The sequence below is a fragment of the Balaenoptera physalus genome (assembly GCF_965194825.1).
Source record: "Balaenoptera physalus genome assembly, chromosome: 2".
Lineage (NCBI taxonomy): Eukaryota > Metazoa > Chordata > Mammalia > Artiodactyla > Balaenopteridae > Balaenoptera > Balaenoptera physalus.
This window is the reverse complement of record NC_138883.1, coordinates 63,508,392-63,796,749: the sequence shown is the minus strand read 5'-3', so window position 1 is coordinate 63,796,749 and position 288,358 is coordinate 63,508,392. Positions and strand designations below refer to the sequence as shown.

Genomic DNA, 288,358 nt, shown 5'->3' with positions numbered 1-288,358 from the left:
GCATCTCGCGGCTCCTCCGCAGCCGCCGCTCGGCTGCAGAGGCCAGCGCTCCACCCCGAATGACCCCGTGGCGGTTTGCGGGGCTGTGCTGTTCCAGCTCCCGCAGGGCGAGCCCTCCGGCGTGGGGCCCGGCCCTGGAGTGTGGCTGTGAGCCCCAAGAGACCTGCAGACGTCTTCAGACCACCGTGTATCTTTCAGGACAGGATTTCTGCGGACAGCATTTGGAGTGTCTCCCGCCAAAAGCAAAACACTCGGGACGACAGAAGCTTAACTCTGCTCTTCCCCCCAGCAGAGCTTCAGAAGGTGGGGCAGGTCGCGGTTGAGCAAGGGAGGCTGGGTCGCTGGGTCGCTACGGGGATGGGGATACGGGTGGCGGCAAGCAGAACGGACCTGAACACGTTTATAAATCCAGCCTCTTGCGAGGTTATGAATCGCGGCCTGGTCCGACGGTTATGACCTACTGAGACAATTACCTACCCCTGGTCACCTACACAGCACTGCCTTTGATTGAACGATACCTTTTCAGAGCAGATGCTCGGGCTACCTCCGTTAATATGTACATGTGGGGTGGATATCATAAGTCATAAACTTTAGTGAGAAGTAGGCTGATATCAAAAATTAAAAAGCAGAAAAGAACCTCAAGATGATTATGCCTAAAAAGTCTGCTTACAGACAGAATCATAGAAAACGTATTCTCTTCTTGAAGATTCCCAAGTATGGAGATTTTAAAAGATTATTTAGATAGTTAAGTTCTTCAACACATGTAAATGTAGTTCATGTACGAGTAAGGCAGCGTGATAATAACGGGAAAAGTCAAGAACTTGGAATCAGGGCAAATGTAGTTGAGTCCCGGTTCTGCCTCTTTTTAAATTGCGGACTTGGGCAAATCACCTAACCTCTCCCCGCCTTAATTTCGTCCTCTTTAAAATAAGAATAAGAATAGCATCAACGTTATCATACTGTTACAAGAAATAAATGAGGTAGAGTATATAAAAAGTATATTGTAAAGTGCTATATAAATATTAAATTTTCAACAAATTTGTGTTGAAACTTACACTGTAGCCATTTATTCCCAGAACCACTTATTTCTATTTTTTATCTTTATAATCAACATTGACACTTTTCCTTTTCTCTACATCATTGTATTGGTCACTGCACACCACTTTAAAATGGTTTTTTGTCATCATGTTCTATAACTTTAATTTTGGTAAGGCCAACCTTATGAAAATTTATTATTTTCTGTGAGCCATGACATTTACAATTCAGGTGCCACCAAGTGGATGGTGGTGCCTGTTTTATGGTTGTGTGGGCTTACTGGCTAGCATATTCTCTGATTTGGATAAGAGAATATAGATTAGTCTATAACCTAGCCAATTTTTTCTATCATATCTATTTAAAAAAATAATAGTCCTAAAGTATGACCTACTTAATTACTAATGACATATGTTGGATATCTTATTCAATAAGACATAGAGACACACAAACACATATTCAAAGCCCTTTCCTCACTCAATTTCAACTTTTTTTTTTAATAAAGGGATTCTTTTTTTAAAAATAAATTTATTTATTTATTTATTTTTGGCTGCCTCGGGTCTTTGTTGCTGCGCATGGGCTTTCTCTAGTTGCAGCGAGCGGGAGCTACTCTTTGTTCGTTGCGGTGCACAGGCTTCTCATTGCGGTGGCTTCTCTCTTTGCGGAGCATGGGCTCTAGGCGCGCGGGCTTCAGTAGCTGTGGCATGCGGGCTCAGTATTTGTGGCTCATGGGCTCTAGAGCGCAGGCTCAGTAGTTGTGGCGCATGGGCTTAGTTGCTCCGTGGCATGTGGGATCTTCCCAGACCAGGGATTGAACCCCTGTACCCTGCATTGGCAGGTGGATTCTTAACCACTGCACCACCAGGGAAGTCCTCAACTCTTTTTAATAACAACTTGCCAAAACCATCAAAGGTTCTTTTGGAGTTGAAGCCAGAGCTGGAATGTTGCAGCTATTAGAATGGATGAAAGGTGAAGGCAGTAGAGAGCTACTGGAGTGGTGCATTCCTGAAAGCCCTGAAGAACAGGTGGGTCAAGTTACCAAAGTAGAGCAGGTAGGGTAGGAACCAGAAGGGAGTTGTGGTATGCTCAGCATTAGTCACTGGGATGTCAGGGAGAATGTTGACATCAAGTCAGTACCAAAATGAGCCAGGAAATTAGCACACCAAAAATGATGCCTTACCAGGGCAGCAATTAGGGACCAAGATGAGTCAGGCTGCCATGGGAAAAAGCCAATGTATCCTTGTATTAAATCTTGTATGCAAACGAATGCCACCTGGAAACTAGAATCTCCCTTTGGGTTGATGTCAACAGCTTTCCACAGTTGTCTTCCTTTTTAAAAAATCTGATGTTTATTGGGCACTTGGTATGTGCCATCAGTGTTCTAAGCACTTTATTTGTATTATCTCTTGTAATTTTTATAACAATCCTATGAAGTAATCTATTTATCTGCATTTTATAGAAGAAACTGAGGCAAAGGAGGTTAATCAGCTTGTCCAAGGTTACTCACCCAATAAATATTAGAGCTGTGACTCTATTTCAGGCAGACCTCAGAGCCTATGCTCTAAGCCACTATAGTACATGGCTCGCCGCAGTTGTAACTCATGCTTATCAACTATCACCATTTCACCAGGCTCAGCCTTGAGAGAGATGGCTAGAGGCACGCATATCAGGTCCAGATATTATTTAGTCTATTGTTTCTGTTAAGGACATAATATTTTAATAATTTTTAAAGAAGTATAACTTAAGGGGGAAAAATCTTTAACTTTATTCCCTTTGAGGTTAAAAAGCCTCTATATAGTTTGCTGCATAAAAGCACTTGAAATTCTGCCATCAGAATTCTTCATCGTGGATTCTGCTCAATTTTTTTCATTTATGGAAGACAAGTTAGCTTTATTGTTCCTCCTTCAAGGAAAGACCACATTTACCTCTCTGCATTCTAACTCTCAATCCCTGCATCTTTTCTTTCTGGAGGCATATTGGATTTAAAGGGATTTCAGGATATCCAAATGAAAATGTCAGCAAATGAGATATGTGGGGTTAGAAATCAAGAGAAATTAGGACTAGAGCTATGAATGTGGGTGTTACTCATGGAGAGGTTATAGTTTAAGTCGTGGGAAAATATTCAAAAAATGAAAAAAGAGAGCTCAATCCAGATGGAAAAGACTTTATGGATCATTCTAGTTCAGTCCTTTTCACAAATCTCAACTCCCCAGAACAAAAAAAATCCAGCTCTACTGCTGTACCTGTGATGATGGAAACTCATTACCCCCTGCATTAGTTTCCTCTTGTCACTGTAACAAATTACCATGAATTTAGTGGTTTAAACAACACAAAAATACAGTCCTACGGTTCTGGAGGTCAGAAGTCCAAAATGAGTTTCACTGGGCCAAAATCAAAGTGTTGGCAGGGCTGAGTTCCCTCCAGAGGCTCTAGGGTAGAACCTGCTTCCTTGCCTTTTCCCGTGTCTGGAGGCTGCCTGCATTCTTTGGCTCATGGCCCCTTCCTCCATCTTCAAAGCTAGAAACATAGCATCTTCACATCTTCCTTTGTCTCTGGCCCTCTGCTTCCATCATCACATCTTCTTTGATTTTTCTGCCTCCCTCTTTCATCTTTTAAGGACCATTGTGATTACACCAGGCTTATCTGGAAAATCCAGAATAATCTGCTTAAATTAATCATATCTGCAAAGTCTCTTCTGCCATGTATGGCAACATATGCAGGGGTTCCAGGGATTAACATATGGACATCTTTGAGGGCCATTAGTCTACCACACCCCCCAAAGTAGCCCACATCCTAATGGCTAGAAAGTTCTTATATTGAGCTAACTTTGCCTATGTTTTGTGCATTGACCCAGGCTTTGTCTTCTGAAGTCACAAATATTAAGTTTAATATCTGCCACATAACTCTCCTTCAGATACTTGAAGATATATTGACCCCCTCTCCCCCAAACAAAACCATTTCTTCAGCAGCTTAATAGGATATAGTTCCAAATTCTATTATCTTGGTTGGACTCCTGTGGAAAACTTTGTTTTATCAATGTTTATTTGAAAATGTGGTGTGGCCTGATCAAGCAAGAATAGGTAGGGCCAATATTCCTCTGGTTCTAAGCACTGAATTTTAATTAACGAAGCCCATGATTGTAGTCTATTAAATTGCTGTCTTTCCAAATACTACTGAAGGACATGTTTACCTGAGCTATAACTGTAAAGTTGATTTTTAACTAAAATACTGGCTTTTACAATTAGGTTTATCAAATAACTCTTTAATGTCAATGAACAAATTAATAATCCTTAACTACATGTGATCTACACACTTAATTACATGTGAGTTCCTATCCAAATCATTAATAAAAAAGTTAAGTGTGATGGAGCCCGTAACAGAGCCTTGCAGCATAACTGAAGGACTCGTCCAAGAGAACATTTATCTGCTTTCTTGGGCCTAAGTCCTTCAAACAAGATCTAACTGCGTTATAATCTGAGCCACAGTTTTTCATCTTGTCCACAAGGAGTTCAATGTTTTATGCTCTTCATATAGCATTTTCCTTGACTACCAATCTACCAATATACCAATATTACCTGAAAAAGAAATAAAGTTAGTGTAGCTTAAGTTATTTTTGGTAAACTCAGGCTGGCTGCCAGTGATCAACATCTTCTCCTTAAGTGCTCTCAAATCACCTATGAAAATACATTCTAGACTTTTTCCTGGTACTAATATTAAGTTTGCCAGAATACAGTATGCAGACTATATTTTCCTTCCCTTGCTGAAAATTGTCTTGTTCTGACTTTACAGTCTTTTGATCCCTCTCTTCTTCCTTACAGTTCCTCAACTGTGAATCATTGTGATGATGTACAGCAGGAATGGCCTCATCTGGAAACCCTCTTGGTCCAGGCTGGGTTGTGAGGCACGTTCAACTCCTCAGAGACTAATAGTAAGGAACACAAAGAGTAGTTTCATCATGTGAGAGGAACGGGGTAGATGGTATATGTGGAGGCTGTATCGATGATTAAGTACAAAATAAATAAATTTCATTATTTTCAATTTAATTGTGTATTTACTTAGCTTCCTTACAAGTCTACAAAGAAGTTAGAAGGTGACTAGAGGAGCAATAGGAACCTTTTTGTTCTGAAGCGTAGAGATCTTTGATCAAGTACATACTGGCAAGAGACTTACCAATATATAACCAACACAGCCAACAGTGAATAGGTTTTTATCACAATTTATCACTTTCCAGGCTAAAAAATCCTTATTTTTACATGTGAATAGTTTATACTCATACCATTAATCAAGAAAATACGGCAACAGAAGCATAATCTACAATTTTGATGATTTTTAATAAATAATCTGGTGAAAGACTTTTAGTGGGATAGGTGCAATTAGGTGCATGCCTGGTTTGGGTACTGGTGCTCTTAAACATTTGTGGAGGTTATAAATTTAGTCTGTTTCCACAATATAAGAATACATAGATATTGAACAAAGACTAATTTAAAAACTGACTTTTAAATGTCAAATGAGAAAGATTTTTGGAAATGGTTATTCTCCTCTTGGGAAAACTTGCTCATGGTAGACTTCCAATTGATATTTGTTAAATGATTAAAAACTTGGTAGTACCATCCAAATTATTGGTTTAATTAAAATTTGTCTATGTTAGCAAACTCTCTCTCTAGCTGCTAAGGGCAGCATTAATAACTTGCATACAGAGAGAGAGAGAGAGAGACACTTGTGTAATGAGAGGCCATAGACATTTCTAATAATTATATTTTTATGAAAAAAAATATAGAGAAAAAATCCTCAATTCTTTAGATATTGAGATGTCTTTGCATTTTTTTAGATTTTTCAACTTGTTTTTCTTAGTTTTTATAACATATTTCATATTTCAGCAAGGAAAAACTTTAAAAACCTCTGGCATTTATAGCACCATGTTTTTAATTAAAATGCAAAGACTATTCTCTTATAATGCTAGGTAGATGTGTTTATTAGAGCATAAACTCTCTGAGCATAGAACTTTGTGCTATTTGTCTTTATATCCCCAGTACCTGGGGCAGGAGGAGTTCAGTAAACGTTTGTATAAATGAAAACATTACCTTTCAGATCATCTGTATGAAGAGAACAGAACAAAAGAGGATGTATAAAGATTTTCACTTACTTAATTTAGTACATCTTCTTTACAGATGTTTGGTGTTTATCGTCTCTGGAGAACAAAAGTGGTCTGAAGCTGAAGAGATAGTTCTTCATGACTTAAGCAATGAAGAGAAATGAAGAACTAAGTTCCATGTTTACCCATTTGACTTGCTCTTAAACTTTAGTCTGAGTTCTTTATATCCCCTCCACAAAATGGGCCAAGTCAGTTAAGTAAGGTTACCAAGAAGTTTTGAGGATATGTGAATGAATGTGAAAAACCATTCATTATAACAGCTACATAAACATTGTACACATTTAAGAAAAGAATAGTGCTATTTAAATTTTATATGTATACAAAATTAACAAATCCTCTTTGGTCTATATCATTCTAAACAGCATTTTTATACCTACAGTTTGGGATTTTGACCTTTCGGTTAATCCAGAAATTTGGTCCAGTTAGTTCTTTCACACATGTGTGCATGGGTGTGTGTGTTTGTGTGTAAATTTTGGTTTTGCTCTCACGTCGGAATTTCTCATTTGTCTCTGGCAGTCATAGATAACATTACTTCACAGAACCACTCTAGGAGGCGGTTTAGAATAATTATTTAGTTTTATGGTCTTGTGAAGCTAGATTTGTTTTTTGATAGAATGTATGTAATACAAATCTTTCTCATTAAAGTCCTCCTAACAATAGAGAAAAGTAAATATTACTATCTCAACTTTCCACAAAAGATCTGGAAACCAGGGTAGCCCTAAGATGTTCATCTTTATCAAGTCCCATTTTTAGCTTTAAAAATTCATGGACTATTTTGCCAGAATACGTATGTTCATTATCTTGATTGTGGTATTGCCACAGGTATGTACATATGTCAAAACTCATCAAATTATACACTTAAAATGTACAGTTTATTGTACATCATATATCCTAAGAAAATTGTAAAAAAAAATGTAGCTTCATGGAAGAATGAGTGAACTATAGTAACACAAAACATAGATGAACGCCACGAACATAATGTTCAGCAAAAAAAGCCAGATACAAAAGAGTACATGATATGTGATTCACTCTTAAGGGATGGTAGTAACTCAAAAGGAGTATAATGAGGTCTTCTGAGGTGATGGTGATTTTGTTTCTTGAATTGGATTACATGGGTCCATTTACTTCATGAAAATTCATTGAACTGTGCTTTTATGCACAGGATCTCTGTGGTGAGGGAATAGTTCTGTATCTTGATTATGGTGGTAGTTATACAAATCTACAAAGATGTGATAAAGTCTCGTAGATTTTTTTATACACACATACAAATGAATGCATGTAAAAGTGGTGACATCTGAGTCTGAGTGGCGAAGTCTGTGGATTGCACCAATGTGCAATCAGTTTCCTGGTTTTGATATTATACTACAGTTATGTAAGATGCTACCATTGGGGGAAACTGGGTGGAAACTCTGTACTGATTTTTCAACTTCCCGTGAATCTATAATTATTTCAAAATAAAAATTCTATTGTGTAAAGTAGTATTTTAGTATGTGAGCATCTTTTCAATTTTCTACTTATATCCCCTTTCTAGAAATTTCCCTCCTCCCCCCGCTCAGGATTGTGGTGAAAGCTGTTATGTTCAGTCTAAGTGGTCCCAAACCTAGATGGCAGTTGATTAGTCCAGGGGTGGGCATCTATCCTAATGAGGGAATTAGAGCCTTTTCCTGAAAAAATGGCATTTGGACTGGGAGCTGTCTCTCTTCATGTGCCTATACCTTGTGAATTCAAGAGCTTTCCAGAGTGTCCTGTTTTCCATTGTGTAGTCAAGGGTAGCAGAAGAACCTGGTCTACAGAGAAAAGGTGGTATGAAGTAGATGTACAAAAAGCAGGAGACACAGGAGAGGGAGAGTCCTTTGGACATTCCTGGCTCCTTATGTGCAGCTGAATTCCCGTCCTTTGGTTTGCAAGAGCCTTCTATGCCTTTATAATAAATCCATCTTCCTATCTAAAAAAGATCCATTTGGATTTCTATTACTTGCAATCATAATGAATCCTAATAAATACATCTAGGAAGATAAAACCATATTTATCCTGAGGCTTACACTTAGAATATGTTTTTTAAAAAATTTTTAAATTGAAGTATAGTTGATTTACAATGTTGTGTTAATTACTGCTGTGCAGCAAAGTGAGTCAGTTATACATATATGTACATTGTTTTTTAATATTCTTTTCCATTATGGTTTATCAATTTTTTTTAAATTTAAGAAGTATGACTTTACAGTATCTGAGATAAAGATTTCCACTTCCCCATAGTGCAATCTCACAGGATGTACAAAAAATTTAACCCGTCCCTCACATTTTCAGGTGAGAAAACTGAAGCCAGAAAAGTTAAGGGACTTAGCCAAAATCATACAGCCAGTTTCTAGAAGATCCAGAATCACTGTCCTGTTACCTCTCTCACTCCAATATTACATTGTATGTCCTGGAGGGAAGCCCCAGGTTGCTCCATTGAAGGTTTTATTTGCTTGTTTTTAGTGTAGAAGCTGCATAACTAATGACTCAGAACGTGGTTAATAAGAACCTACTTGAGAGATCAAATGAATAAGGGGTAGGGAACAGGGCTATAAATAGAGTTATAACTATAGCACTTAATACTAAGAAAAACTTTAACTTTTATCATTATTAGTCATAGAGATATTCCATTTATGATTAGGACAGATATACATAGTCTTTTGAAAGTCAAAGGAAACATAACTTCAGGACAGATTAGGCGAACATTTTAATTCAAATAGTGAGTATCTAGAATTGAGGGAAAAATTTAAGACTATATTAAACAGGATGTCAATACTCAGTTTGACGTACACTTCCTGAGAGGTGGAGGTTTGCTCTGAAACTTCCTGCTTGGTCATAAAGGGGAACAAAGCAACTGGAACACGTTTGTCTTTCTCTCTCAATCTGGTCCAATGTGGTTGATGAAAAATGCTGATTTGGGATTATTCTTAAAAAACAAAAGTAGCTGAAACACAGCTTCGTGTTGACTGTATTTCAGGAGGCACCTGTAAGGTAGGAAAGAAGTATTTACCCAGTTTTTAAATAAAGAGAAATCTGATAAACACGTGACTTGCTGGAAATCAAAGCACTGAATAGAAGAAGTGTAATTTGCAGCTTTCAGTTTCTATGTTCCCTTAATGGAAGTAGCTGCTCTTATCACTGCCAATGCATTGGCCCCCTAAAGTTGTAGCTGTCTGCTTTTTGATGAAAGTTGTCTGTTGATCGTGCCCCAAATGTCTCTGCTGGGGCTGTGGACCATCACATAGCCCTCTGTTATGCGTACCTGTAACTCTCACTACTCTTGTTCTCCCCTAAACCACAGATCGTCTTATCTTTTTAGTAATTCCACTTGTAGAGGGGCGTTTTAATATTAATTTCCCAAGAGTAGGGAACCCAGCTCCATCACCACCTCAGGTGCATACGGGTTGTGCTTGGTCTTGATTTCCTGGAGCTGTACTCTCCCAGAGAGCAAGCACTCACTCACTCACATGCTTGAGACCTTAAAACCTTTGGGCTAGGGGGAAAGAAAAAATTTTCTCACTATACAGTTGCCTAAGAAAGCAAATAACTGAAAAAAGATAAAAGAAGGAAGGAAGGAAGGGAGGGAGGGAGGGAGGAAAGGAGGGGAGGGGAGGGGAGGAAGGGAGGGAGGAAGGAGCAAAAAAGAAATAAAGGCTTCCCGGTTTCTTAAGATGCCTTCTGAGGGAGGGGTGTAAACAGGGCAAGAAAGGCTTCTTTGACCCTCATGGCAAGTACATTTCTTCTTGTACTTGAGTAGAGCCCCAACGCTTTCATACTCAGTTGGCTTCCCAGTGTCCACACTCCTTTCTGGAACATTTTCTATCTCTTCCTGGCCTGCAGCATTGCATCTTCATAATATTGCTTTGCAAACAAATATATCATGCCTGTGGCTTTGCTACTAGCATTTGGCATAATATTAATTCATAACCCACTCCCAAGTCCCCATTAGGCACAGTTCCAGCTTGCAACTCTGTCACAGAGTTATCCTTATAAGTGTATTCAATTTAATTTAGCAAACACTTGTTAAATAGATACGGTGAGATAAATTAGAACTCATAATCCTATAACTTTGAAACTATGATAAATATCCAACATTGACAGATGATATTAAAAAGGTACAGGCAATAAATAGACACTCAGAAAGTGATGACAGGAGAGAATAATTCCAAATGAGAATGGTGGGATTTTAGCAAAGTAGAACCTCGTTTGAAAAAAATTACTATTCTTTTCTTTGATGACAAAAAGAATACCAGCTTTTCATTCTTAAAAGTTTGAAAAACACAGAAAAGCAGAAAGAAAGAAAAAAATACCCACCCCTGAGATAATCACTTTTAACATTTTGGCATACACATTTCGACATTTCATTTACATACAGCCACCAACACACACACATACAACAGGGATCTTATCTATGTAACACTCTGTAACATTTTTTTAACCTAGCAATATATTGTGAATATTTACTTACATCCTGAAATAGTCTTCTATATCTGATTGTCAATTCCAGAATATGGATGGTCTATACTTAATCGCTGCTATTAGACATTTAGTTTGTTTCCAATTTTTAAACATAAACAACACCGTTGTTAACTACCATACGGAAATCATTTTGTAAATATCAGGTTATTTTCTTAAGTTCCTAGAAATTGAACTGCTTAGTTACCTATTTAAACATTTTAAGGCTTTTATGACACTCCTACCAACAACATGTGAGGACTTCCTATGCTGATGGGTAAAACTTTTCTAGGGGTGACAATTCCCTTCTTTGAAAACTTGATTTGTTTTGAAGATGCAGAAATTGTATAACAGAGATTTTCCTTCTTGATATGTCATACCAGGAAAAAGACACAATGCTCTATCCATTCTACCCTGCCAGCTTGGTGTTTGGGCGGAGAAGGGTAAGTTTGTGTTTAAGGTGGTATCACACCCTTGTCACGTGAGCTACAATACGTAGATCAAAGAGGAGAAAAGTTTGGGGCGGTTCTTTTCCTCTCCAGTTTGCTTGTGCTTAATGCCTTCTGTGCAATACTAAGCAGTCTACTACAAGTGGACAGTATGGGTCTTTCTTACCTGAATCTTCTCCCCTTCAAAGATAACAAATTCATTATTCATTATTTAATAATTTCATTAAATATTCATGAACTGAAAGATCAGGTCTACGCAAAGTTAGGGTTTTTTTTTTTTTTTTGTATTTAATTGTAAACTATGTAATTTTTATTAAAAAAAAGAGAAAAAGAAAACCAAGTGGCATTAACTTGATTTGAGTACATGCATCATGAGGGTTAATCCCTTCCTGTTTTAATGCCTATGGCATTAAGTGTATATATATCTCAATTTTTAGTGCAGTGCAACCTATCATTGAGAAATTTCAAGACTATTATTTAAGATGTTGATTGTATGATATATAGGTGTCATATGTGTGTGGTTTAACCTAAGACACACTTAGGAAAGGGGACAAAGTATATTGTGGCTTTATTACAAACCTGTATTAAGAAGTACATAGTAATATATATATGTATATATATAGTAATCCTGGAATAACAATAGGTCATATATTATTGAAAAATATTATGTGAAGCAAAATTTCAACTAGTGATTTATTTTGCTTGTCTAGCACTCACCACTCCTACCCCTCCCCCAAGTAGAATATAAAGACTGTGAGCTTGTCTGTCTTGTTCACTGCTGCATTCCTATCTTGAACAGTTCCAGATCTGCAGTAAAAGGCTTACAAATATTTGCTGAATGAATGAAAAATAGACATAATTTTAAAAGAATTAAAAAATGGCCTTAATTTATAAAAGTACTATAAACAAAAGTTCTAAAGGCATCCAGTTATAAAACAAACCAGATTTTTCAACAGAGTTGCATGTTTAATCTAATTCCAAACCTTAAAGTGGTAGCACAAAAAAAAATAAAGTGGTAGCACGCATTACTGGTTCTCAATGAATGATGTAGTTGGATATTAGTAGTAATAGTTAAAATGCAGGTGACTAATAAAGGCATAGAGGGGTTCATAATACCAGTGTCATAGTTAGCCTTTGGGGTTCTGACTGAACATTTGAGAAAGGGCAGAGCATCAGTCCATGTGGGCAGGTGTTTAAGCCTATAGAGGATGAAAAAGGAGGTAACTGCAGTAGTAATTTCTCTTTTTCTGATTTTGTGGGCTTCTATTTAACTTTTGTTTTTCACCCTTTATCATCCCAAATTAGAGGATCAATTAACTCCGGGGCACCTGAGTAACTGATCTTTGGTAACTTGATAACTTACATAATTTTAGGAGAATTAATTAAAATATGTTAAACGTAATGGAAGCTTAGAAAGCCCTATCTTTTTCCAGATGACTACCATGTGTACCCTTTAAACTTGAACTTTTAGCCAAAGTCTTTAATATCAGAAAAAGGCAGATTTTTTTAAACTCATTTTTATTATGAAATATATACACCAAAGAGCATATAAAACATAAAGATTTTTAAAACAATGACTAATGAAACATCTATGTACCCACCAGCTTGAGAATAATTTCTTTTATATATATATATATATATATATATATATATTTTTTTTTTGGACTGCGTTGGGTCTTCATTGCTGTGCGCAGGCTTTCTCTAGTTGTGGCGAGCGGGGGCTACTCTTTGTTGCAGTGCACAGACTTCTCATTGTGGTGGCTTCTCTTGTTGCAGAGCACGGGCTCTAGGCACGCAGGCTTCAGTAGTTGTGGCACGTGGGCTCAGTAGTTGTGGCTCGCAGGCTCTAGAGCACAGGCTCAGTAGTTGTGGCACACGGGCTTAGTTGCTCCACAGCATGTGGGATATTCCCAGACCAGGGCTCGAACCCGTGTCCCCTGCATTAGCAGGTGGATTCTTAATCACTGTGCCACCAGGGAAGCCTGAGAATAATTTCTTAAATTAACTATTTATGAAAACTGTCAGATGAATTGTCTGTTCTCCAGTTGAGCTTTCACAGAATGGTTTAATTAAATACATAGGTCTATTAAAATCCACAGCTCTGATAATTTCTACTGCAGAGTACTTATTTCCAGAATTGAAGATAGTTACTACAGAGTTAGGAGTATACTATTTTTCAGAATAGTGGAGAGCTAATTAGATACTTATGGCTTGTAAAAATAAAACCTCATGATTTTTAAAAATATTTATTTTTAATTTATTTTGGTTACGCTGGGCCTTAGTTGCACCTCGCGGGCTCTTTGTTGCAGCATGCGGGCTGAGCTGCGGCATGAGGGCTCTTAGTTGAGGCATGTGAACTCTTAGTTGCAGCATGCATGAGGGATCTAGTTCCCTGACCAGGGATTGAACCTGGGCCCCCTGAATTGGGAGCGTGGAGTCTTACCTGTTGGGCCACCAGGGAAGTCCAAAAGCCTCATGATTTTTTAACGGAAAAGTGTGACTGGAAACTACAGTTCTTTTTTTAAAAAATATTTATTTATTTATTTATTTATGGCTGTGTTGGGCCTTCGTTTCAGTGCGAGGGCTTTCTCTAGTTGTGGCAAGCGGGGGCCACTCTTCACCGTGGTGCGCAGGCCTCTCACTATCGCGGCCCCTCTTGTTGCGGAGCACAGGCTCCAGACACGCAGGCTCAGTAATTGTGGCTCACGGGCCCAGCTGCTCCGCGGCATGTGGGATCTTCCCAGGCCAGGGCTTGAACCCGTGTCCCCTGCATTGGCAGGTGGACTCTCAACCACTGCGCCACCAGGGAAGCCCCAAAACTACAGTTCTTTAAGATTAATTTCTAAACTTAGAAGTGAGGTCATGACACAATCTCTAGGCAAGTTTCTAAGATTTTTCTGGGCAATAACTACCTTAACTGGGTAAGGAATAAATCTCAGATGAATATTAATTTCTTCTTTGAGTGAGATTTGAGCTAAGGGTAAGTTAACATTTATCAAATGGAATCTGTATTAGTTTTATCTATTGCTGCACAACAAATTACCACTTAGTGGCTTGAAGCAATAAACATTTATCTCACAGATTCATTTCATTTTGAATAATTTCAGTTGCTGTATCTTCAAGTTTACTGAGCTTTTCTTCAGCAGTGTCTGGTCTGCTGTCAAACGCATCCAGAGTGTTGTTCATTTTAGACGTTGTTGTTGTTGTTTACCTCTAGAAGTTTGATTTGGGTCTGTTTTATATTTTACATACCTCTTCTTATCATGCTTGTACTTTCCTCTACCTTTTTGAAGGTATGGAGTATATTTATAATAGCTGTTTTAAGTATACCTCACAGAGTTTATGGGTTAGGAAGCTGGGTATGGCTTAGTTGGGTCTTCTGACTCTGGAACTCTGGCAAGGCTGCAGTCAGGGTGTTGGCTGTTGTTACAGTCTTCTTAATGCTTGACTAGACCTGGATCCACTTCTATTTCACTCAGGAGGAGGTTGGGAGGATTTAGTTCCTCTCAGGGTGTTGCACTGATGGTCTCAGTTCCTCACTTCATGTTGACTGGAGGCTGCCCTCTGTTCTTTGCCACCTAGACCTATCCACTGGGCAGTTCACAGCATGGCAGTCTCCTTCATCAGAATGAGTAAGTAAGAGATCAAGAAAGAGAGGAAGATGGAAGTCACAGTGTATTGTAATGTAATCTCAGATAGGACATCACTTTTGCCATATTCTATTCATTAGACACAAGACACTAGGTCCAGTCCACCCAAAATGGGAAGAAATTACACAAAGGTGTGAAATCCAAGAGGTGGGGATCATTAGGAACCTCAAAAAGGAGCAGAAGATGTTTTATTCCTGGTCAGTTAGTGGAGGGTAATAACCACATCCCTGGCCCATTGACACCCTTATGACTATAGTAGCATTTCTACTTTTATCAGTAGCCTTGTGGGCTCCTTTCATCCATTTGTCAGGAATGCTGACCATACAGCTTTTAGGTGATTACGATCTAGGAATGCCTACTGGAGAGGTCACTGTGTGATAGTCCCTCTTTGGTTGCACCACCCCATATGAAAACTGTGTTTGAAGCTTTCCATGCTTTTTGTCAACCTAGAGGTGATCATTTTTCTGTTTGGAAAATGTGGGATAACCCATCTGAGGTGATTTTTTTAAAAATCTCACAGGGAAAAATGTATTTATTATTTCATTTTGAAATTTTTCTTTTAAAATAATTTCTTCTGAGTTGCTGTCTCTGCCCTGTCATTCTGTGACTTGTGCTGGAAAATGATTCTGCTTGTTTTTGGCTTCATTATAGTAACAAGTGACTACTTGAAAATTAAGTTTTATGCTCAATGGCTTCCATAATTAAGCTAATTTGTCAAATTTTACCTATGAGCAAAATTGCAGTTGTACGGTGGGTTTTTAAAACGCTGCTAGACCTAGAATGTGTTTAATACTTGAAGCTGTAAAATCAAGATATAATAAATGACTAAAAGAGTTTTTGATGTGTTTTCTAAAAGCCTTTGAGGTGTTACCTAAGCTGCTTAAGCTGGTACTATATTTTGGCAAAGTGTCATGATTGTTTTTCTCATTTCTCAGTTGTTCGTTTTAGGCTTTTTTTGTTTTTTCTCTGCTTCCCACGTTTTTAGCTTCCTCCATCTTGTGAAATGATTCAGAAATTTTTTAATGTGGATTGTTTATTGAATTAAGAAAATATTAGGAAATAAAAAATTTATGGTATCACTTCTGTTATCAGTATGGATGGCATAACAGGGACCAGAACTAGTCTCCCACCTAAAAAAATTTTAAAACTGAACAAAATGTGTGAAGTAATATTTTTCAGGTAGCAGATAGCAGGCAGTGCAGGACAGTGATTTCTCAGGAAGGAAATAAACAAGCTGAGTCCTATGATTGCCCCTAGCTGCAGGAGATTTTGCAGGCTGCAGCATAAGGAGAAGGAACCCAAACAGAGATCAGCTACCCCTTTGAGTTGAGGAAACAGAATTTGAAGATCTGGGAGGTGAAGGCATCAGATTTGGATGGTGAAAACCAGAGGAAAGAGCTGCACAGAAGAAGATCCTGGATCTTCAGCTGAGTACCGGTCAGTACATGCATGTGAGAAAACTACCATGGCTGGAGAAAGAATCATTGGAAAAGAATAAACGGGACGCAACTTGGAGTCACACAGGCCAGGAATAATTTGTGTTCCAATCAGATAGAGTGGAAAGACCTCCTAACATGTAGTGCATCGAATAGAGTCTTCAGAAGGTTATTGCCTCAGTAGTTGGGCCAAATAAGCCCTATATTAAAGGCTGTTCTGGACCTGCCCAACAAAGCTTAAAAGTAAGCTTCGAAAGGGTCAAATTGTTTTCAAGTAATGTAGCTGCATCCCAGAAAAAAAACCCTAAATATGTAAAATTCCTTTACATTCCTTTGCATTCCTTTGTATTCCACAAAACTCCAACACAATGGCATCTAGTCAAAAATTAGAAGGTATTCAAAAAAAGCAGGAAAATACAATCTGTAATGAGGAAAAAAATCAGTCAATAGAAACAGTCCCAGAAATGACACAGATGATAGAATTAGTTAAATTAGTTAGGGATATTGAAACATCTATTATGAGTATACTCCATACCTTCAAAAAGGTAGAGGGAAGTACAAGCGTGATAAGAAGAGGTATGTAAAATATAAAAAAGACCTAAATCAAACTTCTAGAGATAAACAACAACAACGTCTAAAATGAACAACACTCTGGATGGGACTAACAGCAGACTGGACACTGCTGAAGAAAATATTAGTAAACTATATATATATTTTTAATATTTATTTATTTGTTTAGGCTGCGCCGGGTCTTAGTTGCGACATGCAGGATCTTTGTTGCGTCTTGTTTAGTTGCGGCATGCGGGATCTTTAGTTGCAGCATGCAGGCTCTCAGTTGTGGCATGCATGTGGAATATAGTTCCCCGACCAGGGATCAAACCCGGGACCCTGCATTGGGAGCACAGATTCTTACCCACTGGACCACCAGGGAAGTCCAAGGTTTAGTAAACTATTGCTATGAAGACATAGCAATAGAAATTATTCAAAATCAAGTGCAGAAAGATAAAAGACTGGGGGAAAAAAAGAGTAAAGCATCATTGAACTGAGGGATGTCATGCAGCCCAACACATATGTAGTTAGAGTCTCTAAAGGGGAGGAGAAAGATGGAGGGATGAAATAAATATTTGACAAAATAATGACCAAAATTTCCCCAAATTTGGTGAAAAGTATAAGCTCACAGATCCAAGAAGCTCAATAAATCCCAAGTCAAAGGAACATAAAATATAACACACCAATGCTCATCAAAATGAAATTGCTGAGGACCAGTTACACAAAGAGAATATTAAAAGCAGCCAGAGATTAGTGCTGATTCCTAATCAAATTAATTTAAAATGAAAATAAAAGAATACTTTAATAGCAAAAAAAAAAAAAAAAAAAAAGCAGCCAGAGAAACAAGATACAATTACAGAGAAACAAAGGTAAGAATGACAGAAGCAGTGCAAAGCAGAGTAATAAAGCAACATCTTTAAAGTACTGAAAGACAGAACTGTCAATGTAGAATTCTGAATCCAACAAAAATCTTTCAAAAATGAAGTCAAAATAAAGACATTTTCAGATATGTAAAAGCTTAGATAATTCATTGTCAGCAGTCCAGTTGAAGAAATGGAAAAGGTAGTTCTTTAGGCACAAGGAAAATTATAACCAGTTGGAAATGTGGATCTACACAAAGAATTGAAGAGCTCTAGAAATGGTAAATGTGTGGGTAAATATAAAAGTCTTTTTCTTTTAAAATATTTTTGAAATAATGGTCTGATTAAAGCAACAACAACAGCAACATATCGTGTGATCTATATGGAACTAAATATGTATGACAGCAATAGCACAAAGGCTGGGCGGGGACAGAGGGAAGCATATGGTTTATATATGACAAAGGGAATATATATGGCTAGTATATAGCACAAAGGCTGGGAGGGGACAAAAGGAAGTATATGGTTATACAATCTTTATACTATACAGGAATTGGTATACTTTTTTTTTTTGGCCACGCCGTGTGGAATGCCGGATCTTAGTTCCCCAAGCAGGGATCGAACCCGTGCCCCCTCCATTGAGGACACAGAGTCTTAACCACTGGACCGCCAGGTAAGTCCCAGGAATTACTATGATATTATGTAAGGTAGCCTGTGATGCGTTAAAGATGTATACTGTGAACTCTAGAGCAATCACTAAAAAACCCAAAGATCTATTGCTAATTAGCAGATAAAGATAAAATAAAATCACTGAAAGTATTCTAATTAATCCAAAAGAAGGTAGGACAAGGGAAAAAGCAAAGAACAGATGAGACAAATAGAAAACAACTAGAAAAGTGGTAAATTTAAATTCAATCCTGTCAATAGTTATAGTAAATGTAAGTGGTCTAAACACACAATTTGAAGGTAGAAATTGTCAGAGGCAAGCATTAGCCTAACAACCAGATCAGACAAAGACATTTCAAGGAAACAACAACTACAATCTACACACCAATATCCCTTGTGAACATGGATTCAAAAATGCTAGCAAATCAAACCCAATAATTTATAAAAATGGTAAAACATCATGACCGAATAAGGTTTATCCCAGGGATATGAAATTAGTTTAACATTTGAAAATCAAACAATGAAGTTCACAATTTTTACAGACTTAAAAAGAAGAATCATGTAATTGTCTCAATAAATGCAGAAAAATAATTTGACAAAATTCAGTATCCACGCATGATAAAATTCTCAGCAAACTAGGGATAGAGAGGAACTTTATTTAACTAATAAAGGACATGCACAGAAAACCTATAGCTAATATCATACTTCAAGGTGAAAGACAATGATTTTCCCTCAAGACCAGAAACAAGACAAAGAGATTTGTTCTTACCACTTAGGTTCAACATTTTACTGAAAATCATAGCTACTGCAATAAGGCAAATAAAAGAAATAAAAGCGTATAGATTGGAAGAAAAGAAATAAAATTGTTTTTCTAAAGAAATCAACAAGAAACATACTAGAACTAATAAATGAATTTAGCAAGATTGCAGAATACAGGTCAATATACAAAAATCAACTGTATTTCTATATACTAGCAAGAATCAGAAATTGAAAAGATTTTAAATACCATTAATTGAAAATATTAAAAATATGAAATGCTCAGGAATAAATTTAACAAAAGAATTACAAAATCTGTACTCTGAAAACTATAAAATATTGCTGAGAGAAATTAAAGGAGACCTAAGTAAACGGAAAGATATACCTTCTTCATGGGTGAGAAGATTCAGTATTGTTAAGATGTTTATCCTCTCCGAATTGATCTCTAGAGTCAATGCAATCACAATGAAAAGCCCAGCATGCGTTTCTGTGGAAATTTACAAGTGGATTCTGAAATTTACATGGAAACGTAAAGGACCTAAAATAGCCAAAACAATTTTGAAAGAAAAACAAAGTTGGAAGTTTTACAATGCCTTATGTCAAGACTTATTATAAAGCTATAGTAATCAAGATAGTGTGGTATTGGCATAAAAATGGAAGAATAGACTAAGAGAACAGAATAGAGTCCAGAAATAGACACACATTATACGGCTAAATGACTTTTGACAAAGTTTTCAAAGCAATCCAGTGGAAGAAGGAATAATCTTCTCAAAAATGGTGTTGAATAATTGAATATCCATATTCAGGAAAAAAACCAAACTAGTTCTTTACCTTATGCCACATACATATGTATGAGCTAAAAGTGTAAAACTTCTACCAAAAAAATAGGAGAAAATCTTAGTGACTGGGTTAGACAAAGATTTCTTATATGGGAAGGACCACAAAAAACACAAGCTATAAAGAAAAAATTGATAAAGTAGACATTATTAAAGACTTTTGCTCTTTAAAAGACACCACTGAGAAAATGAAGTCAAGCCATAGACTGGGAGAATTATTTGCAAAACATATCCTAAAAAGAATTTGTATTCAGAATATATTTAAAAACTCTTACAACTCAATAATAAGACAACCCAGTTTTAAAATGGGCAAAATATTTGAACAGACATTTCTTCCCCCAAAATATACAGATGGCAAATAAGCATGTGAAAAGATGCTCAACATCATTAATCATTAGGGAAATGAAAATTAAAAGCAAAATTCGATACTTCTATATACCCATTGGAATGCTTAAAATGAAAAAGACTGGCTATACTAAGTGTTGGTAGAAGAACTGGAACTTTCATACACTGCTGTTTGCAATACAAAATGATACATCTACTTTGGAAAGCGGTTTGTCAGTTACTTAAAAATTTAAACTTATATCTCTCATATGACCCAGCCATTCCAGTCCTAGGTTTTTACCCAAGAGAAATGAAAGCATATAATCGCACAAAAACTTATACACAAATGTTTATAGCAGCTTTATTTGTAATTGCACAAACTGGAAACAACCTGAAGTCCATGAAATGGTGAATGGTAGTATATCCATACCATGGAACATTATTCATCAATAAAAAGGAACAAACTATTGACACATACAACAACATGGATGGATATTCAAATCCTTATGCTGAATGAGAAAAGTTTGACCAAGAAAGTGTATGCCGTATGATTCCATTGATATAAAGCAAACTGATCTATCATGACAGAAATCAGATCAGTGTTTGCCTGGGGCAGAGGTCAAGAGAGGGATGGATGACAGGGAGAGAAATCTCTAGAGGGGATGGAAATGTCTATCATCTTGATTGTGGTAATGGTTTCAAAGGTGTATGCTTATGTCATGGTATAGTTACTAAACTTATTGCAACTTATTGTATGTTGATTGTACCTCAATAAAACTGTATGGTTTGATACCAATATTAACATCAGATGTAGTACATAGAAGAACTAGTTAGAAATTCTAAATGTGTATCTTAATAGAGCCCTACAAATTGGTTTCTACAAATTGTTTTACCTGCAAAAATTGTAGTCCTTTTGCCATAATCAAAGATATATTTTATCAGTGCCACCTCTTTCTCACACAAGTCACTCGGATCCTTCAGTTTTGAGTATGCATGCATTTACAAGTCCCAGTACCTATGATCAGTTTCCCAGCAAACTCATAAAATACAGAGAAAAAAGGACAGCATATTCCACTGCTTTTAGGCCTGCTGCTCATTGGTTTTTGGAAAATTTGCTCTCTTTTAGAACTTGGTCAGCCAGACACGTTCAAAAGATCTTGTTTCAGGTCTACAATTATAAATGTACGAGTCATCTTTAGTGCTAAAAAATGTATGAAAGCTATGAAAATTCTGGATATCCATCCAGGAACCTCAGTGGACTTGCATGAGAGGAGGAATAGAAGACCACTGGTTTACAGTGTTTTCAGACTTATAACTTTCTGTCCACATATATATGAAACAGTAGGTGATAGTACTAAAATTATCTCATTCCTCCTAATGAGCCTACTGAGATTAAGACAATTTTTCATACAATTATTTGCCTTCTGAAAGTCAAGCATGTACTGGTTAAACTAAGTACAGGTAGTTCTCTCACTTTATAATTTAATAATATCAACACTGCTGTGCTAAATAATTACCCAACTGTTACAGGATAAAGCCACAGATTGTTTACAACCTAAGGTACTTTTTTTTGTTTCTACCTCATTTCCTTGTTTTTTAAAAAAACAGTTTTATTGAGACGTAATTCACATACCATACAATATATGGTTTCAACCATTTAAAGTGTATAATTAAACAGTTCTTAGTATATTCACAGAGTTGTGCAACTGTCGCCACGATCTAATTCTAGACTATTTTTATCACCCCTAAAAGAAACCTTGTACGTGTTAGTAGTCACTTCCCATCCTCCCTCTGCCCCACTCTCAGTCCTAAATAACCACTAATGTACTTTCTGTCCCTATAGATTTGCCTGTTCTGGACACTTCACATAAATGGAATCATACAGGGACTTCCCTGGTGGTGCAGTGGTTAAGACTCTGCGCTCCCAATGCAGGGGGCCCGGGTTCGATCCCTGGTCAGGAAACTAGATCCCACACGCATGCTGCAACTAAGGAGCACTCCTGCTGCAACAAAGACCCGGTGCAACCAAATGAATAAAATAAATAAATAAAATAAATATTAAAAAAAAAGAAACGCTGTGGTTTAAAAAAAATAGAATCATACAACATGTGATCTTTTGTGACTGGCTCCTTTCACTTAGCATATGGTTTAAAGATTCATCCATGTTGTAGCATGGATGAATATTTCATTTCTTTTTATTCTTAATAAATTAGTTCTATTCATCAGTTGGCGGGTATTTGTTGCCCCTATCCTACTTTTTGGCTATCATAAATAATGTTCTGTGAATATTTGTTCATAGTACAAGTTTTTATGTTGGCTGTATATTTCCCTTTCTCTTGGATAGGTATCTAGGAGTGGAATTACAGGTCATATGGTAACTCTATGTTTAACATTTTAAGAAACTAGCAAAACTTTTGCAAAGCAGCTACACCATTTTTTATTCCTACCAGCAATACAGAAAGTTTCCAATGTCTCAACAACAAACTAATGTACTTTTCAAGTTTCATTTTATCCCATAAATTGTGGGTCTCATGTTGCCAGAACACAGATATATTTTAAGGAAGTTGCTTTTTCCCACTTTGCATAGAAGCTCCAAATATAATTTTTCTTTTTCTAAGAAAATGGAGTTAGACTAGTTTATCCTAAGGTGTCCTCTAACTCTAAAAGTCTATCCTTCATCTTCCAACAGAAAGAATGGCTCTTGTTATTTGCACCTTACAGTTTGACCTAAATAATGATGTCTGTTTGGCAAGGAAAAATAAACAAAGTTGGAGTCCAAAAACTGAGTCATTGTTTTAAGGAAATCATGTATAGTCTCTCTCTACTAGCTGCCCTTTCTGCCTGTAAGCCAAAATCTTAGCATATTTTCCATGTTTCCAGTTGATTTTGAAAAGCTCAAGTATTATTTTATTATGTATGTACAATTTAGTAAATGGGGGGAAAAAAGGAAGAGACTGAACCTACTTTATATGTAGGTAACTTTCAATGTGAAAATAGAATCACATTAATAATTACCATCTAGGATGTTATATTCATAGTATCAAGCAACAACAATAAAAATGTAAAAGCCATATTGTGCTTCTCTTTTATTCAAAAGCCACAAATTTTGAACTATGACCTAGTTGTCATTTTTCCTCTTGGGTTGAAGGCCCAACAGATTTATACATCACGGCTGTAGCTCATACGTTTGACAATTACTCAAGCATGTTGATGAGGAATCCAAAGGCAAAATGAAGAGGCTTCTCTCCATTAGAATCTGTAGATTTTGTCATTAATATTAGGCCGTGAAATGTAAAATATAGAGGCAGCATAACAAAAGAGCATAGGCTTTGGAGTTCAGATAGAAAATAGGGTTGAATCTTGGCTCTGCCATCTACTAGATGAACAACTTTGGAAAGTTTCTTACCTTCACTAAAACTCAGTTTACTCATCTGTTACTCATCTGTTAATAGCTCTTACTTCACTGGGTTGTTGACAGGATCAATAACACACTGTGCACAGGTGACACACTGTGCCTAAAATATGTGTTAATAAATTTTAGTGTTTTTTTTTTTCTGAAAATGTTCCTTGAGGGCTCAGGATTTAAATATATATTACCTTCCTGGTCTGGGAGTCTGTCTTGATTTAGGTCAGTATCGAAGTGTCTTAACAGAGCCTAGTTAAGGATTGATTCCTTAGTTTGTGATATTTTCCTTCCATTAGATTTAGGTGAGGTTTTCCATACATTTTTTTTTTCTTCTTAGTCTACAGAATTACATTTTCATTAATCCATGTTGAATTTATTCCTAGGAGCTTATCTTGGGCATGTTTTTCTTTTCCTCATCTTCCTCAAAGAAAGCAGAAATTTGAGAAAATCAGTAAGTTTTAGACAATTTAACAACCAGATGATGATCATAGTTGTTGACAAAAAGCAATGTGAAATTCGACTCTCTTAGAAATGAGCACTGATACAATTGCTTGATACAGTTATGATTATTATATCTATCAGTTTTCTTGGGACACTTCTTTAGATAAAAAGACTAAAATCAATTTCCAATTCTATTTACGTGCTTTTTCATGTGTGTATCTCAAGATATCTATCATTCAGTTAATGTACATAATACTCCTGTGAAACTCATGGTTTGAAAATATGAATTAACTTATTTTACAACTGGGTGAACTGCAGCCTAAAATGGTTGAGTTGCTTAAGGCATCTGGACAAGTCTAGGGAAGTTAACAGCAGCCCAAGTTCCAAGGCCTGTATAATTAACATTGTATCCAGGAAATGAGTTCCTCTTAAAAGCAGAAAACTGCTACTGTGCTAACACCTCCCCAGTGAAACCCTTAAGGGTGTTTTTTGTTTTGTTTTGTTTGTCTGTTCTCCTGGCTAGATTCTTATTCATTTACATGAAAAATGTTTGAAACTTTATGTCTCAACCAAATCCTTCTCTTCAACGGCTAATAATATTGTTTATCTTGTGTGTGTGTGTGTTTCTCACTCTTGGTAGGTTCCTTTTCTAGCTGTTTTCTTAAGTTTTGCTTCCCAGTGTTCTTTTTTTGGCCATATACTTAGTATTTAACCATTTTCTTATGCTGATAGTATGAGATTCCACTTATTAGATTTCTTGCTATTATCTTTTGACTTAGTAAATTTGCTGTAATGCCTCATTGATTTTCTTATGCATCTTTAGAAATGTAATTTAAAAAATTCTATTCACTCTGGGTCTATGTACTCCCCCAACAAAGTGCCAAGGCCTCCTAAATACCTCTGACTCTTTTCTTTTCCCTCCAGCCCCAGAGATGCTATCTTAGTTCATTCTCATTGGATTCACTGGACCACCACAGTGGCTTTCTGACAACGGTATCCTCTTGCCTGTTGTTTTTAATCATCATAGATAATGTCTCCAGAATCATGTTTCTATAGTTTTATTCTGACCATATCAGTATGCTGCTTAAAACCTTTGAATGGCTCACCGTGACTCAGCGTAAGATGGGATCTCCTTGGCATACCATACCCTTCCTGATCTGGCATCCATTTACTTTGCCAGCCTCATGTAATCCCACCCTGGACTCTAGTCACAGTAAAATACTATCCTCTTTGCTTCTGCATATACTGTCCCCTCCACGAGGGACATCTTCCCTTACCCTGTATCTATTGTATCCCTCTCTCTCCGTAGAGTGTGAGCTCCTTCAGGGTGCAGCCAAGTGTACCATTTTTGTATTTGCAGAAGCTGGCAGAGTGCTAGGTATACAGTGGGAGCTTAATACGTTTGTGTAATTAGTGCAATTAATAGTTGAATAGCTGTGGAATTCACCATCAATGTAAAATAACTTAAAATGTCTACTGATGAAGTTTTCATGAAATTCTGAAATGTTTAATCTGTGGTATCCCAAAACAGGACCTGGTTGGGATCTCAGGGGGTCTGCACTGGTAGAGAAGATTGGAAATTGGATGAAGGAATGAGGTGACAAAATTTGGATAAGCTCTATGAAGTTTAGTCATTTTAAAGGACCATTGGCAGAAAAAAGTTCTATAGTTCTAATAGGCAACTTTATTTTGTTTTCTATCAATTTAACTTTCATCAAATTGGTCATATATTTTTACGAGGTAAAGAGCTAAATAATTTAAACGTTTACTGTAATCTTAATGTTTTCACATGTTTGAGCACCAGTAATGCTGTATGAAAAATTGTTTTTCTTTTTGTTTTGTGTATTTTTCATTTGGTGGCTTAAATATGAAAATATCTTAACCCTGCTACCCTTCCCCACCCCCCAAACTGGAGCCTTTGGAGACAGATTGCATCGACATCAGAGGGTGTAGAGGGAGGATGAGGCTTAGGAGTGACAAACTACAAGAAGTGTAAGACTTCCCACAACAAAACTTCTCCCGAAGTAAGCAAGTAGCCTTTTTAAAGACAGTAATCATCTCTAGACAAATATACAGACATTTAAAAATTAAGTTAAATAATTCCACGTACAGGGCTTCCCTGGTGGCGCGGTGATTGAGAATCTGCCTGCCAATGCAGGGGACACGGGTTCGAGCCCTGGTCTGGGAAGATCCCACATGCCGCGGAGCAAGTGGGCCCGTGAGCCACAACTACTGAGCCTGCGCGTCTGGAGCCTGTGCTCCGCAACAAGAGAGGCCGCGATAGTGAGAGCCCCGCGCACCGCGATGAAGAGTGGCCCCCGCTTGCCACAACTAGAGAAAGCCCTCGCACAGAAACGAAGATCCAACACAGCCATAAATAAATAAATAATAATAATAATAATTCCACGTACAGAATATTAATACTGGAATAGGAATGTCTACTCAATATCCTATTAGTTCTAATATTTGCCTCAAGCATTTGTTTAAAAATGTGTTAAGCATATACATGTCACACAGAATATTTTCCAGTATGTTAGACTGTTTATACCTTTTTTTCTATTCTTTCAACTAAAGATCCATAGTTTAACATATAAAATCATAGCAGGGCTTCCCTGGTGGCGCAGTGGTTGAGAATCTGCCTGCTAATGCAGGGAACACGGGTTCGAGCCCTGGTCTGGGAGGATCCCACGTGCCGCGGAGCAACTAGGCCCGTGAGCCACAATTACTGAGTCTGCGCGTCTGGAGCCTGTGCTCCGCAACAAGAGAGGCCGCGATAGTGAGAGGCCCGCGCACAGCGATGAAGAGTGGCCCCCACTTGCCACAACTAGTGAAAGCCCTCGCACAGAAACGAAGACCCAACATAGCCATAAATTAAAAATAAATAAAAAATTAAAATCATAGCAGTGACAACAATATTTAAATAATCATCCATTTTTTCTGTAACTTTAATCACATATCTATGGAAACCACCAATAATCTGTACTCTTGACTACATTCCACTAATGATGGCTGAATACTTATTTTTATTTTACAGATGAGGGGCTGAACGATTTGAAACTAGGTTTACAAATAGACTTCCCTTCTCATGATCCAGTGTTGCTAGTACTCTCTTTCTGTCCTGTCAGGGCCTTCTGGAATGGGTGTTCTGGTATTCACCCAGGGCCATAGCAGCAGATTTTGCTTTAGAGGTTCATACTTCTGAGGAGCAGTCAAATCAACACTAGGGCAACTGGGATTCAGAGTCTGGCAACTATAGTTTCTCAAGAATAGGCACAGCATAAAGTGAAATTCCATTAAGTGTTACGTTTATAATTATGTGTCATATTACTAATAAACTCATTTTTTATGGATGATTACTATTTGTATCTTACGTAATGCTCTATTTGCTATAGCTAGTATTCTTTGTTGTGTTTGAAATCTAAGTGCCTAAACATAAGTTATTACAATAAACCAATAAGTTTTTAATTATATATAAAACAATCATATAAATAACAGCTACAAGCTATTTTAAAATACTTTAAATTAAAATTTCTCCTTTTCTATAAATCTTTCTAAAAATCTCAGAAAATCACAGCGTCCTGGAAACATCCATCAATTGTTACTCAGAGGTGTCAGAAGTTTTGGGGGGTTTTCGGTTTTGTTTTATTATTATTATTTTGGGCCATGCCTCACAGCTTTTGGGATCTTAGCTCCCCGACCAGGGATCTGCCGGGCCCTAGGCAGTGACAGCATGGAGTCCTAACCACTGGACACCCAGGGAATTCCAGAAATTTATAGTGACTTCTTTTTGGGTGACCAGCACGGTAAGAATGTTTAATGGCTTAGCAGGAATAAGTAACTCCTGTATGAACAAGAAATTATTGGAATTCCAGCATTTATTCTGATATTCAGTATTACACCAGATCCTAAATATTAAACTTATTAATATCAACAGTAAAGGTGAAGTTCCAAACTTCTGTCTTTTTATTTTTAGCATTTGTTTGCCTACTGACCAACAATTTTCTTTTAAAAGTTAGAATTGACTGCCATTGCAAATTCTTTTTCATAAGCAAGTGATGACAAAAAGTGTATTAGATAAATCCCTTTCAAAAGATAGATCTCCAAAAGGTTCTGCAATTCCAAAATGTGGGTTAGTTTAGTTTAAAAAAGTAATTTCAATATGCTAAATATGAAATTACTGGAACTAGTTAAGTGTTCAAGTTTTGATGTTTCACTGTATTCTTGGAAAAAAAAAAGTTTTGCTTCTCCTGATTTCAAAAGAAAGTCATTACAGAAAAAATGGAAAATTCAGAAAAGTACAGAAAAGAAAAAAATAATAAATTACCAGTAATTGTTCCACCTAGATATAACCTCTATTTATATTTTAGAGGCTATCTTTCTAGTTTTGCTTTTTCCTAGCAACTGCAATTATTTTTTATTGTAGTCCTTGTGCTAGCCTCCTCAGAGAAAGCTGTGTACAAGGATCTTACAGAATAGAGATCTAATAAATGGGGTACAATGTAACCTACCTTCCCCTCCACCCCTCCTTCATAATAGAAGCTACTTCTGGTCTCTTTGGGGCCATATCTGGACTTGGTATATAGAGTTAGTGACTAAAGAAGGACACATGTTGGGACTTCCTTGGTGGTCCAGTGGTTAAGACTCCGCACTCCCAATGCAGGGGCCTGGGGTTCGATCCCTGGTCGGGGAACTAGATCCCTCAGGCATGCTGCGACTAAAGGAGCCGCATGCTGCAACTAAGACCCAGCACAGCCAAATAAATATTTAAAAAAAAAAAAAAGGGACTTCCCTGGGGGCGCAGTGGATAAGACTCCACGCTCCCAATGCAGGGGGCCCAGGTTCGATCCCTGGTCAGGGAACTAGATCCCACGTGCATGCCGCAACTAAGAGTTTGCATGCCACAACTAAGGAGCTGGCGAGCCGCAACTAAGACCCGGTGCAACCAAATAAATAAATAAAAATTCAAAAAAAAAGAAGTACACGTTTATATTTTTAACAAAATAAAAGACACCAGGGGAAAACCAAAATTTTTTCACACAAATATTTTAATAAAATTATCACGCAAAGTTGTATATATATACATACAACTATTTACAAATATGTAAGCATATGTACAAAGACTAGACAGGAATATACAGAAAAAATATGTGTTAGGATACTGGGGTTCTGTTTCTTTTAAATTATTTTGTAATTATTTTACACTGAGGTAGGACTATTGTAGTGTTAGAGAATCTTGTATAAATGTATTTGTTCAAGAGCTTCCCTGTCAATATCCTTTTCTGGGTATACATCATAGTTCAGTGGTACCTCTTCAACCCAGGGAGATAACTGTATATTAACCTGGAAAAAAAAGGGTCATAAACAAATATGAAAATTGCAGAATGAACCTATTCTCTTGAATTTCGAGAAATCATGACTAAGTAATTGAACACAAAAGATTTTTATTACAATGAGAGGGACTAAGTTCTACATGGTGCCACATAATTCTTTGTCGTACTAAATGGTAGGTTTGTGGACTCAGGGACTTAATTAATTTACCTTGATTTTGGAATTTGAAAGAATAAAGAACATATAGTATAATTATTTTAATGTAAATAGTTTAATAATTAAACTAGCTTAAACAATAAAAGATTAAAACAACAATGGGAGTACACAGAGAAACGGTTCATATACACACAATCATGGTGCTAAGAGGTTGCACGAGAGGGGGTCATCTCCCTCCATAACCTTTAACAGGCCCTTCCCTTCACACTGCAAACTTGGGTCTCCAGGATACAGAAATTCTGGAGCCACCAATGGATATATTTGTTTAAAGAAGTTTCATTAAATAGGAAAGCAATAACGTTATTCAAGAATTCATATATAAGGACTCTTTCAAAAATATTTTACTTTGGTAAGTGAAAATCACTGAATTATTTCAATACATGTAGACATTATAAACTGGAGAGCACATATTTTAAAAGGTATGTTTTTATGAGTATGGAAAAGTAGGGTAGAATCATACCACTCACGGGGTAGGGATCTCATGGGGAGGGAATTAGGTGGGGGGAAACTGGGGAGATGAACATCGTTTCTTTATATATATCTGGATTATTTCCCTTGTTATGACAAACATGAATTACTTTTGTAATTTAGATGATTGACAAAAATTTTTAAAGAAGGTATTATTGATGATTGTTTAGTTTTTTAAAGGAAGAAATATATACTTAAATTTGGCAGTGCTTATATGCGAGGAAAGAGATATTAAAGAAAATGATAATACGACTCTGTACTAAGAAATGCCACAGTATCTTTCATCCAGGGATCTCAAAGAGCTTTACAAACATTAATTAACCTTTATAAAAGGGTCAATTTATTGGGCTGAATCTTATTATTAAGTATCAGCCTTATTTTGTACGGAGAATCTGAGGAACATAGAAGCAGTTTGTGCAAGATTCCAAACTTGACCTAGAAGCTCAACTGTGTTCAGGATGTGGGCCTCCAGTCCCCTTACTGATTCTAGAAACCTGAACAGCTCTGTTCCTTTTGTTCTCAGGGAAAAAGTTATGATGTGGGTGTTCTAAGTCTCTTACAAATATTTGATAGCATTTGTTAACCTAAAAAAACCTGTAACCCCACAGTTGGAAAAACTGGGTGGAGAAGCAAAGGAATCCGTACACTTTCAGAGCTCTTGGTGCCAGTGAACAAACCACAAATCAGTTCTTAAGCCATAAGGTTTTGCTATTCTTTCTAACAGAACATTTCTAGAATATTTTAACAGCTATCAGAAAAAAGCAGAAGAAAAGTTTTGACAATAAAAATGCTGGGAAAGAGGCTTACATACCTGAAGACCTGAGAGAGAATCTTCAAGACTTGGCACTGTCACTAATAAGGATCCTTGTTTCCTTACATTATGGCTGATATATTCCCAGGCTCTATAACACATTCAAAACTTATATGTTATGCTTTACCAGACACTGGATATTTTTTCAAAATGAGGATGACAAAAAAAAATATAGCCCAGGTGATATGTAGAAATCCAGATGGGTAAAAATGTTTGCCAGCAGAAAACAGGACCACAGCAAGATGCTAGAAATTGGTAAATTCAGTTCCTGAAGGGATGTTGGCAAAATTGTGAAGTTACAATATTGAGAGAGATTTAACAAGATGGGGATTAGGGTTAACACAAGGGATTGTGAGTAAGGCCAAAAGGAAGTTTTCAGAACTGATACAGAAGTCAAAGTTGGATTAGCGTTACAGCCTCTTCAATTCTTTATGAACTGTCAAACTTTCTGCAGAATGGAACAGGGCTGAGGAGTGTGAGTGGGAAAGAGTCATGGAGAAAAGCCACAGAAGCCAGAAAACAAGCAAAACTAAAATAAGAGTATAACATATAGATTAGATCTTTTAAAATAATATCAGGAGTGAAATCATACTCTATTTGGCTGTCAGAAATATTCAATGGAAAGAATTCTGGACACTATGGCACCTGAGAAGTTTAATGAGATCAACTAGATTTAAAGCACGATGGCATGCCATGTGCATATATATGTGTCAGAGGGCAGTGTCTGACCAGTTCTGATTAACCTGTAGAGCAGACATGAATGGGATTTCTACACTGTGCACGAGTCTTGACAGTACACCCTGCTATTGGGGAGCAAGGGTCAAGCAATGCAGGGATGTGCACCCCTTGTAGTGGGGCAGGTGGGCAGCAGTATCATTTGCACTTATTTTAGTTACAGCAATGGTTATTGGGTTTAGTATATTCTGGAGCTTACTAGGCAAAACGATACAAATGTTCTTTTTTTCAGGCTAGATGTAAAACCAAGAAGCAGTGTTTGATAATAAATATCACTGTGCTTGGGCTAGAGCTAAGAGTGATATTTATTTATCACTGTGCTTGGGCTAGAGTTTGTTGTCTTGATGTAGTTCCTTAGAAATTATATATTTTACAAGTCTACTTAGTAAGACTGAAGAAGCTGAGTATACTGGCACGGTTGGGCATGGCTCTCAAAATAGCACTTGCTGTTTCTGAGAAGCTGTCATTGTAGTAGCTGTATGTTTCACCTACTGAGAAAATACAGAGGCACCTTTTAAACTAAGAATTACTCTACTTGCTACAATACAAAATTATATAGGTAAATGATCAATTTTGTCAGAACGATTCCAATATCAGAATGCTTTACTGTATCTTCTAAACTTTCTCCCGTGTACTGTCAATCATGATGAAGATAATTAACCATGAGAGGCTATAATCTATCTATATTTAGAATTCACTGCATTTGATTAACTTGGAGAAATGACTGAACTAACTAACACATGGTCAGTACCTATTTGGTGAGTCATGCAGAGTTTGTGAATTAATTTTCCAAGATAGTTTTTTTTTTTGAGATTATTTTTATTTATTATTTTTGGCTGTGTCTGGTCTTAGTTGTGGCAGGCGGGCTTCTCTCTAGTTGCGGCGTGCGGGTTTTTCACTGGACCACCAGGGAAGTCCCCCAAGATAGTTTTTAAAACAACCCAAACATGAAAATACTTTCCAGTGTCAAGTTAACAGGTAGCATTCATCATTCTTCAGCATTCAAAATCTTCCTATATGAATCTGTGAAGAGTTTAAGGTGTTTTTCTCTTTTAACTTCTTATACAGCATAAACCTACTATATTTCATTCTCCAACAATTATGTAATGTTTTGACTACTGGTCATGAACTTAAAAAGGTAAAAAGCTATACATACTTTGTCCACTGGAAATTAAGCTTAAAGAGTGCACTATGATTAAAACAACTTGTTCATTTTGGGTTTCTGGCCTTTAGCCTGTGACCAAAAAATCATCACCCATTCTGGCTGAGCTTTTAGGATATGATTAGCTTTCTGTTGAACTAGTTTCTTTTTAAACTATTTACACTGTTAATTTTGTACTAACCTTAACCTACAAGTAATAGATATGTGTGTGTATGTGTGTGAGAGAGAAAATATAGACGGTAAAGGGGTGGAAGGATAAAGAGGGTTACTCATTCAGTATTCTACTCCATATTAACTGTTTATGGTCTATAATTATGTCTTTTTATTTCTTGCAGTAGAAACCTCACTGATGCACTAATCCAAACGTGTGTAATGCCCTTTCATAGATATGGAAAGGAGGTTTCCTGCATCTAGAGTATACGTATGTCATTATGATAAATAAATCAGCAAGCCTAACTGACCAGAAAATCAGTGTCTCAGACTACAGGAATTTTCTAATTAGAGGAACTTATAAGTCCTGATGAAAAGTCAGAAAAGCGATCACAGGGAATTCCCTGGTGGTCCAGTGGTTAGGACTCCACACTTACTGCCCAGGGCATGGGTACAATCCCTGGTCGAGGAACTAAGATCCCACAAGCCGCGCAGAGCAGCCAAAAATTAAAAAAAAAAAAAAAGTGATCAGAGATTTGCTAATTTTTCTATTGCTTGAATAGTGGAATAAACTCCAGGAACCTACTATTACCACATTAAGAACATTTTAAAAATTTGATCATTATTCACTGTTTCCTAGCTGAATATTCTTATATCTTGTTTTTTTAAAAATTTTCTTTACTTATTTATCTTTGGCTGAGTTGGGTTTTCGTTGCTGCGTGCGGGCTTTCTCTAGTTGTGGCGAGCGGGGGCTACTCCTCTTCGTTGCGGTACATGGGCTTCTCTTTGTGGTGGCTTCTCTTGTTGAGGAGCACGGGCTCTAGGTACGTGGGTTTCAGTAGTTGTGGCAGATGGGCTCAGTAGTTGTGGCTCGCGGGCTCTAGAGCACAGGCTCAGTAGTTGTGGCGCACGGCCTTAACTGCTCTGCGGCATGTGGGATCTTCCTGGACCAGGGCTCGAACCCGTGTCCCTTGCATTGGCAAGTGGATTCTTAACCACTGCGCCACCAGGGAAGCCCTATATCTTGTTTTATAGTCATTTATAGGCACCAGTTAACTCCCATAATTTTGTGATAGGAGAGCATAGGACATGTTTTTTCAAAGAAAAGAAAACTGAGGCAGAAAAGAATAAGTATAAAAACCCACTGGGAATTGATAACTTCTTGCATCCCAGACTGCGAAGCAAATGCTTGGGTCATGAAACCATTTTATAACTACTCAAAATTAGATGTAATATTTACAAGGTTAGACAACCAAAGTTTATTTTGATTTTCATTTAGACATAACACATTTCCTTATTAATATAAACTCCTGACATTTGAGGTCATTTCTGCGAAGTTTAATATCACTTCTGGGGCCCCGGGTTTGATCCCTGGTTGGGGAACTGAGGTCCCACAAGCCTCGCAGTGTGACAAAAAATAAATAAATAAAAAATAAATAAAAAGTTTAATATGAAAACACTTCTACCAATCCCTTTTCATATTTTGTTAGATATATTTTAACAACAGATTTCTTGCTTGAATAAATAACGTACCTGGCCTGTTCTGCCTCATTAAGAAAATATTCAAAGACATTATTCATTATAATAACATCAGCATTTTGCAGAAGTGAACCTTGTGTACAGATGTCTGCATGAAGCACCTAAAAAAGAATGAGTTCATGTAAGAGAACAAAGACACCATATCATATAATCACGTAAGAAATAGCTATTGATTCAATGATGTTGTGAGGCAATATGGGAGATTCACACTTCTTAAAATGGGAGAACAGTATATTTAATACTACTACCTATGGAAGATACTTAATACCTAATAAAAACCATAAACTTGTGAAAATTTTATTTGTTTTAGATGGAATCATTTATATAGTTATAATTACACTCTTTTCACTTCCAGTTCAGAGCTTTTTCCATTATATCACTAGCTATTCTGGCTCCATCATCAACTGGATTTGTACCTTTGGGTAGTCAGTGTCTTCATAAATAAAATGGAGTAATATATGTCCTGATTCACAGAATCAAATGGGACCATATAAAATTTAAAAAGTAATTTATAAATTGTAAAATGTTAATACAAATATGTTAACTGGCCTTGTCCGACTCTTCATCTAAAATTCACTTGAATATATTATCTATCCAAGAAAGCAAACAAAACAATTTATTGAAAAAACTATATACCTCAAAAAATTAACTTCGACTATAATCAACAAGTCTTGTAGACCACAGGCAAGATAATAGGAGGAAACATTTATTTGCTCAAGAGCAAAGCAAATAACTTTTATTTTAAAAAGAAGAGAAAAAGTTTTTTATATCATATGATTTCTTTCCAAAAAAGAACTTAGCCTTACAAATAAATAATATCCAGAATGTTTAAATCTCGATTTCTAATTAAATCAATATTCCTGTTATTTATGTGATTCTTATTATGTAAGAGCAGTGTGTTTTTGTTCATTAAATATGGGATAGTGAGAAAAATCCATGAACTTATTATTGGACAATGAATTCTCTTTGATCACTTGCCTCTCAATTTCCAAGATGAGAGAGAGAAAGAGAAAAAAAAAAGGAAGGATGGAAGGAGGAAGAGAATGAAAAGTTTTCCTTCTATAAGAAAGGGGAAAGCTAGATCCTTAATCTTACTAAGATATGTCTTTCAATATTTGATTGCATTGAATACCAGAGATCCTTAGATACACAATACTTCTGTGCATTGCCATTAGAAGTGTAGGATCGCTAGTGAAATGACAAGGATTACTGCATCAACCAAAAAACTTCCTTTCCCCTTTTTTGTCATTTTTCCCCTTACATATAAGAAACAGAAAATTTCTGTCATAGCCCAACCCAGGACATCATTCTCCCATGAACTGCTATTCTGTGGCACCCACAATTCCTATTGAAAGTTTATAAAAAGATAAAAACTGTGAGCATTACTTAACCTTTTTGTTTACTTTCAACATTCATAGTTTAATTAAATACACTTCTGACCAACATCAAGAGATTCAAAATTACTGCTACCAAAACTATAGTTGATATGAAGAAAATTAAGAAAAAATTCTACTTTCTAATAAAATTTGGGAGGAAGAGAAAAATGTGAGTGGAACATATTGATAATAATTCATCTTTATTATCAGTGTTTTAAAATATTAAGTTAACTCAATCTGTTTCTACACAACAGCAATCAAGAATAGATTCAAAAAGAGTTTCCAACTCCAATGCGGAAGAAATTTGGCTAAACTATGCTATACGGTGGATAACAGAATAAACATTTAAAAGGGTACCTTTATTCTGTCAGTGAACTGGTACTTTTTTATGACCATTTCCTGCAACTGGCAAAAGTCTCCATTCAATTCTACTCCATATAGTTGTGATGCTGAACTGTAAAGATAACCCTAAAATATGAAGATACATTATGATGCAAAAGAATTAACTTCTAGTTGTGGGTTTATTTCTACTTGAAATTTTAAAAGTAAAACTTTTTTTTTTTTAAAGTCTTTATTGAATTTGTTACAATATTGCTTCTGTTTTCTGTTTTGGTTTTTGGCCGCAAGGCCTGTGGGATCTTAGCTCCCCAACCAGGGATCTAACCCGCACCCCCTGCACTGGAAGGTGAAGTCTTAACCACTGGACCACCAGGGAAGCCCCTAAAAATCAAACTTTTAAAAATAGAATTCAATAAAGTAAAAATAAAGATAAAAAGGAAAGATAAATAACATTTTATAATTTATGTAAAACAACTTTTAAGAACTTAGACTCTTACTCATCGAGACCTTGATTGTAGTTTATAAATTACCGTTATTTAAAAGTAATCATATTTTTAAAGATTGATTTACTTTTCCTGATAAAACTGTGCATTCATCAAAGTTGGAAATGAGGAAAGTGATCACATATAGATTCTTTGTTTAATACCCTACTTCTGTAATTTCTTGGGAAGTTACATCAGGGGAAAACAAGAAAGGCATTAACCTGTGGGAAATATAATGGAAACTCACGCACAGTCTGACACAAGAGGAGGGTGGCTGGAGGTGTGTCCTGTTTGACTTTGAGAAGTCAGCCTGGTGTCTGGCAATCCACCAAAGATACTGGCCATTAGTTAACAAGGATCATCAAGAACTGACTATATATTATTATGTATCTATTTTTGGTTGTAATCACAAAAAATAATCTGGAAGGAGAGGTCAAATCATATTCTGAAGACCATTATACATCAACTAATACTTACGTGTAAACTAAATTTATATTTATAGCTCATCATGGATTTTTAGAATATGTTCAATGGAGCATATGTAAGTATTCAAAAAACTTTTGTTGACTGAATCAGTGACGTACTATAGAGGAAAATGACAATATGTTTAAATTCATTAATGCTGCCAAATACCTGCATAGCCACAGTTATTTCAGCTATATACTTTTCTAACAAATAAAAAAATTAACAAGAATGGACAAAATATGGTAAACAAGCATAATCTCTAATGTTCTCCAAACAAAGCCATCTGATAAACTGTACTTTCTATTATGGCTATTTTTCCTAATTGTAGAATAAAAGTCAACACTGAAAAATAAATGAAGCATGAAAGAGTTAACTGTTTCTGTTTAGAGCAGGCAGTGATGCTGGGAACTGATAGGGCCTGTTTCTGGCATGAACATCTACTGCTGTTGGCCACATGTTTTAACACATCTGCTAATGACAACCAGAAACCACATTTCAGTTTTTTGATAAAACCATTTAAGAATATTAAAAATGTTCATGATTTGAATTTTTTAAAAAAAGCCACATTGAAGACACAAAAGTCTACATTCAAACTTTGGATCATAGAAAACTAGAGCACGATGTGTCCTGGATATCATTTAGTTTGCTCACTTACAGGTCAGGAACTTGAGGCACAGAGGTGTTCAGGGACTTGCTCATAGCCATAAGCAATTTCCCAGGTCAAGTAAATTTGTCAGTTTTATAAGAGCTCTTATCAAAACTCAGTATACTATACTATTTTAGCACAGTACAGAAAATGGAGTTAGAAGGGCAGTAAGTGAGTGACAGAATAGCAAAGTGTTATGAGGGTCACCTGTTGCTGTTTTGCTGATATTCCTTCACTTGTGTCACAGAGTCAAACTAGTAAAGGAAATCAGAGAGCTGGCCTTTGAAAGTCCAAATTCGATACACTATTTTAACCATATTATTCTGTTACTCTAATAAATAAAGCCAAGCTGTCACCTTGGATGGTGGCAGGCAAAACTGATGCTAGTAGGAGAAGAAAGTATTTCCAAATGTTGAGTATGTCCACAAGCTGGACTTTACCCCGTAAAGGACGATGCCAAGCCTGGAGCCAACGTCAACCAAGACCTTTCCCGACAGATCAGGGAGTACATGATGATAAATGAACTTCAATTCCATGAGAGAGAAGGAATGAGAAATAAACCCTGGAGAATTAGAACAGAGTAAACATTAAATTCTGCTTGGGGATTAACAATTCCATTCTGTATTTCTAATTCTTTCACCTGTAAAGTGTATTTCATGCTTTTCTTAATCAATGAAAGCCATTCAGAGGTTATTTAGAAAAAATTAATGTGATAATTTTGTATTCATTCACTCTGAGCTGTATTAGACAAGAACAAATATGAAGTCTCTGACATTTAAAAGGCCTCTAGAGGGAATTCCCTGGCGGTCCAGTGGTTCCACTGCAGGGGGCACGGGTTCCATCCCTGGTCAGGGAACTAAGATCCTACAAGCCGTGCAGCATGGCCAAAATCATCATCATTCATTATCATCATCATCATCAAAGGCCTCTAGAAAACCACTACTCAGCTGCCTGTCCCTACCCCCATGCTCCTCATTTCCTTCCTGCTGCTGCTTAGGATGTCCTGGGTTTTCCCCTTCCTCTTCTCCCTCTGACCTGCTGTTCCCAGCAACTGCTTCCTAACTCCCATACCATCCGGCTTTCTCACCCTATCCCAGAGCCAACCACAGGGCTTCCACCTCTTGCTGCATAGACTGTAAACTACCCAATGAATGACCATCTCTGGAGTGGAACAATGTGGCAGCCCTGACCAACCTAAAGTGTGTTCTGGAGTGCAGGAGAGGGGTGGTATGGAAGGAGGTTAAGACACTCCTAAACTGTTATTTCCCTTAGTTTAATTGCTACAATTTCTAGTCTCCTAGCCCACCTTCTCACTCCATTATTTCTGTAATGAAATACCTGGGAGAGCCTGAGTCTGTTTTTTCTGACATGGAGGTAACCCAAAGACTTTCTCTACTGTATGCTACATGATATAATGGTCAGGAAGGGGAGAAACTTTGATCATAACTAATGACTGGTGGCAAAGAAAACGGAAGCAGGCAGGCTAATCCCTTGGAAGAAAATAAAGGATGACTAGGCCTCAGAAGTAACACTGGAGGTGATGGGGTGGAGGGGGGTTGACCACCATAGTCCTTATCTCCTCTCATCCTTACGATCCTCTTTGCCACGTTAGTGCTCCTGCCCTGGGCTACAGAGTCATCGTTAGTGTCTTGTAGCTGGACAAGCCCCTTTCGTATAGGGAATAAGAGGCCCACACAGTGATAGCTTTTTCAGAGTCATTATAGCTATCTGGGCTGGTCTGGGTGTCCAGACACTATTTACAATCTGGTTTTTATGTGAAAATACATCCTAACCTCCAAATTTTTCTGTGTCAAACATAGCTCTTCTGTAAATTTCTGTACATCAGATCTGATATGGTGTTACTTACAATTCACTTTTTAGTTTTCCCTCTATTGTTCTTTTTCTTTTGGCTGCGTTGGGTCTTTGTTGCTGTGAGTGGGCTTTCTCTAGTGGCGTCGAGCAGGGGCTACTCTTTGTTGTGGTGCACAGGCTTCTCACTGTGGTGGCTTCTCTTGTTGCGGAGCACGGGCTCTAGGCACACGGGCTTCAGTAGTTGTGGCACACGGGCTCAGTAGTTGTGGCACACAGGCTTAGCTGCTCCGCGGCATGTGGGATCTTTCCGGACCAAGGATCGAACCCGTGTTCCCTGCATTGGCAGGCGGATTCTTAACCACTGCGCCACCAGGGAAGTCCCTTCCTCTACTGTTCTTGTCTAAGTCCTTTTCTATTCTGTGAACTACTTCAAATGGAAATAAGTACTATCTAAAAATAGAATCTTAAATCAGTAAACCAGGGTAGTTTAATCCCCAACTACAATACAGGTACAATATATTTGTATTAGCAACATACTACAAATTTGGTAGTAGTTAATTTTTGAGAATAATATTATCTAAGATCAGTAATACGAGCACAATATTACTTACCCACTCTAAGCAACACCTCTAAATCTAAGTGAGCAGGGAGATTGAAATAGCATGTTTAAATTAACAGCCTAGCCAATAATACCCAGTTTGAACAAAAAATATATTAACAGAAGAGTTAACATCTTAGCAGCATGGAGTCAGTCTAGTTTCCCATTTGAAACACAGGTGCTGCATCTGAGGGACAGAGATGCAGGAGACTGTCACTAGAATTGTTCTGGGTTATAGACCGAAGATGCTCCAGGATGTCAAATCATGGCCTGAATAGACTGTCAAGATTATCTATATCCGTCCTCTGAATCCATGCCCATCCAACAATATTTGATTACTATCTGACTTCTCAAGTAGATGTTTCTATGGGGAGAATGTTTTCAGTCCCCTTGGCAGTTATATTTCTCATTGTAAATAAATCAGCATTATGGTTAAATGTGAATCTCTTTTGAGTATATAAAGTATGAGTCAGTTTCCCTGTATTCATTCACTCTGACTAGTTGCTGGACCTGAAAAGTCACCTCCAATTAAACATGCTCAGTGAAAAGCAGAAATATCCCCCTGGGAGAGACATGAAGTGGCCTAGCCTCCCTGGACGATGTTTCTATTTAGTTTCCCTGACTGCAATAATTGGTAATGGCTAGGCTGCAGGTTGTCCTTTTGCTTTCAAAAAACAGTGAATGCTTGGGCAAGAATCTGCATACTCGGGACTTCCCTGGTGGCGCAGTGGTTAAGAATCCGCCTGCCAATGCAGGGGACATGGGTTCGAGTCCTGGTCCAGGAAGATCCCACATGCTACAGAGCAAATAAGCCCGGGAGCCACAACTACTGAGCCCGCGTGCCACAACTACTGAAGCCCACATGCCTAGAGCCCGTGCTCTGCAACAAGAGAAGCCACCACAATGAGAAGCCCGCACACTGCAATGTAGAGTAGCTCCCACTCGACGCAACTAGAGAAAGCCCACGTGCAGCAACGAAGACCCAATGCAGCCAAAGATAAATAAATAAATAAATAAATAAATAAAGATATTAAAAAAAAATCTGCATACTCATGACATGTAAGGAAAAGTACACACGAAGTCATCAGGTTTGCAGGCTTGAGTGCCCACCTAAAGGTGCCGTCTGGTGTGAGCCGCACACCATACAGTAGTATCTGCTCAGTTTTCCTTCCTCACATAATGAATCAATAAAGTCTTCATCATAAAGGAATGCATCAACGTGAACTGTGGGTTCTGGCTGCTGCTGTATCTGGTGGAGAGAAGAAAAACATCAAAAGAAACAAAGTACAAAGAAGTCTCTTTTTATTGCTAAATAAGGCAAAACATCAGTGGTTCATATGCTAAAATTCTGAGAGCAACGACAAGGCCCAGGAAGACAAGTTTTGATTATGGAAGTCAGCAACTCTGCTCTGCTTTTGCTTTATTTTTCAGACACTAGCAACTTGTTATTTGACATGCCATGATGCAAAACATGGCTATGAGAAATAGATTAAAATTTTAGTTGAAAGGAGTATTTTGAGACCATCTTGTCCATCCTAAGTAGTATATTTTACAAATACCCAGAGAGATTTCTCCCAAGAAATGACACTAGTTAGTAAAGAACGGGAAGAACTGAAACTAATATCAGGTCTTCTGAGTCCCACATGTCAGTGACTTACCCATCAAAATACTTAGCAAGTAATCTTTGCCCAGAAGCAAAGTTTTCAAATAATAACAATGTTAGTAAAACTCCATGCTTACAAATAATAGCACTTTATTAATACTGGTGGTACATGATATAATAGCAAGCAGCTACAGAGAAAAATATGTCTGATTCCTTCTACTTTAACACTAAATAAAGAATCAACCTATCTGCTTGGAAATCTACAAAATTATATCTACATCTATACACACACACGCATATATAAGTATATAAAATGTATGAACACATACAAGGGCCAGAAGGAAACAAAGGAAGAGAAAAACTGTTGGGATGGGGGATTGTGGGTCCACCATTAACATGCAATGAATACTTTTTTCTCTCTTTATATATTGTGTTATATCATGAGACTGCTAAGATTGTTTTATTAATAACATCCAAACTGTATTACAAATATTGCTCTGTTTTTATACTACCCACTATTTTCCTCCTGTAAATGACTGGATGTTTACTAAGATTTACTGAGTGCTCACAGTGTGCACAGAACTACTAAAAATGTACAGGATTTAGTACCTCTGCTCAGGAATTTACAGGCTGAAAAACCACAAACGCTGCTACTTTCAGATTAGTGGGGGAAGAAGAAATTATTATTCTTAGTTTTGCTTTAGGAAACAGTATTCATAGCATATGTATCCCATAAGAGTTGGGCTTTGAAGGTACTTGAATGAGGGGGCTGTCTGGAGAAGAAAAGTGAGAATTCTAGGAATAAAGGAATAGAAGAAGCAAAAATTGTGTAATGCTAAAGTAGGAGAAGGAAACAAAGGGGTGAACTTCACCCTTGATAAAAGCCACGGAAATGGAACAGGGAAGAGAAAACCAGGACAATGATGTAGGCAGGGACAGATTAATGTCGTGCCTTGATTTTGGGGGTGGGGGTGGGGTTGAGTGCTTGGCAAACAGGACACCCTCAAAAAATATCTGTTGAATGGATGGTACTAGGGAGCCAGAAGGTTACAGACTCAAAAGAATTGGGGACATGATTGAAGCACCAAACGAAAAAGCAGAATTCAGGACTGATTAGACTGGAAAGGCTAATGGGGTTAGGGGAGAATAGGAGAATCCTCAAGTAGCACTAAGAGTAAATTAATTTAACATATTTACTTTTTGGAGGGCTAGATGTTCTGAAGAAAGCATGGTTTCTAGAGGTAAGCAATTCCGAAGGTCTTCTGCTATGTTTTTCAATATAATGTCATTATTGTCTTGAATGAATTCATCAAAATCTCCTGCAAAAAAAAAACAAACAACCAGATACAGCTTTTATGGTTGTACTCATACCCAGACTAAGTGATTACAATGGATGGATATTTTCCATCAGATAGCATCAATTTATAACAATAAATAAACCTTCTAACCAATGAAATATTTAAATTTTAACAAATGTTCCATTGAAAACATTGAGTTTTTCCTTTTTCCAAACTGCTTGAAAATATAACACTTGACTATTTCAGCCTGTTATAGAACAACAAAGGCATTTAAAAAATATGTATTATTTTTCTACTTTATTTTTACTTAAGAAAAGTACTGCCATTAGTTTTTAGGGTCTTAAACTTACCAGTAAGTAGTCAAATATTCCTTTTGTGACCATATAGATCTTACAAGTTTAGGAGGCACCACACAGGGATTACTAAGAAGATAACTTGAATCTGAGCATCTCTGCCTCCAGTAAAATGTACTCAAGACTTCGGATAACAAGCACTAACAGATGGCACCAACTACAGAATAAACTTTATCAGAAATCATGTTGCTCCACTGCATTTGAACAGCAGATAAAATGATCATTAAAACAGCACATTTCTGATGGCTGTGGCCTACCTTTGGATAATCTGGCAAAAAGGGAAGTGTGCGTGCATACCGATGTATATAGCAATAAAGATGGAGAAGGTAAGAGACTGACGGTGAATCTAGGTGAGGGTATAAAAGTGGTGTTCATTGTTCTGTTTTTTCAACTTATCTGTGTGTTTATAAATTTTTTTAAATTGGCTCTACAAAAGTATGATTTCTAAGCAGCTCATATAATTTTAACTAGAATGTGACTTATCTGGAAGTAAAATACTCTAGTAAAATTAGCTACAGCCTGAATGCCAAATATAGACTGGAAAGGACTACTAATGAAAACATTTTACCTTTTTCTTAAAAGACTTATATTGATTCTTGCTAGAGTAAAAGGACCTCGAAGGGGTTGTGTTTTTCTTACTGTTTTAAAACAGCTATAGAAGGAAAACAAGGAGATTCTGAAGAAAATATCATCCATCTCCACATCTTGCACCCCAAATCTTTGGTTGTTTTAAAATAAGTTCATGATTTCCTTCTTAAACATAATAATTCTTGTGTTGGGTCAGAATGCAATTTTCATGTCACAAATAACAATTAAAATTTGGATAATATTTTCTAGTTTGCAAAGTTCTTTCACACAGAAACTAGGTCATTTAAGTATTATAACATCCATGTAAGGAAGACAAAGCAAGATTACATTCTCTGATTTACAGAGGAGGTAACTGAGTCTTTTAAGGTTAAATGAACTGTGAAAAGTTACAAAGCAGGCCAACAGCAGCACAAGAAACAAACCTAGGTTTTTTGCTTCTAAATAAAGCTACTCTTCTTTTTCACTTTTTCCACTCTGTTTCCCTACGTACAGAGGTTCTTTCTCTGTATAACTTCCTTTTGAGCAATAGTAGTTAATATGAAGATACTGATATATTATTTGGCTCCCTGAACTAATGTAGAAAGGCCTTTTAGCTCTTTTTTCTTTCCTCACCTATCTAGTATAATGATCTAAATTGTTGCTTCAAATTATTTCTAGAAGGATGCAAAATATAAATTATAGAGAAATGAAAATACTATGAAGATTTGTTCCAAATTGTTTTAGGTGGAACTTAAATAGCACCTGTGATGCATTTTTTTAAAAAACTGGCCTTTTTAAAATGGTATTCTTAAAATCTAATTAAATTTTCTCAAGGTGTTAATTAATACCTAACATCTGCTTAGCTTCTCTCTGTAGACGGAAAACTGTCTAGAAGCCTCTATGACTTGCATTTAATTCTAATAATATCACTCACACCATTGATTCTTAGCAAGTTCTCTCAATTTGTAAATGGTATAACTGAAGAAGCTGATAAAAATCACGTTATACCAAACTAAGATATTTCATAGCCCAACTTCTTTGGATTTAATTCTGTAACATAAACAACCATGTTAGGAAAACATAGTTTTCATATGGGCCGGCCTTATAAGAGTCTTACAGTGGAAAGGGAACTTAATTACGAACTATTACCAAATGGCAGAATCCATCCATGCATCTCTGACATATGACTGTTTTTCAGTCTTCACCTGAACACATTCGGGAACAGCATTTCTTCCACGTGCTGAGCCAGAATCTGCCTTTCCATAACAGCTCATTTTTCTAATTTCAGCTCGAGAGGAATCATCATCTTTAATGCTATACGGTATTTATTGAATGAGCACTTTTAAGGCATGCTAAACTTTGTGCAGTGCTTTTCAAACACTGTCATTTAATCCTAAGAATCCTATATGTGGTACTATTATCACTTCTATTTTATAACAAAAGAAGAATGTGAGGTCAGAATTTAAGTTACTTGTCTCAGGTCATACTGGCCAGAAAGTGGTAGAGTTGGAATTTGAATGTAGGTCTAACTCTGAACTCTTAGTTACTATACCATACAGTCTCTCTAAGGGAGCTCAGAAGGCGGCTGGCTAGTAAGAGCTCCCCTATCACTACCTTAGCCTTCTCTTCTCCCTAGCTCTGACCACGGTTCCTCATATATTGTGGGAACCATATCCACTGCCATCTGGTTGCCATCTTCTGGACTTGTTCAACAGCCCCTTTAAATGTGGCCCTGGAACTGAACTCGATTTGGCAATTTAGTTCTCTAATCCATGACTACCTTAGCTTATTTTCCTCTTCTATCACTTTGTAGTGTCTAGGGCTCTGATTGCTACTGCTACTGGGTTATTAATAGACTTGGAAGGGGTGGTGGTGGTGAACCATCTTAAACAGTCATATGTGAAGATCGAGGGAGCTGGAGAAATGAAAGATGGGAAGGGCTGCAAATTCTGAACCATCACAATAGATTTCCCCATGTCTCCCTAGTTAAATATCTTTATTTGGGAGTCAATCCCCCAATTAATGTAAGCAACACCAGGCAAGATGAGAGATATTATGAAATTGTGTGTTAAATTACTCAGTCATTTTAAAAAGGCAGTATTAAGTGAAGACTCATTCCCAAGGATACCAGGTGAAAATGAGAACTGACACCTCTTATCCTGGACAACAAACTCTGATTCAACTACATTCAAGGGTAAAAAGAGATTCCTTCAGTTACAGCAGGGATTCTTCACCATTGTCCTAGTTAACAGGATCCACATATGGGCTTTATGCAGTCCATAAAAGGCCTAAAGTTGCATGCTTGGTTGTATACATAAATATGTATACTTTTCCAGGAAGAAAATTCTCAAAAGATATTTCATAATAATAGTTAATATTTGTTGAGCACTGTACGTAAGGCACTGTGGAAATTTTTAGCTCAAGAAGACTAAAATTAGTTTCATTATCTGTAGTGGTTGGCAAATAACTTCTGAAAAGAAGGGCAAGACATTTTTGCCCTAATAATGGCTATAAAACAGGTGGAAAAGGCATGATATGATAGGATATTACTGAAGTGTGTAAAACTGGAATTCATTTAACATTCTATCATCATAAGTATTTGTTATTAAAATTAAATTCCTTAAAACATTATTTTAAAAGGCTGTGTAATGTTCCATCATATGTATATTACTTAACCATTCAGTCCTACTACTATACATTTAGATACAATTGTAACTGTGAAAAATTGCACTGCAATTTACACTGCAACTAACATTTTGGCATACATCATCTCTCTGTATTTATTTCCTTACTATAAATTCTTAGAAGTAGAAGTACTTAAACATTTTAAAGGCTTTTGCTACATATTGTCAAATTTCTTTCCTGAAAGATTATACAAATTTAATCTATCAGAAAAGAATATGTGTTTCATTAAAGCCTTATAGCATTGAATAGTACCATAAAAACAAACTTTGTTGTTTTAATTTGCATTTCTTTAATTACAAGTGAGGCTGAACATCTTTTAACATGTATAATAGCTATTTCAGAATGTGTGGTAACAGTACGTTGCTTAGAAAAAGTTAAAGAAAGGTGTTAATCAGTTGCCTAAGGACAGTAAGGTTTTTCTCAAATTACATATGTAGGTGGGAAGGGAGCGGAGAAAGAAGAGCTTCACTAAAGAGCAAAATTCATTCTTTAAAAATTTCCTACTTATATTTAATTAAATACATGGGGACAGAGAAGTCACCAAAGCTGACAGTCTATGAATCGAACCCCACTTTTTACATCTAGTCAGGTATCAAGTGCTATCACTTTCTCTTTTGAATCCACTTCCTCTTTATTACTGCTTCAACTACCTCATAGGCACGCACAGGCACCACCTCACATTTAGAATACCAGGACAAACTCACAATTAGCTCCTGAATTATCAGTTTCCCCCCGATATAAGATATCCTGCACACCGATTTTAAACTAATCTTGCTTAAACTTCACTTTGTGTCACTCCTTCTCCTTACAATTTTGGAATAGCTTTTCACTTTTCAACGTATGAAGTGTCACTCTAGACTTTCAAGGCCCTCTATATCACCAGAGGCTAACCATCCTATTTTCTATTCTCATTACTCTCTAACATAACTTTTGCTCAAGATGTGCAAATCTCCTCAGGTGTTTTCCATACTCCTTCCTGTTCATACTGTTCCTTTCAACTCTATGACCCTGCCTTTTGCAATAAGGCCCTGCTCAAGTTACTTCATCTCCATGAAGTCTTACGTTCAAACTCTGGCCTTAACTCACCCTTATCCTTACCTCTGATGACTTACAATACATAATTAAACATTGGGTTATATATTTCCTATTATTCATTCATATCTTATATTACTCTGAAGTTCTTATTCAAATTTTAAAAATTTACTGAGGGGACTTCTGGTCCTAGACAAGATGGCTACTTCCCTCTTTTTCCCCTGCTCCTCCCCTCTAAATACAATGAAATATCCTGGAAATAAATCAACAGGCAACCATAAAGGACTCTGAAAGCTAGAAAAAAGGTAAACTGTCTAGGGACCTGAGGATTTAAGGAAGGAGGGTCACCGCAGTGAATTCCCTCCTGAGTTTTCCTTTTATCTTCCATGTAGCCTGGACTGGGCCCTGGAGAGGCCTGCATCCCAGAACTACCAACAGCCAGACTGAAAAAAAAGAACAAAACAAAAACTAAGAAAAGCTTGCTCTCTCTCGCCACACTGTAAAGGGGAAGAACAACACAGACGTACTGCGGAGCCCTAATCCCTAGTCCACACCTGGGGCTGTGGCAGGCTATCTGGTAACAACAGGGGAGACTGCTGTCCTCAGACCCTCTACCCAGCAGGATAGAGACCCAGGCCTGAGGTCTCCCAGCCTTCTGCCCAGTGGCCAAGAGCAAACCAGGCCCTGTACTGCTTGTCCCCTACTCCCACTGGTGGAAGGTAGCTCAGTGACATAGGGTGATCCAAGAAACTGTCTTTCTCCATGCAGGCAACACCAGCATAGATTGAGCAGGAGCCCCAGCAATTTCAAGGAATGAAGCAGACCTGAATAGCACTGCAAGGGCACTGAAAACTAAATTGTTATCAGAGCTACAGCCCACAAAAGCAGGCCAGAACCAACAGGTTAAACTTAAGCAGGGTAACTGCCTACTAAGATAGAAGATTTGAATAGGATCAAGTCAGCATAATATCTAAAATATCCAGGATAAAATCAAAATTATCCTAGCATACAATCAGAATATCCAGGATACAATGGAAAATCATTTATACCAAGAACAGGAAGTCATTATTTGAATCTGGCAATCTAGATGCTAACATGTAAATTAATCAGAATTTGGATGATCAGACAAGGTTTTAAAGCAGCCATAATAAAAATGCTTCAATAAGCAGTTAAGAATTATCCTGTAACAAGTGAAAAAAATAGGAAATCTCAGCAAAGAAGTAGAAGTCATAGAAAAAGAAATAGAAACTATAAAACTAAAAGAACAAACAACAACAACACAAAAACACTTGTTGAATGGGTTCAGTAGTAGAGATGACAGAGGATAGAATCAGTAAACTTGAGTTGACAGATCTATAAAATTTATTCCATCTGAACAACAGAGAGAAAATAGACAGAAAAAAAATAACTGAACAGAGCCTTAAGGATCTGTGGAATAACAAAAGATCTAACATTAGTATCAGAGCTCCAGAAGTAGGGGAAAAAGTGTGGGGCTGAAAAGTATTTCAAGAAATATAGCTAAAAACTCCCCAAATTTGGTTAAAGACATAAACCTACAGATATAAGAAGCCAAGCAAACTCCAAATATGATAGACCCAAAGAAATCCACATAAGAACATACCATAAACTGCTAAAAACAAAAGAGACAAAGAACAAATCTTAAAAGCAACCAAAGAGAAATGATTCACCCCCAAAAGGGAAACACCAATTTAAACAGTGAATTTTTCATCTGAAACCATGGGAGCAGACTTCCCTGGTGGCACAGTGGTTAAGAATCTGCCTGCCAACGCGGGGGACACGGGTTCAATCCCTGTTCCAGGAAGATCTCACATGCCGCAGAGCAACTAAACCCATGTGCCACAACTACTGAGCCTGCGCTCTAGAGCCCGCGTGCCACAACTACTGAAGCCCATGCGCCCTACAGCCTGTGCTCCACAACAAGAGAAGCCACCGCAATGAGAAGCCCGCGCAACACAACAAAGAGTAGCCTCCACTCACTGCAACTAGAGAAAGCTCACGCGCAGTAACGAAGACCCAACACAGCCAAAAAAAATCCAAAAAGCCCCCAAAACAAAACAAACAAAAAAAACCCAAAAAACAAAACAAACAAAAAACCAAAAAACAAAACAGAACAAACAAAAAAGCCATGGGAGCCAGAAGATTACAAAATTTTTCAAACGCTAGAAAAAAAGGACCACAAACTGTAAATTTTATATCTGATGAAATTATCCTTCAGGAATGGAGAAGTAAAGAAAACCTCAGATGCAGAAAAACTAAGAATTTGTTACCAGCAGACCTACCCTTAAAGAACTGGTAGAGGAAACCCTCCAACAGAAGGGAAATAGCAGAAGGAGGCTTGGAACTTCAGAAAGGAAAGAACAACAGAATGGGTAAAAACAGAGTAAATTCATTAGACTATCTTTCTCCTCATTAGCTTCTTAAACCATATTTGATGGTTAAATAAAAATTTATAAAACCATCTGTAATAGTGCTCAATGTATATAGAGAAAATACATAAAACAACCATATTTTTAAAGTGGGGGAGGGTAAAGGGACCTACATGAAAGTAAGATTTCAATACTTCATTCTGGTGATAAAACATTGATACCACTAGATGGTGATGTTACATATGTATACTGTAATAGAGTAACCACAAAGAAAACTATACAAAGAGATATACTCAGAAACACTATAAACAAGAACAGAATTCTAAAACTGTTCCATTTACCCACAGGAAGGCAAGAGGAGGTAAGAAATTGAGAAACAGAAGGATCAAACAGGAAACAAAGATTGGAAAATCTGTAAGTTATGTGGCTACTTCCTCAGTGGTAATAGCAACATAATATAGAACTGCAGTAGTATGCTGTTTGACAAATGTAACTAGATCCCAGGCTTTGCTTTTTAGATTTGTTGGAATTTCAAAGAACCTCTAACAGCTCTGTAGCTGCTGTTCAGCAACAGGTTCAATTCTGCTCAATGAAGATGTATTTAAAATACAGGAAACAGAAAAGCTTCTAAAAGCTTCTAGTCACCTACTATTAACTTCTTTAAGCATTTAAATATTTTCTTGATTATTTTATTAATTTTCTTATAGCACACTTTAATTTTCTATCCTTTATAACTTGATTCTTAATAGAAATTTTTATGAGTTGTTGGTTTGACATCCTCATTTGTATTTGCATATTCAGGAAAAATTCAGAGGCTTCAGAATGGTGTTTGTTAACAGATAGCTGTTAATAAAATGTAATTTTTAATATGCCTATTGGGGACCTCACATACAGTTCTGGCTCTCAGCTCCCTTCACTTAATGGATTGCAGTCACTCTCCTATACTTTGAAAGCTAGATCAAGAGCCCACTATATACATATACAAGAAGTAGAAAAGAACAGGTGCTCTGCCACAAGATTAGAATCAATGAGCTGAAGTCCTGCTGTATTTTTTACTCCTTTTATTTATTTATTTGAGGGGGGAGTTGTCTTTGTGTGCTTTGTCCCTCAGACTTTTTTCATCCTTCTTTACTGGTGCTCATTTGTTTCCTAGACTTTGGCCTAAGCTGTACCAAGGTAAATACAGGCTCTATCTTTATTTTTTCTGTATCTTCAGTTTATATCATACTTTGACATGTGCTTGCCTCTGTCCTGGTCCAAGCTTTTGGTTCTCAGCCTGATCCCAAATGACCTCAGGTCTTGGTATGATAATCCCACTATTCCTTCAGAGACCAAGAATATCATTCTTCCTTTTGTGTATTTAAAATTATTGTGATTTTTACCTGTTAGCAATATGTAGATTTTTTTTCAGCTTCAGTAAACTCTGTGAAACTCAAAACCAAAATCATGCCTATTATTATCTCTTGCTATTCCATTAAACGGTATAAAAATTCAAGGAGAGTTATAATTATCAAAGGTCTAAGCAAATGTCATACAAGTAAGACATTATGCAATAATTTTTTTCCTGGAAGAAGGAAGTTAATTAGGAAAATGAAAAATTGTTGATTGGAAGAATCTTTTGTGCTGTATTTCATAAAAAAGTACACTATAAGTGTCAGTTTGGGAAGATGAGAATGTTCTGGAGGCAGATGGTGATGATGGGTGCACAAAGTAAACGTATTGTACTTAATGTACACTTAAATATGGTTAAAATGGTAAATCTTGTATTATGTATATATTACCACATAAAAAACGTATACCAATAAATTACACTACTTTTAAAGATTCATATTAAAACATACTCCTTCATTTTAAGCTAAGTGACACTCTCATTTCTGAAAATATTCATGTAATAAACATTCTCCAGAAACTCAGTTTGTGTTCTAAATTGTTTAACAAATTGCTTGAGCTTCTCTACTACAGGATCGGCTGGAGAAAGGCACAGAACGTGGTGTTAGAAAAAGTAAAAACATCTTCTTTAGCCAATGGTATTGGGTCTTCTTGTTTACAAAATCATCATACAAAACATGCTTTCAACGAGTTTGAAAAATGGAGTCTCAACTGATGCCTCTAAAACTGGAGATTTATTAGATTACAAATGGCTCCACAAAACTGAAATCTTGAGGGCAAGGATGTTTTAGTAATTGTGCAATTGCCAGAACCAGGCAGTAGATGGCATTTTTGTAGGCACCCAGGGCTTTTGGAATAAAATATCTTGTAAATTCCTACCTTGAATCTCGTCTGTGTGTATAAATATGAAGCTAGCTCTTTGGTTTTCTCTACTTCCCAGGCTAAATCTCACTACCAGATGTCCAAGTTAATTTTAGTTTGGCATCTTATCTAAAATGATCTTCCAAAATGTGCAGTAGTAGTAGTAGTAGTAGTAGTAGTAGTAGTAATGACAATAATGATAATACCCAAACGACTGATTCACTCTAACATCACAAAGAGAGAAAGTTCTAGGAAGAACCTCACGGATGGAAGTCTAAAATTGGGAGTCATCAGCAAACAGGAATATTTCAAGTCATGAGTCTAGATGAAAATAAACATGGAAATCAACGTTTAGGGGTACAGAAGCAGAGCATGGTTTGGAATAGTTCTCCAACAAGGAATAACCTATCCTCTTGTGCTTTCACCAGGCTTCACTTTGCCAAAACAGATCTATCTCATTCTTCAATAACTCGACCTAATAACCACATTTCCTCGATTCTAACTTGTGCTTTTTTAGTATTACTATCATTGAAAATCAAAGTCCTGTCCTCCCCTCCCCCTTTTCTCCCTCTCCCCACCCCGGAACACCTGCTATTAAACTGATGGCCTATTTTACAATTGAGAAAATAAATGCACTAGCTACATGTGATTTTGCCTACAGGGTAAAAACTTCCAGCTCTACAGCCTGAAACTTCTCTTGCAAAGGGTTTTTTCAGGTAGTATCTTACTGGTCGTCCCAAATTTGTGGGAGTAATGGGGAGGAGAGCTAACCCATCCCCCCGCCCCCCCCCCTTTTTTTCCTTCAGAAAAGAGGTGAGACACAAGGCGGCTCTAGCCGCTTGTCTGAAGTCTGTAGCGGAATCACAAACCCAGAGCCAGGTCCTCCTGCACCCAATCCTAAACTGGATTCTGAAACTGACAAAAGTTTGCTATGTGCCCCCCTTCAACCCGCTCCGTAGCAGAGCAGAGACCAGCACAGCTACCCCATGGAAGGCTTCTGGCCTCACCCTAAGTCCCCAAGGTCAGTGCCCACAGCATATTCTTGCCCCAACCGTCTGACTCTGGCTCTGATCGCTTACGGGTAGTTCTCATCCACTGGAGCAGAGCTGGGAGGTCTGCTGGAGCCACCGTACGGAGTAGCTGCAGTACTGCTTGCCGAGCTGAGCGGAATTCCATGTTGGAGGAAAAAGCAGAGAAGGGAGAAGGTTCGCACTGCGCACGCGTAGGCAGAGGCGGGTCCAGACACCTGATTCGACCCGGGGTGGAACCCGCCTCCCTAGGCTGCGAAAGCCCTAAGTCCCGCCCCTTCTTTGGAGTTTTCACTTGCTCCCGGGAATTCCTACACTCAGATATCCCTACACCCCCGTCTCTCTTAGCTGGTGGTGCTCAGCCAAGTCATTTTTTCTTAAGGTGGCGCCTGGAGGCTGGACTTCTTTCCTGAGATCGCATTCCTAGAGAGCTTCCTATCTTAATACTAACTTTAATGCCGCAGTTATTGAGCGATAGAAAACGCATGTCAAAAGCCAGTCAAAGCAAAGAAACAAATCAACAAACCCTTTCGGTAAACGCACTGAAGGAACGCGGCGGGTGCCCCGGAAGCGGAAGTGCATCCTCTTCATGAAAGGCTGGACTACGCCGAGTGGTGACGTTACCTCATTGGGCGGAAGGTTCGGTGGCAGTCATCGGTCTTCCAGCTGGTGGGAGTTGGCGTCGCGGTGCTGGGCGTTGGGACCCTAGTTTATGTGGGGTAGCACCTGTCTGGCTGATCCCCGCTTTCGTTGGTTTCCTCCCACGGCGTGGGGGCTTCGCGAAGGACTCCCCGGCCCCTTTGGGTCACGGCTGTAGCGGTGCCTTTTGCGGTAAGTGTCTGCTTTTTCCCGCTCAACACTACCGACTAGCAGCTAGGGGCAGCCCTAACCCTACTTAGGGGGCTAGACACTGGAGGGAGTCGGCGTCCTTGGCCACCGGCTGTCGTCACCGAGAGGAAGGTGCGCTGGCGCTTTTTCATCTCGTATTTCCCATCAGAAGTTTTATTAAAAGATGCGCTGTGACCCTTTTTAAATTGTCTTCAGATTTACCCGAGCCAAAATAAACGTAAGCAGTTGCAGGCTTGACTTTGTTTTGCTGTCGTGATCAAGGATTTAGATGTGGCTACTTCTCCGAAAATCTTTTGACTTGTACCAGATTTTATTTTTCCATGTTAACTTGTGCCTAATTAACACATTGTTCCGCCTATAGTAGGCTTTCAAAAATGAATAAGGGATACCAGTTCAGTGCCATTGACGACTTAAAGTATACTGATGGCTCTTTCCGTAGCATTTGGTGCTGCTAACCATTTCTTGAAGCTCTTTCGCCTATTGGCGTTCTGGATGCTATTATCACCTAGTTCTTTCATATGTTTCATTCAACAAAATATTTACTCATTCTTAGCTATAGTGATACAGAAATTAATGACACGAACCCTGGCATTGAAGAGCTAACAGTACGGTGAGAGAGAGGCACATAAATAAATATACATTACACCAAGATGAGTAATGAGAAATTCTAGTAAGGCATAAAGAGCCATGAGAGCTATGGGAACACAGATGAGAGTGTGCTACTTAGGAGATTTGTGACCCTGAGCAAGTTGTTTTTCTGATCTAGCCTCAGTTTCCTCATCTACCTAATAAGCTTAGTATGAAGATGAAAGATTAGGTAAGGTGTTTGGTACAGTGCCTAGAATACAGCAGTGGTGGTGCCAAAGGGGAGGGGAAATATTTCCCTCAAACCTCTTTCCTTTGATTTTTTGATCTGATCAATTAGTATTTTCCAACCGAATGTGAAGTACTGTGCGAAAACATCTTCAAGCCCTCCTTCAAAGAGATTACTCCTGTAACTCCACCTGTCTGGAAATTCTGGACCTGCCACTGGAATACAGTAAGATACCCATTAAGTGGTCACTTTTCTTTGTTTTCAATTGATTTGCTTCTGAATGCCTTCGGAGAGGGAAAGGGAATTAGTAAAAGCTTCTATCCTTTTGATTATTCTCAGTCTTCGTTGACTCTCTCCTTTTGGTTGGCCCTTCACCATGGCTCTAACCCAAATGCTCTCCTTGAGAGCTCTCATCTACTTCCATGGTATTATCCTTGTATGCCAACCATTTCCACATCTTTTTCTCTAGCCTCTGTTTCATGAAATAGTTCTTTAGTTTCTGCAAATTCAATAGGTCTAAAACCAAACTCACTCTGTCCACCTTCCTTTTTTTCCCTTTTTAAATGACATACGTCCTACACACAAAAGTGCATAAAAGCAGGGATTCCTAGTGTACCTTTGAGTTTTGGCCCCATGTTTCTAGTTAATTTTGTGATATTTGTTTGTTCAGTTTTAAAAAGGATAATAAAATGAGCACTCAATATCCAACCTAGTAGAAGAACATTACAAATAACCTTTAAAGCTCCTTGAATCTTTTCTCTATTAACTCTTTAACTTTCAACCCAGTTCTCTTTTTGCCTTCCATTCATTGGTTAATGGCATCACTAGCCACCTGGTTAGTCAAACTAGAGGACTTAGAGTAATTTTTGCCTCTGTTTCTCCTTCATTCTCCATAACCATTTGGTCATTAGGTCCTATAAATTCTGCTTTATGGTTAGCCCTTGGCTTGAGCCCCTTCCCCTCATGTTCTTCAAGCCCACATCTCTTGAATAGACTTTTGGAGTATGCTCCTTGCCCTCCCTTCAATGCATTTGCTACATTGTCTCTAATTTTTAAATTATAGAACAGATTTTTCATTCTCTTGTTTCCCTTGAGGAGTGTTGCTTCATGCAGTGATTATTAACCCTGGCTGCACATCAGTATAGCCAGTGAAGTGTTTCAAAACGTAGATGGCTTGTTTTGCTCTCCTAATCATGAATTTAGATGAGGCCACTTCCCCCATAATCTTGTGATGTTACCATCCCTAGAGATTGTGATTGAGTATTTAATTTTTAGCTGACAGGTGTTAGCTGAATGTCACTGAAATTACCCATCGCTTGAGCATATGCCTCATCCCTCCTCATCCATATTTTCAGTCTGTGTTCTTTTCAACTTCAAGGCAAACTATTTCCAAGGAATTCTTTTGACTTTGTTTTAATTTTCCTCTTGGTAACAGTTTACATAAAGATTCTTTTTATGAAGGACTTGACAGACAAAAAGTATCTTAAAAAATTGATTCCCATTGTTTTTTGAGTTACTACCCATTGTTGCTTATTGAATTTTTGGTATACCTTTTATATTAAAATGAGTTTTAAATTCAAAAACAGAATTATTTTAATAAAGGGAATATTTCCTGATACTACTTTGGTGCAAAATAAGGCAGGGAAGTCAGTGGTGGTATGATGCATAATTTATCTTCTGAAATTAACAGAGGAGTCTTGTCTTTGTTAACTTGATGTAGTTTATTGATTTGGAGTTAGAACTTTTCTCATGCTGGTACAATTCCTGGAGCACATAGTAGGTGTTTAATGAGTGACTAAAATGAATAAGTCACAACTCCATCTCAACCTCTAGTATAATATCATTCTAATTCTCACAGAGCATTTTGAAAAGTAATTAATTTTCCCCTTAACAAAAAATAATACTCTTAGTCATTACCAAAAACTTGAAAATTGCAAAAAGATATAAATTAGAAAATAAAAATTACTAGTTATTCACCATCCAGAGATGACAAATATTATTATTTTCTAAAAGTTTTACTGAAATAAAATTAACATACCATACAGCTCACCTAAAGGGTACAATTCAGTGGTCTTTAGTGTATTTGCAGAGCTGTACAACCATCACCACCATCAATTTTAGAACATTTTCATCACTCCATGAAGAAACCCCATGCCCACTAACACTCACTCCTCATTTTCCCCCGTTTCCCAGGCCCTAAGCAACTATTAATCCACTTTCTTTCTTTACAGATTTTTCTCTTCCGGGCATTTCATATAAGTAGAATCATGTATATTCTTTTGTCACTGGTTTCTTTCATTTAGCATAACGCTTTCAAGATTCATCCGTGTTGCAGCATGTGTCAGTACTTCATCTCTTTTTATTATCAAATAATATTCCATTTGGTGGGTATACCACATTTTATTTATCCACTCATCAGTTGAGGGATATTTGGCTTTTTTTCACTTTTTGGCTAGTATGAATAATATTGCTAATGACCATTCAAGTACAATTCTTTGTGTGAATGTGTGTCTTCCTTTTTCTCACACGTACCTAGGAGTGGAATTGCTGGGTCATATAGTAACTCTGCGTTTAAAATTTTGAGGAATTGCCAGACTTCCAAAGGGCTGTACCATTTTACATTCCCACCAGCAGTGTATGAGGGTCTGATTTCTCCATGTTCTCACCAACAGTTGTTATTATAGCTATCTCAGTGTGGGTCAAATGGTATCTGATTGTGCCTTTGATTTACGTTTCCTTCGTGGCTAATGCCATTTTTTGGATATTAGTTTATACAAGATACGATATATGCAGTTTTGTAATCTGACTTTTGCATATAAGCATATTTTTAGCATTAGCAAGAATATTTACAAAAGATTTTCCCTCATTTCTTTTTTCCTCTTCATTCCCCCCAAACCATAATTCTTATGAAAATTTGCCTAAATTATATGCATAAAAAATAAAATCTATAGGAATGTATTCCAGAGTATTATTGGTGGTTATCAGGGGACAAAAGAGGGGGTAGGGTTAGGGGAATTATATTTCTACCTTTAATGTTTCTGTAATGTTTGAATTTTTATAACAAACGTGTATCCTCTTGTAATCACAAAACATAAAAGTGACATTTCTTTAGAGGACTAAGTATATTCAGAATGAAAAAATATTCCTAAATTTAAAGTCATTAACATTATATTAGTTATTCAGATATAATTATTTTACCAAATAAAATACCAATAGGCCACTTTATTAAATAGTTTACTTTTCTATGGTTCTAGACTATGAATACATATGCTATGCAGAATTTAAAAAATATATATATATACACACACACACATATATATATATATATTTAGTATTATAGTCAAGAAAGCAAGTATTGGTTTGGGCTATTGACTAGTTTATAGAAAAGTATATAATATAGAAGTCATTTTTCTAAAGATATTTACTAATAATAGTATATTTGTATATTTAGTTCTTTAGTCTAATATTGATCCAATAAGTTAGTCATTGACTAGGGCTTAGAAGAACTTTTTAATAGGCATTTTCATTATAATAAGATTCGGAATCTCTGATCATTAGGATCTGTTTATATAATCTCAGATCAGGCAAGGTTCTGGCAGGATTATTTTTAACTGCTTATGTAGAGAAAAGTGGCTGTTTGGACACTCCAGCTTCTATTGAATAATAACCAGGTACATGTAATTCGCACTAAATGTTAAGTATTCTGGGGGAGTGATTGCTGGGTAGTGGGACAGTCACTTTAGTAGTGTTCAGAAAATTTCCAGTTTACTCACACTTCAGTTAACGTTATAGGGAGAGCCAATTGATATCATTCAAGAAAAGAAGGAAAATAATAGTTAATATACTGTGCACTTGCAGGCAGTTTTGTACATATTATCTCATTTAATCCTCACAACAACCTTTCAGGGTAACTACCTTGATAATGGTATTATCTCCATTTTGCAGGTGAGGAAAGTGAGGCTCAGAAAGATTAAGTAACTTGCCCAAAGTAACCCAGCCAGTATGTAACAGAGCTGGGATTTGAATCCAAGTCTGTCAGGCTTCAAAGCCCATGCTCTTTCCAGTACTTCACACTGCAGCAGGTAAGTATGATACTTGGCCCTGTGCTTGCCTTATTTAGGGCACCCCAAACTTGAGACTGTTTCCATCACTTCACAATCCAACTCTTAGCCAGACTCTGTTAGAAGAACATGTGATGGGCCAAGATCAGTCCTTGCACATCCTGACTGCAGTGGTACTTATCAGTTCTTTCTGGACATTGCAATTATTACTCTTCCATGAAGAGGAATGTGCATCTTTGCTTTCAAAATATGATTTCCTTTCTTGTAGTATAGCAGCAAAATTCATCCCAGGAGTTTGCCAGCAGGCGTATTCAACCGTATCGTCTAAAGCATCCATCATTCATACTCTAGGACCTAAGGCTCTGTACCCAAGGGACTGTAGGAAGTCGTTATGCTTTTTTTGTAGGGAATGGCTGTTCCATTCCTTCACCTGCTTATATGGTAAAATTGTTGTGAGGGTGGAATGAGATAATAGATGTTAAACTATATGAAGTACTATATAGTAATCCCTTACCTTTCCAACAGCCCCATCTAAGTAGAGATTCTTTTGTGAAACTCTAGTACAGGTATACACATAATTATTTCTATAAATCTTTTTAGTTAGCAGAGAGAATTTTGAGTGAGGGTGCTTAAATAGTAAATTATTCCAATTTGAGATATAGGGTTAGCTATTAACATTAAAAAAGATATTTTGTATTTTAGTGTGCATATTAGAACAAGGCGAAGTTAATTTTTAAGAATCTTGTTGGAAATTCTGAAAAGTTATAATAAATAAGGCAAATGAATACTAATTGTACAATATCAATTATCTAGGTCATTGATTTTTTTTTTGATTTGTCATGTTATCTTCATTGGTTTATTTTAGTGGTCTTTTGAGAGAGATTTGTAAGGCCTTTCATGACTTTCGTTCCCTAGTCTTGCTTTTTCCCTAAGGTCTTAAATACATCATTCATCCATAAGGTTAATTTTTACTAAAGGCTTACTACATAGGCTGAAGATAAATGAAGCAGTGAGCCACGGAAGAGAGCAAAAGAGGCAAAAATCCCTGCCCTCATGCAACTTACGTTTCAGTTTAGGGAGCTAGACTGCAAATAATATACAGTTGACCCTTGACGACAAGGGTTTGAACTGCATGGGTAGCCTGATGTGCAGATTTTTTTCAATATAGTACCTGTATTTTCATTTTACAGACTTTTAAATTAAGTGTGGGGATAAGTTTGTGTTCAATTAGAGATCACAATATGTGGAATCATAAGAACTAGGGTTTGAGTCAATTCTATCCAAACTGTTTCAGCTTCCGGCCTTTGGGTGAGTCAGTTTCTTTGTTTTTGAGGCACAGATAGCAGTGCGTGGATTTTCTGTGGAAGGGGTCAGTGCCACTAACCTCCCTTTGTTCAAGGGTTAGCGGTAAGTAAATCATGTTAGTTGGTAAGAAAACAATGAGAGAAAATGAAGAGAAGGGAGGCTGCAGTTTTAAACAAGTGATGAGGGAAGGCCTCATTGAGAAGTTGCATCTGGACAGCAGCAGTCCGACAGAGATGAGGGAGGGAGCCATATTGTTAACCAGAGGATGAGCATGCCAGCTGGTGCTAAGGCCCTGAGGTGGAAATGCGTAGCAACAGCAGCAAGTAACAGAATCCTCGGGGAGGGTGAGGAGAGGGCCTTATAGTCCATTCTGAGGACTTCACCTCTGCGTGAAATGGGAAGTCGTTGAGGTTTTGGACGGAATTTTAATACCAGAGTTTTCAGAAACACATCCTTGGAAATCGCAGGGGAAACACTGTATTAATAAAAGGTATTATTAGGGGCTTCCCTGGTGGCGCAGTGGTTGAGAATCTGCCTGCCAATGCAGGGGACACGGGTTCGAGCCCTGGTCTGGGAAGATCCCACATTCCGCGGAGCAACTAGGCCCGTGAGCCACAACTACTGAGCCTGCGCGTCTGGAGCCTGTGCTCCGCAACAAGAGAGGCCGCGACAGTGAGAGGCCTGCGCACCGCGATGAAGAGTGGCCCCCATTGCCACAATTAGAGAAAGCCCTCGCACAGAAACGAAGACCCAACACAGCCAAAAATAAATAAATAAATTTTAAAAATAAATAAATAAATAAAAGGTATTATTAGATATTATTCCCTTACTGAAGTGTAGGTTTTTGTAATCAGGCAAATATATTTTAAAATATGCTACCAATAAGTACTTACGTAGGAAAACTGTATTGGAAAACTTCACAGAATTTTTTAAATTTTTAATTTAAAAGAGCCAGTCAACATGGGAAGATAAGTTAACTAGTGTAGCTTTTTAAAATGGAGGATGAAAAAATAAATAAATAAAATGGAGGATGATCTGTTTATGACATGAACTCTAAAAAAGCTAATTGTGGTGTCATAATTAGGATTATATTACTCCTGGTAATGCAATGGTAAAGGAGATAAACTGAAACGTCTATCAGATAACTGAATCTTATCTCTTACCTGAAGAATATTTACTTATGCGATAATAATTTGGTATAATGAGTATGGAATAAGAAGTTAAAAGTTCTGCATTTTTTTCTACGAAGTGGTTGCTCTTCCAGCTTAAGTAACCATGTAATTGTAAAAAAAAGAAAATTATGGTAAGTACATCTTTTCAGCTCCATCAGGTATTGGTAATAAGTTTTTAGGTTATAATTTACCAAATTTTACCTGAATGGAAGTGTAGTGTTTAATGTAGAGCTCAACCTGGAATATCTCTTTGCCAGTGATAGGTCCTTGAGTGTCTTTTCCCTTCCTGCTTCTTTTGGCTCCCCTCATCTTTCCACTTTCTCTATGTTGAATGAGTCAGCTCTTTTGTCCTTCTGTTTCTATTATTTTAATCTTCTGTTTACTCTATAGATAGGATCTAGTCTAGGTAATCTTGGTTCACTACATTAGACCAATTAGCTTGGAAGAGTTACCAAAACAGCTGTTTTGAACACTGAACTTTTCTGCCAGTATTGTTTATATTTCTTAACCTGGTTTTCAGAGCCCTTTACAACCTGTATTTCCTTCTAACTATGTGGCCCTCTGTCCTGATGAGAATGTTTTATTTACTGTCTTCAAAATAGTACTCAATAATCTATAAGTAAAATGTATACATAAAATATGAATATGTCCCAGGCTTTTCCCTGTCTCCATTTCTGCTTATGCCATTTCACCTTCTTCAAACTCCCTTTTGTCCTTTTCTCCACCTATCCAACTACTACCCTATTTCAGGATCAAATTCATGTTCAACCTTCTCAATAAGGCCTGTTCTGTCTACTTGAGCTTATTTTTTTCTCCTTTGAATTTTTACAGAAATATTCATTGGCAGTTGACCATAAAATTTTATTGCTAGTTTGAACTACTACTTTTCTGGTGTTAGTCAAGGTTCTCCACAGAAACAGAACCAATAGGGTATGTGTGTGCGCACACACACACACACACACACACATAAAAAGAGATGTGTTATAAGGAATTGACTCACATGATCATGGAGGCTGATGAGTCCTAAGATCCACAGGGTGACTTGGCAAGCTGGAGACCCAGGAGAGCTCAGCCGATGGTGTATTTCTAGTCGGCAGTTTGACAGGCTTGAGACGCAGGAAGAGCTGATGTTTCAATTTGAGTCTGAAGGCAGACGAAAGCCTATGTCCCATTGAGAAGGCAGTCAGGCAGAGGAATTCCTAGATTCACTTTGTTTTGCTGCTCATTCATGTGCCTTGTCTTGCTAGCTAGTAGGTAAGCAACTTGAGGGCAGGAAATACCAGTCATATTTGCTTGCTTACCATCCATGAATCCTTGCATCCTGACTTACATGTAATAGGTACACCTACCTATTCTATAAAACCGTAACATTTTAGAGCTGGAAGGGGCCTTGGAGGTTATCTTGTTTTAGAGTTGGGGAATCAAGAACAGCTTTTTAATAATACACCTCTTTCCTTAGTTTTTAGAAGAATGAAATGAGATAATGCAATGTGCATGAAAAGTTAAGTGATTTACTAATTTTAAAACTTTTTTTTTTTTTCACTTAGAGCATAAATCAAAATAGTTGTCCTTTAATTAGACAATATTCCTGGGTGGAGATTTCACCTTTTTCTTTGCCTTTCTCACCCTTTTTTTCATTTAAAAATGTATATAACACATCAGTCAGTTATTCATATTTACAAGTATGTCCAAAGTGAATACATTTAATTTGAGATGTCATCGTTTCTTCAAAGCATATTATCTGACATGTTAAATTTGCTGATTCATACAGAATATTCCAGTTAGGTATTCAAATATAAGGCATCATAACCAAGTGGTAGCTTCAGCTTCTGGACCTGACAGTATTGAAGATGCAGGTTGAGGCTATAGAAGTTGAAGTTACAGTATCTAAACACTAGAGTACTTTAATTTGAATTTACTCTTCTTTAGAAGTCTTCAGTTATGGGAACTGATGTTGATTGTTTTTAGATGTTTTAATTTTTTTCCTTCCTAGAGTTTCTTGTAATCACGTCTTAAAGCCTTCAGGATGGTACTAGCAGACCTTGGAAGAAAAATAACATCAGCATTACGCTCATTGAGCAATGCCACCATTATCAATGAAGAGGTATGTAAAATATGTAAAATACATGTGATTGTACATCATCACTAGCATTGGAGATGGATGATTAGTAATCTCTGTGTAAATACCAGTAGATAAAACCCAGAAATGGATACACTAGGTAGCGTTTTTTATTGAGAAATCAACTATCTTAATTTCAACTTTCAATAATGAATTACCCCCCAAAAAACAAAACAAAAACCACCTTAACTTACATGTAATAATGACGTACCTTTTATATTTTGAAAATGGCTTAGACCTGGAAATATACTTTTGCTTTCTCTCTTGACATAGGCCTAAAACTTTAGTATCCTGCTTCTTCCTTCTTGGCTAGGCATGCATGTATCTGACCTTTTCTCCTTGACTTTTATTTAGCATTCTTATGAAAGGCTAGTATTTCCATCTTGGCTACTTTGATTCATTTCCTCTGTAATCCTCATTCAGTTTTTTGGAAATTTTGTAAGCTGACTCCTTATATGGTATCTGAAATACTTTTCCTCCAGGTTTTATTATTTTAAGTTTAAGGTATTTCTTTCTCCCATTTTTTTCTCCACACATTGTATCTTAATGGTTTGTCAACTGAAAAAAGAAGATTATAGTATACTTTATATTTTGTGGTACCAATGGGAAAGTACTGAATTTGGTTTTAGAAGACCTTGTTTAACATCCCACTAAACAAATGGTAGAGATTTGAGCAAGTCAGCTTCAGATTTCTTAATGTATAAAATGAGAAAATAGCATTTACCTTTCAAGATGATTTTAAGGATCAAATGAAATAATAGATAAAAAGTACTTTCTAACTTGGAGGTTTAAAAAAATTCTAAGATAGAATTTGATGTCAACACTTTAATAAGCTAATGGAATTAAATAATTTGGGGACCATCTTTGAGCTCGGCTAGTCCAGACTCTCATTTAACAGCAACGGAAAGTCAGTTTCACGTGTTTATTTATTGGAAGAACCAGGGTTAGAATCTTTTTTCTAATTCCTGTTTTTCTAATTTCCCTAATTCCAAGGCTTTTTCTAATAATTATTATTAAGTAATAAATCATAATTTAAACCATTGTTTAGCCTTTGAAATTCTGAACAAATAAAATAACAGCTTTCCAAACAATTTTCCCTGTTGCATAACCGTTATGCTGTTTGTGTTTATGGTAGGAAAAAAAAAAAAAAAAGAAACCAGGGAGAAGAGGTTGGTGGGAAGTAAAATAACGGATGTTGCTTGAATTGGCAGTTTCTCTGTTCTTGGTGCTGTGCTACTAGGGAATTAACAAGGAGAAATCCCTCTAATGAGAGATCAGTTCCATTTTTATCAATCCCTTTAATGAGGGATAGAGTAATCTGATAAGCCGCTGTATGACATATGACCGAAGTTGATGATGAGAATTCATTCAAGAAGTAATTGAGGGCCTACATTTTTGCAAACATTTTTGCTGGCACCAGGGCTGTAACAGTAAACAAAGTAGACTAAAATTCCTGTCCTCATGGAGCTTACATTCTAATCTGTAAACACTTATTTCCATGAGCAGCTAAGGGGTTATCTTTTTTAGAGATTTTATAGCTTGTGACCTTTTAACCACAGTGCCTTGCACCTCAACAAATATGTGATGATAGTGAGTTATTAATGGAGGATAGTTTCCTTTTCAACTTTGTTCCTCTGCTCTGAGTGGAAGTAGTAAGGCTGCTAGGTCAGACTGAGTCATTTTCTTTTGTCACATTTTTTGTCACATTTTCCTCCATGATAGTCCATGATAGCAGATGTTGTGAATATACAGTGCTGCATATCAGCAACAGGAATTCAATGACATAGAAAACTTCAATGGCAACATGTATTGTGTAGTAACTTTTTGATTTGTATATTGTCTTTACTATTATTACTTTAACGTAGGGATAAAATTGTGACGGTTAATACCTGGTTGAATAAAACGAAATGGAATGTCTTTTTTTTTGGCCGTGCTGCATGGCTTGCGGGATCTTAGTTCCCCTACCAAGGATCGAACCCTTGCCCCCTGCAGTGGAAGCTCAGAGTCCTAACCACTGGACCATCAGGGAATTCCCTGAAATGTCTTATTTTGACAAAATGACTAGACATTTAATAAGATTCTCTCTCGAAGACTAACTGAGAACCTTTCCGCCCCCCAATGGTGTAGTATTGTTTTTATTAATATGAAGTTATGGTAGTATATGATTACTGGTCAATCATTGTTTTTGTATGGTTGAAATGATACACTGGGCATTTTAAGTTTTTATTTATTTATTTGCAGGTGTTAAATGCTATGCTAAAAGAAGTATGTACAGCATTATTGGAAGCAGATGTTAATATTAAACTAGTGAAGCAACTAAGAGAAAATGTAAAGTAAGTTAAATTAATCAAGTAAAAAACAGGCAAAACTAAATATAGTTTACTGGGATGAGGAGCTAACTAGAAAAGTCTGCTATATTTTGAAATGTTTTTGCTATACAGCACTGGGAAATAACAGAACTCATATGTTGGAAGACTTTGTTTATAGTGCATTTCCATTATGATGGTTCAGAGAATAAACTACATGTGGCTTTCATTTAATTATGGATTTCTTTCCATTCTACTACTCCTTTATCTGAATGGATTCAATCGTATACTGTATAGTATTTTAATAGAAAAGCCTGTTAACAATTTAGATTCATCATAGAAAAGTGGTGCCATTTTAATCCTCTTCAGACTAAAGATGACATTAATCAGCCTCCTTCATTATTGGAGAATTGTATTCTTTTTTGTCCCCTTTTGGTTTCTCTGTCCATATTTGAATAAAGGAGTAACGTGTGTGGTCTCAGTAATTGTGGTAATTGGGAGGGGCACTGACTGGGACAGGGCACATAGAATAATTGAGAGCACCTCAACTAGCTGCTTGAATCCTAGCCCTTGTCGTGCTCAGGCCATCCCTCCTTTTCATATTGTCAGACTGGGTACTAAATAGAGAACTACTAGCATTTAAGCATTTAGACTACAGCAAGTAGTCTTATTTTCTGCTAGGTGTGAACATGTGTAAATTCTGTATGCTGCCAGAAAAATAAAATCAATACTTTACAGTAATATGAGGACAAATAAATACTTAGACTTTCAAAAGAAAGCCTTGAAAAACTAGCAAAAGTCTTGCATCTAATATTTTATGGTAAATTCTTTATGATATGGACTTATGACTCTGTAGTAATTGTATGCATGTTAATTAGAAGACTATTAATATGGATGATTGAATATTCTTACATTCTTTGGGGCAAAAGCTAATTTTGTTTTTAGAGTGTCTTAACTGACTTTTCCCCCTTCTACCCTCAAAAACCATCATCATGAAGGTCTGCAATTGATCTTGAAGAGATGGCATCTGGTCTCAACAAAAGGAAAATGATTCAGCATGCAGTATTTAAAGAACTTGTGAAGGTAAAAGTATATCTAGCTTGTGCTGTGATTTTCTGTAGACTCACTACATTAGCACTGCAAACAGTAATACTGTTTCAGAATACTTTTTTGTGTTTTTATAGAATATCTATCTGTATTAAAAATATTAATTGAAGGATTATTAACTTTTCTGAAGTGGCTTATTTTTATCATAGGCTTTCCTGAATGCAAAATTCTGAGTACAGGTATGAAGGCCAGTATTATTCCTGCAAAAAAATGCCAAAGCCAAGTTACAAAAAGTAAAACTTCACTATATATTAATTGATGGAAGAGCCTCTCTGAGTTTATCCTCTTTTAATATCAAGTTTTGCCTATTGAGCGTCCTGCTTTTGTACAGAAAGTCACTCTTGGCAAGAGTTCTTTTCTACACTTTCATTGTGTCAAAAATTCCCTTTGAAAAGATCAGATATCCCTATTCTTGCCTAGATTTTAGGCAATTTTGAATTAGTGAAGTTTTATTTTGCAAGTTGTAAATATAGCCTTTTGTCCTTTTCCACATTAGAATTGATATTGCTGCTGCTGTTGTGAAAATTATGATGAGAGTCTTAGAGCTTTAGAAAATATGTTTGAGTCCAGTTGTAGGGGAAAAAAAGAAAGGAAGTAAAAAAATTTTTTTAAGAGCAACAAGTATCTGCTAGTGGTCTCGAATATTTTTCCCTATATTGTGTGAATAGTTTCACTTAACTCCTTTGTTTCTAGCAGAGCTGATTGGTACTTTGAAAAAGTCTAGTACCTCGGATGGTTGTGTCATTTCAGTGTAGTCCTGTAGACTAATTAATTTAAAAAGAAATTCAGGAACTTCCCTGGTGGCACAGTGGTTAAGAATCCGCCTGCCAATGCAGGGACACGGGTTTGAGCCCTGGTCTGGGAAGATCCCACCTGCCGCGGGGCAACTAAGCCCGTGAGCCACAGCTACTGAGCCTGTGCTTTAGAGCCCACGAGCCACAACTACTGAGCCTATGTGCCACAACTACTGAAGCCCACGTGCCTAGAGCCCGTGCTCTGCAATGAGAGAAGCCACCGCAACGAGAAGCCCACGCATCCCAGGGAAGAGTAGCCCCTGGTCGCCTCAACTAGAGAAAGCCCGCACGCAGCAACGAAGACCCAGCGCAGCCAAAAATAAATAAATATATTTATTAAAAAAAAAAAGAAATTCAGAACCTAAAAGAGGTCAGGAAATTTATCCAGTTTTCCTTCTCAGTTTGTGGTTGAGAAAAGTAAGACAGTTAGTGGTAGACCCAGGTCTGATCTCCAAACTCCTCACAATATTTCCAGATTGCTTTTCATCTAACACCTGAGGTCAGCACAGGGTGAGTGAACATTTTTATTTTTAGGGGTTGGAATCTTTAGGCAATTCTGGAGCATCAAGTGCTTTGTTAAGATGGCTTTACGGAGTACCTACTTTATTCCAGGCAGTATGCCAAATACTGCTGATAACAAAGATGAAAAAGACTTGACCTTATACTCAGAAGCTCATGGTCTAGGACAGTGGTGTACAAAGCAAGGACAAAACTGTTTTCATAATAACACTAAGACATTATTTGCGTTTTTTCAGCCTTCTTTACTGCAAAAGCAATGGTGGGTAAAACCACTGGGTAAAACTCCCTAGCATGAATCAAGGCAGTGGTACCAAACTATACTAGTAGTCATTGAACTCTTTCCTCACACACACTTCCGGTGAAAAAAAAAAAAAAAAGCCAGTTTCATTTAAGAATGTCTTTGATGGAGCAGTAGAGATTATTAGTAGTATTAAATCTTGACCCTTGAATACACATGTGTTTGTAAGATTTTGTGTGATGAAATGGGAAGTATGCAGAAAGCCCTGTTGCTGTGTACTGAAATTTGATGGTTGTCTTGAGGAAAGCAAATGTATAATTGTTTGATTGCAAGCTGAGCTAGCCACTTCTTTCATAGAACGCCATTTTTACATGAATGAACAACAGACATAATCTGTGGTTATTTAGACTTGGGCCTTTGGCAGATATTTTCTCCAAAGTAAATAAAGTGAGCTTGTTACTTTAAGGCAAATAACTAACAGTATTGTAGCCAGTGATGAAATTCCAGCATTCAAGTGAAAACTAGAAGCTTGAATCTCTACCATGAGTTTCACAGTGTTTCAATATTTAACTTTTCTGGTGAGATCAGTATTGATATTAATAAATAAAATGTTTTGATGTTGTATAGTGAAATGTGTCAACAATGGAAGATCTTCCTAACTGAGTGAACCAATATTCTCTAAGTGACTAATGTATGATGTTACAAAAGCATGTACCAGGATAAGATCGATTCAAAGTCCAAGATAGAATAACAGATTTTAATGTAATAGAGTATGAAAGTTCAGTACTGCTGTTCTAGGATGCAGGAGGAAGAGAAGATATATTTATTTAAAAAAATCATTATTCAATAAAACTTATAGGTTGCAAATAGTAGGTTCATAGAGAGCTGAGTGATTCTGCCATGGGATATAGAGAATGGAGGTGAATATGGGGCAGCATTAGTGTTCTGAAAGGATCTAGGAGGAAGGGCAGTGGATTTATGTTTAAGATAGATTTTGTTCATTTCAGCCCTGTGCCTGGGAGGGAGATAACAAAATGTGTTTTCTTTTCCTTCCTTTTCTACCACATGGCTTTCCTTGAAATTCACGTATAATATGGATTATGTAACCTTTATGGTATCATCTAGCATGGGCTCAGCAAATTTCTCTTAAGAACAAATAGTTTCGGCTTTGTGGGTCATATGGTCTCTGTTGCAACTACTCAGGTCTGCTGTTATAGCACAAAAGCAGTAAATGAATGGGCATGTCTGTGTTCTATTAAAACTTTATTTACACATAGTTGTAAATATGGTCTACGTCATCTGGTCCTAGGACATTAACTACTATTATGGTTTTATTATCATATGGAGATACAGGTTTCAAGCTCTGAACAACTGACTTGGAAATGAATTATTTTTTTAAATGAACTTTAAAAATGCCTCATGCTTGTTAATTTGGGGACTGTCCATATATATATCAATGCCTTAATTTTCCACTGATTGTCATTGTAAAATTAGTGATTATTTTTTACTAGCACTTTAAATATAATAACTTTATAGGACAGCATATCTTTGGCATTGGAGAATTTAATATTTGACTGACCTGGAAAGTCTTTCACATGTAATTTGTAATTTTGTTCATATATAAACATTTGTCAAATTGAACATGAAGATAGGTGCTGTCCCAGTATGGTAGCCACTAGTCACATGTGGTTATTGAGCACTTGTAATGTGGCTAGTCCAAATTGAGATGTGCTGTAAGTAGGAGATACACGCCAAGTTTTAAGACCTAGCATGGCAAAAGGGAATATAAAATATCTTATTAATTTTTAAATATAGATTACATGTTGAATTATAATATTTTAGATATATTTTATTGAGTTAAATAAAATATTAACATTAATATCACTTGTTTTTACTTTTTTTAATGTCACTACTAGAAATTTAAAAATTCATATGTGGCCTGCACATATATTTTATATTTCTGCAGTGCTGTTGTAGTTTGCTCCTTTGGCTCAAACTTGGTCTCACATTCACACTCCAGCTTGTTCTAAAAAATATTTTGAGATCCTTACCTCTGAATTGGTTTGGGAGTATAGGCTTGCTTATGACTTCACCGTGTACTATTTTAAATTCTTAAATTTCACTACGTGTGTACAAAGGGAAATAGAGTTGTATTAGAATGGTAGGATTATGGTTGCCGCTTACATTGAAATGTCTATAAATTACTTTTTCAAGTTAAAAGTTGTGGGGAGAGGGGTTTTGAATGTAAGCGTATGTTAACCTGATTTTATTTTTGTTTTTGGTATGTAGCTTGTAGACCCTGGAGTTAAAGCATGGACACCCACTAAAGGAAAACAGAATGTGATCATGTTTGTTGGATTGCAAGGGAGTGGTAAAACGACAACATGTTCAAAGGTAAATGATACTTAATTAAAAAAACAAAGTCATGGAGAAGATATGTTTGTATAAATCAAGTTTTACGTTAAAGTCAGGATTTGTAGTATTGTTCCTTTACAATTTTGTGTTGCTTGATGTATCTATTATGTTTTTGTAATAGCTCTTTGTAGGATAAGAGCAAAGAATCCCAGAGTCTTTCTCGTGATAGCTTTTTGCAAGAATGGTAGACTTCTATATAACTATGCCATTTCTTTTACCAAAAAGACTGTTCCTGTCCTTTAAGGAGATGAGGATATGATTTTTGGAGAAGTGAACGTGGAAAGTTTACCTTATCTCCTATGGCTCAAGACTCCCTTTTCACAATGTCTCACCCAGTGTAATACGTATGAATCTTCATTTTGCATATCTTTTTGCTAATTTTAAATTCATTATACCACCCCTTCCTCCATAATTGGGTGCCTCAACTTTGTTACAAGATTTTACTTCACAAGCCTCAACTTTGTATAGTTTAGAAAGAAAAAAGGGGAAAGGATTATTTCTTAGAAGGTTATGTTATTGTTCATTTTTAATTAACGTTAATAACATTTTTTACTATGGTCATTTGTTGCTTGATCGTTTTTATATCTTTTGAATGTGACTGTGTGGCACTTAGAATTTAAACTCTTCAGGAAATTTTCTGTATTCAGAATTTAATAATATTACTTTTAGGAGAATATAAGCAGTTTTATTTTACTCCTTAAGTAAATAACAAGTGTAAACAGAAACAATTACTTGTATAATAAATTTGTATTTATTGATTTTTAAAATCTTCCTTTCTCAGTTAGCATATTACTACCAGAGGAAAGGTTGGAAGACCTGTTTGATCTGTGCAGACACGTTCAGAGCAGGTATTGTGTTGAAATTTGAAAATTGTTTTCTGAAATTTGTATTTTCAAGTTTGAGGACTCATTAACTCTATTTCTTAGGGGCTTTTGACCAACTAAAACAGAATGCAACCAAAGCGAGAATTCCATTCTATGGAAGGTGGGTTCCAGTTTTTATTTTTATACTCATGTGTCTCACCTTATCTGTCTGACTTTATTTAATGCTATCTGGTCACATTTTAATATATACTTATAAGCTTAAATCCTTTCTGGAACAAATTAGAGGTATAATTAATACATTGTTATCTTTTATTATTGTAACATGACTCTTCTGACCCAGCCTGATAGATCAGAGCAGATGTTGTTTAGTTTATAATTCTGCCTGTACTTATCATCCTGCCTTGCATGCTTTCCAGCATCCTTCTGCTTCTCTTCCAGTTGTTTCAGACCTATCTGAAGCATTCCTCCATTCAACACACTGGTGAATTCCATATTGTGTATTTCTTTAGTACATCATCTTTGAAAGTTTGTGTTTGATCATCCTAAAATGCTTTATTCTGATCATTGCTATCCTTCATTTGCTACATTACTGTTCAATTAGGTGGTTTGTATATGTTAAAATGACTAAAAGAATCGAGTCAAGATTGAATTTAGAAGGACTTATATGAGGGAATAGCATTTCTTTTAATGTTATTAATATCAATATAAAAAGGTTATTAATATAGAAGGCTTAAAGAAGCTAAAATTTGAGGTAATTAAATGAATGATATCATTTTGTTGGTCTTTATTTTCTACTTTTTGGCTGGCCAAAAAAACTGGTGAACTTTAGCTATGATATGTTCTTTATTTAAATTCTTTTCCTTTTAGTGTGGTTTTTTTGTTTTGTTATGGTTTGGTTTTGGCCATGCCACATGGCTTGCAGGATCTTACTGTTTCTCTGACCAGGGATTGAACCTGGGCCCTTGGCAGTGAAAGCGTGGAGTCCTAACCACTGGACCACCAAGGAATTCCCTCTTTTAGTTATTTTTTTATGATAATGTCTAGCAAGTAGATTAAAGAATAATGTTAGGAATTTTATTTTTAGGATAAGAACTTTTTCTCACATAGATTTAAAAATCAAGGGATAATAAACAGCTCTACCTTTAGGGTTCACAATTTGCAAATGATATAATTTAGCTGATAATTACTTGAACTATCAGCCAAAGCCAGAGCATTGATTTTTAACCAGTATTCTCAGTACCGTTTATTAAATAATCTCTCCTTTGCTTATGTAAACTTTAAAAACATACTACGTATATGGAGTAAAGTATTAGCGGTCATTGTTTCCTCCAGAAGAGATGAAATGAATGGGGCTGGGGGGAGGACTTGAACTGTATCTCCAATATTAAATTTACATATTAGCATTTATTGGGGGGGTGGTAGATATGTTTGTTATAGTATCATTCTTTTTAAAAGAAACACTATTTTAATTAAAAATTTTAAAGAAGTGAAAGCACTAACAGTTTCACTTCCCAATTATCAGCTTGTAGCATGTCCATCTGTGCTTTTTTCAGTGTCTATATAAACAAATACACAGACATACATAGATAAGTTTTAACTGAAATGGACTCTTATGTGCTTTGTACCTTGATTGCTTTGGTAGTGGTTATATATGGGTTGTGTAAATTTGTCAAAGCTCGTTAAAAGGAACAATTAAAATAGTGCATTTTTTGTATGTAAACGTACCACTATACAGTTGATTAAAAATGGGATCTTATGACAAGGTAGTTATTACTCTTGGGAGGGAGTGAGGTGCTAATTATGTTGTTTTCTTGATCTGGGTGTGTTTGCTTTGTGAAAATTCACCAAGTTTATAATTGTACAGCTTTTCCACATATATGTTATACTTCATTAAAATGTTTACTTAAAAATGGGATCTTAATAATTCTGGGCAATATACTGTTTAAGATAATTCTTTTTTATGACATCATTGTATTCCATTGTATGCATGTGTATAATTAATCAATCCCCTTCTTATGAACATCTTTGTTAATATTTCTTTCCACATCTGTAAGTTTTATTTTAATAGTATCTTTATCTTTTTTTTTTTTTTTTTTGCATGCGTTGGGTCTTTGTTGCTGCGCACGGACTTTCTCTAGTTGCGGCGATTGGGGGCTACTTTTCGTTGTGGTGTGAGGGCTTTTCATTGTGGTGCACGGGCTTTTCATTGCGGTGGCTTCCCTTGTTGCGGAGCATGGGCTCTAGGCACATGGGCTTCAGTAGTTGTGGTTCGCAGGCTCTAGAGCGCAGGCTAAGTAGTTGTGGTACATGGGCTTAGTTGCTCTGTGGTATGTGGGATCTTCCCGGACCAGGGATAGAACCCATGTCCCCTGCGTTGGCAGGTGGATTCTCAAACACTGTGCCACCAGGGAAGTCCTTCTTAATCATATTTTTAAATAGCTGGTAATGCTAATTTTTGTCTTCTTTTTCAACATTTATTGCTTCTTTCACCTGCTTATTTTCCTGGGTAAATTTTAGATTTTTTTAATCAAGTTCTAGGAAGAAAAATCTCCCTAAAGTTGTGATTAGAACTACAGTGAAACCAATTAATTTAGGGGAGAACTGACATCTTTACTATACGTGTATAGTTCCATTCAGGAACCTGCTATGTCTTTTTTGTTAAAAAATTTTGTCCTTAAGTATAATCCTTTTCTTCATTTAAGGCTCACATATATTCTTATTAAGTGTATTTCTACTTGATTTTTGTTGTTAATTTAGGGGGAAACTTTTTGTTAACATTATATGTCTTTTCATTTGACAGTATTAAACTATATCAAAAGTTGCCACTAATCAAAAGAAGGCAAATTAAAATGAGATCTTGTTTCTTGATTTTCAAGTTCAATAGAATTTTGGGTTTTTTGTTTTTAATATTTACTTATTTATTTTTTATTTTGGCTGTGCTGGGTCTTAGTTGTGGCACACAGGATCTTCGTTGTGGTGTGCAGGATCTTTTAGTTGCAGCATGTGGACTCTTAGTTTTGGCATGCTGGCTTCTTAGTTGCAGCATGTGGACTTCTTAGTTGTGGCATGTGAACTCTTAGTTATGGCATGCATGTGCGATCCAGTTCCTCGACCAGGGATCGAACCCAGGCGCCCTGTGTTGGGAGCTCAGAGTCTTAGCCAGTGGACCACCAGGGAAGTCCCAAATTAAATAGAGTTTTGAGGATTGTGAAAATGTAGTAAAATAGGAATGAAATTAAAGTTTTGTGACGGACATTTTCCTTTTAAAAACCAAAAGCCTAAATGATCAGACCGTTTGATCCAAATTCAACTTGTAGGAGTATATCATAACAATTTCAAAGAAACAACGTTACTTACTATTCATTTTGGCTATAGTTTTAAGACCAAGAAATTGGAAAACCTTAAATGGCCAACAGTAGGGCATTTATTTAATAAATGATAGCATAGCCATCTGATAGAATGCTATATAACTTAAAAGTCATGTTTTACAAGAATATTTAATGATTTTATAAAATGCTTACAAAAGGATGGCTATCATCAAAAAGAATACAAAAGACAAATGTTGGCGAGGATGTGGAGAAAAGGGAATCCTTGTACACTGTTGGTAAGAATGTGAATTGGTGCAGCCGCTGCGGAAAACGGTATGGAGGTTTCTCAAAAAACTAAAAGTAGAACTACCATATGACCCAGAAGTTCCACTCCTGGGTATACATTCGAAAAAAACCCCCACTAATTCGAAAAGATAATGTACCCCAGTGTTCATAGCAGCATTATTTATAATTGCCAAGATACATCCCCAAACACAGTAAGTTAAACAAAATGAGAAGACAGAGAAATATGCAGCAGATGAAGGAGCAAGGTAAAAACCCACCAGATCAAACAAATGAAGAGGAAATAGGCAGTCTACCTGAAAAAGAATTCAGAGTAATGATAGTAAAGATGATCCAAAATCTTGGAAACAGAATGGAGGAAATACATGAAACGTTTAACAAGGAACTAGAAGAACTAAAGAGCAAACAAACAATGATTAACAACAAATAACAATTTTCCAAGACTGAACCAGGAAGAATTAGAAAATATAAACAGACCTATCACAAGTAATGAAATTGAGACTGAAATTAAAAATCTTCCAACAAACAAAAGTCCAGGACCAGATGGCTTCACAGGAGAATTCTATCAAACATTTAGAGAAGAGCTAACACCTATCCTTCTCAAACTATTCCAAAATATAGCAGAGGGAGGAACCCTAAACTCATTCTTTGAGGCCACCATCACCCTGATACCAAAAGCAGACAAAGATGTCACAGAAAAAGAAAACTATAGACCAATATCACTGATGAACATAGATGCAAAAATCCTCAACAAAATACTAGCAAACAGAATCCAACAATACATTAAAAGTATCATACACCATGATCAAGTGGGGTTTAACCCAGGAATGCAAGGATTCTTCAATATATACAAATCAATCAATATGATACACCATATTAACAAATTGAAGGATAAAAACCATATGATAATCTCAATAGATGCAGAAAAAGCTTTCAACAAAATTCAACACCCATTTATGATAAAAACTCCCCAGAAGGTAGGCATAGAGGGAACCTCCCTCAACATAATAAAGGCCATATATGACAAACCCACAGCCAACGTTTTTCTCAATGATGAAAAACTGAAACCGTATCCTCTAAGATCAGGAACAAGACAAGGTTGCCGACTCTCACCATTATTATTCAACATAGTTTTGGAAGTTTTAGCCACGGCAAACAGGAGAAAAAGAAATAAAAGGAATCCAAATTGGAGAAGAAGAAGTAAAACTCTCACTGTTTGCAGATGACATGATACTATACATAGAGAATCCTAAAGATGCTACCAGAAAACTGCTAGAGCTAATCAATGAATTTGGTAAAGTAGCAGGATACAAAATTAATGCACAGAAATCTCTTGCATTCCTATACACTAATGATGAAAAATCTGAAAGAGAAATTAAGGAAACACTCCCATTTACCGTTGCAACAAAAAGAATAAAATACCTAGGAATAAACCCACCTAAGGAGACAAAAGACCTGTATACAGAAAACTATAAGGCACTGATGAAAGAAATTAAAGACAATACAATCCATGTTCTTGGATTGGAAGAATCAACATTGTGAAAATGACTATAATACCCAAAGCAATCTACAGATTCAGTGCAATTCCTATCAAACTACCAATGGCATTTGTCACAGAACTAGAAGAAAAAATTTCACAATTTATATGGAAACACAAAAGACCCCGAATAGCCAAAGCAATCTTGAGAAAGAAAAACGGAGCTGGAGAAATCAGGCTCCCTGAGTTCACACTGTACTGCAAAGCTACAGTAATCAAGACAGTATGGTACTGGCAGAAGAAACAGAAATATAGATCAGTGGAACAGAATAGAAAGCCCAGAGTTAAACCCACGCACATATGGTCACTTTATCTATGATAAAGGAGGCAAGAATATACAATGGAGAAAAGACAGCCTCTTCAATAAGTGGTGCTGGGAATACTGGACAGCTATATGTAAAAGAATGAAATTAGAACACTTCTTAACACCGTACACAAAAATAAACTCAAAATGGATTAAAGACCTAAATGTAAGACCAGACACTATCAAACTCTTAGAGGAAAACATAGGCATAACACTCTATGACATAAATCACAGCAAGATCCTATTTGACCCACCTCCTAGAGAAATGGAAATAAAAACAAAAATAAACAAATGGGACCTAATGAAACTTAAAAGCTTTTCACAGCAAAGGACACCATAAAGGAGGTGAAAAGACAACCCTCAGAATGGGAGAAAATACTTGCAAACGAAGCAATGGATAAAGGATTAATCTCCAAAACATACAAACAGCTCATGGAGCTCAATATCAAAAAAACAAACAATCCAATCAAAAAATGGGCAGAAGACCTAAAAAGACATTTCTCCAAAGAAGATATACAGATTGCCAACAAACATATGAAAGGATGCTCAACATTTCTAATCATTAGAGAAATGCAAATCAAAACTACAATGAGGTATCACCTCACACCGGTCAGAATGGCCATCATCAAAAAATCTACAAACAATCAATACTTGAGAGGCAGTGGAGAAAAGGGAACCCTTCTGTACTCTTGGTGGGAATGTAAATTGATACAGCCACTATGGAGAACAGTATGGAGGTTCCTTAAAAAACTAAAAATAGAACTACCATATGACACAGCAATCCCACTACTGGGCATATACCCTGAGAAAACCATAATTAAAAAAGACACATGTACTCCAGTGTTCATTGTAGCACTGTTTACAGTAGCCAGGACATGGAAGCAACCTAAGTGTCCATCGACAGATGAATCGATAAAGAAGATGTGGCACATATATACAATGGAATGTTACTCAGCCTTAAAAAGAAACGAAATTGAGTTATTTGTAGTGAGGTGAATGGACTTAGAGTCTGTCATACAGAGTGAGGTAACTCAGAAAGAGAAAAACAAATAACATATGCTAACACAGATACATGGAATCTAAAAAAAAAAAAGGTTCTGATGAACCTAGGGGCAGGACAGGAATAAAGACGCAGACGTAGAGAATGGACTTGAGGACATGGGGCGCGGGAAGGGTAAGCTGGGACGAAGTGAGAGAGTGGCATTGACATATATACACTACCAAATGTAAAATAGATAGCTAGTGGGAAGCAGCTGCATAGCACAGGGAGATCAGCTCCGTGTTTTGTGACCACCTAGATGGGTGGGATAGGGAGGGTGGGAGGGAGATTCAAGAGGGAGGGGATATGGGGATATATGTATATGTATAGCTGATTCACTTTGCTATACAGCAGAAACTAACACAACATTGTAAAGCAATTATACTCCAATAAAGATGTTTAAAAAAATGCTTATAAAAGGGTGTTAAGTGGGAAAGTATGTTTAAAACACTATGTAATACAAGTTCAGTTATTAAAGAAAATGTAAAAAAAATTGAGGGGTTCACAGCTCATTCAGAAAAGATATGCAGCAGAATCATACAGGATTTCTGGCTTCCCTGGTGGCGCAGTGTTTAAGAATCCGCCTGCCAATGCAGGGGACATGGTTTCGAGCCCTGGTCTGGGAAGATCCCATATGCCACGGAGCAACTAAGCCCGTGCACCACAACTGCTGAAGCCCGTGCGCCACAACTGCTGAAGCCCGTGTGCCACAACTACTGAAGCCTGCATGCCTAGAGCCCGTGCTCTGCAACAAGAGAAGCCACCACAATGAGAAGCCCGCGCACCGAGACGAAGAGTAGTCCCCGCTCACTGCAACTAGAGAAAGCCTGCGTATAGCAACCAAGACCCAACGCAGCCAATAATAAATAAATAAATAAATTTATTTAAAAAAAAAAAGAATCATACAGGATTTTGTAATTGGAAAACTGGTTACTGCTTCATGCTGCTCTAGAAGTCGGTTGTTATATTTAATACGTATTAGATTTTATAATTCTAAATTGACATTGTGATCATTATGACTTTTTCAGAGTAGATTAAGCGTGCACTAACAATTTCCAAATTTTTTGTATTTGGAAGTTTTGCTGCTAAGTCATTTTTCCATGTTAAATAGCTATACAGAAATGGATCCTGTCATCATTGCCTCTGAAGGAGTGGAGAAATTCAAAAATGAAAATTTTGAAATTATTATTGTTGATACAAGTGGCCGCCATAAACAAGAAGACTCTTTGTTTGAAGAAATGCTTCAAGTTGCTAATGCTATAGTAAGTAGCTTAATTTAACAACATTATTAAGACTTTGGTTAAGTTAATTATAAACCCTGATTGAGTTTATGAACCATATAAATTATTTTTTGCCTGTAAGACAGATTCCAAGTAATTTATTTTTATTTTGGGCTCCTTTATCTGTATGATAAGGACTTAATCTTCTGTACATTAATATGAAATTTTCATGAGTATTGAAATGTTTCCTTTCTCACTTAATCATCTTATTAGTATGTATAAGAAAAAGTAACAAGCAAAAAAAATGAGAATTAGCCTTTAATAGCTGTTGAATTTCCTTTCTGTAAATTATTTAAATTAAATTAAAAACATTTGCTTTAGGTGAATTTTGAAAGACTTTTAAAATGAAGCATTTAAAAATATTAATCATCATTTAGTGTCTCTTTAAAATTGTGATGGAAATAACTTGGGAAGAATAAGTGGTTTATAGGTAATCTATAGCACATATTATGAACCCATGTTTTGCCATTGAGGTGTTGGCAGTAATTCTTTGGTTAATGATTAATACTAATACGTTGTTTTGTTTTGTTTAGCTGTGCCATTATTTTGACCTAGGTGAGCAGACCTAAGGGAAATGTCCTCATCTGTCCTTTATTTTGGTTTCAGCGCACACTCTTCTACTTTTTTTCTCTGATTTACTGTTTTTATTCCATTTGTCTAGAGTGTGATTCCTCTAGATCGTTGCTTAACTTTTTCCTCTTTATTCAGGCCTCAGCTCAAATGTTACCTCCAGACAGGTCTTCCCTGACCACCCTACAAAAAGAAGCCTCCCACACCTCAAAACTGATTTTCTCTGTTCCATTTTAATTGTTGTACATCTGAAATATTTATTTGCCTATTTTTTTATCTGTCTCCAGTGACTAGAATGTAGGCCCCACAAGGACAAGGATTTTCTTATTCATCTCTTTGACTGAGGACATAAATGGTGCCCAATACATAGTACTCCCTCAGTAAATACTGATTGATTGAATAATTATAATAAATATTTTTTATAGCTTCTAATGATGAAATTTGCTTAAGGTCAGTAAAAATATATATCTTTTCTATTTAAATTTTCTAGCAACCCGATAACATTGTTTATGTGATGGATGCCTCCATTGGGCAGGCTTGTGAAGCCCAGGCTAAGGCTTTTAAAGATAAAGTAGATGTAGCCTCAGTAATAGTGACAAAACTTGATGGTCATGCTAAAGGAGGTGGTGCACTCAGTGCGTAAGTATCATTGATGTTATTGTCCTGTGTCTTGGGCTTAGTGTGTGTGTGTGTGTGTGTGTGTGTGTGTGTGTGTGTGTGTATTTATGGCTTTCTTATTAATCATTTAAAATATATTCCAATATATTCCAATATGTTTAATCATTTAAAATATATTCCAACAGAATTTTGGAGTACCTCTGATGTAGTTCTTTAGCTAGTGAAAAGAAACTTGAGCTATGTACCTTTGTCTAATTACCTTTGAAATCTTCTAGAAATTTGTTTTCCTTTTTGAGGTTATTTTGTGTTTTCTTTTTCTTTGCAGAGTTGCTGCCACAAAAAGTCCAATTATTTTCATTGGTACAGGGGAACATATAGATGACTTTGAACCTTTCAAAACACAGCCTTTCATCAGCAAACTTCTTGGTGTGTACAGTGGTGGGGATATAGAAAAATCTTCAAGAAATAGTGTGAATTTTTAGGACAGATTAGGATTTTAATTCTGCCCTCTCACTAACTAGCTCAGGAAAATCATTTTCTTCTATGATTTATCTTCTTTACCTGCAAAATAAGGACGGTGGTTATCTGCTTCCTGTAGTTAGAGTGGTAAAATGAGCTATTAGATGGAAAGTTGCTTGGAAAAGTTTTAGAGCTCAATACCAGAAGCATGTTGTTGTAGTAATAGCAGTGATAATGGCAGCAAAACTTTCATAATGTCTCCAGGTGTTCGAGAGCATGGAATTTGGAATTAAACCCCGGGCCGCAGTTCCTGCTTTGTCACTTAACCTCTAGCTTCAATTTTTCACCTGTGAAGTGCAGTAGAAATATCTGAGCTGCCTATCTCACAGGCTTATTATGTATGTGCATGCATTTTGCATAATGTAAAACAGATACACTATTAGTTATTAATTTTACTTTTTTGGGTCTTATAGGTATGGGTGACATTGAAGGACTGATAGATAAAGTCAACGAGTTGAAGTTGGATGACAATGAAGCACTTATAGAGAAGTTGAAACATGGTATATGAGTAGCAAAAAGCATTTGCTCTCAGATGACTTACCTGGATTTCTTTTGATAAAGCTATAATTTGTTTGAAATGATACGTCCATTAAAGTCAATTCTTCAAATGTTTACTGTTTTAGATTTATATACAAATCATTTTAAATCTCAGGCATCTAAGCAATTGTAGAATGGAGTGTTTTTATTTTCTTTCTTGTAATCAAATTGCATTAAGATTAAAATTGAAGCTTACATTGGGTTCCTTGGAGTAAAACAGGTTAAAAGTACGTTAGAATACTCTCTTCTGATTTGTTTGTTTACTTATAAATTTTATATTTATATGTAATAAAACATATAAAAAGAAATTTAAAAGAATGAGATTAAATACCCACACATGTTTTCTTTACTCACATTGAAGACAACTCCTACTGAAACGTGATTAAGAGCTCAAGTTTTTTAACCTAGCATGTGACTTTTTCAAATTACTTAACCTCGGACTACCCTGGTGGTCCAGTGGTTAAGACTCCACGCTTCCACTGCAGGGGGTGCGAGTTCGATCCCTGGTCTGGGAAGTTCCACATGCCGCGGAGTGAAGCCAAATTAATTAATTAATTAATTAAATTGAAAAAAAATCATGTTCAAATTACTTAACCTCAATTTTCTTATGTGTAAAAAGTAGATAATACTAAGTATCTTCTTCATAGAGTTGTGAAGATTAAATTAGCTGATATATGTAAAATGTCCAGCATGTCAGAAGCATTTAACATATTACTGACGATTTCTGTTTTTCTCAAAATGATATTACTCTTAATTTCCATGGCCGCATACTATCCTGCCTCTTTGCTCCTTCTCATTCATCTTGTCAGGTGCCTATGCCTTTACTTCTCAAATGTTGATGTTTTCCAGGGATCATTCTAGGCCATCTTCTTTCTCTGGAGCTTCAGGCTCATATCTGTATGTTTCGATGCTTAGATCTTCCTTAGACGTTTAGTTCAGTTTATCCTTGTCTTCGCACCCTAACCTCCCACCCCAATGTTATCATCTATGAATTTAACATCATTGTCTTGTTGCCAAAGTCAGAAACTTGGATGTTGTCATCAACTCATCTCTTCCTCACTCTGCCCAGTCCTTTTCCCATCAGTCGTTAGTCCTAGTGATTCTACCTCCTGATTATCTCCATTCCATCCCCTACTTTCCAGCAACTATGCAAGTTCATCTCTTATCCAGATTGTTTATTCTGTCTTTTAACAGATATTCCAGTTTTTTGGACTCTTCCCCTTGGATCAGTTTTTTATACTTCAGCCGAAATGATCTTTCAGAAATGCAAATTTGATCCTATTACCTTTCTTAAAATCTTTCAGTAGCTTCCCATTTCCCTTAGAGTATTTTTGAATGACTCCACTATCTAACCCACATCTTCCGAGTCATGTTTTGACACTGTTGTTTTTAGCATTCTGTGTGCTGGTCATGCTGAATTTCTGTCAGTTTCTCAGATGTACGCTGCTGTCTCTGCCTTTGCCCTTGCTGGTCCCTCTGCCTGTTAGATAGTTATCCTCTCTTCTTCCTACTTCTGTGCTTCTTTATCCCAGCCAAACTGGCTAACTCCTACTCATACTTCAAGTCTTTCCTTAAATGTGCTTCAGGGACATTCTACCTTAGCCTTAGGCTAAGTTAGAACCCCCTACTGTATGTTTCCACTGGATCCTGTAATTGCTGTATGAGTCATCACAATGATTTGATGTCTGTCTTCCCTGCTGGAAAGTGAAGGTAGGTTTCATAGCTGTGTTCTTCCTCTTTTATGTTCACAGTACCTAGTACAATTTCTGGCACTTAGTAAGTCTTTAGTAAATATTTGTTGAATGAATGAATCTATCCTTTATTGCCTGATTCTTTCCCCCTGCCTTCCTCTATCATACATAGCCCAACCACTGCTTCTACTACCACACTAAACTGGGTAATATGTTCCTAGTCAGTCTGCTTTCTGACTCCTAGGTCTCTCTTTATATCTCTGCATTTTGCTTCTGCTTCTAACATTCTACTCATTTCTGATATCACCAAGGGCCTCCTAATTTCCAAATGTAGTGACCTTTCTCTTTCCTCTTGGCTCCCAATATTTAACAGTGTTATCTGCCTTTTATATTTTCAAACTCTTCACTTGGGTTCCATGACAGTGGATTTCTTATATTTATCATAGCTTCAATTGTCATTTCTGTAATATGTATTTTAGCCTTAACCTTCTCTACCACTGTTTTATTCTGCATTTCTAGCTGCCAGCTATAACATTTCTTTTAAGATATTGTACTGCTACTTCAAATTCAGAATGCCTAAAACCAAACACCATTTTTGTTTATATCTTAGGACAAAAATAGAAAATAATCTTTCTCCTTTGTCTTGTTCTTTCTGTTTTTCTCCTTAACTGAATTTACATAATAATGAAATGCTCAGATTCTAAGAATATCATTCAGTCAACTTTGACAAATGCACAGTAATCTACACTCCATCAGAAAATAGAACATTTCCATTACTCTAGAAAGTTTGCTTATTCCCCTTCCCAGTAAATACTTCATATTATAGGAATCCTAGAGTGTATCTTTTTTCCCACATGGTTTCTTTGACTCAGCATAATATTTTTGATATTTATCCAGGTGGTTGTACTCACCTGTAGCCTGTTCTTTTTTTTTTTTTTTTAATTTATTTATTTTATTTACTTTTGGCTGCATTGGGTCTTCGTTACTGCACACGGGCTTTCTCTAGTTGTGGTGAGGGGGACTACTCTTCGTTACAGTGCATGGGCTTCTCATTGCACTGGCTTCTCGTTGCAGAGCACGGGCTCTACACGCGTGGGCTTCGGTAGTTGTGGCCCGTGAGCTCAGTAGTTGTGGCTCGCGGGCTCTAGAGCGCAGGCTCAATAGTTGTGGTGCTTGGGCTCAGTTGCTCTGCGGCATGTGGGATCTTCCTGGACCAGGGCTTGAACCCGTGTGCCCTGCATTGGCAGGTAGATTCTTAACCACTGTGCCACCAGGGAAACCTGTAGCCTGTTCTTTTATTGCTGAGAGTAGTATTTCATCCAGAGTCTATCCATTTTCCAGTTCATGGACAGCTAAGCTGTGTAAGAAACTCCAAATAATCTTCTAAAGTGCTTTTGCCCATTTTATAATTCTCATCAGCAGTATATGAGAGTTCTGCTTGTTCTACATTCTCTTTAACTTTTGGTGTTGTCAGACTTTTTAATTTCAGTTATCCTAGTAGGTATAGTTTGTCTCCTTTGTTTTCACATTTCCTGTATTTATGTCCATTTTCTCTGATAGAATGTGAGCTTCTCTAGGATAGGCTCTATCTGTCTCCGCTGTATTCATCCTGTGATCTTGTGTGTAGTAACTGCTCAGTGAATATTTATTGATTGGATATTTTATACGTGTGCTTCAAGATGAGCCCATGATTAAGGGAAGTATTAGTTTTATTGACTGGAAATGTTCATTCTCTAATATATCTGCATCATTTATATTGTATTTCAGGTCAGTTTACGTTGCGAGACATGTATGAACAATTTCAAAATATCATGAAAATGGGCCCCTTCAGTCAGATCTTGGTTAGTTATACTAAAAAGATTTTTTCTAACCTCTTTTGTTTTTGTTAAAATTTCTAAGAAGAGATACACTTGCTTTAATTATTTTAATATTTGGGTAAAAATAGATACTTTTAAAACTTAGTATCAACATTAAAGCCATTGGTTAAATGTGAACATTCTGAACAATTAATCTCAAGCTATTATTGATTTTATGTTTAATATATCTTTTAGGGGATGATCCCTGGTTTCGGAACAGATTTTATGAGCAAAGGAAATGAGCAAGAGTCAATGGCAAGGCTAAAGAAATTAATGACAATAATGGATAGTATGAATGATCAAGGTAAGGTGGTAGATTATTTGACTTGGAGGACAATGTTCTGAATATCAGCAAGTTGAGAGTTTAACTATGTTCTTGTGGACAAGATGGGGAAAATTTAGGCTGAAAGATTATTGTTAGGGAGATTTCTAGCTGCTTGAAAGCTCTTGCTCAAAGGGTTGTGATTACTGGGTTGACCTCCTCATTGAGAGAAATGTCTAGTATAGTGCTTCTCCAAATGAGTTCTGTGGAGAGAACACAAGTTCTTTATGGTGTTGATAGAAATAACTTAAAAGGGGAGTTCTGTAGTCAAATAAATTTGGGGGAATGCTGAGTTAAAAAAAAAAAAACTATAGTAAGTTTATTTATTGTATGTCTCCTCAGAGCTCTAATATGCTAACATGAATTGGGAATCTGTAAGAGAGAGATAGTTTATGCAGTGTTTACCAGCTTACTTTGCTCTGTAACTCAAGGTTTCGGTCTTCTCAAGTACACTGCTCTATCTCTAATCCTACATTATCCCTCTCTCCTGTACTTTCAGGTCCTCAGCCCATGAACATTTCTAGACCCATGACCTCTTTATCTTTTTCCCAGTTTTTTTAGCACCCTTTCTGATTCAACCCAGCAGGCATGCCAAACATTTATCACCCTTTTGTAGGCCTTCTACTCTTGATCTCTGTTCTTATTTACAAAGAAATACAGGCTTTTGACATTGAATTCTTTCAGCCTTTGGCTGATTTACCTATGAGGTTGTGACAGCCACAAACCATTCTTAAAGCTTTTTCAAGGACCTCTCTCCATCAGTAAAATCCTCTCCTATATCTGCAGTCTCTCCTTACCTACTGACTTTTTCCCCCCATCAATATATAAACATTCTTTCTTAAGTTCACAGTTTCACATTTTCTAGGCTTTACTTCTCCCGTATGCTTTTACTCTGTCTCTCTTTTCAGTCAGGCTTCTTAAAAGAATGGTTTATGTTCCCAAACTACTGAAATCTGACTTCTCTCCCCACCATTACTGTGAAATAAATCATACAAAGATTTTCAGTAACCTTCTACTGGTCTACTCTAATGGATACTCTTCAGTTCTTTTCTTGACCTTTACAACATTGGATGTTAATCACCTTTTTTTCTTGGTTTCCATTATACCATCTCCCCATTTTACCCTTACCTTTCTTGTTTTTTTTTTGTTTGTTTTTTTGTTTTGTTTTGTTTTGTTTGTTTGTGTTTTTGGCTGTGCTGTGTGGCTTGCAGGATCTCAGTTCCCGGATCAGGGATTGAACTGGGGCCACGGCAGTGAAAGCCCGGAATCCTAACAACTAGGCCACCAGGGAACTACACATACCTTTCTTGTTCACTTAGTCTCTTTCACTGGTCTCATCCTCACCCAACCTCTTGAATGAATATATGCTACAGGGTTCTGTCCTCAGCTAGTGTTTCTTATCATTCTGCTCAGTTTTGAATAATTTATCCACATCTATGCTTTGTCTACTGCCTGATTATTTTTTGTAGTCTCTACATCTTTCCTGATCTCTAGGCCTTCATAGTAACCCAAATAATGTTCCTCTCTCATCTCTGTATCTTCAACACTATTAAAAGTTTTACATGTAGAATTAATAACTGCAGCCGTATCTAGAGTGTTTATTCTGCCCTAGGTACTGTCCTGAGCACTTTACATATTTTAACCCACAACAACTCTTAAGGGACAATTCTGGGGTCAAAATCCAATCTAGCTGTTACAGATTAGGATACAGGGAAGTTGAGTAATCTGCCAAAGGTCACTAGTTAGGGAATGGAGAGGCTGGGCTTCTGGCTTGAGAGTCTATACTCTGGATCACTTCCTGTCTAGGTGCTCACTGAATGGTGGACAGACATCTCTATTACATGTCTGAGAGTTTTCTGAGGTACATCAGGTCAAAAATGTAGTGCTTCTGCTTTGGTGAGTGACACTTCCATCTATCTATTCAGTCACCCAAGCTAGAAACTGGGGTCAACTTAGATTTACTATCTAGTCATTCTATTGATCATGGGTATAGAGGTATTGAGATGCCTAACTTTTCTCCTTTCAGTTGTGTCAGTTTTGCTTCGTGTATTTTGAAGCTCTTTTGTTGGGTGCATACACATTTAGGATTGTTATGTCTTCTTAGTGAATTGACCTGACCCTTTTATCATTACGTATGTAATGTTCTCCTTTGTCCTGCTCCACTTTATCTGATATTAATGCAACCACTCCAGCTTTCTTTTAATTAGTTGTTTGTATTGTATATCTTTTTCTATCCTTTTACCTTTAACCTACCTGTATCATTATATTTGAAGTGAGTTTCATATTAACAACATGTTATGTTGTTTCTTTTTTAATAATTCTGATAATCTTTTAACTGATATATTATTCATATATTAGGATTTAGTTCTGCCATTTTATCTTTTGTTCTGTTTGTTCACTCTGATTTTTTTTCTTCTGTTTTCTCTTTTCTACTTTCCTATGGATTGTTTGAACATTATTTATTATTCTATTTTAATGTATCTGTATGTTTTTGAGTTTGTTTCTTTGAGTAGCTTTCTTAGTGGTTGCTCTAGGTATTACAATATATATACATATTTAACTTATCTCAGTCCATTTGTATCAGTATTTCATCACTTCAGGTACAATATAGAAACCTTAACATCACCTTAGACTTAGTGAGTTATACTTCCTAAATATTTCTCATATCTTCTCTCTCCTCTTTGTCTCTGTATCCCCTGCATTAGTTCATACACTCATCATTCCTTACCTGGATTGCTACAGTAGCCTCCTGACATTTCCCTTTCTCTTTTTTCACTCTTTTAATCTGCCTTCCTCACTGCCACAAGAATAATCTTTCTAAACATAACAGTTCTGGGATCGAAATCTTTCAGTGGCTCTACGTTGTCCTCGTGATGAATTCCCAACTCCTAAGCCTGGTGTACAAGTTCTGTTATAATTTTGTCCTTACTTACTTTTATAACCTCTTAAATCTCTCAGCTCTTATCCATGCTTTGTTCCTTCTACACAAAACTGTTTTCATTTATTCTAGGAATCCATGTTCTGCTTCCTAGAATATCCCTTGCTCCTTTCTCTTCTTTACTTATACTTGTCCTTCAGGACTACACAGTTAAAGAGAAACCACCAGCATGGAGCCTTTCCTGACTTCCTTTCTTCTTTGAATTATGTCCCCTTCTGCTTTTTGCTTAACTGTGTCCTGTTGCTTGCCAGGATGTGCTGTTATTCGCTGTCTTCTTTCTCTCACTCCATTTGAGCTCTTGGAAGGAATATGATACACATTTCTAAATGTTTTATCATGAAGATGTGGCTTAAAAGCTGCATTTATGAAACGGATTTAGAGGTTTTAACGGACTATAAGTTTATTATGAGATAATTTGATCTTTATTTGTATTACATGAGTAATTAGTCTTCCCCTGGATTTCAGTTCACTTCTGGACAATATGCTTAGAGGGCATAGACAAATTAGAAAATGTAGTTAGGAAATCAGCATGGTAAATGGGGTGCTAAACCATGTTATAAGAGGAACAGTCAAAAGAGTTGGATATTTGTCACCTGGAGAAAATTCACAGGAGTCATCATGGCTCTCAAATAATTTGAAAGCCTTATTCTTTGTGCCTGGCAAGGAGACATCTATGCAAAATAGGAAGGAATGTCAGGCAAACATATTTCATTTTAATATGTGAAAAGATTTTCCATAATTACAGATATTAGAATGGCATAGATTGACTTATTTTGGATAGTGGGTCATCTCTCCTGGGGTCGTTAAATCAAAGTTAGGTGATCACTTATTGGGGGATATTGTGGAGAGAATGCAAACATAATAGAAATTTTGTTCCTGAGATTGCATGCAACTAATGCCATAAGAAATGTACCTCGTATTCTAAGAGTTATCAAAACACTGGAAGGAATTAACTCATTCTTTATGTTACAGAAAGCATTAAAAGACTAGTAGTAATTACTTGATTATATAGGAAATAATACAATTATTCTGCTGATTATAGATAGAACCTACCTACTTCTACTTGCTTATATGCCTAAATTTATGATTTAAAGGATAATAGTTATTTAGAGCTAAGGTGAGCACTTTTGTTCCTTTTTGAAATATACCTTATACCTCTGGCATATACTCTGAGGAGCAGTTGGATATGAGATATAGAAAGGGTGGACAAAGAAAATTTTTTCAAAGAAAAATTTTCAGAATGTTCTATTTTACTTAAACTGTAGGGTGAGTAGATGCGTATTTGTTTTATTGTTTTTATAGCTTATGGATATTATAAATATTCTTTTGAATATATTCCATGCTTATTTTTTAAAAACCAGATGCAGACACACAGCAGATGATAACAACATTTGTTAAATCTGGTTGGTGGTTTGACCACTGTATTTTCTGTGTGTAAGATATTTGCATGTAACTGCTTTGACAATGAATGTTAATTGTGTGTACGAGAAAGTTATTGACCCTTGCCTACAGAACTTGACAGTACTGATGGTGCCAAGGTTTTTAGTAAGCAACCAGGAAGAATCCAAAGAGTAGCAAGAGGATCAGGTGTGTCAACGAGAGATGTACAAGAACTTTTGACACAATATACCAAATTTGCACAGATGGTAAAAAAGATGGGAGGTATCAAAGGACTTTTCAAAGGTAAGAAAAATAACAAGCTCATCATTAGTTGACACACTGAAAGGAAAGAAAGAGGTTGAGAAACTAAAAATTAAAGCCAGGGAGTACTGCCAGTATTAGAAAATATACTGCTGAATTTCATGTTATATTCAAGTACTTCCAGGATTTATAATGCAATCTGTGATTTATCTGTTTTCAGATTCAAGGTAATAAATGCTAATATTTAAAAAAATCACACTTAATGACTTTATTTTTGTGACATTATAGCATATATTAAAGAAAATTTAGAGAATATAAGGAAATATAAGAAAAAAATTTAAAACACCCATTACCTTTACTCCCCAGAGAGTCCCATGGGTCTTATTGCAAATAACATTTGATATAACTAGTGTTTTTTCTTTTCAAACATCATGACTTTTTTTCCATATTGTCAGATATTCTTCAGAATATAACTTTTAACCACTGAGTACTATTCCAGTTACGCATGTATCTTTGTTTAGCACAATGCATCTTTGTTGGATGTTTAGGTTGATTTCATATCAGTATCAGTTCTTGTATCAGTTTCTGTGCAGTCTTCCGTGAGGCCAGGGATTTTGTCTGTTTTGATCAGAAATATAGTAGATGCAGAATAAATTTTGTAATAATTCAGTATTTCCAATTTAATGGTCAAATGTTTTTCAATATGTTTTTTCGATTACTCACGTTTAACATTTCTTCGTACATTTATTGGTTTGAATTTTCTTGGTGAATCCCCTCTTACTTAGGTTACTTGTCCATTTGTTTTATTTTTTTCCTTATTGCTTTGTAATAACTCTTTAAAATTCTTGGACTATATCTGCAAATATTTTTCCCAAAATTTCATTTGCCTTTCATTTTTATTTATATTTTTAATTAAAAATGAAGTTTTTATTTTTTTAAATTAATTAACTAATTTATTTATTTGGCTGCATCAGGTCTTAGTTGCGGTATGCAGGATCTTCGTTGAAGCACGCGGGGTCTTTCATTGCAGCACGCAGTCTCTTTGTTGTGGCGCGCAGACTCCAGAGCATGCAGGCTCAGTAGCTGCAGCATGCAGGCTTAGTTGCTCCGCAGCATGTGGGATCTTAGTTCCCCGACCAGGGATCAAACCCACATCCCCTGCCTTGGAAGGCGGATTCTTAACCACTGGACCACCAAGGAAGTGCCTGTAGTTTTCATTTTTAATGCAGCCAGGCCTTTTAGTTTGGTTTCTTTTATACTCATAAAAGCCTTCCCCATGTTGATATCACAGTAGTCACCTATATTTTCTTCTACTTGTTGTTGGTTTTTTTTTAGGTTTTAGACTCTTTATCCCACCTAGAATTTATTTTGCTGTGTATTGTCTAAGGTAAAAAGGTAAGTTTGTTTTTCCAAAGGGTTAAAATCAACTGTCCTAGCCCTCTCTTTAAAGTTTTTTTCTATATCATAAACACTATTAAGATGAATTATTTAAGAAATACTGATTAGGCAAACTCCAAAGATGAATAATACCACTGAATAGCTTTCTAAAAAAGATGGGTATTTACATAAGTTTTTATCACGTTTTGTCTTTGACAGTTTCCTTATTTTCCTTGCCTGCTATATCCTATTTTCTTTTTTGTGACAAGGGGGAAAAGTTAGGCAAACAAATTTAAAATTGGTTATAATTCCTAACGTCACATACTATTTCAGATAGTGATTTATAAACACATTAAGTCAGTTTAACATCTTTCCCAAATGACCCTGACTGTTCTTGATAGAACTACTGCAGATCTGTTGGTCAGATCTTGTCTAAGCATTAACTGCTCAATAAAGACACAACCAAGGTGAAGTGGGCAGTGGATATGGTACACGTCCTTGTCACACCAAAGTCTTAATAATTTTTTGAAGTTTTAAGTCCTCAGAGACAAAAACTCTTACCACAAATCACCAGTGGTCGTAGAATTCACATCTTACACAAATTTATTAATTATGAAACATTTTTTACAGGTTTTATCATCTTTTATAAAAACACATTTTCTTTCATTCATAGTTCTTAATTCATTTAATTTATTCATATTAGCCAGCTTTGATCAGAGAATCAGGGTCATCTTTGATTTGCATTTTCACAAATGTTCTTGAGAAGTACCAGAGTTAATGTTCCTTTGAAATAAATAGTTTTGCTGAAGCAGCTCTACTTATTCATTGCTATTGCATCAATGATGTCTTTGGCTTTCTGTCTCTTAAGAGCACAGCAGTTACTCTCTAAAGGATGCTCTTATCGCTTCTGCCCCAGTGTGCATCTCTTTCATTGGCTGCCTTTTTACTGTGGAGTTTCGACTGAGTGTGTAGAAATTCATTAATAAATGGAGTTACGTTATTCTTTCTATTCTCTGGAGCTTTTTGTTATTTATAATAGCTTCTTAGATATACACATCTTCAGGTTCTCTCATACTCATTCTTTCATATCCATTTATCAGTAATCCACTCTCTTTCCCAATTAACCCATATCTATAAAGTTTTTTGTTCAGCATTCTACCATGTCACTATTAAACAATTGTTATAGCTTACTATTAATAACCACTGGATATGGTTTTGCTTATAGTGGCTCATTCACAGATATAAGTAAAAACGTTAACAAAAATTGTAGTCCTTAAGAAAGTTCCTTAGGGCTTCCCTGGTGGTGCAGTGGTTAAGAATCCGCTTGCCAAAGCAGGGGACACAGGTTCGAGCCCTGGTCCGGGAAGATCCCACATGCCACGGAGCACCTAAGCCCGTGCACCACAACCACTGAGCCTGCACTCTAGAGTCCGCAAGCCACAATTACTGTGCCCATGCACCTAGAGCCCGTGCTCTGCAACAAGAGAAGCCACCGCAATGAGAAGCCCATGCACCGCAACGAAGAGTAGCTCCCGCTCGCCGCAACTAGAGAAAACCCGAGCGCAGCAACGAAGACCCAACACAGCCAAAAATAAATAAATAAAATAATTAAAAAAAAAAAGAAAGTCCCTTAATATTGAATTTCACTTGTTCTTTCTCAAAAATATGTATGTAATTGGGATAAAGAGTAGAAGGGAATATGTACAAATAGAAATCATTGTATTAGAGTGATAAGATTATAGGTTTTTTTCTTTATATTTACTCAATTTCTATGATACCCTGATTATATTACAGTCTATATTGCCTCAAAACCTTTTTTTTTTCAGGTGGTGACATGTCTAAGAATGTGAGCCAGTCACAGATGGCAAAATTGAATCAACAAATGGCCAAAATGATGGATCCTAGAGTTCTTCATCACATGGGTAAATACAAAGTTGTTGCCAGTTGCTAATACTTGGTTTAGTTTATAAGGGTTGAGTTTTAATAAGTCTTTTGTTGTGATATGAAAATCTGTTCAAACAATGTATGATGTAAGTAAAAGGGCCATCTAACTTCTAAGTTGAATGGTTGTAACAGTGCTGTATAAGCTGAAGTTTTATTCACTCCTCTACTGCTGTTTGTGATTTTTGAGCAAGCTACTTAATCATCTTTTGTTAATGCTTGTTCTGGTGACCTTTTGCCTTAGTTTAGAATCTGGATAGTTTCATTGATGAGACTTTGGAACTATATAACGATTTTGAAAACCCAGTTCCACTTTTACCATGTAACCTATAAAAAGTTCCTTAAACTTTCTGAACCTCACTTTCCCCTTCTGTAAAATCACAGGCAATAGCTCGTCAGGAAATTATGATGATTAAATGAGCTAATAGATAGGAAAGCATTTAGTACAGTTCTGGGCATAGAGTAGATGTTCAATAATGGTGAATTGTTTTCTTACTTTAAGTCCTATGAAATAACTACCCCCGATCCCTGCCCCAAATTATTACTATTTACAAGACTCAGACTTCCCAGGAAAAAAATTTTTGTTTAGATTTACTGACTCCCTACTGTGTGACAGGTACTGTTCTAAGATCTCTTCATGTAGTATGTATTTCTCATAATGTGATGAGGTAAGTTATTCATTCTCTTTTATAGATGAGTATACTGGTTATAATACAAATTTGTATGTACTTTAAGGCTGATGCAGTCAGAACCCAGTATATTTTTTAGAAGTTCAGGTACTTATTAGGCAAAAGTAACAAATGTTTCAAGTTGTGTTTAATAATTATCTGATTTTATTCTACTCTCACTCTAGGTGGTATGGCAGGACTTCAGTCAATGATGAGGCAGTTTCAACAGGGTGCTGCTGGCAATATGAAAGGCATGATGGGATTCAATAACATGTAAAGAAGATGCCTTAATATAAACTGACTCAGTTGATTACATTGTTTGCTGAGACCTCAGTGTTTCCCTCCTTTTTGCAAATGGGAAAAAAAAGTATTTTTCTTGTCTGTCTTGCGCCTTTTCTTTCTCTCCTCATCTTTTTTCCCCCTCCTTTTCTTTTTCCTTCCTTCCTTTTTCCCTCCCTCCCTTTCATATAAGGGAGGAATATATGGTTTTTGTGGAAATCATTATATTTTTGCTTTAGAGTTTCTTCTGTTAGTTTTCAGCCATCATAACACTTCTTAAGTTAAGCAGATCATGATGTAAAATTTTAGTATTGATACTTAAAAGTTTTTAATTGTCTCAAAGGCCAAGCATTGCATTTGTAAACAGTCCTGGTCAGTAGTTACATGATGTCTCAATAAAAGTGCTGTAAAATAAACTTCAAAGTCGTTATAAGTTAAGGGGTTGTTAACTTTCTTTATGGCTTAAAATTATCAGTGTATCATGTTAAAAGGCAGACAGAGGAGCTAATATGTAAAACTATTCTCATAAGTATACCTTTATTGGGACATATGATAGAGTAACCTAACCATTAGTATTAGGAATTTTTGTTTAACTTGGAATAATCAAGATAATTTTGCCGTAGAAAATCTTAGGTCTGCCATTTAAATTGAAATTGTGAATTTGGTTACAGTTCACAATTTAATGTTTTGTATATAACTTGCATTTTTTTTACCTCATATTTTTGAAGCCTTAATGGCAATATTTGATTTTCTTGAGAAGCCAATTTTGTTATGTTTCTTACATACCAAAAATCTGCTTGAAGAAATTGATATACTTTGATGATAATAGCTAATGTATAGACCTCCTAATGGGAATATAACTGCAAATATTAGGCTGTCACTATTATATATTAAAAATAACGAGACCATGACAAGATTGACTTGGTTGTTGGTTACTTTGGATTGCTGCACAGTTCAATTAGGACAATGGCTTTTCAGTAAGTTATGGAATTAATTTAAAATACTAGAATAATTATTGTACCTACTCATTATTGACATCGTGAAGATAATAGATATGGTATAACAGTTTATTTTGAACTAGGGTGAACTGATTTTGAACTAGGACTAACTGATATTCAGCAAAGAATTGATTTGTAGAAGTAGAAGAGAGTGAAAGAAATAGCTAGTTTTTATAGTATTAATTTTTTATAACTCAAGTGTTTTAAAAGGGTCTTAAAATCCAAAGTATCTTCAGAAAATAATTACATAGAGAATGCAACCGATTTTCTTGTTTATTTGGGCAAAGATTTTATATACCACCAAATCATTTTCACCAGCCAAAAACTTTAATATCCCTATAGAATATTTGTATACCCTGTAAAAATTACGTATCTTGCATTCTGCAGAAATGTCATCACAAGGTCCAGCTACAGAAATTTGACAATGGAGAAAATACTGTTCTCCAAATTAGTTTCTTATTAAACTGATGCATACCACCTTTTCTGGGCATGCATTTTTGTGATTTCTATCCTCAGGGTACCACTTTTTCATTTTGACCAAAAAAGGAAATGAGGCACTTGGCCAAACTTTATGGCTTTGGGCATTGTTGTTAGTATTTTTGGGTGTGATGCAAATTATATTTTTCAGAAGCAAAAATAACAGTGGCAAAGGACAACTAAAGGTCCAGAACATGTAGGTCAGCTTCTGTTTCTCTTGCCTCTTCTATAAAATGAGGAAATTGGGGATGTTCTCTGAAATTCTGATTCCATTAATTCCTCAACCTGGCATCTTTTTAGTTACAAAAGCTATCTTTCAGTTCTCACAGTTTTTATCAAAGTACTCATTTTTTGAAAGCATAAGTACTATATACCAGAATTAAATTCTTTAATAATTTGAACAAATGTCTTTTTATTTTCACTGTTGTTAAAATTGGTTCCTTAGCTTTTTGATATATGTTCTATTTCCAACTTAGACCACTAGCTAGATCTAATATCATACAACATTGGATTCTTCTTGGATTTTATTATAATGTTACTTAAATATGTACAAACATAAAATTAGGTATAATTTCTTGCATTTACAATGCTTATGTAATTTTAAAACAAAACCAAACAGAGCTTAATTATCAGAAAACTACAATACCTAGAAAAGGCAAATTAATAATTTAATCTGATGGATGTCAGTGTTCTGAAAGTATCATATTTGCTAGCATGTAAAATATAAGGTGTATACACAATGCATTGCAACTTTATGGAGGAATTTTTTGGAAAAAATTAATTACTTTTCATCATGTAGTAAAAGCAATTTTAAAGTGTGTTACATAAACCATTATATTGTTCAAATAAATACAGTGTGTCATAATGTGAGAAGTCCTAAGTTCTGATATGCAGTAATATTGTACTAACCTTGAATAGACATATAACGCACATAGCTAAAAAGAAATGTATTGTTATCAAAAATACTGATATAGAGAAGGCAATAAGACCAGGAAATTACTAGAACTAAAGTTTCCTCATGCATATTAATGTTGGAAATATTACTATAATATTAATACCTTATGTCAGTGAATGTAGAGGTTCTGAAAAGTAAACCATAATATAAAATAAAATTGAATGAATTTCTTTTACAGGTAGCTCTAGTACATATAAACAGAAATTTGAGTAAAAAATGGAACAAAGTGTTTAAAATAAATGTGAAGGAATTTCAGCTTGTTGATTGTGTATGCAGTAAAAGCAAGTATTTTACTATAATAAAAAATAATAGCAACCACAGAATTTGAATGAGCCAGGGAGAACCATGGCTAAATAACAACTAAATGTAAATAAGTTTTGGTCTTCCTTAAAACCTGGCAATAATTATTAATAAAGCCAAGTAAGGTGCATATTCAAAACTAGAAAGCCATCATCACAGCCCAAATCTGTTTCTGTTCATTGCTGGCATTCACTGGATTAGAAACGTAGTCATCTTTAAAATTCTGCTGTAAACTCCAGTTACCATGCTCTGAACATTAAGCTATTGCATTACAGTTAAACCTAATGCCTTTTTTGCTTCTGAGCCATGAGTTACAGGAATGATGAATTTATATCTCAAATTTTGAGGTATTAATTTAAATTTTACTTCTAGATCACCTGTATAGTCTATGGCTTGTTGTTGATGTGATGTGAAATTTTGCTATGAGTCTTTTCCCAACACTTTGCAATTAGGGGTAGATAACAATTTATTTGTGCTCATTGTTGAGTAATTGCTAACGCAAGCCTCTAGTCCGTATCCTTCTCTACTGACCTCTTGTCTGTAATATGGGCATATTGAGTACAAGGTAATTTTTGGATGCTTTTAAAGGAAGCTGGTAAATTATGGCACATTTCCTTTGGTAGTATTAATGTGATGCATAAAAGCTGTTGAGGTTGGCATGCCTATGCTACTGTTTGCAACTCTCATTACTTTTCTTTCTCTTCATCCAAAATGATTATTTGAAGTGCATTTAGGTCTTTTAGCTTCATTTGGCTTAAAAGTTTCTCTCATTAGCCTAAAACAATGCATTTCTTGTACCAGTTGGATCATAAATGGAAAAACAATCAAGAAATTGCACAGCAGTACCTGTTTGTAGGAGGGATAATTTAGATGAGTCTGACACTAATAAAATCCCCTATGTGGGGCCTGAGACTCCTCTGACATAAAGACTTTCTTCTCATGGGAAGCAGAAGTGAGTAATATCCTGTGATCGTGGTCTATTTTTCTTAACACACGCAAAAGTTTTATGACCTTCCAGGGAAAAGTCCTGTGTAATGTCTGCATATCTGCATAATTTATGTATCTTGCTTGTTTGCTTTTTTTAATTTTAAAATAGAATGAGGGAAATTAAAGAGGTAACCCAAAAGAGGTAAGGGTTGTTACTGGATATATTCATGGACCAGAAATTCCCAAAGTTTCTGACTTTGGGAATCAATTAAGTGGTTCAGAATTTTATTTCTGGCAGAAGTAGTACAAGAAATACCCACCTGTTTCTTGACATTCCATTTGATAGGAAATATAGGGAGTGTGAAGCCCTTCTGTTGATGTGTGTCCTTTGATTTTTTACAGTTTCCTCCTTACAGGTTACCAAGAATTTGGATTGGAGGGTAAATTTGCTCTATATACACAATTAGGTTATCAAGCGCATCTCATCTGTTACTAGGGAAAGGTATGGTTTCCTTAGTCCAGAAAAGGTACAGTTCTCAGGATTGTTTTTTCCTTTTGGCAACTCAGCCAATATCAACAATTTTATTTGAGAGAGTTCAGCGAAAGTTCAGCGTGGGCAGTGAACCTGGAGCTCTTCAGGGCACGTCTCAGTCATTTATGCCATTGTTCCTTTCACATTTCCCCCTTTTGCTCATAATTTTTCCTGGAGAAAATATCACCAGGGCAACTTTTAGTCCCACATAGCTGGAGTGGCTTGGTTGCCTGTTCTGGATTCATCATGTTCCTCAGAGTGGGGGTTGGGTGTAAGAGTCAATAAATGGATCAGGAAAATCATTGGCGGCATCATGATATTGTGCTGCCTCAAGCATAGTGGTCTGTGTGAGCCTTAACCAAGCAGAAGAATGGTTAAGTATAGAAGTAATCAATTTAAGCAAGGACTTTATCAACATAAAGAAGCTAACAGCTATTAAGAGCAATAATCCAGTTTGCAGAACAGTTCTGAACCAAAATCCAATGTTTGAGGGTAAACAGCTGAACAAACATTAGGGGAGTGTTAAGGGTATCAGAATGAAGCCAAGCGGGTTTCTTTTGTAGGATCTCAGTTTGAGTTTCTACTATACCAGAAGTATTTATCCAAGTACCGCAGGTGGCATTTAAGATGGCACAGATACCTCCATGTTCTGCCAGAAGGTAGTCTAAGACAAGTCAGTTATGTAATACAACATGAGTAAGTGAGTTTAGGAAGTTAACTTGGTCACTTAATGCTATGACTATGGCATTAGCTATGTCTGCTATGGTGGCAGATTTTGAACCAATTTGTCAAGGGTTCCAATCCTCCACTTGGGGAATATAATTCTTAGATATTTCTGAAATCCCTTAGAAGAGATTTCTCAGCAGAGGAAGGAAGTAGAGCATGTGTTCTATTTGGAAATTTCTGGAGAATTTAACACAGTCAAAGGGGCCATTAAAAATCCTAGGGGACATTGAGAACCTGGGGCTAGGGAGGTTGAGGCAGGTCATCTTCCAACCACAAAGATATAGCAGATGGAGCACAAAGAAAGGAGTTGTCAAGGTGAAATTAAACCATGGGTCAGTTATATTTGAGCAGCCTAGAAGCCTTCCTTGTTGGAATATGTGGGGGGTCATCATGAGGACATATTCTGCTGCACAGCAAGGTAAAGATGAGAGCCAATGTTTCTGGGTAACCGCAGGGTACTGTTGGAACAAATTGTTCCTAAGAACTATTGGGGGTTTTGTCTGATTCTATTGACCAAACAGGAAAAAGGAGCTGTGAATTCAAGTAGGCAAACATGGTATGCTGGGAGAATAGATGAATTCTGAACAGGACATGGTGGAGGGATATTAGTAAGATTGGGGATAGCTAAGGCAAGGTGATCCCAGTGTTTGGTAAATGATTTGGGGTGCCAATGGCATAGCCAACAATCTTAGATTTCCTCCAGTGGCTAGACTTTGGGAAATGCAAACTAGGGCATTACTCTTCCAGGCATAAGGGTTCTGGATGGATTTTAAGCAAGAATAATAACAGAAGTCTAATGAAAGAACTATCCAAGTAAAATCAGCCATTTTAATATAAAGAGGAGAAAGGGTGGCTCATGGCCTTGGTTAAAGAAAGAATCCTAAGCTGAATAGATTAGTTGAATGGCCAAGAATTGGAGCCAGAGGCTTCTTCCCAGGAGAGTTCTGGCAAGATATATGGTTTTCATAGAATTACCGCCAAAGGAGGATGCCCACTGTATGTAGTAGAGCTAAGAACATTAATAAACCTGAAACCAAAAGGAGGAGTCTCAGAAGTTCAATTCTCCAGTCCTTCATAGTCAAACTTAAGGGACCAAAGGACCTGGGTCATTTCCTTTAAACTTTCATTCCAAGCACACACCCGTGCATGAAAATTTTCACTCCTTGAGAATGTGTCTATAAGGAGTATAAGAAGGAGAGTGGCAAGTTGATATATCATCAATTATTACATATCGAAGGAGACATAGCAACTCTGTGATAATGGCAATTAGAACAAAGGTAAGAAGAGAGATTTCATTAATGGTGATCATGGAGTCTTGGGAGAGTTGTCTATATCAGGTGTCATTTGCTTCACTTTTGGGTCAGTTTCAGCTTTAGGTCTCCCAACTGTTTCAGAGGCCCATTCAGGTGGGGAAGCCTTTTTTAAACGAGAAACGTAAATCTAAGAATCAATGCCTTTATTGGCACAGAGGTTGGTTAAGAGTACCTGATAGGGTCCCTTCCACCTGGGCTGCAAGGAATCCTTTAAAAGATGTCTTTTCCAATAAACATAGTCCCCTGGTTGTAAATTGTGATGTTCTAGGTCTTCATATCCCAGGAGCGCTTTACTGTGTAAAGGTTTTTCAACCAGGTGCTCATTTTTCTTTAGTCTTAATGAGACTTTGGCAATAATGTAAAAGATCTCCCTTGACTAGAAGGAGCTCGTATAGCCCTGAGTCAAGAATCCTAAGTGTTCCAGTAATTATTTCAAATGGTGACAACTTGTGTTTTCCAAAGGGTGTAGATCTTAAGTTTAATAAAACTGGGGGTAGTAATTTAGACCAAGGAAGACTGATAGCCTCAGAGAGTTCTGCCAATTGTGTTTTGATTATCCTATTGGTTCTTTACACTAGACCAGAGGACTGAGGATCATGGGCGCAGTAGAAATGTTGTAGTATAGGCCAGATTTCACAAACAGCATTTAGAATTTGTCCAGTGAAATGGCTACTTTTATCACTATGTAATTCCAAGGGAATTCCCCAAGTAGGACTAATCCTTTCCAACAATATTTTGGCCACTGCAAGGGTGGTTGCTCGTCTGCAAGGAAAGGCTTCCACTCAATGGGAATACATACAAACCATCACAAGAACATATTTGTATCTGTGAGAGAGAGACAGCTAGATAAAATCCAGTTGCCAGATAGCAAAGGAACCAAGAGATAAAGGAAAGTGGCCTTGAGAATATGAATAGGTTTTCCTGGGTCATATTTCAGATGATCTGATACCTTTGACATATTTCAGTCGCTACTATGGGAGGTTTCCAAAAGTATTTTTTTCCCCAGGCTATCGTTTTATCAGTTCTTTAATCAGTCATTTCATGTATTAATTTTAAGATGGTTTGTTGAGTGACACCAGAAAGAGCAGGGTAACTGTTTGGCCCATACCAAAGCCCAGGTTGCTGGTCAAATATGCATCCTTTAGAAACCCACCTCTGCTGTTCCTTAGCTGTAGCATTCACTTGCCCATCTCTGATAATATCTTTTTTTTTTTTTTTTAATTTGAGTATAGTTGCCTTACAATGTTGTGTTTCTGCTGTACAACGAAGTGACTCAGCTATATGTATACATATATCCCCTCCCTTGTAGACCTCCCTCCCACTCCACCCCATCCCACCAATCTAGGTCATCACAGAGCACCAAGCTGAGCTCCCTGTGCTGTACAGCATGTTCCCACTAGCTAATGATTTTACACATGGTAATGTGTATATGTCAATCCTAATCTCCCAGTTCGTCCCACCCCCCTTACGCCCACCCCAGGCCCACACATTCGTTTTCTGTGTCTGCATCTCTATTCCTGCCCTCCAAATAGGTTCATCTGTACCATTTTTCTAGATTGCACATATATGTGTTAATGCACAATATTTGTTTTTTTCTTTCTGACTTATTTCACTCTGTATGACAGACTCTAGGTCCATCCACATCTCTATAAATGACCCAATTTCGTTCCTTTTTATGGCTAAGTAATATTCCATTGTATATGTGTACCATATCTTCTTTATCCATTCTTCTGTTGATGGACATTTAGATTGCTTCCATGTCCTGGCTGTTGTAAATAGTGCTGCAGTGAACATTGGGGTACATGTGTCTTTTTGAATTATGGTTTTCTCAGGGTATACACCCAGTAGTGAGATTGCTGGGTCATATGGTAGTTCTATTTTTAGTTTTTTAAGGAATCTCCATACTGTTCCCCATAGTGGCTATATCAGTTTACATTCCCACCAACAGTGCAAGAGGGTTCCCTTTTCTCCACACCCTCTCTGGCATTTATTGTTTGTAGATTTTTTAATGATGACCATTCTGACAGGTGTGAGATGATAACTCATTGTAGTTTTGATTTGCATTTCTCTACTAGTTAATGATGTAGAGCATCTTTTCATGTGCCTCTTGGCCATCTGTATGTCTATTTAGGTCTTCAGCCCATTTTTTGATTGGGTTGTTTGTTTTTTTAATTTTGAGCTGAATGAGCTGTTTGTATATTTTGGAGATTAATCCTTTGTCAGTTGCTTTGTTTGCAAATATTTTCTCCCATTCTGAGGGTTGTCTTTTCATCTTGTTTATGGTTTCCTTTGCTGTGCAAAAGTTTTTAAGTTTAATTAGGTCCCATTTGTTTATCTTTGTTTTTATTTTCATTACTCTAAGGAGTGGGTCAAAAAAGATCTTGCTGCGATTTATGTCAAAGAGTGTTTTTCCTTCTTTTTCCTCTAAGAGTTTTATAGTGTCTGGTCTTACATTTAGGCCTTTAATCCATTTTGAGTTGATAATATCTTTTAAATGTTGGGTGTCCTTCCAAGAAGTATATAGTTAACTTGGTGTGAATAGAGTGACCAATGGGAGGAGGTTTCTTTATGAAGCCTGAATCTTGTAATGCTGCGGCCTTAGCAACTCTGTCGGCCAGTCAGTTTCCCTTTCCTTCCTCAGTGTTGTCTTTGGAATGCCCTGCAACTTATTGCCAATTGTTGTGCAGCAAGATTGCATCCAGCAAAGCCTTAACAAAGGGGCGGTTTTCAGTTTCATTTCCCCCTGAGCTCAAGAAACCTCTCTGTTTCCAAAGCATTCCAAAATCCGGAGCTACTCCAAAGACATACCTGCTATTAGTGTAAATGTTAGCACATTTGCCAGAGGGCAAAGTGCAGGTGCAAATAGTGTGTATGGTTCAGCTTGTTGGGTTGAAGAAACTGAGGGGCAGAGCACTGGATTCTATTATAGTGAAGGGAGTAGTGATAGCATATCCAGATTTCAGTTGTCCAGCAGTATTTCATAGATAAACCAAGAAATGTCAAAGTTGTCTAAAGGTGTTTCTTGCAATCTGGATGCGGACTAGTCAAAAGATCAGTTGTGGTTATGTAATCATGTGAGATTTTATCTGTTGCTGATGGTAAGAGGGTAGCAGGATTTAGGGAGTTACAATGTGACAAAGTGACATTTGGAGAGGAAAGCAAGATTTCATAGGACGTCAGTCAGCTAGCAGATAAGTGTGTGTGATGTGACTTCAGGAGTGCCTCAGTAGAGTGAGGGACAAACACCTGTAAGGGAGACCCCATAACTGTCTCTTCTGTAGCCTGCAGAAGGGCAGCAGTGGCTGCTATTGCTTGGAGGCAAGGTGGAAGATCTCGATCTATAGGGTCCAACTGGCTCTAAAACCCAGTAGGTCTCTGTTTGCCCCCATGGGCTGAATGAGCACTCCAAGGGTGTTTCCTGCTAACTTCATGAATGAATAGAAAGTGAAGAGAATAATTAGGGTGTCCTAAAGCAGGGGCTGTGGCCAACTGAGTGTCTAAAGTTTGAAAAGCTGATTCAGCCTCATTATTCCAAACAAGAGGATCAGGCCTCTGTCATTTAGAAGGGAAAAAGGAGTTGTGCATACAGGAAGAAATTAGGAACCCAACTCTGCAATACCCTGTTAGCCCAAAAAAAAGCATCTCACTGGCACTTGGTGGCATGAAGCGGGAAACTGAGATATGCCCTGGACACATGTAGGATCCAGTGTTAGCCCTTGAGGGGTAACACTGGCTAAATGACCCAAGTATCTTACCTGGGTTTGAACAGATTGGAGCTTTTTCCTTGAGACCTTATGCCTTTGTGTGCTGGCTGAGTGAGGAGGTATAGGCTGTCCTTGAGGCTTGCTTCCTCAGTAGGGGAACATAACAAAAGGTTATCAACATATTGAAGTAAAGTAGAGCCCTGGGCAAAATTCACATTGGCCAAGTCTTGTCTCAATATCTGTGAAGAGTAAGTAGGGTTTTCTGTGTAGCCCTGAGGCATAGTGGTCCAAGTATATTGATGTCCTTCCCAAGTAAAGACAAACAGGTATTGGCTATCTGGATGGACAGGAATGTTGAAGAAAGCACTATGTAAATCTATGACTGTAAAGAACTGTGTGCTCAGAGGGATTAAATTGAGGGTGGTGTGAGGGTTGGGGACTATGGGGTAATGTGATATGACTCTACTGTTTACAGATTAGAGATTTTGAACAAAATACCAACCTTGGCCATGAGATTTGCCCATGGGAAGGATTGGTGCGCTACAGGGACTGGTGCATGGGATTACGGGGCCCTTCTGGAAGTGTGCCTTGACAGTGTGACGAGTTCATTCTAGGGCCTCAGGCCTGAGACCTGTTGAGGTGAGGCAAAGGTTTATTAGGATCTACCTGGATCCTAATTGATAGCACCTAATGAATGTGTTCTATGTCATTTGAAGAGGTAGACCACAAGGTAGAAGGAACAGAATCTAACAAATCCTTGTGATTGGGAATTGACAAGACAGAAGCAAGGAGGGGAATCTCAATATCAGGACTAGAGCTGGAAGTAGACCTTGAGGAGTCAATTGCAAGTGTATTTCTCCTTTTTGGGAAAAGGAAATATTAGCTTGTAATTTTTCCAGGAGATCTTGGCCCAAAATGTGTACTGGGACAGAAGGAACAAGAAGGACTGATGAGTTCCCTGCAAAGAACCTATCTCAAAAGGCAAGGCGGGGGGACTTCCCTGGTGGCACAGTGGTTAAGAATCCATCTGCCAAAGCAGAGGACACGGGTTCGAGCCCTGGTCCAGGAAGATCCCACATGCCGCAGAGCAGCTAAGCCTGTGCACCACAACTACTGAACCTGCACTCTAGAGCCCACGAGCCACAGCTACTGAAGCCCGTGCTCCGCAACAAGAGGAGCCACCGCAATGTAGCCCCCATGTGCCACAACTAGAGAAAAACTGCACAGACCCAAGGCAGCCAAAAAAAAAAAAAAAAGGCAAGGGGGCCAACTTGCTTACCTTCATAATCGTGTTGGGAACTCACACCATTTGGACCATTTCAGTACTCTGAGGAAGAGCGCCTTGAGGCTGGTGGGGTTCAAGACAGACAAAGTTGTTCCTGTGTCCACAAGAGTGGTAATAGCCTCAGATCCTATTAAAAAAAAAAAAGGTCCAATTCTCCCAACGGTGTTAGTGGAAGTACCGGGAAGATCCCAACACTTTCCTCGGAGCACCATGTGTCTACAAAAGGGAGGTGCTTCTCAAATTTCTCAGAAAGTTCATGAAAAGGGTCAGAGTGAGTGGCTTTGGGCTGCGAATAGGGCCTTCTTTTTAACTTTGGGCAATTCTTCCAGTGGCCAGGCCACTTATGATAGTGGCAGGGACCTGGGCTTAGAAGGAACCCTGAAGAGAATTTTGGTCTTTCCGTTGAGGTAGCTGCTGAGTGGCAGTGGTCGGATGCTGCAGCTGCAAATTCACGATTTTAGTGGTCTTGCATTTCTCTGTGTGTTTGTTTTAGACAGCTTATTAGCCAAATTGACCAAATCAGGAGTGGCCATTGCTTTAAATCAACCTAAAGTGCATTTTTATTTTTAACACCTTTTTTTTTAACCTTTTTCCTTATGCATGATTGATTATGAAACTATATCCCCCTATTTGAGGAATGGGTTAACCTTAAAAATATTCTTTACTAAAATATATATGTAGCTATGTTAAAACCACATGGAAGTCTTGTTTTTTATCTGATGGACTCTCCTCGTTATTGAATTTTATTCAGCTTTGTTGTCCCAGCCATTCACGGAAATAGGTAGATCTAAATTTACCTTTTTAGCTATATATGCATCATTAGATAACTAAATTTAGGTAACAGTTATGTTTTCAAGTAAATTATAGTAATACCTGAATTTATTTTTTGTCATAGTAATACAGTACAACTTATACTACAAAGTGAAAGAGAGAAAGATTTGGCATGTTGCTTTGTTGTCCATTTTAGTTGATCTATGACAGTCTGGAAATAATGACAAAAATGTCAATGCCCAAAATAAAACCATTAGAATTTCTATGCTTTTCTGTTGCTATGAGTTGTTTGTTTTCAAAAGACTGCTCTTCAATTGCATATTTGTGTTAAAAAATAACTCTTCTTAGGAAATACTTCTGGTTCATGCTGGAATGTGACTTGCATTTTGAATTTTCAGTAAACTAAGAAATGTATTTGTAAACCATGAAAATAAGTTCTGCCTCCGCAGTGAAAATTGTAATTTGATATATAATTGCCATTTTGCAAAATAAAATCATGCATTTATAAACATTCCACTAATTTTTAACGATAAAAGCTGTTGACTACCCTTCTTGCCAGTAAAAGGAAAGGGATTTTTGAATACATGTAATGTAGAACTGTCTTGTTTATGAAAGCCAATTCATGAAGGCTTTAACAATTGGTTCTTTATTTCTCTTTTCAACTTATGCAGTTTTTGCTGCTTTGGATTGTCTCAACCCCATGCTAATGTCACTAGACAGCACTTGTGAACCTTGGCAACAAGATAGTTTGATTTTATTACCAGAATATACATTATGAATTTCCATCCAATTAAAAAAAATATAGATGACTTTCAAATAATCAACTTTTGTCTTTAAGGTTTTCAGTTTGGTTTTTAGGTTATCACAGTCATATGCAGGATAGAAAGTGTACAAAAATACTAAGCAGAGAGTAAGGAAAAAGAACTTTTGCACAGGAGAGAAAGGAAGAATTAAGGTTGTATGGGTGTTGGGCTTGCTGTTGCCACGCTGAATAGAAGATATGCCGGGCCATAATTCTGGGGAGCATTTATGAATTTGCCTGGCATGAAAATGGAATCTAGGGTATCGAATGAAGCCCCTCCTCCACGGCCAAAAGAATGTATTTTATTTTTGACCTCTACAACTAGTGAAAATTGCCTGAAAACGCTCATACTAAAACTACAATTAAAGACCATTTACATGGAAATGTTCCAACTAGAGTAATGCAATAATCATTGTAATCATGACTTTTTAATTTGGTTGAACACTGGGAAAAATCTGAAAAGTCTGAAATGTTCCCTGTTACACACACACACACACACACACACACACACACCCTAAACAGATAATAAATTATTCCTCACATTTGTTAAAAATGGAAGCTTGCTAGCCCTCTGCTCTCCTTCAGGTCTCACTTAACTTTTTCTACAGTTACATATACTTAAGTACTTCAGACAGGTGTAAAAGCAAAATTCGCCTTTGAGGTCTTATTTCAAGGGTATTTTGACTAGACTGTCATCCACATGAGAAATGGAATAAGTAGCATGAGCCGTTCATTAAAAAATATATTTTCAGCAACCACATCTCGTCACAAGCCTTTGAAGCACACTACGCAGCCGTTCTCATTTCACAGTGCAGAAACCAAAGTCTGGGAGGTGACTGCCCAGGATGCAGCTGGTGAGCGGCTGAGCCAAGATCCAGAAGCCAGGTTCCCGGTACAGGTACGAGGCATGACGTCACTGGTGGTGCCAGTCTGCGAGCTCGGGACGCGGGCCGGGCCGTAAACTGTACTGCACAAAGCCCCGCCCCGTCCCGTCCCGCCCCGCAGGACCCGGGTGTTGTGCAGTCCAGGCGGTGCTCAGTCGAGCCCCGGGAGCTGAGCCGGGTGGGCGGGGCCGCCAGAGGCCCCGCCCATCGGGCCTGCCCCACCCCCAGGTCCGCCCCGCCCCGCCTCGCCCCGCCTCGCCTCGCCTCGCCTCTCCTCGTCCCGTCACTCCAGCCGTGGCTTGGCGGGGCTCGGCGCTAGGTGGGCGCTGCCGGTGAGTCCCACTTCCTGACAGCGGGTTCGGTCCGCGCCTGGGCGGGGACGCGGAGAATGGAAGCGGGCTTATCGGCCATTACTTTGTATCTCGCCAGCGCCAGCAGTCCTGTGGTGGCGACAACGATGGACCGGAAGCCAGTGAGCCTTGCGGAGGGAGGAGAAGCAGGGGCTGCCTCGGGAGCTGCGGCCGCCGCTCCGTTCAGGGAATCGGCACAGCAGGTAGGTGCGGCCGCCGAGGCTGAGGCCGGGAGAGCCCAGCTTTCTGTCTACCTTGCCTGCCGCCTGCTCTTTTGGCCTGCCCGGCCTTCCTTCGAGCAGGCCGCCCGCCGGAGGTGCGTCCCGGGGTTCCTCTTCGCGGTGTCCCCGGCTCCGAGCGTCGGCTTGAGGGAAGGGGCGGACGAACCGCAGTCGGAGCGCCGCTGGGCATCGCCTCCTCTGACAGCGCCGCAGACTCCGGGGCGGCCTAGGATTTCGAGGGGTGAGGTTGCAGCTTCGGGTCTGCGAACGCGAGAAGGAAGGCGTGTCCCCGAAACGCTGTTCTTGGAGTAGCTGGAAGCCAGGTGACGCCGGCTGCGATCACTTCTCAGTCTCTCCTTGTGGGAGTGCCTGACTTGGCATCTGCCCTTTGGTTAGCAAATAGCAACTGGGTGCTATGCGTTTACAGGCTTTTTACCACCACTTAATCCTTATAACTTCTGCATGAGGTGTGAGTTATCCCCATTTCACCAGGGAGGTAACTAAGGCTCAGAGCTGCGCTGTCCAATAGACATATAATGCCAGCCGCATTTTAAATTGTACATTTTCTCGTAGCCACATTAAAAAACTAAAAAGAAACCGGTGAAATTAATTTTAATATTCTATTTTATTTAACTCAATTTATCAAAACATTTCAACATGTAGTTAATATGAATTGAAATTAATTATAATATTCTATTTTATTTAACCCAATTTTGTCAAAAACCATTTTAACATGCAATTAATATGAAAGTTATCACTGAGATATTTCACAGTCTTTCTGTGGTACTAGTCTTTGAAATCCTTTGTGTATTTCAGCACATCTCAGTTTGAACTGGCCACATTTCAAGTGAGCATTAGCCACATGTGGTTACTCTATTGGACAGCGTAAGTTTAGAGCATTAGGTAAGGTTTGGAGGTTTGTTTTGTTTGGGATTTGGTAGTCTGAAGTAGTAGTGTAGGATCTTTGGCCAAGTAAAACTAATGAAGAAATGGCTTTACCTGAAACCGGCTCAGGAGTATACAGTTTTGATGTTAAAAACCTGAGTTGCTTCTGTGTAGAAATCTTCCCACCCTCAGTGAGAACAAAGCTTTTCAGTGGCTTCATTTTTGAGACTAACTACCTGAATGTTAGTAAGACATTTCCCCCAAACTACAGATTCCTAGAGAATGGTGCCCGAATGTGGGTATAGTTCTAATATTATAAGAGGTAGTTTGCATTAACAAAAGCTTTTTCTCAGGCTAGTCTTTATATGGAATTGTTTTTTCTCCTACTTAAGAAGGGGGAAGGTAACCTGCAAAAAGGAATTCAGGGAAAACGCTAATTGATTAGGAAGCCCACTTATTATGTTCAGTTGAGTCGAGACCTGTTGTTGACAGGTGTACTTGAACTGAACCTTTTTAGTCCACAGTGTTTGATGTATTTTCCATTTGATTTTTCCTTCTGTTACTATAATTGTTTTCATCACTACTTCAGCTTTCAATCTTTCTAATAGCAAAGTAAACCTGTACTGATATACCAGATAAATGTTGTTTGAAGAGAGGCTCTTTATTGTGGCTTAGTGCTAATATGTTATTTTCACACTCTTGGTTAAAAAATAATAAAATAAATAAAACGTAAAGAAGGCCATAGAGCAAAAAGTAAAAAGTCATAGGAATACTCCCATCACCCGTTTCTCACATTCACATTCCCCAAAAGTAACTGTTAAGTTTCTGGTGTATTCTTTCTGGGATTGCCTATGCATATATAATCTTTCCTGTTAAACACAAATGGGTTCATACTATACAAACAGTTTTCTAACTTTCCCTTTGTGCTCTCTTATTCACATTCCTGAAGCAGAGACATTTCCGGGAACCCCAAATCTATGCCTACTTGACCACAGTAAGAGAGGAGAGGCCAGTGAAGTGGAGACTTGGGTGGCAGGAGAGGCTGCCATCCTGTACTCCTTCATCGGTTTGTCCGAACTGAGAAATCCCAAGTGTCATGTAGGGAAGGGAGTAAGAGTTAGGAGCTTGGGTCTGTGTTCAGAATTAGGCCTCAAACCAGGACATTCAGCAGCTTATCTGACTAGACTTTTGACCAGAATCTCAGCTTCAATATTATTAAAGGAGTTAAAATTTCAGTATTACTTGTTCATTTATTTATTTAGCACCCCTGCTACCAAGCACTTACGATGTGCCAGGAGCTGTAAGCTAAAGGATATAGCAGTGAAGGATACACACTGTGCCTACTCCCATTTTGCCGATCACCTATTTGGGGAAGGTGACGCAGAATAAATTCCAAGTGTAATACATGTTTTTATAAAGTTCTGTGTGCTATGGGAGTATGTGAAAAGAAAATTGCCACTAAAAACAGGCCCCAAGGAACAAGATAAGCAGATTTACAATACTGTTAGCCATAAAATGTAATAAAATGTTAATTGACATTGCATCTCATAATTTCCTGGTGTTAGGAAATTGTCTTTTCAGATCTTTGGAGTTTGTTGGAGTTTGTATAATTGACAGTGAAAATTTTCTGACCTGCAGGTTGACTATTTATCTGTAAAAATGAAATGTTTGCAAATTCAGAGAATAACTTTCATTTATAATTGTTGGAAATTTTGAATCAAATTATTTTCTGGTTGGTTTTACCCATCAATACCTCCCTTAACTAACCCCACACTCACCTCTTTGCCAAGTAGAGGTTGGGATCATATGGCATAGATTCTTTCACAGATTTTTTTACTTGACAATCTGGTTCTTTAAGATGAGGGGTTGACAAACTAGAGCCTATGGGCCAGATCCCACCCGCCACTGATTTGTATAAAATTTTATTGGAATATAGCCCATTCATTATGTATTGTCCATGGCTGCTTTTGCAGAGTTCAGTAGTTGTGACAGAGATTACATGGCCCTCAAAGCCTAAAATATTTACTATCTGTCCTTTATGGGAAAAGTTACTCACTCCTGCTTAAGATGATAAACCTAAAACTTGGGTTTTACTGTATCAAAAATTAATATTAAAATTTTAAAAGAGAGCTTTTAAATGTCTCTTTAATAAAAATCTTTATATGAAATGTGATGATTAGAACAAATAAAATACCATTTACGTATTATGTATAGAGAATATTACTCAAAGGTCTGTTTATACTTGACTGACTTTGGTATTAGAATGAAAAATATGAATCACCTTTGAGCCTTCACCTTTGTAGATTTTTTTTTTTTACCTTTTGGAAAAACTATAGCCAAGAGTCAGTTAATGGAGTTAGTAGATAAGTTTAGTCCTGTTATTATAACCCAGCCAGAATGTTTTTATTTATTAAAGTTGTCTAAGGAAGACAAAGTAGTGAAGCCAATGAGAGACACCCCTTCTCCTTTGCCTGTGTCTTAGAAAAGACAAATTAAGCCAGTGAGAGATTGGTAGAGGGAGAATGAGAAGCTGCTTGCTCTGATGGGGGTGGGGTGGGGGTGGAATAAGGCAGGGTGATGTACTGTGAAAGGGCTCAACTCTGTCCATTGACTGGGACTGTTGCTTTCACATCAGATCCATCCAGTTAGTATGATAACTGGAGATCTAACCCAGCTCCTCTGACTTTTCCTTGCCTATAAAGTCATGGTCCAAAAGGAGACATTGGTGTCAGGACAACCATAAACCAAATCTCATATGAGGGAAAATGAGATTGGGTAGGAACAGCTCACTATGCTTAGGGACTGGTGATAGAAGAAAGATGGCCTGGGTGGACCATTTGTTGTTCATCTTATTTATGGACACAATGAATGGGCTGATGTTCCTTTATTAAGGGCTGGGATATGTTTGAAACCTCAGGACAGGCTAGGGAGAATTGTGGTTTTTGTTTTTTCTGGTTAATACATAGGTAGCCCATGCTGTCAAGGTTTTCATGGTCTCAGTTTGCTCTACAGCAATTATAGTTGCTGTCAGTGATGTTCATGTGTGTCATGGAACAATGCGTGTGTTCTTTGGGTTGGGTATACCTGGATTCAAATCCTGGCTAATGACTAAACTTACCTTTGGGAAGTGAAGGACAGAGAACAGCCATATCAGTTTTCTAAGAAGAACCTTAGAGGATTAAGAGGAAACAATGCATAAAAATAAAGTTACATATACTTGCATAACTGGGCAATTCTAGTCCACTATTTTTATCAGTACAATTCCATCTCTGCAAAAGCAGTTCAAAGAACTTTTCTAGGGTTGAACAACAATCATGGGTTTAAATTATGTGTGGTCATATCTACAAGTGTAAGAATCCTTATAGAGGATGAAATTTTTGAACTCTGGACTGTCTTGGACAGTCCCACTGATATGGACTCTAATCATGGCAGTCCTGTAGTCCTGTATCATTTTGCTTTGGTTTAGTTTTAAAATTGTACCAGAGCATATTCTCATCATGGAAGTAAAACAATAACAAAATACAAAAAGAATAAAAAGCCCCCTTGACCACTCCTTTACCTGTACCTCCTCCCCCATCTTTGTACCTAACCCCAAGGGTAACCACTGTTGCCAGATTTTTCTTTACAATTACTTGCACTGTGCTTTTTGAGATCTTCTAGTAAGAAGATACAACAAAGACTTTCTTAGGAATTTAAACTTGAGGCAAAAAGACAAGGAAAAGCTCTTCATCCTCTCCCTCAAAATGCATTTACAGTGAGTTTAGAACATTGGCTATATGTGTGAGGTAAAATTAGTATTTCCCTTGGAATGAAATTTAGATGTAATTGGAATTCCATAGACTATTATAGTTTTAAAATTTGTGAAATCTTTTTACTAGCAGGAAAACTGTGTTGTCATCTATATATTAGTGACTGAGAAATGTAGAAGTTCAGATATAGAATACTGATGCCCTGCTTTCCAGATTTGGTTTACAAATGAGTTTTATTTGGTCTGCACAGTGCTTTAAATTTTTTTGAATTTTAATGTCTTTGGTTGCAGCATGCTTTTCTTCAAAGGTCTACTTTTAATCTATAGCAGTATTTACTCATTTTTGGTACCTGCTTGGACCTAAAAGGCATCTTACTTCAGGACTCCCATTTTGGAAAAGGAGAGGTTCAGAATTAAGCTGAACTGGTTTTGGTTTGCCCACATGTAACTAAGCTCAAATTCAAAGACTTAGCAGGATTACCTTATACAAACATTTTATGTTACGCATCTAACATATGTACATGCATCTATATGATTTTCCTTTGATATAGCAACACATTAATCCCTCCGTAATTAGCATTGTTCTTTAAAACTATTGATGTCCAGCATGTGTACGACATTGGAATTGCTATGACTTGAAGTGTGCTGCTTGATTTCTTAGCTTTTGACTTAAAAAGTTTAATTGGTGAAGTTCTGTTTTGTAACCTGGGCAGTGAGTATGCAGAGGTTTGCTTTACTATTCATTAAACTCTTCGTTTATGCTGTTGATACGCTTTTCTGTGTACGATCTGTTTTATTGTTTAAAAACGGTTTAAGGATTGGCTTATATTTCTTTATTCCCTAAAATAAAGCAACCGAAAAATTTTTTTTGTTATATGAAAGAAAATTAATCTCACTTGAAACTCTTCTTTTCTTAATTTATTATTGACATTAGATGAGTAATGAAAGAGGCTTTGAAAATGTAGAACTGGGAGTCATAGGAAAAAAGAAGAAAGTCCCAAGAAGAGTCATCCACTTTGTTAGTGGTGAAACAATGGAAGAATACAGCACGGATGAAGATGAAGTTGACGGCCTGGAGAAGAAAGATGTTTTGCCTACTGTTGATCCGGTAGGTTTGATGCTGATGTTCCTTTTGTCAGTGGGTTTTGTTTTGACTGATTTGTTTCCCTTAAACATTTTTTTTTTTAAATTAATTAATTTATTTATTTATTTTTGGCTGTGTTGGGTCTTCGTTTCTGTGCGAGGGCTTTCTCTAGTTGCGGCAAGCGGGGGCCACTCTTCATCGCGGTGCGCGGGTCTCTCTTGTTGCGGAGCACAGGCTCCAGACGCGCAGGCTCAGTAGTTGTGGCTCACGGGCCCAGCTGCTCTGCGGCATGTGGGATCTTCCCAGACCAGGGCTCGAACCTGTGTCCCCTGCATTGGCAGGCAGATTCTCAACCACTTGGCCACCAGGGAAGCCCTCCCTTAAACATTTTTTAAAAAATATTTATTTATTTATTTATTTATATTTTTGGCTGCGTCGGGTCTTAGTTGCACAGGATCTTCGTTGTGGAACTCTGGCTTCTCTCTAGTTGCAATGCGCGGGCTTAGTTGCCCTTAGGCACGTGGGATCTTAGTTCCCCAACCAGGGATGGAACCCGTGTACCCTGCATTGGAAGGCGGATTCTTAACCACTGGACCACCAGGGAAGTCCCTGTTTCCCTTAAACATTGAATAGAAGGGACCTTTGAGGTTTAAATAAACTGTATTCTGATTATAAAATTATACATTATGATTTTGGTGGAAAACAATATTTTTACAAAATATGGATGGAAGTATTTTCTGTATTTCAGTAGCCTGAATAGTTTATTTTTGAGTGTCAGAGTTCTTTTGTCAGGGTGGATAGGTTTCTTTAAGATTTATTTCACTAAACGGCGTAGTTGAATTCCAGTCCTTTTGTATTAAAGACTGTACTACCATGATGGTTTCCATTTAAAGCTTAGAAGTTGTCAGTTCTTTTTTATATTGCCTCAAGTTTTGATTATAAGATAGGAGTGTACAGTTCTTAACTTTATGTTCCTCACCAGCTAAATTTAAGAATTTCTAAGTTATAAATGATGTGACTGGGGACTTTCCTGGTGGCGCAGTGGTTAAGGATCCGCCTGCCAATGCAGGGAACACGGGTTCAATCCCTGGTCCAGGAAGGTCCCACATGCCGCGGAGCAACTAAGCCTGTGCACCACAACTACTGAAGCCCACGTGCCACAACTACTGAAGCCCGCGTGCCACAGCTACTGAAGCCCATGTGCCTAGAGCCCGTGCTCTGCAGCAAGAGAAGCCACTGCAATGAGAAGCCCGTGCACCACAGTGAAGAGTAGCTGCCGCTTGCCGCAACTAGAGAAAGCCCGTGCACAGCAGCAAAGACCCAACGCAGCCAAAAAGAAATTAAAAAACAAAAACAAAAACAAAACAAAACAAAAAGATGTAACTGTAAAATTATAAGACTAGCTGTACATTTTTTTAAAAGAAGTGTTGCCTTTCTAAGTAGTCATTTTGAGAGTTCAGTTGATCAAATATTTATGGACTTTCTAGGTGCTGGTGATACAGCAATGGGCAGTATAAATTTCTGCTCTTATATGCTAGTGGGCAGAAAGGCAATAAGCAAGTATATACTATAATTATCAGACTATGGAAAGTGCTATGAAGAAAATAAAGCAAAGTAGCAGAATAGAGAATTATTAATTTAGATTTGGCTTAAAAAATGTTATTACTAATTTTTCATCAGATTTGGTTCTAAATAAATTCTAGTTATTAAAAAAATATCAGATCCAGATTCTCTGCTATAGACAGTATTCAAAGGACTGTGCAGTATACTCTGAAGGCAATTCCAAATGCATGCAGAATATTGTAGAAGTGTTTCATGCAGTGGAAGAATTGTTGAAATAAATGTCTTTCTTCTAAATTACTTTGAAGGGGTTTTTATTTGTCTGTATAAATTTGTGTATATATGTATGGTTTAAAAAGTCTTTGTCTCAAAAATTGTCCTCTATTTACATAGGAATTGGTAATAAAGACATTGCATAGAAAAAATACATCCTTACTACTTTCCCAAAGGTTTACTCTTTAAAAAAGCTTTATTGAAATGCAGTCCACGTAGCATACATTCATCAATTTAAAATTTGCAGCATTCACTGATAGACGCAACCATTACCACAGTCAATTTTTAGTACATTTGCATCACCTCAAAAAGAAACCCAGTACCCTTTAGTTATCACTCCCTACCCTTCATCTCCCCAACCCCTGATGACCACTAATCTATTTTCTGTCTATTGATTTCCCTATTATGGACATTTCATATGAACGAACTCGTATGATATGTGATCTTTTGTGACTGGCTTCTTTCACTTAGCGTAACGTTTTCAAGGTTTATCCATGTTATAGCATGTGTCAGAACTTCATTCCTTTTTTTGATATACCATGTTTGTCAGGTCAGAGACATTTGGTTGTTTCTACCTTTTGGCTATTATGAATAATTCCGCTATGAACATTTGTGTACAGGTATTTGTGTGGACATATGTTTTCATTTCTCTTAGGTATGTACCTATGAGTGGAATTGCTGGGTCATATGATAACTCTATACAGGTATCCCCTGCTTTTTGAAAGTTTGCTTTACACCACTTCGCTTTTATGAAAAACCTACGTTAGTACCTCTTTTTGCTAACTGAAAGAAAGCCGAAGAGGATTTTCACTTTTATGAAAAAAGGTAAAAAGTAAAAATAGCGTCCAGAATTTGTTTTGCAGTGAGCCCTTGTAGAGGTGGTGGGCACCCTGAACAGTGAGAGAGGCACCTTGAAGCTCCTTCCCTGGGGAACTACACAGCATCACAGCATCAAGCCGCTATAGCTTTGAACTGTATCTGTGAGCATTTGTGCTTTGTTTCGATTTATTTTGTTCAGCTGTTTAGTAAGATGTGTCCTATGGTAAGCACTTCTTTGCTTTACACAGTTTTGCGTTATGAAAGGTTTCATAGGAATGCTCTACTTTTGGATAGCAGGGAAATTCTGTATTCAGTCATTTGAAGAACCACCAAATTGTTTTCCAAAGTGGCTGCACCATTTAAAATTCCTGCCAGCATTGAATGAGGGTTCTGATTTCTCTACATCCTTATCAACACTTGTTACTATCTTTTTTATTCTAGTTGTCCTTGTGGATGTGAAGTGGCATCTCATTATGGTTTTAATTTGCATTTCCCTGGTGGCCAGTGATATTGAGCATCTTTTCATTTGTTTATTGGCCATTTGTATATCATCTTTAGAGAAATGCCTATTCAGATCCCTTGCCTGTTTTTGTATTTTTTAAATATTTATTTATTTTTGGCTGAGGATCTTTCATTGTGGTGCACGGGCTCTTTGTTGTGGTGTGCGGGCTTCTCTCTAGTTGTGGCACATGGGCTCCAGAGCGCATGGGCTCTGTAGTTGTGGCACATGGGTTCCTTAGTTGTGGCGTGCGGGCTTAGTTGCCCCGCGGCATGTGGGATCTTAGTCTCCCGACCAGGGATTGAACCCGTGTCGCCTGCATTGGAAGGCAGATTCTCAACCACTGGACCACCAGGGAAGTCCTGCCCTTTTTTAAAAAAAATTAGTTAATTAATTAATTTATTTTTGGTTGCGTTGGGTCTTCGTTGCTGTGCGGGGGCTTCCTCTAGTTGCGGCGAGCCGGGGGCTGCTCTTTGTTGTGGTGTGCAAGCTTCTCATTGCGGTGGCTTCTCTCATTGTGGAGCATGGGTAGGCATGCGGGCTTCAGTAGTTGTGGCACGCGGGCTCAGTAGTTGTGGCTCACAGGCTCTAGAGCGCAGGCTCAGTAGTTGTGGCGCATGGGCTTAGTTGCTCCGCGGCATGTGGGATCTTCCCAGACCAGGGCTCGAACCTGTGTCCCCTGCATTGGCAGGTGTATTCTTCACCACTGTGCTACCAGGGAAGTCCCCATTTGTTTTATTGTGGTTTTTTTTTTCCCATTTGTTTTTAAAATCAAGGTATAGTTGATGTACAGTATTACATTAGGTTCAGGTGTACAACATAGTGGTTCACAATTTTTAAAGGTTGTATTCCACTTATAGTTATTATAAAATTTTGGCTATACTCCCTGTTTTGTACTGTATATCCTTGTAACTTATTTCTTTTATACATAGTAGTTTGTAACTCTAAATTCCTTACCCCTAAGTTATCTAATTTATTATTAAGTTATTCATAGTATTCCTTTATAATCCTTTTTATTTTCCTCTTCAGTCTAGCTAAAGGTTAATCAATATTGTTGATCTTTTCCAAGAACCAGCTTTTGGTTTCATTGATTTTTCTCTCTTTTTCTTTTCTCCATCTCATCAATGTCCATTCTAGTCTTTATTATTTCTATGCTTCTGCTTGCTTTAGGTCTCATTTGCACTTCTTTTCCCACTGTCTTGAGGTGGAAGGTTGGGTTATCTTTCTTATTTCTTAATTAGCTATGAATTTCCCTTAAGCATTGCTTTAGTTACATCTCATAAGTTTTTATATGTTACATCTTCATTTTCATTCATCTCGAAGTATTTTCTCTTTTCCCTTTTTTTTCTTTGACTTGTTGGTAATTTGAGTATGTTGTTTACTTCTCACATATTTGTGAGTTTCCCACATTTTTTTTCTGTTATTGATTTCTAATTTCACTCCATTATGGTTTGAGAACATACTTTATATTATTTCTGTCCTTTTAAATTTATTGAGGTTTCTTTTTTCTTTTTTTAATATTTATTATTTATTTATTTGGCTGCATTGGGTCCTAGTTGTGGCACGCGGGATCTTCGTTGTGGTGCGCAGGCTTCTCTCTAGTTGTGGTGTGCGAATTTCTCTCTCTAGTCGTGGCGTGCGGGCTCCAGAGTGCTTGGGCTCTGTAGTTTGCAGCACGTGGGCTCTTTAGTTGAGGTGCAGGGGCTCAGTAGTTGTGGCGCATGGGCTTAGTTGCCCCATGGTATGTGGGATCTTAGTTCCCTGACCAGGGATCAAACCTGTGTCCACGGCATTCGAAGGCGGATTCTTTACCACTGGACCACCAGGAAAGTCCCTGAGGTTTCTTTTGTGTCCTAGCAAATGGTCTGTCTTGGAGAATGTTCCATATGTGCTTGAGACTAGTGTATATTCTGTTGTTAGGTAGAGTATTCTGTAGATGTCTAATAGGTCTGGTTGGTTTATAGTGTTGTTTGTCTTCTGTTTCCTTGTTGATCTTCTACCTGGTTGCCCTATTCGTTATTGAAAATGGGGTATTGAAGTCTCCAACTATTATTGTTGAATTGTCTATTTCTCCCCTCATTTCTGTTAGTTTTTGTTCTGTTGAGCCACTCAATTGAAATTTTCATTTCAGTTATTATACTATTTCAACACCAGAATTTCCATTTGGTTCTATTTTATGATTTCTCTTAATTGATATTCTAAATTTGATGCAACATTGTTACCATACCTTCCTGTTTTTCTTTAACTATGGTTTCCTTAATTCTTTGAACATACTTATAAAGGCTACTTTGAGTTTTTTCTGTTAAATCCAGCATCTGGTCACTCTCACAAGTAGCTTCTGTTGTCTGCTTTTTTTTCTAGTGTACGGGTCATGCTTTCCTGTCTTCTTTGCGTGTCTCATAATTATTTGTTTGAATAACTGGACATTTTAGATAATATATCGTAGCAACTCTGGGTGCTGCCCTCTGCTTCCCCCCAACCCTCACCTCCCAGGGGCTTGATTTTGTTATTTGCCCATTTGTCTAGTGACTTGATGAGTTATTTTAGTGAAGTCTGTCTCCTCCCCACTTGCTGTTTTCTGCTTCAAACTAGCTGAGCTATAGTTGAGCCTGTATCTTCATAGAGTCTAAGAATTTCTTCCCAAGTACCTTTTACCAAAATCTCCACTGATTTTTTTTTTTTTTTTTTTTTTTTTTTTATAAATTTATTTATTTATTTTTGGCTGTGTTGGGTCTTCGTTTCTGTGCGAGGGCTTTCTTCATTTCTGTGCGAGGGCTTTCTCTAGTTGTGGCAAGCGGGGGCCACTCTTCATCACGGTGCGTGGGCCTCTCACTATCGCGGCCTCTCTTGTTGCGGAGCATAGGCTCCAGACGCGCAGGCTCAGTAATTGTGGCTCACGGGCCCAGTTGCTCCGCGGCATGTGGGATCTTCCCAGACCAGGGCTCGAACCTGTGTCCCCTGCATTGGCAGGCAGACTCTCAACCACTGCGCCACCACGGAAGCCCTCTCCACTGATTTTGAGAGTACCCTTAAGCTTGGACTTTTCCACTTCTGTTGCAAATGAAGTCAGTTCACATGGGAAGAAATTAGGAGCTATCTGTCTTATGGCCTACTTTTTCCTCCTGGGCAAAATCTTTTAGCCAGATCTCTGAAATTGGGGGGTCGGGATAGTAGTGCATTTCTCTGTGACACCCCTACTTTAGCAGCCGAGCGCTCGGTTGGGGTTGGGAACAGAAGCCTTAGGTCTTGGCTCACCTCTTCTGGCATGCAACCACTGTCTTAGGAACTGGGGTAAGGGCGATCAGTGTGCCAGTACTCTCAGTGGCACCATGCTCACGGTAGAGCCTCCATTATGTTAGTGGGGGGCTGATGGAAGGAGGGAGCCCTCACCTGTCACCTGCACTCACCTGGAAGTTAGTCTCAGTAATGGGTAACTTGTGGGCAGGTTGAGAAATGCTGATTGATGTCCTGTTCCTCCTGGGAGGAAAGCCCTCCACTTGGAAGCTGGGGGTAGAAGGAGCCCTGTGTTCTTAGCTGTACCAGTCTGGCAGTGAATTTCCACTTCACTTTGCTGGGAAGGCCAATGGTCTTGGTTCGCTTACTTCATACTCTCATTTTCTTGTCAAATTTTTATTTATTTTCTTGAATAGATGTTTTTTCATTTGTAGTATATCCTTAGGACCATTTCCAGAGGGTTTAAATGTTTATTTTAAATAATTTTCACTAGTTTCACTGGGTAGTGGGTCCACAGAGTTCCTCCTGCTGTTGTGCTGTAAGTCTATATCCACTCTTTTTTTAATAGTTAATTACCTTGTATATAGTATGTTGTCATTCGAATTTATTTGAATTTTTAGGCCTAGACTAAGACAAGAAACCTGGGTGATAAGAAACCTGTCTGTTTCCTTCGCTGGGAGGCAGCATACATAGTCAGAGCTGGTTTCAGTTCTGGCTTAGTCCTGGAGTAGTCACCTCCCTGTGACAAAGGCTTAATCCCACTGCACTTCAGGTTTCACAACTATTAAAAAAAAGATAACCTTTGTCTCATCTACATTAAGAATTGTTTTTGAAGATTAAAAAGATAGTATATATGAATACTCATTGAAAAATGACTAAGAACTATATACATGTAAGGTAGTATTAGATAACAAAGCAAATATAGTAGGTAGCACAAGGAATCTTGCTCAAAAGGTAATTTTAGAACTCTATTGGAATTTGAAAACCCATGACTAATTTAACAATTTTCCCTACATTTCTTATTCAAGAATCATTTGAAAGTTTATGAAATTAACTTGTTTGGCTTCATTCCTGAAATATCCATTTTGAAGTTTTAAAGTTATATTTTCCTTGGTGGTAATTGTGTCTCCTAGTGATTTTTTTAGGCAACGAGTAGCTGCTATTATATACTAATACCATATATATGTGTGTGTGTGTGTGTGTGTGTGTGTGTATATAAATACTGCCAATAGGAAGCTTATGTTATAAACTTAGTTGGAAGCTGAGAGCTGACATTATACTTGACTTCTAAATAAAATTTTCAGAAAAAAATCTGGTGCCGTTCATGAAGAATTTATAATTAGCAAATAGGACTATCTATGTTGGCTAAGTTAACCGAGACCAAAAAATAACAATTACTTAAATCTTTTGCTAAAAGAGATACAATTCATTTTTTGGATATTTTTAATTGCTGCCTGAACTCTAAATATCTTCGTTTGGTTTATTACTTATGCATGCACATGTTAATGTTAGTCATCATTTTTTTAAATGCTGTAGTCTAATGTAGACTTCTGGTCGTAAAGCAAACTTGCAGATAGTGTTTTTCCTCTTTAATGGGGACACTTAGGTTGTTTCCATATCTTGGCTACTGTAAATAATGCTGCCACTAACAAGAGAGTGGAAATACCTCTTCAAGATTTTAATTTCAGTTCTTTTGGATAAATACCCAGAAGTGGAATTGCTGGATCATTTGGTGTTTGTATTTTTTATTTTTTGAGGAACCACCCTACTGTTTTCCATAATGGCTGCACCATTTTACATTCCCACCAACAGCGTCCAAGTGTTCTAATTTCTTTACATACTCACCAACACTTGTCTTTTTTTAAAAATAGTAATCATCCTAGCAGCTGTTTATAACTAAAGGCAAACCTAGCATCACTTAATGTGAAAAGCAGACTTTCCAATTTCGATTTGCTTCTAATGCATCCTAAATCTGATAGGACAAAGGAATTTGGAAAAGGTATTGTTGTATATTTACATAGTAGATATGTAGAACAGACCCAATTAAAGAAAAACCCTGATATCTAAAATAAAGATTTAAGAATAATACTCCTGGGACTTCCCTGGTGGTGCAGTGGTTAAGAATCCGCCTGCCAATGCAGAGGACACGGGTTCGAGCCCTGGTCTGGGAAGATCCCACATGCAATGGAGCAACTAAGCCCGTGCACCACAACTACTGAGCCTGCGCTCTAGAACCCGTGAGCCAGAACTACTGAGCCCACGAGCCACAACTACTGAAGCCCATGCGCCTAGAGCCCATGCTCCGCAACAAGAGAAGCCACCACAATGAGAAGCCTGTGCACCACAATGAAGAGCAGCCCCCGGCTCGCCGCAACTAGAGAAAGCCCACGCGCAGCAACAAAGACCCAATGCAGTCAAAAATAAATAAATAAATAAATGAAAGAATAATACTCCTGGCATATGATACTTGATAGAAAGTAAGAAATGGAGACCTAGATCTTTTTACAATCTTATAATTGTTTTCCTTAGATTTTACCTTAGATGAACGTTAAGAGTAAACATATTTCCAGTAATTCATTTAACCATTGATTTAGTTTCACTTAGGGTTCCTTAAATATGTGTATATGTGTGTATCTAACTATACATATTAAAAACTTAGATTATGCACATAACTGTTACCTATATAAATGGACTGATGCCTTTCTTAATATAGTCAGAACTCAAAATTATCTGGGCTCATTTTTGCCTATCAAATTTTTAAAAAGGAAAAGAACAATATACTGTAATGAGGGTACAAGGGAATGGACAATCTCATACATTACTGCTGAATATTTATTGGTAAATTTTCTGGTGTGAAGTTTTGCATTGTGAAGGGAGAGCTTTCCAAATGATTAAATTTTTGGCCTAGTTATTCCACCCTTAGGAATTTAAGCATTTGGGAAATATGCTTAATATTTTCAATATAGTAAATGGGAAAAACAGCAGGATAGAAAAAGCATAGCAATGTTGTAAAACACATATATGCTTAGGAAAAGACTGGGAAAAATATACTAAGATGTTAATGATAATTATCTATGGATGGTGGAAAAATGGGTGACTTAAATTTTCTTTATACTTTTTCCATTTTGTAAGTGTTTTGCAATAAATGAGCAAATATAATAATATTGCTTGCTTTTATAATTTAAAAATAAGTTGTTTCAAAACAAAAGATAGCAAGTCTTAATAGTTCTTTATTAAGGAAGAGATGGAAAATTATGCAGGAAGAAATAGATAATTAAATTTTTGAAGAAAGAGATGAATCTACTTGAGTTTGCACTCATAAATTGGAAGTCTTAAAAGACTCAAGATCTTGTCCCAGTTCTGTTACTGGGATGGTGGTGGCGGTAGTGATGCTGGCAGTGGTGGCAGGGTTCCAGTGTAGACTGTGGGTCAGTGTCTGCACAAAGGGCCCTATCCATTCATTCTGTATAACTCTGTGTGATAATGATAGATGGTATTCCTGAATCCTTATCCAGTGTCTCAGCTCTGGAGCAGGTTTGACTCTTTGGTAGTCGCAGCCTGGATATTAGCAATTGTTCTCTCTAGAAACAACCCCAGGAGAATTGGTCCACTGAGAAATGCATGCTTTTCTCCAAAAGCATGCTGAGTCCTTTTCTAAGTAGTTTCTTGGCCTTATCACTTATTATGTGTTATAGAAATTGCTTCCATTCCCTATATTTCTGTACTGTCCCATTTGCTGTTAAAAAAAAAAAAGTAAACACTAAAGTCAGAGCATCTTAAACAGAGCCCCTAAACTAACCCTTATCCCCACCTAAGAGATGCCTCCTGCTCTGAATGTAGAAGATATAGCAGATTTTTATCAGGGAGTCAGAAATATACAGTGTTTTCTTGAATATTTGTTTGCTTGGACATCCATTCTTGTGTAAAGAGAGACTAAGGAGCTACCTTACTTTTGTGTCTTTTCAGAAATGTTATCACAGGAATTGATATACCTACTTTTCATTGAAAGACTATGTTACATGTTTACTCCTCTCTGCTTTAGCCCATCTGCCCAGTCTTACAGATATTCCTTTTTTAAAAAATATTTAAAATATAGAACTTTATTTTTAAATTAATTTGCATAAGAAGTTGATAAGACAGACAGTGGCCACTCAAAATGACTTTGAAAACCCTGAGGTGAAAAATTTTCCTTAACCAGCAAGAAAGGAAATAACACCGAAATTGGCAACTTCGTTAGCTTTAGACAGCGGAGAAGGAAGATACTTCCATTTCACCAATAGAGAAAAAAGAGTCATTTCCAGTGTCTACAGTTTTCAGTCTTACAGATACTCTTGTATTTGCTTTTTTAACGCCCTTATAATCATCAGCATATCTTATCTAAGAAGATTATGGACCGGTTTATCTTTTCCTTCTCTCCCTGGAACCAGTATTCAAATAATTACTAATGTGTTTGATTGATTGTAGGCTCTATACTATGTTTTCTTTTCATAAACAAAAATATTGGTATGATGAATCATGCTCCTATTACTGATTTCATCCACAGAGGCAAACGGTCATCTATGTGGCAAGCTTCACAAAAGTATTCTATGGAATTACCAAGGTTAACTATGCAGGTGTGTAGTGTAGATTGCATTCTGCCAGTGGTCCTAGCCTACCAAATAGATACTAAACTTTTCTTGGGTTATATGCTCTAGTCGCTTTTTAATCCTTGAAGGAACAGCAACAAAAAACCTCATCTTGCCACTTACTGGTTACTTATTTTCTCACCATTAAAAGTTCATTTAATATGCCCTTAATCTGTTTAATTTCTCTGAACCTTAATTTCCCCACTAAATCATATGTGTGTTGTACTGTATGATTTCTTAGATCCCTTTCCATTGACTGTACACACTCTCTGATGTGCTTTTGAACAATGAAGACAAAAAAGCAACAAGACAGGAGAAAGGAAGGCTCTGGATAACTCATAAATAATTAGGGTTATGACTTAACCAACTCCATTTCAGTGGCTGCTGCTCTTTTTGGTTATTCTGTGGACTTAAGGTGGTGATAGTTGTATGGGTGAATGTAAAATGTCTTTGTGACATTCTCTCTACAAAGCTTTTAATTTTTTTATTGGATTGTACTCTGTTTATAGTATCATCTATAGAATATTCTAAGTGTCCACCAAGTATTTGACTACTTCTTTCTGGCCTAAATGTATAGAATGAATTTAGGTATGAATGTCGCTAACCTAACCTCTTGTTGCAGACAAAACTTACCTGGGGCCCCTACTTATGGTTTTACATGCTTCGTGCTGCCACATCAACCCTCTCAGGTATTACTTTTTTGTTTGAATATTGTATAACCACTATAATATGCTCCCAGAACAGGAGCTTTGCTAAATAGGGTGTTTCAAAATTGAAGGAGAAACAATTGGGAGTTAGTCACTCCCTTCTCAGCAACTAGCTAGCTAGCTAGCTCACACTGGAAGATATTAATCTAACTTGTACTTCATCTTAAAACATTTTTTAGCTTCTGGATATGCTTTAAAAAAAGGACTAAAAAATAGCTATATTAATTTAGATACAATTTTCATGTTCTTGAAACTTTCCTGTTAGCAGTTATTTGGCTATTTTGCCATTTGATTCCCTGATATTGTTCTCATTCTAACTGCTTATTCTAAAGCCTGTAGTTATAATTCATTTATGTTTTATTTGATTAATATTTCATTTCTTAAGTTGAGATATAACTAAGTCATATTTGAAGGAAATGAATTATCAGCTTATGACTTAATCATGCTAACTTTAAATATGCGTTTTAAATCATAAAGCTTTCCTCTGCTTCCCATTTTAACTCCCCCATAGCTTCTATTACTTTATGCCTTTCATTAGATCTAAATGTGAATAGTAATAAATTCAACAAACATTTACTGAGCACTCAATATATGCTAGACAGTCTAGTGTAATGAAAATAACATGAGCTTTACATTCAGACCTGGATTGAATTTTGGATCTGCTTTGTCCGCTTGGGCCAGTTCTTCAACTTCTTTGAGTCTAACCTTTCATAGTGCCTGGCATGTGGCAGGCACTCAGTGAGTGCTATAGTATAATCCATTCCTTTCTCCCAGCCCAGTGATATCCCAGCCCTCTGAGAGTATACATTTTTCTTGAAGAAATAGACATCTAACAGATAATTATGACACCTGGTGATAAGTGTTATAGTAAGAGGTATGAGCAGTGTTATTGGGAGCCCAGAAGGAGCCACTAGTGCTTCTTGGGGAAATCAAGGAAGATAGACAAAGGAGATGTACTGAATGTTCATTATCTCCCCGAGGGTGGGGACTGTAACTTTTGTATTCGTACAGTGCTTTGCACATAGAAAGGGCTCAAGAAATGTTTATGGAATTATGTAAGCCATTTAACTTTTGTATTTTTAGTGTGTGACTTTCTTGGAGAAAAGATTGCATCTGTTTTGGGCATCAGCACCCCAAAATACCAGTATGCCATTGATGAGTATTACCGGATGAAGAAGGAGGTGTGTCTCCTTTTTACATTTTCTTGATTCAGTTTGGTTTGCTGTGGACTTCATGGGTTGTGTAATGAAGACACGTATCCTCTAGCTGCCCCAAAGATAGCTCCCTTATACTAGGCGTTTCATTCTCGAGTCATTAATTTCTTTATCAAATTAGCATACATTTTAGAATTTTTTAATACTGAAATTCCCCTACGATCTATGTGCACAATTAAGCTAGATTTCATGTGCTAGGTGCTGTGAGAGGTGCCTTAGATATGTTATTTAATTTAATCTTCACACACCTCTCTTTGAATTATTATTCCAAATTTAAGATGAGGAAACAAGACCTGGTCTCTGTACTTAGGACACAGAGACTGGATGTGGGAGAAGTGGAATGGGTTTGCTGCACAGGAAATGACCAGTACTAGAAATGTGTAAGTGCCAGTTGTTAAGGCACAAAGATATGAGGCAATTTTGTGTGCAGATGTCGTGAGGTCTTAGGATGAGGGTGAAATGAGTTTAGCTTTAAAGAGTGAGAAAGCTTTAGCATTTAAGAGTGTGGGCTCGAGAACCACTTCTAACTTTGTAACCTTGGGCAAGATACTTAACCTATATAAGCTGCAGTTTCCTCATCTTTGTAATGAGGAAAATTGCAGCATCCATGCTCAGGGTTGCTCTAAGGATTAAATGAGTTAATATGTAAAATGCTTAGGGCAGCACCGAGTATATATTGGTGAGCTTGAAATAAATATTAGAATCTTTCATTACTCTCCTTCAAGCAAACAAGGAGGGCAATTCAGGTAAAGCTATGATGTAGAGGCATGAATCTAGAAAGCTCAGCTCAGCTGACTATTTGTTACGTGGTTCCAAAAATGTTTTATAACAAATGAGTGTTTTTAACTCTGCCAGCCTTGTTTAGAGCCTCATTACCTCATCTGGACTATTGTGATAGTCTCCTAAATGGTCTTTCTCCTTCACTCTCAGGCAATCTCTAGCTTAATCATCCTGACAGGTTACTCACTCTGTACTGACTCACCGTACTACAGGGACCAATGCAAATGCCACCATTTCCTCCATCAATTTAGTAGTTCTGGAACTAGAAGTTATTTACTCTCTAAATCTCTATAGTGGTTATTCCTTTCTGTTTTAATACTCTTCTTAAATGTCTTAACTTCCTTCCTAGATTGTAAACTTCTTGAGGGCAGGGACTGCCTTATCTGTCTACTAGGTGCTTATGGGAACACTAATCATGCTATACCACTTAAGTGAACAGACCACCCTATTCCACTGAAGAGGCTGACACCCTGTAACTGTAGTGATACAGTATTAGCTAATTTTTTATTTAGATTAGAATTAACCTGAAGAGATCCAGCCCATGTCAAAGTTAATTCAGGTCTCATCTAAGCTAAGCAGTGCTATACTGTTTTTTAAAAATAGCTTCACTACATATACTTCATACAATAGTTTTCAATTTGGAAACAGGGGAAGGGGAAATATGTCTTGTCTTAATTGGATGAAACTGAATTGGACATGACACTAATGTTTTGGTTAAAAAAAAGGCATAAGCAGCTGAAAGAGGGAGAAAAATACTATTCCTTTTGGACATTTATATTTCAACTATTCTTGATATTTCCTCCTTTTAGGAAGAAGAAGAAGAAGAAGAAAACAGGATGTCTGAAGAAGCAGAAAGACAATACCAGCAAAATAAGCTGCAGGCTGATTCCATTGTTCAGTCAGATCAACCAGAAACCCTTGTATCCAGTTCATTTGTGAATCTCAATTTTGAAATGGAGGGAGATTGTGAAGTAATTATGGAGAGCAAACAAAATCCAGGCTCTGTCCCTCCGTAGAATGAAATGACTGTCAAGCTTCTAAGGTAGTTTTTATACCAGGAACTTTCACACTCTCTATTCAAAGGGACTTAATAGTTATTTATATTTTAAATTATTAAGTTATCTGGAAAGGGAAGAATGTTTCTTTATTCTTAGGCTCTATGTAGCAGAAGCCAGATCTGAAATTTGGATATTTGTACTATGCTTTTACTATGTCAAATTAGTACTTTGGTTTTAAAATGATCTTTTAAAAAAAGTTAAGGACATTCTAGAACCCTAACCACCAACTAAGAAGAGTTAAATTATCAAGCTTGTCTGTTATTTGTGTAAGAAAAAAAAAATAGGTAAGTTGCTGAATAAGGCTAACTGGAGCTGATATTCGTAGTCTCAGATTAAAATGAGGATTTTTCCCCTAGATCTTCTCGTTATGTCTTACATTTATATATCTAACCATTCATTTCATACTAAGGATGGTTCACTGAATGTGTAATAAAAGGAGCAATATGAAAGCATTTTGAATTTTCTTTCCTTGAGAATTAACTTTATTTCATGGGAAGGTGATTGAGTTTGTAACACCACCAAATATTAAGATGGGTTTCCATTTTTTAATGAAGGTTCATCTTACTTTCTCTTTCAGTAGTTATTCAAACTTAAATAACTTTGGACGTAATGTTAAAAACACTAGTTATGGGATGAATTTATTAATGTATTTGTATTCAAATGGTAATACCTAGTCATTACCCACGTGGCATCCTGCTTATGTCACTCTTTCAGCCCTGAATGCCTCCTATGGGTCAAGTAGCTGCTTATGTCACTCTTTCAGCCCTGAATGCCTCCTATGAGTCAAGACGGGGGGACAGATGAAGACTTAACCCTCCAGGGCTCACTGTTAAATATTGTACAATGTGCAATGGTAGCATAATGAAGTTACCTGTCATTCACCACTTCGAAGCAACAACAGTGGATGGTTTGCCTGACCCAGTTGGCCATCTCTGTACCCACTGTGCCATTAGCAGACCTTACAAAAGTATAATATGAAACTAATTTTGAAAATACTCCTATATGTGTTCAGAATCTTATATCTGTATGACTTAGATTTATAACTAAATGTGGGTAAGGAGAAATATGTAGAGTAGTTCAGATATGCTGCTCTTAAAAACCTATTCACAAACTTAAAGAGTTCTTAGGATTAATGGTTGTTAATAGCCTTCTAAATAGCATTAAGCTTTCAGTCTTAACTATATCTGTATAGCTTCAAAGAAACAACATAGGTACAGTGGGCTTATTATGGAGGTCTGTTAGCAATGAACATGAACATCTGCCCACTAAGTTCTTCAACTGAAATCTGAAGGATTTAGGAAAGATAATTCTTCATTAGGAATCCTCAGTTACATGGATTCATGGTATGGTGGTTCATGGCATGTGATGGTGATTTTTTTGGTCATGGGTATAAACTATATAATTTAGTGCTTAAAGGATTAATTGTCAGATTATGTAATGTCATAAATTATAGTTTACCAGTAGCTCTAAAGAATGCCAATCTGATGTGTTCCCTATAATTTTTTATCTTCATTTGAGAAGATATTCAAGCTCAAATATTTATTTGGTTATCCTGTAAAGGCAAGCATATCTAAAGGCAATCTGAATCTTCTCTCCCTAGAGGCACTAGATCTAAAAGAGTTGACTCAGAAACTTTTCTGATTGTAGTAGAAGGAAGATAATGATTAATGAAGGTTTTACATTTCTTGAATTTTACTTTTTCTACTTGTCCAACAGTGGCCAGTTTGTAATGTTTATATAGTTATTCACTGTGCCTTAAATTTTTATACTTTTTATTTATGCAAACTATAAAATTTCCCATAAATGCATTAAATGGTTTTGTCTTATTTTTAAGCCTCTTTCACTTTTTCTTCCTTTTCAACCCTTTTAGTAGTTACTGTTCCTTCTGAATCATAGTCATGATATTCTACCCTCTTCTATTCTTTCATCTCTTAAAAATTAAACAGTATAATTGAGAATCTTTACACTTAGTTAACAAATTCTCTAACAAAAGTCCTTGAGTTAAGTTTTGTAAAATGTAACCCTGGTGATGGTTAATAAAGGTAGACAAATATTTTTTTATAACAATGATTTTAATTAAAGTAAAATACTAACTTGAATACTTTTTATTGAAACATTCTATTAAAATAAACATCATGTCCAAATACTTCCCAGAAATGAAATGGCCCTACTCTGATGAATGGGGAAGTCTATAATCTTTGATATACATAATACTTTAGAATATTCAAGGTTAAATGATATAATTTAAACTATCTTTCAAGTATTCAAATTCTTAGTGACTAATGTCAGAACTATTCCATTAAAACTTCCTTTATTTCTAAAGAAAGATTATACAGATTTAAAGTGGACTCCTACCTTCACCAGATCACACTTGCCATATTTGAGCTAAGTGAAACCAGAATTTACTGACTCCTAATTTGGTCCCATTTCTTCCAGACCACTACAACCAAAATTCCAATAACCAGAACATTTGCTGTGTTCTATAGACATATGAAGTGTTTTATTTAGACCATTTCTAAGGATTCTGCTTCAAAGGTTTTACATGCAGCATTCAAGCTTATTTTAATGAATACAGTCTAGTCTTTGAGAGATCATGTATCATCAAGGTCTGCAGAGTTTTCATTATCATTTGCAACAAGGGCTTCTCTATTCTCGTACGTCCAGAAGCCATTCAGATCAATTAGAATGGTGGTGACCGTGTCTCCTTGATTACTGTTGATTAAATCCTGAAGAGAGATTTTCAAAGGATCCTTTGGTTTTACCATGTCAAAGATTTCATCCTGCAAGAGAGGAAAAAAATACAATGAAATCTGATATCTGATTCACTTAATTTCTATCATACAGTGATCTAAAATTCAGGGCTGGCACTTGAGCTTATGTAAAATTTTTTGTTCCAGTTTTTTGTTTTTCATTTAACAGGGAATCCACCTCTTCTCTATATGCACAAAATTTTTTTGGAAGATTCCTTAGGTACAGGCATACCCTTGGAGATATTGTGAGTTCAGTTCCAGACCACCACCATAAAGTGAATATTGCAATAAAGCTAGTCATGTGAAATTTTTGGTTTCCCAGTGCATATAAAAGTTATATTTACACTATACTGTAGTCTGTTAAGTGTGCAATGTCTAATAAAATATACATACCTTAATTAAAAAATACTTTATTGCTAAAAAAATGCTAACCACCATCTGAGCCTTCAACGAGTTGTAATCTTTTTGCAGTAGTAACACCAAAGATCACAGATCACCATATAACAAATGTAATAATAATAATAATAGAATATTGTGAGAATTACCAAAATGTGACACAGACACCAAGTGAACAAATGCTGTTGGAAGATGGCACCGATAGACTTGCTTGACTAGGGTTGCCACAAACCTTCAATTTATAAGAAATGCAATGAAACAAGGTGTGCCTGTATGTGTCTTATAGAGAAACTGAAGCTCAGAGTTTAAGCTGCATAGCTAATTAGCAGCAAAACTAATGCAGTGTTCTTTGAATATATGTTAACTAACTACTTATATTTTTCTGTTGTCTTCTAACTGGTGGTAAAGCAAGGCCTTGATTTAAGTGCAAACTTGGCTCAAAGTAAAAACTTAAATGCTTTAGAGCCAAGACAGTGACAAAGCTTCATTTCCAATAATGATGTCAACCTTTTACTCTGGACCTGGAATGGGTGGGGGGAGCTCAGTATTAAAGAACTAGTCATCCACAGTGACACTAAATTGTGCTAAAAATGACTGGAATATATGGAAGAACCTCTTCTATATTATGAAGTGTACTATAAGATTACTTACGGGGAATTAGTACATGTTTTCTAATCTGTAGTAAAATCACTCAGTATTTAATAGCATTTAAAGAGGCAAATTGCATTTTTAAAGGTTAGAACAATTCAGGTGAACAAAATGCATTAACTTTTAATCTTGTGTGTATGTGAAACTTCCCTTTCCAGGTTGGTGGCAGTTTAAAATTACTAGTTCTTAAGTTGCCAGTTGCATAGTTTCAAATTTGTCTCACTTATATTAAACCAAAATAGCCCTTTATCTCATTATACTTGGTTAAAACTGGATGGGTTATTTTATTACATTACTTCACCTGAACCAATACTGGATACTCAAAGTGTTGTCTGATTACTAAAATGCTAAGTAGCAGCATGTATTTCAAATAGTGGTAGTTTTCATACTGTAAGATTGATATCTCCTTAAATACCAAAGCAAGCAAGCCCTTTGAAGTAGCAGACTAAAAACGTGCCTGAACCTAAATAGCTCCCCCAAATTCAGTTTACAGTGGAATAGACTACCAAAGGATACAGGCTGTACTGATTCTCTTAGTTTTCAATCAAAATGAATGAATGCTTCCAATGAGAACATGAGACTGACAATGCTAAAATCTTATACTGCACAAATCATTAGTCCAAGTATGTTCTCAGTTTCTAATGACTTAAATATTAATTCAGAACAAATAACAGCAAATACTTCATTTGGTTCAGTATTTCATAAATTGCTTTCAGGTAAAAACCTCATTTATGCAAATGATTATGTGGTGTTATGTAAATTAAAGAAAAAAAGTAACCTTGACGTCTTGAAATGAAACAGGATCCTGTCCATGGATTTTCATTAGTTCTTGTATGGCCTGTATTTAGTAGAAATAAATCTTTAAATAAAAAACAAAATACGCAACATTCCCTGTCCTGTCCCATGGTCCCTTTCCAGTTCCATTTCCTATCCTATCAGACCATAGCCCTCATCGTTTTAACCACTCTTGCCAATATTCTCAAATTCCTTGACCTTGCTTCACATCTGTTGAGCAAAACCTAAACACTGGATCAGTGTAACCATCAGCCTTTCTAGACCTACACCTTAGCTATGGAGAACTTCATAAAGAAAGTATACAAGAGTACAGATTACTATTGCATAGGAATGGTCTCCACCCCCAGATGGGCCTTTAACAGGCCTAGCAATTCTGTTATGACCTGCTTCTCCCATTTTCCAGGAACGCTGTTCATACCTTCACCATTCTTTAAGGCACCCAATCCACCACCTCCCCTCCTACCCTACACCTTCTCTTCTACTTGACAGAAAAAATGGAGGTAAACCTCCCTCAAACTCTTCTCTTTTATGAACTTTAACAAAAAAATACTGACTGAGAAACTACTGTGATCCAGTTGAACTAACAAATGTTTTAGGTGGGAGTCATTCAGTGGAAAATGTGAAGCTTAAAATTCGTGGAAAATAATCAATATGTTCCAAGTGCCTACTCTGTAGTGCCACTGATACCAGAATGTGCACAGGGCATCTCTTTGCAGCAGATGAGAATCTGAGTACACTCGAAGCTACTAGAGCAGGAGACCTGGATGGAATGATCTACAGTGCACCATCTGGGCCCAGCTTTTATCACTGGGATACTGATGTATCTCTAAGAACAGTCCAGGACCGCAGGGCTCAGCACCAGTAACTTTTTACCTTGGCCCATACAACCAAGCCTAAATAAACTTTGATAAAATAAAGGTATGAAATATTTTCAATGTAGTTAATAAATAAAATTTAATTTTCAAAGAGTAGAGGATACTATAAAAAATCTTTATGAAAAGGGATTGTGTATTTATTCCAAAAGATATATTTACTTTGTTTTCCTAAAACTGAATTTTCTTTTAGCAGGTCTGCCTAAAGTGGGGGGCATCTCTATGATGGGTGGTATTATATTCTCAGATGAGCCACTGATATAAGCCCACGTAGCATTCAATTTTTTAAAAATGCATCCTAATACTGGGATTGTAATTTATCCTTATAATAATCTGCAGTCATTACTACCTAGAAAATCATAATAGAAAGCCTTTCAGGGAATTTAACATGAAATTATAAAATATATACTCTGAAACTCAGAAATCAGAAAAAGTTATTTTAAAAGTATCAAAAATTTTTTAAGTGGAAAAGAAAAAGCCTCTGGGGGAAAACTTCTTATGACAAAGATGTGAAAATGTCATTTTTATTGTTTAAAAAAAATTTCTTCTTACTATCGATCTTAACCATATAAAAATCAGATGGTCTTCTGAAAACTAGCTATAGAAATGTGGCAATGGAATGGAACACTACTGTACAAAACCTTTCCATCAAGCAGAAAAGTCACCGTTCAAACTGAGGAATGATTTATCTTTTTTTTTTCTTTTTTTAACATCTTTATTGGAGTATAACTGCTTTACAATGGTGTGTTCGGATTTATCTTAAAAGGGAAGACATTCCTATGTTTACACCTGCTGCAGCTGAATGCTTATCAGGTAAAATACAATCAAATTCCACTTCAGAGCTCATCATGCTATTCTCTGAGACCACCTACGGCACAGAATAAGTATTTCAGCAAATCTGTTTCACACTGAAATGCAGCCCACAATTCTAGCCAATTTTTAAATTTATATTTTTTACAGCATAGCAATTAAAAGAATCTACAGGTACCAGATGTGCAAAACTCCTGTGGAAAGGAGTTACCTTTTCTGTACTGTATAATTAAAGTTTCTGTAGGATTTTACATACTAGTTTTTAATCACCAAGAGCATACAATTTCTCAGGTATGTCTGTATCTCCACTGACTATCTACGACTAATCAAATCAGTACTAATTTAGCCCATTTATGTTTTTAAAAATAGAAAAAAACAAAACTAAAACCTGACTTGATTTCCTTCTGAAATCTGTTAGGTAAATGCTTTTGTTAAATTTAAACATCCCAAGTTAGATAAAATTGTCATTGGGTAGGTAATTTAAACCAAATTGTATAACAAAGACACATTTACACTAATGAGACTTACCCTAAAGAAATAATTAAGGGAAAAGACATTCAGATATCCTTTGTTCTCAATGTCAAGCAATTTGAAAATATATTGCAGAGCTGCAGGTTCTTTTCGGTTTTCTAATGCAAGAACAAAATCCAGGTAGGTCTTATAGTCCTATAGAAAAGAAAATGACATTCATTAGAGGCATTATTTGTAATTAACTTTTCAAGTGACTGATGATTTGAAGATGTTTGTAATCAAAGATGGCAAATTTTTTTAAAATATGAAACGAGAAATCCATACTTAATGTATACTTAATGTTGGTTTCTAGGAATTCTACATAGCAGTTAATCTGTACAGGACAGTTTGAGGGGGCACAGCTCATTTTCTTATGAGAGATTTGCTGTGTTAAACCATAATTTTCATTCATTAGGCTTTTGAAATGGACAGGACAGTGACTAACCTTTGCATGTTGCCACTAAATTTGTATTTTCATTTTGGTGTGGTCATTCTGAAATAGTTTTAAAATTTTAATTCAGATGATTTCCAAAAAGTCATCTTAAGAGTGCCAGAGTGGCTTCCCTGGTGGCGCAGTGGTTGAGAATCTGCCTGCCAATGCAGGGGACACGGGTTTGAGCCCTGGTCTGGGAAGATCCCACATGCTGTGGAGCAACTAAGCCCACACGCCTAGAGCCCATGCTCCGCGACAAGAGAAGCTATCACAACGAGAAGCCTGCGCACCGCAATGAAGAGTAGCCCCCGCTCGCCGCAACCAGAGAAAGCCTGCATGCAGCAACGAGGACCCAACACAGCCAAAAATAAATAAATTTATTAAAAAAAAAAAAAGAGTTCCAGATATCCTACAGTGATCTGACACTGTTCTCATCCAAAAAGGGGGCAAGAGAGTACAAATGAAGGCTGAAAAGACATGAAAAGAACAGAAAGCTTTCTCTACGAAAAAGGGATAGTCACAGATTACTTTTTTTGCATGTTTAAAAAAAGTAAAGTACTTGGGAGATTCTCACTTGGAAAAGTTTATAATCTTGGAAAGGATTTTCTTAGGCTAAGATTAAGAATTCTTTTCTGCATAAATTGTAGTATAAAGAGCTAGAGATGCAGCCTCATCATGGTCTAAACTCCATGCCTAACTGTAGCTTCTGATTTTCTTTATTCACCAGGTTATTAGCATACTCCAAGCTCCTCACTGTTAACCGTAGGCAGCTGTGGGAGTCATGAAGCAGAGTTTTTGCGCCTTTCCCCCTTTCCCTTTGCAGTTGGCTAACAATGGTGTTATTTAGAAAACTGCTATTAAAGCTAAATGATAAAACCTAAAACCCTGATTCTCTTCTGACAATATGACCATTTCTTAAACATCATTGGTTTGGAAAAGTTATCAGATCCTTAACACATATTTTTAATAGCAAGAATGGTGATTTAAAAATGCTATTTAGAATTTTCTTCTCAAGTATTTTGCATTGTTGTGATAAAAGGACAGGTGCATGTTAGTAAATCTTTAGCTACTAAGGTAAATCTATAGCTACTTAGAGTAACACAACCTGATTCTTAGATTTAAATCATGGCATATGTGGTACTATATCTGACCTGGTAATTTAATGAATGAACCATCTATATGAAAATAGTCAATAGGATTTGCCTGTTTTTCAGATGTTTTTTTTTTTTACTAGTCCACACTCCTCTACAGTAGGTGCACCGACAATGAAATGAACAAAAATATTAAAATTTTCTGTTTGCCCTCAGTCCATGAGGGAAGTAATGTTTTTAAGCAAATTTACCTTAAGATCAAAGGCTCTGAATCTCAAATAATTTGATCAGTTCACACTTCTTCTTAAGATACTGTTATACACTGATATGAAAATAATGCTGTATCATATCAAGAAAAAGGCTCCTGTGATTAAGAAAATGGACAGAGGACCTGAAGAGTCATTCTTCTGAAGAAGACATCAGATGGCCAACAGGCAGATGAAAAGATGCTCAACATCACTAATCATCAGGGAAATGCAAATCAAAACCACAATGAGATATTACCTCATACCTGTCAGAATGGCTACCATTAAAAAGGTAACTAACAAGTGTTGGCAAGGATATGCAGAAAAGGGAACCCTCATGCACTGCTGGTGGGAATGCAAACTGGTGCAGCCACTATGGAAAACATTATGGAGGTTCCTCAAAAAATTAAAAATATAACTACTATATGATCCAGCAATTCCATTCCTGGATATTTATCTGAAGAAAATGGAAACACTAATTTGAAAACATACATGCACCCCAATGTTCACAGCAGCATTATTTACATTAGCCAAGATATGGAAGCAACCTGAGTGTCCATCGAGAGATGAATGGATAAAGATGATATGGTATACCTGTACAATGGCATACTACTCAGCCATAAAAAAGAATGAAATCTCTGCACAGGCAATATAGTCAATATTTTACAATAACTTTGGTATGTAATCTATAAAGACAGTGAATCACTATGTTGTATACATGAAACTAATATAACACTGTAAGTCAACTATATTTCAATTAAAAAAAAAGGCTTTTGGAAATTGTGGGAGCCTAAATTTTTAAAACTTAGAGATTGAAACTACTACCATTTCTCCATCATAAGTGAGACACTCCTGGAAAACACGGTCTAAGAAGACATTGGTCATGGTTGCCGTTCCATAGCGGGAGAGTTCTTCCTTACTGAGCATGCCATTGTGGTCCTTATCAAGATTCAGATACTGGCCTTGGGAAGAAAGATGATAAAAGGACACTTAGGACCAAAATAAAATTCTAACTAAAAGACAAAAGAATAAACACTAACAAAAAGTTATTTTTATTGGTTAATATTTTGATTTTTAAACTAATTATGTTACAGTCATGGTAGACATCTGCTATCCCCGCAATCTCTATCAGAACAACTGTTAAGCCAGAACCAGTCAAAGAAAACTCATCATAAAGGTCATGCCTTTATGCTATTTCACTTACATCATTATTCGTTTTCAGTTTGCAACCTTTTTTTTTTTTTTGCAACCTTTTATAACTTTCCTAGGATTCTAAATTAGAAGGAGGTAGGGTCAACCAACATAAAGCACTGAAAGGCTGGCCCTTGAAAGCAGAGGTCAAGGTTGCCAAAATGAGTCAGAAGACCACCCAAAAGGACAATGTAACAGACTAATGAAATTCAAGAAAAAAAGTAAACTAGGCCCTAAAACACACCCCTCTGTGGACCCTGAGAGTAGCATTTTATCACAATGCAAGATCACAGGTGATGTTCATAATAATGTTCCTGAGTCAACAATAAAAAAATCAAACTACATTCTTTATGTTAAAGTGTTAGAAATGTACTAACTTAAATAAGAGTCACAAAATTATAAAACGCTGGTATTTAAACAAGTAAAATTTAATAATCTAGAATACAAGCTCTTAAGAAAATTAGAATACTTTGATCTTAAGGTAAATTAGGCTATGTATAAAACTGTCCTTTGAACACCAGTTAATGAAACATTAACTGAGGAACGGATAATTCAAATTATAGCATTATGATAGGAACATACCATACACCCGTAGGGCAGAAGGAGCAGAAAACCAATTTGTTTCTTGACTCTCCTTGGACAGTTCCTCATCCCTTAACTATATGAGCATAGAGACATAATTAGAAGATAGCAACTGTGAAGTGATATAATTAAGTAGTTTAAAAACATATTTACCTCCAATAAATCATCTAGGAAGCTGCATGCTAAAATATCTTGAATTTTTATCTTCCCTTTAAAGAACATAAACACAATTACTTAATTTTAAAAACAACAGCAACTCAATTTTATAAAGGTATTATTTTAGAAAAGCAATCGCACAACTGATATTTTAAACTTTCCTAGCTCTCATGCTCCAAGGTCCTTACTATGCATTTCTGTGAAAAGGGAAATCTGCAGGGAATATTTAATAAAATCTCATATAGGTATGTCTACCTATATACCCCCAACTATATACATCCAATCGAGAAATTCCAAAATTACATTGATACCAGATTCCAAAAAAAGTTGTGTTAATTTTTTTGTGGTAATGGATATGATACTGTCAGTAGTCAAATAAAGAGACTGTTTCAGTTTTCCTTTGCAGGTTCTGGAATAGAAAGCAATATAGAAGCGTGGTTAAGAGTAGAGAGATGGGATTTAAATGCCACTTCTAGACATGCAATCCTTCTAAGTCTTAGTTGCTTCACACATAAAATGTGGGTAATAATACCTTCCTAATGGAGTTATGAGAAGAAAATGAAAGAATCTATGTAAAATGCTTAGCACAGTACTTAGTACATAATAAACAGTCAAAACTGTTGGCTATTATTATTGCATAAATTTCCAAGGAAAAAGATGTGTGTGTGCCTATAATGGAGGCGTTTAAAAAAACTGACAGCTACCCCGTTCTGTGATGGACTCACAGCTGCATTTTCAAGGACAGAAGGAGTATCAGGGGCTTTGATTTGGGCCTCTGTCCCAGACACATGTATTTAAGCCTAGCAGGTTAGAATAGTTGATAAATGTACTGTTAATGAGGCAAAATTTACAAATCTGATCCTCATATAGGATAGTTAACTTGAAAATGAGAAAAACACATCATGGCTAAACGGTCCTCCTATCTCCCAATTCATATTTTTGATCAAAAAGAATAATGCTCCAGTATATTACCTATCAGGGATAGCAAATTATATCAGAATACCTGGCTTCTTAGAACTGGAAAGAATATACTTTATTTTAGAGATGAAAACATTGTAAAAGGTTAGGTGATATTCCCATTGTCACACAGCTGATTATGGTTGGCACAAGTAAATCAAAAGATCTACATATCAAAAGATTTATATATTAATGGCAATAACATGTTAGGAAAATAAATAACATTTTAAAGACTTTTCTCTAGTTATTGAGATTTAGAAGTAATGATAATCTCATAATATCTAAGTTAGATAAGATTTTCTTTTACCTGTTCTTAGAGGGTCTAAAAAGAAGAAGAACTTCCTAACTGCTGTACAAACATAAAAGGAGTAAAAAGATTTTTCCAGCCCATCTAATTGTGGCAAAGTAGGGATAAGTTCCAATATGTAGTTTTCTAAATCCTGAAAGAACAAAACAAAATAAAACTTTAAAAGGTTAAATGTCTGATCTTGTTTCTTCATGAGATACTGGAATATAATTTCAGTCCTAAAAATTATTCAGTATTAAAACTATATGAATGATGAAATAAATTCATTTGTGACTGAGTTTCAGATATTTTTCTTGGCTTGTTGTTTTCTTTTAACTTTGTTTATGATGGTCTTTGCTCTCAGATTTTTCAAAATTTAGCTGAACTCATTGCTTTTTAGACTTCTGAGCTTTGTCATACTTAGAAAGGCTTTCCCTATTCCAAGATTATATATTTAAAAGCCTCTCATGGTTTCTTATATTTATTTTAATAATTTCATTACTTTTGCTTTATCCATTGTAAAGTATAATGTTTCTAGTTCATTTGAGACACTTTATAATTTAAGTTGTAGAACAGATGGCATCTCAAACATGGTGTGTCCAAAACTCGACTCTAATTATCCCCAACCCTGGTCCTCACCCATTTTCCCCTATTCCACCATTTATTCAAAGTAAAAAAGTTAAACTTGGTTCCTACCTTTTCTTCACCAAGGCCCCCACCCCTTACCCCCAAAATCTAATCTAGCAACAAATTTTTGTCATTGTTGGGGTGTGTGTGTCCAAAATATATACTGAATTAATCTATTACTGGCTTCTACAGACATCACCCTGGTCTGGGCCACTATCATCTCTCACCTGGACAACCACAGTAATTTCCTAATTATTCCTTCTTTGACTCTAGGCTCCTTAGAATTCATTCTCCACACATCCAGTGATTTTTTAAAATGTAAACCAGGGAGTTCACTGGTGGTCTAGTGGTTAGGAGCCCGGAATTTCACTGCCGTGGCCAGGGTTCAATCCCTGGTCGGGGAACTGAGATCCCACAAGCCACATGGCCAAAAAATAAATAAATAAAATAAAATGTAAACCATATCCTGACAGATTCAGCTTAAAAATTCTGATGGCTCCCCATTAGTCTCAATGTAAAATCCAAACTCTTTATCATGGTCTAACAACCCAATATGTGGCCCTGCCTACTTCTCCAACTTCACCTCCTGTCACTCTAACCCTCGCTCATATGCTCCAGCCACACTGGCTTCCTTCTGCTCCTAGAACAGGTCAGGTTTAACTGTGCCTTGGGGACACTGAACTTGCTGTTCTCTCTGTATTACGTTTTCATAAGGCTGGCTTCTTTCTCATCCTTCATGGCTAAAACTCAATCACTATCTCAGAGGCACCTCTTCCATCTTATCTAAAATAGTTCCCCAACCCCAGTCATACACTTTCCTAGTACCCTATTTTCTCCTTAGAACTTGTCACTTTTTGAAATCATGTTGCTGATAATTTAGTGTCTGCCTCCCCACTCTGCTAGGAAAAAAGCACCATAAGAGTAAGGCTTAGCAATGTACCTGGCACAAATAAGTGTTTGGTAATTGCTTATTTAATAAGATTTAGTAAGTGAATGAGAGTTTGCCTATACTACTCAAATTACAGATGTTGGCTCTGGAAACTACTGTCTTTTAAATAAGGAAGACACAAAATCTGGTTTCAAAAGGCAAAGTGCCAAGGTTAGGAGAGTTATTTCTTTTCTTTGAGAGAAATGTTTTCTTTCATTGAGAGAAGGGAACATTACTCCCTTTTAAACACAACTACAGAGATATTCTGTTGCTTTTCTCTCTCCTCCTCCCATTCCTCTTTCAATTTTTGTTTCCATTCATGGGAAGAGGCAAGAAAAGTTTGTTTTGTAAACCAACTAATGGCTGACAAGAATTCTCAGAGCTATAGAAGTACTCCAATATCTGACCTGAGTAAGTATCAACCAGTGTTTAATACATCTTCCTTGCTAGAGATAGATGGATAGAAGCAAGAACCTTTTACTGTCAAGCTGATCTGAACCTTAAAGGACAAGAATTATAGTGTGGCCCTAGAAAGGTTTTTAAGTGTAAATATCCAGTATGAACTAACAGATTCTATCTATAGAAATCTGGATAAAACAGAGTGCAACAAATTATAACAGGAAACATAAACTATAACAGGGAATTTACATCTCTTTTAAGTTTTATATCTGAATATTTATTTAAGTGATTAATTAACCTGGTTCATATTTATGCATAACTCCCTTCCCCCTTTGTATATATTTGGGAAAAAAAGCCTGAGCTGAAAAGATAGATAGATTGATTGACTGATTTACTTATTTATTTATTTGCTTGCTTGCTTGCCACGCTGCGCAGCATGTGGGATCTTAGTTCCCCGACCAGGGATCGAACCTGGGCCCCCTGCCTTGCAAGCTCGGAGTCTTAACCACTGGACCACCAGGGAAGTCCCCATATAATTGAGATACCCACACTTACAAGAAGAATAGTGATTTGGATCATGAGGCTATAACATAATTCTCTGTTGATAACCTGTTGATAACTACATTAGTGCCTAATGGGAAATAAATAGCCTCTTGGTAACTGACCTTACAACCCAAACCTGCAGGTGGGACTACAGTCACATTATTTTTCTTATATTTCCTAAAAAAGGAAAAACTACTGCCCCTTACATTTTAAAACAGTCATACACTGATAACACTCATGAATAACCAAAAGTTTTTCACTGTTTCTTCAATGATTTTTAATCCAGTTAAAACATTACATTCTTTTCTTCTCCTTTAAAAGGCTTTTTTTTCTTTAAGTTGGAGAAAAAGAATTTAGAAAGGAATTTTTGTGACCAATATACACTTAAAAAGTTCTTTAGTAACACATGTTATTTGTAAAAACAAACAAAGCAGAGAAACAAAAACAAAATAAGAATTATCTGTAATCTCAACACCCAGTGATAACTACTGTTTAGCATTTTGGTGTCTAGAGCATTCTGGTGTCTAGCATTTATTAAAGTAGGTTAATACTTACAGATTCCCGAAGATACCCTTGTCCAGCAACATCATATAAACTGAGGCCTATTCTTGTTTGATGAAGCCAAACTGACAATAAACAAGAAAATGAAATATAATTATTAAGATCTATCCTTTAGTATATATATATGCATAAAAGGAGATAGATTAGAGAGACAAGCTAATTTAATGACTCTATAAACATATTTTTCTCACATGTATTACTTATCTCATTAATCCAAAAATTGTTTGAAACAAAATAAATATACCATAGAATTAACTGCAGATATCAACAATTCTACCATGCCTAAAGTGACGATAAAGTTGATGCCCTTGAGAATACTGGTGTGCCACCAAAACAGGAGTTCTGATATTATGCCTTTAATGAAGCAGCTTTTATTCTACTGAGGTTAATTACCACAACCAAATATTAAAGATGGTACACACAGGACTTGACAGGTCATTATGGAACTTATAGGAATCATAACAATTCCAACTTGTTTAATAAATACTCCTTGAGATGATGCTACAGTTGTGAGTTTGAAACTAACCTCTCAGGCAACTCAACCTGTAATATATTGGCGAAATAAAATTACCAGTGAATTAAAGTATTTCAAATAACCATCCATTAAAACTCTTGGTTCAGCTTTTGATATATCTAGTTAGCTAGTATCTTCAAGATACATGAGGCTTTTGTTTTGTTTGTTTTTTATAATAATGAACCCAAATGTATGGTAGAACCCAAATGTATGGTAGAAGCTCTAGTAAGTTCCAAGAGAGAATCATAATAATAGGAAAACAAATCTTGGTCAAAAGACAAGAATTCTGTTATTCAAATTTACTAAGAGTTGTTTGACATGGAAGGGATACTATAAAAGCACTGACTGGAAACCTACTTGATTCCCAGATAGAAGGAGTTTAAGTACAATGAAAATGAAATCACCTTTTCTCATGACATAATTAAAGAACTGCATGATGGAAATTCTTCCATAAGAATCTGTATGAAGGAGTTTAGCAAAGACTTTCGCTGCGAAAAATTGCCTAAGGAATGGAAATAAAGATTAAATCATCTGCCAATATAATATAAAAATGACTTCTGTATGATTTAGCAGACAACAGCATAAATTCAAACAATTAAAAATCAAAGTGGTGGGAAAAAAATCAAAGTGAGAACTATAGTTCAAAACTTAAAATATTAAGCCATACATCTTTAATTCTATTAAGAATGAGGACCTATAATGCTGTAAATAAGCTATATTATTTCTTTTAATAACTTTATACCAATGTAATTTTCTTGACTGTAAATAATTTTATTAAACTTTATTAGTTTAATGAAAAGCTGACTCAAATTATCATATCATTGACTTAAATTTTCATTAACATTTACTTGAGGCATTTAAAATGCTTTACATAACATACTCCTTTGTTAATTATATTATTCTTACTTGCACTTTGGTCCAGCTTTTTCACCAACCTTTAAAAAATTTTCATAATTAATCATTGCTTCCTCTCCAATCATGGGTGGTGTCTGGTGCTTGTCCAGCAAAAACCATAAGTTCTTAGGAGAATTGCAGAAATTAAGATGTTATAATCAACTGAACAAAATTTAAAAACGTAGTTAAATGTGTTATTTCCATTAAAGTGATAGACTACTGTAGGGTCAAAATGCAAGGGTTTAAATCCCAGCCCTGCTCTGTGATCTTGGACAGTAGACTTAAAGTTTCTGTTTCAATTCTCATCTGTAAAGTAAGGATAACAGTGTCTACATCATATAGTTACACAGATTAAAGAGGAACTGTATATGAAAATTTCAGAACTTAGTAAACACTCAATAAATGCTAGCTATTTTTTTTTTTTTTTGCCGTGCCACATGGCATGTGGAACTTCCCTGCCCAGGGATCGAACCCACGCCCCCAGCATTGGAAGCGTGGAATCTTAACTACTGGACCAGGAAGTCCAACGCTAGCTATTTTTATCATGTTATGAGTAATCAAAAGGATAATAGGAGATGATAGTCTTCTTAATATTACTCCCTACAGTAGTGGTTCTCAACTTTGGCTGCACATTAAAATCACCTATGGACTTTAAAAAACAATACAACAGGGCTTCCCTGGTGGCGCAGTGGTTGAGAATCTGCCTGCTAATGCAGGGGACACGGGTTCGAGCCCTGGTCTGGGAAGATCCCACATGCCGCGGAGCAACTGGGCCCGTGAGCCACAGCTACTGAGCCTGCGCGTCTGGAGCCTGTGCTCCGCAACAGGAGAGGCCGCGATAGTGAGAGGCCCGTGCACCGCTGTGAAGAGTGGCCCCCACTTGCCGCAACTAGAGAAAGCCCTCGTACAGAAACGAAGACCCAACACAGCCAAAAATAAATAAATAAATAAAATTAAAAAAAAAAAAATAGTAAAGAATCCTTTAAAAAAAAAAACAAAAAACAATACAACACTATCCTTGGGACACACAAGCTTTGCAGCTGATTCTGGTGGGAACCATCGCTACAGAGCCTGTGCTTTCAGTCACTCTGCACTACTGGCTCCATTTAGGCACCCCGAGATCCCACATGACACATGTAGTACAAATAAGAAATGGCGAACCTCCAAAGCAAACTTTTATTCCATTCTTACCTGTAATTCTTCATTATCTAACAGTTCCCTGCTTTTCCTTTGCAGAAAGACGGCTCTGGATTCTTCTCTTAATTTCTGTAGTAAGACTTCATCTTCAGCTGGCAGCTAAAAATATACTGTAGAGTTAATTTCTACACTTAAATTCTAGACTATCGGGTTATGTAAAATGTACTTGGCCTCATAAAAAACTACACATGCTACTGTCTCAAAATTACTTTTTGTATCTCAATCTTGCTTAATTTCAGATCATCATTTATTTTAAAAGTTCATTTAATAAAAAGAGATCCACAGAGAATTCAGTGATCAGTGAGGCCAGTTCTGCCTGGAAAAGGCTAACCGTCTAGCCCAAGTTCCTTTATTTAGATCCGTACAGGTTTACTTAAAAACTAAACACAACATTTAGTATGTGCCCACAATATATCAGGCATCAATACACATGTTCTAATTTAATCCTACTAGCCCTGTGAGATGCATTTCATCATACTCAATTTAGAGGGGAGGAAATCAAGAGATGGATGACTTCATCAAGAACACATATGCAGTTAGCCGGTCCCAGACCAAAGATTTAAATCTTCAGAGCCCAAGTCTGTTTTAATTTCTTATGAGTTGTTTGGTTTGGTTCCCTGTACTCCTCTGTCCCCTCAATTTCACACCTAATGTTAATGACTTGCCCAAAGTTGTGCAACTAAAGTAACAAAATTTGAATCCAGGTCTTCTGACATCAGGGATTTAGTGTATTTTCTCTTCTCTGTCTCATTTCCATTACTGGGTAGTTAGGTACCTCTCCCAATTAAGTAGACTTTAATGCTATTTCCTAGTGACTGCTAGGAGTAAAGTACTATGACAGATGTTCAACGTAGGGTAACCATCCCCAAACTAAATGTGTCAGAATGTCATGCTCTTATTTTACTTTATGACCACCATTTTTTCTATTTTCTCAAGGTAGCTCAAGTTTCATTTTATATTTGTAGAGCACTGTTCCCATTGTAACCTTAGACTAATATAGAACTGAATCAGGATTGGCTGAAGAGCAACAGTTTTAGCCAAATATGCTTTCTGAGACTGGGTCATCTTACTTCTTAGAGATAATTAAGCCAATGTCTACTAGTTGGCCTCCAAAGCAGAGGTTCGTCCTCCTGTGGTGATTTCCTTAAGCAGGGCTTTAAAATGACTCATTCTAACAACTTCAAACAATTTGCTTTGAGGATTTCTTCTTACTTTTCTGTAACTTTGCCCCATTAAATGTAGCTAAGTAACCCACAGTCCAAATTGGGGGCTATGGTTTTCACTTTTTATTTCTAAGAACTAAGATGCCATCCCTCCCATCAAAAGGGATGGAGAAGGAATATGCATTAGGAGGTGAGGCTGGGGCTGAGACTGGGATTGTGCTCCAGTGGCTAGTCAACCAGCTAACCAGCCAAGGAGAGAAGTGGTGACCAAAGATGACAGGTGGTTTCTCTAAAGCAGTGGAGTGGAAGTAGAGGAAGAAGAAACAAGGGAACGAACATCCCACAAATCCACATCTGCAGACCAGAAACCATCTGGGATCTGGAAGAGGTCAGAGAAGAGACGGAAATGGGGGAAAAGGGGATTCCCTCAGAAAACACAAGGGGACGGTTGGTACTAGAAATACAGGAAAGTTGAGTCCTGGGAATGGAGTAATGTCAGCATCTGAGGGCTGTTCCTGGGTTAGTAAGATACACTTTCACAATCCTGATTACATGAAATAATGAATATAAAATGCTCTGAAGTACGTAGACACTCAATAAATGGCAGTCCCCTTCCCACTCCCCCAGACTATAAAAAATTCTCAGTTGTCTAACTGCCTCTGATTAAGAAAGTGTGAAATGCAAAAAAGCAACAGCAGTATGTATGATGTGACCCCATTTTTGTTAAACACACACACACACACACACACATATATAGAAATATGTAGAAGGATTCATGTAAAAATGTTTATTTACATCTCTGGGCAATGTTATTATGGGAAAATATCAACTTTACCTGTTTTTTCTCTTTTCCATGACAAACGTGGATTAGTCATATAATTCTTAAAAGGCTGGGAGACATATAGTACTACAAAAAAGTTTCCAATAAAATGGTTCACATGTACACAAGTACAAAAAAGTTTGTACTTGAAGAAATAAGTTAAAATTATCTGGATAATCTACCTCACTCCTTGATGCAAGCAAAACAAAATATTTGCTTTCTTTGCAAATAATGTTGTTATTAATTGCGTTTAGGAGGTAACAGGTTTAAGAGATATTCAGCTAAAATTCCAAAGTTAACTTTTCTATAGTAGTTACATTTCCCATAATACCAAATAGGACTTATTCTTTTCAGTAGCCTTCAATTTCAGCTGTAAATATCTTTCTTAAAGTCTTACTGTTTTATCTATAACCCTCCTCAAAGCCTTCTTTACCATTTTGGCACAAGGAAACACATAATTAAGTATAACTCTTAAAGTTTTCCACTCTCAATCTATTTTTCAGTTTAGCCTTGAGCAAAACATTTTACACCTTATGAGTAAAAGACAAAGTTAAAAATTGTGATTAGCCAAGTAAATCTAAGTCTTATAGAAAGCCTGGCAACATAATCCAAAAGAATACCTACTACTAACATCCATAATAAAAATTAGGAGGAAGGAAAAAGCCTACAGTTCAAAAAAAGTGGCAAATAACAACTTTGTGTTCTTATACCTACTTATATGAAAAACCAAGATTTAATCAGGTCAAAAATAATAAGGTCAACTAGAATGAAACAATAAATATACAAAATTTAAAATATAATCAATTTGTTTATTTATAAAATATAAGATTTTTAATCCCATTTGAAAAATTACATTTCATTTACAAACTCTGCAAGACATTTGCTTAGATACCACTTACCCTATAATAAAACCGGGGAATGGTCTTATAGAATTCATTTGTGTTTTTTCTACCTCCTTTCCATTCTGAGTAATACTTGGTAAATAAATCCATTTCTTCATCTTTTAATTCTTGTTCACTTTTTTTTTCTGGTAACAAAACACGTTAAGGAGGGGAAAGCACTTTTAAAATCAAACAATGTTTTTTTCAAGACATCTATACACTATGGTGTAATTACAGTACAAAAAAGGCCTTCACAATTGTACTTAGACACTAAGCATCTATATTAACTTTCTTGAAATACCAAGAATCACTATCTTCAACTGACACAGCCTCCTCTACATCTTCAACCAGTTCTCAGATGCTCCCTCCACTTTTTTTATCACTATACTTGTCTCTTTCTCAAGTCATTGCCTCTCTTATAGACCTGACATGTTCTAATTCATTCAATCAAAAGTTCTCACTGAGCACCTACTCCAAACAGAGCACTGCACTAGACATTGGGGTTAGAGCAGCAAGAAAATAGGCACAGCCCTTGACCTCATGGAGTTTCAGTGTCATAGTCACTGTTCCTCTACCTACACCAGACGCCTTCCATCTGAAGCTCACACCTCAGGGTGCTATTACCCAACCCGCTTGCTGCTGGCAGATGGCCATCTCATTTAGCCATTCTTCCATCATGAACCATGAGACTGGTGCACAGCTTTCTTCACCTGCAATCATTAAGGAAGAATAAACATTTATGTGGGTGAAGGTGCCCCCTCAACTCTGAAGGCTTTCACCTCTACTGTACTCTGTTCATTCAGCAAGACCACAGATCTTACCTGCTCCTGTTCTGAAATCTTAAACTCTAATATACTCTCAAAAATTTTCTCTCCTCTGGTTGTTATTCAAAACCTCACTGCACTGGCACAAAAACAGACATACAGATCAATGGAACAGGATAGAAAGCCCAGAAATAAACCCATGCACCTATGGTCAATAAATCTATGACAAAGGAAGCAAGAATATACAATGGAGAAAAGACAGTCTCTTCCATGAGTGGTGCTGGGAAACCTGGACAGCTACATGTAAAAGAATGAAATTAGAACATTCTCTAACACCATATTCAAAAATAAACTCAAAATGGATTAAAGACCTAAATGTAAGACCACATCCTATAAAACTACTAGAAGAAAACATAGAACACTCTGACATAAATGGCAGCAATATCTTTTTGGATTCATCTCCTAGAGTAATGGAAATAAAAACAAAAGGGACCTAATTAAACTTAAAAGCTTTTGTACAGCAAAGGAAACCATAAACAAAATGAAAAGACAACCTACACAATGGGAGAATATATTTGCAAAGAATGAGACCAACAAGGGATTAACTTCCAAAATATACAAACAGTTCATACAACTCAATACCAAAAAAAACCCCCCAAAAAACCCAACAAAACCAAACGTTCCAATCAAAAAATGAGCAGAAGATCTAAATAGACATTTCTCCAAAGAAGACATACAGATGGTCAACAGGCACATGAAAAGATGCTCAATATTGCTAATTATTAGAGAAATACAAATCAAAACTACAATGAGGTATCACCTCACTCCAGTCAGAATAGCCATCATCAAAAAGCCTACAAATAATAAATGCTGGAGAGGGTGTGGAGAAAAGGGAACCCTCTTGCACTGTTGGTGGGAATTTAAATTGATACAGCTACTATAGAGAACAGTATTGAGGTTCCTTAAAAGACTAAAAATAGAGTTACCATATGATCCTATAATCCCACTCCTGGGCATATATATGGAGAAAACTATAATTTGAAAAGATACATGCACCCCAATGTTCAATATTGGAGCACTATTAACAATAGCCAAGACATGGAAGCAACCTAGACGTCCATCGACAGATGAATTGATAAAGAAAATGTGGTATATATATACAATGGAATATTAATCCATCATAAGAATGAAATAATGCCATTTGCAGCAATATGGACGGACCTAGAGATTATCAAACTAAGTGAAGTCAGACAGACAAATATCATATGATATCACTTATATGTGGAATATTAAAAAAAAAGATACAAATGAACTTATTTACAAAACATAAACTCAGACATAGAAAACAAGCTTATGGTTACCAAAACCTCACTGCACCTCAGCCTCATTGAGATCTTCAATTCTGTGATCTGTTTTCTCAAAAGTTTTTCCTCTTCCTGGTCTCACTTCCTTCTCAACATGCGTGTAGTTGTTCCCGAAACTCCTGCCTGCATTTCTGCCATATCTGCCTTGTTGATTTTTAACCTTGGACCAATTTTACAATCTGTTTACTAATGCTCAACGGTGCTGGAGAAAACTGCCAAATTTTGCAAATATTTGGTCCCACAAATTTATTTCACAGTTACTAATAACTCAGCCTCCCCAAACCACCAATACATATTTTATTTGCGCTTGATGTCCTCTTGGTGACTGACTGCTCCAGACTTTCACTACATTCCTCAAGCCCCCTGTGTTCACCCTCAACAGATGAGAATCCCACCCAGTTCACCAACAACTGAGTCTACTGGGCATGGATACCCACAAACATCTGAGTGGGAGGACAGGAAGGTATCAAATCTGCATCTTACTTTCTTCCTGCCAGTTTCAGGGGAAGACGTAGCTCTTCTCTCACCCAAGGCTAACCCCTCATTCTCCCATCTCCTCCCCAAAACTCCTTCCTTTCTACCTGTTGCCACACATAATTCCTTCTTCCTCATCCACTTTCTCAAATGAAAGGCCTGTGTTGGCGATCTCTACTTTCTCACCTCTCACTATCTCTTTATGCAATCCTGCCACTCTACGGAGACTGCCAGGGCAACATGTGACCTAATTGTTTAGTTTAATGGACACACCTGTCCTTGATTTCTCTGTTAAATTTGATACTGTCAATGAGTCTAAACTTTTTGTGGCTTTTATGAGACCACACTCTGTTGATTCTCCTATTTTCTGGCTATTTCTTCTTTTTTCTTTTTCTTTTTTTATTTAACTGATCTACTTGTCTGTCTTTATTTATTCCAATTTTTATTGGAGTACAGTTGATTTACAATGTTGTGTTAGTTTCTGCTGTATAGCAATGTGAATCAGTTATATATATACATATATCCACTTTTTAATTTTATTTATTATTATTATTTTTTAAAAAATAAATTTATTTATTTTTGGCCGTGTTGGGTCTTCGTTGCTGCACGGGCTTTCTCTAGTTGCGGCGAGCGGGGGCTACTCTTCGTTGTGGTGCGCGGGCTCAGTAGTTGTGGCTTCTCACTGTGGTGGCTTCTCTTGTTGCGGAGTATGGGCTCTAGGCGTGTGGGCTTCAGTAGTTGTGGCACGTGGGCTCAGTAGTTGTGGCTCGCGGGCTCTAGAGCACAGGCTCAGTAGTTGTGGAGCACGGGCTTAGTTGCTCCGCGGCATGTGGGATCTTCCCGGACCAGGGATCGAACCCGTGTCCCCCGCATTGGCAGGCAGATTCTTAACCACTGCGCCACCAGGGAAGTCCCCTCTTCTTTTTTCTTAATCCTCTTCCTCTATCATTTCAACTTTCATAGTTTAACCTCTAAGCCCCAAACCTATGTCACTAACCCAGACACTGCTCTTGAACACTAAACTCACGCATTCAAAACAAAATATTTTCATTCTCATGCTCCAACATACCTAGAATAACTTTCTCTATCCCTCACCTTACTACTCTTCTTCTAATTCCATATTTCCATCTCAGTAAGTGGTACCACTATCATCCAATCACCTGAGCCCAATTCCAAGAGTCACTTTCATTACATCATTCAACTATTCTAGGGATACACAAGTATATGTGTGAGTGGATGAGTGCATACACACATGCAGCTTTCAACAGTGTCAGGGATACTGACTCTCTCACTGAGATAAAATTGACCAAAAAAAAAAAAAAAAAAAAAAATTGAAGGTGAGGAAGCTGCCTATCCAGATATCCAGGGGGAACTGCATTCCAGGAAGAAGAAACAGCCAGTGCCAACGCACGAAAATGGGAGCGTCCCTGGTGTGTGCAGGGAAGAGGGAGGCGGCCAGTGCAGTTACAGCAGAATGAGCCAGAGGGAATAGCAGGAGATGAGGGACACCAGATAATGGGGGGGGGGGGGGGCAGGCCACTAGGCCTTTGGAAAGACCTTGGCTTTCATTCTGATGAGGGAGAGAGCCACCAGAAGGAATTAAGAGGCTAATGCAGTAATCCAGGTGACAGATGGCGGTGGTGTGGGCCAGGGTGGCTGCAATGGAGGTGGTTAGGAGTAAATTTATTCTGGATATATTTTCTTTTTAGTCCCAGGATTTGCTGACACACTGGATGTGGGTATTGGAGAAAGAGAGCAGTCAAAGATGTCTCCAAAGGTTTTGACCTGAGTAGACGCGATTGCTGGCAACTAAGATGGGGAAAACTATGAGTGAGCAAGTTAGGAAGGAGAGCGGGAGTTCAATTTCAGACAAGATTAACATATCTATTAGATCCAAGTGGCCATGTCAGGTAGACAATTATTGATAGATATATGAACCTGGAATTTGGGATGAGGTCCAGGCTAGAGGTATACATTTAGGAGACATTAGAAAATAGACATCATTTAAAATCGTAAGAAGGTGAGTGTAGACAGAGAATAGACGCTGGCCAAGGCCTCAGCCTTGGGCCCTCACATGTTAAGTTCTTGGGAAGAAGAGGAAGAAAAAGCAAAGACTGAGAAGGGATGACTGGTGAGGTAGTAGGAAAACTAAGACAGTGTGTCTCCCAGAAACCAAAAGAAGAAAGTATGTGTAGGAGGAGTGAGTGAACTACTATATTCCTGGCAGGGGCTGCTGGCTGGTCAAGTAAAATAAGGACAACTGAGCACTGGAACAATGTGGAGATCACTGACGATCATGACAAGCAGGAATCAGAGACAAGGACAGATTCAACCAACAACTCTTTTAACAAGTGTTGCTATAACGAGGCATAGCTACAGGTGGAAGTTAAGAAAGTTTCTCTAAGGTGGGAGAAATACCACCATGTTCATATGCTGATGGGAGTGAATGAGAAAGAAAATCTCATGATGCAGGAGAGAGAGGATGACTGTAGGAGTACACCCTTGAGGAGGCAAAAATGGGATCTAGCACACCGATGAAAGAAATAGCCTTCAACAGAAGTACAACCTATATGATTTACTTACTATTTTATCATCTCTGCCAAAACCAAATTGTAAGTTCTACAAGGACAAGGATTTCTGTTTACTGCTATAGCCTAGGTTATCCAGATAACAGACATGCGATGGAGTGGGTTTAGGAGTGAAGGGGAGGAGAAAGCACAAGTACAGGTCAATTTTCTTAGAAGTTTTCCTATAAGGGGTGCAGAGAAATGTAGCAAAAGCTGGAGGGGGATGTGAGATCAAATGATTTTTTTTTTAAATGATGGGGGATATTACAGCATGTTTGTCAGAGCTGATGAAAATGAACCAGTAGAGAAAGAAAATCTGATGGTGCATAAAGGAGAGGATAAGGCCAGAGTGAAGTCAGTGAATAAAAGAAAGAAACGCGATCTAGCGTTGGAGTACAGGGACTGTTGGCCAGTTCACCATTTTAACAGTGAAGGCAGAGTGCACGGTCGCCTATAGGGGGTGGGGAGTGGGGGGCGCTGACAGAAATGGTAAATGGGAACAGGTGAGATTCTTCTTTGATTGCTTCTACTTTCTCAAATATATATACTAGTTCATCAGCTAAAGGTAAGGAGTAGATAGGACATACTGGAGGATTGGAAGTTTGGGAGATGAGAAGGAACTGCTTTAGAGTGTAGGAGAGTGAATGTCTAGGGAGACGCGGAAGAAGTGTAAATGAATGACTGAAACACCTACTTTAGGTTAGTGGACATGAATTAAAAGTGAGGAAATTCACCAAGGTTCCGTTTTTCTCTAACCACTTTCAGCTGTCCTGGATGCAGTTGTGAAATAGTAAAGATAGTTTTAACCAGATTGATTAACAAACGTGAAGTAGAGGGAAAGAGATAAGGAAAAATGGGTTATTAAGTCTAAAATGGATAAAAAAGGAAGTGGAAAGTGTGACAATAAAAAGGCGGTAGAGGTAATGGTAGGTTCTGGTAGGATCAAAGGGTTGATGGCGCCAGGACTCTCAATTATCCCTACAAGTCTAGGTCAGGACCATGCAAGTGCGTGGCTGAGGTAGCTTTTCATTCCCGCAAATCCCTTCCCAGGGAAGTGTGGGTCAAAACTCTCTGGATCCCTAAACCACATCCCAGTCAGCCTCTTTTGTCAGGAGAGGTTTTACCGAAGCGAAAGTCACGGCTCCCAGGTGCTGCTCCTCCTCCCCGTCCATCCTCCCCCCACCTCCCGCGGTTTAGGGCCTGGCTCTCTCTGCGGGCGGCCCCTCCCAAACTCACTGTTTGGACCGTTGTTGGGCGTCGCTATCCGCCGGCGAAGAATTTCTTTCCAGTCCATGGCTGACTCCGGCCCAGCAGTTCCCGCATTTGCTGTTTACTAAGCGCTCCACCCCCTGCCAGCTCCCGCGTCAACACTGCCCAGCCCCGTAAAGGTTATGAAGGCCGCTTAATCGCCATCTTGGACGCGGGCGGAAGTCGGCTAACCCGGCCAAATCGATCACCGTAACCACCGCGGAGAATACGGCGATCACGCTAACAGCAGGGAGAGCAGACGTGAAAGAAACGGAGAGGGAGCCTCCTTAAGGCAGCTTTCCAGCTTCACCACGTCGTATTTTAAAGGCGCAGAAGGGAGCCCGCGCTTTTATTTCATCTTGGCCCTTTGGCACTTGTGCACCACGTGACCCCGGAAGTCCTTTGGCTCTTCCGGTTCGAGGGACGAGCTTTCTAATTTCACAATTTCTTTTCATTGTTCATGGCGGATATCTGGAAGCCCTAAAGTCTCCCTGAATGTAGTAGGCTCCTTCAGCAGCCGCTTGTGCCCCCTCCTGCCAGTAAAAGATTCAGAGTCGCCTTTTTCTCGCCGCCAGGCCGGTCGGAAGGCCTGCTTCCAGCTCAGCCAGGCCTCCGCGGCTGCGCCGTCGCGGTGCATTGTGGGCGGAGTAGTTTCCGCCGCGTTTATGGTTGCGTGGTGCGTGGTACGTGAGTGCTGCGGTGAGTGGTTGAATCAAGTGAACTTCGTTTGTGATAGATCCGTACACAGTAGGTGGTCCCCTCGTGGACCTCCCTTCCTTACTTGTATCTTTGGCTCGGCTCAGCTCTTTGCCCCTTCCCCACCTCCATTTCCTTATTTGACGAGTTTGGCGGCCAGGGCCCCTAGACTCGGGCTTTCGCCTCTGCCCTGGCTGCCGGTGGGTCTAGGGTAGGGGGCTTCCGACTTTTCGCCCCTTCTGCAGCCTGGCTCCCGTGGGATCCGGCCCCTTTTCAAGGACAGTTGTGATCCACGTGAGTCAACTGGCCGGTCTTCTTTGTGCATTTTCCTCAGGTTCGCGGACTGGAATATAACAGGCAACAGAGTGTTCCTTCTCTGTCCCCTCGTCCTGGAACTTGCGACCAAGGTTGGATGTCCCCATATCCTTTTTTAATGGAGAAAACTCAACCAAGCTTCGTTGCTGCTAGCCCCAGAAGCATTTGATTTGTATGTGAGAAGCTGAAAATCATCTTTTAGGAAGTTGCGCTTCGAATCTCCGCCCCCTACCCCCAAATCCCTTAATTATGCTATAGAAGTTGGGGCTTTTTGAACATCTCTCTCACAATCTGGTGCTGATTTAACTGCATAATGACTTTCTATTTCACTGGTATTCGAAGCTTTCCTAAACTTTGGAAGAGCAACCCATACCTTGGGCTAGGCCCAGGTCACTCTTCTCTCTCTCTCTTTCTCAAAGACTGTTATGGCATCAGGAACCAAGAGAAGTGGTTTTCTCTTAAAACCGTGTCTCCACAAAATGCCAAAGCAATGAATCTGCTGATTGCCAAAGCCAGATATGTCAGGAAAAAAGATGAGGGCAGTAATAAGCAAGTTTCTGCTGATTCTCCTCACATGTTTGCAGCTGGAGCGGCTAAGAAGAGATCGCAGATGAATCCTCCGAGTAAAGAGCACGTCTTGCCACCTGTGAAGAACATTTTTCAACTCCCGACAAAACCTTTGAATTCAGAGGCGTGGGATAAACTTAAGGAAGATTTCAAAGAAAAGGCTAACTTTGAAAATTGGATCATTTCACAGATGGTTAAATGCCATAGCTCTGTCAATGTGGCCAAATCTGTGCTGGCCTGGGTAGCTGCAAAAAACAATGGTATTATAGGCTATGATTTGCTGGTCAAGTATTTGTATCTCTGCGTTTTTCATAAGCAGACATCAGAAATTATTGATGTTTATGAAATCATGAAAGCCAGATACAAGCGTTTAGAATCTGGAGCGTACACTCTTCTCATCCGGGGATTAATCCATACAGACAGATGGAGAGAGGCCTTGCTGCTGTTAGAGGACATCAAAAAAGTCATGATTCCTTCAAAAAAGAACTATAGTGACTGTATCCAGGGAGCCCTCTTTCATCAAGATGTAAATGTAGCTTGGAATTTGTATCAGGAGTTGTTAGGTCATGATATTGTTCCTATGTTGGAAACATTAAAAGCCTTCTTTGATTTTGGAAAAGACATGAAAGATGATCAGTATTCAAACAAACTGCAAGACATTCTTTTGTATCTAAGAAATAATCAGCTATATCCTGGGGAGTCATTTGCACACAGTATAAAAACATGGTTTGAAAGGTAATTTTGATTTTTGTTTATATGTATATTTTTATTTTAATACCGTTACCTAAAACTAGCCTCCTCCTTTTTTTTTTTATTAGTTGCTGAGAATTGCTCTAGTCAGATTATACTTTTTTCTGTCTCTTAGTAAGATTGTTTCCCCTTTAAGACAAAGTTTTCTTTCTCTTTAAAAAAGTAGCAGCGTAAATAAGTTGTGCTAATCTCTACTCATCACATAAAAAGGAAATTGAACACTTGTTTTTATGTATTTTTTCCTTTTAGAAGGATCATTTATTTTCTGAGGTGTCTAGTATGATGTGAATATTTTCAAATAGCACTTGTGGCTGGAGTTCATAGCAAGAAAACTGGAGCTGTCTTTGGGTCATATTAGTATTTTCATGAGTTCTTCTGAAAACTAGTAACTGGTATGATGTGCACATATATATTCTGTTTAATCTATGCATTTCACCACCTTGAGTAGTTAGAGGGGAGAGAGGAATCCTGCTCAAACCTGATATGTGTTAAAGAAGAAAATCTTCATCCTTCCTGTTTTTGATCATACCATCATTTGAGTGCTCTCTCCAAGGCTCTCCTTTGCTTTCCCTTTGCTTTTATTCATGTTACTGGCTGTGTGTGTGCTGATTTATTTCTTCAGTCTTTTGTTCTCTTATTTCTTTACCACTAATTGGCTTCAGGCTCTTTCCTACAGATTCATTCCTTTTGTCTCTTTTTCTCTTGCTTTTCTGCTATATATTACCTTTACAGAGCTTTGAAGTAGCAATCATGCTTAATTATCTTTCTTAACACATTTATTGAATATCCACAGAGGAGCTAGGTTGTGAAAATCTTGGAATGCGAAGGATTTTGGATTTTAATATGTTATCAAGAGTGCTGGTCTTGGAGTAGTTTTTAAAAAGTAACTGCCAAAACAGTGAGAAAATAAGATTGGAGAGGAATTAAGATTTGAAGCAGGGAGATCTGTTTGGAGGCAATTGTAGGTTTGAATGAGGGATGATGAGATCTTGAATTAAGAACTGGGAAAGGAGAGAAGGCAGTAGAATCAATAGGAATGGATGGTATTATCTGTAAGAGGAAAGAAGAAAGGATAAGTTGATTGAGCAAATAAATCAATAAGTAGTTTTGAATGCTTCCAATTTTAGACTTAGCACTGTGCATGTTCTGTGATGTAAGATCTATTATAATGGCATTCATGACCTAATTGGGAATACAATAGTAGACAGTTATCTCAGAGTGGTGTATAAAATGATAGTGTAAGAGAAGAAATTACTCTGGGCAAGGAACAATCTCTGGCAGCTTTATGGAGAGAGTTAGAGTAAAATTTTTTTTTTTTGGCTGGGCAGTGCGTCATGCGGGATCACGACCTGTGCCCCCTGCATTGGGAGGGCAGAGTCTTAACCTCTGGACCGCCAGGGAAGTCCCTAGAGCTGAGTTTTGATTTAGAGGTCTGGGCTGCTTTCTGGGCAGGTCCTGTGAAGACAGATTTCGAGTTAAAGGTGAGGGTCAGATGACGAGAGAAGCAAAGGGAAGGAGATCCAGAGTAGAGTACCATCAGTTACTTAGCCCCATCACAGTGTAAGCAACCACTCTTCTAATTGAACCGTTCTAGGGAAGTATCCTGAACTTCTCAGAGCTCTTTCCTATGGAGTTTCTAAATACAATGAATATCTTTCTGTTCAGTAGGGATTTGACCCGCTGGTGATTTGGTTTTGCAATCTTTTTTGTAGTGTTCCTGGAGAACAATGGAAAGGACAGTTCACCACAGTCCAGCAAAGGTAAAGGCCAATGTTTTATTTTTAATTTGTTCAATTCAGGTTTAGTAGGTTGTTGTTACTTATTTTTAAAAAATTTAAGAATACCTTAGAAACAGGATAATTAAGTTAGTTAGGATAGCCAAGAAAAAAGTCACGTTTTGCATTTGGAGAATTTGTAGTGCTCAAAATGTTTCTTTCAGTAGGTGCTGTGAGCCTAGTGTGACGCCTCAGAAATGTTTTTCCCTAGAGATTTGGGACCCAGTTGTGTTTTAGGAATGACTTTAAAAACTTTATCTAGGTGCCAGCCATCTACTCTTTTGGGTATTCTGGCACACTATTTTGTTACATTATCTGGATTACAAAAAGTGAGATGTGTATGATGATCACAGAGGTTATAATGTTCTTTTTTTAAACTACCTTCCAATTTCCTCATGTCCTAGAATTATTCATTGTAGAAAAAGTCCTTTTCCAGGACATTATTTAACACATTTAATTGTAATTACAGTGGTCAGTGTTTGGGCTGTGGAAAAACTGTAGAGTCTATTCACCTGAGTTCAGAAGAGTATGAATTTCTCAAGGAAAAAATCATGAGGGATGTGATAGATGGAGGTGACCAATACAAAAAGACGACACCTCAGGTGAGTCTGGAACAGGTCTTGTTGATTCCTGGATTGCTTGTCTTGGGCAGGGGTCGACAATTTTTTTCTGTAAAAGGCCAGATAGTAAGTATTTTAGACTTTGTGGTACGTAACGTCTCTGTTGCAGCTTTTCTACTCTGCTGTTGTAGTGAAAACAGCCACAAAAAATACATAAATGAATACAATAAAACTGTATTCATGAAAATAAGTTGCGGGCTGGATTTGGCACACTGGCCATGGTTGCCAACCTTTAGGAGAGATTGCTTTCGCCTTTCATAGAATAATTGGGTTAGACTGTCATCCATTTATTGAAGTCAATCCTATTTTGTCTGCACACAAGTGCACTTAAGCCAAAAAGATAGATGCTTATTCTTTGTCTAGGTGCTTCCAGAAAACTGTTCAGTAAACTCCCATGAAAACATTATGGTTTCACATAAGTTTTCTAGTCAAGAGAGTTTAAGGTAACTTGACAAAATTATTTCAAAGTCTTCTTTTTATCGAATTTGATTCTCGAAGTCATTCTTAATAGCTTTATTTTGCTAATCTTCAGTACTTTATGTGGCTTTACTAAGATTAAGTTGAAGTAAAATGCTTTTACCTTGGGGAAAGGTTATCCTTGAGGAAAGGCTGCCTATCGTCTCACTGAATGCTTTTTCTTCAAGATACCAAATAAAAACGAGAAGCGAAAATTGTTCTGCCTTCTCACGTTGACTTAAAATTATCAGAAAATGCCCCTAATATGAAGACTTTTAATCCTCAGAATAAAGTCAGAATCTGGTCCATGAAAACATTATCTTCATTTTATGGAATACCTTTTAGCTGACTTTATTGATAAAATTATAGTTAACATTTATTAAATGATCCTAAGAGCTTTATATTCATTATCTTATATCTTATTTAACCCTTACACTACCCTATAAGATACTATTTTATTTCTGTATTACGGATAGAGTGATTGAGACTTCAGGAGGTTAAATATACCCTAGGACGCTCCACTAGTAAAATCAAGGTCAGACTGACCCCAAAACTTTTGCCTTTATACTCTGCTGCCTCTCACTGAATGAAAATTCAATTCGTAGTTCTATATGTACTTGACAGCTGACTGGCTGTAGCAGCTCTTAATGCCTTAGGAATTTCTGCCAGCTAAAATGATTTCAACAAATTTCCTTTCTCTCATCCAATATCTGCTGAACACTTAATGTTTATCTTTGGAAGCAGGTGTTAAGATAGATGCAGGGTTGTGTAAATCATGCTGTTTGCTACCAAAGACTTTACATTTCTTTTGTGGGCTAATTGAACATTCTTCCCATCTTCCAACTTTTTATCTAATAAAATTTTCAACCTAAAGAAAAAGTTAAAAAATAGCACAAGGGACAGCTACATACTCTTTGTCACAGTAACCAGTTATTATTCCACATATGCTTTCTGTCTCTATGTGTGTTTTTATGAACCATTTAAAAGTGAGTTGGTAGACATGTTACCTTAAATATCTCAGCATGTATCTTCTTTTTTTGTTTGTTTTTGGCCATGCCGCCCACCTTGTGAGATCTCAGTTCCCCGACCAGGGATTGAACCCAGGCCACAGCAGTGAAAGCCTGGAGTCCTAACCACTGGACCACCAGGGAACTCCCTGTATCTAAGAATAAGAACATTCTATGTAATTAAATGCTATTATCACATTTAAGACCCTTCACATTAATTCAGTGTCATTTAATAAAAACTGCACATTCAGAAATTCCCAGTTGTTCCCCCAAAATCTATTTTATAACTTTTTTCTTCTGACCCAGGATTGAATCAAGAGTCACTCGTTGCTTTTGGTTGTTATATCTCTCTAAATCCAGAGCAGCGCCTCCCCCCCAACCCTGCCTGTTTTTGTTTTTATGACATTGATTTTTTTTGAAAAGTCTGGGTGGTTTGTCTTGTTCAGGGCTTCTCAAACTTTGTAACTCAGAGTCACTTGAGTATCTGTTTAAAATGCAAATTATGACTCACTTGTCCAGAGTGGGGTCTGAGATTCTGTATTTCGAACAAGCTCCCAGGTGATGGGATTCTGGTCTTTGGACCACTTTTGAGTAGCAAGACTGTGGACTAATTGTCTGATGGCTTTCTCTTCATTAATTCAGTGTAAAAGCTTTTGGGGTATGTTACACAGGCAATGCTGTGTGCTTCTTACTGCATCAGAGCAGTCACATATCAGGTTGCTCTCTGTTGCTGATGCTAAGTTTGATCACTTGATTAAGAGGGTGATTGCCAGATGTCTCCACTGTAAAGGTGCAGTTTTTCCCTTTATAATTTCGCTTTGTAATTTTTGTAATTAAAAATTAGGTAATCTGTGGAGTAATACTTCAAGACTATGCAGATATCCTGTCACCCATTAACTCTTCACCCAGTGTTTTTCACATGACGGAGATGTACTCTGCCTTCAGGATGGTGCAAAGTGATGATTTTCTAGTTCTTTTTTTTTTTTTAAGATGAACGTGTTAGACTCCATTACCATCATTATTCTTTTTGATGCTCGAATTGTCCCAAATTTGGCCTGTGGGAACCCCTGCCAAGCCAGCACCTGTGTGTCTTTGACATCCTCCTAGCAAACCCGCCCCCCAATCAGTTTTTAAGCATTTCTGTGCTTTCTGGCACAAGATGTCCCAGGTTTTCACCTTGAATTGCTCCTGCCTCAGTCGTGGAATCACTAGTTGAATACTTTTGTTTAAGACTCTTAACGGCTAAACATTGCCATAATTTCTTCTTAATGATTCCTTCTGACTGTAATTCTAGACTAATAGAAGGAAGATTTGTTAGTTTTCTCTGCTGACAAAGATTTAGAACCCAGAGCAAAACTTCTCCTCGGAGAATGTTATACTGCAGGAGGAGTTTCAGGCTCCAGACTGGTGAGAATAGCAAAGAGTAGGCATACATTTAATTACCACAATTCACAAAGCAACTGAATATATTCACAGAAGGATTGGGACATTTTATGACAAGGGAAATTGTCTCCTTTTCTCTTTCCAGGTGGTCTCCCCTTTCCTCGCTGCAGCTCCCCAATTCTGTATCCCATTTTTGTGTCATCTGCCTTTCACCTTTAAGCTATTGATTTAACATAATAATAACATTGCGACCATTTATGGAATGATTACTCTATGTCAGGCACTTCTAGGCCTGTTACACTCACAGCACTCAACAATCTTGAAAGGATATCACCAATTTGAAGATGGGGAAGCTCAGGATGAGAACCATATCCATGGTTAACAGGCAGTGAAAGAAGGCATGTGGCTGGATTGGTTCAGGGTTTAGCTTTGGTAATATTGGTGAAGCAGAAGGGGCAGAGATGGATCCAGAGCATTTCTGGTAGATTGAAGTAGAAACAACTCTTTTTGGAACTAGAGGAAACAAATTAAGAATAGTGGATAAGTTAAGTGTGTAGGTACAGCAAAGAGTTTTTCTCTGAAGAGCCGGAGAATTTTCAAATTGGTCATTTGAAAGTGAGAGAATGTTTGATAGTCTGAGAGCGCTTAAGGACAATTTTAAGCCTTGGAAGTTTGGGTTATTTGTGGGAGAACTGAAGAGAGTATCGCTGGGTGGTGCTGAAGTCCCAACAACTACACTTGTAAGGGCATTGATCTGTGAGCCATTTTCAGCAGTCCTGGGCCATCTAGGTAGAGAGAAGGCAGCTGGATGGGATGGGATGAGATTTTGCTAGGGTGGTACCGTCGAGGGAAAAGGGAAGACAGGAGTTGAGGGTGTAGGTGAGAGGGTGGCTTAATTAACGGACCATGAGATCAGGGTTGGTAGAAGGAAGTAAAGATGAGTAGGAGCTCACAGATTAGGAGACAAGGGAGATAAAAGTGGACCGGAATCTCCCTGAGGTTGGAGAGCAAGCATAAAGGGAGTGAGAGTGATTAGTGTCTATTAGCGATTCGATTTGAGAGACGGAGGGCTCTGGAGTGGTGACGAAATCCAGGGTATGAGAGTTAAGCAGATGAAGAAACTGAGAGCCTAAATTGCTAGGTGGTCATCCACAGAGCTAATTAGAGTGTCCATATGATAATTTTTAAAAATAATAACTGCAACCACATTATGGAATGCTTACCAACTGCTGGGCTGGTGATGAAGTCTGTGAGTCCGGTGCCAAATTCTTAATAAACGTACAGATGCCTGGGACAACACAAGGTGATAGCAAAGAGGAGTCAGCAAACTATGGCCCACAGACCAAGTTCACCCTTCCACGTTAAAAAAAAAAAAAAATTATTTATTTATTTATTTTGGCTGTGCCGGGTCTTAGCTGCAGCATGTGGGATCTTTGTTGCAACATGCGGGATCTTTTAGTTGCAGCATGTGGACTTCTTAGTTGTGGCATATGGGCTCTTAGTTGCGGTGTGCATGCAGGATCTAGTTCACCGACCAGGGATCGAACCCGGGCCCCCTGCATTGGGAGCGTGGAGTCTTAACTGCTGGACCACCAGGGAAGTCCCTCTACCAATTGTTTTTGTAAATAAAGTTTTATTGGAACACAGCTACAGTCACTCATTTATATTCGGGCATGCCTCGTTTTATTGCACTTTGCTTTATTGCGTTTTTTAAGAAATTGAAGGTTTGTGGCAGCAATGCGTTGAGCAAGTCTATTGGCGCCATTTTTCCAACAGCATTTGCTCACTGTGTGTCTCTGACACATTTTGGTAATTCATGCAATATTTCAAACTTTTTCATTATTATGGTATTTGTTATGGTCATTCATGATCAGTGGTCTTCGATGTTACTATTGCAAAACGATGATGACCCACTGAAGGCTTAGATGATGGTTAGGATTTTTAAACTAAGGTATGTACATTTTTTAAAGATATAATGCTATTGCACACTTAATAGACTGCAGTATAATGTAAACATAACTTTTAAAACAATTTTTATTGGACTATAGTTGATATACAGTGTTGTGTTACTTTCTGCTGTACAGCAAAGTGAATCAGTTATACATATACATATATCCACTCTTTTTTAGATTCTTTTCCCATATAGGTCATTACAGAGTATTGTTTTTTGTTTTGTTTTTTTCTTTTTGACCACACTGCGCAGCATGCGGGATCTTAGTTCCCCGACCAGGGATCGAACCCATGCCCCCTGCGGTGGAGCGTGGAGTCTTAACTACTGGACTGCCAGGGAAGTCCCATTACAGAGTATTGAGTAGAGTTCGCTGTGCTATATAGTAGGTCCTTATTAGTTATCTATTTTATATATAGTAGTGTATATATGTCGATTCCAATCTCCCAATTTATCCCTCTCTCCCTTCCCCCCTGGTAACCATAAGATTGTTTTCTACATCTGTAACTCTATTTCTGTTTTGTAAATAAGTTCATTTGTACCATTTTTTTAGATTCCACTAACATAACTTTTTACATGCACTGGGAAACCAAAAAATTTGTATGACTCGCTTTATTGTGATATTTGCTTTATTGTGGTGGTCTGGAACTGAACCAAACATGTATGCCTGTCTTGTTTGTGGCTTCTTTTGCCCCCGCAGAGTTGGGTAGGTACAAAAGAGACCATGGGCCTGCAAAACCTAAACTATTTACCATCTGGCCCTTTACAGAAAACAATTTGCTGACCCCTGGTATATATGAACATCATAAGCCTCAGTTGAGGTGGAGAAGTAGCAACTTTGAAGGCGCAGTGGGGACTAGGAAAGGGTCTCTCCTTTCCCCTCAGTCCTATAGCATGCTTTGAGAGAATGAGCAGATACCACTTCAGAACTAAGTAAGGAGACTTCCCTGGTGGTCCAGTGGTAAAGGATCTGCCTTACAATGCAGGGGATGCAGATTCGATCCCTGGTCTGGGAACTAAGATCCCACATGCTGTAGGGCAACTGAGCTCGCATGCCTCAACTAGAGAGCCTGCGTGCTGCAAACTACAGAGCCCACATGCTCTGGAACTCGCACACCACAACTACAGAGCCCATGCGCCCTGGTGCCTGCGCGACACAACCAGAGAGAGAAAACCCGCGTGCCACAACTAGAGAGGAGCCCACGCACACGCCGCAACGAAAGATCCCTCCTGCCTCAAGGAAGATCCTGTGTGCCGCAACTAAGATGTGACGCAGCCAAAAATAAATAAAATAAATAAATAATAAATAAATCTTAAAAAAAAAAAAAGAACAAAGTAAGGGGTCATTGATGATCTTAGGAAGAGCAGTGTCAATAGTACACCGAGGGCCAAAGCCAGCCAGGTTATAACAACTGAGTGAACACACATTGAGGTTAAACTTTCCTTTTGAGAAGTTTAGATGAAAACAGGAAGAAGGCAATGGGATAGTGGTGGCTAGAGTTTGGTAGAGGTCAAGGGATGGTTTAGGGAGATGGGAGAGATGTGCATGTTCATAAGATGAAGAAAGGGTTGTCAGTAAAGATAAAAACGTTGAGTAAGCAGGACAAGTAGAGAGAATGCATTACTGATGAGCAAGGTTCAAAAGTAGGAGGGGTTGCCAAAAAGAGCACAGATGGGGAAGTTAGAAATGAAAGAAACCTCTCTGAGACTAGAATAGAAAGAAGATGGGTGTGGATACAGATATATAGATAGGAGGCAAGAAGGCTGAGGGTAATGACATGTGCTGTGTTCAGTGGGATGCAAGGTGAGAGATGGGCATCAGTGGAGGACTAGAGAGAGTGAAGAAGGCTTGGGATGGTGCTTGAGAGGAATGGCAGAGATGCTAACTCAAGCAGAAGGATGTGGCAGGGAGTGGGGTGCTGAGACTTGAGTCATTGAAGTTGTAGGCATCACTCTCTGAATATGTGCTTTAATATTTTTCCAACAGAGCATGGCTCACCCAGAGTAGTAGTGAAGACAAAATGTAGCATTGGTTCAGATTTTGGGTTTTGTTGGTTAGATGTGGCAACGTAATAGGGAGCAGAGGAAGGTAGTTCTGATAGAATAGTTAACACAATCACCATGGGGCCCAAACTAGATAGGGAAGGAAATAAGGCCAGAGAGCACTTGTCTGGGAGGGCTCTGGGGCTCGTAGTCTCACTGTGGAGTAAAAGAGAAGGTACAGTGACAATAAGGGAATGAAAACTGGAAGGCTGAGGTCAGAGAGCAAGTGACTAAAAATTTGAGACTAAGATTTCAGAGGACAAGCCATTCCGGGCCCTGTCCAGATCCAGGGTAGGGCTCTCAGGGTGTGCCATGTGCCCCAGGGTAAAGTTCAGCTCCAGAGTGTCATTTCCCCCGAATTTTTCATCTTGTGTTTTTTTTGCTTACTATGTGTGTTAATTTGCTAGGGCGGCCATAACAAAATACCACAGATGGAGTGGTTTAAACAACAGGAATTTATTTTTGCACAGTTCCAGCATCAAAGTATAGGCAGGTTTGGTTTCTCCTGAGGTTTTTTTTCTCTCCTTGACTTGCAGATGGCCCCCCTCTTGGTTTGTCCTCACAAAGACTTCCCCTGCGCTCAGGCATCTGCAGGTGTCTCTTTGTGTGTCCAAATTTCTTTTTCACATGAGAACACCAGTCAGATTGGATTAGGGCCCATCCTTATAATCTCATTTTACCTTAATCACCTCTTTAAAGGCCTTATCTTCAAATGCAGTCACATTGAGAGGTACTAAGGGTTAGGACTTCAACATACAAATTCTGAGGAGGCCACAGTTCAGTCTATAACACCATTCATTGCAAATATGTATTAAAACTATATTGTGTTCAGCATTTTAAGTTATTTTGTACTGGGAACAAACAGTTGGAACTTCTTTCAATATTACTTTTTAAAGCTTGTTTATAATTTGGGAATGTGAGGTATAAACCAAGGAGTAAGTACTAATCCATGTTGAGTTTGTCTACTTAAGAAAAATGTATGATTTCAGCTCACCTCCATAAGCATCTAAAAAGAGCATTATCAGAATTGTTTCAGGCTTATATGTTTTTACCAAGTAGTACGCTTTTGTTCAAAACAAAATAAATGAGATGGCACCCTTTAATGAAATGGTTCTCAACCTCAGCTGCTTGTTATAATAGTTCAGGGGATGTTTAAAAATTACTGATGCTCAGACCCCACCCCCTAGAGATTTTGGTTTTAAGTGTACAGTTCAGTAGTATTAAATACATTCACATTATTGTGCAGCCGTCAACCACCATCCATCCCCATAACTTTTTTCATCTTGTAAAACTGAAACTCTATTAAACAATAACTCCTCATTCTCCCCTCCTCCCATCCTCTGGCAACCACCATTGTACTTTCTGTCATTATGGTTTTGACTACAAGTACCTCATGTGAGTGGAATCATACAGTATTTGTCTTTTTGACTGACTTATTTCATTTAGCATAAGGTCCTCAAGGGTCATCCATGTTGTAGCGTATTACAGAATTCTCTTCCTTTTTAAGACTGAATAATATTCCATAGTATGCTTATACCATATTTTGTGTATCCATTCTTCCATCAGTGGACGCTTGGGTTGCTTCCACTTTTTAGCTATTGTGAATAATGCTGTTATGAACATGGGTCTTTGAGACCCTGCTTGCAATTCTTTTGGATATATACTGAAAAGTGGAATTGCTGAGTCATATGCTACGTCTATTTTTAATATTTTGAGGAACCTCCATACTGTGTTCCACAGTGGCTGTATTATTTTACATTCACACCAATAGTGGGCAAGGGTTCCAATTTCTCCGCATCCTTGCTAACACTAGTTGTTTTCCTTTTCTTTTTGGTAGTAGCTATCCTAATGGGTGTGAGGTGGTGTCTCATTATAGTTTTGATTTGCATTTCTCTAATGATTAGTGATGTTGAGCATCTTTTCGTGTGCTTATTGGCCATTTGGCTGTCTTCTTTGGAGAAATGTCCATTCAAGTCCTTTGCCCATTTCTGAATGGGGCTTGGGGTTTTTGTTGTTGAGTTTTAGGTTTTTGTTGTTGAGTTTTCTCTATATTTCAACTATTTTTCCCTATATATGATTTGCAACTATTTTCTCCCATGCTGTGGGTTGCCTTTTTATTCTGTTAATAGTGTCTTTTGATGCACAAAATTTTTAAAATTATCATGAAGTCCAGTTTGTTTATTTTTTCTTTTGTTTCCTATGCCTTTGGCATCATATCTAAGAAAATCATTGTCAAATCCAACGTTGTGAAGCTTTTGTTCTGTTTTTGTCTCTAAGAGTTTAATTGTTTTAGATCTTACATTTAGGTCCTGGCTCCATTTTGAGTTAATTTTTGTATATGGTATTAGGTAAGGGTCAAACTTCATTTTTTTGTGAGTAGATATCCAGTTTTCTCAGCACCATTTGTTGAAAAGACTGTCCTTTCCCAATTGAATGGTCTTGGCACTCTTGTTAAAAGTCATTTTTAAAATATATGAGAGGGTCTGGATTTATTTCTGTTCCATTGGTCTATACGTCTATTTTTATGCCAATACCACACTGTTTTAATTACTGTAGCTTGATAGTAAGTTTTGAACTCATTAAGGGTGGCTCCCCCAGTTTTGTTTTTGATTTTCCAAGATTGTTTTGGCTATTCAGGGTCCCTTGAGATTCCATTTGAATTTTGGGATGGGTTTTTCTATTTCTGCCACACACACACACAAAAAGTCATTGGGATTTTGATAAGGATTGTATTGATTCTGTAGATTGCTTTGGGTAATGTTGACATTTTAACAGTATTGAGTCTTCTGATTCATGAACATGGGATTTATTTCCATTTACTTTCAGCAGTGTTTTGTAGTTTTCATTGTACAGGTTTTTCACCTCCTTGGTTAAGTTTATTCCTAGGTATTCTTTTTGATGCTATTATAAATAGAATTGCTTCTGTAATTTTCTTTTCAGATTGTTCATTATTAGTCTATAGAAATGCAACTGATTTTTGTGTGTTGACTTTATATCCTGCTACTTTGCTGAATTGATTTATTACTTCTGACAGTTTGTGTGTGTGTGTGTGTGTGTGTGTGTGTGTGTGTGTGTGTGTACTTTTATGGTTTTCTCTATATAAGATCATATCATCTGCAAACAAAGACAATTTTACTTCTTTTCCAGTTTGGATGCCTTTTGTTATTATTTTTTTTTCCCCCTTGCTTAACTGCTCTGGCTAGAACTTCCAGTACTGTGTTAAGTAGAAGTGGTGCAAGGGGGCATCCTTGCCTTGGTCCTGATCTAGTCCTGAGGAAAAGCTTTCAGTCTTTCACCATTGAGTATGATGTTGGCTGTCAGTTTTTATATATGGCTTTTATGTTGAGTTAGTTTCCTTCTATTCCTAGTTTGTCAAGTATTTTTTGTTTGTTTTTTTGTTTGCTTTTTTAATGAAAGAGTGTCAAATGTTGTTAAATGCTTTTTCTGCATTATTTGAGATGATCATGTGTTATTTTCCTTGTTCTGTTTATGTGGTGTATTATATTGATCAATTTTCATATATGGAATATCCTTGCATTCCAGGAATAAAGCCCACTTGGTAATGGTGAATAGTCCTTTTCATATGCTGCTGAATTTTGCTTGCTAGTATTTTGTTGAAGATTTTTACATCAGTATTTATAGTTTTCCTTTCTTGTAGTTTAAAGACACTTTAGTATCAAGTTAACGCTGGCCTCGAAGAATGAGTTGAGAAGTGTTCCCTCTTTAATTTTTCGAAAAGTTTAAGAAGGATTGGTATTTGTTCTTCTTTAAACGTTTAGTAGAATTCACCTGTGAACCATCAGGTCCAGGATTTCTTTTTGTTGGGAGATTTTTAAATTACCAATTCCCTCTCCTTACTAGTTACAGGTATATTCAAATTTTCTTCTTCTTGTTGATTATACCTCTTTGTCTGCATCTCTGTGCATCTCTGTGATCAGAGATGCAATCAGAGCACAAATCCCCAATATTTGGAGGACAGGGTCCTTTTTGACCACCCTGGCTCCCATAAGCTGTGAGCAGACTGCTTCAGGAACATGTGTACAGCTGCCTGCCATGTGGCTTGGGATGAGAGGTGGGTAGCTATTGCTGTTCTAAGAGCTAAAACTGATTAAATTAACCACTGTTCATCATGTAAGGCTTCCCCTGGAAGTTGCAAGCCTTCAACAGACTTCAGAGTTGCAAATTGTTACAAGATCAGACAGATTCTGTCAGTGCACTGTTGTCTAGTCTGTCTAGGGAGATTGATTCCTGGTGTACTTTTCTCTGCCATCTTCCCCTCAAATTGATGAGTTTTGACACGTGTATACACCTGTGGAACTGTCAGTGCTGTCAAGATAATGAATATATCTATCAACGTCAAAAGTTTCCTGCCACTTTATAATGACTCCCTCTTGTACCCACATACCACTCACTCTTGCCACCTCAGATAAACACCATGGGAATCATATAATATATAGTCTTTTTTTGTCTGACTTCTTTAATTCATAATTATTTTGAGAATTCACTTATGTTTTGTGTCTCATTCATTCATTTTTATTGCTGAGTAGTATTCCATTGTGTGGCTATATCACAGCTGTAAATTCATTCACCTGTTAATGGGTGTTTGGGTTATTTCCAGTTTGGGGCTATTACAAATAAAGCTAATAACATTTTGTACAAGTCTTTGTACTTTGTGCTTTTGTATTTGTTTCCTAGGGCTGCTGTAACAAAGTACTTCAGCCTGGGTGGCTTAAAATGACAGACATTTATTCTCTCACATTTCTGGAGGGTAGAAGTCTGAAATCAGGGTGTTGGCAGGACCGGTCTCCTTCTGATGACTCTGGGGAGATTCTTCCCTTTTCCTAGCTTCAGAAACTCCCAGCTTCTGGCAGTGCTTGGTGTTTCTTGGCTTTTAACTGCATCACTCCACTCCTCCTCTTCTTCTCTATGTGTCATCTCTTCTTTTTTTTTTAATTTATTTTTTATTTTTTGCTACTTTGGGTCTTTGTTGCTACGCATGGGCTTTCTCTAGTTGCAGCGAGTGGGGGTACGTGAGCGGGCCTCTCATTGCGGTGGCTTCTCTTGTTGCAGAGCACGGGCTCTGGGCGCATGGGCTTCAGTAGTTGTGGCACGTGGGCTCAGTAGTTGTGGCTCACGGGCTCTAGAGTGCAGGCTCAGTAATTGTGGCTCACGGGCCTAGCTGCTCCGCGGCATGTGGGATCCTCCCAGACCAGGGCTCGAACCCGTGTCCCCTGCATTGGCAGGCAGATTCTTAACCACTGTGCCACCAGGGAAGCCCCGTCATCTCTTCTTATAAGGACATCAGCCATTTGATTTAGGGCCCACTCTATCCCAGTATGACCTCATCTTAACTAATAACATTTGTGAAGATCTCCTTTTGGATAAGGTCACATTCCAGGTAGACATGAATTTTAGAGGGGACACTATTTAACCCACTACAACTTTTCTTTCTGTTGGGTACACATCTAGGAGCGGAATGGCCGGGTCTTATGGTAGGTATGTGTGTGGCTTTTTAAGAAACTGCCAAACTGTTTTCCAAAGTGGTTGTCCCATTTTACATTTCTACCAGCAGTGTGAGGGGGTTATAGTTGCTCCACATCCTGGCCAGCACTTAACATGAAGGTCAGTCTCTTCACTTATAGCCATTCTAATGGATGTGAAGTGGTATCTCATTGTGGTCTTAATGTACATTTTACTAATAACTAACAATGTTGAGCATCTTTTCATGTACTGAATTGCTGTCCATATATCTTCTTTGGTGAGGTGGGGTTTAGATCTTTCGCCCATTTAGAAAATTTGGTTGTTTTCTTATTATTGAGTTGTAAGAGTGACTCTAGGTGCAAGTCCTGTGTCAGATACATCTTTTGCACATATTTTGTCTCAGTCTGGCTTGCCTTTCATTTTCACAAAATAGAGATTCTGATTTAATTGCTCTGGTTTGGGGCCCAGGCATCAGGGCTTTCAAAAACTCCCAGATGATTTTAAAGTGCAGTGGGGTCAGAACCACTGCTTCTAATGTGAGATTTTGAAGAACCCTAATGTGTGTATGATAGCTTCTTTTCTACAGGATAATTTTGGGTGAAAACCATAGTCATAGGTAAATTGTTAGTTTTTCTGTTTTAAAACCTTAATTTACTGTGCTTAGACATCACAACCAGCAGATGGCAATAGTGTAACATGTAAAAGATTATTCTAGGTTGTAGCCAGGTCAGTCAGGTTAAAGGATTTGATGAGCTTCTTTATCTTTCTTAAACTGAAAGATATCTGTGTAATTTTTGTTTGTCAAGTTAGTTATAGTAGATAAAGAGGGGAGCTGTATATGTAAATTTTAAGTGAGTGAAGCAGAACTCCAAATAATATCTGTGTACTACTGATTCAACTACATGAAACTCATTGACATCAATGAAGATAAAAAAGGTGAATTTGGAGCTATGTGGACAGTGTTAGTTTAATATCAGTAAGATTTTTTTTTCCTCTCATTTTCCTTCATTCTAACAATAACATTAAATTACAGCCTTTTTTTTCGTATTCAGCTGTTCAGGTATGAACTTGTCTTTATTTAATCTTCTTGTTAGGGAAAATTTGAAACATGCAAAAGTAGAGAGACTAGAATAACAAAATCCTAGCTCAATGATTTTTTTTATTAATTTATTTAATTTATTTATTTTTGGCTGCGTTGGGTCTTCGTTGCTGCATGCGGGTTTTTCTCTAGTTGCGGCGAGTGGGGGCTACTCTTCGTTGCGCACGGGCTTCTCATTGCAGTGGCTTCTTTTGTTGCAGAGCATGGGCTCTACGCGTGTGGGCTTCAGTAGTTGTGGCACTCAGGCTCAGTAGTTGTGGCTCACAGGCTCTAGAGCTCAGGCTCAGTAGTTGTGGCGCACGGGCTTAGTTGCTCCGTGGCATGTGGGATCTTCCCGGACCAGGGGTTGAACCTGTGTTCCCTGCATTGGCAGGCGGATTCTTAACCACTGCGCCACCAGGGAAGTCCCAAGCTCAATGATTATTAACTCACGGCCACTCGTATTTCATTTATACTCCCACCGTTCCTCCCTTGCCACTCAGATAATTGTAAAGCAAATCTGAGCTTAATCATTTGTCCTATAAATTGTAAATTCATTTTTAAGCAACTTTCTTTGTATCTCTTATCTTAAGAAATACTCCTTTGTAGAGTGATATTTTTCTTATAGAGTAGGAAGTCCTTTAGAATAGCAATTCTCAAATGTTTTGGTCCCAAGACCCTTTTACATTCTTAAAATTAAGGACTCCTGAGAGCTTTTGTTCATGTGGGATTGTACCGTTTGATAATAACGGGATTAGAAATTAAAACTGAGAACCTTAAAAATATATATATATTTTTAAATTAATTAATTAATTAATTTTTGGTTGCGTTGGGTCTTCGTTGCTGCGCGTGGGCTTTCTCTAGTTGCCGTGAGCGGGGGCTACTCTTCGTTGCAGTGCACGGGCTTCTCATTGCGGTGGCTCCTCCTGCTGCAGAGCACGGGCTCCAGGCGCGCAGGCTTCAGTAGTTGTGGCACATGGGCTCAGTAGTTGTGGCTTGCGGGCTCTAGAGCACAGGCTCAGTAGTTGTGGCGCACAAGCTTAATTGCTCCGCGGCATCCTCCCAGACCAGGGCTCGAACCCGTGTCCCCTGCATTGGCAGGTGGATTCTTAACCACTGTGCCACCAGGGAAGCCCTAAAGATATTTTTAATTTAAAATAACAATATAAAAACTATTACGTGTGAACATAAGTAATACCTTTTCTCAATAATAATTCTGTCATCTAAACAAAAGCAGTATGTGAGATGAGAGGCATTGTCTTACATATTTGTAAATCTTTTTAATTATCTGGCTCAATAGAAGACAGCTGAATTTTTATATCGGCTTCTGTATTCAGTCTGTTGTGGTTTGTTATTCTGCTGGAAGCATATGAAGAAAATGGAGGCTCATAGAGATAGGTAGTCTAAAAGGGTGAAAGTATTTTATTGGCATTTTCAGATAATTGTTGTTATTCTTCTCTGATATTATACCAAATCTCCACTGCACACTTGTAAGCAAATGAGCATGAAAAAGGCAGATAGTATCTTAGTATTACTATAAAAATAGTTTTTAACCTTACAGATCCCTTGAAAAGGTCTTAAAGATGCTCAGGGGTCCTCACACCAGAGTTGAAGAACCACTGCTCCAGAAATACTCTGCTTTAGATGTGGTTTCCTTTTTCTTTCTATTTGAAAAGTTTAAGTAAAATTTATTTTCCTCAATTTTATTATACAAACATATTAACAAAGGAAGTTAAAACAAAAACAAAACAAAACAATCTTACTACTCAGCGTATCTTGTATTTACTTTCTTTTATCCTCTTTTAGTTCTTATTCTTATTTCATCATCTTCTTTCACTTTCCAAAATGGAAAATAAAAATAATATTTATTAATTATAAAAAATTTTCTGTTGAAATAGACAACTGAAAAGAAAGAAATAGTAGCCCACCACGGTCCTCTCATTTTGAACTTTTAGTGGAGCTCTTTCTTTGGGTAACTTTTAATGAAACTTTAATCATGATAGCAGTCCCCCATAATCCTGTGATTTAGAACTTCTTAAATAAAACTTTAATGACTTGGGATTCTGTTTTCTAGAAAAGAAATTGGAGGAAGGCAAATTGCCTGTAGTACATTTAATTGAGTTTTTAGGGTTAAGTTTAAATCAAACCATTTGTTCTGCTTGATAATATCTCTTCAGTTAATTGACAAAAGGGAGGCCTTCTGGTGTTTCTCTTAACTACAGATTTAAGACAGCACATGTGACCCAAATGAAATGTCAGTATAAAAACTGATCTAATGTAGGTTTTTTGTTTTGTTTTTTTAAATTTGAGAGTGGCAGCTGCAAACTATGAAAGATGTGAACCAGCTGAGCTCTTCATCACAGTCTTCAGAACCTTCCACTCTCATCTTCTGTGGGTTTGAAGACTTGGTTATCTCTAAGATGCATATGAGGTTTTCCCCCAGATTTAAAAAAAAAATGTTGAGTGGTAAATGGCAAACTTTGGGGATTTGGTAGTTAAAAAAAACTGAGAAATTTAACGATTTGCAAAGTATAGTTTTAAAACCATGTGTTCTGAAGTCTGTTTATAAAAAGCCCATTAATGGATAAATGGTCCTCAACTTGCGAACATTTTACCCAGTACATACTTAATTAATCACTAATGCTCTTCCCCACTTCCTCTTCTTCGGCTCCACAATTAAAAACTAGAAAACAGGCATGTGATCTCTGGATCATCCAGGTGTATTGGTGCAAGAATTGTGGCCAAAAATGTGAAACTTCTAGAAAAATCAGTGATTTCAGAAGCCCAGGAAGGGTAAAAATGTGAAAAGAGAAGCAGGCTGACTCCTTGCAGTGGCCTTCTTAACATCAAACATTTCCATTTCTTCATCCTTCATTTGCTCTAAGATAGCACTTGCTGAAATTCTACCACTTGGGATCCAATCGTTTTCATGAGAATTAGCTTGAAGCAGTGCATTTCCTCCTGATGGCTAGCTGAGTTCTGCTTTACAAGGGAAGGAGAATTGTGTGTGGGTGTGGTTGGTTGCTGCTGTTTTAGATTTGGGTGGGTGATTTTTAGACGTGGAGAACATTTACGGGGGGCAGCTCTGGGGAGGATGCTTGAGTGGGAGGTCTCATGTAGGTTACAGTGCTGGAGGCAGAGGGACAGAAGCACCTTTAGTTGAGGAAGTTTGAACAGGGGAGGAGTGTGCTAGGAGAAACTTATTTTTTTCTTAGGCCAAGGGCAAGAAAGCCTGGTCTTTTTTACACCCTGTGATCTTTTCTCCCTCAGATGCAGGCTACTACTATTATTATTATTTTTTAAAATAAATTTATTTATTTATTTTTGGCTGCGTTGGGTCTTCGTTGCTGCGCGCGGGCTTTCTCTAGTTGCGGTGAGCGGGGGCTTCTCTTCGTTGTGGTGGGCGGGCTTCTCATTGCAGTGGCTTCTCTTGTTTCGGAGCTTGGGCTCTAGGCGCGCGGGCTTCAGTAGTTGCAGCATGTGGGCTCAGTAGTTGTGGCTCGCTGGCTCTAGAGCGCAAGCTCGGTAGTTGTGGCGCATAGGCTTAGCTGCTCCGCAGCATGTGGGATCTTCCTGGACCAGGGATCGAATCCGTGTCACCTGCATTGGCAGGTGGATTCTTAACCACTGCGCCACCAGGAAAGCGCAAGGCTATTACTATTATTGTTATATTGTAGCCCCATGATATAGTTTGGCACGGAAACCAAATCATTTTTTATAAATTTGTATTTATGGGAAAAAGTATTTTGAGTTCTAAGTAACCGTTTTGTAAATGAATTTTTTTTTTTTTTTTTTTTTTTTTTTTGCTTAGAAAATGCTTCCTCAGATTTCTGATTCAGTTTTTGTTTCACTGTTGACTAAAGGTATCAATTTTTATTGCCTTTTCATTTGTTCTCCCTAGAGGATAGAATAGTATAAATAAGACAGAAGATTAGAAAGGATAGCACATGGGTACTGAAGGCTGACAGCTTACTTCTGAGGGAAGAGAAAACTGCCAATGTGAAAGAGCAGCTGCTGAGATGTTGAGAATAATGACAAAGGCCTCTTCCATTCTCTACAGCACCAGACGCCTGATCTTTATACAGATGCCCCTCTTGCATTCTTTCTTATCTCAGTAAATAGAACTTTCTTCTTCTGGTTATTCAGATATCAAAAATGGCAGTCAACCTTGACTCCCCTCTTTCCTTCATACCCCACCGCCAATCTACCAGAAAATCCTGTTGATTTACTTCAGGGTGTATCTGACCACTTCTCATCACCTTTACTACTACCACTTTGTGATCCAAGGCACCATAATTTCTAGACAAGACAACTGCAGTAGCCTCCTAACTGTTCTCCCTGTTTCCCATCACCCTGTTATCAGCCAGAGTGATCCTTTTCAGTCCATGTCAGATCACGTCACTCCCTTGCTTAAAACTCTCCAGTAGCTTTCCATCTCAGGCTGAAACACAGAATCTTTACAGTGAACTGTAAGGCCCTTCACAATCCTACCCCTGTTAGCCTCTTGGATCATACTGCGTTCAGCCATACTGGACTCCTTGGTGTTTCTTGGTCCTACCAGATATGCTCGTGCCTCAGGACCTTTGCACTAGCTATTTCCTTTCCTCCAGATAGCTGTGTGATTATTCGTCTACCTGCTTCAGCTCTTTTCTTAAATATTTCATTCTTAGAATGGTTCTTCCTGACCACCCTATTTAAAATTGCATGTATACCCTCACCCAAGCACTCTCTGTTTTCTGTCCCTGATTTATTTTTCTCCATAGCACTTACCACCATCTGACATACTGTATATTTTATATGCTTTTATTATCTTGTCTCCATATTAGAATAGAAGCTCCATGAGAGTAGGAATTTTTATCTGTTTGAACCCTGCAGTATTCCTATAATTTAGAACAGTGCTTGGCATAAAATGCTCAATTTGTTCAATTAATGAATAATAGTTGCCACTTATTAAATGCTTGCTATGTGTCAGGCAGTGTGCTAGGGTCTTTGTTATTTCTGATCCTTTTGTTAATCCTACAAGGAAGGCAGAATCTCTTTTTTGCTAGGCCTCAGAGAGGTTAAGTGGCTTTGTCGAGCCAAATTGGTTAGTAGCAGAGCTAAGATTAGAACCCAAGTCTGTCTGTCTCCAAAGTCTGAGTTCTGTTTGTTAAACTTCCCTATGTTTATAATGAAATACTGGGTCCCTAAGAAATGTAGTAAGATATCGTTTAGCGGTCTTCATTTGATAAAGTATGCAATGCATTTCTAACAACAGTTTCCATTTTGGATTATCTTCACTTTAAAAGATTAAAATGAAATAAAATTAGACGTCTAAGGGAACATGCCTTAGTTATCTGGAATGTTTACTTGTATGTAAAACACATTATTCCTCCAAAGTACAAGGTAGAAGGGAGTATACTTGTATTCTTGAAGAAGTCTAAGAGATCTTTTCAAATATTACTTCTGCTTCTTAATTTGTATTAATGCTTTTTTTTCTAAAGCAAACATTTATATAAGGCTTATTATATGCTAGTCACTACTATAAGTACCTTACAACTATTAACTCATTTAACATCATCTTTATAGTAACCATGGGAAAGTTGCTTCAAGACTCTTGTTCTGACTGTTGCCAGGCAACCTAGTTATGTGTTAAGAAAAGTCAGATAAGGTCATCTTTTCTTAATGGGGGCAGAGATGAGGGCAGAGCCCTGAAGACAGTGCAGGGTAGAAGAGGAGGCTGTGATTTAGGTGACTGAAAGTGCAGAATCTGTATCTAGCACAGTGTCAGTCTGGAAAGGAGGAAAGGGACATCAAATCATTGCTGACGTTTTGATAGTATGAAGCTGTTTAGACTACCTCAGTGCCTTTCCTTAATATCTTTTTTTAAATTAATTTTTACTGGAGTATAGTTGATTTACAATGTTGTGTTAGTTTCTGCTGTACAGCAAAGTGAATCAGTTATACATATACATATACGTATATCCACTCTTTTTTGGATTCTGTTCCCATATAGGTCATTACAGAGAATAAGTTGGTAGGTCTCAAGCAGAGCCCATGACACCTCCTTATTATCCAGCACTACTTGTTAGCTATAGGTTGAAGCTTAGCAAGTGGTTCTTCTCCCTCAGGGTTTCAAGAAATAGGAAATAGAAGAGTTAAGAATTTGGTACATGAAAATATCAAACTTGAATCTGATCACCATCTAAAGCCAACTACTAATTTACAGGAAATATATGGGACATATCCAATATTATACCTCAAAGATACAATCATCAAATCCAAGCTAGGAAACTATAAGATAAACAACCTAGTTTTTCCCAATAAATCAATAGCAAGCAGAGAGAAAGAGAGCCAGAGAGAGGGAGAGGGAGAGGGAAAAGACCTATAGATCAAAAGCAATTTATGATTCATCAATCATTTGCAGTGTATGGACTGTATTGGGCCATTAATTCTTCATCTGAACAGTCAAAGAAATCTGAACATCAGTTGTTGGAGATGTTAAGAAATTATTGTTAGGACTTCCCTGGTGGCGCAGTGGTGAAGGATCTGCCTTCCAATGCAGGGGACGTGGGTTCGATCCCTGGTCAGGAACTAGATCCCACGTGCATGCTGCAACTAAGAGTTCTCATGTCGCAACTAAGGAGCCTGCTGGCTGCAACTAAGGAGCCCGCCTGCTGCATCTAAGACCTGGCACAACCAAAAATAAATTTTTTAAAAAAAGAAAAGAAATTATTGTTGTTTTTTTTTTAGGTGTAATAATGCCAGTGAGTTGTGGGGTTTTTTTTGGCCGTGTTGGGTCTTCGTTGCTGCGCACGGGTTTTCTCTAGTTGTGGCGAGTGGGGGCTACTCTTGGTTGCGGTGCGTGGGGTGGGCTTCTCATTGCGGTGGCTTCTCTTGTTGTGGAGCACAGGCTCTAGGCGCACGGGCTTCAGTAGTTTCAGCACTCGGGCTCAGAAGTTGTGGCACGTGGGCCCTAGAATGCACAGGCTTCAGTAGTTGTGGCATGTGGGCTCAGTAGTTGTGGCTCATGAGCTCTAGATCGCAGGCTCAGTAGTTGTGGCTCACGGGCTTAGTTGCTCCGTGGCATGTGGGGTCTTCCCGGACCAGGGATTGACCCCGTGTCACCTGCATTGGCAGGTAGATTCTTAACCATTGTGCCACCAGGGAAGTCCCGAGTTGTGTTTTAAAACTCTGTATTTTAGGGAATTCCCTGGCAGTCCAGTGGTTAGGACTCGGCTCTTTCACTGCCGAGGGCCAGGGTTCAATCCCTGGTCGGGGAACTAAGATCCCACAAGCCGCGTGGTGCGGCCAAAAAAAAACCCCAAAACCATAAATATTTGAGAGCTACACACTGAAATATTTATGGATGAAATGATGTGATGGGTGAGATATGCTTCAAAAATAACTGGGAAATGGGGGATGGGGTAGGTGGGGTTACATATGAAGCAAGATTGGCCATGAGCTGATGAAGTTAGTTTATGGATTCATTGAGATTTGTTATTATATTATTCTGTCTACTTTTGTATATGTTTGAAATTTCCATTGTAAAAATCTTTTTTAAAAAACTGACATGTTAAATAAATGCTTATGTACTTTCAGGATAGAAGTTATGAAGAGGGAGATTATAAAATAATGCATCCTTAGTGAATTTCATGCAGAGGCAACATCTTCCTGTAATATTTTTCCCTATACTCATTATAAAAGATGAAAGTAGTTTAGAAATGTAACCATAGAAAGTGAAAGTCCATTTCTTTAATCAAGTAGTATTTTAAAAAGACTGAAAATTGTCATGTCATTTGCACATGGTAACATATTTCTGTTTCCATTTATGAAATGTGTGAGAGAGGAAATTTAGATCAGAGCTGGAGAGAGATTTCCTACTGAACCACATTGTTTTTGCTTTGCAAAAGGGCTATTAATATTTGTTCTGGAGTTAAAAAAAAATCCTGTACATGTTATTCCATTATGTAGTGAAAACTATAGCTAAAGTGGCAATCTGGAATGCTCCAGTGTGCATCTACCCCAGCCGTTAGTGCAGACAGCAGCTCCCGATTGATTCTGGGTGGTTAGGCCTTCCATGAAGGGAAATTTGAACCTGAGAGCTTATACATCCTCAGCAGTGCTAATTGGGAGATCTGGAGGAAGGGGATTTCCACTCTTTGTAATAAGCTCTCCAGGCACATTTCCTCTTTGTTTTTGCATTTTCCTCAGCTGTGCAGCAGCTGCAGGAACTAAAATGTGATTTCCTGCACTTAGGAGTGCTGGCTTTTCTTTTGGAGACTTATAATTGAAAGAGTGGAATGTATATGGATTGAGCTACCTACACAGATGATTTCAACACTAGTTTTTTTTTTTTAAATAAATTTATTTATTTTTTATTTTTGGCTGTGCTGGGTCTTTGTTGCTGTGCGTGGGCTTTCTCTGGTTGCGGTGAGCAGGGGCTACTCTTCGTTGCGGTGCGCGGGCTTCTCGTCGCGGTGGCTTCTCTTGTTGCGGAGCACGGGCTCTGGGTGCACTGGTTCAGTAGTTGTGGCTTGCGGACTCCAGAGTGCAGGCTCAGTAGTTGAGGCGCACGGGCTTAGTTGCTCCATGGCATGTGGTATCTTCCTGGGCCAGGGCTTGAACCCGTGTCCCCTGCATTGGCAGGTGGAGTCTTAACCACTGTGCCACCAGGGAAGCCCCTAAACACTAGTTTTAAAAAAATTGGTTCCCTGCTTTTGTGCCAGTGGTAGATTTGCTCAGATGATTTGAATTAGCAGATAAACCCAGGCTTCTTCAAAGGCAGGCATCCCTCTTGATGGACCATTGCTGTAATTAGCAATGTGATTCTTTGCAAGCTGACTGAAAAATGAAGAATGGCAAAATTACATTATGCTATATTAATAAAAATACTATATTTTTTTGGCAGATTCATGCCATATAGATGCTTATGTTTTGGGTTGACCTGATTATTTAACCTGTAAAATTCTCCAAAATGAGAAAAGTGAGCAGAAGGTATTTTTCAGGGAAATGAGATAAGGCCTCATCAGGTATGTGCCCACATGCATTGTCACTGGGAAATGAAAAGAACTTAGTAAATGCTCAGGAGCTATTAAACATTAGGTGAAAGATGAAAGGCCTTATCATAAGTTAATACCTTTTCTGCAGTTGTTGTCAATATCTCATGACCTAATAACTGTGATTCATTTTTTCAAAATATATTTGGGGGCTTGCACTACGTTTAAAGATGGGCCAGGCCTTTGGAGCTAGAAAGTGTTGAAGTGACCTCTTCCCAGGTTGCTCACTATTGTGTGGATGATACAAGGTTTCTGGGCCTGCAGAGAAACACCATATGATTATTAGAAAGCAAGAACTGAGTATTATTAATTTTAAACGTTTATAATTTTATTTTATTTTTCCAGTTTCACTGAGGTATAATGGACATATAACAGTGTATTAGTTTAAGATGTAACAACATAAATGATACGCTGTCTGTAAGGAGCTGATTATTGTTAAGTACCAAAATAACCAGACGAACCACTTCCAGAACTAGCAGAGCCGAATGATCAGATCCAAAGCACAGCGTTCATTGTCCCTGACTATTAGCAGTGTTATCAGTGAAGCTAAACTAGTATTTAAGTCCAAACGTGTTTCTTGTTACTGTGTTCCAACTCAATATTGAGTTTTACTCCAGTAAAACTTTTAAAGTAGAATACCCCTATGAGTAAAGGAACGATAATGGATTTGTGGGGGAGAGGAAAGGACCATAACTCTTCCTTTCCTCGCTTTATGATTAATCCTTGGTTTCCAGGTTTTGTTCCATGGGATTCTGAACCCCCAGAAATGTTGGTAACATTTTGTGTAAATATGCGTGCAGTGTTCCAGGTGGGTTATGGACTAGCAGGTAGATACCACACATACATCCAGGGTAAAATTAGATAATTCCTAGTTTATATAACTAAGAATGCTGGAATGTATCAGAAAGTGGCCAGATAGAGAAGAAGCAGGTGTGGTATACTTCAGCGTGCTTTCCCTAGGCCCCTGGAGCCCCCAGTGGGGCCGACTAGACAGCAACAGTGTCCACTCAAGGTAAGCTCTCTATCTTAATTCATGTTGTATCACAGACCTTTTATACTTAGGCCGACACCACTGTTCACAAAGATTTATGCCACAATCTTTGTGCCTCTTTTATGAATATTGGGCTTTCCTGGGCTCCACGTCCTCTCCTCACCAGAGGAAACCCATTTTCCTGCAGTGAGGGCATATATTTTTCTCCTGCAAGAGGACCCAGAGCTTTTATGAGTGACCCTGATGGGATTTCTTCCTCAGCTTTAGTTCCTTCTTGTCCAAGTGACTCCCAGATTGTTTTCTGCTTGTGAGACATTTCTGTGTGAATATGCCATTATGAATCCAAATTCAATGTGTCAGAGATCAAATTCTTCATAAATGCTTCTTTTCTAGCCTCTGATCACACACTGTTGAGTTTCCTTTTGTGACTTCCCCTTTGCCACCCAGACTGAGGAGATTAAAACTGATTTTGACTCCTCTCGTATCCTTAACCTTTGTGTCAAATCTGTTAATAACCCTATTGTGTGGCACTTCTCATATCTGCTTCTGCTCCATTCCCACTACTTCTATTTTGTCTAGGCCTTGTAGCATCTAAACCTCAATGTCTGTGTTACCTCCTAACTGGTTTTCTTGTGTCTATACTCTTCCTTCCATCTTTTTTTTTTTTTTTTTAATACTCTTGGTAAATCAATCTTTTTAAAACACTGGTTTAATCATATTATTCCCTTGCCCAAAAAACTTCTGCAGTTTTCCATTCCTACCCTGAAAGTAACTCCTTCTCCACAGTTTTGCTACAACCTACTTTTCAAGCCTCATCTCTTAACTACTGTTCTTTACAAACGCAGGCTTCAGCCGGAGCTGGCTACTCACTGGCTCTGGACTGCATTGCTGTTTTCTTCCTCTGCTTTTTCCCTTCATCTAAAATGTACAGGAGTACATTCCTATCCCTCTTTGAGGAACAGGGCACCCAACTTTGTATTCTCCGCAATGTTTGGCATCCAGTAGGTGTGCAATAAGTATTATTTATATATTAAATCATCCAAGGTTTATATTTCTTATGTGATAGTTACTATTTATTTAATTATACCTTTTAATCATTACAATAACTTTGAAGGAAGGAGTATTTTATATACGTTACAGAGAGGAAACTGAGGCTCAGAGAAGTTTATTAACTTGCCAAAGCCACACAGTTTAAGTCACGAAGCCAGGATTCAAACCCTGATCTTTGGATTCAGTTACACATGCTGTTTACGCTATACCAGTAATTCTACTTCCCTTTTAGTCTGGTGTATGTCTTTTGAGTATGGAAGAGTGCTTAATACTTAATACTTACTTGCTTAATTAATGGCAGCACAAGAAAAGGTGTGCAGACATGAATTAGCAGTAATTGCTAGCAGGAATAATGAAACACAAACTGTGTCAAAGTTCACAGGAAAATAGAATTTCCCTTAATCTCTTTTATTACTGGTGGGATGACTCATCTTCCAGTTGTACATTGCTGTTAAGTTATTTGATATTTGTATAAGTTAGACATGGGAGGGAAAACCACTGATGAGATGTACAAGACACGTCATTTGAGCTTGTGACTGTTCCCGGGATATCCCCAAGATTTCTACCTGTCTTCTTGCCTCTTCCATTTACTGTTTGACCCTTTCACCTTCTAAGTTTCTTTCACAGTAAAATCACTTACCGTTTTTTCCCCTGCCCTCCATGTGGACAGCTTCCGTAGGCTACTTTCTTACTACTGCAATGCACAAAGATTTACTATATGCTTATTTAACATAAGTCAGACTTAGTATTGTTTAACTTAAGCACTAGAAATTCCAGGATTTAAATTTTTCCCTTCTCTATTCTTCCTCTTCTATTCTTGATTTTTTTTTTCTTTAAAAGAGGATGAAAAGATAGCTCAAACCATTTTCTTTTTAAATTAGCAATAAAATTGAGTATAGATGATAGTAAATTCTGCTTCATGGCTATGAGAAAATTTTAAACTTTGGTGGCTTTTGCAGATACAACTGAAAAATTGTTGTTCCTGCTTTATAAACAAAATAAATAGCTCATTCAGCTCAAAGAAGTGATGAGTTAAATAGGAGTCAGAAATAGAGGTTGTATGTTTTTTATGTAGTCATTAACTTGGTCTTTTTTTCCCCTCTGCATCTCAGTTTTCTCACAGGATTGTTTTGAGGATCCAATCCAAAGATATATGCATGTTGTAAAGTGTAGAGTAATCTGCAAGGATGCACTACAGGCAATCCCCAGCAGAGAACACTTGATCTATGAATCATCTATACATACATGTGTACTGCAGGAGCAGTGGATCTAGCTTTTCTGAAGGGGATGGGCTGAATGGTCTCTTTGGCCTTTGAATCAGAATACATGGGAACAAGTGACATGTAGACATGCTTTTCTTACACGTATGGAGGCAGTTGGGTTATTACTACTTTAGGGATTCAAACATTCTGCCACCATATGAAGACAGAAACCCATTTGTTAGTCAAGGAACAGGAAACAGGCAAAGTTATTTTCCTGGTATCCTGTTTTAAAACCCAAAGAGTTAGAGATGGTGACAAACTGTTGGTAGAACGTGTACTGTTACCTGCTTACCAAAGCACATGGGGAGGCTTTTGTAGTATAGACTATTTATAGTCAGCTCATTTAATTTTATTGAGTCCTTATAAAAGCCCTTTGAAGTAGGTAGCCCCACTTTACACCGAGGCCCAGAAAAGTGAAGTGCCTTGACCAAAGTCATATCAGCTAGTGAATGGCCCAGAAGAGAATATGCAAACCCAAATCGGCTTATCACTGCCAGTCCAGGCTCCCTTAGCATCCTCACAGCTGCTTTGAGGGCTCCTGTATGTACCTGAGGAGGATAATAATAAAATTGTATCCAAAGTTATTGTTAAAGGAAACAGTTTGAATTTGGTCACTTTTTCAGGGTGAACAATGAAACATCTATAAAGACTCTTCAAAAGAGCCCTGGGCAACCCTCCATAATTGCTTTTCTCTGGAAATCTTTTTGAGGAGTTTGAGTTAAGTTTTGTCTATGTATAGTGCTCAGTTTTTCTACAAGACTTTTCTCTCCCTTATTTGAAAAATAAGTGTTTACTTTCTGATTTTGGGGGGAAAAGACTTCCAGTGAATTTTATCTGTGCCATACTTTTATTTTCTTTTGTTTTGGGATCATCCAGTGAAAGGACTTAAATATTTTGCGTGTTTGCTTCCAAGGACGGGGAGAAGTTAGGCACTAAGTTGGTGTTTTAGAGCCGGTTCCTGGTTGGTTGTGAAGCATAGGGGATTTCCAGGGTGTGTAAGCATGGATGAACTCCTTGAACTGAAAGCAGAATTAAAAAAAAAAAAAAGTGGTTAACAGCATTTCTGGGTTTCCAGGATCCAAGCCATGTTATTGCCTTTCCTTGCCTGATTTGTTCCTTTCTAATTTTGGAGCAAGATTCTATGATGAAAAATATATTGTCTTTTTGCCTTTCTTTTAGCTCTTCTCTGTGTCTGTCAGGATATGATATGAAAGGGAAGGGGAGTGGGATTAAAAAGAATATAGCTTTTGGTTCTACCTCTTAGTTTAATTTCTAAACTATCTTTTTATTTTTTTAATTTTTATTAGAGTATAGTTGATTTACAATGTTGTGTTACTTTCAGGTATGCAGCAAAGTGCATCAGTTATACATATAATTTCTAAACTATCTTTACCTGAATAAGATCTATTTCCCCAAAGTCCAGGCAAGATTTAAGAAGTATCTTTATCCTGTGAGTAAATATATTCTGCCTGGGGTATTTAGTAGGAAAATCTACTTGGAAATATACCTGGCTGCTAGAGAACATGTCTTTAACTCGTGATTCTAGATGGTTGAGAATTCTTTAGTGAAACTTTTTCAGTCTTTTATGTAATTGATACTGGGCTATCATTTTGTATTTCAAGACAAAAATAGGTTATCTTCTTCCTCCTTCCCCCTGCTCCTCTCTCCTCTGCCTCCTCTCTTTTTTCTCTTTCAAGCTGTATAGTTTTCTATCCTGTCGAATGACCATAATTTAATTACTTGTTCAGTCTTCTGTTAATAGATATTTAGGTTGTTTCAGATTTTTACTACTACAAAAATGCAACAGTGAATCACCTTAGACATTTGTAATTTCTCACATATTCTAACACAGCTGTAAGATTCCTGCAGATTGACTTGCTAGGGCAGTGGAGATGTATCAATTTTGATTGGCCTTCATGGAAAATTTATCGGTATACACACATACTGATCAGCAAAGTATGAGAAGTCTTGTTTCTCCACACCCTTGTGTTCCAGTGTGTCATCAAACATTTTGATCTTTGCCTATCTGAAGAGAAAAATGGAACCTCGGTATAAGGTTAGTTTACCATTTTCTTAATGGGTAAGTCAGGCATCTTTCCATAGCTTTAAAAGCCACCTGTATTTCTTTTCTGCAAAGTGCTTGCTTCTGTCTTGCCCATTTTTCACTTGAGTTATTGAGGTTTTTTAATTGATTTGTAGCAGCTCTTTATTTGAAAAACTGTGATTTGAATTTCAACTTTTTGAGGCTTTTTTCCTTATGCACATTTTAAAATAGACAAATATATCAAACTTTTCTTTTATGGCTCCTGGGTTTCATACTTAGAAAGGCCTTTTCCTTTACAAGATTATTTAAGAATGAATAAACACAAATACAAGCCTCCTTTTGCCCCCTACTACTTTTGTTGTTTTTCCTTTACATTTTTGATCCATTTGGAATTTTTTCTGGTATAAATGTGGTAGGGTTCCAACTTGATTTTTTTTCTTTCCTTCAGTTAATTACCTGGTTATGTCAACACCATTTATTTAACAACCCATCTTTTCTCCCACTAGTTTGGGATGCCACTTTCATCAAATATCAAATTCCCATATATATTTGGGTCTGCTTCTGGACTTTCTATTCTCATCCATTAATCTGTGCACATGACCACACTGTATTGACTATTGTAGTTTTGTAACATGTCTTAATATGTGGTAGAGCTAATCCTTAGAACTGGGGTTTTGGCTCTTTCTTTATAAACTGTCAAGGGTAAATATTATAGGCCTATGATAAAATATATTAATAATGTTCCCTGGGGCAAAATCGTGTTTTGTATATATGACAGTCCCATTACCAGTGTCTTTTAAACATTTTTGACCACAACTCAAGTACAAAATACATTCTATGTAACAACCCATTTTATAACTGACAGAAACATTTACATGCTCTTGCTACATGTGTTGGACTGCATTTTAATGTTAACTTATTTAATCATAACCTCAAAAATGCTGGTTGCAACCTATTAAATTGATTTCATGACCCAGTAATTGGTTGTGACCTGCAGTTGAAAAAATACCTCAGTCGATTTCTATTTCAGTGAAATCCCAATAGTCCTTATTAGTCTTTTTTGGAGTGGGGAGCAGGAGAAGGAGGGTTATCTCTCCCTAAATAAACTAGGGAGACTACATCAAAGCAAGTAGGATTTCTCAACAAAAGAATTCATGAACGGCATTTGCATTTCTCTCCCATTTTGCAAGTACCTTGTAAGGAAGGGCAGTATTCTTGATTGGCATGCCTTCTTAAAAACATAGGCCACAGCTTATTAATGTGTACTGTCCAGGAAAAGGAAAAACTGTTACAAGGCAGGTGCCAGGAGGTTCAGGTCCATGTGAGGACTCTTCTACCATCTTCAAACAGAGTTGTTTTGTTGTCTTCTGGCTTTTAGGGTTCCCAGCTTGGTTATTGTTGCTCTGTTCCACTGTACCTCAGGTGAGAACATGGATTTCTAGTTTTCCAATCCAAGTCTACCACTTATTAGTTATGTGATTTACTTGACTTCTCTGTACTTTAGTCTCCTAATCTGTTAAGTGGGGAAAATGATAATATTGATACCATTGATAGGGGAATAAAAGAGTTAATATATGGAAAGCACTTAGAATTTTGTTTTTCTGTATTTTTTTGATCTACATAGCACATGGAAAGCACTGTAAGTATCTTTGTGTTATTATTATTATTTGGCCTGGATGTTTATAGGATTTTTTTCTTCAACTTCAGAATTTAAAGTTTTGTGGGAAGAGGACTAGGTGAATTTTTTCATTAAGTTTCCCGGAATCTCATGAGTCCTTAAAGACATATTTTTGTCTTAGGAAATTAAAAAAAAAATTATTAGTTCTCATCTTTTTGTTCTGATTTATTCCCGAGAACACCCTTATGAGGCTTAAGTTGGATTTCTGTTCTCTGTCCTTCGTATCTGTAATGTTCTTTCTCTTATCTTTTTGTTCTTTTCCTCTTCATTCTAATAGAACTTTTCTAAGTTTGTGCTGCATTTCACAAAATCCATGTTCTTGTGTACTACTTCCAATCTCTAATGCTTTCAATGAAGATTTTAATTCTGTTGCATTTTGTTTTTTCTTGCATTTCTGTTTTATTTTTGCCAGATACCTTTGCATCTGTTGCCATTCTCTCCCTAAAGCTCATTGCTCTTTCTTTACAGATACAACTGAACTTGTCCTCTTACATTAAGAGGACAATAATACAATTTGTCCTCTGCCTATCCCTTGAGTTTTTGGTGTTTCCCAGGGCTCTGGGTTCCCACAGCTTCCTTCCTCTTTTCCTACTCAGTCCACTCCCCCTGTTCATTTTCACCCGCTCCTCTGTATGCCTCTCTACCACCTGTATGCCAGTGACTCACAGATCTGTATAGCTCCAGTCCTCGCATTCTCACTGAACCCCAAACTTCCTGTTGGGCGTCTTCCTGAGTAACATTCTTTCAGTGACAGGATAAGAGTGGTAAACTATTTTATTCTTTGTCTGAAAATGTTTACTTGAATGGTAGGTTAACTATAGAGAATTTAGTATTTTCCCTCAACACTGTGAAGATAGTATTCCATTGTCTTCTGGCCTCTGTTTTAGTCACTGTTGAAAAGTTTGCTTTTGGTCCAATCTTTGTTCCATCTCCATCCACCTTGTTGCTCTTAAGATTTTTTTTTCACTTCTGTTGTTACATTATGATGGGTATGTATGAATGTATTTATTTTTCCTGCTTGGGATTCACTGAGCTTCCTGAATCCAAGGTTGCATGTCTTGAATCAATTCTGAATAATTCTCAGGCCTTATATCTTCAAATATTGCTTCTCCTGAAATTCCTATTAGACTTTTGTTGGGTTCTTTCACTCTCTCCTCCATGTCACTTACTCTCTCTTTCATATATTTCATCTCTTTATCTCTCTGAATTGCATTCTGGGTAACATCTTCAGATCTATCTTCTAGTTCACTATTTCTCACCTGAGATGTGTCTGTTCTCTCTACCCATTTGTTGAGGGGTTTTCCCGTAATGTTTCAATAATTCACAGAGCATAAAATTGACCCATTTTAGGTATACAGTTCAGTGACTGAGTAAATCTATCACTTGTCTGACCATCACCACAATTCAGTTTTAGAATACCTCTGTCACCCCAAAAAGTTTCATCATGTCCTTTTGAGGTCAGTCCCTACTCCTACTCCCAACTCCAGTCACCACTGACCTGCTCTCTGTCTCTGTAGTTTTGCCTTTATTAAAAATTTTGTATAAATAGAATCATATAATCTGTAATTTTTTTGGTTTATCTTTCACTTAACATAATCTTTGTTTTTGCAATATATTAGATTTAGTTTTAAACATACTGTTTTTTTTTGTATGCCCACAAAATTTTTATTTATTTATTTATTTATTTTTGGCTGTGTTGGGTCTTCGTTTCTGTGCGAGGGCTTTCTCTAGTTGTGGCAAGCGGGAGCCACTCTTCATCGTGGTTCGCAGGCCTCTCACTATCGCGGCCTCTCTTGTTGAGGAGCAGAGGCTCCAGATGCACAGGCTCAGTAGTTGTGGCTCACGGGCCTAGTTGCTCCGCGGCATGTGGGATCTTCCCAGACCAGGGCTCGAACCGGTGTCCCGTGCATTGGCAGGCAGATTCTCAACCACTGCGCCACCAGGGAAGCCCTAAACATAATGTTTTTGAGTTCATGTTGTTACATGTATCAGCAGTTCCTTTTCATTGCTGAGTAGTATTCCAGTAGATGAATATACCACAATTTATTTATTCACCAGCTCATGGACATTTGGGCTTATGTCCATTTAATTCCATTTATTTTGGAATTTTAATTTTAGAACTTCTCTTTGAAATTTTTCTCTTCATTTTTTCATGGTCTCTGTATTTTCTTAAGTTCAGATTCTTCTTTTATGTTTTAGTTATTTTTATGTACTTATTTTATATTTTCTCTTAGATTTTTCTGTTATCTTTTATCCTGAGTTCTTTGGGCTCTAATGCTTCTGTTATGTCAGAGGACTCTCACACATGGTGGACTATTTACTCTGTTTTACAAGTTTTAATTGGTGAGGTCGGTTTTAGAGGGGCTTGCTTTTTCTAGGACAACTCTTGTTGTCTGGATTGTTGATAGTATCTCTCCAGAGACGTTTTGTGCTTGCTTTTGCCAAATGTCCCAGAGATATTACTGGACCAGAACCAGTTTTTACGTAATTTTTCAGTGGAACATGATGATTTGTGTCATATAGTTTATCTAAATTTGTGCTTCACACTTACTTAAGATACAAGCCTGGAGTTTCTATTTCTTTCTTTTCTTTTATTATTATTATTATTATATTTTTGGCTGCGCCACACGGCATGCGAAATCTTAGTTCCCCGATGGAGGACCGAACCTGTGCCCCCTGCAGTGGAAGTATGGAGTCCTAACCACTGGACCACCAGGGAATTCCTGGAGTTTCTATTTCTTAAGAGATTTTTTTTTCCTACTTAGACCCCTGGTAGGGATAGAGAAGCTGGTGTATTTTGTTTGGGCATCAATGTGCTCATTTGTAAAGGTTCTTCTTTTACTGTGGAGTTCTCTTCCAGTTTCCCCCCTCATTTGGGCCCAAGGTTTAATAGGTCTCCAGTTCCCCTGGGGGTATCAAAAGCCAAGCCCCTGTTTGCTGATACCCAGTCCATTTCTGTTTTGTTTTTTTAAATGTGTTTTTCTTTTTTTTAAAAAAAATATTTTATTTATTTATTTATTTTAAATTTTATTAATTTATTTATTTTTATTTTTATTTATTTTTTTAAATTTTATTTTATTTATTTATTTATTTAATTTATTTATTTTTGGCTGTGTTGGGTCTTCGTTTCTGTGCGAGGGCTTTCTCTAGTTGCGGCAAGCGGGGGCCACTCTTCATCGCGTCGTGCGGGCCTCTCACTATCGCGGCCTCTCTTGTTGCGGAGCACAGGCTCCAGACGCACAGGCTCAGTAGCTGTGGCTCACGGGCCTAGTTGCTCCGCGGCATGTGGGATCTTCCCAGACCAGGGTTCGAACCCATGTCCCCTGCATTGACAGGCAGATTCTCAACCACTGCTCCACCAGGGAAGCCCCATTTCTGTTTTTTGCTTCCTTCCTGGACAACATTAACATCAACTCTTATCCTTACCATTCTGATTTTCAGATCTGGCTTCATCTCTGGCAATTAGAGATTTATTTCACTTCCTTTCTTAAAAGTTCACCGAATATTAAGTATTTTTGTCATATTTTATCCAGCCTTTTTAGATATTCCTAGGAGGAAGTGTTTTTTGTTTGTTTTTTCATCTTACTGGAATCAGAAAGTTCACATAAAATTATAAGTATTTTTAAATAGGATTCTACATGATAGTAATTATAATTACTGAACGAAAAAAAAATCTAAACTATAACTTGCTATTAAATGAGTATAAACTTTCTAAAATTATTAGTTATGAAGTTGCCGTGACATTTTCCAGACCTGTGACTTCATTTTTCCCAGGCTAAGTTAAGGCAGTCATGCTAGTGTTCTTCCTATTGAGGATTTATTTGGATCCCATGGTTTAAAGAAGGCACATGAAGAAATTTGGCCATTTGAAGCAAAGATGCATTTTTTTATTGTTGTTCCCATGTTTAGAACAGTGCTTCTAACCAAAATAACTGGTATTCCCCTGTTTTTCCATATCCACTGTGACTAAAGCCAGTTGTTTTGATATTCCGTTTCTTCTAATGTTTGGAAAATATTATCTGATGTTTCAGTACATTGGATACAATTGACATGTTAAGATCACTGCTTCTTTTATGAAATACGGTTTTGAGTATATGTTATTGTAGTCCTCCTGGTTCCCCCTAGTTGCTATTCTAGAGTAGGAAATTAAACAAAATAAACGAGAGAGATCTGTTTTTAATTTTTTGTGAAATTTGTATCAAAGTCTAAGAATAGAAGTAAACTGTCATAAACATATAGATCATCATCCCCAAAATTTGAAAAAATTTAAGCTCTTCTAAGTGGAAAGCTAAAAAAGAAGTTAGTGTCTCTTTGCATATCATTTGTTGAGAAAAATCAGTTGCTTAACCTGTTTGTTTTCTCATCCATAGTGTAGAAGAAATAATAAATAGAAGAGTCAAGTTAATACTGCCACGTATGTCGTGAGAGTTATTTATAGTTATGAAGGCAGCTTTTTGACGGTAGGAGCTGGAGTCACCTCCATTCTAGATCTCACGTATCAAGTGTAGTGTGTAAGGGCCATTCTTTTATTTCTCTTTCTTGCTATTCATCTTTGGATCTTTCTGCTACTCATTTGTGATTAGGTGACAACCACAAGTCAACAAATATCAGTTCTACTTCATTGTTTCTAATAAGAGGTTGGATAAGACAGGGGTCTGCAACCCCTGGGCCACGGACCCGTTAGGAACTAGGCTGCGCATCAGGAGGTGAGTGGCGGGTGAGCAAGTGAAGCTTCATCTGCTGCTCCCCATCACTCCCATTACCGCCTGAACCATCCCTCCCCACCCCATACCCCATCCGTGGAAAAATTGTCCTCCATGAAACCAGTCCCTGGTGCCAGAAAGGCTGGGGACTGCCAGCTGATAAGATAAAGAATTTAAACTTTTGATTAGCTGTTTTAGAATTGTTTTTACATTTATTTACTCTTTTCCATGTTGTAGCAATAAGCAAGAGTTTTTTTTTTTAATTTAAGCTCGAACTATAATTACATAAAGACTTTATACTTATTCTTTGAGTTTCCAAATTGCCTAGTTGTTAATCCTCAAACATGCCAAGCTCTTTGGTGTTTCTTTTTTTTTTTTTTAATAAATTAATTTATTTGTTTTTGGCTGTGTTGGGTCTTCGTTGCTGCACGTGGGCTTTTTCTAGTTGCAGTGAGTGGGGACTACTCTTCGTTGCGGTGCGCGGGCTTCTCATTGCGGTGGCTTCTCTTGTTGCGGAGCACAGGCTCTAGGAGCACGGGCCTCAGTAGTTGTGGCTCGTGGGTTCTAGAGCGCAGGCTCAATAGTTGTGGCGCAACAGGCTTAATTGCTCTGCGGCATGTGGGATCTTCCCGGCTCAGGGCTTGAACCTGTGTCCCCTGCATTGGCAGGCAGATTCTTAACCACTGCGCCACCAGGGAAGCCCTCTTTGGTGTTTCTTAAGGGCCTTCATGGTTCTTTCCTCTGCCTAGAGGGCACTTCCCCCAGAGGGAGCATGGTTTACTCCCCCACTTTATTCAGGTCTTTGTTCAAAAGTCACCTCATTAGAAAGGCCTTCACCAAATCTAAAATAGAGAGGGACTAGGGAAGGTGATGCTAATACCCTGCCTGGCTTAATTTTTCTTCAAGGCACTTTTCTCTACATGAAATTAAGTATTTGTTACCTTGGTATTGCTTGTTTCCTTGGCTAATATAAATTCCTTGAGGGCAGGAAATGTTTTCACTTTTCTGTTCCTAGGAATAAGAACATTATTTTGCACATACATTTGGTACTTAATGAAAATCTGTTGACTCACTGACCAAGTGAAAGTATTATGAATTTGTGGCCTAAGGGTGAGATCTAGCCCATATTATATTTTTGTTTGAGCGTCTTTGTGTTTTACTCTTTTAAAAAGTTATTTCACATGTTTCAAAATGCCAGATTTTTAAATTTTCTTTCGAAAATCAAATCTGCTAACCCTGGGTCTTTATTTTTGCTAACCCTGGGTCTTTATTTGTGTGTGGCAACAATTATCTGGACCGAGCACTGGGCTGTTTCCTTTATAAGGGACCTGCATTCTCCAGTTTGGTCATAGCCGTCACCTCCTTCTGTCGAATCTTGGACAATGAGATCTGAGTATTTGCTAATTATCGTTTTGCCTGCTCTTATGTTTTCTTAGATTTGGCCTGTTTTACCTGTTTATATCACCTGCCTGGTCCCTGTAGTCATCTGAGTTTACAACTTCTTTTGTACAGTTTTTATAATTCCTATGCAGTTAAACTTCTCAGATTTAAACTTAAAAGTATAAAATGAGTTAAGACGATTGAAGTTGTGACAGTTATTGAAGGAGATATATGTTGAATTTATAAAACCTGTATGTTACGAAAATGAAGAACTCCCTTTAAACCAGTGAGCACATGAAAAGATGCTCAACATCATTAGTCATTAGGGAAATGTACATCAAAACTGCAGGGAGATACCTCTTCACACCCACAAGCATGACTATAATAAAAAAGACATACAATAACAAGTTTTGGTTGAGGATGTGGAGAAATTGGAACCTTCATACATTGCAGTTGGGAATGTAAAATGGTGCGGCTACGTTGGAAAACAGTCTGGCAGTTCCTCAATGAGTTAAACAGAATTATCACATTTGGTAACTTGACAGTTTCATTCCTAGATATATATACCCAAGAGAAATGAAAACACACATCCATGCAGAACTTGTACACAAATGTTCATAACAGCATTTTTCATAATAGCCCCAAGGTGGAATTAACCCAAATGTTCATCCATTAATGAATAAGTAAATAAAATATGGTATATCCATACAGTGAAATATTACTTGGCAATAAAAAAGAATGAAGTACTGATACATGGTAAACATGGTTAAACCTTGAAAATATTATGCTGAGGGAACTTCCCTGGTGGCACAGTGGATAAGACTCCACGCTTCCAATTCAGGGGACCCGGGTTCGATCCCTGGTCAGGGAACTGGATCCCACATGCATGCCACAAATAAGAGTTCTCATGCCACAACTAAGGAGCCTGCGTGCTGCAACTAAGACCCAGTGCAACCAAATAAATACATAAATAAATATTCTTTAAAAAAGAAAGAAAATATGCTGAATGAAAGAAGTCAGTCATAGAATACCACATATTTGTACAATTCAGTTTATCTGAAATGTCCAGAATAGGTAAATCTATAGAAACAAAGTAGATTGATTAGTGGTTGCTGTGTGGTAGGTGGGGGAATGAGGATTGACTGCTAATGAGAATAGAGTTGTTTCTTTTTTTCTGTCAATGCTGCATGGCTTGCAGGATCTTAGCTCCCCAACCAGGGGTTAAACCTGGGCCCTCGGCAGTGAAAGCGCAGAGAGTACTAACCACTGGACCTCCAGGGAATTCCTGGAGTTTTTCTAGGAGGGACAGAATATTCTAAAATTAGATGATGGTGATGTGGCACAATCTGTGAATTGTACATTTCAAACTAGTGAAGTGTGTGGTATATGAATTATGTCTCCATAAAATTATTTTTTTAAAATTAGAACTTCTTTTATTAATAGCCAAGAAACAAATGATCAAAAGGTTGGTGGATTTTCATACCCCAGGTCATAAGCCAGTCTGCAATCAAGTACAACTCTGGCAGTAGCCCTAGAAAGAAATAATTGTTCTTTGCTTAAATTTACCATCCATTAAAACAGCTAAGCCTGCATATTTGTATTGCCCTATGCCATAGTTAGTGTGCTGTCTCAGTAGGTCAACTCTTTCTTTTTCACGCCTTCTCAGCGTGGTCTATTCAAGGGCTTTTGTGTGCAATGACATAAATTTGTTTAGTTCGGAAAGTGAGCATCTTGGGGACCCACCGGAAGTATTACAAAGTAGTAAAAGTATTACTCCCTGACTAGTAACATATTTACTAAGCAGAGCTTTAGTAATGGGGAAAAAACAACAACAACCCAACCTCTTGGATTTTTCTGTTTGTCTATTAGAAGACCTGGATTGGGAGGATAATCTTTGGATGAGATTATATTTTACACATCCTGTGATTGCACAGAGGTTCCTGAAGCTCACCTTTGAAACAAAACTTCTCCAGTATACCCTCTTCCATTCTGTGGTTTTAAGGGATTTCCAAGAGTGGTTAACATAGAATATCAGAACTGGAAGGGGATTTTATAAGTTATCTATTTAGTTTAACTCTTCATTTTTACAGATGTCCGTTTTCCCAGTAATACTGAACTACCTTAGTTTGTCATTACTCCTGAAGTGAATATAATGGGTACCAAGAGCAGCACCAAGATGATAAGTTGGAAGTATAATGGGAAATCTTTTTAATGTTAATTATTAGTGAAACCTGAATTTTAGAAATTTAATGCACTCGTTTTCCTTGGTTCGTTCAGACTGAAACAAGAAATGGTCATGTTGTATGTGAACTGTTTTAATTTCCTTGATAGTTTTATTTCCATTTATAAAAAATAGTATTCCCATTCCAACTAATATTTAGTTAGTTTTGATATGAATTGGAACTTTCTAAACATTGTATAGGAAATATATTTGAGCAGAGAAATTTTAAAACAAAGTGTTCTGTTGAGTAGAAGGGAAAGAGGATAGTCCCGCACAACTGCAGTTGGCAGGGATAGAAAAGCTAAAGAAGTCAAGTGACATATGAAAGCATGCATATGGACCAATGGTTATCTTAAAGGTGAAATATTTATTACTACTAGGATTTTCTTCCTTTTGTTTTTTAATCAGCTTTATTAAGGTATAGTTTACATATAATAAAATTTGCCAGTGTACAATTCAGTGAGTTTTGACAAATACATGCAGTTGTGTCATAACCTCTATAATCAGGATATGGGACCAAGTATATCATCCCCCAAAAGTTCCCTTGTATTCACTGCAGTCAGTTCCCTCTCCCTCCTTCCTGGAACCATTAATCTGCTTTCCGTTCGTATAGTTTTGCCTTAAATTTCATATAAATGAAATCATACAGTATGTATTAGCCTTTTATGTCTGCCGTTTTTTTTATTTAGCATAATACTTTTGAAATCCATTCATGTGTTTGTGTGTATCAGTAGTTTCTTTTTATTCATGAATAGTATAACATTGGATATACCACATTTTTTTCCGTTCATTCACCAGTTGATGGACACTTGAATTGTTTCCAGTTTGGGACAATTACAAATAAAGCCATTATTAACATTCACATACAAGTCTCTGTGTGGATGCATGTTTTCATTTCTCTTCTTTGAATACCTAAAGGTGGAATTGTTGAGATATAGGATAAATGTATGCTTAACCTTATAAGAAACCGCCCAATTGTTTTCCATAGTGTGGTTGCATTTTGCATCCCATTAGCAATATTTAAAAGTTCCAATTGCTCCACATACTTATTATGGTCAGTCTTTTAAATTTTAATCATTCTGGTGGGTGGATAATGATTTCTCAGTGGTTTTAAATTTGCATTTCCCTAATGACTAATCATGTTGAGTGTCTGATCATGTGCTTATTGGCCTAAAGGGGGTTCTTCCTCTTTGTAATTTTGATACAATGATATTATCTAATCCGCAGTTGATACTCAGTCACAATTGTCACTTGTCACAATAATGTCCTTTGTAAGTTTCTCCTTCCCCCAGATCCAATCCAGGATTACACATTGGGTTTAGTTGTCATGTTTCTTTGGTCTCTTTTCATCTGCAACAAAAATCCCAGTTTTCTTTGTCTTTCTTGGACCTTGATTTTTTTTTGAAAACTATAGACCTAGTGTTTTGTAGAATGTCTCTCCGTTTGGGTTCACCTGATATTTCCTTATGATTAGATTCAGACTATGCATTTTTGGCAAGAATATCACAAAAATGCTGTTGTATCCTTGTCAGAGGCATCGTATCAGGAGGCACACTGTGTGAATATTGGTGAGGACTGTGTTGCCCAAGAAATTTTTGTCTATCCTGATGTTATGCAGAATTCTCTTTTCTTCTAGGTTTGGCTCTTAGGTTTAGATTTCATAGTTTTGGCTTTTGGGTTTAGACTTATGATCTATAACAAAATAATTTTTGAGTGTGATGTGAGATAGAGATGGGGGTTCATTTTTTTCTCCAACATTTTCCCTTGTTAGTTTTCTTACTTTTCTGTTTCTCTGATTCGACTCTTTATAATTATTATTACTTTCTTGAAATTGATTTGCTCTTCTTTTTCTAGATTAAAGTGAAAACTTGGATCAGTGATTTTAGACCTTTCTTCTTTTCATGTAATCATTTAAAGCTAAGTATTGCTGTAATGCAGGCATGAATTTTGATATTTAATATTTTACTGTCACTTAATTCAAAATATTTTCTAATTTCCTGTGTAATTTTCTTTTAACCCATAAGTTATTTAGAAGTATTATTCAGAAATACTTGGAACTTTTCTAGATATCTTACTGCTGTTGGCTTTCTGTAGTCATTGCACCAATTTACATTCCCACCAACAGTGTACAAGGGTTCACTTTTGTGTGTGTGTGTGTATGTTAGAGTAATCAGCAAACATACTCTTTCAGATTTTAATATTTCTAAATGTATTGAGACTCATTTTATGGCCTAGAGCTGTGGTTTGTCTTGGTGTTCCATGTGTACTTAAAAGGAAGAAATATTCTGCCATTGTTGGATATATTGTCCTTTAGATATCAATCAAGTCAAAGTGGTTAATAGTAGTTTAGGTCTTCTCTGTCCTTGCTGATTTTTATCTACTTGTTCTGTCAGTTATGGAGAGAAAAGTGTTGAAATTGCCATCTATGATTATAGACATTTATGTTCCTCCTTTCACTTCTGTCAAGTTTTGCTTCATGTATTTCGAAGCTCTGTTCTTATTTATGAATATGATTTCCCCATATATTGATTTTGTTGTCATTACAAAGTGTACCTTTTTATTTTTTGTAATACTCGTTTTCTTAAAATCTATTTTGTCTAAAATTAGTGTTGCCACTCCGACTTTCTTAAGCATACTGATGCATGATATGTATTTTCTTCCTACTTTTCACTTTCAGCTTATCCATGTCTTTATATTTAAAGTACATCTCTTATAAACAGCATTTTTGATAGGGTTGAATTCAAATATTTTAAACAAATGGGACTACATCAAACTAAAAGGCTTTTGCACAGCAAAGGAAACTGATGACTTAATGAAAATGCTGCCTACTGAATGGGAGAAGATATTTGCAAACGATATATCAGATAAGGGGTTAATATCCAAAATATACAAAGAACTCATACACCTTAACATTAAAAAAACAAACAACCCAATTAAAAAGTGGGCAGAGGACCTGAATAGACGTTTTGCCAAAGAAGACATACAGATGTCCAACAGGCACATGAAAAGATGCTCAATGTCACTATCACCAGAGAATTGAAAACAAAAACCACAATGAGATATCACCTCGCACCTGCTGGAATGGTTATTATCGAAAAGATAACAAATAACAAGAGCTAGTGAGTATGTGGAGAAAAGTGAACCCTTCTACACTGTTTGTGGGAATGTGAATTGGTGCAGCCACTATAGAAGACAGTGTGGAAGTTCCTCAAAAACTAAAACTAGAACTACCATATGATGCGGCATTTCCACTCCTGGGTATTTATCCAAAGAAAATGAAAACACTAATTTGAAATGATATATGCACACCAGTGTTCACTGCAGCATTTTACAATTGCCAAGACATGGAAGCAACCTAAGTGCCCATCAACAGATGAATAGATAAAGAAGATGTGGCATGCATGTGTATATATATGTATATATCACAACAGAATATTAGTCATAAAAAAGAATGAAATTTTTTCATTTGCAACAGCATGGATGTACCTAAAGGGTATTATGCTAAGTGACATAAGTCAGACAGAAAGACAAGTACTCTATGATTTCACTTTTATATGGAATCTAACAAACAAAACAAATGAACAAACATAACAAAATAGAAACAGAGTCATAGATACAGAGAACAAACAGGTGGTTGCTAGAGGGGATGAGTGCGGGGGCTGAGAGGAATAGGTTGAGGGAGATTTAAGAGGTACAGACTTCCCAGTTACAAAATAAATGAGTCACAGGTATTAAAAGTACAGTATGGGGAATGTAGTCAATAATATTGTAACATCTTTCTATGGTGGCAGATAGTAACTAGACTTATCGTGGTGATAATTTTGAAACATATAGAAATATCAAATTGCTATGTTGTGCATGAGGAACTAACATACAGTTGTAGGTCAGCTGTACTTCAAAAACAAACAAGCAAACAAATTCACAGAAAAAGAGATCAGATTTGTGGTTATCAGAGGCAGGAGGTGGAGGAAGGGCAAATTGGATGACGTTAGTCCAAAGGCACAAACTTCCAGTTATTTAGATAAATAAGTACTAGAGATATGATGTATAACCTGATAAATATAATTAACCCTGCTGTGTGTCAAATTTGAGTTAAGAGAGTAAACCCTAAGAGTTCTTGTCACAAGAGAAAATTATTTTTTTCTTTTTTAAAACATTTTGTGTATATTAAGGTGATGAATGTTCATTAAAGTTATTGTGGTAATCATTTCATAATGTATGTAAGTCAAATCATTATGCTGTACACCTTAAACTTATACAGGGCTGTATGTCAATTATATCGCAATAAAATTGGAAGAAAAAACAAAGTATGTCTCTTATAAACAGCATTTTTGATAGGGTTGAACTTAAATATTTTATTTTGCTATTGTTTTATATTTATCCAAAAAAATTTTGTTTGGTTCCTCTGTTCCTACTTTCATGTTCTTTTGGGTTAATCGAATTTTTTTTCAATTAATTACTTTATTTATTATTTTTGGCTGTGTTGGGTCTTCGTTTCTGTTCGAGGGCTTTCTCTAGTTGCGGCGAGCGGGGGCCACTCTTCATCGCAGTGCGCAGGCCTCTCACTATCGCGGCCTCTCTTGTTGCGGAGCACAGGCTCCAGACGCGCAGGCTCAGTAATTGTGGCTCACGGACCTAGCTGCTCCGCGGCATGTGGAATCTTCCCAGACCAGGGCTCGAACCCGTGTCCCCTGCATTGGCAGGCAGACTCCCAACCACTGCGCCACCAGGGAAGCCCATGGGTTAATCAAATTTTTAAAAATATTTCATTGAATTCTTCTGTTGGCTTTTTATCTGTGCCTTTTCTGTATTATTTTTAAATATATGAGTTGGGATTATAATATGAATCTTCAACCTAGTCCACTTAGAGTTTAGGTTATACCATTTCACATAAAATGTAGGAACCTTGTAGCAGTAGAATTCCATTTACCAAACACTTCCTGGTTTTTGTGCTATTGTTGTCATATATATCACACCTGCATGTTTGATTTATCTTTGATTTATCCTGCTTTGTATTTTCTTTGTATTTATCCTGCTTTGAGTTTGCTCTGCTTCTTAGATAAGTTATATTTTTCATCAAATTTTGGCTATTATTCAGATTCCCTTTTCTATTTTCTCCTTTCCTCTCCATGACACATTTAGACTTTTTAGACTTTTAGACTCCTATTACACATATGTTGGTCTGTTTGGTATTGTTCTACAGGTTACTAAGGCTTTATTTATCTTTTTCTTTCGATCTTTTTTCCTTCAGTTGCATAATTTCTGTCGCTCCGTCATTTGTGTTCACTGACTCTTACTTTTCCCATCCCTAATCTGCTGTAATGTCCACCCTGTGAATATTTTATTCCACATGTGTGCTTTTTGGCTCTAGAATGTTCATTTTTATAGTTTCCATTTTTGGTTTTTTCCTTTCTTTCCATTCATTATAACTATATTTTCCTTTAAATTCTTAAATCTATTTATAGTAGCTACTTTAAACTTCTTGCCTGCTAACTCCAGCATCTGGACCTGGATTGATTTCTGTTGACTTTCTTTTCTCTTGACTGTGGGTCACATTTTCCTATTTCCTCTCATGTTTATTATTTTTTAAGTTGTATGTTGGACATTGTGAGGGGCATGTTGCAAAGGCTCTGGATTCCATTATCTTCCTCTGGAGGTTATTGATTTTCTGCTTTACCAGACTGTTAAACTTGGTTAGACTTAGACTCCAGACTCTGCCACTCTTGCAGTGGATAATAATTGAAATCTTTGTTCGGGTCTTTTAAGTCTTTCATCTGTTGTTTTTTTTGCTGGGCTCCTTGGAGTCTCCTCCACGCATGTACAGATCAAGAGTTAGCCAAGGATTTGGGCAGATTTATACACAGATTTTTGCAGTTCCCTCTTTTCTAGCATTCTTTCTGTAACTTCCCAGCCTCTCTGGCAGCCTCAAAGTCTTCTGATTTCTCAAACCAGTCAGTCTGTGGCTTTCTGCTTGATTTCCAGCTGCCCCTGCCAACCATGCTGACTAGAGAGTGACCTCTGGCAAAAAGCCACATACAGGCAGATTTCTCCTGCTGCAGTTCACTTATTATCTGGTTATCCGTAAATAGATAACAAACCACCCCAAATGTAGTGGCATTAAACAGAAACAGTCACCTATTATTATTATTATGATTATATCATCTCATGGTTCTAGGGTTTGACTAAACTGAGTTGTGTGATTTTTGCTTGGTCCTTCTACTGTTGTAATCAAATGAAGGCTAAGTTCATCTTGAAATCTCCCTCACTCTCATAGATCTGATGGTTGACGTTGGCTTTTGGCTGGGACTCAGTTCGACTGTCAGGTAGAACACCTGTACATGACCCATGACCTCTGCCTGGGTTTTTAATGATGGTTGGGTTCAAAGAGCAGGCATCCTAAGAGGGAGAGCCAGATGGAAGCTGTATTGCCTTTTAATACCCAGTCTTGGAAGCCACATAGTGTCACTTCTGCCACACTCATTCATTGAGGCAGTCACAAAGAAAAGCCTCTATTCAAGTGAAGGGAGTTAGAATCTACCTTTTGAGGGGGGAGGAGTGTCAAAGAATTTTCAGACATGTTTTAAAACCATCAAACCTTCTTTCAAATGTTGTGTGCCCTCCAATTTCTGCTTTCTTTTGGTCATTCTCTAGTACCTTCAAATAGTTACTTTTTATATAGAAAATATTATATTATCTGGTAATCCATTACGGACTACTCCGTCATTACCAGGAGTGGAACTCCCTCTCCTCCTTTTCTTCCATCCATAGCACTCATCACATTTGACATTTAATATATTAACTTGTTTATTTTGTGTCTCCTCCCATTAAAATGCAAGCTCCATTAGTTGGGGTTTTGTCTCTTTGGTAACTGCTGGGCATACAGTAGGTGCTCAACAAATTTTTTTTTCCCAGAAGTTAAATATAGCAAGTGCATTGCTATTTATTCCTTCATCTTTTCTAATGTTGAAAAGCCTTGTTATATCCAATTTTTACTTATGAGCCTAGCAAAAAATATTACATGTTTCATTGTCACCACTGCAATAAAATTACAGTGATGGAAGCAAAACCTGTGTTCTCAATGTAGCCACATTAACAATTTATGGACACCATGAACAACAGTGCCCATTTTCAATAGAATGAGGCTTTCAACAAATGTTTGTTGAATGAATGAATGAATTTTCAACTCTTCAAAATAGCCATAAGTAACCAAATCCTCTTGATGACAAGAGAGGAGTACAAGTTATAGAGTCTTGTTTTTTCAACATGGCTGCACTGATAGACTGGCATATCAGAGATTCGCATCTCCTTGGCTTATAGAACAGGGCATAGAGATTTTGACATTTTATTCTCATCTGACTACCATGTGTGTCAGTGTAGCACACTAGATAACTGGTTACAGATCAAATGAAATACCACGTGAAGTACTTTGTGAAGTGTAAAGCGAGATTATAAGATGTTCCAGATAATTACATGCAGTTGCATCTATTAGGCTGGTCTTTTCAGATTTCATTTTGAAAGCATCTGTGTGTGTGTGTGTGTGTGTGTGTGTATGTGTGTGCGTGTGTGTGTGTGTGTATTTTTAAGGGATGAATATTTTGACTTACCAGAACAATAATGAAAGTCATAGCGGTGTGTTTATGATAAAGACCTTACTAGGTTCTTATTAATATTTTATCTGACTTTTCTTTTTTAGGAACTTAAGAGATTTCAGAACTTTGTAAAATACCATCCTCCTTTTGATATTGTCATTGATGGGCTCAATGTTGCCAAAATGTTTCCTAAAGCTCGTGAATCTCAAGTTGTAAGTACAAGTTTTATTTTGTTATTCCAAATCTCTAGAAATATTTATTGTACCCATTTTTGATCTTCCTTGGGTCTCTTAGTTTCCCATTTTACCTTCCTCTAAAAATAAGTTCCCAAAAGTGACCAACCAGTCATCTAAGATTCAGTGTTTTCATCTCTGGCAAGTAAGTGGCTCTTACAGGCAGGGCAAGAGTGAGAGATTAAAAAGTCTATGTAATAAAGGGCCAGTTCAGCCCTTTTTGTGTAACCTTTAGCTAACCTTCTCCTAGGTCTCTACTCTTTGGGGTTACTCTATCTTGTCCCTGTGGATCACATCCCTCCATTTGAAATTTATCAACATATACTATTAAGAGATATTAATCATAACTCACATTTGTGTTTTTCCAAACATACTATGTTCATAAATTAACCTAAGCAGTTCTTTTTTTTGTAAGGTAATTGTTTGTTCTGTCAATTTCTAAGTGTCCTAGTAGTTTCTAATAGGAATATCATGATTTTTTATAGCACTAGTGAGCAATTATTTTAATCCCCATTTTTACAGATTAGAAAATTAGAAAATTAAGGTCAATTTTGTACAGTAAATCCTTAGAAAGCAGTCATAACATCAAAAGTTGATTGTAGAGAGTTCCTGGGTTTCAGACTTGTGGCTCTTATTGCTGGCAATCTATGGCCGTTCATCTGTAGTTAAACTATTATTTCTTAAAAATTACTGCCAACTTAAAAGCTTTTTCTCAGAGATGCTACTAGTCCAATTTGACCATTTATACTCAAAAAAGTTTACAGGTACTAACAAAGGACAAGGTAGATTTATAGAAAATTTTTTGTATGCCTTTCCTTTACGTTTGTGCCTACATTTTTATGGTCAAGTATGTACTTTTTACTCCTTTATTTTTAAAAAACACAAAAGTAAGTTGAAAATATTTCTATCTCTTAGGTACCTGAAGGGCCCTTTGAAGCAGTAACATTGACAAAAGCAAAGCCAGAATAGGAAGCATGAAATTATTATCACTAATGCATGGTACAGCTCAGAATCAGAAGGGTTCATTCCCATCTAAACTGTGAGAATGAGAAGTTTCCTATTTGTTTACCTTCTATTTGACTTTCAGCTTCACACAAAGCACTAAAAATTGGCTTGCCAGAAATATATAGCCCAAATGGGAATAACGTATGCAGGTACCATGTTGAAGATGATGTAGTAAACACATCCCCCAGCATTGTGGGAGAAAAATGTGCACATTTTTAAAGATTTTAGCAGATTTTGGCAGAGAGGCAGAGAACAAATGATGGGCCAGGGAAATCATAGGCATCTGCCACTACTTTTAGCTTTTACTCTTAAAATAATTTAATGTAAGCCATAGTTTATGTGACAAGTAATTGTTATTACCCAGCTTTTCAGAGCACTGTTACGTGTGGTAGTGCACTGGCATTATATTTGGGAAATCTCAGCTTGGAGACTCAGAGACACCACCTGAATAGCATTTAATAGCATTTTAAATAGCTTTAAAGTAGCATTTTAGTTTAGAAATTAAGAACAGGCATTCTGGAACCAGACTTTTTATATTCAATCTGCCACTTTTAATTGCTTTCATAGTTTGAGCAAGTTATTTAACCTATCTGTGCCTTAGTTTCCCAATCTGTAAAATAGGCATAATAATAGTACCCATCTCTTAAAGATGTAGTGAAGAATACTTGGCACATACTAAGTACCTAATAGGTGTAACTATTATTGTGATTACTATTCAAAGTAACTTCCCAAATGGAACCGTAATCTTGCTTTCAGCTAACCCCTGTTTGGCAGTCTAAGATTTTCTCCTGTTGTGTCATCCATGTCAATGGAGCTAAAAGAAAATACAAATCTCTGCCTTAGTATTAGATTTAGTATTAGTGTTAGACTCTAGGTGAGGTACTCAAACAATACTTGATTGAGAATTGAAGCCAGTACCATCAAAAACTTAAGAAAAATTTAAAATTTGATTATAAGAAATGTTATTTTCTTACGATTATAAAAGTAAGGCCTGTTCGTTGTAGAAAATTTGGAAGTTACAGAAAAGAAAATCATACATAATCCTAACATTCAACAATAATCACTGTCAATGTTTTATTTCCTTGCCGTATTTTTCTGTTGTTTTTTTTTTTTTTACCTAATTGGACTCCAACTGTGTAAATAATTATATATCTATATTTTAATTTACAGTTGTTGAAAGCTCTCAGTAAAAATGAAATTGTAAAAAGAATAGGAGAAATCATGTACTTTTAAAAAATATTTGAGATGGAAGGACCTTTGAAGCATATATAAAATTCAGGAACCCTAATGGGAGGAATAGAGAAATTTGCTAGATAGTAAAAAATACTAGTAACATTGTTTAAAAATAAAAACAAACTGAAAAAAATTGTTTACAACACATGTGACAAAGGGCTAATTTTGTGACTGTACCAAGGTCGCTTATAAGTCTACAAGAAAAAGATGAACCATGCAGTAGAAAAATGGCTTAACCCTATTCATAATTCTAGTTATGCAAATTAAAATGTTTATCTTCCAGACTGGCAGAGATTTAAAAGTTGGTAGTATCCAGTATTTTGAATGGTTTGGAGAGGTAGAGAAGAGGGTATCAGTACAATGTTTTTTTGGTGGGTGATTTGACAATAACTTTGGATGCCTAAAATGTTGAAATTCTACTCTTAGAAACGAATATATTCACACCACTATATAAAGTTATGTGTCCAAATATCTCAGTTATAGCATTGTTTGTAAGCAGAAAAGTGTAATCAACCTAAATATCTGTCAACTTAGGACCTGATATATGTTGAAACATCTATTTTAAATTAATGAGGAAGATCTGTATGTACTGATGTGGAACGATACCCAAAGTAAGTGTAAGAAAAAAGTTGAAGAGCAACAAACTGAATATGGCCCCACTTGTGTTAAAAGCAAACCAAAGGATTACCCATATATAAATGTTTGTTAGGTAAGTTTGTATATGACTAGAAAATTTCTAGAAATTACACATAAAAACTTAACAATAGTTAACTTTAGGAGTTGGGGATAGAGTATAAGACAATAAGAGGATTTTAGTTTTTCATTTATGTTTTTAAAATTTTCTTTACAATGAGTATATATTACTTTAAAATTAAAAATAAAATCACCATCAGGAAAAGTAAAAAGGCATTCTTGGTAAATATTCTAAAATAACTGTATCTTATGGATTACCACAATTTTTTAATCATTTCCCTGTTGGTGGGCATATTAGATTGTTTCTCATTTTTCACCATGGTAAATAATGCTGGGAAGAAGATCTCTGTGCACGTTTCAGATGATTTCCCGTGAATGGATTCCCAGAAATAGAACTCTTGAGTCAAAGGGTAAGGATATTTTTAAAGGTCTCACTACATATTGCCAAATTGCTTTCCAAATGACTGTAGCAATTTATACTCCCACCAACAGTGTATAAAAGTACCCAAATAGAACACATTTCTTCAAAGTTGCTTATTACATGATTGCTTCAACTATTTAGTTGCATTTGTGCCATGAATCTGCTACGTGAAAAGCGCTTGACAGTTTTAACCCAGACTTCTTAGATCAAACATTTTTAAAATTTGTAAACAAAGTTTAATAAAATAACCCAGAAAGGAAATATTCTTGACCTTCTTATTTGTCCTCTTTCTCTCTCTCTCTCTCTCTTTTTTTTTTTAACATCTCTATTGAAGTATAATTGCTTTACAATGGTGTGTTAGTTTCTGCTGTATCACAAAGTGAATCAGCTATACGTATACATATATCCCCATATCCCCTCCCTCTCGCGTCTCCCTCCCACCCTCCCTATCCCACCCATCTAGGTGGTCACAAAGCACCGAGCTGATCTCCCTGTGCTATGTGACTGCTTCCCACTAGCTATCTGTTTTACATTTGGTAGTGTATATATGTCCATGCCACTCTCTCACGTTGTCCCAGCTAACCCTTCCCCCTCCCCATGTCCTCAAGTCCATTCTGTATGTCTGTGTCTTTATTCCTGTCCTGCCCCTAGGTTCTTCAGAACCATTTTTTTTTTCCTTTTTTAGATTCCATATATATGTGTTAGCATATGGTATTTGTTTTTCTCTTTCTTTCACTCTTTATGACAGACTCTAGGTCCATCCATCTCACTACAAATAACTCAGTTTCGTTTCTTTTTATGGCTGAGTAATATTCCATTATATATATGTGCCACATCTTCTTTATGCATTCATCTGTCGATGGACACTTTGGTTGCTTCCATGTCCTGGCTATTGTACATAGTGCTGCAGTGAACATTGTGGTACATGACTCTATGAATTATGGTTTTCTCAGTATATGCCCAGTAGTGGGATTGCTGGGTCGTATATGCCCAGTAGTGAGATTGCTGGGTCGTATGGTAGTTCTATTTGTAGTTTTTTAAGGAACCTCCATACTGTTCTCCATAGTGGCTGTATCAGTTTACATTCCCACCAACAGTGCAAGAAGGTTCCCTTTTCTCCACACCCTCTCCAGCATTTATTGTTGGCAGACTTTTTGATGATGGCCATTCTGACTGGTGTGAGGTGATACCTCATTGTAGTTTTGATTTGCATTTCTCTAATGATTAGTGATGTTGAGCATCCTTTCATATGTTTGTTGGCAATCTGTATATCTTCTTTGGAGAAATGTCTATTTAGATCTTCTGCCCATTTTTGGATTGGGTTGTTTGTTTTTTTAACATTGAGCTGCATGAGCTGCTTGTATATTTTGGAGATTAATCCTTTGTCAGTTGCTTCATTTGCAAATATTTTCTCCCATTCTGAGGGTTGTCTTTTTGTCTTGTTTATGGTTTCCTTTGCTGTGCAAAAGCTTTTAAGTTTCATTAGGTCCCATTTGTTTATTTTTGTTTTTATTTCCATTTCTCTAGGAGGTGGGTCAAAAAGGATCATGCTGTGATTTATGTCATAGAGTGTTCTGCCTATGTTTTCCTCTAAGTTTTATAGTGTCTGGCCTTACATTTAGGTCTTTAATCCATTTTGAGTTTATTTTTGTGTATGGTGTTAGGGAATGTTCTAATTTCATTCTTTTACATACAGCTGTCCAGTTTTCCCAGCACCACTTATTGAAGAGGCTGTCTTTTCTCCATTGTGCATTCTTGCCTCCTTTATCATAGATAAGGTGACCATATGTGCATGGGTTTATCTCTGGGCTTTCCATCCTGTTCCATTGATCTATATTTCTGTTTTTGTGTCAGTACCATACTGTCTTGTTTACTGTAGCTTTGCAGTATAGTCTGAAGTCAGGGAGCCTGATTCCTCCAGCTCCGTTTTTCTTTCTCAAGATTGCTTTGGCTATTTGGGGTCTTTGGTGTTTCCATACAAATTGTTAAATTCTTTGTTCTAGCTCTGTGAAAAATGCCATTGGTAGTTTGATAGGGATTGCACTGAATCTGTAGATTGCTTTGGGTAGTATAGTCATTTTCACAATGTTGATTCTTCCAATCCAAGAACATGGTATGTCTCTCCATCTGTTTGTATCGTCTTTAATTTCTTTCATTGGTGTCTTATAGTTTTCTGTATACAGGTCTTTTGTCTCCTTAGGTAGGTTTATTCCTAGGTATTTTATTCTTTTTGTTGCAGTGGTAAATGGGAGTGTTTCCTTAATTTCTGTTTCAGATTTTTCATCATTAGTGTATAGGAATGCAGGAGATTTCTGTGCATTAATTTTGTATCCTGCTACTTTACCAAATTCATTGATTAGCTCTAGTAGTTTTCTGGTAGTATCTAGGATTCTCTATGTATAGTATCATGTCATCTGCAAACAGTGACAGCTTTACTTCTTCTTTTCCAATTTGGATTCCTTTTATTTCTTTTTCTTCTCTGATTGCTGTGGCTAAAACTTCCAAAACTATGTTGAATAATAGTGGTGAGAGTGGGCAACCTTGTTTGTTTTTGATCTTAGTGGAAATGGTTTCAGATTTTCACCACTGAGAATGATGCTAGCTGTGGGTTTGTCATAGATGGCCTTTATTATGTTGAGGTAAGTTCCCTCTATGCCTACTTTCTGGAGGGTTTTTATCATAAATGGGTGTGAATTTTGTCATAAGGTTTTTCTGCATCTATTGAGATGATCATATGGTTTTTCTCCTTCAATTTGTTAATATGTTTTATCACAATGATTGATTTACGTATATACTGAAGAATCCTTGCATTCCTGGGATAAACCCCACTTGATCATGGTGTATGATCCTTTTAATGTGCTGTTGGATTCTGTTTGCTAGTATTTTCTCTCTCTTAATACAGTTGCCTTTAAGTATGCACAAAGGAAAGATTAGGAATCTTAGTTCTAGAATTTTTCATCTTTGTGTGAAGAAGTTTCCAGGGTTTTTTCTGTGGAATAATGTACAGGTCATTTATGTTTTTTCCATGAACCCTCTACATAATATGTGACAAATTCTTCTTGGTCCTTTTCTATTAATGGTCAATTACGTATCCAGCATTGTTCTCTGTAAGTTCATAAATTAGAAAAGACCATTTTTACATTCATTATTTAGGGAGTAACACCTTGACCACATATCTTGATCTCAGAGTCTACAGATTAGGGGTGATAGTGATTTAAGGAGCTAAAAATAAGTTCTGGTTGTGAATTTATTTTCTCAATTTTCATATGCACTTTTTTATATTTTAATTTTTTTGAAGTCAGATTATGTCTTATAATTGATGTCAGTAGAAACTTGCCAGTCACCATGTAGAGCTGAGACTTACTGGTGGTTGTCATTGCCTGGGAATGTGCAAATTTAGCTGTACACAGCTCTGTCTATTCATCCACTTGTGACCTCAGTTGAGTTAGTTGTATTGGCAGCTCCACACGCTGTTTAATTTTAACCTTAATCTTAACTTTAAATATTTGCTGAGGGTTTTCTTTTTTTTTTTTTTTTTAATGAAAGCTTATTTATTTATTTATTTTTGACTGTGTTGGGTCTTCGTTTCTGTGTGAGGGCTTTCTAGTTGCGGCGAGCAGGGGACACTCTTCATCGCGGTGCACGGGCCTCTCACTGTCGCGGCCTCTCTTGTTGCGGAGCACAGGCTCCAGACGCACAGGCTCAGTAGTTGTGGCTCACGGGCCCAGTTGCTCCGCGGCATGTGGGATCTTCCCAGACCAGGGCTCGAACCCATGTCCGCTGCATTGGCAGGCAGATTCTCAACCACTGCGCCACCAGGGAAGCCCTGCTGAGGGTTTTCTAACCATGCAGTAAAAGGTGGTGGTAATTAACACATTTCTCAGAGTAACGTACAGAATTTTAAAGCAAGGAGAGGTTGTTAGAACCGATTTTTGCAGAATGGCATAATTCATTGAAAGAAAAAGCAATAATCAGATATGAAATGCAGGTAAACCCCCAGTATTCTTCACTCTGTTTTTGCTGTTGGTCTTAAAAGTGATACAAAAGTAAAGGTGAAGAACACAGGTTCTCAGGAGAGTAGTATGTGTGTTACATGTCATAGAGCTGCTATGGCCAAAAGTAATTCAAAAGAGCCTTTAACTCAAATATGAAGATTCCTATTTAAATGTTACTTGTGATTCTGAAAAAAAAAATACGGCATGGAACTATATGATTAATATATAATTTTGTTTGTTACTGAAGAAGAAAACTTTTTTTGTTTGTTGCTTAAAAGTTATTACTAAATCCATGGTTCATCTTATAGTTTCTGGTGTCTTAATACCGTTATAGGATATACTGAATGGAACTGGAGATTGTAAAGTCCCCGAGTAGATTTCACTTTTGGCGCAGTTTAGGGTTTTGATCAAGTAATGTCTCATTTCTTTAGTACCTACATTGAGGTATAATTCATAAGCCATAATATTCATCCTTTTAAAGTGTACAGTTCAGTGAGTTTTAGTACAGTGAGCCCTCTGAATCTGCTGGTTCTGCATCTTCAGATATGGAGGACCAACTATGCCATTTTTATAGAAGGGACTTGAGCATCCATGGCTTTTGGTATCTACCAGGGGTTCTGGAACCAATCCCCACTGGATACTAAGGGACAACTCTATATTTACAGAGTTTTGCAATCATTATTGCTATCAAATTCCAGAATATTTTTCAGTCCCCTCAAAGTAACCCCATACCCTTTAGTGGTCACTCTCAATTCCTTTCTCCCCTTACCCTTGGTAACCACTAATCTATTTTCTGTCTTCATGGATTTGCCTATTCTAGACATTTCATATTTTTACTTAGCATGCTTCCAAATTTCATCCATATTGTAGCATTAATCAGTGCTTCATTACGTTTTTAAAAATATTTATTTATTTATTTGGCTGTGTTGGTCTTAGTTGCGACACACAGGATCTTCGTTGCGGCACACGGGCTTCTCTCTAGCTGTAGCATGCGGGCTCTAGAGCGCATGGGCTTAGTTGCCCCACAGCATGTGGGATCTTAGTTCCCCGACCAGGGATCGAACCCGCATCCCCTGCATTGGAAGGTGGATTCCTAACCCCTGGACCACCAGGGAAGTCCCAGTACTTCATTACTTTTTTTTTTTTTTGAACTTTTACATTTATTTATTTATTTATTTATTTATTTATTTATTTATTTATTTATGGCTGTGTTGGGTCTTCATTTCTGTGTGAGGGCTTTATCTAGTTGCGGCAAGTGGGGGCCACTCTTCATCGTGGTGCGCGGGCCTCTCATTATCGCAGCCTCTCTTGTTGCGGAGCACAGGCTCCAGACGCGCAGGCTCAGTAGTTGTGGCTCACAGGCCTAGTTGCTCCGCGGCATGTGGGATCTTCCCAGACCGGGACTCGAGCCCATGTCCCCTGCATTGGCAGGCAGATTCTCAACCACTGCGCCACCAGGGAAGCCCCTTAATTACTTTTTATTGCTGAATAGTGTTCCCTTGTATGGATATGGCACATTTTATTTATCTCTTCATTAGTTTGTGGAGATTTGGATTATTTCCACTTTTGGCTATTAAGAATAATGCTACTGTGAACACTTCATGTACATGTTTTGTGTGGGCATGTTTTCAGTTCTCTTAGGTATATACCTAAGCAGTGGAATTTCCAGGTCATATGGTAGCTCTCTGTTTAACCTTTTAAGGAACTGCCAAACTTCCAAAGCAGCTGCACCATTTTACATTTCCACCAGCAGTCTATAAGATTCTAATTTCTCCACGTCCTTACCAACACTTGTTATTACCAGTCTTTTTTATTATAGCTATCCTAATAGGTATGAAATGGTACCTCATTGTAGTTTTGATTTGCATTTCCTAATGGTGTATGATGTTGAGCATTTTTCATGTGCTTTTTGGCCATTTATATATCTTCTTTGGAGAAATGTCTATTAAAATCCTTTACTTAGTTTTTAATAGTGTTACTTGTCTTTTTATTGAGTTGTAATTTTTTCATGTATTCTGAATAATAGGGCTTTATCAGATATATGATTTGCAAATATTTTCTCCCATTTGGATTGTCTTTCCAGTCTCTTGATGGTATCCTTTGAAGCACAAAAGTTTTTAATTTTGATGAAGTCCAATTTGTCTTTTTTTTTTTTTTTTTTTTTTTTGCCTGTTGTTGGTGTCCTATCTAAAGAAATCATTGCCTGGGACTTCCCTGGTGGTCCAGTGGTTAAGACTCTGTGCTTCCATGCAGGGGGCTCGGGTTCAGTCCCTGGTTGGGAAACTAAAATCCCACATGCCACGCTGTGCAGCGTGCGTGCATGCATGCATCAATCAATCAATCAATCAATCAATCATTGCCTAATCCAGGATCATGAAGATTTATGCCTATCTTTTCTTCTAAAGTTCTATAGTTTTAGTTCTTGAATTTATAGTGTCTGCATTTTTTTTAAACATCTTTATTGGAGTATAATTGTTTTACAATGGTGTGTTAGTTTCTGCTTTATAACAAAGTGAATCAGCTATACATATACATATATCCCCATATCTCCTCCCTCTTGCGTCTCCCTCCCCACCCTCCCTATCCCACCCCTCTAGGTGGTCACAAAGCACCGAGCTGATCTCCCTGTGCTATGTGGTTGCTTCCCACTAGCTATCTATTTACATTTTAGTGTCTGCATTTTTAGAGAAACAATCTTTTTTTTTTAAAGTTGAAGTATAGTTGATTTACGATGTTGTATTAGTTTCCAGTATACAGCAAAGTGATTCAGTGATATATGTATATATTCTTTTTCAGATTCTTTTCCATTGTAAGTTATCACAAGATATTCAATATAGTTCCCTGTGCTGTACAGTAGGACCTTATTGTATATCTATTTTATATATAGTAGCTTGTATTTGCAAATCCCAGACTCCTAATTTATCCCCCATCCCCCTTTGGTAACATAAGTTTGTTTTCTATGGCTCTGAGTCTGTTTCTGCTTTGTACATAAGTTCATTTGTATCATTTTTTAGATTCCACATATAAGTGATATCATATGATATTTGTCTTTGTCTGACTTAGTATGATAATCTCTAGATTCATCCATGTTGCTGCAAATGGCATTATTTCATTCTTTTTTGTGGCTGAGTAATATTCCACTGTATATATATACCACATCTTCTTTATCCATTCATCTGTCGATGGACACCTAGGTTGCTTCCATGTCTTGGCTATTGTAAATAGTGCTTCTATGAACATTGGGGTGCATGTATCTTTTCAATTTAGAGTTTTCTCCAGATGTATGCCCAGGAATGGGATTGCTGGATCATATGGTAACTCTATTTTCAGTTTTTTAAGGAACCTCCATACTGTTTTCCATAGTGGCTGCACCAATTTATATTCCCACCAACAGTGTAGGAGGGTTCCCTTTTAAAGAAGCAATCTTCAATAGATGATAAACCAACATAATTTAGAGTATAGTGAGATTTAGACAGGACTAGCCTTGACCCTTTCTAATTCATCTGTTGAACCTTTAGTAAATCTGGGCAAAATAAGACTTGTTACTCACCTTGTAAATGTTTTTCAAGTGTTAAGTGTATTCTGCTTTTCAAAAATATTTATTTGGTTGCAGTGTTTCAGAAGAAGAAAGGTTTTGGTTTGTATTTTTATTTTTGAGAAGAGGGAAGGGTTCTGAGTGACTGGCAGGTTAATTATTGATGTATAGCTTCCATTTTGAGAAGAACAGTTAGAGCATCTTAGCAGGGAATTACAATGTAGAATCAGTTACTGTTTATCGAGCAACTGTTCCATGCCAGATACTGTTTTAAGATGTGAGGGTATGTCTAGGCTGATAAATGCTACGAATGCTGGAACATGATTAGGCTGATGGTTATGTTATCTAAACAAGAAATTCATAGTATATTTTGCATCTTGTTGTCTATTGAGAGTGATTCTTGTGTTTGTGTATGACTCTTTTCTTAAAAATTTACTTGGAATGTAAAAATGGAGAATAATGTTTACCCAAAATACATGGGATAAGAATTAAAAAAAAAAAATTATAAGTATTGCAAAATGGTTTTGTAACATTCAGTTCTCCAGAACATGTTGTAATTTGGGAGAAACAATGACTAGATTAGAAAGTGTTAGGTATGAACCCTTGTACGGCACTTGAGCCAGCCTTTATGTAGCACTTAGACTAACATTCCTTTTTCATTACCTGCAAGGTGTAGTGTTTTGGATTTTCTTGAATCTGATTTCTTTTCTTTTAATTTAATAAACTATGTTTTGGGAGCAGCATGGATTTTTTTATGAACAGCCATCTCCCAACAACATGTTATTTAGGCTCTTACAAATACTTCTGAGGAAAAGCACTGCATAATGAGAGGTAGAAATTAAATTGTATCCATATTTTTTTAAGCTCAAGTGAGTGAGTAATTGGCACCACCATCCTCCAAGGATTGTAACCTCAACTGCTCTTTTTCACTAGCCCCACATCCAGTTGACTGACAAGTTTTAATGGTCATGATTCCCAAATATATCCTGTAATCTAATCACTTCTTTCTATCTCTATTAACATCATCTCTCACCTAAACTCCTAAGTGGCCTCCTTGCTTTTTCATCCTTGCCTCATTGACTTTGCAGGAAACTTAGGGTAAAATCCAAGTTTCTTATCATGGATTATAGTACTTTTCATCATCTGATCTTTACCTGTTTTCAGCCTGATCTCTGGTTTTTTTCTCTTTGCCTTTCACTGAATTACAGACACACTAGGATTTTTCCTGTTCCTCAGACATTCCAAACTTGTTCCTTCCTCAAGACCTTTGTACTTGGTATTCCTTCAGCCTTTAATGTGTTTCCTTCTTCGAACAACTGGATCATTATCAGCATCTCAAAGATCTTCCCTGATTCTTCTAAAGTAACCCCACTCTGCTAACCCAACCTATGCCTGTATTTTCAGTTACAACAACCTTATTTGTTTCTATGGTGGATTAAAAATGGCCACAGCTGCTTTGCAGTTTCCCTCATCATGAGATGGAGTCTGGTTCCCCATCTCTTGAATCTGGGGTTGCCTTATGACTTGCCTTGCGAATGTAACAGAAGTGACATTGTGGGACTTGGGCTCAGAAGGCCATGCAGCTATGCTGTTACTCTCTAGGAACTACACCTTATGAATAAGCCGAGGTTAGTCTCATTGAGGAGGAGATGCCACATGGAGAGAGAGAGGGGAGTGGGGGGAGAGAGCGAGAACTCAGCCTTCCCAACTAAGGCTCCAGATGTGTGAGTAAAGTCATCTGGGACCGACAACCTCCAGGCAGCCTGCCAAATGATTGTGAGCACATGAATGAGCCTACCCTGTACCATGTGGAACAGAATAACGTCCAGCTGAGCCCAACCCAAACTGCCAATCCATAGTATTGTGAGAAAGTAAGAGATTATTTTAATCCAAGTTTTTGAGTGGTTTATCACACAGCAGTAGATAACTGATTTAATTCCTTCATAGCACTTAGTATCTATAATTACCTATACATTTCTCTGTTAACTTTGTTACTGTCCTTCATTACGATGCAAATGCCCTGAGATTGAAGATCTTGTGTACCTTGCTTGCTGTTTTATCCTCAGCACTGAGAAAAGGGCCTTGAACATCATAAGTGCTCAGGAGATGCTTAGTGAATGATTGAAAGAATGAACAAATGGATATACAGTAATTCAGATAACCTGTTAGAAATAACTTACCTGCTTTTCAGGATTAACTGAAAACTTCTTGAGTTTTAGTCTTGGCAGCTTACTTCACACAGTAGCTGTGTGACCTAGGCTAAGTTACTTAACCTCCTGGTTCCTATGTGATGATTAAATGAGCTAATCCTTGAAAAGCACTATTGCAGTGCCTGGTACATAGTCCAATAAATGCAAAAGAAAAAAGACACAACAACCCTGTGAGTTCATTTAGTTGTCTATGGTCTTAACTCTGTAGTAATAAAAGCATAGTAGTTTTTTATGATGTGTTTAGTCTCCTAATTTAAATAACTGACTACTCTTGTAGTTTTTTCAGTTTGGGGTCTTCATGCTTTTTTTTTTTTTTAACATCTTTATTGGAGTATAATTGCTTTACAATGGTGTGTTAGTTTCTGCTGTATAACAAAGTGAATCAGCTATACGTATACATATATCCCCATATCTCCTCCCTCTTGCGTCTCTCTCCCACCCTCCCTATCCCACCCCTCTAGGTGGTCACAAAGCACCGAGCTGATCTCCCTGTGCTATGTGGCTGCTTCCCATTAGCTATCTGTTTTACATTTGGTAGTGTATATATGTCCATGCCACTCTCTCACTTTGTCTCAGCTTACCCTTCCCCCTCCCCGTGTCCTCATTCATTCTTTTTGAACTGATGCTTAGAACCTAAACTTGAGTCTCTAAATAAATAGCTAACTTCTCCGTAGAGTAAGTAAATGAGAAATATATTAACAATATAGAGAAAACAAAAGACAGACTATATTAGCCAGGATAGGCTAGGTAATGCTGCAGTAATAAACTGAAAATTTCATTGGCTTAAAATGAATTATTTTTTTGTTCATGCTATATGTCCATTTTAGGTCATCTTTGTCATCACCATTCTCATTCCAGGACCCAGAATAACTTTCTGAAATATTGCCAGTCACTGTGGCAGAGGGAAAAGGGAAAGTGGTGAAGCACACACTGACTCAAAGCTTCTGCTCAGATATGATACCAGTTAATACAGGTTACATAGCTACACCTGAGTTCAGCAGCATAGGAAAGGCAGTTCTACCATGTGCCTGGAAGGAGAAAGAGGATTAGTATTTTTTAACAGCTCTGATGACTACCGCACTGAAGTTGGTGATGTCTTGCTTGTTACAGTGGTCAAGTCCAGGAGTCAGATATGAGTTTCATCATGTCAGTGCAAACTGTGCCTAGATTCCTTTTTTCAATATCAAATTCCTTCACTATGGTTTTATGTGGAAAGAACGGATGCTTTTATTGACCATTTTTCCCAGAATGATCAAGTAGGAATTCTAAACTCTCCATAACTCATACTTTACACATACTTTCACAACTTTCATTTTTAGACGGATTTTTCTTTTGAGCCACCAAGTCATTATTAATAATGGGTGATATGAGATTGCCTTGAGGGGACAGGGGCAACATCCTAAGCTTTCACCCAGAAAACAAAGGATATAAAGTAGAAAGCTTCTCATCCTGCATTTTTGCTCTTGTCATCTCCTCCCCACCCACCGGCACTCCCACCCCAACACACAGGCCTCCCCAGGAGTCAGTCCTTTTTTTTTTTCCCCTTGCTCCTTTTGCAGGTTGCATTTGGGGTTTTCAGTTGTTCATAAGCTCCTCTGGTAGAGGGTGTATAGGGGGAAAAGTACATCATTTTAGTTAATCTTGCTAGCTGTTCAAAACTCTGTTCCCTGTTTTTGTAGATAACTAAGAATTGGTTAAAATGGCTTCCACAGAAAGAAAATTTATAATGTAATTTAAAAGAATTATGGCCAGACATCAGCACCTAATGCTTTCATTCTTACAGCATGCTTGGGGCATTGAATAGAAAGTGGTTTGGTAGAAACACTGCAGAATTTGTTTTGATTGCCATCTCTTAGTTGGTTTTACTACAGTGAGAGAAAAATGGAGGAAGAAAGGGTATTAGCCATTAAAAGTCATTTGGCAGTAGCATTTACTTGGCAGTGAGTTCTCGTTTTTTTCCTGCCACCCAAGTTATTTTATTTCTTTCTGTTGATTTATATAACCTCTTGTAAATGTTTCAATACCATAAAGAACCTAAAATAAAATAAACTATGCTCGGTGGGTTTTTTTGTGTTTGTAAATCCTGGGCATATTTTTTTTTGCCCAAACTATAGAAATGTTTGGAGTTTGACACCAACTGTGCTTGAAATTATGTTTCAATAATGTTGTAGTAGCAAGGAAACTCCTTCCTATGTTTGCAAGGGAAAATGTTAGATTAAGTGAAATTTTTAGTACACCTTCTTAACTTTTAATACTCTTCTCCATCTAATTGTTTCTCGTGCTTAAAGACTAGCTCTTAAGGGCTGGCTTTAGAGGTAGAAGGTCTTGTAACTGGGTCTCAAAACTTGGGGGTCATGCTGCTTTTATTGCCTTCAAAGAAGGCTGTCCCCATGTCTACTCTGAGAAGGTATTTGAGTAATTTTTTTCCTATATCGAAATCTAGAATCAAAAACTTGTCATTTTTCCCAGTTTACTTTCATAAATTTTATTGAGTACTAATGATTGGAAATAAGTGATTGGAGATTACGTCTAAGCATTCTAATTTTAGTCAACTACTTATCAATAGTTTCTTTCCAGTGGATTTTAAAAAGTGGTTCTTTCAGTGTTTTTAAGGCTAGGGGTTATGGGAACAATTATTAATCCAGTTATTCCAGGTTAAACTCTAATCCAGGAAGGGACTTCATTTTTTACTTTCTAGAATTATATATATTTATGAGTACTTATTACATTTCTTTAAAAAACAACTCACAGGGCTTCCCTGGTGGCGCAGTGGTTGAGAGTCTGCCTGCCAATGCAGGGGACACGGGTTCGAGCCCTGGTCTGGGAAGATCCCACATGCCACGGAGCAACTGGGCCCGTGAGCCACAACTACTGAGCCTGCGCGTCTGGAGCCTGTGCTCCGCAACAAGAGAGGCCGCGATGGTGAGAGGCCCGCGCACCGCGATGAAGAGTGGTCCCCGCTTGCCGCAACTAGAGAAAGCCCTCGCACAGAAACGAAGACTCAACACAGTCATAAATAAATAAATAAATAAATAAAAGAACGTGAATTTCTTTAAAAAAAAAAAACAACTCACATATTTTTAAAGATAAGAAAATTTAAAATCTTTATGTTTCTGCTATACTTTAGAATATTGATTCTCAAACTTTAGTGTGCATCAGAATCACCTAGAGGGCTTGCTAAAACAGGATTTCTGGCCCTGCACCGAGTTCCCGATTCGGAAGGTCTCGGGTAGAGCTGATAATTTACATTTCTTAAAAGTTCCTAGGTAATGCTGATTCTGCTGGTTTGGGGACCACGTTTTGAGAACCACTGTTGCATAAAAACGTTTTCTCAGAAGTGTACTCATACTGCTTTACAAAAACAAGCAATTGTATAAGTCAAATACTCAAAACTATTAGAAGTCTAAATGATTCTTAGATTAGGAATCTATTTTTTAAACTAAATATATGAAACTCATTTTAAAGTACTAAAACCTGTTCCAAAGAATAATATACTTCTTCCACTTTCAAAATAGAAGTTTGTCATGTTTCCATAACCAACAGTTATGTTATCAAGTAGTTATATTAGCATTATGATGGTTAAAGTTACCTAGAGTATGACTTTTAAAAAACTATGTTAAATAGCCCAAAGAGAATATGTTAATTGGAGAAAACCTGAGACTGAAAGTAATTATATGGAGTATCAAACCAATGGAATTGCATGTTTCTTTATAGTGCATCTGAAATAATCACCCAAATGAGTCACTGTTAGTATGTATTCAAAAGCCTGAAGATTTTTTTAATCAGTGGAAACCATAAACTTGGACTGTGAATCTTAAGGCAACTCATCTGGTGGCAGCATTTAAGTCCTATTTCATTGGGGTTCAGGAGGGGCTGATAAGAATTCTCTAATCTATAAGTTTATTACATGGGGTGGGGTAGACCTAATCTTGACTCCTTATGTTTAAAATAGTTAATCTAGCTAGTCAAGGGTGACCCCTCCCCCAAATGACGTGGGGAAATAAATAAGCATTAATGGATGACGCCAATCCAGAATTCACCGAAGAACACAAAAAAATGGTTCTTGGGTATTTTTCTTACTATTTATCTTTCATGACATGATAAGTCAGGGAAGTCACATTGCCCTAGGTCAAATAATGCCAAACTGACTAGATGCTTCCTTCCATCCATGTGCCATTCCACCCATTTCACCTGCTTGACGCTGGTAAGAATTCTGTCTTGTCATGCCACTGCTGGAATAGTCTACATCACTCAGAATTATTCTTACATGTACCAATTGCTAATGAAGTGAATGATCAACTGTTAGATAAGTGGGTTTTTAGTAAAGTGATCAAAGAAGTAAGTAGAAAGACTTTGAAGGAAGTCGGGCAAAGTTTCTGTAATGAATTTGGCCTCATATCCTTTTCTTTCCAAATATCCCCAAAAGGTATACTCTGCATAGTGTTTGAAACAACATTTCCCCAACTGCAGTAGTCAACTGATCGGGTATCTTAAAACAACATTGTTAGGAAAACAGCATTGCCAAACTCGCAAATCTGTTTTCTCTCTGGCAAAATCTTAATGGCAAGTTGATGCTCCTCTTGATGTGTCACTGATAATTTTGGTGTGATAACTATTTAGGGTGTGTTGAGATTGTCTTTGTGAATCATTGTTGTGTGTACTTTGCTTCTATGACAGTATTTCAAAATACGCTTCTTAGGAATGTGGTAGGTAGAGTGAAAGTATAATACTCACTTTAACTAAAAAATTTTTAAAATATTTGTTAGGTCTGGCAAGCAGCAATTCCAGAGTGAGTAGTAAATTTACTTCAGCATGTTTTTGAATCTATATAAATTATTCTTACTTAATTATTATAACAATGGTATCACTTTATTCATCATTAATTTTGTGTTAAAATGCTTATTTTAAGATAAAAATTTTCCTTTTAAAATAGTTTCTATTTCAGACCTACCTAATTAGCTATGTTTTTTAGCTTTTAAAAAAGAATGTTGTACCAGTAGGGAATTTTGTAGTGCCAGAAGTGAGGAAGTGCTTAAAAAAACACACAATTATGGAGGTATGTCAAAGGAACATGGGAGTGAACAGAAAGCTTGTAATTGCCAAAGCTAAACTAAGTGAACAGCAAGATAAAGTAATATTAGGTTATAACCCAAAGTATAAAATAAATATCCATGAGTTCATGCTACTATAAATAAATGATTAAATAAATAACTAAGTGGGGGAGAACAGACACATTTCTGGAGCAGAAGAATTCCAAATAATTAGTGTAAATACTCTGCCCCCAGGGAGGTAGAGCATAACTGCCCCCTCTTTAAGTGTGGGCTGCACACTGACTTCCTTCCAAAGATTACAGTATGAAAAGGGGGAAAAAAGAATAACTTCACAGTGGAGAAACTTGACAAACACTTCCTCAGCCAGGTGATCAAAGTTAACATCAACAGTGATGTCATGTTGATAGTGTCTACTTTTGCTATGATGTTGTGGGAATGGCATCTTACCTCTGTGGTCTTCCTCCCTCAAACCCATAACCCCAGTCTAATCATGAGAAAAGCATCATATAAATCCCAGTTGGGGGACATTCTACATAATACCTGACCAGTACTCCTCAAAAAACTGTCAAGGTCATCAAAATCAAGGGAAGTCTGAGAAACTGTCACAGCCAAGAGGAGTCTAATGAGACATGACAACTAAGTGTAATGTGGTATCCTGGATGGGATGCTATGACAGAAAAAGGACAGGAAGTGAAAACTAAGGGAATCTGAACAAAGTATGAGCTTTGGGTAATGATAATGTATCCATGCTGGTTCATTAATTGTGACAAATGTACCACACTAACAGAAGATATTGATGACACAGAAAACTAGGTACAGGGCACATGGGAACTCCCTATACTATCTTCGTAGCTTTTTGCTAAATCTAAAACTATTCTAAAATAAACCTTTTTCTTTGAAGGAAAAATGCTATCCCCTTTTTTGATTACTGAGGATAATAAAAAGGAAAGGTTAGTGTTTTTTCTACTTTTACTCCATTTCTCAAAATCAAGTAATACTTGTTTCTGCCATGTAGTGTAACAGTTTTGCCCAGTCAGCTTTGGTTTTTTTTTTTTCTTTTTTTTCCAGAGGTTAATCTTGTTTGTGGTTTGCCTGTTGTGGAAGATCAGCATGTATTTTGGATGTTCTTTTTCCTCTTCTGTCTCCTTAGCAGTGGAGTAGGAAGGGTACTGGTCAAAGGAGAAACTGAAATAATAGCATAGCTTGTTCAGAGCAGCTCTCCTATTCCTGTGTCTCAAGTAATCAAAAAGTGGTTGTTACCCAACTGATAACACTGGTTACCTCCAAAGGAAATAGTTATATAGATTGTTGGTTTTCATTATGATGCATTTGTGTAGTGTTAGAATTTTTTAAAATAATGAACTCATATTTCTTTTATAATCTGGAAAATAATCGAGGTTTATTTTTAGAGTCAGTGGAAATGCAGAGAAAAGAACTTACCCTTTCTGTGGTTTGAAATGCTTTAGAACTTAAAACCTTTTTTCCACACTTGATACACTGAACACTTTTGGTTATTTTGCATCAATTTTGTTTAGCTCTACCTGTGTTTTTCACTAGTTTAGCTGTATTAGTGAAATGGACACATCTGCCCAATTATGTAACTGCAAGATTACATTTAGCATTTAAAGGTTACTTGGAATTCTCTGATGATTGTCTCGTGTGTAAGATTTCTCTTTAGCAAGGTTATAAATATATTATAGGTAGAGATCACTTTTTATGTATTTCTCTTAAAAAGACATGCAGTTATTTTGGTGTGTTGCTGTAGAAGGAATAGGTAGGAATCTTTCCCACTGTTTCTTTGTTCTGCTGCTTTTCCATGCTGTCCTGAGACTTGATTTCTTTCTTTCTTTATATCCATTGGGTTTTCTATTCTGTACCTGCTGAGCCTTACACCCTGAGATGACTTATCTTTTGTGTCCTTTTTCTCTCCTTTAATTCACCAACATAGACCTGCCAACTCAAGGAAACCCTTCTCCAGATTTTCATGGGATATGGCATGGTCTCAAAATGAGAGTGCCCCTGTGGCCACTAACCTGTGTGCTTTCCAGCTCCGGAAGGGAGCAGCTCCACTCTCTTTATCACCACACTGCCACTCCCCCGCGCTCCCCCCTACCCCCCACCCCCCGCCAAAACAAAAAAAGCTCTTGCTACCCATTTAGAAATTAAGATATTCTAAGTTTTAATAGCAGAAAGAATAAGTAAAACATTGATAGAGCTTTATTTACACTTATATGTGTCACTTTAGAAACCATAAAATATGTCCTTTTGTCCTCTCCAAGTGGTTTTTAAAATTTAATTAATTAATTAATTAATGGCTGCGTTGGGTCTTCATTGCTGTGCATGGGCTTTCTCTAGTTGTGGTGAGCCGGGGCTACTCTTCATTGTGGTGCACAGGCTTCTCATTGCAGTGGCTTCTCTTGTCGCGGAGCATGGGCTCTAGGTGCATGGGCTCAGTAGTTGTGGCTCGTGGGCTCTAGAGTGCAGGCTCAGTAGTTGTGGCGCACGGGCTTAGTTGCTCCGCGGCATGTGGGATCTTCCCGGACCAGGGCTCGAACCCGTGTCCCCTGCATTGGCAGGCGGATTCTTAACCACTGTGCCACCAGGGAAGCCCCACTCCATGTGTTCTTATTTTTATTTCAGTATAACATGCACAAAACAACCAAACATTTATTTTATATAACTCAAAACCAAAAGGGGTTTGTTTTAGTATAACATTTTGTTTGATGAAGTTTAAATACAGCTATATATAGTCACTTTCTAATAAAATTGGTATCTTCTACAATCAACAAAAATAAGCTTAATTATCTATGCCCAAGTTCAGTTCAACAAATGTTAAGTGACTGTTACGTGGTTGTGGAAATGGCCATATGGACTTTGCCCTCAAGAAACTTACAACCCGGTTTTCCTGGTGGCGCAGTGGTTAAGAATCCGCCTGCCAATGCAGGGGACACAGGTTCGAGCCCCGGTCCCGGATGATCCCACATGACGCGGAGCAACTGAGCCCATGCGCCGCAACTACTGAGCCTGCGCTCTAGAGCCCGCGAGCCACAACTACTGAAGCCTGCGTGCCTAGAGCCCGTGCTCCGCAAGGAGAAGCCACTGCAATGAGAGGCTCGTGCACCACAACAAAGAGTAGCCCCCTGATCGCCGCAACCAGAGAAAGCCCATGCACAGCAACGAAGACCCAACGCAGCCAAAAATAAATAAAGTAAAATAAATAAATTTATTTTAAAAAAAAGAAACAACCTAGAGGAAGTGACAGATATATCTATCTATCTATATCATAGATATATATATCACTCATATATATGAGGGGAAATATTAACACCATAAATAAAGTGTAGATAAGGAGATTAGGGAAAGGCTTCATGAACAAGGTGGCATTTGCGATGAACCTTCATCAGGCTGAGTTAGTGGAGAGGGTGTTCTAAGCAGAAGCAATGATTTCAGCCATAAGTATTCAGAGGCAGAAAATAAAGGCATACTTGAAGAACAGTAGGCCACTAATAGCTGGAGCATAGCTTACTTGTTTGGTATTAGTAGCTAGTAGTGCTTGTATGGTAGGGTTGGTTGTGGCTATCGTTTGGAGTACCTGGAATACCATGTTGAAGAGTTAGAATTTTCTTTCAGTCATTCAGCAGGTAGTTTGGGGATACAGTGGTAAATAAAAACAGACATGACCATTGCCCCCGTGGAGTTTATAGCCTGACATTAATATAATAATCATAGAAATACATGTAAAATTGCAGTTATGATAAGTGGTACCAAACAAACAACGAAAAAAGGTACATGGTGCTACGAAGGCATTTAAGAAAAAAAACTTCAGCTAGACAAGATCAGGGAAAATTTCCTTGAAGAAATAGCAAGTGAGTTGAGATCAGAGGGATGAGTAGGCGTTAACTAAGTAAAGAAAGATAACAAAGAAGGATGGAAAGAGTGTTTTAGGTAGAGAGAAGAGCATGTGCAACAGCCTTTGGGGTAGGGTCGGGGAGGAACATGGCACATATGAGGGACTGAAAGAAGGTTGGTGTGGTAGGAGCCTAGGGGCCAGACCTTGTAGACTTCAAGGACTTGTGTCTTTATCCTAAGAGTGATAGGAAGCAGGGAATTGACATAATCAGGCTTTCATTTTTGAAAGTAGAATTCTAGCTGTAGTGTAAAGAACGGATCTGTGATTTCTAGTCAAAATGGTTCCATAAATTCATACTTTGATGTACCACCTCTGCACCAAATACATACCAATGATAGATGAAATATAGAAACAGAAAACCAAAAAGATACCTCCAACCCCCAAAACAAAACAAAACATTAGAAACATAAAATCTTCAGTAGAGCCAAAATCACAGGCTTGCTTAATCTTGAGTCCCAGTAGAGGCATAGAGACAGGGAATTCAACTCCTTTGGGGTAGTAAAGACTAAAAGTGTGCCATGTGAGATGCGGGCAAAGGCAGATTTATTGCTTAAAGCTAGGGCAAGAGCAAGACTCCTCAAAGTGGCAGAGGAGGCTGGGGCAAGAAAAACACCTTTTCGTTACCATTTGAAGTTATGACCTGTAGCTAGCTGCAAGCCCCAGGAGTAAAGGCAAGAAATAGCCTCGAAGTGCACCAGTGACCAGTCTCAACAAAGGACTCAGGAACTAAGGAGGTGAGTACTCCCAAAACTTTTAAGCAAGGATTAGATCAGCCTAGAGGAAGTCAAGAAGAGAGAAAGTGTTAAAGAGGAAAAAGAACAAACAAAAACTCTAACTTGAAATGCAAATGACTCTGCAAACCAAAAATGTGAAAAAATTTAATGCAAAGATAAACAACCAACAAAGTCAACAATTAAGTCATAAAATTACAGTAGGGGTTACCGGGGGGGTGGGGCAGTATAGGGGTAGGGAAAAAAGAAAGCATTATTGTGGGATCATATGAAATCATGTGTGTGAAACTTTTGTAAATTGTAAAGTACTGTAGAATCTTTCATTCACTAAAAATTTTTTTAATTTTAAGAAGATAAATTTACAGGTGAAATTAATTCGATGAAAGTTTCAAATATTTTAAAGTGAGTGTGTTTAATATGCTCAGATCAAATAAATATATTCCATTTAAGACGAGCAAGAGAATATGACACAAAAACAGGCAGAAATGAAACAGGAACAGATGGATGTTTAAAAAGAATCAGATATCTTGAATGACAAACAGTCATTGAAATAATGAATTCAGTAGACATTATAAACTCTAGACTGGCTACAATGAAAGAATTTATGAATTGCAAGTTGGTACTGAGAAATTCACCTAGAATGAAGCACAGAAAGACAGATTTAGAGAGGGAGAGACAAGTAGGAAGTGGATGAATCTTCAAATATTTAGGAAATGAAACAGAGGGAATCTCATAATGAGCTACATGGAAGTGTATGAATTAGAGAAAGCAGCCAAGGACAACACCAAGGCTTGGGCTCATTTAACTAGATGGATGGTGATGCCGTTTACTGAGAGAGGTTGGAAGAAGTTTGGAGGGAAAATCATGAGTCTGTCTGCCTTTAGATGTGTTGAGTTTGATGCCTTTGGGGTATCTAAAAGGAGATACCTAATAGTTGGGAATATAGGCCTAGAGTTCAGAAGAAGGGTCTGTGCACTTCTGCCTCTGTGTAGAAGTGGCCAAGCTTGCGAAGAAGATGGAGGAGTGGCTGCAGAGGTTGGAGGTAGACTAGAAGAGTGTGTTATTACAGCAGTCAAGGGGACAGAGTGTTTCGAAAGGGAGGCAGAGGTTAACATTTTCAAATATTGCAGAACTATCACAGCGAACGAGGATCAGGAAATGTCATTGGATACTGTGATATGGAGATCATTGGTGACCACAGAGTGAGCTGTGGAGGTGGAAGGAAGGGACCAGCAGCCAAAATGAAGTGAGTTGAGGGGTTTATAGGGAAAACACACTTCTCTGTGTCTCCCTTTTACTACTCACATAGAACATCCCACACTTCACTTCTGACACCAGATGTATGGGTTTTCCACACATCTAGCATTCTCTGCACCAGCAGCTGGGTGTCCTACAGTGGAATTTAATTCTAACACCAACTGGAGTTAGGGCAGACCGCATAGGTTAAGGGCCCAGTCCCACAAGATTCCCCATACCCCTTGGGCACCAACTGCAAGTCCCAGGTTGTCACCTGTACTTCTGACTGACCAGCTATAATTTGGAGGTGCCCATGACCCCACCTCAAGTTCTGTCATTTGCTAGAATGGCTCGCAGAACTCAAGGAAACACTTACGATTACTGGTTTATCATATTAAAGGATATGATAAAGAATACAGATGAACAGCCAGGTGAAGAGATATTTCCAAGTACGGAGGGTTCCGAGTGCAGGAGCTTCCATCCCCGTGGAGTTGGAGTGTGCCACCCTCCCTGCACCTAGATGTGTTCATCAGCCCAGAAACTTTCCAAACCCCATCTTCTAGGATTTTTATAGAGGCTTTATAATAGGCATGATCAATCATTAACTCAATTTCTAGCTCCTCTTCCCCTCCGGGAGGATAGAAGTGGGCTGGGGCTGAAAGTTTCAAGCTTCTAAACATGGCTTGTCTTCCTGGTGACCAGCCCCCATCCTGAAGCTATCCAGGAGCCCCCCTCATTAGAACAAAAGACATGCCTAACACCCTGGAAATCCCAAGGGATTTAGGAGCTCTGTTTCAGGAACTGGGATCAAAGACCAAATATTAGAACAAAAGGTGACCTTAGTACCCTTATCACTCCGGAAATTACAAGGATTTTTGGAGCTCTGAATAACTAGAAAAATGTTCCTATTTATAAAGTGTAAATTGAGTCTGTTAATTATTTCTCAAAAATGAATCTGTATTCTTCCTTTCTCCACTAACAAAATGTTTATTTAGTTTTCGATCATGAAGATGCTTCATCTCATTCTCTCTCTCTCTTTTTTTAATGTTTAGGCTATTCTATTTCCTTCCTTCCCTATGTAAATTTATTTATTTATTTATTTAGTTGCACCCAGTCTTAGTTGCGGCTCGCAGGCTCCTTAGTTGCGGCTTGCCAGCTCCTTAGTTGTGGCAGGCAGGCTCCTTTTTTTAAATTGCGGCTCGAGGGTTCCTTAGTTGTGGCATGCAGACTCTTAGTTGCGGCATGCATGTGGGATCTAGTTCCCTGACCAGGGATTGAACCAAGGCCCCCTGCATCGGGAGCGTGGAGTCTTAACCACTACGCAACCAGGGAAGTCCCTCATTCTCTGCTTTCAAATGGTGTCTTTCATCCAGAAAATGGATGAGGAAAAGCCCCAGGTCATATAAAATATATCTGATTTCAGATACATCTGGGTGGTTTTTATTTTTAACTTTTAGCTTGGGGGTCTTGACCAACCCATAGGGAAGACTTAGACTGGGAAGTCAGCAGGAGTGACAAGAATAGCTAGTATTCTGACAGTGGCAGAATTTTGCAGGAAGAGGCTCATGTTGGTAGGTATTAATTATCTTGAAAAAGCAACACATGTGACTAGCTAGAAATACCTGAAATGTTGCCTACTTTAGATATTGGATAAATAGATTGATTTAGATTTCTGGAAGACTAAGACATGCCTACTGAGTTTCTGATAAAAAGAGCAAAACAGTTCCCCTCCTCCAGTTTTCTTCAGCAAAGCAAGTCACTGTAGGCTTCATGCCCACATCACATTGCATCTTAATGGACAATGATATATGTAAAGGACTGGCTCGGTTGCCACAATGGAACTGATGAACATTTTTTAGTGGGTGTATAACACTGGAAAGATTATTTTTAATGTTTTTCGTAGATACCCGTTTTATTCATACTTCGCAATCACCTTGTTCATCTATTTGTTTTTGTTTTCTAACAGCTTCCCACCTCCCAAGAATGTAAGTTCCATGAGAGCAGGGACCTTACCCCTTTTGTTCACTGCTGTGTTCCCAGCACTTAAAACCATGCCTTGCACATAATGGCTGCTCAGTAAATATTGTCAGAAAAATGAATAATTATCTTTACAGATTCATCAATAGACAGATAACTATCAGCCAAGAGTAAGTATCTTATCCCCAGTGCATCTGCTCTGTATGCTTTAAAGACCGTCAGTGCAGCTAATGATAAAAGCTACACATTATCCTTTACTCATCACTTGTCAAAATATTCATTTGTTTCTTTTTGTCAATCATCTTTCAATTAAGAGGAAAACACAGGGTGTTTCAAAGAATACTGTCTGTCAGGGAAGCAGGGTACTACTCAGATCTAGGAGTAGGAAAATGATAAAAGCCAAAATGGCAATATCTATATTATTTTATATTTTTGGAAAAGAGTTATGTACTGTTTCTTTCCTTTTATGAATTGCCATTCATCAGCCAGCCTGAATAATGAAATTTTAGGACTTTACTCCAGAATCATATCCCAGTACACTAGTTCAGTTATATAGTAACAGATTTTCTCAGAAGCCCTGAAATAATATTGAGTCTATTCTCATTAAGATTTTATTTTCTAGAATTAAACAGAGTGATTTTACTCTGTCATCTCCTGTTGCTTCTTTTTAGAAGAAGATGTATTATTAATAGACAAATGCAGAAGTTGTGAGGTTTATAAATTCTTACTCTAATTTGTGTCAAGCAATAGGCAAGAATGGACGTGTCTTTCTAAAATAATACTTTTAAAGGCTGGGTGCCTAGAGTGCCTGTTGAGTATAGGCCTTCATACTTACTCAAGATTGGAAGAGTATTATTATTTTTTATCTTTAAAATATTTATTGAATAAAGAATGGGAAGATCAGAAAAAGAAAGCTCTGGTTAGGATCTGATATGGGGCTGTGTTCCCAACTCTGCTGCTACCTCCCTTTATGATCTTGGGTGGTCTCTTCTTTTTGAACCCTAATTTCCTTATATGAAATGAGGAGACCAGGCTTAATAATCTTTAAAGACTCTCAGCTCTAAAAATTTAGTGATTTCAGCAGGCTCCCAATGAAGAACAATGCATTTCTTCCAAAAGAGGGTGCTGTGGTATTTCTGAGTGCTGTAGCATTTTCTTGAAAGGAACTGAACAGAGGTGGAATCTCAGCTTAATTTTGTATCTTCAGACTCCCAACCTTTGAGAAAAGTGTCTGATTCCTTAAATTTATTTAGTTGAGGTGGTAGAAACCAATTCTTGATGTTATTGATACTTTTAAAAACTTTTTTTGTATGTTGATTTTAGAACATCTGGCAAATAAGAAAGTTTCAAAGAAAAAAATAAAAAATACACATAATCTCACCAGTCAGTGTTAACATTTTGGTGTATTTCTATTTTTTTCTTTTTTTGGTCTCATTCAATTTTTTCCATATCATATCGCCAGAGAGAGAGGGAGAGGGAGAGAGAGATTTATTTTGCTTTTGATTTCTCCCATCTGGTGAGACATCCTATAGAATTAAATGTGTTTTGGAAACTATCATTTACATAGCCACTTTCCTATTAGTGAATATTTAGGTTTTTCCCATATTTTTAATATTAAAAATAATGGCATGAAAATATCTTGTATGTAAATCTATCACATAATATGTACAGATTTCTGAGTCAGAAGCTATAAACATTTTAAGATTCTTGATACCTTTGTCAGATTGCTTTCCTGAAATATACCTGTTCTGATCAAATCATATATGGAATCATGCAGTATGTGGCTTCTTGTGTCTGGCTTCTGTCTTTTTTAAAATCGAAATATAATTGACATATAACACCATATTAGTTTCAGGTGTACAACATAATGATTCCACACTTGTATACATTGTGAAATGATCACCACAGTTGGCTTCTTTTATTTAGCATAATGTTTTCAGGGTTCATCCATGTTGTAGCATGTATCACTACTTCATTTTTTTTTATCACCAAATAATAGTCCATTGAATGGATATACCACATTTTGTTTATTCATTCATCAATTTTATTGTTTCCACTTCGGGGCTGTTATGAGTAATGCCACTATGAACATTTGTGTACAAATTTTTGTGTAGACATATATTTTTGTTTCTCTTGGGTATATACCTAGAAATGGAATTGTTGAGTCATATGGTAAGTCTTTGTTTAACCATTTGAGGAACTGCCAGACTGTTTTCCAAAATGGCCACACCATTTTATATTCCCACCAGCAGTGTATAAGGGTTTCTCCATATCCTCACTCACACTTGTTATTATCTATCTTAGTCATCTTAGTGGATGTAAAGTGGTATCTCATTGTGGTTTTGATTTGCCCTGATGGCTAACGATGTTGATCATCTTTTAATATGCTTATTATCCATTTGCATATCTTCCTTGGAGAAATGGCTATTCAGATATTTTGCCCATTTTTAAATTGAGTTAATTTTATAATTTTATTATTGAGTTGTAAGTTTATTTTTATATATATATAAATAATATATATCCAAAATATGTATATTTTGGATACTGGACCTTTATCAGGTAAATGATTTGCAAAAATTTTCTCCCATTCTGTGGTTCTTTTTACTTTCTTAATGGTATCCTCTGAAGCACAAAACTTTTGAACATTGATAATGTCCAATTTATCTAATTTTTTCTTTTGTTATTTTTGCTTTTGTTTCATATCTTAAGAAACCATTGCCTAATCTAAGGTCACAATGATCTTAACTCTTACATTTAGATCTTGATCAATTTGAGTTGATTTTTGTTTTTGTTTTGGTTTTTTTTTTAAGTATTTATTTATTTATTTTAATTTTATTTTTTGGCTGCATCAGGTCTTAGTTGCGGCATGTGGGCTCTTCATTGTGGCGCACGGGCTTCTCTCTAGTTGTGGTGTGTGGGCTCCAGAGTGCGTGGGCTCTGTAGTTGCAGCATACGGGCTTAGTTGCCCCACAGCATGTGGGATCTTAGTTCCCTGACCAGGGATTGAACCTGCATTGCCTGCATTGGAAGGCAGATTCTTAACCACTGGACCACCAGGGAAGTCCCTTGAGTTGATTTTTGAGTATGGTTATTTTTGTTTGGATCTGGACCCTCAATTCTATTTCATTGATCTATATGTTTATCCTGATGCCAGTACCACACAGTCTTGATTACTGTAGCTTTGTAGTATGTTTTAAAATTGGAAAAAGTGAGTCCTCCAACTTTGTTTTTCTTTTTAGGACTAGCTTGTCAGTTTCTACAAAGAAGCCAGCTGAGATTTTGATAGGGATTGCATTGAATCTAGGGCATCTTGTTTTCATGTGCATCTTTAAAACAACGAGGGTGACATTTTTCATGTTTGTTAACAGTTTTGTGAATTCATGTCATTTCTATCAGTTCATGTGTTTATGCTTTTCTCTGTTGGGCTTATTAATATTTATTTACTTTGTATGCCTCTTTGTAAATTAAGTGTATTAGCCCTTATGATATTTATTGCAAATATTTTCCCAATCTACCTTTTAATGTTGTTTATGATATTTGGCATACAGAAGTTTTGAGTTTTTAAGTGGTCAAATCTTTTTTTCTTTGCTTTTTTTATTTAGAAAATCTTGCCTCTTCCTAAATTTATTCTTAGTAAAGTAGGTGAATCTTGGCCACCTTGGTCCAGGAAGTCAGGTTAGGTAAACTTAATTTAAAGGTAGATTATTACATTTTTTAACTCATTTATTCCTAAAATATATATAACAGACCTGTTATGTTAGTATTTTTAAAAAAAATTTAAAATACTTTATAATACTCATATCACAGATATTCTCAATCTATCTTAATCCCTTAGGTTTTTTGTTTTGTTTTTTTCCCACAAACCTCACCAGAATACCTTGCTGTAATTTACAATATTTACTTAGTGTTAAAGAGCATTTTATGCACATGCCTGTAACTGTGCATTCAGTAGAACTGTGTAACTTCAAGTTCATTACATTTAGCCTCCTTTAGGAAGACTAGTCTTGATTCTCCTGTTTCTACTTTTAATTCTGAGAAAGACTTTCATTTGGCTTTCCTCTCTTATGCTCTGTTCTTCCTTCCATGTGTCAGAAACTGTAAAAGGAAGAGTGGTTATTCTTTTCTCTCCCCCCCCACCTTTCTTTCTCTCTCTCATTCCCTCTTTTCTGTCTTTCTCCTTCTCTCTCTTTCTTTCTTTCTGCTTCCCATTCTAATTGGCCAGCTTTGAGCTACAGAGTTTCTTCTTTTTCTCTGCTGAATTTTTTTCACCCACTACCCCTTTCATCTTCATTCTTTTTTAAAAAGATTAATTTTTTTATTGACATATTGTTGATTTACAGTGTTTCAGGTGTATAGCAAAGTGATTCATTTGTGCGTGTGTGTGTGTGTGTGTGTGTGTATGTATATTCTTTTTCAGGTTCTTTTCCATTATAGATTATTACAAGATATTGATATAGTTCCCTGTTCTATACAGTAGATCCTTGTTGGTTATCTATTTTATATATAGTAGTGTGTATCTGTTAATCCCAAATTCCTAATTTATCCCTCCCCACCCTTTCCTCTTTGGTAACCATAAGTTCATCTTCTACATACCGGTCCACGGCCCGGGGGTTGGGGACCCCTGATGTAAGGGATGCTTCTGATATAGCATCAATCTATAGAGCTAATGGGTGGAAAGTAAGGCTTTTATTTGGTTCTAGTTTGGGGAGTAGAGAAGAAAAGATAGTGAAGAAAACAGGACTGGGATAGGAATTTACATCTTGGAACCAGAATGGTTGGTTTGTCTTTGTCAATTCTGGGATTCTTAACTGAGGGATGATTTTGCCCCCATGACACATTTTGGTTTTCACAATTGAGGAAGGTGGGGAGGGAATGCTACTGGCATCTAATTGTGTAGAGGCCAGGGATCCTGATAAACATCCTATAATAAATAACGCAACCCCACAACAAAGAATTATCTGGCCTAAAATGTCAGCAGTGCCAAGGTTAAGAACCCCTGGGCTATTCTGTCTGTCCGTGCGTACACACACACACACACACACACACACACACACACACACACACACAATGGAATATTACTCAGCCATAAAAAAGAATGAAATAATGCTGTTTGCAGCAACCTGGATGGACCTAGAGATTATCATACTAAGTGAAGTAAGTCAGACAGAGAAAGAGAAATGTCATATCACTTATATGTGGAATCTAAAATATGATACAATTGAACTTATTTGCAAAACAGAAACAGACTCACGGACATAGAAAATGAACTTATGGGGCAAGGAATAGCGACTGTTTGGAAAGCCAGCAGACTGAGAAGATGGTGGACTAGTGCCCCAAAGAACCATCTTGCCCTGGTTTGGATGCAGTTTCTTTTATAGAACAGAGAGAAAGGTGAAGAGGTAAAGCAAAAAAGCAGTAAGTTGTCACAAATATTTCTTGGTTCTGGCCAGACTCTAGAGGGGACGTCTTAATTTCTTCTTTTCTGCAGCCATTCACAGGTGGGCCTGGTCAGGATGTTTCCTGTGAGCTTAAACAAAGGTATTTTAGTTTAACGGAGGCATAGCAGGCAGGGTTCCCAGAAATGAACCATTATATATACTTTAAGCTACAGGCAACATCCCTTTAGTGATTAACTGGTTGCAAAAGCAATAGAATACAAAGGTTAACATAAAAGAAACAAATCCAATATGGAGTTAGATATGTTCTTCCCTATTGCAAGGGTAGCTTATTCTAACACCAACCGAATAACTTGAGAGACAGGATGACAGACTGCTTAAGATCTCAGAGCAAAGGTATCGGGGTTTGGATCTATCACTTTTTTTTTTTTTTTTTTTTGCCCTCCCCGCCACCCCCTCTCCAGCCCACCCGCCAGCTGGCTCTCCGGGTCCCCCGGCGGCGCTGCACTCCAGCAACCCCTATCACTTATTATCTGTGTGCAACCCAACGCCATCACATACTAGGCTGTTAAATAAAATAGTTTTGTGATCAGCAAATAAAACTTTAATGGAAGGAGAAAAATATTCCTTTTTATTCAAAGTATTTTGTCTTATAAAAAGAATTTAGAGATGTAAAAAACACTATTTGGTGCCATATAGTCAAGGTATATTCCTTTGTTTTAGTTGTACCATGCCCCTTTTTAATTAACAACCAGAAAATGGGTGTGAAATTGGAACATCATTATTTTGGAGTATTCACATTTTCTTCAAAAGCTCGTGAAGTACTCACAGACTTTTATAAGCCCATTTTGTACATTAACAGCAAGTTAAGGGTAGAGTGAGATGGGCCTATAGCAATATTTTTTCTACAAAGGGACACAAAACATTTATGAAAGCTAGTGGCCTACATTTGACAGTGTTTAGACACTGGGGTCTTGGAAAGTATTTTGTGGCCCCTCAGAAGAGCATACTTTGGCTCTCACCTGCATAATTTGGATTAGCTACCATTCCCTAAGTGACCATGACATTTGGATGGCACCCATCTAATGGCACCCTACATGTTAGACACAGCTTCATGTATTTGCTAGAGATAGGCTGGTACTGTGAACTTTGTAACATCATAGTTAATTTATTGGTGAATTTCTGTATGCCTACTTGCTTGTATCGAAGTATATCTCCTCTTGTCTATTGTCTGGAGAGTAGAGGTATCAGTTTCTGGTAACATTGCAGAAAAACTTTCCTAAGTGGTAGCTTTCCACATGGACTCTGTTATTATTATTTTTTTCCACTAGGCAGGAAATAACTAGAAACAAAGATTCTTAGCTTTAGAACACCTTACAAGTGTACTTGTCTAAGTTCCCCCGCCTCTGTCTTCATGTGACCGCCTTCTCTGTGCCTCCTGTCTTTCCTTTTGTCTCTTATGTCACTGGATATAGGACTCACCTGGATAATCCCGGATGATCTCATCTCAAAGATCCTTAACTTGGTTGCAATTGAAAAGACCCTTTACCCAAATAAGGTCTCATTCACTGATTCCAGGCGTTAGGACACGGATATGTCTTTTTGAGGCTCACTATTCAATACTGCATCTCCACTGTCACTCCAGTTTCTGCCAGGTTCACTTTGCAGCATGCTGACAAGAAGTTGCAAGATTTGTGGTCATGGCTCATTCGTCATTTCACGTGTCTACTCATTCTGTTTATGAATAGCTCTAAAGGTTAACGATTCTCATGTTGAGCCAAAACCTATTCTAGGATAATATTGCACAGTGGGTTCTAGGTCTCTCCTGCAGAGTTATAGGGGACAAGAACAACTGATGCCATGATTTTCAGGTTGAAGGCGAATAACACAGGTACCGCTTCTTCACCATTCTGACACGGTATTCTCCAACGTACAAGATCCACTCTAGCATATGTACTACCACCACCACCCTCCAAAAAAAAAAGCAATCCCAGACTTAATGAATACTTAATGCCATTGTGAGCCAGTTGTGATGGAAATGTAATGAATCCCCTCCAGGAGGAGTGGGAGTGGACAGAAGATTGAGAAATAGCTATCTCAGCCTCCTTCCTCAGATAGATGAGGACAGCTATTTATATTTCCCTGAGTCTGTTCTCTGCCAAAATCAACACTTTTAATTTCAGTTTACCCCCTGTGACACGGCTTCCATGCCATTCATTCAGCAACTATGTATGGAGGGCCTAATATGTGCCAGGCACTCTGTTAGGTATTAGAGTGATGCAGGGGTGGATATCCTAGAATCCATGCCATCTAAAGTAGTAGTCGGGGGAGGATGTAAACCAGTTGTGGAACACTGATAAGTATTTGGCGATAAGTATTTTGATACGCTGTAGTATTATATGCTAGGGCAGCGGAGGAACACCTAAACCAGTAGTGAAGAAGAGATATTTAAACCGAGACCTAAAGATCAAAAGGAGAGGAAGGAGGCAGGATAGATTAGTGTTCCAGGCAGAAGGAGTATCCACACTCACCTCCTGTTGGAGAGCCAGGCCTCCCGTGGGGGAAATCAAAGATGGCTCCAGACAGTCCCTCTTGTTGCTCCCTGGCAACTAGGGGCAGGCGTGGGGCTGGGGTGGGGAGAATGAGGCACTTACCTTAGTGGCAATATTTCAGGGAATGCCAAAAAACCGCAGTAATTAAGAACTGTTTTAATGCAGTATTTTTAAGAATCACAATTAATGCAAAACATACATGATGAACAAAATATGAAAAGTTTGAAGAAAGGATCAGTATTATTGATTTTCCCTTTTGCTTTAGGCACCAGTATGGTTTGGCATGGCACTGTTATTGAGCCTTTCTTTAAATTTTAATATTTTGTTCATCATGGATTTTTTTTCATCAATTTTGATTTTAAAAAATATTGCATTAACATACTACTTATCTTGATTAGTGAGTTTTTGGGTGCCCCTTTAAATTTTGTGCCCAGTGCAAGTTCCTCAGTCACCTCACCCTGGTCCCAGCCCTGTTACTAAGACATACACATAAGATCCATGCTTAGCCAGTTGGGCTCTCTCTCCTGGGGCTTTGACCCTAGAGGGTGTAAAGACACAGATGTGGTTAGAGATATCTCACAGCAATGGCAGTGGAGGTCTGTATCCTACCCTACTGTGACTGTGTGCGCATGCGTGCACAGGCCCGCCTCTAGAGGCTGGCCCCAGAGGCAGTGTCTGACACCCCTCCCGTGCCATCACCTTGGTCACGTTACTACTCTGGCTCCCCTTGGTCTTGCTCCTTTTCTGAGCTGGTGGTGTTGTATTCAAGATCCATATTTCCTTCCTTTTTGAAAATCACAATCATGTTTGTTTATCTCCAGACTTCCATTCTCCCTTCTTTAGAGAAAACCAGTAATGGTTGCATGATTGTATATGTAAGTTTTCTTGGTGTCTTAGGATGAAATTCACCCAGGCCTAGAAAAATGAACTCATTTGAAGTAACTTTTTTTCAGTCACTTCCCTTGTCTTGTACTTCTTTTCTCATTCAGTCTTTTGACCAGAATTTCTAACTTGAACATAATTTTGAACATTTATTTTTAGTCATCATTTCTTAATATTGCACTAACTGTCCAAGCACAAATAAAAAGACTTTTTTGTTGTACATAACTTAAAAATAATAATAATAACTAGTCATTGGACCTGAATATGTGAACAGCAGAGATTAATGAATGCCAGACTCAGAGGATCTCACTAAAGGCAAGTACCGGAGGCATCCATGGAGGAAACAGCGTTTACCAAGAAACAGCTGGAAGATTCAGAGACATTATTCAGTAAGAACCCATGCCCAAACTCCAGTCTTTGGAAGGAATGGCTCCCCAAATTGGCATATTTGCAGCAGTACTACAGGTTTGGTTCAAGAATCTCAGCAAAGTTCAAAAAATAAAAATTCAAACATATTCGGTAAAAGCAACAAGAAGCTTAACAATAACAATTACCTGAGGGAGAAGTCAAGAGAAATGTGGGTACTCCTCACCAGATCCACTGATGGGGCCGGCCCTAACTCCCCGATTTCTATAGCGCACCTGGCACCCTCAGTCCAAGTTAGCATGTCCCTATTGAAGGTCCCTGTAGACTCTTCTTTTGGCCGTAAAATAGCCTATTTTCGATACCGCCAACATCCTGACATATACTGCCTAGTCCCCATTTTGGACTTCCAAGTTCTTTTCCCAGGCTGAAGCTCTAATTCTTTGGGCTCTTCATTCATAGACAGAACATAACCAGCAGTTCTGACCTGCAAGAGAAAAAAAAACAGTGTGGTAGGAAAAAAATATTTACCTCATTCTGGGCATTAACTTTCCTGTTATTTTTATAGTGAGTTTGTGCCACTTTATGCATTCATCCTTTAATAAATGCATCTCTACTTGTTTTTCTTTTTCCTTTAGTTGCTTCCCTCCTTTTTCCCTCATTCGAGTCAATAGCATATAATTTTGTTTTTAAAGCCTTACCTTCCATTTGTCTTAGGTTACACTCCCAGTTAAGAGTTTCTAGCTTGGAATTACCTCCATCCGATCTCTGAACACTTTGACATTTACTCTCTTAGGGTCTAAGGTCCTCCCATGTGAAAGGTTTCCTTCCTTTGCTATTTCAAAGTCCAAGCTAGCAAGCACCATCACTTCTTTTGAAGCTCTTGTCACTCCTACATCACCTACTGTTTCCTCCCTGTCAGTCCTGAATAGCAGTTTTCTCTGTCATTTCCTCTGCTTTCTGAGAAATGAAATTGTCAATATGGTATCACCTTACCAGGTGCTCTACTTTTACCAGAATGAAACCTCTCCCCAGTGCTGGGAGAGGTAACATTTTCCGTTACCACTGTACATTGTGTCTGTATCTGTTTTGTAATCCGTATTAGGAAAGCATCATGGTGTGTCGACCACGATAGCATCATTAAAATAGAACATACCTTTCCAGTGTCATGAGTCTCAGTGACACTTGCCTTCTTGTGTTAACCTTTCAAGTTTACTTTTCTTGTTATTCATGTTCTAGAGATTGTTATTAGGAATGAGGCTATTAGCTTGCTCTCCATCTACTTGATTTTTTGCTGATAAATTATTTAAAGGCTCTACTATATTATTCTTTAGGTATCACACCAGCACCTCTATGTTGGAGCTCTTCTTGATTTTACATAATCTTGTTGAGACCTCAAACTCCACCCTATCATCAGCTTTAATGCTTACTGTCATATATCTAATAAGAAATGATATATGTCCTCTTTTCCCCTCTCATTTCCTGTGGAGCATGGCAGATTTGGAGGAAATGAACACTTATGAACCCTGAGCGAGAGGTGTACTGTTTCCTGGATAACTGCCTTTTAACTATCATTATTGAGGCAGAGTTAGAAATCATGGGGGTGGGGGAAGAAGGACAGAAAATAAAGTCAAAGCAGGGCTTCTTCAAAAATAGAGAACTTTTAAAGTTCTGCCTAGTGTCATCATGATATGTATATATCTGGAGATCTTCTCAATCATGGGGGCCAAACTTTTTCTTACATCAGATGAAATCTAAACTATTTATGACAGATTTTATTTTGCAAACATTCATATGGCACTTACTGTGAGATATACGTCCAAGGTGATTTATAAACAGTAAATTAATTCATTAAATTAGTTATTTAATCCTCATAACAAACAAATCCTCCTATCAGAGAGGAACTAGTATTAGTTCCCATTTTATAGATGAGGAAACTGAGACTTAGAGAGGTTAAAATAACATCCCTAAGGTCACACAGCTAGTAAGTGAGAGAGCTGGAATTTGAAATCAGGAAATCTGGCTTGAGTCTGTTCTCTAAACACTACCTAATGCAGCCTCTCCAATTTATTTTCTTCCTAAAATTCCAATGGAGAAAAATGTTACAACCTACACCAGAAAATACCTGATGAGCATGAAACATTACTTAAAAAAACAAAGAAACTAATTAAGGACTTTGTCATCTGTGTAGCACCTTGAGCTTCATAGTTATATCTTTCCCCAAAGCTACCTAATTACAATAATGTTCCCTCCCTGTTATTTGTTATCTGTTTGGTTCTCCCACGCATTTCCCGACTTTCAGATGACATGGTTTGTATCTAGCTCTTGTTTGTGTACTTTTGACCACAAGCTCCTTTTTGTTGGTTGTGGTATATTGTGGGATTGTGGGAAGTTTGTTGATTATGTCCAGGGTTAGACTAATGAGGTCCTTTCATCTATTTCTCTTTTAGCTTAATTATAATTCTTGCCTGCTGGTTATTTCTATCTATCCGTGTTCACATCTAATTTTATTTTCCATGGACATTTTGCTAGTATCAGAAATTAATTCTTTTGTATGTCTCTGTATAGATTTTCTGTTCTTCTTTTCTAAGTGTGTTAATCTTGTTTTAATAGAAACTTTTATAGTTAATTTCATATAGTATAACATATCACATACATAAATTTACTGGGGGCTCTGAATAAATCTATGAGGGCTTGGATACTTTGGTAGGGCATTTTTCTACTTTAGCAAAGGGTACCCCAAGAAACAAAATCAGTAAACATAAGGCTAAGGATTCTGTTTAATACTTGCCTTTCTTCTCAGCATTTGGCATGTTTTAAAATTTGTTTATGCTTTCCTTTCTGGTAGTTGTGACATCTCCCTGGCAACAGTACAACCTGTCTAATCTATAAATTAAAGTAATGATTAGAAAAGAGCTTAAGAAATTTAGCTCCTGGTAAATCACATACCTTAGCCTAACCAAAGCTCTACCAAGCTGTAACGTTAAGTTGTCAATAAACTGCTGGTGACTGAATGACACTAATTATTACTCTCATAAAAACCATGAGTTTAAATGTGTATATTTTACTAGAGTTCCCATAGGTTTTAACTTTCCTTGTCCAAGAAATATTTAACAAAGATCCTCTGTTGTTGATCTTTGTGCCGTGATGTTTCTCAAAAGAACTATTTGGTTTATTATGAGCCATATAAACTTTCAAATGCAAACATATATTATTTATTAGATTGATTTCCTATCCTGTGCCAGGCACTGTGCTAGGTACTGACATGCAAGGATGAATAAAATGCAGTTCTCTCTTTGTCAAGGAATTTATAATCCTGTAAGTACTTAAATTGTTAATATGTAGACTATTTATAAGGGCCCTAAGAAATGTTTAAGAGAAGAGCTTTAAAAACTGCATAGGCTAAAGAAAGGTTCTTCTAGCTAAGGAGGAATCAAAGAATGCTTTATGGAGACATTGACATTTAATTTGGGTCTTGACAATTAGGTCAGATTTTGAGAGCTAGAGTTAGGAGATGGGAAAGGAGAGGGGCTGATTCCATATCCAGACAACACTATTCAAATAGCACCATGTAGCAAAGTAGTACTTAGGAAGTAGGGGGTGAAGAGTGGGGGAAAAGTAATAAATATCAGCTAATGTCTTTTTCTGTTATCAACGCATGGTAACCTTACTGTGATGTAATTTGAGAAGAAAGATGAAATTTAATACCCAGTTGGGAATAGTTGGTTAAACAAAGCAGAAAAATTCTCATTGTCCTCTTAATATTATTGGTTATCTTTGGTTATCTCCAAAATCAAATTTCTTTTTAATTCTAAAAATTAGTTTTAATGGAGTCCACTTATTTACCTTAAAAGTTATGTTATGATAACATAATACATTGGTCTAATGTCCTCTTGAGAGCATGAAAATCATCTGTGGTCTGGGATACCTTCATTCAGGCTTTTCCAGCTTTCACCTGTAAATCTAAGTCAGTCTGTTCGCTTTTGATATTCTTCTTCCTCTTCTTTCCTGTCTATCCCTAGGTTAACCTACTGGTCAGAAAAGAGGAATCCCACCAAAAATAAGAGATTATTTTTACTTCCTAGGGGGACTCTTTTTACTTCTCCTTGGAGAGTCCCAATTTGTATCTCACAGCAAGATGAAATAAATGGGAATTGGGGCATATTTAAGACATTTCTTTAAACTCTAGTTCAAAATTATAAATTATTTTTTCTTCATTGTTCATGGTTACATAACATGTAATTTAAAGACTTAAGGTTATAAGCTCTAGATTTATGATATTAATTTTTAAAAGATAATAACCAGCCCACTGAGTATTATTGCCTTTCCTTACATGTGGTAATGAGAAAATATACCATGTAACTTTGATACATGCATATATTTAAAAGGGTATGATGATGTCAGCCTATATAGTATGCCAGGCTTTCATTTCAGTTACTTGCCCCCTAAAAAATACCATGATTCCTACATGTACTGTAGATGGCAGTATGGGTGGAAAATATAAGTTCATACAAGAGATTTGAGAATGATTAGCAGATGGAGTCTTAATGAGTAAAGTTCAGTTGAAATGTTCTTTGTTAATTTTTCTCACTCACTGGATTTTTTTTAAACAATTTGTAAACTTTCTTTTTCACTTAGGATGTTTCTGTTCAGTTTTCTTCCACCATCACCTGACCTCCCTCCCCACCCCACTTTGGTTTCAGAAATCACATGTTATACAACCATTTTCTCTTTAGATGGCAGTGATTGGAAACTAGTTGATTATGCACACAATAGGATCCTGTGTGGTTTTGTATGAGTATTTTTTCCCAAGCGGATTGAGTGCCAGATGACATTGCTGTAAATTCTAACAGGGACGGGGAAACACTGTCACATATGTTTCAAATACACCTTCATTACAAATTTATAGTTCTAGGGTCAATCAAGTCTATCTTTGCATGGAGGGAAGAAGCTCATTCAGGAATATGAAAGTCTCTCCTGTTCTCCCTAAACACTGGGAATTTTGCTGTGGGATTCTTTCAGTAAATATTTATTGAATGTTAATTATATGCTAGGCACTGTGCTGGGTAGGTATCCTGCATTATGCACATGAAAGGACATGGTACCTACCCTCAGACACCCTTCCCAAGTATATTATAAAGTGTGGTAATTCCTGTAATAGAGGCATGTAGAAGATACAGTAAGACATAGAACAGGAATAGATGGTTGTAGCAGATATAAAATAATCACAAAATACTTTCCAAGTCTGCTGGTCTCAAACTCCTTCACAACACAGAACTTGAGGAAGCTGCTTTTCTATCAAAAAAGACACGCCAGAAGAAGCCTGTTTCCTATCCATGGCATAGTGGGAGGAGTGTCTAAGAGTCTACCTAGAAGTGGTATACATTATGCCACCAATTGTGTAAAAGAGGGTAAGGGAAACACACACACTTGCTTGTTCCTGACTCTCTAGAAGGCTGCCCAAGAAATGGTTAACGTTGGTTGCCTTTGGGGAGAGGAGCTATGTGGCTGGGGCATAGGGTGGGAGAGAAACTTTTCATTGAATAACCTTTGGTTTCTTTTGGAGTTTGAACCATGTGAATATATTACCCATACAAAAATAAAGTGAAATTAAAGCTTTACTTCTTTGGTATATCACATTACCACATCTGAGGAGAATATATACCAGTTGTCTTTTATTTATACCTATATTAGTATACCTATATTAGTGTACCTATATTAGTAGGTTGTGTAACCTACTAAACTCCTAAACATATACTGGACAGGAGAAAAGTTTTGCTAAGGATCACTTAAGTATCTGTAACATTTTTTGTTTTGGTTACAGGGAACTTCCCACTCTGTTTCTCACAGCTTTCAACTAGTATAGCCCGATAAACATCAAGTGGCTGTGAGTGGGAATGCTTCCTCCCAGAGAAGCTACTAGAGTTTAGTTTGTTTTGTTTTATGCAGTGAAGAGCTATGTGTTTTTGTTTTTGTTTGGTTGTATTGTTTTAATGGAAATTACAAATGGTGTGTGCCAAAAAAAACCCTGGCAGAAAACAGATTGTGAACAGAAAAATGTGGTTAAGTCCCTATGCGTTGCTGAGAATTTAGAGCAACTTAGCAGATTTCCTTGTTGAGATGAATTGTTTGTGATATGCCATTGGAGGAGTCATAAGAGGACATATATAGAGGCATCAGCTCTCTTGAAATATATTTTTGTAGCTGAAATTTTTTTTTTAAATACTGGGAATTTTAAAAGAAATTCCACTGAATCAGCCATTGCCCATGTCCTTAGAAATTCTGTGTATGTTTATGGATCGTGTAAAGGTGATGTTGAGGGTTGTAAAGAAACAGAGCTTTAGGTCTAGTTGAAACCTGATAAATAAAACAGAATGAAAATCAAGGAATAGTACAAGTTACCTATTTTATATAAATGCATATATGCTAAGGCTCAAGGTATGGTCGGTGGACATTAATTAACTGGTTAATCTTTATGAACTCTGTTTCTATTAATTGGATATTAAAACAGCTAACATTATGGTTGCATATAACAGTTTACAGATCACTTCTGCAGTGTTTATCTTACTTGATCATGTGTTCAAGAATTTATTTGGAGTGGGTTGATATTATAATAAAAATCATATCTTTTCATCTGACTTCCATCTCCCTGTATGGTTATGGCCATGTAGATGCTTTTGATTGAAAAAAAGCCATTGAGTGAACTTTTCTTGACATACTTAGCCTGTTACCTAAGAAGAAAATCTCCCATCTATGCTACATGGTCTTTCCACCCCTCTTTATTATGTAATTTTAGCTCAGCCCTTAGTAAGTCCATGCCAGAGCACAGTAACATGTGGCAAGACAGTCCAAACTGATTCCTTCCTCCACCTCCTTCATAACAGGTAGGAATTCCATTCCAAAGTCCTGGAGTTATTTTGACCCACTTAATATCTTCCAATCGTAAGGAATCCTGTTCTAACATATACTTCATCTCTCTGCTCTCAAACTTAAGTTTTGCCCTTTTCTTTCATTCATTAATTCACTCCCTCATTCAGCAGATATTGATTGATTATCTTAAGCACCAGGCCCTGTTCTTCGTGCCAGGGATACAGCAGTGAACAAAATAGAGAAAACTCCCTGCCCTCATGGAGCTCACGTTGTTTTTTAATACATACCTACCATGAGGGTTGCTGCTGTGCATAACTCCACAGGTGCCTGTCATGTTTCCGTCTGTGTGAAGATTTCGCCCCCAGAGTTGTATGGTGCACAGCCAGCTCAGCTCCACACAGTGGTCCTGTCTACCATGCTTCATTTAGCTGATTGTCAAAATTCATTTCCTACAGTAAAGTCAGTCAGTTGCCATGTTCCAACATTTGCCGGAGTACAACTCTTTTCTAAAGGAGAGCATGCATTCCTCTCCTGTGGGGTGGAAGAGGATTTTGTGAGGAAACCAACCTTTGTCTTTCCTCAGAACACCTGTGTTAAGCCACTCTAAAATTCACTTACTGCTTCTTTCTTTATCTTCAGTAGTAATTGAAGGATTTTTTTCTTTGCCTTGAGGAGTTCTTTAATTTTTTTTCTTTGTATCATGAAACACAGGATGTTTTTTCTAGTTTCTTTTCCCTCACAATAATTACAGCATCTTTTTTTTTTTTTCCCTGAGCTGTGTAGTGGTTCTTCCACCTTGATTTGTGACCAGTAAATGTGCAGTTGGTAAGGAGTCTGTGCCCTGTATTTTGAAGACAAAGTTGCATTTCACATATGTATTGGATTGGCCAAAAAGTTCGTTCGGGCTTAAACCCCGAACGAACTTTTTGGCCAACCCAATATGGAAAACCCGAACGAACTTTTTGGCCAGCCCAATGTTAGGAAGAGACATTTGGGAAAAGAATAGCATTGGATTCCATTATACCATTATCTTGCCTTGTAACTGCTCAGTTCTAAATTCTTTAAAGCTCAGGTTTTCCTTGTGATCAAAATATGGAGTTAAAAATGCCTATTAAGAATACCCCCACCCCCCACCAATCTGGAAAATAACTGAATTTATCTAAGAAAGCTGTCATGTCAAGACTCATTATTAGAATGAAATGTGTGTTTGAAGAGAATAATTCTTTGCATATGTAGGGGTTGGAAAATTTGATAAGTATGTTTACTTGCACATCATTATAGTTGAAGTCTGATGGAAAGGTTTAGAGATTGTGCAATTAGGGAATGTTTTCTATCCACAAATTCCCTAGCTGTGTACTATACCTTCACTAATAATTAGTCTCAAGGATGCTTGGATTCAAATCTGCTAAAGAAACTAACTTTCCCAAATACTTTGTTTCCTAGATCTTTGCTGAAATGATCAACATCAGACATCAACTCCACCAGCTTTCTTCCCTAAAGTGGCCTTGTTTGTCCTTTGATCTTTTCCATGTCCAGCCTCCTAAAACTTCATCTCTGTTGTAAATCTTATCCTTTATAGACCAATGAGGGACCTCTATTTCAAGTAATTTTTGGATGTGGGCGAATCACATATAAGACATGAGGGCTCCTGTTCCCCTAGCCTCACTTCGCTCTTGGTACTTTACTTGCTTCATCCTTTTTAGACTTCAAACATGGTTAATGCTCTCAAATCCTTTCCTCTTTCGATTCTTGTTCCTATTTTTAATATTTCATAACTGAATGCCTTAACCCTGGGCAACTTAGCATACATCTTAACTGCTTAAATTGAAATGACACTTTTTAGTGTTACCAGTGACTTCTATGGGGAAATGAGAGCTCATATTTGTTGAGTACCATCTCTGGATCAAGCAGAAGGCGCCTGTGCTAGGCACTTTGATATGCAGTATCTCATTTAGTTCTCACAACAGTCCCATAGGTAGTGATGTTCCCTTCTTAAGGATGAGAAAAGGTTAAGTATCTTGTCTCACAGCCAGTAAGTGGCAAAGTCACAGGATTAGACATACCTCATTCCAAAATCCATGTTCTTTCTTCTGTAACAGATTTATTTATCCCCTCTTTCTTGAAATACCACTCTGAGCTATTTGTGACATGCTTTTCTGATTGTCTGATCTCTTGGATTGCCACTGCTTTAATCAATAACTCATAAACAGCTAGCTTGCTCTGGTCTCTTTCCTCCTCATCTAAACTTCTCAAAAGACTGGCATACAGTTTCTTTCCTGCTACCCATTTATTCCTTAACTCCTAAGGGATGGCTTAGCCCGCATTGCTCCATTATAACTGCTCTCGCTGAGGCCACCAGTAATTTCCTAATTACCAATTCCAGTGGACATATTTTAGTCCTTGTATTAGTTTGTGCTGCTATAATAGAAAGATCATAAACTGGGTTACTCATAAACAACAAACATTTATTTCTCGCAGTACCACATTTTTGTGCTTTCATGGCCTAACAATAACAATATGTAATCTTTTACAGCTTACTAAGCCCTTTCATAGTTATTATCTGATTTTTATCCTCACACATCTCTATGGAGTAAGTAGTTGCATTTTTGTCATTTTACGTAAGAGAAAACTGGCTCAGAAGCTAAAAGTGACTTGCAGGGAGGTAACAGCTGTCTAGTACCACACTGAATCCACATCCTGTGCTTTTTTCAAAAATGTTCTGCCTCCCTGAAAACAGAAGTTTTTGTTTTTTTTTAAGCTAATGATCAAATTGGAGCCCATTTTCTTCTCAGCATTTGAATGCCAGCTTGACAGCATGTTACGAGTTGGTTAGATCAGGCAGTGAATGGATGAGCACAAGAAAGACTCTCTGATTCATGCTATGGACTGAATTGTGCACCCCCACCAAATTTATATGTTGAAACCCTAACGCCCAGTGGTTAGGTTTGGATGAGGTCATGAGGATGGGCCCTTGTGGTGGGGTTAGTGTCGTTATAAGAAGAGGAAGGGACACAGAGCTGTCTCTCTGCCGTTGGAGGACACAGCAAGATGGTAGCCATCTGCAAGCCAGGAAGGGAGCCCTCACCAGAACCTGACCAGGTTGGTACCCTGGTTTCAGACTTCCAGCCTCCAGAACTGTGAGAAATAAATTTCTGTTGTTTAAGCCACCCAGTCTATGGTATTTTATTATGGCAGCCTGAGCTAAGATAGCTCATAAAATTATTTTCTTGTGATAACTCCCAAGCGCAGTATATTCAAGAATTAGATGCTTGATCTATGTCTTATAAACAGGATACTTGTTCCCTTTGACAGGTGACAGATACATGACACATTGTTCCTTCTGCATTTCATACATTGCCTCTTAACAGTTTGTAAATGAAGCCATATCAGTGTCATACCAACTCAGTGGCATGTCACATTGAAACAAGTTCCCTACTCACATGAATTGTCCTGCCTTGTCTAACTAAGGAAAACCAAGGGTCTTCTGCTCTGGCCTCTGTAAAAAAAAAAAAAAAAAAGAAAAGTTGTTGAAACAGAGTGCTTGACCAGGAATGTTATATGGCCTGGCATAGAGTTGATGGTTCATAAATCATTTCACTAACACTAAAGTTACTACTCAAACTATTTCCTTGCATTCTGTACATACACATTCTAATTTTAGCATCCTTTAAAAATATTGTGGCTACTACTTCCTAGATAGTGGTCAACTTTTAAACCGTTCTTTTCTTTGTTTTAAAATTTACCCAGGTGGGTTTTTCAGTTTACCTGTTTCTGTTTTGGAAAATCATTCCTTTGAAAACAGGTTTTGGATTTTTTTTTTTTTTTAACTTGTTTATTCCCATTCGTACATGGATACATTTATTGCACGTGCGCATAGTCACAGACGTTTCTAAGGCAACCAGTTGTGTTTTGAGATGGTGCTACTAATGCGAGAAATTGTTACCTTGGAAATGGAATGTACAGCCTCACATACTTGGGGGTATTTATTTTGGTTTGTTTTTTGACACATGTCAGTGTGAAGGTGTTTCATATTGAATGAATATAAAGGAAGACTGACCTCCCATGACTCAAGTCATATGCAAGTACAAAGTGTCCTGGAACCTTACTTGTTTTATCCTAAAAGTTAGTGCAAATCTTACATTTAAAGATATCACAGCATCTCTGTTTGTTTTCAAATTAAAACCAAGATTCTCCCCCAAAATAAAACCTGCAATAAATTGTCACTTCAGGAGGATATGCCTTGTTTATCCTATGGCTTCACGAACCCCCAGCATACTACCAAGTGCTGCTTATGTATAGCCCAGTGTGAGAAATACAGTGTTAGGCTTTCAAACAAAAGTACCTAGGGATTTCCCACAACTCACTTAGGAAGGATGGGGCAGTAGATGCTACTGGAAAGATCATAGTAACAGCTGTAGAATAAGGAGCAGGATTAAGAAGGGAACGTTTTGAAAAGAAAGGAGTTAGGATTGAGAGTTTATATTGTAAAAGAAGGTTACAGATTACAAAAGTGGGTTTGAGATTAGAATTACCTCAGATTGAAACCTAGCTCTGCTATTTACTGGCCTGTAACCTTGAGCTACTTCCTTAACCTTACTGAGCCTGTTACCTCATATTAAAAGGGTATTTGGAGCAGGGTGGTAACAATGGTACCAAATTCATGGGACATCTGTGAGGATGAAGTGATGATGTATATAAAGACATGTAAGGTGCATCATAATTGCCCCGTAAATCAGAGCTAAAGGGAGACAAGTTGAAGATTCTACTTTTTGATTTATGTGAATTTTTAATCTATATGCCTGAAAAAAGATCCTCAAAACAGCTCTTCTCCCAAGAACCCACTCGGTCCACCCATGTCTCCTCCTTGATTAGAGAATCAAGTACACTTGTCTCCTTTTATATCTAATTCCTCCTCTCGAATCTGTCCCTCACATCACATCCCCATTATTGCTTCCTGTCATTTCCAGTTTCTGTGTCCCCATTTCTGCGAAGAAAAGCAGAAGTGAGGGAAATGTGAGGGTTTGGGGATTTCTAAAAACTGTTCCTAAGTCCTCATTGTTATGTTATTACATTAAACTGTAGTTATGTGAATATAGTACTTGCCAGATCTTTTCTCTGGGAAACGCAAAGGAATTTCCCCATTCGAGTCTTATGTTTTAACTTTTTAGAGGACAGGAATTATAGTATTGTGCATACACAATAGGAGAGTTATACAGTTATGAGAGTTCGTTACTCTTAAATTGCCTGGGGTTTTTGTTTTTTTTTTCCACTCTGCATTTTGCCTGTGGGGAAACTTAGGCTCTTAACTTGCCTCAAGGGCACAAGGTGCATTGCTGAGCCTGAACTGTTAGGTTTAAACGTATGAGGTTGCTATTTTTGTACTTCAAAAATGGTAGAATATTGGCAGCTTCATGTGGTTCATAAAACAAAGTCTGTGTGTGTGTGTGTGTAAAACATATCATGTATAAAGAAGACTTTAAATGTAAATGTATAATGTAAAGACTAATAATAAAACTAACACCCCTATACCCACCACTTGGGTTAGGAAGCTCCCTAAGTGCACTGACTAACCTTTTCTTTCTTCTCCTAACCTCTTCTTTCCCCTACCCCACCCCCAACCCTAGCCAGGTAACACCACCCTGACGATGGTGTAAATAATTTTCTTGTTTTTCGTTGTTTAGGTTTGAAAACCTGAGTAGCAAAACTCAATCCCAGCTGTGTGAGGAAAGGGCAGTATTGTCACTATTAGATGACAGCCCCCTGGAGATACAGTCTTTCAGAATTTTAAAGACAGTCTATCATGTTTCCAGAGTTACCCTTGAAGTCTGAAGACGTTCTGAATCCTGATCTTTTCTGTGTGATCTGCTTTTTTTTTCCCCCTCTGGAAGCTTTTAGAATCATCTCATTGTCTCTGGTGTTGTAAAATTTTATAGAACAACTTAGTATTGTCTGTTTGCCATCCATTAAGTTGGATATGCAATGGACTATTTCATTCTAGAAACTACTATCTTTCTGTTTGGGGAAATGTTCTTTGGTTATTTCATTGATGACTCCTTCTGTCTGTTTTCCCTGTTCTCTCTCCCTCTCTGTTACTCAGATGTCAGACCTCCCAGACTAGTCCTCTAAATTTCTTATTTTTTATCTCTTTGCTCCTTTCCTGGGAGGCTTCCTCAGTGTTCTCTTCCTATTATTTGTTTTTATAATTATTATTATTCATGATGGCAGTCATGTTTTAATTCTCAAGGGCTTTTCTTTATTCTCTTCCTCTTAAAAAAGGTCTGTTTCTCACAAAAGACCCCGAATAGCCAAAGCAATCTTGACAAAGAAAAACGGAGCTGGAGGAATCAGCCTCCCTGACTTCAGACTATACTACACAGCTACAGTAATCAAGACAGTATGGTACTGGGACAAAAACAGAAATATACATCAATGGAACAGGATAGAAAGCCCAGAGATAAACCCTTGCACATATGGTCACCTTATCTTTGATAAAGGAGGCAAGAATATACAATGGAGAAGAGACAGCCTCTTCAATAAGTGGTGCTGGGAAAACTGGACAGCTACATGTAAAAGAATGAAATTAGAACACTCCCTAACACCATACACAAAAATAAACTCAAAATGGATTAAAGACCTAAATGTAAGGCCAGACACTATCAGACTCTTAGAGGAAAACATTGGCAGAACACTCTATGACATAAATCACAGCAAGATCCTTTTTGATCCACCTCCTAGAGAAATGGAAATAAAAACAAACATAAACAAATGGGACCTAATGAAACTTAAAAGCTTTTGCACAGCAAAGGAAACCATAAACAAGACGAAAAGACAGCCCTCAGAATGGGAGAAAATATTTGCAAACGAAGCAACTGACAAAGGATTAATCTCCAAAATTTACAAGCAGCTCAGGCAGCTCAATATCAAAAAAACAAACAACGCAATCCAAAAATGGGCCGAAGACCTAAACAGACGTTTCTGCAAAGAAGATATACAGATTGCCAACAAACACATGAAAGAATGCTCAACATCATTAATCATTAGAGAAATGCAAATCAAAACTACAGTGAGATATCATCTCACACCGGTCAGAATGGCCATCACCAAAAAATCTACAAACAATAAGTGCTGGAGAGGGTGTGGAGAAAAGGGAACCCTCTTGCACTGTTGGTGGGAATGTAAATTGATACAGCCACTATGGAGAACAGTATGGAGGTTCCTTAAAAAACTAAAAATAGAACTACCATATGACCCAGCAATCCCACTACTGGACATATACCCTGAGAAAACCATAATTCAAAAAGAGTCATGTACCACAGTGTTCATTGCAGCTCTATTTACAATAGCCAGGACATGGAAGCAACCTAAGTGTCCATCGACAGATGAATGGATAAAGAAGATGTGGCACATATATACAATGGAATATGACTCAGCCATAGAAAGAAACAAAATTGAGTTATTTGTAGTGAGGTGGATGGACCTAGAGTCTGTCGTACAGAGTGAAATAAGTCAGAAAGAGAAAAACAAATACCGTATGCTAACACATATATATGGAATCTAAAAAAAAAAAAAAAAAAAGGTCATGAAGAACCTAGGGGCAAGATGGGAATAAAGATGCAGACCTACTAGAGAATGGACTTGAGGACATGGGGAGGGGGAAGGGTAAGCTGGGACAAAGTGAGAGAGTGGCATGGACATATATACACTACCAAATGTAAAATAGATAGCTAGGGGCTTCCCTGGTGGTGTAGTGGTTGAGAATCTGCCTGCTAATGCAGGGGACACGGGTTCGAGCCCTGGTCTGGGAAGATCCCACATGCTGTGGAGCAACTAGGCCCGTGAGCGACAACTACTGAGCCTGCGCGTCTGGAGCCTGTGCTCCGCAACAAGAGAGGCCACGATAGTGAGAGGCCCACGCACCGCGATGAAGAGTGGCCCCCGCTTGCCACAGCTAGAGAAAGCCCTCGCACAGAAACGAAGACCCAACACAGCCAAAAATAAATAAATAAATAAATTTTAAAAAATAATAAAATAAAATAAAAAAAAAAAAAGATAGCTAGTGAGTAGCAGCCACATAGCACAGAGAGATCAGCTCAGTGCTTTGTGACCACCTAGAGGGGTGGGATAGGGAGGGTGGGAGGGAGATGCAAGAGGGAGGAGATATGGGGATATATGTATATGTATAGCTGATTCACTTTGTTATAAAGCAGGAACTAACACACCATTGTAAAGCAATTATACTCCAATAAAGATATTAAAAAAAAATCCTATGAGATAACATATTGTATTCAGAAACAGACTTTTTTTAAAAATATTTTCTGTTTCTTCCTGGTTCAGTCTCGGAAGGTTGTGCTTTCCTAAGAATTTGTCCATTTCTTCCAGGTTGTCCATTTTATCGGCATATAGTTGCTTGTAGTAATCCTCATGATCCTTTGTATTTCTGCAGTGTCGTTTATTATTCTCCTTTTTCATTTCTAATTCTATTGATTTGAGTCTTCTCCCTTTTTTTCTTGATGAGTCTGGCTAATGGTTTATCAATTTTGTTTATCTTGTCAAAGACCAGCTTTTAGTTTTATTGATCTTTGCTATTGTTTCCTTCATTTCTTTTTCATTTATTTATTTCTGATCTGCTCTTTATGATTTCTTTCCTTCTGCTAACTTTGGGGTTTTTTTGTTCTTCTTTCTCTAATTGCTTTAGGTGTAAGGTTAGGTTGTTTATTTAAGATGTTTCTTGTTTCTTGAGGTAGGATTTTATTGCTATAAACTTCCTTCTTAGAACTGCTTTTGCTGCATCCCATAGTTTTTGGATCGTCACGTTTTCATTGTCATTTGTTTCTAGGTATGTTTTGATTTCCTCTTTGATTTCTTCAGTGATCTCTTGGCTTTTTAATAGTGTATTGTTTAGCTCCATGTGTTTGTATTTTTTACAGATTTTTTCCTGTAATTGATATCTAGTCTCATAGAGTTGTGGTCGGAAAAGATACTTGATATGATTTCAATTTTCTTAAATTTACCAAGGCTTGATTTGTGACCCAAGATATGATCTATCCTGGAGAATGTTCCATGAGCACTTGAGAAGAAAGTGTATTCTGTTGTTTTTTGATGGAATGTCCTATAAATATCAATTAAGCCTATCTTGTTTAATGTATCGTTTAAAGCTTGTGTTTCCTTATTTATTTTCATTTTGGATGATCTGTCCATTGGTGAAAGTGGGGTGTTAAAGTCCCCTACTATGATTGTGTTACTGTCAATTTCCCCTTTTATGGCTGTTAGCATTTGCCTTACGTATTGAGGTGCTCCTATGTTGGGTGCATAAATATTTACAATTGTTATATCTTCTTCTTGGATTGATCCCTTGATCATTATGTAGTGTCCTTCTTTGTCTGTTGTAATAGTCTTTATTTTAAAGTCTATTTTGCCTGGTATGAGAATTGCTACTCCAGCTTTCTTTTGATTTCCATTTGCATGGAATATCTTTTTCCATCCCCTCACTTGCAGTCTGTATGTGTCCCTAGGTCTGAAATGGGTCTCTTGTAGACAGCATATATACCGGTCTTGTTTTTGTATCCATTCAGCCAGTCTGTGTCTTTTGGTTGGAGCATTTAATCCATTTACATTTAAGGTAGTTATCAATATGTATGTTCCTATTACCACTTTCTTAATTGTTTTGGGTTTGTTATTGTAGGTCTTTTCCTTCTCTTGTGTTTCCTGCCTAGAGAAGTTCCTTTAGCATTTGTTGTAAAGCTGCTTTGGTGGTGCTGAATTCTCTTAGCTTTTGCTTGTCTGTAAAGGTTTTAATTTCTCCATCAAATCTGAGTGAGGTCCTTGCTGGGTAGGGTTATCTTGGTTGTAGGTTTTTCCCTTTCATTACTTTAAATATGTCCTGCTACTCCTTTCTGGCTTGCAGAGTCTCTGCGGAAAGATCAGCTGTTAACCTTATGAGGATTCCCTTGTATGTTATTTGTTGTTTTTCCCTTGCTGCTTTTAATATTTTTTCTTTGTATTTAATTTTTTATAGTTTGATTAATATGTGTCTTGGTGTGTTTCTCCTTGGATTTATCCTGTATGGGACTCTCTGCACTTCCTGGACTTGATTGACTGTTTCCTTTCCCATATTAGGGAAGTTTTTGACTATAATCTCTTCAAATATTTTCTCAGTCCTTTTCTTTTTCTCTTCCTCTGGGACCCCTATAATTCGAATGTTGGTGCGTGTAATGTTGTCCCAGAGGTCTCTGTGACTGTCCTCAATTCTTTTCATTCTTTTTTCTTTGTTCTGCTCTATGGTAATTATTTCCTCTATTTTATCTTCCAGGTCACTTATCCGTTTCTCTGGCTCAGTTATTCTGCTATTGATTCCTTCTAGAGAATTTTTAATTTCATTTATTGTGTTGTTCATCATTGTTTGTTTGCTCTTTAGTTCTTCTAGGTCCTTGTTAAATGTGTCTTGTATTTTCTCCATTCTGTTTCCAAGATTTTGGATCATCTTTACTATCATTACTCTGAGTTCTGTTTCAGGTAGACTGCCTATTTCATCTTCATTTGTTTGGTCTGGTGGGTTTTTACCTTGCTCCTTCATCTGCTGTGTGTTTCTCTGTCTTCTCATTTTGCCTCACTTACTGTGTTTGGGGTTTCCTTTTCGCAGTCTGCAGGTTTGTAATTCCCGTTGTTTTTGGTGTCTGCTCCCAGTGGCTAAGGTTGGTTCAGTGGGTTGTGTAGGCTTCCTGGTGGAGGGGACTAGTGCCTGTGTTCTGGTGGATGAGGCTGGATCTTGTCTTTCTGTTGGGCAGGACTGCATCTGGTGGTGTGTTTTGGGTGTCTGTGACCTTATTATGATTTTAGGCAGCCTCTCTGCTAATGGGTGCAGTTGTGTTCCTGTCTTGCTAGTTGTTTGGCATAGAGTGTCCAGCTCTGGAGCTTGCCCGTCGTTGAGTGGAGCTGAGTCCTAGTGTTGAGATGGAGATCTCTGGGAGGGCTTTCGCTGTTTCATATTATGTGGAGCTGGGAGGTCTCTGGTGGACCAATGTCCTGCACTCAGCTCTCCCTTCTCAGAGGCAGAGGCCTGACACGCAGCCAGAGCACCAAGACCCTTTTGGGAAGTCTGAGGTCTTCTGCCCGTGTTCAGTAGGTGTTCTGTAGGAGTTGTTCCACATGTAGATGTATTTCTGATGCATTTGTGGGGAGGAAGGCGATCTCCAGGTCTTACTCCTCCGCCATCTTGAAGGTCTCCCTCATACGATTTTTATGAGAGGTTTTTGTGGGGGTTTTGCCTTCTCCTTTTATAGTCTTTGCTTTTTCAGGTTTTTGTTTTCTTTAGTTCTTTTAGAGTCTTACATTTTGCAGTCTCTCCACAGCTGTCTGATAATTCTTTGCTGTCTGCTTATGGTTAAAGATGATCTAAAGAGCTGATTGGAAGCTCTGACTGTGTAGGTGGGGCTTGCGGTTGACTTCACCAGCCGGCTGAACTGGGTGGGTCATTTGTTGGGGAATTCCCAATAATCAGAAGCTTTAGGGTTTTTTTCCTTTTTCACTGGTCATATTCCCCAAAGGAGAGTTTTCAGTCCTTTGACTGCAGGGTAAAGGCCTTCCTGCCAGCGTTCTGAGAGCCAATTAGGGGGGGAAAATCTGAGTTTCTCTGCATTTTGCTTTCAATATGCATGCATTCACTTAATCTCTACTTTCAGTATGGTGATCACAGTGTCACATGTGCTTGGTATGCCAGGCTAGATTTCCTCTGACTTACCACATCCACGTAATGAATCTTCAGACTTCCCTCCCCCACCCCAGCAGGGGCAATATGGATGGGGGCGGGGGCACACAAATCTAGGAATCTAAATTTTCTTCAGCAGCTTTTACCGATTCTCCTTAGTTAACCACACACCCCCATTTAGCCTCACCCCTTTGCTTCTAGTTCTGGAGTCTTGAGAGGTTTGGTTGGATCTTAGCTGACCCATCTTCAGATTTGACTCCGTTGGATCTGCAAGGTCTGTTACCACTTGTCCGTCTGCTTTCCAGCTTCCAGATTTTACTGATGTTGTCTCCCCTCTTACTCTCCACGTTTCTGTGGGTTTGTCATTTTAGAAAGATTCTGTATTATAGTTTTATTGGGAGTTTCAAGTGGGATTAAGGTTAGATGCACATGTTCTTTTTGCTTTCTAAACCTGAAAGTTTATGTTCTACTCTTAACATGTTGAGAGATTAACACAAAAATCACCCAAGTCTGTGATAATACCAAAAGAATCTCTCTTTTCTTTCTCTTTTTAAATTTTATTCTTTTTCCTTTCCTTTTCCTTTTGTGTTGTTTTTTTTGGGGGGGGGGATGTTTGGGGGGATCAGTAGGGCTTGGGAGGTCTAAATTTACTAATCCAGACTGTACTGTCTAATAATAGCTAATATTTATTGAATACTTTTCCATGTGCTTTGTATCTACATGCATTGAAATTAATCTTCATAATAAGCCAATTTGTATCTCCATTTTACCAATGTTGAAACAGAGGCTCAAGAGGAAATGTAACAGAGGTCACACAGCTCTGACCTCGTAGAACCAGAATTTGAACCCAGGCAGCTGGACGCTAAAGCTTGTGCTCTTAATTACTATTACTATTTTATTACTTAATCACTATGCTATTAAATAGTAGATATAAATTGGAAAAGTCTCTTTTATGTCTCTATTAGTTTCGTTTTACTGTGTAAACCCTTCTACTGTACAGATAGACAGCTTGGAACATTAACTGGAGATGTCCAAGGTATCTTTTATATACCTAAGTGTTTTATATGTTTTGAACTGACAGGGTTGTTCCAGAAAACAAAGCAAATTGCCATAATGTACAATTGTGTATGGCTCTGTACCAAGACAAAAGCTGTGTGAAGCAGTGCAGCCATGGAGAAGCTACACAAAATTTCAGTCCTCCAGAGCCCTACTTATCATATTCTTTCTCTTTTAGTCATTAAGTGGTGGCTTATGAGCCTGAAAGTGTTTACATACTTTCCCAGTGTGAGCAAATTATTCCCTGTACATGGACAGGATCTAGAACCCTAGGAGAAGTTTTTAATTAACTTTTAAAAGTGGAAATTAGTATGCATCAGAATAAGTTAATTTAATCTTCCTGAAATTAGTTTTCAATCTTCAAAATGCTATCCTTTCCTGCCTCACAATGATCAAGGAAACACAGATATTTTACAGAAAAACTAAAAAGGCCAAAGAACGCATGTAAATGTTTGGAGAAAAGTCACACTGTGAGTCAGGAGCCAAATCTGCTGTCTTCTAGACAGCTCTGACTCTCAGCTCGCTGGGGAAATCCATCCAGCTAAATGTTCTAAACATTTAGAAAATGTTTAATCATTTTCTGAAAGGCTGGATAACTGTGTGGGCACTAATGGCATCGGAGAAGACATGGCAGGCAGGAAACACATCCCACACTTGACAGGATGTTCCCAAGGCAGGAAGGGCATTTCTCTTCCTCAGTAGAATTGTTTCATTGACTAAAGACAACATGAGATCATTGAAATCTCCCTAAAATATCAATGACTAACGAAAGCAGGATATAGGACACGGTGAGTCTCATATAAACCAGTGGGATCATTTATGACATCATAATAAAATAGTAGTATTTTGTGTATATACTTTCTTCCAAGAGATTCAAAGAGCTTTATAGACTCAGTCAGTCATCAGAGTTTTAAATCTGTGCTTAAAGCACATGGTCCCAGAGGTGGGAGCAGGACTCCAGCTCAGTGTCAGCCTCTCTTCTCTGGAACTATGCCACCAGGCTTATGAAATTTCCACTCCTTGAATACCACCCAGTGAAAGCTTCCCTCTCTCCTCACCCCAGCTTCTGCTGCTTCTCTAAAACACTTCCTTTTCTCACCTTCTTCCAATACTGCTATCCTCATTAAATGCTCATCTGGATCTTACATGGTTGGTATACAGCGCTTGAACAGTTCAGCAAAGAAATATCATTGACCTTCTTTAAGTAAAGAGTGATATTTCTCCCTTCCACTCTCTCTGGCAAGCAGCAGTAACTCTCAAACATAGAACTACCAGTGAGTAGCTGGCAGATGAAAACATGGTGAGAGCCTTGAGCCACAACCTTGGTGAGTTTCCTGCACTCTCCTCCTCGGTGGCATTTCCAGAGGTACACAGAAAAATGGTGAATTCAGCATTCACTCAAGGACTATTTCTAAGACAGGGATTCTCGTTCCAAAACATAGTTCAAGAGAAAAGTGAAAGGAACAAAGACAAGAGAATGAAACTGGATATTAGCTTACCTGCAGACTGTAGGAACATAGAAACAAGTAGAAAACTCCATTGTTCTGGTATAAGTTATGACTTCCCTTGTTTCTTCTGCTGTAAACTTTGTGGAATGCACGGTGCATCAGTTACAAACACTGTGTTTGTGGTCTTCTGAGTTTGACAACACTGCCTCCATAGAGTTCATCAATCATTGTGTCCTGAAGTGGTTTCATTTTGTCTTAGTTTGTAGGAAACAATTGTCAAAATTAATTAATGCATGAAAGAAAATGATCCAAAGAGTCTTTATTTTCTTTTCTTACTTTCTCTTTTCTGCCTTTGACTTAACACCATCATATCCTGAAAGACACCCAGACTCAAATAGGAAACCCCCACGGACCATCCATCCTAGTTCACGCCCCATGTTGCCATGAGGTTGTCTTTAGTGAAGCAATAGCATGAAAAGTGGACATGTGTTTCCTGGCTTTAGGATTCCAAGCAACCAGTGTGTAACTGGTGTGTAATCGGTATCTTTTTATGTTGGAACAATATGCAGGCTATTTGTGGTTGTTTTAAGAATTTCTCTTTGATTTTTTATGGAATTTTAAGTTTCTCCACTTATAAATAACTCAAAATAGTCTCTTTAATGTCAACATTCTGTTTAAAATTAATCTGCTTTCCTTCCCCAGCTCAGGTGCTAAACTACAGGTTGTGTGTGTGTGTGTGTGTGTGTGTGTGTGTAAAGAGGGGGTAGGTCAAAGATGAAATCACCTCATGTCCTCCTTGGTGTGAGCACTTGCATGGTTTTATCTGAGAAAAGTGAGGCCTCCAAAAGCTTAGACCCATTGAGTGCATGAGGCCTTGCTCCTCAAACATGCTACCTGGTTGCAATTTGCACCTATAACAGCTTCTAACTGTTTCCAGGGAGAATAATTTCTACTTTAATCAAGCTCCCGTTCTACATCAGATCCTTTAAAGAAAACTATCCAGGGCTGAGTGCAAGAATCTTCAAACTTTCCTTGGTTCCTGAGAGCAACTGACAGTCATTTCACACATCAAATAGCAGCATCAGAAGCTGCCAGGGAATGACACTGGGTGCAGTGTCCACGGAGTGCTGGGCTCTAACAGCAGAAGAGAATTGGGGGGCTGCGCCTAAGGCTAAGATAAGTAGAGCTTCTCACAGTTCCCCCACTGATTCATTAAAGGGGGGCAGGGAGGTTGGACAGAAGGTGGAGAGAGAGGTAGTTGAGGAAGGAAACAGACTTCAGCACTAAAATGCAGCCCCCGGGACCACCTTATCAAATAGACCCTTAGGTGTTTCCTGAAGTCATTAAAAGGAAGAGACATTGTCAGAGAGAGCCTGCCCTGAAAGCCAGGTGGTTTGGAGATCATTTCTCCAAAAATCTTTTCATTATAGAAATTGCGAGTGATGACATTTTACATGTTTGTTGATGATGACTTGATAAATGACAATGCTGTTAAGGAGGGTGGGGGGCACCTTATTCACATTTTAGAATTAAAGAGATCTGAACAAATAAATGAGATAGGAATTTGGAATTCCTGACTCAGGCCAGAACCCCAAACCACAGATCTTATACTATGTAAATATCAATTGGGACTGGTATCTTTAATAGTAAATAGATAGGGAGAGTGATATTAGACGACTGCTGTTTCCATTACGGTTCCACCTGGAAATGCCTTTTGACCAAAGGTTTATGTGGAGCAAGGGGCAACCGATCACTTGTTATCCCGATCATTATCCCACACTGCAGCCAGGATGCAAAGGGCTGTAAATCTCCCCATTGTCCCCCCTGCTGCCACCTCCAGCCTCGCCTGGGCTTTTGCGCTTTTACATCTGCAGTCCGCTTGGCTCCCACCCGCAGTCTCACGCCAGCTGCATCTCATCTGCGCCACAGGCAGCCCTCAAGCCTCCTCTACCACCCCCTCCAGTCTCCCTGGGCCACTGACTCACGTGTGGCACACAGAAAATGGAAGCTATCAGGAGGAATGACCTCACGTGTTGACGTATTCACCGCACACACATGCACCAACCACGCAATCAAACCAACGAGCCTGTGCTCAAACTCACCTCGGTGCAAGAGGTATTCTCATCGCCTGTTCTCTAGATCTCCCCCTTTCTCAGAACCTTGTTCTCGCAATTATCCCTTCTATGCCTGTATCTTCAGCCTCTACCTTGCTGTTGACTTTTTCTGACCAGAATATAAACATTCTCAAGTCTCTTCCATCTTAAAACAACAAAACCAAAACCTCCTCCTTGCTCAGTGAAGCTTCTGGAAGGTTGGAGGTTCTAAAGAGGCCACACCACTCAGTATCTGAAATGAAAAGCATAATTGATCGTGATTTTTGGTAAGCGAAAAAGAGCCGTGCTTGTAAGACAGTCTCTCTGGACAAAGCAGACTGCAGCTTTATATATAGAGTTTAGGAAACCAAGCGAATTCACCCTCCTGCCCCCCATGGCATCATCAAAATGCCGCCTCTGGGGTGCAGGCCATGTTTTGGTGTTTCTGTAGCACTGAGGCCTAGTCTCTCCTTCCTTCTTGAAATGCTCCTTATAGTCTTTCTGAGAGACTGGTCAGGAAGAGACTGGTCACTGTCTCCTGGTTTTTCTTCTATCTCTCTGGCCATTCCTCAGCTTCCATTAATGGCTTTTCTTATAACTCTATCTTTTCAGTAATAGTATTTCTCAGTTTTCATCCTCTGCTCCTTTCCTTCTGAGTCTGTTAGACCTCTTCCACTTGCTGATGGCTCCTGCCAATATGTGTTTCCTGATGGCTCCAAATCTTTATCTCAAAGCCCTCTCCTAAATGAGTCACCTAACTGGCTGCCCATTGGCCATCTCCCGCCTGGGGATATCACGAGCTCCGCCTCTCATAGACCCTGTCTTGCTGCCATCATCCATCCAGTTGTCCAACTCTTCTTCGGTTTATTCCTCTCCCTGTTTCCTACATTCAGTCAATGACTAAGTCTGATCAGTTCTGCTTTACTCACAGAGGGCTCTCTTCTCTCCATCCTTACTGCCAGCACCTCAGTTCTCATTATCTGTTAGCTGAATTACTGCAGAAGCCCCCTTACTTGATCTCCCTATTCTAGTCCAGCCTTCTTGTAATCCACAATTTTAACCTCTCTAAATGTGTAGTTATGTCACGCTCCTGTTTAAATCCTTTGTTTTTCTCCACTGCTTTCAGGTGGTGAAAGATTCCTTATCATGGTTTACAAGGACCCCTGTGATCTGACCCCTACAGTCATTTCCAGCCTTATATCTCACACTCCCTGTGTCATCCTCCCACACCTCGGCGGTTCCCTGAATTCAGCGCACTAATAAAGAGCCCCCACCTTCAACGTGCTGCTTCTTGTCCTTGGAAACTCCCATTCCTTGCCCGGATTAATTCATCTGAAAACGCAGCTCAGCCGTTGCTTCCTTTGTGGCGACTTCCCTGACCACCGTCCCTACCTCCGGTCTGATTTAAGTACCCATTCTTTGTCCTCCTCCTTAGCACTTTTTACATCACATTTCAGTCATTTGACTGCAACCTCCTGGAGGCTAGGGATAAATGTGTCTTTATATCGGTATCTGCATCCCCAGTACCCTCTGCCTAGTGACTGACAGAGAAGTTGTCGTTCATTTTTGATGAATGAACTGACCTTTTCACTTTATCAGGGCCACAATTTTAAATGTACACATGCACACACACACTCATACATACCAAAAAACCCCTTGAATCTGATCAAGTCTCTAGGTCTAACTACCAATTTATAGGAAACATAGAAAGACTAGAGAATATGTTACATGATACCACAGGGATGCTGTTAGCAAAATCTAAATGTGGGAACTTCCATCAGACTAGCCTCCGCATTTCTTTAACTGCAATCAAGCAATCGCGATCTATGGAGTTCTTTTAGATGCTGATTTTTTAAAAAGTATGTACCCTAGAGAAATATAAATATTGATTGTATATTTGATATTAAGGAATTATTGTTAATTTTTTTAGATGTGATAATGGTATTATGCTTTTTTTTTTGAGTCCTTATATTTAGAAATACATTCTGACATATTCACGGTTGAAATGATATGATGTCTAGGATTTGTTTCAGAATAATCCGAGGCAGAAGTAGGTGCGGATAGAGATGAAATTGGATTGGCCATGACCTGATAATTATTGAAACGGGGTGATGGGCACATCATGCTATTCTGCTTATTTTTATTTATATTTAAAATTTTCTGTAATAAAACTTTTTATTGTGGTAAAATATACGTAATGTACAATGTATCATTTTAACCATTTTCAAGTGTACGATTCAGTGGCATTAAGTACTTTACGTTGTTGTGCAACAATCCCCGTCATCCATCTCCAGAACTTCTTCATCTTCCCAGACTGAAACTCTGTACCCATTAAACAATAACTCCTTATTCCCCCTTCTCTGGCCCCTGGCAACCACCATTCTATTTTCTGTCTCTGTGAATTTGACTACTCTAGGTAACTCGTATAAATGAAATCATACAATATTTGTCCTTTTGTGTCTGACTTATCGTCTTCAGGGTTCATCCAAGACCAAACTGGGCCTTCATAGGAAGGATAAAGGAGTATGTGACAAATATCCATGTGTACAGAATGGTCGATATCCTAGAAAAGGCAACCCTCCCCTTGAGACTCTGAACAGGGATTAGGTTTAAATGAGAGAGATGTGGAAGAGTTTCCTTGAGTTCAGGGCAGTCCTGATGAGAGAAGCCAAGATCCACTCTGGGGGACTTCCGTGGTGGTGCAGTGGATAAGACTCCATTCTCCCAATGCAGGGGCCCCGGGTTTGATCCCTTGTCAAGGAACTAGATCCCACATGCATGACACAACTAAGAGTTTGCATGCCACAACTAAGGAGCCTGTGTGCCGCAACTAAGGAGCTGGCGAGCCACAACTAAGGAGCCCGCCTGCTGCAACTAAGACCCGGTGCAAGCAAATAAATAAATAAATAAATACTAAAGGAAAAAAAAAAAGATCCACTCTGGGATGTTCTCAACCTGGAGAACCCAGAGATGGTGAGGACAGTTCTGGACTTGCCTAAGGGGTCTAGAATCTGAGCCACACAGTAGAACAAAATGCACAGTACAGCTGATTCTAGAGAATATTTAAAATTCCAAATTGATTCCAGAACTCTGGGTACTCAGTATCTCAAGGTTAAGCTGGAATCAGATCTCACCCGCCTCCCCTCCCACATTGCTCCTTAAGATGTCTAAAGGATGATTCTCCAAAAACCAGAAGAGTAAAAACAAGTTGCGGCTTAATATTTGGTGCAAACATTTTCTGGTTTGGCTTCTATTCTAATTTGATTTGTCTCTGGTAGGAATACATAAGAGGGTTGTTTTTTTTTTTTAATTCATAAGTGACATTACTCATAAGTGACTTACTTTTGGCATAAAACTGCTGAAAGGTAGTTCCTGAGCTTAGGGTAAAAATACAATTGGCAGAGCTACATGTGGTAGAAATAAGTGCATAGGGATGCTCAGGAAATAGAAAAGCTGCCCGAGAGGTGGGAGAGGGCAATGAGAGCAAGAGCTTTTCTGAGTAATCCTAAATAGCAAGTGTAACTTCCTCTCCCTATTCTTAACTTTTTACCTCCCCCTCTGCAGTCTCTGACATTTCCTGAGTTGTGTGGACTGTAGATCTTCAAAACTCTAAAGTCTTTGGGATCTGATGTCTACAGACATTAGAAGTTCTATGCCAGTTCTTCCAGCAAGATAGCTATAATCAATATGCCTCGTATATAGGAATATTCATTACAGGATAAGTTCAGGAAGGAAGGTTTTGGAAACAACCCAAATATCCATCGACATGAATAGGTAAACAAAATGTTGTATATACACACAATGGAATACGATTCAGGCTTAAAAAGGAATAAAATTCTGGTATGTGCTCTGTCTTTTAATTGATGTATTAAAACCCTTTATATAATATGTTATTATTGATATGTTAGGGCTTATGCCTGCCATTTTATTTTTTGTTTTCTATCATCTCTGTTTTCTGTTTCTGTTTTGTTTTTCCTGCCTTCCTGTGGGCTACTTTAACTTTTTTTAGAATTCCATTTTTATGTGTCTATAGTGGGTATTTTGTTTTGTTTTTTAATCATACTGTTTTTGAGTATACTCTTTGTATAGCATTTTTAACGATTGCTCTAGGTATTACATGTGTACACACACACACACACACACACACACACACACACACACATAACATCACAGTCTCCTGGTGTTATCACTTCAGCAGGTTCTCTGTGTTGCTAGACTGCGTCTTTTCTGGTCCTTTGGCTAGTGAGAACTGGCCTTTGTTGGTCGTTTTTTGGCTGCATCCATTGGCATTTCCAGGTTGCTGGCTTCTTGATCTCCAAGTATAGGATATATGAGGCAAAAAGAAAATCCAAGCAATCACCAACATGTCATTCCTCATGTCCCAAGGTCCCTAGCCAGTCTGCCTTTTTGTCTCTACTTTTCGAAGTCTTGTGTTTGTTTTATATATAACATCTGGGGTTTTTAGTTGTACATGGTGGAAGAAATAGGGAAAAGTACATCCACTCCATCTTCCCAGAAGTGGACATTTCTCCCCATCTTATTTTTGATCTAACATAGAATTAAGGAGAATTTACTTTTTCTTTACTATTCTGAGTATACCTATGACTGACCCAGCCCACTGGATCCAGCCTTGGAATTTACCCCAGAGGAAGTAGGCTCATAGCTAGATTGTCCACAGAATTTCAGGCAAGTGCCTCTATTCCGTACACTCATCTTTCTTTCCTGTGTCTTTATTCTCCCTTGTCTGCATCATTTTCAGAGAGCTGCTACTAGTAGAGACCTCTCAGCCACAAGATGGTGCCTCAGAGTAGTTCGGGCTAAGCCTTTTCTGCTCTTCCTTGGGCCCCTACCTTTAACTTAATATTAGTAAACTCAAGGCTATTTATCTAAACCAAGGTATAGATGTGAAGACCCAATTGTGTTTTTCTTTAAGCCATGTCTTCTCAAATGCATGGAATCAGTATCAAAAATTGGTTTGTTTGATTTTTTTTTTTTTTGTATCTTTACAACTTTGTGGGAATTCATATAGGAATTTTTAGAAAGCAATCGTCATTCCTCTTAATGAATCCAGTTGTCATTTTGTATCTGGGTTCATTGAAAATAATCTGGAATCTCAGCATAGCTTTAATAAAGGAATGTTATAAATGCACTTTGAAGGAGATGCACTCTCAATGTCTTTTGGGGTGTTTGAATCCATGAACCAAACTTTTTTAGTGCAGATGTTTATTTTTAATTACTAACCCAACTTTTAAAATAGTGGCTTATAAGATTATGTAAAAATGCATAGAATAAATAGACTGGCAAAAACATGTTAGCAGTCTTTGGGTAGTGAGGTATGAGTGATTTCTTCTTTCACCTTCTTGTCTATATTTTTCAAGTTTTCAATAATGAGCTACTCTTATGATAGATTAAAAACAGAGGTAGGCATATTCTTCAGCTAATCAGAAAATGTTTATTAACCATCCAGTATATGTAAAGCCAGCATATACATCTTCCCAGGCTTGATAGTTGGGTAAGAAAATTATTAGGCACTCCCTCACTAAAGGCAGGGGCCATGTCTTTCAAAATTTTGTAAGCTGTGATACCTACCATGTGCCTTATCCATAGAGAGGCCTGGGGAATAACTGCTGAATGACACAGAAGCCATTGTTCATAGCTTTGAAGGGAAGAATTTTATTTTACTGGTCGTAAAGCTTTGGGTCAGAGTCCTCACACTGGTCTTGATACACTTCTCTGCTTGAGTATCAGCTCACATTCAGTGGCCAACTTGTGTCTATTCTGTCCTTTAATTCTAGAACTAAGAATTGGTGATAATAAAACTCACTACTGTTTCCTAAAATAATAAGATTAGTAATGGAGTTGGATGGGCCAAAAAAATACATAAATCCAAAGCATTAAACAGTAATTAAAAAATTCAGCCCTTATTAATTCATTATTAGACTAACAGAGAGTCTGCATGTGTATTAGACATAACAGGTACTCAAGCAATATTTGACAACTGACGAAATAAATAAATGAAATTTTATTGATTAGAGAATTTTAAATAATATCCTGAAAGTCTACATGGGAAGAAATTTATGAGTAAGGGGAAGCTAGACTAAAGAAAATGCCTTTTCTAACCAAGACCCAAGAAAATTAAGGATTTCTTCAGTGACTTTGAACTTGTGATTTTCGTAGGCCCAGCAGTTGTGTTTTTTTTTTAATTAAAATTTTTTTAAAAATTTATTTCCTTTTGGCTGCCTTGGGTCTTCGTTGCTGCACATGGGCTTTCTCTAGTTGCGGCAAGTAGAGGCTACTCTTCGTTGTGGTGTGCGGGCTTCTCATTGCGGTGGCTTCTCTTGTTGCAGAGCTTGGGCTCTAGGGTGCACGGGCTTCAGTGGTTGCGGTGCATGGGCTCAGTAGTTGTGGCGCATGGGCTTCGTTGCTCCGCAGCATGTGGGATCTTCCCGGACCAGGGATCGAACTAGTGTCCCCTGCATTGGCAGGCAGATTCTTATCCACTGCACCATCAGGGAAGTCCCAGCCCAGCAGTTTTTATAAATTACAGAACTTTTATACTTCCGATGCACTATTATTTAACTTAAGTTATAGTTTTTCATTAGCTTTTACATATTATACTTAGTAATATCCATTAATAGCTTAGTTTAATAGGTTGTACATAAAAGTAATCTATGGACTTTTCCTTCTGAAAGAGTGAACGTAAGCAAGCTCACCAAAATACTAGATTTACTAAAATCCCAGTCTAAACTTCTGAGAGGAGTTCATGTGCGCACAAGACGTGGAAAGTGGAGAGAATGGGGAGTAGATTCACTGAGTGGAAAATAGGCTAGAGAATGGAAATTGACAGACGTTTGGGAGGAAAAAGGGATTTCAGTGAAAGGTAGCCGTCTCAGCAGAGTCATGACATGGAAAAGTTGACTGAAAAGTCAGTATTCTGGCCATTTACAAACTTTAAAAAAAAAGAAGTAGAACCCTTTACTCAAATAGAAGCCTATGCAGAATACCAGTATATAAACAGTGTATACAAAAGCTGAGCTGTTTGGGTTGAAACGAGGTCGGGAGTGTGTAGGAACCAAACCCCATCCTTCTTAGCCCCGCTACCTCTATCCCCATGGGCTCTAGGGAACGCAGTCTGTGCTTAGAAACCTCCCCAGCTATCCAGTGTAGCCTGGCTGGTGGGCAGGTGTTAGACATTAATATGTGACAAGGGAGCATTTTCCTCATGCTTATTTGCAAAAATGGACTGTTATTTTAAGGAATGTTTTCTCACCTCTTACCGGAAAAGACTATTTGACCATTGAGATTACCATCTGCAAGAATCACTCCCCTTACTTGAGATTCTTCCCTTGACCCTCTTGGGGACTGGCTTTGTGTTTTTTAGCTCTTGGATGTGGTCTCTCAACTAGCCAAGCAGAATCTTCAAGTGCTGGTCCTGGGCCGGAAGCATATGTTAAAGCAGAATTCCCGGTGGAGGAAGGATGATATGGAAAAGGTGCAAAAGCAAGCCAGCTTTTTTTTTGCTGACAACATGTAGGTATTGAAGTTATTAAGTGAATCACACTAGGCCAGTCATCTGCTTGTTAACCTATTTTTTGCCATTTTTAAAAGTGTGTGTGTGTGTATGTATGTATGTATTCTCAGCCTCATTCCAAAAAAAAAAGATTGGAGACAGCTTACAAAAATATAGTTTTTACAGCAGGATAAACTTAAATAGACGAGGAAATCAGGTTAAAGGAGAAATGAGTTAAAGCCCCAAATGAGATTAGTACACAGAATGCATGCCATAAATTCCTAAATAGATCATTTAACAAATATTTTACAAATATGAGCACCTTCTGTATTCTTGGAGAAACAGCAGTGAACAAGACCAAGTCCCTGCCCTCTTGCGATAAACAGGTAAACAAATAAACAGGTAATGTAATTCCAGGCAGTGATCAAAGCTGTGAAGACAATGAAGCAGAGTAAGGAGCTGGAAGGGGACTAGGTCGGGGATAGGTCAGAGGGGAGTGGAAAAAGCCTTTGGGAGGGGGCAGATCTGAAGGGAACGAGTGAGTCATTTGAGAAAGGGGGAAGGGTGGTGGGAAGAAGCTACCAGGCAGAGGGACCAGCAAGTGTTGAAAAGGGCCTGAGGCAGGAATGAGGAAAGCTGGCAGGCCAGTGTGGATGGGCTGGGGGCAGCAAGAGGGAAGGTAGTCAGTTCTGAGGTCCGAGAAAAGGCAGGGACCACACTGCAGAGTTCCTCGTGGGCTCTGGATTTTATTCTCAATGTAAAGGGAATGTTGCTATGAGCTACAGCTTCCCAGGAAGCCAAAGGAACATGGAAAAGATGGTCAGCAACAAAATATACAGTGTCCATAGAGTATGAAGAAAGCAGCTAATCAGGAGGAGCACAGATCCACAACAGCACGTATTAACTTTCAGCATGCATTTAGGTTTTCATACTGTTTATGACGACAAAGGTTTATTTCCGACTTTGCACGGATAATGAGCGCACCTCAGCCCCAAGTCTAGGTTTCATTAGGTTGAATGTTATAACTTCAAGGTTTGTCAGTATTCCCCAAATCATTTCTTCTTAAAAAGGTCGAATGGGGGAATTCCCTGGCAGTCCAGTGGTTAGGACTCGGCACTCACTGCCGTGGCCCAGGTTCAGTTCCTGGTCGGGGAACTAAGAATCCTGCAGGCTGCACAGCGCGTTCCCCTCCTCCCCCGAAAAAAAAGGTCAAATGGCACTCAGTGCACAAAGCTGGAAGCTAACCCCTCCTTCAGATCCCAAACCAAGTCCCATTTTTCTTTAGCTAAGTCCTTTTATTTATTCATGGGAGGGGGGGCGCTTCCATCTCTCCAGGACTCTAAGACAATAATAATGCTCTTCATGCAGTCACCTTAGGCAATACTGGGTAAACCTTAAGAGTGCAGGCTTGGGAATGAATACACCCAGGTTTAGATCATGGCCCTACCACTTCCTGTCTGGGAAGGCGTTTCCCTTCTCTGTGTTTTCTTTTCTTCATATGCAACCCTCATGGGGATTAAATGAGAAGATACTTGCAAATCATACAGCACCAAGTACATGGAAGACGTATATGTTTGTTGCTGTCACCATCATCGTTTTTTTTCTTAGGTGGAAAAACTGGATAAATGCAGTGTTATAACCAAGAAGCCTGTTGGAAATTGGTCTCATGTTTGGTTTGGAGCTTGTATTTATTGCATACACTGAAGTTCCAAACCCAGTTGTAAAGATTGATTCAGGGACATTCTATGGCTTTGGATTTGAGTATTTACATTTGTAACATTAACCCTGTTTTCCATTAATGTGCCAAAGAAGCCTGTTCAACCATACAGTAGAGAGAGCAGTATAGTGAATCCCCACGTGACTGTCGCCCCGCTCCAGCAGTCACCATTATTTGTTAATCTTGCTCCATACAACCTCCACATGTTTTCTTTTTTCTTTTCCTCTCTCTTTTTCCTGGAGATTTTTCAGACAGATCCCAGTTGTTTTATCATTTCACTTGAAATACGTCAGTATAAGGTAAACTTTAAAGGGTCCACTTTGGGTCATTTGGATCAAGGCATAAGGCTTATCACATGTTGCTGTCCAAATCTCCTGAGCCAAGGTAGCCACCGCTGTTTCTACAGCACATGTATTCAAGTGGTCAGCGCTGATGTTGAGGGCCCATTGGAGACTTTGCGCTCCTGGCTCTTCTCTCGTTGGAGATGCCTTTGGGTGCTGATCGGGATGACTACCCAGAAGCTGCTTGGGGATAACCAGTTTCAGCTTTGAGGTCAGCTCCTTACTTTTGCAAGAAATTGTCTTCCTGCCCTGTTAGTATTATGAATTCGAGTGAGGAAAGGAGACGGGGAAAGGTGTGCTCTGTGGTGGATGAAGCGGATAGGAAAAACACCCTGGGAACACAGAGACTCAGCTTTTGAGTATGAAGAGAGAATTACTGTTAGAGTTCTCCATTCTAGTGGAAGAGCCCAGTTGAGCTGCTAAGAATCCCTAGCATTAGCATTCCTTTCCCCTTAGCTTTCCATCTGTGTTCTAGATAGTGTTGTCTACCGGCTAGGACTTGCAGGCGGCTCTTACGTATCACTGAGATCATGTCAGTTAAGAAAGCAGAACACTTCTGAGGAAAGTAGAGTAAGAAGAAAACAGCATGGTGAAGAATGCTATTCTTTGCCTCTTTGGGCGTGTGCTTGATTGTGTTCTTTCTTACACCCGACTCAGCTCAGAGGACGACCCATTCCTTCTGTATGCCACACTGCACTCGGGGAACCACTGCAAGTTTATCACGAAAGATCTGATGCGGGACCACAAGGCCTGTCTGCCTGATGCCAAGACCCAACGCCTGTTCTTTAAGTGGCAGCAGGGACATCAGCTGGCAATTGTTAGTAGGCATCCAGGATCAAAAATAACTTTTCAGGTATGTTACCTGTTCTCTACATAATGTCAGCAGAGCCAAGTAGATAGTAAGAATGTGGCATAGTCAAAGAATGTTGCAACTAGTTCCAATGTTTTATTTTACTTTTAAATATTGATTGATTGATTGATGTATTTGGCTGCACTGGGTCTTAGTTGCGGCATGCGTGCGGGATCTAGTTCCCCGACCAGGGATCGAACCCAGGCCCTATGCATTGGGAGCACAGAGTCTTAAACACTGGACCACCCGGGAAGTCCGTCAATGTTTTACTTTTCTCAGCTTTAGTTTGGTATTTGGAATTACCCAGATCCTAGAAACACAGAGTCTGCCAGAGCAAAGTTTTCATAGGCCAACCCCATGTTAATTGACATATTGAAAACACCTGGAATGTCATCAGTTGTGACATCAATTATGTCATCAATTACAAATCCTCATATGTGTTTTTTAGTCTCCTATTTATTTCCAATAGCTCAAAATTCCATATTCCTTATGGTTCATCATAACTTCTATTTCTGCTAAATAACTCCTTTTTCCTGTTTAATCCACTGCTGTGGCACAGTCTCAATTGAGTTCTTTTTTGATTCTAGTTTAAATACCTGTAAGTATAAGGATGCCTCCTGTGTGAAAGCAAAGGGAGAAAATCTAAAGGCGAGTTACTACAGAAAAATACACTAGCCAATGATAAATATGGTCCAGTGGTCAAAAAATATATAAAACAACATTTATAGGAAATATGGTATCAAATTACCACAGAGATACAGTCAGCAAAATCAACTGTGAGAAACAATACAGGACAACTGACCTGGTTTCCTCAACAACAAAAAATTGCAAGAAAAATAGAGTTGAAAAGAGAAGCTCTAGATTACAAGAGAATTCAGCCAGTCACAATATAATAACCTTATTTCAATTCCTATTCAAACAAATAAACTGTAAAATACAGTTACACACATATAATAATTGGGAAAATGTAAACAGTAGAAATTTGATGATGTTAAGGAATTATTAATGCTTAAGTATAATAATGATATTCCTCTTATATTTACAAAACAAGTCCTTACCTTTCAGAGGTACATACTGAATTATAGAAGAAATGATATAATATCTGAGATTTACTTCAATATAATCTTGGGTGGGGGGTATGGATGAATGGGTGAAATAAGATTAGCCATGAATTGATAATGGTTGAAGCTGAGTGACAGGTACATGGGAGTTCATTGTGCTATTTCTTTATTTTTGTATATCTGAAAATTTTCTCTTTCACATACAAAAATCAATAAAGGCAAAAAAAGGAATATATATATATATATTTTTTTTTAAATTTTTTAAGAGAGTCCTTAACCTTAAAAATGAAACCTCCCCAAAAAGAACTCCTAATAGTAGGGGGTCATCTTTTTTTTAATTGAAGTATGGTTAATTTACAATGTTCTGTTAGTTTCAAGCATACAGCAAAGTGATTCAGTTATACATATATATGTGTATATATATATTCTTTTTCAGATTCTTTTCCATTATAGGTTATTGCAAAATATTGAGTATAGTTCCCTGTGCTATACCGTAGGTCCTTGTTGTTTACCTGTTTTACATATAGTAGTGTGTATGTGTCAATCCCAACTCCTAATTTATCCCGCCCCCTACGGCCCCCACCCCCGGCATTCATCTTCACAGAGTTAACTGCTCTTTCAAAATCCATTGTTAAGTAAGACAGAGAATACGTCTCTGAAGCAAACTGAGAGGCTGTCAGAAGAGAAAGGGAAATGGCTAGGTATTCCTTTAGTGTTGTTCTCAATGTGTGGTTCCCTTTTTAATTCAACAGCATATTCTCATCTATGACACCGTGGTGCAAACAACGGGAGACTCGTGGCACATACCTTACGATGACGACCTGGTGGAAAGATATTCCTACGAAGTGCCAACCAAATGGCTTTGCCTTCACCGGAAGACATAAAGACTCTTACCCTCACGCTAAACTTGTTTGGGTGTCCTCCTGGTTGGCATCAGAGCTCTTAAGTTGATGCTTGTTTAGAGCATTGCTTCTGTCCTGTCTGATCCAGTTTGTCCTGTTTGGTCCAGTTGGTTTGCATATCAATAAATTGATTTTTTAATTAAATAAGATATAATATCTTTTCATAACCGGTTGCATTTTTTCCCCTAACATTTGTTGGGATTTGAGGCTTATCCAAAGTTGGGGAACTTGGTGCAGAGTGACACCTACCTTTCTCCTATTGAGCCAGCTATTCCACTTACTTGGGCAACAGGGTCTTCTGGTATCCATTTTGCTACCCTTCCAGGTCCACCAATAGCAGAACCAATCCATCTGGCCCTGGGCTCCGGGTTGTTTGTAAACCCTTTCTGCATTTCTGATATCATCTCATCCTCTACATGTTATCTCCTTCCCACACTGAATCACTTGTGGTCTTCTCTGATGAGCTGGCCCAGATGTCAGAGGTGTATTAGCAACTTTTACTTATCACCCAATGATTTGGGTTGGAGGAAGACTATGATTGTTTCTTCTTCATCCTATTATGCCTTTTCCAGACTTCAACATTTTGTGAACACTATTAATTCCATCACTTGGTATGAGGGCTTTCTAAAGTATATAGATTATTTTCATTTTATCAAGTTTGACTTACTTTACCAAAGTGAGTAAGTTGTTGCCTCTCTGTTTTACTCCCTTGCTAGGCAGCTTATATCTTGATTTTAGCTGAAAATATTCGTGTCTGTAACACTTCATAACAGTTCTTTCCTTACTCATACATACTATATGATTTGATATTCAAGAGCAGACAAAACCAGTCTATGGTGATAAAAATCAGAATACTAGTTGCCTGAGGAAAAGGGCACAAGAGAACTTTGTGGGGGTGATGGAAAGTTCTGAGTGGTGCTGACATAGATGTATGTATATATTAGTCAAATTCATCACACTAAACACTTAAAATTGATGCATTTACGACAACGTAACTGAAAAAAGTATGTTAGCATAAAAAAGTTATTTACATGAAAAAACAAAGACTTCATTTATATCAGACAATGTACATGGATATAAGTAAGGTGTGTATTATGCACAGAGAGACAATCCAGGAAAAACAAAGGAGGGGATGTTTTACCTCCTTACGCCATTGTTGGATTCAACACTGCTGCCCCCTAGAGGAAGGAGCTCTCCAGACAAGTGCCTGGTAAATTGAGGGCATTGAAAGATGCTGAGAATCGGAAAGCTCTCATAAATCCAACCTGTTTATTTTCTAGATTTCATGAACTACCTACTTAGAACACTGTGCTTTCAGCGAGCTGAACTTTTTTTTGAGAAACTATCCTAGTTTTAAGAAAATTAGGAAAGAAAGCATTTGTTAAATAAGCTTGTCTAAAAGCTTAATGCAAATTCCTCACAAGTTGCTCTAGAGATGGGAGAGGATACAAAAAGAATCGTAGAACTTCAGAGCAGGAGTGAACCTTGAAGAACATAAAGTCCAACAGTCGCATTTTATAGAGGAGGAATAGACCCAGGAAGATGCAATGGCTCCCTTGGATCCCACAGCTAGTTAGTAGAGACATTTCAACCATAACCCAGCTCTTCTGATTCTCAAGTCAAATAGTCTTTCTTCTACTGTACACTGTAACTTAGACTAGAATAGTTCATAAAAAATCAGACAGACTGAATGGTAGAGCATCCGGTATGTAGATTTAGAAACTTTGTTAGCCACATAAGAGAAAGTGGGGAGAATGAGAGGAAGGGAACAGGCAGGACAACCTCTTAAAGGGCCCACGTTTCCACGGTGGCTCATCAGGGTAGAAAATTGTGTTAGGGAAACTACATTATTTTTGAACTCTTTAATACCATTCCAAAACAAAACCCTGATTTCTGCTTGAGGTAAATTGAGGTGCATCTGTCATTTGTCTGGGAGTAGGGGAATTCTAGGGCTGCTCAGAGTCAATTGCACTGATACGGGACCTTGGAGAGTTCAGGGATTATCTGAATGGAGGCAGCTGGTACCCAACACTTAGGCTGCCTTTTGTATTCTGATCACCTGAGTGAGACAAAAGCTAATTCAAGGTCCCAGACACAGTGGGAAGAAGGAATTCTTTAAAAACCTGTGCCCTGGATTGAGAGTATCTTTAGAGTCGGCCAGCCATGAACAATGAAAGCTTTGAAAGGGCACTGACTCTGCCACTGAAAAGTATGTCTAAAATGCTTTGTGCTTCCCTCTGGCATGCTCCTGAATTTATACTCTCTTTTCCTCCCGCTGTTCTCAGACCCAGTAAAGAGAAAATCTCAAAGGAGAAACCTGAGCTCATTCTCTCAGGGCTCCGCTGGGACTGCCTCACCTCAGGTGCCTTGTTCTTCACATTAAATGAATTTTTCTCTTCAAGTTTGCACTTAAATATAATTACTGCTTCCCTGTTCCTTTAGCAGGTTTCTTGCTTTTTAAAAAACTGTCCTAAGGTGCTATAAAATGCATATGTGTTCACATTAGATTTCTTTTTCCCTGATAGCTTCATTCTAGAGCAGGCATGGAAAGGAAGTGTATGTTATGTAGGCACCTGAATTCTGGCCCATCATGGTGAGTCTCATCTTTGCTAAAAGTCAAAATTATCGGGATACTTGAGGGCAAAGCTAAGTGGAGTCTAGATCCGGTACTTTGCCAATCCTTCAGCAACTTGGAATTTCCAGAGTGAGAAACATCTAAGGGAACCCTTGTGGGAATGACTGGGAGTAGAGGAACATAGACCACTCTGATGAAACTGTGGGATTTAGATTTGGGTTCTTTCAGGGCTGGGACTTAAGCAGAACTAAGAGTTCTTAGTAAGTGGAACAAGGCAGCTGCTGGAGCCTCCTATAACCCCAGGGTGACAGTAGAGTTGCCAGATAAAATACGGTCTCCCAATTAAATTAGAATTTCAGATAAATGACAATTTTTTGTATAAGCACATCACAAGTATTGCAGGGACATACTTACACTAAAAATATTCACTGCCTATCTAAAATTCACAATAGGGCATCCTATATTTCTATTTGCTACATCTGGCAACCCTAGGTGGGAATTAGATGGGAGGATGAGGGGTAGTGGGAAATGAGGCATCTCTAAAGCCCACAGCCCTACAGGAGGCCAGAGGGGAACAAGGATAAGAAAGGATCTAAGGGACTTCCCTGGTGGCGCAGTGGTTAAGAATCTGCCTGCCAATGCAGGGGACACGGGTTCGATCCCTGGTCTGGGAAGATCCTACATGCCGCAGAGCAACTAAACCTGTGCTCCACAACTACTGAAGCCTGCGCACCTAGAGCCTGTGCTCCGCAACAAGAGAAGCCACCGCAATGAGAAGCCTGTGCACTGCAACGAAGAGTAGCCCCAGCTCGCTGCAACTAGAGAAAGACTGCACACAGCAACAAAAGACCCAATGCAGCCAAAAATAAATAAAAGTAAAATAAATAAATTAAAAAAAAAAAAGATTCCCTGAGGACTTTTCTCCCCAAGTTTTGTCTCTGTTGGCAATACTTGATCTGACGGATGCTTCCAGAGACTGTACATATACAACTTGCCCTCAACCAGGAATTGAAATAAACAGGAAGACAATTATCTAGTCACTGATAACAGCTAAAAATTGTTTTGCTACCAGAGTACTCTCAGAAGTACACTGTTATCAAATGGATTAAATTATTAAAATAACCATGATAATTTATTATAAATAGCAGTGTTATGTGAAGGGTTTCTGGTAGCTTCTGACAAGAAAGTTGATGTAGAATTAATTTCATCCATATTTAACTGATTACCTCATTAATCTCTTTGATGTTAGTTAAAATTCAGCCCAAGAAGCAAATACTTGAGAAATCACAATTTCTAATATGGTAGAGACATAAATTCATTTTAAGGAGACCAGTTCAGATTGCCCTATCAGTCTCAGCTGGGCTAGAACATGACTAAGAATCAAGTTTAGTTCACATCTAAATATTGAAAGTCCATTTTTTTTCTTTTTTTAAATTTTTATGTATTAAAAATTTTTTAATTGAAGTATAGTTGAATTATAATGATTCAGGTGTACAGCAAAGTAAGTCATATATATATATATATATATATATATATATATATATATATATATATATTCTTTTTTAGATTCTTTTCCATTATAGGTTATTACAAGATACTGAATATAGTTCCCTGTGCTATACAGTAGGTCCTTGTTGTTTATGAAAGTCCATTATTAAAACAGATTTCTTGTGCTTTCTATGACTGCATCAGAACAAAGAATGTCAGTGTCCGGAATTCCCTGACAATTCTGCTCCTCATTTGGCTCTCTGGGGCAGAGTGGCATCCTGGCCTGGGAGGATAGTATGGGGCCTGCACCTCCATGAAACAGGTTCCTTGGGAAGTGGTTATGGCAGGTTGTCCGAAAGGTAAGTCCCTCACCTAGACTCATTGCTTAAGATGTACTGTATTACTAATTCTTTAAAAATAAATCATTCTTGTATTTTCTTCCTTTTTTCAGTGACCTTGTCCTAGAATCCAAAGCTGAATGAAACAGGTTCCTTTGGAAGTAGTAATGGCAGGTTGTCCGAAAGGTAAGTCCCTCACCTAGACTCATTGCTTAAGATGTACTGTATTACTAATTCTTTAAAAATAAATCATTCTTGTATTTTCTTCCTCTTTTCAGTGACCTTGTCCTAGAATCCAAAGCTGAATATTTTTATCCTCTGCTCCAAAGCTGAGTAGTCTAATGCTATTAAGTTTTTATACACATATATGCCTTTCATATATATATACACACATATATATATAATTTTTTTAAGGATCATTCATTCTCTATAAGCTCTTTTGTAATGCAGTTTTTTCCCACCTGACAGAAAATGAAACTTTTCCTTGTTCTCATAGTCTTCTATCATTTCTTCCTCATGTACTCCAAACATCATAATATAAATTCATAAAGTGAGGCAGTCAGGTTAAGCTAGGGCATTGCTGTATACCATAAAATACTATTTGCATGGTTGTATACTCACAAACTACTCCTCCAGGTTTCCTTGTGTTCAGAAGGAAATTTGTGTTCCAGGAAGCTGTCACCCTGATGATAGCTACTGGCTCAAATTAAGGATCGTGTCCTTTGGCACTTAGTCCTGTACTGGCAGGAGTTCTCAAATCCTTGAAGAAATGGGTCTTTTCCAAGTTAGGCCCTCTGATCTCCAGCTCCTAAAGAAATAAACTCTGGTCAGACCAAGTATTTGAAGAGAAAGCCTGAGGAAGTTTTGCTGCTTGACACAGATAGAGAGCTTTTTATTTTTTAAAGTAAATCATCTGGCTCTTTTTGTTCTTTGATACAAGGGAGGTTTCTGTGAGGAAATCGGTACTGAACAGTTTGTGCTTTATAAATGTCAGTAGATTTTTTTCCTTCCCACTCCCACTGCCATTATCCCCAGAGATTTCAACACCATCCATATTCTGGTCTCATCGTTTCTTATCCACTTAAACTCTGATGATTTTCGGCCCCCTGTGAGACGCCAACCTGGATCTTTTAAACTACTCAAAAGTGCTCCACTTTCAGGATATCAGACTTTTGAGCTCTTCATTTTGACTACAACCTCCTTAACCTGCTCCACTCCTTCATCCCGACCACCAGTTCCTAGATCTGTTCTTAGGCCTATTCCTTCCTCACCTAGAGGCCTCTCTTATCCATCCGCATCTGGCTTTGCTTGCCTTCTTATTCACCCCACTCCATCCTCAAACCACTCATTTCATGGATGACTTCAGTAATACTTCAGATCCTTTCATTCATTTCACCTCCTGTGGTACCCATCTTATCAATTCTAAACCGAACTTTGGGTAGCACCATACCATTCCACTTTCTCCTCTCCTATACCATAGTATTGCTAGAAAAGTCACGAAATTATGCTACTAGTACTTCACTCCCATTTGAAGGTCCTTTGTTTCACCTTTCAATGAATTCCCTGTTAATTCCCTGAAGGAGCTCTCCCATCTTTTGCCATCTTAACTTGAAAAGAGCTCATCTCCTGCAGCCTCCATTTCCTTTTCTGTTCAGTGGGGAAGAGGGTGCCAGCGTGCTTCTCAAACTCTAATGGACATGGGATCCTGTTTAAAGTGCTGATTCTGATTCAGGTCTGGTGTGCCTGGTGATGCCAAGGCTGCAGACCATACTTCTGAGTAGTAGTTTGAGTAGTCTCAAATGAGCTCCAAGTTTATTTAAAAATAATAATAATAGTGCAACACTCATGATTCTAAGTCCTGAATCATAACCTGGCCACTCTCACTCTCAGCAGATGACTTAAGCAGGAACTAAAAGTCATCTGTTAAGAGCCTCTTCAGCAATTTTTGCCCTTTCTAGCAACTTTCTTTCCTCACCCTTTTCTCCCTTTTCTAGGTTACTTTTTCTACCTGCCTCCGTACTATCCTATCTTGCTAACTTGAGAACTTGTTTTCTCAGTTAATCTCTTTCCATGGGCTCATTCCCCCATCTAACTACAATACCTTTTGGCTTCTAGCCTGACAAAACTGTGCTTCCCTAGGGATAATTTAACAGCTAAACTTCTCAGAGGAAGGAGCCATCTCTACCCCTGCTTTCTTTCCAATTCTACATTTGCAGCTGAGCATTTCTACCTTGGTAGCCTGTGGCCCCTCAAACTCAACCACGGTGAAAACAATTCATCTTCACCCCAACAGAGTGACCTCCTGCCTTACTTTATGTTATTTTTTCCTGCTCCTTTCCCCCTACTTACATACCTAATCAATTAGCAAATTGTGTTGATTCCACCTTCAAAATATCTGTTGTAGGCTAATTATTCAACTCTTAACTACCTTTCCAAAGGAAATAATCCTTTTTTAAAAAATTTGTACATGAAGATATTCTTCATAATAATGTTATTGATAATAATAACAAAATTGGAAATAACGAAATGTTCAAAACAAGGGAGGGAAGAAATAAATATAATTTTAAACGTTACAGTGATTACAATGATACTTTGTGTGTTGGCATGGGTTAAATGACAAAACATCTACAAAATGGTATGTTTAATATGATCCCATTTTTTAAATAGGAAGGAAGGAAGGAAAGAGACATTTGGAGAAAAGTATCTGAAAGAAATAATATTTTGTTGATTCCAAAATGTTAATAGGTATCTCTGCATGCTGGGATTGTGGTTGATTTTTAGTTGTCTTCATCTTCTGCACAATCTGAAATTGTTACGTGTGTAATAGGATGTTAGAATAGGACTCTTTCTGCCTCAGTTTCCACTGAGGCACAAATACAGTAGATACCGAGATTCCCAGGTAAATGTGAGGCAGACAGTACATATGCAGAATTTACAAAAAGAATAAAGGAGAATCTGCCTCACAACTCCCGGCCCCTTAATCAGGCCAAAGATATCAAAGAGTCAGAGGAAGGAAAAAGATAAAGATGTTTCCTTGTAGAGAGCTGTGGCCAGGCTCCTGGTTCCTTAGGTACCCTCTGACCCCAGGACCCCAGGAAAGATGCCTCAATAGGAATACTTAGAGCTTCTCTTGCAGTCTGTGGAGCCCAGAACTTCAGAGAAAGCTGAAGCCTCTGTGGATGGGCCTGACTCTGCAAAAGTTACAGGATGACAGCAGGACTGACAAGAGACATTGGAAACGAGCCAGAGAGGGCTACTGCCTTGGACTTTCCTGGCACTGCAGGTTTCCTGAGGTCCAGATGGGGCCAGATGGGTGGGAAGAGAGTTGCCTTAGGTTGTCTTGGGCTGGAGGGGAACTTCGGGATGGCCAGGGGTTGAAGGAGTGCAAGTGGCCACCTACATATAAAAACCGATGGGCTCAGCAGAGAACCACTGAAGAGCCTTAGAAGAGTGGCCAAGCGGAGAAGCATCAGCTTTAACCATCTGTCAGGCTCACCAGAGACTCCAGCTATAAACATCTGCTTGGCCTAGAAGGCATTGAGCCACCCACCCTTACCTATCCTCCACTGCCCATCCTCCACCTTGGCTGGGGCGGGGCGTGTGGAGGGTGTGAAGGAGGTAAGGGTGGAACTGAGCCAGGAGTGATTAGGGAGGAAAAGTCAACCATGCCCGCACCCCTTTCCACTGGAAGATTTAGTACGAAACCGACCTAAGCTGACAGAATAGAAATGATGCAGTGCTGTTTGGAATCTATTGGTATAGAACTGGGTATTCTAATTTCTGAATCGATACTGCATTTGTTAAAGTAACTGTAGCACTGCATATTATCTAAGAGGAATGGAAAAGTAAGGGAGCATACCCGGGTTTTCATCTAGAGGCAGGAAAAATGAAAGGAAGAGTGGGAGAACAAAAGTCAGATTGTAGTTTTATCACAGTCTGTTCATCACACTTGTTACCAGAACCCAGATGCCCCCTTGCGCTCACTTCCATCGTTTCTTGCCTCCATAAAGGTAACCACTGTCTAGTCTTCCAACAGTATAGATTCCTTCTGCCTGTTTTTGTGCTTTATGTAAATGGAATCAGTCAGGCTGTGCTCTTTTGTGGCTGGCTTCTTTCATTCAATATTGTGGGAGGTTCATCTATATTGTCACATGTAATTGTATCTCATTCATTTTCATTACTATATGATGTTCTATAGTGTGAATATACCACAATTTATTCGTTCTACTGTTGATGGGCATTTGGATAGCTTCTAGTTTTTGCCTATTACAAATAGTGCTATGAATAGTGTATCTCTTTTTATAATGGGCGGAGGGCTATTTAAAAGTCTCTGGCATCCTCTTTCCTTTCCGTTTCCATAACTACCACCCCAGTTCAGGCCTTCACAAACGTTCACTGGGACTATTAGCAATGGCCTCCTGATTGATATGCCCATCTCCAGTTCATTATAAATACTGCCACCAAGTTTATCTTCTGAGAGCATAATTCTAATCATGCCATTTCCCTTACTCAGAAACGTCAAATGTCTCCCCATTGCCTTCCACCCAGAGCAGAAGTTCCTTTTCTTGGCATTCAAGGCCTCCTCCCTGCCTTTGTACTCCAGAACATTTTTGTGTCCTAGTCAAGCTAAGCCACTGCCATGCCCTAAACACAGGCTCTTTTTTTCTTCCTCTGCTTCTCTGTTCTTGCCACCCCGAGTCCATGTTGCATCGTGGTGCCACTCACACTGTTCCTAACAGCGAACACAACTGTCAGAGTGCTTGTCCTCCCAAGTTGAGCTCGGATATATTTCTTTCAGCAGGCGGCTTGCATTCCCTTTGGCCAAAGTCATTTCCCATCTGCAGTGCTTTGTTGGACACTACCTTACGTATCGTGTGCTGCCTCGTGTTAGGATTGCTCTCGTTTGTGTTTCATCTTTCTTCCCCACTGAACTTTCTTCCCCATCTGGTTCATCTGTGTGTCTCCAGAGCAGCCAGCCCAGCTGCTTACCCCTAGGAGAGGCTCAGTAGACGTTTGTTGAATTATTTTGGAGAAGTTGTTTGAAAATGTCTTCCTGAGTTTTACCTCTGATTCCCACTTCTCCTTTGGGTGAATTCCCCTCTTGCTCCTCGGTATTCTGTGTGTGTGCCGGCAGCTCGGGACATACTCTTTGGTGTCTGATGCTTCAACGGGTCCTCAAGAAATAATGACAACTTCTCAATGCCACCCTCTCTAATCATACCATTTAAGCCCCTCCCCGCCTCTTAAAGGAATTAACTATTTATTTATTAGGCATCTATTTTGTACATGGACCATGAAAACTGGAATAAAGTTTGCTCTGCACCTGCAAGACATCATGGCAGAGTTTTTAATCTTGAAAACGTTTTAGTCTGTTGTCTATGGTTGACTTTTGAAACTGGCCTTTGTTTCACCACGATGGATGAATTGCACACTGGGTGAATTTCACGGATCTCAGTTGCGGTTTATCAAGTACTTTCAAAGCAAGTAGAACATAACACTGGAGCACTCTCTTGCTTTCCCATCAATACCTGGGTTCTCAAGAACTAGTTCCTCGATTAGTGACGGAAAATATTGGTTATAATGATCAGACACCTCATTCATTTGCTCTCTCCCCCAGTTATCTCAAGGGAACTTGGCTCCTTCTGAGCACCAGAGATGACTTAATTTTGCGGTAAGAAAATAGGAATTAGAGGAAGCCAATTAGGAAACCTCAAGGAAGAGGAAGTGTCTCCAGGCTGAAAGGAAGGCTGTTGAGTCTTATTTCCTCTCTGTTCTTGACTCATCCTCTCGGTGCCTGACCAACTTCTGCACCACCCTTTCCCCACCTGATCGGGGGGCTGAAATGGGTGTGGGGTGAGATTGGGGGTAGTGAGCAGAGTGAATAAAGTCAAATAACATTCATAAAGACACCAAGATGTAGGGATACACCATGGGTGTGAAAATCTCAGTGAACTCATTGATGCTTACGATTCCCATCCCCGTCCACAGTCATGGGTGAGGCTGCATGTATGCAGGATAGGGTGAGTGAGAATTGGCTGCTTTCTAAGTTAAGAAAACAGACTGAGTTTCACTTCTGAACAATAGCAGAGTGCAGTGCAGGCTGGTGCAGTACTTGGCTTCCTTCTGTACTAGGGATAGATCAAAACAAAATAGCCAACGATCCGGGCTTTATTCACCAGTGTCCCCTCCTTTCACAAAGAGAGAAGCTGAGTTCAAGTCTATTAGTAGGTGACTTATTTTCATTGTGCTTAATATTGTTTTCCTCCATGCCTTTAAGGTGGGTACAGCGTGCTCACCTGTTTGAGAGAAGAAACCGAGGTGGTGGCCACCAGGTGATCACTGGCAAGGCTCAGATTCAAATCCAGTGCTTCTGACACGCAAAGCAAAGCCTGACCATGTTCAGGACTCAGGCCCCTCCCTTCCCCATCTTATTTTTCACTGGAACATTTGCTGTTCTCTCAAGCTATGAAAGGCTTCCTGTGTTATCATGCTTAAGGGGAAGTTGTATGTTAAAAACCACCAACGGTTAAGCCCAAGCCAGCTGGGGTCTTCCATTGCTTCTTCCAGTATTCTGGGGAGACCCATGAGAATTCTTAGTGTTTCTCAAAGTCCTTAGCTTTCAGAAACAAGAGCTCAGTCATCAGTCAAGCATTGGGTCTTCATTTAAGGGACAGTTTGGGAAAACAAGAGAAACATCAAAAGTTGTAAGAGTTGTTTTAGCTATAACAACTTCAGTATGAAGTTGTTATAGCTAAAAATCAAGAGTGACCTGAAAGCTAAAGGTTTTGGCTCTCTAGAAGGGGTTCCTGGAGAGATTTAGTTAAATGTCCTTTGGGTTGAGCTGCTACAAGTTTATTCCCTTTCAAATCAAAGGACAGCATTATCATTATTGGAGATGACTGACAGAA

The 288,358-nt window shown here is 37.8% G+C and overlaps 5 protein-coding genes and 1 long non-coding RNA gene across 21 annotated transcripts; 3 read left to right on the top strand and 3 right to left on the bottom strand.

Moving 5' to 3' along the window:
• Positions 1-9,078: 9,078 nt before the first annotated feature.
• LOC309656078 (uncharacterized protein) lies at positions 9,079-53,606 on the bottom strand. 5 transcript variants are annotated; one of them, XM_082452246.1, is made up of 8 exons: positions 53,403-53,606; positions 42,949-43,070; positions 41,259-41,397; positions 38,179-38,300; positions 36,164-36,274; positions 34,425-34,531; positions 19,400-19,501; positions 9,079-9,180 (listed from the first exon to the last, which is right to left on the bottom strand). In XM_082452246.1, exons 1-7 carry the CDS (start codon positions 53,497-53,499, stop codon positions 19,405-19,407), a joined length of 795 nt encoding a protein of 264 aa, XP_082308372.1. In that variant the 5' UTR covers positions 53,500-53,606; the 3' UTR covers positions 9,079-9,180; positions 19,400-19,404. The 5 variants fall into 5 exon arrangements, with proteins under 5 accessions (XP_082308372.1, XP_082308371.1, XP_082308373.1 ...); XM_082452243.1 differs by lacking the exons at positions 9,079-9,180; positions 19,400-19,501 and adding exons at positions 26,917-29,361; positions 30,845-30,935; XM_082452245.1 differs by lacking the exon at positions 9,079-9,180 and having other exon boundaries at positions 10,526-19,501.
• A 349-nt stretch (positions 53,607-53,955) lies between these two features.
• SRP54 (signal recognition particle 54) lies at positions 53,956-95,518 on the top strand. Of its 3 annotated transcripts, XM_082452179.1 has the most exons (18): positions 53,982-54,182; positions 55,126-55,239; positions 58,960-59,096; positions 63,546-63,656; positions 65,913-66,004; positions 66,976-67,060; positions 70,925-71,029; positions 71,832-71,898; positions 71,977-72,034; positions 79,477-79,627; positions 80,706-80,854; positions 81,159-81,259; positions 81,766-81,852; positions 85,348-85,421; positions 85,632-85,740; positions 90,209-90,379; positions 93,541-93,636; positions 94,509-95,518. In XM_082452179.1, exons 4-18 carry the CDS (start codon positions 63,579-63,581, stop codon positions 94,598-94,600), a joined length of 1,515 nt encoding a protein of 504 aa, XP_082308305.1. In that variant the 5' UTR covers positions 53,982-54,182; positions 55,126-55,239; positions 58,960-59,096; positions 63,546-63,578; the 3' UTR covers positions 94,601-95,518. The 3 variants fall into 3 exon arrangements, with proteins under 3 accessions (XP_082308304.1, XP_082308305.1, XP_082308306.1); XM_082452178.1 differs by lacking the exon at positions 58,960-59,096 and having other exon boundaries at positions 53,956-54,182; XM_082452180.1 differs by lacking the exons at positions 55,126-55,239; positions 58,960-59,096 and having other exon boundaries at positions 54,043-54,182.
• On the bottom strand, positions 72,982-75,904 carry LOC309656165. The gene is made up of 2 exons (XR_014261195.1): positions 74,927-75,904; positions 72,982-74,882 (listed from the first exon to the last, which is right to left on the bottom strand). It is a non-coding gene; the product is annotated as an uncharacterized lncRNA (long non-coding RNA).
• Positions 95,519-108,480: 12,962 nt separating the features above from the next.
• Positions 108,481-131,331, top strand: FAM177A1 (family with sequence similarity 177 member A1). 2 transcript variants are annotated; one of them, XM_082452278.1, is made up of 6 exons: positions 108,481-108,608; positions 108,706-108,829; positions 114,415-114,588; positions 126,197-126,263; positions 127,365-127,462; positions 129,085-131,331. In XM_082452278.1, the coding sequence occupies exons 2-6, from the start codon at positions 108,734-108,736 to the stop codon at positions 129,289-129,291; spliced, it is 642 nt and encodes a 213-aa protein (XP_082308404.1). In that variant the 5' UTR covers positions 108,481-108,608; positions 108,706-108,733; the 3' UTR covers positions 129,292-131,331. The 2 variants fall into 2 exon arrangements, with proteins under 2 accessions (XP_082308404.1, XP_082308403.1); XM_082452277.1 differs by having other exon boundaries at positions 108,515-108,829.
• A 325-nt stretch (positions 131,332-131,656) lies between these two features.
• Positions 131,657-156,181, bottom strand: PPP2R3C (protein phosphatase 2 regulatory subunit B''gamma). 7 transcript variants are annotated; one of them, XM_082452187.1, is made up of 14 exons: positions 155,988-156,099; positions 150,158-150,292; positions 149,601-149,728; positions 146,713-146,817; positions 145,534-145,646; positions 145,032-145,129; positions 144,108-144,178; positions 141,077-141,209; positions 139,810-139,865; positions 139,657-139,732; positions 138,709-138,845; positions 136,133-136,270; positions 133,906-133,965; positions 131,657-132,113 (listed from the first exon to the last, which is right to left on the bottom strand). In XM_082452187.1, the coding sequence occupies exons 3-14, from the start codon at positions 149,691-149,693 to the stop codon at positions 131,925-131,927; spliced, it is 1,269 nt and encodes a 422-aa protein (XP_082308313.1). In that variant the 5' UTR covers positions 149,694-149,728; positions 150,158-150,292; positions 155,988-156,099; the 3' UTR covers positions 131,657-131,924. The 7 variants fall into 7 exon arrangements, with proteins under 7 accessions (XP_082308313.1, XP_082308314.1, XP_082308315.1 ...); XM_082452188.1 differs by having other exon boundaries at positions 150,162-150,292; XM_082452189.1 differs by having other exon boundaries at positions 150,191-150,292.
• A 465-nt stretch (positions 156,182-156,646) lies between these two features.
• On the top strand, positions 156,647-277,216 carry PRORP (protein only RNase P catalytic subunit). 3 transcript variants are annotated; one of them, XM_082452131.1, is made up of 8 exons: positions 156,647-156,698; positions 157,030-158,312; positions 160,040-160,087; positions 160,572-160,704; positions 206,179-206,286; positions 272,050-272,198; positions 274,894-275,089; positions 276,900-277,216. In XM_082452131.1, the coding sequence occupies exons 2-8, from the start codon at positions 157,324-157,326 to the stop codon at positions 277,029-277,031; spliced, it is 1,755 nt and encodes a 584-aa protein (XP_082308257.1). In that variant the 5' UTR covers positions 156,647-156,698; positions 157,030-157,323; the 3' UTR covers positions 277,032-277,216. The 3 variants fall into 3 exon arrangements, with proteins under 3 accessions (XP_082308257.1, XP_082308258.1, XP_082308259.1); XM_082452132.1 differs by having other exon boundaries at positions 156,684-156,746; XM_082452133.1 differs by lacking the exon at positions 274,894-275,089 and having other exon boundaries at positions 156,692-158,312.
• The last annotated feature ends 11,142 nt before the right edge of the window (positions 277,217-288,358 follow it).

Coding starts and splice junctions, on each gene's coding strand:
- FAM177A1 (XM_082452277.1), top strand. CDS start 108,665: ATGGAAGCGGGCTTATCGGCCATTACTTTGTATCTCGCCAGCGCCAGC. Junction 108,830..114,414: donor TCAGGGAATCGGCACAGCAG/GTAGGTGCGGCC, acceptor TATTGACATTAG/ATGAGTAATGAAAGAGGCTT. Junction 127,463..129,084: donor ATTACCGGATGAAGAAGGAG/GTGTGTCTCCTT, acceptor TCCTCCTTTTAG/GAAGAAGAAGAAGAAGAAGA.
- PRORP (XM_082452131.1), top strand. CDS start 157,324: ATGACTTTCTATTTCACTGGTATTCGAAGCTTTCCTAAACTTTGGAAG. Junction 158,313..160,039: donor ATAAAAACATGGTTTGAAAG/GTAATTTTGATT, acceptor TCTTTTTTGTAG/TGTTCCTGGAGAACAATGGA. Junction 160,088..160,571: donor TTCACCACAGTCCAGCAAAG/GTAAAGGCCAAT, acceptor TTGTAATTACAG/TGGTCAGTGTTTGGGCTGTG.
- LOC309656078 (XM_082452243.1), bottom strand. CDS start 53,499: ATGGAATTCCGCTCAGCTCGGCAAGCAGTACTGCAGCTACTCCGTACG. Junction 43,071..53,402: donor CCAGTGGATGAGAACTACCC/GTAAGCGATCAG, acceptor TTTTTTTTGCAG/GAGATTTTGATGAATTCATT. Junction 38,301..41,258: donor ACACCAGACGGCACCTTTAG/GTGGGCACTCAA, acceptor CTAATTCTCCAG/GGTTTATTTCTCATTCCTTC.
- SRP54 (XM_082452178.1), top strand. CDS start 63,579: ATGGTACTAGCAGACCTTGGAAGAAAAATAACATCAGCATTACGCTCA. Junction 71,899..71,976: donor TGCAGACACGTTCAGAGCAG/GTATTGTGTTGA, acceptor TCTATTTCTTAG/GGGCTTTTGACCAACTAAAA. Junction 72,035..79,476: donor AGAATTCCATTCTATGGAAG/GTGGGTTCCAGT, acceptor CATGTTAAATAG/CTATACAGAAATGGATCCTG.
- PPP2R3C (XM_082452185.1), bottom strand. CDS start 156,045: ATGGACTGGAAAGAAATTCTTCGCCGGCGGATAGCGACGCCCAACAAC. Junction 139,866..141,076: donor TTTAGACCCTCTAAGAACAG/GTAAAAGAAAAT, acceptor TGTTCTTTAAAG/GGAAGATAAAAATTCAAGAT. Junction 139,733..139,809: donor TCCTAGATGATTTATTGGAG/GTAAATATGTTT, acceptor ATGCTCATATAG/TTAAGGGATGAGGAACTGTC.